This window comes from Heterodontus francisci, chromosome 15 (assembly GCF_036365525.1).
Source record: "Heterodontus francisci isolate sHetFra1 chromosome 15, sHetFra1.hap1, whole genome shotgun sequence".
Lineage (NCBI taxonomy): Eukaryota > Metazoa > Chordata > Chondrichthyes > Heterodontiformes > Heterodontidae > Heterodontus > Heterodontus francisci.
The window spans coordinates 23768102-24056459 of record NC_090385.1 but is presented as its reverse complement, the minus strand read 5'-3'; the positions used below and the strand labels follow the sequence as shown (position 1 = coordinate 24056459).

The following is a 288358-nucleotide window of genomic DNA, read 5'->3' as shown; positions in this document are numbered from 1 at the left end:
GACCTAACCTGAACATTTGTGGAAATCTGGAGCTCTCTCCCCAAAATTAAGACTTATTCAATTGAAAATTTTAAAAGTGAGATGGATAGGCTTTTGTTAGGCAAGGTTGCTAAGTGTTAAGGAACCAAGGCAGGTGGCTGAGCTAAGAAACAGATCAACCATGATCTAATTGAATGGAGGAACAGGCTCGAAGGGCTGAATGGCCTACTCCTGTTCCTATATCCCTGTGTTATTACTTGGTTCTGACATTAAGTGGCAGAAATAGGGCAGTATTCCATACTATCCCACCCCAAAACAATTAGCACAGCAAGCCACCAAAATAAGATTTTTTAAGTGCTTTGTTCCTGTGCTCTTTTATAATTGAAAGTTGAACACTCTGTAGAGCAAGCTACTCTTCTGTATTTAGTCTTCAGCATTGAACCTGATCCTGTATTTACCCAATTTCTACCAGCAGGAATTATTGGATAATGATCAAGAGCTGGAATCTTAACCGATTTTTCACCATTTTCTTAATCCTGATGTAGAACAAGCCCATTGATTATTGATCAGGGATAGAGCAGGGGCAGAACTAAAATGTAGAAATGAGTCAAGCAGACCAGGATGATCCCAGGTCAAATCGCTAGATCGTGCTGAGTTAGCTAATCTCACCTAGGGTGAAGGAAAGGCTGCCACTGTTGGCTTTAGCAACTCTGCAATAAGGTGCAGAAAAATCAGCCAGGGTTCTCATTTATTGTGCGCACAGTAGAGACTGAGATTGATGGTCAGTGGTAATGCCTCTATGGCTGAATTACTCGTTGATGTTCCATGTCCCAGTTTTCTCATGGAGAACATCCACTTTGGATGAGGGTCCACATGGAACTATACTCCAGTAAATTTCAGCACCTACAGTAGTGGTCAGGGGAGCAAACAATGAAAGGAAAATGATCATTTTAAAAAAGGAAAAGAAGATGCAAGTGTATTTACTAATATGATGGGATTGTAAGATCCCTTGTTGAATTAACAACTATCAACAAGACCTCAATCACCTCAAACTTCCTGTGGCATTAAGTTAAATCAGCAGTTGTTCCTTTCTGATAAACCTTATCTTAGAACAAAACATGTGACGGATCCAGTAGTACAGTGATAAAACTCTGTGCCTGCCTCTTATTCTGTGTAGGAGTTAGTATCAGTGATCTCATTTTTTTGCACTTAGCCTACATAAAAATGTTAGAATTTTTCTTAATAAGAGAGCTGTTATTTTCTAAATTCTTACATAATTCTGAGAGTTCCAAAAGGCAAATCACGATTTCAGGTGACTTCTTTCCATTGAGGTGAATGGAAATGAAAATTGTGAGGTATCTATAACATGGGCCCAAGCAGTGAATTGCAAATTTACCTCCTAATGTCATGTATCTGTGCCCCTTTTCCTCTCTGTTTCTGGGAAATGAATGTTCCCTAGATGCATTGGTTAGGAAAATCTGCCCTACAAAATTTTCCTCTTATACAAGTGTAGGAATGTTTCATATACCCCCAGCCTCTACTACTTAGGAACATAGGAATATAAGCAGGAGTGGGCCATTCAATTCTTTGGGCCTGTTTCACCCTTCAATTAGATCATGGTTGATCTGTGTCTTGACACCACCTACCTGCCCTGATTCTATAACCCTTAAGACCCTTGCCTAACAAAAGTCTATCAATATAATAAAAGCAAAATACTGCGGATGCTGGAAATCTGAAACAAAAACAAGAAATGCTGGATTCACTCAGCAGGTCTGGCAGCAAAAGTCTATCAATCTCTGTTTTGATATTTTCAATTGATTGAGCTTCAACAGTGTTTGGGGGAAAGAATTCCAGATTTCTACTACCCATTGTGTGGAGAAGTGCTTTCTGATATCAGCCCTGAACAGCCCAGCTCTTATGTTAAGCTTATGTCTCCTGGTTCTGGACTCTCCCACCAGGGTTTCTCTCTATCTATCCTATCAAATACTTTAATTTTCTTCAACTGATCAATTTGATCGCCCCTTATTTTTCTACATTCAAGGGAATACAAGCCTAGTCTGTACAACCTGCGCTCATAATTTATGCCTTTAGCCTCAATATCATTCTGGTGAATCTGAGCTGCACTGCCTCCAGTTTGATTGCATCATCCTGTGGTGTGGTGCTCATATTGCTTTCATATGTCATAACCTATAATCAGGGCTAGTCTTGAATTATCAACCTTTTGAGTTGGGGGTGGGTGCATATCAGTTTTTTGGAAGCCATTGGTCAGCTTTTAGTAATTTCCTAGCTTGACATACCTTGCAGATCAGGGATCCAACCCATGATCTTTGGGTCTGTGTGGCTGAGTACCAACTCACTGAGCCATCAATGGAGACATGTATTTGACTGTTGATGGTTCCAAATAAAATAAAAAGAAAATTTCGGGAGAGCAATCAGAATGAGAGGTTGACTATTTTGTGTGTTTTTATTTCTTTATTAATTACAGGAAATTATTCAGGTACATGCAGAGCAGCAGAATGGCCTAACTCTTGAGTTCCTGCAGGGACTGCACAAATCTCATGGAATCGGCTTAACAACTTAAGTAATCATATGTCTGTCAAGTCACCATCTTGGATGTAATTGTTAATATTTATACAGTATGTTCAAACAAATAAACTGAGCAAAAAACAGAGTTATTGGGGTATTCTTTTCAGTCTGAAATGAAGGCAGGTCAAGTTGGCTCTTCTGAGCTCAGCCCTTCCCCAACCCTCATCTGAAATAAACTGTTTTATCAGCAATCTGTTTCTGTGCTTCCTTGGGGGTTGAAAAAAGATTAGTCTTTGCGTCAGAGGTTTGATGTGTATGTTGGGAAGTCCCAACAAAACGTCTATTAAAAAGCTCACAAACTGCTTCAGTACTGTTGTACTAAGGTTTATTTAACTAAATGGTAGTCTTACAAAATAATTATATTAAAATGCATGAATCACTTGCAGAAAAGCATGTAGTGGATTTGGCAGAGTTTAGAAGATAAATTCAATATTTAACAGAATAAGTTCTGGCAAGGCAGCTCACTGTGCCACAAAGTATTTCTTACCCATTAATCCGTACATAGTGACATCTTGATGCTCACCATTTATTTGCAGGGCGAGGCAACAAATGACCCTATTGCTTTGAAGAAGGGCTAGAGAGAGAGAGAGAGTTACCCTAAGCAGCAGTCATGCAACTGCCAATATTAACACTATATTACAGAATTGGCTGTAAAGTGCTTAGGGACCTCCTGAGGTCATGAAAAGCACTGCATAAACACAAGTCTTTCTTTTCTTAACATGGGTGGTAATCTAGCAGCTATCTTGACGAAGGAAGGTGGGTGCCCTACGGAGTCTCACGGAATGGGAAACTAAATGCACTATAATCGATTGTCATTAAAGTAAAATGTGTTTCATGGGATCATTCTTACACTTCATGGCAATAGAATTCTGTAGTCCCTGTAGCAGTTGGAAAAAGCGCATGGTCATGGGGAAAGTAGTAGTTCCCTCATGCTTGATGGGACATGTGGTAGCAGGTTCCCCATTCCTTTCCTCTATATCATAGATAGACCTAATCTCAATTGCCATTGAATACATTTGAAAATTCACTAGTTCAGAATGGTCAGTTTTTTCCATTACTTTTCAAATTTAAGCACATCAGCCATATTTTGTTATCAATGCACATTATTTTTTTTTCAGATTTTCCAGCTGGACACTTGAGGCATGTAAGACAAAGACTATGGAATGTGGAATAATGATAAGTAAAGAGCGATTTCAAGTATAGAGCACTGCCTTTCAACCTGGCTGTCTGGTCAGTGTGCGGTGTCTATTCGATTTCCAACCCTCTTCCTTAAGCTGTTCCTGGAAACATAAAACAGTTGCCCAAATCAGATGGAACTATGTGAAACCTTTTACAGTCTTTACTCAGCTATTTTGAACTGGAAAATCTACATTCTGACAGTTGCCAACATTTTTTTGTTTAATGGAGCTGTAATTAAAATAATGAAATATTCAGTGATTTGTTGTTATATTCAGCTTCAACAGTCTATTAGAAACAAATGCTTATATTTGCAGTATTTGTTTTAACAAATTTGATTTTATTGATTTGACCTCTCCCAAACATTGGTCAAGAGTGCCATTTGGGCATCAGGACTCCAGGTTGCTAAGCTATCCTCAAAGTCAATGAAAATAAGAACTGGGAGGGATTTAAAATGGGCTGCTGACTTGCTTTCTCCTGTTTTACACTATTGCACAAAGATCTACCACAATGTCCTTGAAATGGAACATACAGCAAGTGAAATCCCCATTTTGATGAGTTCAAATAATAGTTCAGAAACAAAACTTTTAAAACATTTTGCAGTACCTTTCATATAGAAATTAAGTTAACTTCAAATGCATATACAAAATTTTAAAGATACACTGGAGACAGTATTACAAAATCATAACATATGCAAAGCATTCATTAATTCATAATCAAACTGTATGTTAAAAGTGCGCAACAGCCTGGTATTAGTCACTTGTGACACCACAACACAGTAACAACCAAATGACTCCCACGTTATAATGCTCAGGCTGCTGCCGGCTCCCTCTCTCTCTCTCCGGTCAGTTCTTGCTCACTGTTATGCTCCTCAGCCAGACCTGGTGCTGCTATAGCCTCAACAAAATATGAAACAAAACAAAAAACAGAAACACTCTCAGATCAGTCTCATATACATATTACATAAGAATAGCAAGAGAATACACAGCAGGATTCTTCAAGGTTGTTACACACCTCATGGATCAGACAAAGTGCTTTCGCTTAGCTATTTTATATTTTATCACAGCTTATGACATTGCTTAATTTGTGAGATGTGATACAGCCTGGAAGCACAGTTACTATTTTTCATTTTGTATTTAATCCACTACAGTCCTATTTTCAATAATTTTACATCAGAAAAGATCAACCACAACATTTCAAATTCTATCCCTTAAGAAGACAAGTCCATTCTTAGGTCCTTATTGAAAAACATGCCTACTCTATAGGAAAACAAAATACTGATTTAGGAAGCTAAATTACTGTTTTTCCAATTGGGAGCCATTGACGAGTACACTGATCAGCAAGTTGTTGGCCTGCAGCCCCAGATTTTCCATTCATTTAACTGGACGGGGAAAGAGCAGGGGCTTCAGGCTTACAATTTCCCAACCAGAATAATCTGTGACTGTTGCTCCTCTCCAGCAGCAATAAATTGGGAAATCAACCCTCAAATATGGAATTATGTGAAGCAATACTTATTTTGTCCAAAAGCAAAATAATGCAGACGCTGGAAATCTGAAATAAAAACAGAAAATGCTGGAGACACTCAGCAGGTCAGGGAGCATCTGTGGAGAAAGAAACAAAGTTAACGTCTTTAGGTAGATGGAAGGTGATCGACCTGAAACGTTAAGTCTGTTTATCTTGTCCAGTTTTCCGTGTATCATATATGCTTGAGAGGTTAAAAGAAATATAAACAGAAAATACTGGAAAAGCACAAGAGGTCAATCAGCTTCTGAAAGAGAAAGTGCAGTTGTCTCTCTTTCATGTCCTGACTGACCTGTTGTGCAGTCCCAACATTTTCTGCTTTATTTCCCTAGGGAGGTTGCCCTAAGATTTACAGTTTTGGTGATTTTATTTCTGAAAGACCTGCAGAATCATTCAGGATTTTTCACCACCATAGCTGGAATTTGTCCAGTATCATAAAGGCTTGCAACACCATAAAGACTAGACTCTGACATAGATGTTTTCATTAATGCCGTACCTACTGCTCTCTACAAAAACTGCAATATCAGAAAACAGCATTGCTGGAGAGCTGTTTTTTGGTTGGATTTCTCCCTTGTTACCAGGAATGGACGCCTTCCCTGGGATCTGTGTCCTTCCGAGCTGCTCATAGGACCCTTCAGTGTCACTGCTCTGGGTGGAGTCGGCTGGTGACTCGCTCACGATACACACATTCTCATGGTAGTTTGATTTGAAACCTTCCAATGTGTCCTTTGGGACGCCAAGCCAGTCCTGTAATAAGTAAGAGACAACAGATCATAGTAAAGTCTTTGCCTACTTCATATTGGTTGGCTATGGTAACTTGACTGACATGGCACAGTAAAACTCCTCCTATATTCACTCACAATATTGAAGCTCCACCTGTTTTCGTGGTGGTTATGCTACTGCTGGAGCAATACTGATCCAATTGTTTTGTTTTTCTTTTGCTGTTATGTTTTTTTTCCTTCTCTTCCCTGGCCATGCACCCTAGAAGGCAGCCTTACAAACCCAATGCTAGGCTTCTGTTTTGCTGCACTGAAGCAGCTATTAGAATATGTGTAAGAGAGGCCAGTAGACGATTCTCCCATTCATTCTTTGCCTCTCTGCAGAAAACTCAAAATAATGTCGGTGAGATTAGTATCTCTCAAAGTGGCTCAGTTGTAGCCACAAGCCAACATCCAGCCAATCTGTAACAACGTGTTGACTTTCCAGTCCTTCTCTTAAAGTAGTGATGAGATAGTGGGTTATGGTTCTCAGATGCCAGTGACCCACTGGTAGTTGGTAAAACAGGCCTTTCTTCAAGTGTGAGTCTGAACAGTGAATGCAAGCATACTATACAACTATGGGGATCACCACATCTTTTGTTTCTTTACTTGTCCTAGTACCACCCACTTTGGCTTTGTACCATGAGAATTTTTCACAGAATCACAGAATAATACAGTGCAGAAGAGGCCCTTCAGCCCATCGAGTCTGCACCAATGCATTAAAGACACCTGACCTGTCTACCTAATCCCATTTGCCAGCACTTGGCTCATAGCCTTGAATGTTATGATGTGCCAAGTGCTCATCCAGGTACTTTTTAAAGTCTTTTAATCTCTCCTGTCTCTGTTAATTGTGTATCAATTGTTTAATTAAATGCTGGTGGACGGTGTTAATTAGGGTCTTGCTTGAGCACTTATAAGGAGACATTTACTGAGACTGATGGAGGTTTTGAGTGAGGAGTTACATGTTTGTAATCCTTTTTACTCTGTACAATAAATGTGAAACTGAGTGAGGATAGGCTCCAGCATCATCCTTCCACAACAAGTTTTCTGGAATTCAACATCCTCCACCCTATCACAGACCTTCCCATTTGTTCTTCTTCACACACTCTGCCTTCAAAATTATCTCAGTTCTGATGAAAGATCATCAACCTGAAACATTAACTCTGTTTCTGTCTCCACAGAAGCTGCCAGACCTGCTGAGTGTTTCCATCAATTTTTGTTTTTATTTCAGAATTCCAGAATCTGCAGTATTTTGCTTTTGTTCCATTTAATTCATATTGCCTCTCCTCATTCTTCCGACCAAAATGAATTACTTCACACTTCTCTGTTAAATTTCATCTATCATGCATCTGCCTATTTAACCAGTCTGCCTGCATCCTCCTGAAGTTTGTTAATTCACCTTTAATGTAGTAAAACGTCCTGAAGTGCTTCACAGGAACATTAGGTCAATAGTCTGTTTGCATTTATTGTTGAGTCTCTGACTGAAAGAACCTGACGTTGTGAGAGGCACTGGTGATACATGGGTTTGTATCCCAGCAGGGGCAGTGGGGTAATTCTGACTTGGGGTGATAGTGTAAAACGGGTGTTAGTGAGTCGGTAGCTCATTTTTCATCACTCCCCATTTTTATTTCCATTGGAACCCCCACCCCCGTGTCTTCAGCAGAGAAGAGTGGGACATCTGGGCCAAAAAAAGGCCAATGTAAACTTCTTTAGATGTATTTGAGCCCTAACCCACCCTTTTTTATCCACTGTATGATTAAGTAGCTCATCACCACACCTCCACCATCGCTCCTTTAGGGAAGGAAATTGTCCTTTAGGGAAGAAAATCTGCTGTCCTTACCTGGTCTGGCCTACATGTGACTCCAGACCCACAGCAATGTGGTTAACTCTTACATGCCCTCTGAAATGGCCTAGCAAGCCATTCAGTTGTACCTAACCGCTACGAAGCTTGCCAGTAGCTGGAAGATGGAAACATTGAGGTTTCCTATCTAAATACAGGGAAGTTTGTGGTCTTTTAATTAGATTTTGAATGTTTTCTTGAATAGGGTGACTTATCCTCACTTGAAGATAGAAATAATCTGATGCAATTAATGAGTAAGCAACACAACAGCTATTTGAATCCAATCTATGAGGCAATGATTTTGAACAGAAAGGAGTTCAAAGTTCTCAGTCTGGTAAATCTTAACTCTTGGGCTGTCAACCAGTGGGGAGTTTCAGCCATCCACCTGATGGTCCCAGGGTGAGGCCCAGCCCATTCCCAATGCCAGTCCTCACTAGAGTGTATGCAACACGCATCCCAAATGGGCAACATCAGGCAGCTCAGAGCCCAACCCTCCGGGAGAAAGATAGATGGAGACAGGGGAGCCCTGGGCTAGCAGTGGCCCTCAATATCATTGTGGAGCCTGGAGGAAACCCTGAAAAAGTAATTTCAGCATTTACCTTTTCATGTCACTTCTGCTGTACCACCAGGTTTTACTGACGACAGCACCCATGGAGCATGTGCTCTGCCCAGTGAGCAGTCAAAATCGCATCAGAGTTTCTTTTGTATGTATAAGGAGCCTAATTTGTATTGATTAATGAGCCTGCCACCTGATTCAGGCAGGCATCTGGGCCACGGGCAGACAGCTGCTGGACCAGTGGCATTGGTGTGGAGATGGTGGAGATAGAGTCATTTATGGCACAGAAGGAGGCCATTCAGCCCATTGGGTCCATGCCAGCTCTCCACAGAGCTATGCAGTCAGTCCCACTCCCCGGCTCGATCCCCATAGCCCTGCAAGTCTATTTCTCTCAGGTGGCCTCCTCATGAAGTAACTGATCGTCTCTGCTTCCACCACACTTGTGAGCAGCGAATTCCAGGTCATTACCACCCGCTGCATAAAAATGTGCTTCCTCAATAATTCCCCTGCATCATTTACCCAAACTTTCAATCTGTGTCCTCTAATCCTTGTACCATTTGTTAATTTTATTTTATTTAGAGATACAGCACTGACACAAGCCCACCGAGTCTGTGCCGACCAAGAACCACCCATTTATACTAACCCTACAGTAATCCCATATTCCCTACCACCTACCTACACTAGGGGCAATTTACAATGGCCAATTTACCTATCACCTGCAAGTCTTTGGCGGTGGGAGGAAACCGGAGCACCCGGCAAAAACCCACGCGGTCACAGGGAGAACTTGCAAACTCCGCACAGGCAGTACCCAGAATTGAACCCGGGTCCCTGGAGCTGTGAGGCTGCGGTGCTAACCACTGTGCCACCCTTAATGGTAATAGCTTTTCCTTGTCTAACTTACCAAAGCCTGTCATAATCTTGTCCACTTCTATTAAATCTCCCCTCAATCTCCTTTGTTCTAAGGAGAACAAACCCAGCTTTTCCAACCTAATCTTGTGACTAAAACCCTACATCCCTGGAACCATTCTGGTAAATCTCCTCTGTACCCTCTCAAGGACCCTCACATCCTTCCTGAGGTGTGGTGACCAGAACTGGAAGCAATACTCCAGTTGAGGCCTATGCCTGCCTCCTCCATTATAACTCCACTGTGACCCATTTCCATGGGGAGGAGGGAGTTAAAATCTCCTCCAATGTCTCTTAATCAAGTTTACAAGGGCAACTAGTGGCAAATGTACAATCCTCCCACCATCAGCTGCACTTGGAAATATAAATACCGTGCTCTGGTGGCAACAGAGCATTAACAATCCTGATGTCCGTAGTTCCAAAGATGCTCAATTAAAATGGAGACCCAGAATAACGTAATTACTCTGCACACATTTGCAAAGAAATAGGTCTCGATTCCCAATCAGCACCTCCTAAGAAATGAAACGGCTGAAGGGTGATGCTCAGGGATGAATATAGCCCTATTAATATAGGCCTATTCCACTGAAATCTAGCAGCAAGTTAAATGCACCTTTAAACATATTGAGAGTGTAGCTGGGTGAGGAAGGAGGAGTGATTGCACATCCCTTTGTAATGATCTGTGTTATTTCTGTTGGTAAGAAGGCGACAAACATTCACATCTGTGCAGCTCAGAAACCACACACAACGGACACAATTTAACAGTGGCTGTGGCAAGATGTTCTGTAAATTGTTTCCATTGAAGCAATATTCCAAGTAGAATCTCAATCCAGTCAGATCATTAATTTTTTTACTGAACACAGCAGTCTTAGGGAGACCAATACTGATTAGGTGACCGTGTTGCCAAACACCTCTATTCTTCTGACAACTGCGACACTGCTCCCTCTCATTTATCATTTCAATTACCCCTCCCACACCCAGTCTGACGCCTCTGTATTTTGCTTTCTACACAGTTCCAGTGAAGCTTTTGTGTTTTGCAGTCCTCTAGCCTTAATATTAGCTTTAACTTTCACTTCAGCCCTTTCACTTTCTTGGCAGGTAGAACTGGTAATTTGGAATGGGTCTGCCAATGTTTTTCAGGATGAAGGAAAGGACTGAGTTAATGCTTGGGATGAGGAATATATTTCGGAACATCGTGCTGGTGAAGTGGTCTGCTCCTTTGGAGTGAACCTGTTTTATTTCTTCTATCAGGCTCCTGGGCAGCTAAAGCCTGCTTCACTTTGCCAGTTTTTCGTGCTTCTCTTTCTATTTCCACTTTAAGCTATTCGCATGTTTATTGTGTCTCATTTATGCTTTTTATTTCTTTCCTTTATTCCGCTTCCTATTCTCTCATGCTAATAGCATTTCTGCCCATTGAAAATGTTAAGTAACAAGCTCGGTAGTTCAGTTGGTAAGTGCACTGCCCAGTTTGGAACTGAAACATAGAGAGTCAAAGTCTCCCTTTGTGTCGTAATTTTTCGATGATTTCTATATGGTGCCCGCTGCTGGAAGATGTCAGCTGACATGGGATTATTGTGTGCCTCAAATTCAAATTGTCTCTTAATGCAAACTGTTTTGTGCTCATGTGTGAAGCAATTTTGGTGAGGTAGCAGAGGGTGTCTGTCTATGAAACTGTCCCCCAGGACAAATCATCACCTTCAGAAGAAGAAGGGAGAAAGCTAAAGGTTCCTTTTAGTTCAAAAAATGAACGCAGAATTATATCTATTTATATCTATTTTCTGTGCCACACCTAAAAAGTGCTGTATAAAATAAGAAAGTCAGTCCGATCTCTAATTGACCTATTCTTCTGCTAAGATTAAACAGCCTCTAATTGACCTGGGGAGGGTTCAGATATTGCTCTTTGTAACCTTAAAGGAATGCAGCAAGCTGCACAATGCAGCGCTTTAGCAGCAGAATAATACAGGTTATAATGCTGCTAAAACAAGGTATCTTCTGGCTGACTATGAGCAGCTGCAGAGCTAATAATCATTAATCATGGAGTCCCACTCCAGGACTTGAGCACAAAATCTAGGCTGACACTCCATTGCATGAACTGAGGAAGTGATGAATTTTCGCAGGTGCCGTCTTTCAGATGAGACGTTAAACCGAGGTTCTGTCTGCTCTCTCAGGTGGACGTAAAAGATCCCGTGGCATTATTTCAAAGAAGAGCAGAGGAGTTATCCCCAGTGTCCTGACCAATATTTATCCCTCAATCAACATCACTAAAAACAGATTATCTGGTCATTATCACATTGCTGTTTGTGGGAGATTGCTATGTGCAAACTAGCTGGCATGTTTCCTACATTACAACAGTGAATACACTTCAAGAGCACTTCATTGGCTGTAAAGTACTTTGGCATGATCTGATGTCACGAAAAGCGTGATATTAATGCAAGTCTTTCTTTCTGATTTCCCCCTCAGCTTCGCCCTGTTTCTGTAGCTGCCATCTGTCCAACCATGCCCCTGCAGCTCATGTAATCCATTTCCCATTTCCCAGTTAAAGGGATGAGCAAGACCTACTCCCAGTTCTCTGTCAATGCCACTTTGTAGAAGGCCACTAGGTTTGAGGCAGAGATGAATGTTCCACTGATTTTTCCTCCTGGTGAAGAATTGTCTCTGTGTGATACTTCCCCAAAGACCTTTAGATTTGAAAAGAATTTGCTTCAAAGAACAGAAGCTTTTTTTTTTTCTTTTCTACCTGAAAGTTTCCATTGTGGTTGTTGAACAGAGGGTCAAAACTTCTGCCTGGATTCGGAATCTTTGGGATGATTATCACCTTCAACCTGCAAGAAAAAATACAGCTGAATATAGGGGACTCAAGTGAATGCGCAGTTAATGCCCACCACCTGCATACAATTAAACACAATTAATATATAATTAACATGCTGTTTTCATTGCTGTACTTTCACAATCGGATTAATTGTACCTGTGCTGACTTGCAGAAGGACAGAAAGATGAACAGCAGCAGTTCCTAAATATTGGCATTTGTAGTGATACAAACATTCAACAAACGTAGGTATAAATATACTGGAGAAGGAGACAGTGTGCAGACACAGGGCAGTGGGTTGTGCACAGCATGCCACAATCTTCCCAGATATGTAAATTGTGGGTTCCGCATTAGTAAAATGCATTCAGAGAATCGACTGTCTTGAACTGCTATTCGGTATTTCAGTGGTTTCAGCAACGTCAGGATGACTACACTTAGTCCTTCAGCCAAGAGCTCAGAGAAAGTTTACAGTTGATGCCAATGTCTCTTTATCAGCTAGCCCAATGCATGCTTTTCAGGACATGAAACAATGCATCTTTGTAGTCATTTTACTTGCCGCCCTCTCTCACCAGGATAAAATATTTCATTAGATGATCGCACTTTGAGAGCCAAGCTAAGAAACGAGTTTGCACATCATGGGAAGTTGCAATTTGACCTTGAATGGAGAGCCCTGTGCTTAGATATTGGAATTACCATTGCTGAATTTCTTCTTTGTCGTCAGATTGCTTGCTTTCATATGTCCTACTCAGTTTTATGATAGTGTAAAGATTGGCTCCAGTTCTATCCTTCACCAACTGGCTTTCTGGGATAGAACAAGGTAGCAGAGAATGGTTATAAAGGTTAAGGTTGAAAACTAAGAAAAAATTTCAGACAGAAAACTACAATATTAGGAGCAATTGTGAAAAATGACAGAAAGCAAGTGCAAATTGTCCGGGTATAAATACCCTCCAATGTTCTCGGAGTCAGAACCATATGACAATAGAGGAATGAAGTGGCTATGCAGACATGGGTTACCTCCATACCAAAGAAAAACAAGGTATGTTTTCACTTGTTGCGTTGTCATTTCCTACAAGAAGTAAAATCAGAAGTAAAGTATTTTGTGAGATGGATGCCTATCAGTTGTATAGTGATGAAGGTTTGGATGTTCTGTAAGAGTTGTTGGATGAAAGCTACAAGAATGATGATCTGTTAAATGCCTATAAGGCAAGATCAGATTTTGATAGATTTTGGAAAACAAATGATCATTCCATGGAAGAACAGATCGTATAAAAGATTGACAAAATTCAATTTGGTGTTCCCTGGATCGGTATTAGCATTTAAATTACTGGATTGTGCTAAGGTGTCTCAAATGAACAGGCGACTACTTCTAATTAGTGTTCGGTTCTCAGAGATAGAGACCCTGTGGATCAGATGTCTGCTGTCTAAAAAAAGATCCTGGGGAAACAATCATTTCCTTCAGCTTTCGTGGAGCAAATGAGACATTCTGCAGTAACACAAAAAATAGGAGACTCAATGATTTCCAGATTTTGAAATAGTCCAGATACTGGATGCAGGCACCAATATAGTACAAGTATTAAAGACAGCAGAATAGGATGAATGCACCTTTAGCAAATCTGGCTATTACAGCAGAAGACAAAATTGGAGTAGCAATAATAGGAGTGCCCTGGGAATAGTAAATTGGTGCTTCAAGTGTGACTCAAAATATTATTATGCAATGAACTACCCAAATGACACATGATGAAGATTATTTTGGGGCGGAGGTTGACGATAATGATGAATCCAAACAAATTATACTGGTCACAAGGAGTTTTAGTCCTGTGATGAATGGTTTAGTCATGGACCCCTTGAACTGTGCAGTATTAGATAGTACTTATACTTCAACAGTATGTGGGACAGATTGGTTAAAATATTATCTTGATTCACTAAGTAGTGAGGATCAGTGGAATGTTAAGGACTAGAAAAGTACGGCACAGTGGCGCAGTGGTTAGCACCGCAGCCTCACAGCTCCAGGGACCTGGGTTCGATTCCAGGTACTGCCTGTGTGGAGTTTGCAAGTTCTCCCTGTGTCTGCGTGGGTTTTCTCCGGGTGCTCCGGTTTCCTCCCACAAGCCAAAAGACTTGCAGGTTGATAGGTAAATTGGCCATTATAAATTGTCACTAGTGTAGGTAGGTGGTAGGGAAATATAGGGACGGGTGGGGATGTTTGGTGGGAATGTGGGATTAGTGTAGGATTAGTGTAAATGGGTGGTTGATGTTCGGCACGGACTCGGTGGGCTGAAGGGCCTGTTTCAGTGCTGTATCTCTAATCTAATCTAATCTACTACTTGCTTTAGGTTTGGTGATGACAATACATGGAAGCCACTAAAGAGAGTTGTAACGCCACGTAAAATAGCTGGAGTAAGCTATTTTATAAGTACTGATGTAATCTGTAGTGAGATGCCGTTAAGTAAACCGCCTATGATAAAACTTGTCATGGGCTATTCTCTTTAGAGAAGAGAAGGTTGAGGGGAGATTTGATAGAAGTGTTCAAAATTATGACGGGTCTGGACAGAGTAGATAGGGAGAAACTGTTTCCATTGGCAGAAGGGTCGAGAACCAGAGGACACTGATTTTAGGTGATTGGCAAAAGAACCAGAGGTGATATGAGGAAAATCGTTTTTTACACAATGAGTCATTAGGATCTGGAATGCACTGCCTGACAGTGACCATAAAAACATAAGAAATAGGAATAACAGTAGACCATATGGCCCATCGTGCCTTCTTTGCCACTCAAAATGATCATGGCTGATCTTTGGCTTCAACTCCACTTTCTAGCCCGCTCCCCATATTCCTTGATTCCCTGAGAGACCAAAGATCTGTCTATCTCAGCCTTAAATGTATTCAATGATGGAGCATCCACAACCCTCTGGGGTACAGAATTCCAAAGATTCACAATCCTTTGAGTGAAGAGATGTCTCCTCATCTTAGTCCAAAATGACCATCGCTTATCCTAAGACTGTCACCTGTGTTCTAGGTTCCCCAGCCAGTGGAAACAACCTTTCAGTGTCTACCCTATCAAACCCCTTCACAACCAGTTCAACTGTACAATCAAGCTTCACAATCAAGCTCTGTCTCTTCTTTAGATATAATGTCATCTTTCTGCACTGATCTAAAATGATTAATCAGGTTGCGAGTAACACTCTCTGAATAGGATTGTGTGATGGAGGCAGATTAAATTGAGGCTTTCAAAAGAGAATTGGACAATTACCTAAAGAGAAAAAAAAATTGCAGAACTACTGGGAAAAGGTGGGGGAGTGAGACTAGGTGAGTTGTTCTTGCAGAGGGCCGGCATGGACTAAATGGCTTCCTTCTGTGCTATAACCATTCTATGTTTAGAATCACAGAGTCACACCACACCTCACCATTGTGTACATTTGTGAAAGTGGCCCTCGACAAAAAAATTGGCAAATAATATTGTATAGAGTCCGTGGCATGTATGGACATAGATGTATGGCTGTTCTCCTTGAAGCAAAGGAGATTGAGGGGAGATTAAATAGAGGAGTAATGCGTACTTTATGTTGTCGGATGCAACATAAATAAGATGCGTGGAGTCCAGTTGGTTGAAGATCTCAAACAGGTTTATTACAGCTAACCATTAGATACAGTACAGAGCAAATTATTTACAGAACCTTCCTCTAGGTGTTACAGTTGCAGAGTGACTCTAGCATATAGTCACATGACTACATTCTGGTACTTACCTCATTAGCATATTAAGATTTTAAAGGGACATCACTCTTAAAGGAAATCATTCAACAAGAAGTGTGCAAGATTATGACAGGTTTGGATACAGTAGACAAAGAAAAACTGTTCCATTAGCTGATGCTACAAGGATTAGGGAACACAGATTTAAGGTTTTGGGCAAGAGCTGCACGGGGGTTGTGAAGAAGAACATTTATACACATTGAGTGGTAATGATCTGGAACTCGCTGCCTATGAGGGTGGTGGATGCCGAGGCAATGAATGATTTCAAAAGGAAATTTTATGGGCACTTAAGGGAAATAAACTTGCAAGGCTAAGGGAATACAGCCGGGGAATGGGTCTGATCAGATAGTTCTGCAAAGAGCCGGCATGGACTCGATGGACTAAATGACCTCCTTCTGTGCCGTTATGACTCTATGACTCAAAGTGGCACATTGTGCACCCTGGTGATACTCTGGTAGTAGACTTATGAAAAAGATGGGACAGCATGGTATTGTGATTTATAAATGATAATATTTGAGAGTTCATACTTTTTGTAACTCACCTTTCACTCTTCGTGAGAGCAAGCACAAGTAAAATTAATCCCAATAGTGAAAGTCCAGTGATCAAAGTACGGAGACCTTCTGTTGCATTCTCTGTAAAACAAAGTAATAAATCTGGTTCAATTTTTCTTGCTTTTTGTTATGTTTCTGTTAATTATCAGTGTTTTTTCCTGCTGCCATATCCCTGACCCCATCCCGAAATAAACAATTACTCCCACTTCGCTGATCACTATGAATGCAGTTTTGTTGAGAAGTGCTTTCTGCTGAACCAATATAATTTGGGAAGTTTCTCTTTTCTTTCCGTCTGCCTCTGTCCTGTTCTCTGCCATTGCTTGTTTTTGGGGAACATAAAAACTGACTGTAAAAGTGTCTATAGGTATGTGAAGAGAAAAAGATTGGTGAAGACAAATGTAGGTCCCTTACAGTCAGAAACAGGGGGATTTATTATGAGGAACAAAGAAATGGCTGACCAACTAAATGCATACTTTGGTTCTGTCATCACAAAAGAGGACACAAATATCATACCCGAAATGTTGGGGAACACAGGGCTTAGTGAGATAGAGGAACTGAAGGAAATCAGTATTAGTAGAGAAATGGTGTTGGGGTAATTGATGGGGTTGAAGGCCGATAAATCCCCAGGGCCTGATGGTATGCATCCCAGAGTACTTAAGAAGTAGCCCTAGAAATAGTGGATGCATTGGTGGTCATCTTTCAAGATTCTATAGACTCTGGAACAGTTCCTACAGTTTGGAGGGTAGCTAATGTAACCCCACTATTTAAAAAGGGAGGTAGAGAGAAAGCTGGGAATTATAGACCAGTCAGCCAGTACGTAGATAGTCCTACAAGAGTAGGGGCAGTACTGGACCTAATCCCAGGGCATGAAGCCGGACAAGTGGTAGAAGTGTCAGTGGGGGAACATTTCAGGGATAGTGACCATAACTCTGTAAGATTTAAGGTAGTTATGGAAAAGGACAAAGATGAACCGAAAATAAAGGTACTGAATTGGGGAAAGGCCAATTTTAAGATGATAAAACAGGATCTGGCCAAAGTGGACTGGGAGCAGATACTTGTAGGAAAGTCGTCATCAGACCAGTGGGAGTCATTCAAAGAGGAAATAGTGAGAGTTCAGAGCCAACATGTACCCATTAAGGTGAAGGGTAGGATCAACAAGGCAAGGGAACCCTGGATATCAAGGGATATAAAAGATTGGATCAGTTAAAAAAAGGAGGCTTATGGCAGATTCAGAGTGCTGAAAACAGTGGAGGCACGAGAGGAGTATAGAAAGTGTAGGGGGGTACTTAAAAAAGTAATTAGGAGAGCGAAGAGGGGACATGAAAACACACTGGTGGGCAAGATAAAGGAAAATCCTAAGGCGTTTTATAAGTATATTAAGGGCAAGAGGATAACCAGGGAAAGAGTAGGGCCTATTAGAGACCAAGTGGCAATCTGTGTGTGGAGCCAGAGGACATAGGTGAGGTTTTAAATGATTACTTTTCACCTGTCTTCACTATGGAGAAGGCAATGTAGGTGTAGAGATCAGGGAGGGGGATTGTGATATACTTGAACATATTAACATTGAAAGGGAGGAAGTATTAGCTGTTTTAGCGGGCTTAAAAGTGGTTAAATCCCCAGGCCCAGATGAGATGTATCCCAGGCTGTTGTGTGAGGCAAGGGAGGAGATATCAGGGGCTCTGACACAAATTTTCAAATCCTCTCTGGCCACAGGAGAGGTACCAGAGGATTGGAGGACAGCGAATGTGGTAGCATTATTTAAGAAGGTTACCAGGGATAAACCAGGTAATTACAGGCCGGAGAGTCCAACATCAGTGATTGGGAAACAATTGGAAAAAATTCTGAGGGACAGGATTAATCTCCACTTGGAGAGGCAGGGATTAATCAGGGATAGTCAGCATGGCTTTGTCAGGGGGAGATCATGTCTGATGAACTTGATTGAATTTTTTGAGGCGGTGACGAAATGTGTAGATGAGGGTAAAGCAGTTGATGTAGTCTATATGGGCTTCAGTAAGGCTTTTGATAAGGTCCCACATGGGAGATTGGTTAAGAAGGTAAGAGCCCAAGGGATGCAAGGCAATTTGGCAAATTGGATCCAAAATTGGCTTAGTGGCAGGAGGCAGAGGGTAATGGCTGAGGGTAGTTTTTGCGAGTGGAAGCCTGTGACCAGTGGTGTACCGCAGGGATCGGTGCTGGGACCCTTGCTGTTTGTAGTGTACATTTATGATTTAGACGTGAATATAGGAGGTATGATCAGTAAGTTCGCAGATGACACGAAAATTGGTGGTGTCGTAAACAGTGAGGAGGAAAGCCTTAGATTATAAGACGATATAGATGGGCTGGTAAGATGGGCAGAACTGTGGCAAATGGAATTTAATCCTGAGAAGTGTGAGGTGATGCATTTTGGGAGGACTAACAAGGCAAGGGAATGGATGGTAGGACCCTAGGAAGTACATAAGGTCAGAGGGACCTTGGTGTACCTGTCCATAGATCACTGAAGGCAGCAGCACAGGTAGATAAGGTGGTTAGGAAGGCATATGGGATACTTGCCTTTATTAGCTGAGGCATAGACTATAAGAGCAGGGAGGTTATGATGGAGCTGTATAAAATGCTAGTTAGGCCACAGCTGGACTACTGTGTACAGTTCTGGGCACCACACTATAGGAAGGATGTGATTGCACTGGAGAGGGTGCAGAGGAGATTCACCAGGATGTTGCCTGGGCTGGAGCATTTCAGCTATGAAGAGAGAGTGAAAAGGCTAGGGTTATTTTCTTTAGAGCAGAGAAGGCTGAGGTGAGATATGATTGAGGTATACAAAATTATGAGGGGCATTGATAGGTTAGATAGGAAGAAACCTTTTCCCTGAGCGGAGGGGTCAATAACCAGGGGGCATAGATTTAAGGTAAGGGGCAGGAGGTTTAGAGTGGATTTGAAGAAAAAAAATTTCACCCAGAGGGTGGTTGGAATCTGGAACACTACCTGAAGAGGTGGTAGAGGCAGGAAGCCTCACAACATTTCAGAAGTATTTAGATGAGCACTTGAAATGCCATAGCATACAAGGCTACGGGCCAAGTACTGGAAAATGGGATTAGAATAGTTAGGTGCTTGATGGCCAGAACAGACACGATGGGCTGAAGGGTCTGTTTCTTTGCTGTATAACTCTATGACTCTATGAGCCATGATCATAATGAATGGTGGAGCAGGCCCGAAGGGCCGAATGGCCTACTCCCGCTCCTATTTTCTCTGCTTCTATGTTCTCCTGTTATGAAATATTGAATTTCAGAAACTTAAGGCCAGCTTCCCAAACTTTCCCAATCAAATCGAAAACTTCAAACAGTGGGTTCTACTGACCTGAGAGTTGAACTATCATCACCAATGCTACTTGCTGGTCCATCCGGACAGACAGGCCACATGAGAAATCGGAAATTGAACCATAGCTTTTCTGAGTACTCCCGTTAATGGTTCCAGTGCGTTGTACTATTGACACTTGCCCCACCTTACCTGTGAGAATTGTGAAGAATCCTGTGCCCTTTTGAGGGAACCAGTCCACTCAGTGCCTATACCAGAGTGAAAAAATTATCTAATTTTGAATGTGCAAGAAGGCTCAATTACCTTCACCATATTTAAGGTGACACACCTTTCCCATCAGCAGGCTTCTCTCTAGGGACATTTCTGACTTGCTGCGATAGTGTAAAATGGGTAGTCGCGAATTGGCATCCAGTTATACACACTTCCTGAGTTTTATTTCCATTGTTGGTACATTGGAATATTATGATCATTTTATTTACCCAAAATAAAATCCTGTGACTTGTTTTTAAAAGCATCGCTACTTGGAAAAGGGTGATACTTGACAAAGGAGATAGTGAAAGATTTCTTACATTACTACAGTGCCTACACTTCAAATGTACTTCATTGGCTGTAAAGCGCTTTGAGACATCCTGAGCTCGTGAAAGGCGCTATATCAATGCAAGTCTTTCTTTCTTTAGGCACTGCTTTTTGCAGCTCTAGGACTTGGGTTCATTCCCCGTCCAGACTGATGGAATAAAAAATTCCTCTCTCTGATGGCTGTCGGGTGCCTGTGTGCAATATGTTTGGGAAATCTAAGTCCAATTTCTGATCAATGCAGGCCCATTGATCAGAATGGGCCTGATTCAATGTGCACAGTTTATTACAATATGATATTAAACATATTTGGAGAGCTCACACATATGGCTGAAATGCAAAATGGAAGTGTCACAGCTATGCAGCAGGGGTGCCTTTCTGATGTAGAAATGTTATTGGAAGTAGAGCAAACAGAGCCCTAACTGAAAGCTGGCTTGTGCTATACCTGGCCTGGTATTCTAACCAGAGGTGTCCAATTTGGAAACATGTTTCATTTCTCAATAGAAGTCTAGGTGCTCATCCAAATATACAAATAAAAAGGAAGCACAGCTACTTAGAGGGGCAATTTTAAAAATTCATATTCCTAGCAGGGAGCCTTACCCATATCAAGGAAAGATGGGTGCATGCCAGATGATTTCCTATCTGTAATGAAGCAAGGATAGAAATCAAGGAAGAGAACTTTGCTGATTTCTCCCCTATTGCAGAACCACCACGCCTAATTCTAGCACCCGCTACCATTCCAGTGAGATCAGCACAGACAAAGGATCAAATCTGGGCCCTTCATAGTCTGTATGGCTCAGTTTCAGACTGTGCCTTGCACAAATCAGCTAAGCATTGGGAAGTTTGCAAGTCGTAATCAGATGTTTTAAGATGCTGTTGTTATCCTGTTTAATTCCACTCATTTGCTGGTTCAGAAATAATTTGCTTTCTTCCTCAGCCACTTTCTGTCTTTTCAATAGAAACCCTGTGCTGTTCATACCATCTGAATATATAGGGCTAGAAATCCGGCTGCCCCAATTTTTGGGCACGGGGTGGTGATTTGTGACCTGCCCGTGCTAGTTGCACTGGAGGTGGATAGCGACACAGACTTGGTGCTCCCACCTCATTACCATGATTGTAGCATGGGGCTAAGCATCTGCCTCACTCCTCTCTTCGCATTGCCACCTGCCTCTGCACTCAACAGGGGCCCAAACAGAATTGTGCTAATAGCATATGATACAGCCAGCCTGCTCTTCTTACAGGCAGACTGTCCCTCTTAAAGGGAAGCTACACTGAGTAATTCTGCTGAAATTCAAAACATCAAAAATGGAACAGCAAGAGAGGACTCCAGGGTGACAGTTACGGCCCTGGAAGCATTAGCAGTGGGCGTGGGTAGGAGGGGAGATGCCACAGCTCCAAGCGGGGTGGGGTTGTGGACAGGAGGCACTCAAGGACCACCCTCAGAAGGGAGTTGGGAGAAGGTGGCCAGGAAGATCAACATACGGAGTCTGGACCTGGAGACCTGTCATGGTTCACTCAGCAGCAATTCCTGCCACTCAGGATTCACGCCCAACAACCAGGTACTCCACTTCACCCTCACACCTACCAATACTGCCAGCCTTACACTCACCTCTCACTGCCTTCACATACCTCCAACTATTAAGCTGTGGCAGGCACATCACCCAAGCACAGTGCTGCACAACCACTGACATTCTTCTCTCTCTCTCTTGCAGGACAAGGTAGTATACAATAGAAGGGAGCAGAGCAAAACCAATAGGGGACAAGGATGTCTTCATCTCCTGAGCTCTACAGAGGAGATGGGGCAGGCTGTGACAGTCCATGACATCTGACGTCACTAAGGGCATTGAAGATGATGACATGGTCCTGCCTTATGCCTTTTCTCAATTCCCAGCTCACTCCTACCCTGCAATCGGGCATGATGAGCAAGCTGCTGATAGTGTGACCATGGATCTCTTTCTTCCCACCCCAGCCCACATTTCCCTCACACCAACCTTCCTTTCTGATTTTTCTGCTTTTACACACCAAAGAACTGCTATCTAGCCAGCCACAGCAGCCTGAGGAAGAGAGAGAGCAACAGCACAGCACTGATGAAGGGTCCCATCACTGAATCTGACACTCGCAGCCACCAGCTTAGACATTGGGTAATGCACATACCTAGAATTGGGATCAGCACATGGTGAGTCACCGGCTATGGTGGGGCTGCAGACAGGCCGGAGGGGTGGGGGGAAAGGATGGTTCGTTCACCAGCTCCCCGAAAGACAAGGTCGCAGACAAGTTCTGTTGCAGAAGACACAGATGAGGACTTTGATGGGGTGGCATACAGGAGAATGCCGATGAGGGTGCACACCAAGATGCTGGGTGCACTGGTTGTCCAGATAGACAGGGTCCTGTCACTATTAAGGAACATGGAGGAGGCTGGCTGCAAGTTGGCAGATGGCATGACACGGAGTTTGCCCTCTCCGCAGCATCTGCTCCATCTCCCTGTCGTGCTGCAGACACTGCTGCCCCCATAACTGGAGCAGCCTTTGTCTGGACAAGTCATCTACTTCTCTGCCCTCCCTGTGAGAATGCAGTAACCCTCTCTGGCACATCCAGGAACTCACCACAACATGTCCAAAAACATTCCAGAGTATTTCCAGACACTTTGCAATAGCAGAAATTCTTAAAAATTACCTTACCTGAAATTTGAGTGCCTGGCCCTTTAAGGGACATTGGTGCAGGGCTCATCTTGCAACTTAGTGCTAGTTGTTTGCAGAGTGACACACAAATTAGTGCCCTGAACCTGTGTGGTCCAAACTAGGTATGCTGGCATTGCATCAGCTGGTTGGGCTATGTGACGTCAGGATCGCTCTCCTTCTCAGGCTCCTGGTGCGGACTTGTGATGTCTACATGGGTGCCCTTCTCAAGACAGAGAGCCACGCAGTCCTCGCCGGAAGCAGCTGGGTGCACAGCCCATCAAAATGGTGCTAGGCCTCCAGTGGCACTACAGAGATGAAATTTATGCCCATACAGTCCCCACAGCAGCAGAATAGTGTTCAGGGTAAGACATCATTAGAACACTATTTTTATAAGATCTAGTCTATTGCAATGCACATATGTTTAATTTACCTGTGTGGGTGTCATTTTTTCCCCAGTAAACTGGTAAGCTCCACTCACTCCACAGGTCAGTTGTGCCACAATACTGGTTAATCTTGCTTTGCACTTGAAAAGTGTAGAGTTTCTCTGGATCCACACTTGGCAAATTAAACTTTGTTTGCTCATTGATTGTTGATCTCTACGGACAAACCAAGAAAAATTAGGATGTAATCAAAAACGATGATAATTTTAAAAGTTCAGTATGGAGGTAAACAATGTGTCTCCAAACTACTGTTATTTGTCATGATTGGTAAGCAATTCATTTTCTCATAAGGAGGAAGGGACAATCCAAGCTTCTCTGAGTTGGAGCAACATGGACAACCAAGAAAAGAATAACCAATTTTAATTAGACCCTCTTGTTCAGTGCCCTACATCCAAAGTAATACGTACTGAGGTAAAAGTGGAATTATCAGCACTTATCAACTAAATGTTAAATAGACTGAAGTCTATCTTCGTTTTAAATTTAAATTTTTGTGTTGACAAATTCGCTTTCTTTCCACCTCTCTTCCCTCCTTTTAAGGCACTGCTTAAAAGCTCTTTAAGCTTTTGGTTGTCTGTCCTAATATCTCATGTGGCTCGGTGTCAAATTTAGTCAAATGTTATTTGATAATTCTCCTTTTTAATACATTATAGGCACTATATCAAGGCAAGTTGTTGTTGAAATGGAGTGAAAAATCAGCTGCTGCCCAGTCAGGTGCAGCATTGGTTGAATGTAGAATAATGATTCTGGCTCAGGAATGGGGTATATTTCCCTGTGTTTCAAAAGAAACTGGAGAATTGCTTGCTTTTCTTCAAAATTATGACCTGATAATAAAATTGTGGAAATGCATAGCTTTTCTCAAGAATCTGATTTAATTATGGAAACGGAAAATTAGCATTGAGGAAGAGTGAAAGCTCTGTTAATCCAACTGTGGCATTTCAAAACATTACAGAACTCAAGAAATATGAGAAATACCCAATTTTCTGACTTGGCCCTCGTGGTACTTGTCACTGCTATGCATTGGCACATTTTTAATAGCAATGGATGGCGACACAAAGTAGATAACAAGTGCAGCAATTTATTCAACAGATTATCAATGAGGCATTGTTAAGGGCAAGGAGGAGGGATTAGATTTGGTTCTGAAATTCCAACATGAGTTGTGCCAGTTTGGAGTTACCATGCCCACAGAGAGACCCTGGCTACCATCTGCCCAGCAATAGTCAGTAGTTGTTAGAAACAGACAAGGTAGGTTTGAGCTTTACGAGTTCTCAACAGCTTCTTACACATGGCATAGTGAGCAGCATAACTCAGCATAAAATATATGAGTGGCTTGCCACCATCCTTCTAACTACGGGATGGACCCATTATCCCATTAAATGGTGGTTCCATTAGTTGGACATGCAAAGCTTAGCAGAGGCTGTTGATTTTCTGCAAGCCAATTATGGTAGGCACCAAGCCATGGATATATGAACTTGTCACCCTACCTTTCTGCAGGTAACATCCCCAAGCAGTTATCATCCCAAACCTCAGAACTGTATCGTCAGCTATATGCCAGACATTTTCCTTCAGTCTGGTGAAAGGACCTACACAGAGCAGCTTAGCATAGAGAAAGGAGATCTTCATCCTAATTCCCAATGGCAAAGGGATAATGTACTACCACTGCATTATCCAGTTCCTAAATATTACTATTCTCGGTTTATAAGGTAACACATTTGTTAATCTTGTTGTCACTGCCACACTGTACCTGCCATCCTTTATCCTTATTACTCCGGTGCCTGATTCCATACATCAGACATCTCATTTGTTTCATTGGTGCTTCCCAGCTCAAAAAGAGCTCGTTGTTGATTGTGACATTCACTGTCAGGTTTCCAGGAGGATTGGGTTTCACTGAAAGGTATGAATTAAGTTTTTGTCCTGTTAGTAAAATGGATTAATCCAATCATTTCAGAGAGTGATTCTTTCAGAAAAAATTATAGCTCAACAGAATTGGAGTGAGTGAACTGCCCAAGCCTCAACAGCTATCATCATTTCTGAAAAAAGGTGCAAATTCAATGCAAAAATAAGATACTGCAATATCCCAAGCACCCACACACAGTCAATATCTCCATATTTTCCTTCTCTCTGCTTAATGAGGAACACATCTGATCCCCTTTAGAAACCCAGCACCCACTGTACCCATTAGGTAGTCTATTCCACAAGTCAATACTCTAAACACAGAGGCTGCAAAATTCAGCTGCATAGCAATGCTGAAGCTGGCGCTACAGAAGCCAGAGACCCTCAAAACGGCGGGTGCAGTACTTCCTCCCATTTCTGGTGTGGCCGGTGTGGTGCCCCATGCTGGGAAAGGTACTAGCACAAGCATGCCATGCACGCTTCAGAAGCTTTCACAGTGGGAAGATCGTGACGTCAAACAGTCTCTCAGGCTAATGTCAAGTGTATTCTGCAAACTTGGTCCAGTGAATGCCCCATGATAACCATTCAGCCTGAACATGTGGTCAGCTGCACAAGGGGCCTCTTAGTGCTATTTAAAGGGCCATTGAGGGTGACATTAAGGAGCCCTGGTAAAACTGAAGTCAATCGGAATAAGGGGGAAAGCTCTCCACTAGCTGGAGTCAATTCTAGCATAAAGGAAGGTAATTATGGTTGCTGGAGGCCAATCATCTCAGCCACAGGACATCACTGCAAGAGACCTCAGGGCAGTGTCCCAGGCTCAACCATCTTCAACTGTTTCATCAATGACCTTCCTTCCATCATAATGTCTGAAGTGCGGATGTTCGCTATTGATTGCACAATGTTCAGTTTCATTTGCATCTCCTCAGATAACGAAGCACTCTGTGCCTGACTGCAGCAAGACCCAGACAAGTTCAGGCTTGGGCTGATAAGTGGCAAGTAACATTCGTGCCTCAAGTGCCAGGCAATGACCATCTCCAATAAGAGTGAGTCTAACCACTTCCCTTGACATTCAATGGCATTACCATTGCTGAATCCCCCACCATCAACATCCTAGGGGTTACCATTGACCAAAAACTTAACTGGACCAGCCATATAAATACTGAGGCTACAAGGGCAGATCAGAGGCTGGGAATTCTGCAGTGAGTGACTCACCTGACTCATCAAAGCCTGTCCAGCACCTACAAGGCACAAATCAGGAGTGTGATGGAATACTCTCCACTTGCCTGGATGAGTGCAGCTCCAACAACACTCAAGAAGCTCAACACCATCCAGGACAAAGCAGCAGATTTGATTGCCATCACAAACATTCACTGCCTCCACTGGTGCATCACGGCTGCAATGTGTACCGTCTACAAGATGCATTGCAGCAACTCACCAAAGCTCCTTCAATAGCACCCTCAAAACCCATGACATCTATCACCTAGAAAGACAAGGGCAGCAGATGCATAAGAATATTACCACTTGCAAGCTCCCCTTCAAGTCACACACCATCCTGACTTGGAAATATATCAATGTTCCTTTATCGTCACTGGGTCAAAATCCTGGAACTGCCATCTTAGCATCACTTGGGAGTACCTACACCACACACAGATTGCAGCGATTCCAGAAGGTGGATCATTACCACCTTCTCAAGGACAATTAGGGATGGGCAACAAATGCTGGCCTTGCTGGCGATGCCCACATCCTCTGATCTTAACAGATGATGACACAATTCATTAGATTGTGGATTGTTCTCTCTGAGTCATGCTGATGCAGGTGGGAGTCAGTGTACAACAACAACAACTACTATTTGTATTTATACATCTCCTTTAATGTAGTGAAACCTCCTACGCACTTCACAGAAGCGTTATCAAACAAAATTTGACTCCAAGCCATATAAGGAGATATAACAGCAGATGACCAAAAGCTTGGTCAAAGGGGTAGGTCTTAAAGGAGGAAACAGAGATAGAAAAATGGAGAGGTTAGGGAGGGAATTCCAGAGCTTCGGGCCTTGGCAGCTGAAATGGTGCAGTGATTAAAATCGGGGCTAGAAATAGAGGAACGCAAATATCTTGGCGGGTTGTAGGGCTAGAGGAGGTTACAGAGAAACGGAGGGGAAGGCTATGGAGGGCTTTGAAAACCAGGATGAGAATTTTAAAATTGAGCCATTTCTCAACCAGGAGCCAATGTAGATCTGCAAGGACAGGGGTGAAGGGCAAACAAGATTTCCTGCAAATTAGGACATGGGCAGCAGAGATTTGGATGATCTCAAGTTTATGGAGGGTAGAAAGTGGGAGGCCTGCCATCGGAAGAGTCAAGCCCAGAGGTAGCAAAGGCATGGATGAGGATTTCAGAAGCAGATGAGCTGAGGCAGGGGTAGAGTAGGGCAATGCTACAAAGGTGGAGGTGGCGTCTTACTGATGTTTCAGAGGTGTGGTTGGAAGCCCATCTCAGGGTCAAATATGACATCAAGGTTGCAAACAGGTTGGTTCAGTCACACACACAGTTGCCAAGAAAAGGGATGGAGTCGATGACTAGTGAATGGAGTTTGTGGCAGGGACAGAAGACAATGGCTTCAGTTCTCTCAATATTTTGTTAGAGAAAATTTCTGCTCATCTAGTACTTGATGTCAGCCAAGCTGTCTGACAATTTAGGGACAGTTGAGGGGTCGAGAGAGGTGGTGGTGATGTAGAACTGGGTGATGTCAGCGTACATGTGGAAATTGACACAGAATTTTCAAATGACATTGCCGAGGGGCACAATGTAGATGAGAAATATAAGGGTAAAAGAGTAGATCCGTGGGGGATACAAGAGGTAGCAGTGCGGGAGCAGAAAGAGAATCCATTGCAGGTGATTCTCTGCCAAGAATGGGTAGATAAGAATGGAACCTGCTGAGTGCAGCTGCACCCAGCTGAATGATGGTGGAGAGGCATTGGAGGAGGATGGTATGGTCAAACAACAGATTCAACAAACAGCAGTTCCCACTCCGTCCTCCACCCCCTCCCCCCAGGGCCAAATTGTTTGATGTAAACTCATCCTACAATGCACACTGGCATCACTGGCTCTATCTTGTGAATTATTTACCAGTTTCTCTACCTTGGTTCTGCAGCTGGAATGTTTTAATAGGCGTTGGCACGTTTCCTGAGTCATTGGATCCATTTCTGTAAATGTTAAATTCTTGAAATTGTACAATCTCATTTTTTGAGAAATTGCAACCAATGTTATAGCCATCCTGCTGGATGTAGTTCCTACATTCCTTTGCTGGCTGTGACAAATACCTGTAAAGGATGAGAAATGGTTACTATTTCATTTTTAGTACTTGTTTATAAGCTGGAAATTCAAAATCAGTTAGAAAACTGAGTATTTTTGAAAATCATCTCATGCTCAAGAATTACTTAAGGAAAGAAAGACTTGGATTTGTACCGCGCCTTTCACGACCTCAGGAAAGTGCTTTACAGTCAATGAAGATCCAACTGATGATGCCCAAGCCTTTACTTTCCAGCACTCCACAAGGAAGCAAATGACAGTAACCCAGTGATGGTTTTGCCTCTGATTTTTCTCTTTTGAGGCTGCTGGTCTCTATTCAGTGATGGTACTCGAACAGAAACAGCACCAATTCCAAAATTCCAATGCAGTTTGACAGGTTTCTATCCAAGACAAGCTTTGGATATTGCCTAACTTCACAAAAGAAATTCTCAGCTTTGCTAAAGTACACACACTCAGGATGTTGGAAACTCGGCAAGGAAGAATCTATTCTGTGGAACAGTCCGATCTCCCAGTTCCCACATAAGAAGGATCATGTCTTTCTTATTTGCTTTGCAAGGCAAACTGTAAAATTGAAACTTTTTAATCGCAGTTTGTTATGTTACATTGATTCTAAAGCATAGAAACAGGCCATTCAGCCTGATGCGTCTATACTGGTGTTTATGGTCCACATAAGCCTCCTCCCACTTCATTTCATCTAACTCTATTTGCACATCCTCCCATTCCTTTCTCCCTCATGTGCTTATCTAGCCTCCCCTTAAATGCATCTATTCAATTTGCCTCAGCTACTGCTTGTGGTAACGAGTTCCACATTATTGCCACTCTTTGTATAAAGAGGTTTCTCCTGAAGTCCCTATTGGATTTATTAATGAGACTCTTATATTTATGGCCTGTAGTTTTGGTTTCCCACACAAATGCAAACAGGTTCTCCATGTTTACACCAACAAACCCTTTCATCATTTTAAAGACGTTAATCAAGTCACTCCTCACACTTCTCTAGAGAAAAGGTTCCTAGCCTGTTCAGTCTTTCCTGATAGTTGCAACTTCTCAGTTCTGATATCATCCTTGTGAATCTTTATTGCCCCATCTCCAATTGGCCTCTCTGTGGGGACCAGAACTGTGCACAGTACTCTAATTCTGGTCTGACCAAGGTCCTACACAAGTTTAAGATGACTTTCAGACTTTTCAATTCTATCTCTCCAGAAATGAAGCCCTGCACTTGTTTTTTTTGATACTTTATTAACTTGAGTCACTACTTTTAGTTCTTTTAAAATTGAGCATTTTTATTGAGAAGTCTGTCAGGAATCATGAATTGCTCCTGCCCAAGGCCCCTTGTCCCCACCCAAGGTGATATCAATTCTTTAACCTGACCCCCTTCTTCCTCTGCTACAGGACATAGCACACAAGTGTTATAGGTGTCAATTTTTATACCAATTTCTGCAAATAACAAAAATGAAAATAATCAATAAATTATCCGAATAATCAGCTTGTGATGTGAGACAATGGGCTGGATTTTCCCAGGCATCTAGGGCCAGACTGGGAGGCTGGCAGGGGAGGGAAGTAAAATGGCGAGAGAAGGCGGGGGGTCTGCCTGTTGCCTTTCTGATGCCATGGAATTTTATCTTCTAGCCCGCCCAGAGACCAATTGAGGCCCGTAAGTGGCCAATAAAGGGCCTCTTCCTGTCACCGTTGGTATTTTACCAGAGACGGGAGGGGCCCTCCACCAGGTGGGAGGCGACCCAGTAAAAGCTGGTGGCCTCCCTGGGGGCTTGGTTGTGGGAGCCCTCCTGATTGGGCACTCTAGCAGCAAGGGTCGCCCTGCTGAAAGACCCCATCCCCACCCGTCCTCACTAATGATCCCCACCTTTCTCTTCATCGGGGCCTCTCTGAGTGGCACCAGAGAACCTGGCCTGTATACCTTAATTCCAGGGACTCCTCCACGGCAGCTCTGGGCTCCCTGCAATACCAGAAGTGGCCACTGCTCCTTGTGGCGCTGTCAGGACTGCTGAGCTGCCAGCCTTCTGATTGGCCAGCAACTCTTGGGTGGGATCTTGTCCCTTGAAGGGAACAGCAACCCTGAAGTGGGACAGTTAATTGCGTTGAGTTGAATTCGGCTGGGAGTCCAACAAATGGCTGAGATGAGGTCGCTTTGCAACCCAGCTTCCGAAATAAAATTTAGCCCAATGTATTTAGTTGTGGTCTCAGTTTTGTGGTAAAAAAATGAATGCTAAAAACTGACAAATCACATGGGCCTGATGGCCTTTACTTTGGTGTATTAAAAGAAGTGGTTGTAGGGGAGGTGATGGTACAGTGGTAATGTCACTGGACTAGTAGTCCAGAGGCCCAGTGTAATGCCACCATGGCAGCTGGTGGCATTTAAATTTAAATCGATAAAAAAATCTGAAATTGAAAGCCAGTCTCAGTTATGGTGCCATGAAATTATCATCAATTGTTGTAAAAACCATCTGGTTCACTAATGCCCTTTAGGGAAGAAAATCTGCTGTCCTTACCTGGTCTGGCCTACATGTGACTCCAGACGCATAGCAATGTGGTTGACTCTTAGTTGCCCTCTGAAATGGTGTGGCAAGCCACTCAGTTCAAGGGCAACTAACGCAGGCCTACCAGCAACACCCACAGCCCAGGAAAGAAGAAAAAAAGATTGTGGATGCATCGGCATTGATGCTGGTGATTAGGCAAGAAGACTGTGTATAATGTGGTGAGGTGTAAATTTAGCTACTTTGGTAAAAAGAACAGAAAGCAGAATATCCTTATACATGAATCACATAAAGTTAACTTGCAGATTCAACAAGAAATTAGAAAGGCAAATGATATGTTAACCTTCATTGCCGGGGTGGGGAGGAATGGCAGGGGGTGTGAGTGGTGTTGGATTTTAAGAGTAAAGAATTCATGCTGCAATTATATAGGGCTTTGGTGAGACCACACCTGGAGAAACACGTACAATTTTGGTCTCCTTACCTAAGAAAGGATATAGGTGCCTTAGAGGGGCTGCAACCAAAGTTTACTGGATGGATTTATGGGATGAGAGGGCTATCCTATGAGGAGAGAATGAATCTATATTTTCTGAAATGAGAGGTGCTCTCACTGAAAAGTGTAAAATTCTTAGAAGGCTTGACAGGGTTGATGCTGAGTTGAGTAGCTGTTTCCCCTACTGGCTGGAGAGTCGAGAACTAGAGGTCATAGGATAAGGGATCGGCCATTTAGGACTGAGATGAAGTGAAATTTCTTTACTGAGAGGGTTGTGAATCTTTGGAATTCTGTACCCGAGAGGACTCTGGTTGCTCAGTCGATGAGTGTATTCAAGACTGAGATCACTAGATTTATGGGCACCCAAGGGAATCAAGGGATATGGGGATAGGACGGGAAATTGAAGTTGATGTAAAAGTTCAGCTATGATCTTATTGAATGTCGGAGCAGGCTTGAGGGGGTCATATGGCCTATTCCCGCTCCTATTTCTTATGTTTTTATTGTGATCCTATGCTGGTGTTTACCTTTACTTATTAAAAGAAATGGTAACTTGATGAGTAAATACCAGGAATTAATTCCACCTCTCTCCACCCCATCTTATTTCTCCTCAGCTGAGATCGGTTAACTGAATATTGAGCAAGGATTGTAGCCTGAGACCTTTACTGCCCCACACAGCTCAGTACCCCAGTCAGCAGTGTATTCACCAGTTAAACTCTTGGGGAATCTTCTGGCAGCATCTGTGGAGAGAGAAGCAGAGTTAACATTTCAGGTCAGTGACCCTTCTTCAGAACCCTGAAGAAAGGTCACTGACCTGAAACGTTAACTCTGCTTCTCTCTTCACAGATGCTGCCAGACCTGCTGAGTATTTCCAGCATTTCTTGTTTTTAATTCAGATTTCCAGCATCTGCAGTATTTTGCTTTTATTATCTTGCAGAATATTTCCTCTTTAGCTGGTCAGCAAGGTAAACTGATATTCATGTGTGTTAAGCGGATCCAAGCCAAATGGCAAAGAATGAAGCTAGACACAGATCCTTTTCTTGGTAGTTGGTGTATTCACAGAATGCAGCATTACACATCTCTGCCTCCTCTTTAACCATCCATGTCCCAGCAGGCTCTCATTGTATCCCCTCTAAATGTTTCATTAAACAATGCTCTTCACCTGTGTAACAATATAATTAAGCTACAAATAACATGGTTTATTTCCAAATCGAGTTCTATCGGAACAAATTTATGAAGCTTCGCAAACTACTTCACCTGATCAGCAGACTCACCAGTGATACAGGGTGTAGTTTGGTTTCCCTTCACTGTGGCTCCATGTGCACTCCATAAATTCCTCATTGTAGACAATGCAATTCACATCTACAGGTAAAGCAGATCACACTGTTATACACTGTGGTCTGACTATCCAAAGCTCAACAAATTGTAAATCGATTAGAACCACAAAACTGATATTCTCGAATATCTACTGATTCTGGAATCTTCTCACATCATGCATATGACTGAAGCCAGAAAACTTGACAATTAAGCCTGATTTTGCAATATTACAGGACTTGAGGGTATGCGAGTCCATGGTTATGTAAATTGGGTATGTTCTTACTGAAAATGGGAAGGTTGAGAGGTGACATGATTACCGTTTTGAGGATTTTAAAGAGATTAGATAATGTAGATCATGAGAAGCTATTTCACTTTGTCCAGAACAGAACCAGAGCACATGGCCTGTGCTTATAAGGGTAAAATTCAAAACTAATCTGTGGAAACAATATTTCAATGAGCTAATGGTCAATTTTGGAAGAGACTCCCTAGGAAGATGTTGGAAGCAGTTTGCATTGATACATTGGACTAGATTTTACCAGCCTCCAGAGATGGGCTTGGAGGTGGGGGAGGTTGCATAATATAGCAAGGGAAAGCAGCGGGTGGAGTACCCTTCGCCTTCCCGATGCCATGGAATTTTACCACGGAAGGGGAGGGTCGAGGACAGCTTTCCGACCCAGAGGCCAATTGAAGCCCTTAAGTGGTCAATTAAGGGACACTTAAGGGCTTCTTCCTGCCATTGCTTGCATTTTACCAGTGGTGGTGGTGCCCTCCACCACATGGGGATGCTGCCTGGTAAAAGCTGACAGCCTTCCTGTAGGCTTGATGGTGGGCAGGGGCCGGGGTAGTGGCGGTTCACGGTAGCAGTGGTGGGAGCCCTCCTGTTTGGGCACCCTGTGGCCCATCGAGGACCGCCTTGGTAGCAAGGGCCACCACCGCCCTCACTGACAAACCCGCCCCTTGCCCTCACCCTTGCCAGGGCATGGCTGAGTGGCCCCAGCAAGCCCAACCACACTCACCTGGGACCTCCTTCATGGCTACTGAGCCTTGCCTCCTGCAGTACCAGCTGTGGCCACCACATCCAGTGGCGCTGCTGGGACTGCTTAGCCCTGCTGATTGGCCAGCAGCTCTTGAAGCGGGATCTTGTGCTTTAAAGGGGACAGCATCCACAATGGCAGGTAGTTAATTGCCTGCCCTCCATTGAATTTGGCCAGGAGTCTGACAAATAGATGAGGCAGGATTGCCAAAATAAAATTCAGCCCATTCAAGTGATAGATTTCTTTCAGCCAATAACATTTTAGGATACGTATATATGTAATTCAGAACATGATATGTAGTAAGTGTCTTGGAAGGAAAAAGGTGAATTTGAACCTATGATTCCCAAAACTCTCCACTCCTGGGACTTCCCTCATGGTGAATTTGTTCCATTTGGGGGCGGCACAGTGGCGCAGTGGTTAGCACCGCAGCCTCACAGCTCCAGGGATCCGGGTTCGATTCCGGGTACTGCCTGTGTGGAGTTTGCAAGTTCTCCCTGTGTCAGCGTGGGTTTTCTCCGGGTGCTCCGGTTTCCTCCCACAAGCCAAAAAGACTTGCAGGTTGATAGGTAAATTGGCCATTATAAATTGTCACTAGTATAGGTAGGTGGTAGGGAAATATAGGGACAGGTGGGGATGTTTGGTAGGAATATGGGATTAGTGTAGGATTAGTATAAATGGGTGGTTGATGTTCGGCACAGACTCAGTGGGCCGAAGGGCCTGTTTCAGTGCTGTATCTCTAATCTAATCAATCAATCAATCTCATCAAACATGACATTGGTAACTTTCTTGATGCATGTTTCCCTGTAGCTCAGTGTCAAATTTTGTTTGATAATATTCGTGTGAAGAGCCTTGTAATGGTTTACTACATTAAAGGTGCTATATAAATGCAAGTTGTTGTGTCTGGGTCTGTTGTAGATTAATTGATGGAGAGTAATTGCTATGATTAGCCAACAATTCCATTGTCATTGTCTCATGTGACTACCAGGATGGTAGGAGAACTAGATGGACCGTGGCCTTTTCTTGTCTAGCAGTTCATTTGCTCTTGCACATGAATACACCTGCTTCCATAGAGGCCTGTGTCACATTTTGCACTCTACAAAGGGAAAATGATGAATTGATTCCATGTCAAACATAACATTTCTAACTCACTCAATGCATGTGTGTACTACAGACTGGCTGATGCAGCAGATATACCCTGCACTCGCCTGGAAAAATTCTCACATTAGAGCATGAGGTCAGTTCATTGCACTGTAGGCGTGTGGAGCACCAAATGGTGGTAGTCCCGCTGGGACTACTTAATCAAACCTCCAGTTTCCCTGATGTGCTAATGTGTAAGCATAATTAAGCAATTTGCTTTGCTGAGAAACTTTAATGACGAGCTTTCATAATCTGGCAGCATTTATTATGAAACCACCCCCCACCCCCCCCCCAGGTTTGCAATGAACCCTTCCTGTGAAACTAGTCATCAAAATATTTCAGAGAATGTTTCTTTTTGGATCCTCTAAAATAATATCATGTTCATCTTGAATAAGCATTGTTACATCCCACGGCAAACTGTCCAATGTCTTGAGCTGTTTGCCTGGCCCTTTTACTCTATTCTTTTCTCACTATCTGCTCCTCCTTTCTAATACTTATAACCACTCTCCTGAAAACCCAGGTTTGGTATCACCTAACCACTATTTCCTGATTTAATTTGTCTTCTCTTCTGCTATTTTCAATTTTGGTAGTATTCTGCAGTATTGGCCATGACCATCTGGGTTTTGTGGCAAAAAAAAGTGTTGCAAGTGATGCTCTTTGTGGTCTTTAAGTATACTCTGGCCAAGCTTCCCAGTTGGCTTAATGGATGAATGCACAGCCCAGGTTGGAAGCATGAGGATCTCAGTTTTGATCCCCAGTTTGTGTTGAATTAGCAGATCTCAAGAGGACTGGCTATGGGTTGCTACAATGGTATTCAGTGCATCTTGGGTTAGGGAGGAACAAAGTCCAGCAAGACTTGCCTTTCCCCATCACTATACAGTGACTTTTGCTGGAAGATGTGCTTTGGATGGACACAGGATCGGGCTCACATATAGCCATGCAGGCACAGTTCTGTAGAGTCCCTGTTGCCCATGTAGCCATTCACAGAATGAGCCAATGTCTTTGGGAGGGTGAGCAAGAAAAAAATTGGAAAGAAAATTGCACCACAGTGAATACAAATTGGAGAGGACGAGGAATGGATCTTCGTGTGATCTGATTGTATCTGTGTTGACCCTACAGAATTTCTACTCTTCCCATGTATAGTCATTTTGTTTTATAGTGTTTTCAAAATGTACTTATTTCTAAAAGAAAAAAAAATCATAACTTAAACAAAGTTACTACGGTGAGCACCAAAAATGATTCTTCCTGTGTTATGGGTGATGTGAAGGTTTATGCTTCTTTTTAATGTCGACTTCTTGTGGTAATTTTACCTGAGATAATTTTCTTTTAAACTTACAAAACGTATATTTATTAAACCACATAAAAATTGAAAGCTACTGACTGGGAAATGTTAGAAAAAAGCCTGTCATGCAGATGGTGAATAAAAATATCCCTTAGTTGTTACCAAATGTGTCATGAAAATTTCCGCTGTATGTTCTACCGAAAGATTGCAATCTCAAATCAGATATTCTGGTAATCAAAGGGCAGATGAATAATGTCAAGGGAAAAATATGTACGTTGATAGTTGGATCACAAATGATGAACTTTTTGTTAACCTATCTGCTCTAAGTCATTCATAACTATTTCAAACAAACGATGGGATAGAAATTAATTTATGTTAAGTTGCTTCATGAGAAGGTGCTCTGGAGTCAGAATACACTGTCCTGTGGACTGATTGGAATTCCTGTGATATCTCCTTAACTTCCTCTGAGAACTCTGCGTTCCTCCAATTCTGGCCTCTTGTACATCCTGATTTCCTTTGTGTGTCTATTGGCAGCTGTGCCTGAAAGCGGTCGAAGTCCTAAGCTCTGGAATCCCCTCCCTAAACTTCTCCCGCCTCTCTACCTGTTTTGTCTCCTTTAAGAAGCTGCTTAAAAGCTAAATCTTTGGCCAAGTTTTTCGTCACCTGTCCTTATGTGGCTTGGTATCAAATTTAGTCTGATAACATTCCTGTGAAGTGCCTGGGAATGCTTTACTTCATTCATGGCACTGTATAAATGCTTGTTGCTGTTGTAATCAATAATGTTGTAATCAACATTCTGTCAATAGCAAGTCATTGCACTGGATCCTTAGATGGGTGGGAAGAGACGTTAAAGGAAAAAAGGGCTAGTTATCCTAGAATCACCATTGCATGCTTCCTGGAAGCCAATGATCGAGTGACCTGACAGAGGCCTAAAATGGACCCAATAACAGACTATTGAGCATGCTGTGGGGAGAATTTACTGAGGAGAAAAGGGGTAAATAAGGAAAGAGATTACAAAAGACAGTTAAATGTGACAGTCATATTAAAAATTTGAATTTTATAAAATCAGTAAAAATAGTTTTTTTACAACAATAGCCTAGAAATTATTGTTGGCAATATTAGTGGTGTTACGAAAGTGCTTCCTTTTTAAAAAAATTTTTCAGGACTTGTGTTGAAACTGAAAAGATTCCATGGATGTGTTTTTTTTACCAACTTCAGCGAAAGGCTACATGACATGTTGTTTGAAAGCCACCTGCGCTTTGGGCTCAACCAACAACAGAACCCTTGATGTCTTGGGGAAAAATGGTTACAGAGAAGCCACATGTCAAGGTTTATGGAGGTCAGGAGGTCGACTCTCTGTTTGGGGTTTAGATATTGTTTTCAGTGCAGTAGGGGTGTGAACTGCTTGAAGGCAGTTGGTGTTTTCCTGCCAAGGGAAAAAGAAATCACCCAGCTCCCGTCCTTCTCTACATCATTGAAGAAATCCTGCGAAGATCCAGGCCTGAATTTTAATTGTGCACCGCGTTCTACGGCTGTGCACTTTCAACTCGGCGGCCTTCCGACAAGCAAGTGCCGCCGAGGAGCCCCCGTGATATTACGTGCGTGGGCTCATTTAAATGGAGGGGGCGGAGCAGTCGCCCCAATGATGTAGAGAGGGCAGTCGCCACGTCCCCAGCAATGGTGTCCGGTGCCACTGTGCAGGCATCTCAGTATGGAGTTCCGAAGGCTGGTGGAGCCTGAATGGCAGCCATAAAATCGGCATGGGACAGCCGCTGCCTGCAGGTAAGTACATTTACATCTGATTAATGTCCGGTGCCACTGTGCAGGCATCGGCGCCATTTTTAAAGGGTTTGAAGCCCTTACGATTAATTTCCATACTTAAAGGTACCTAAGTGCAATTTTTTATTAAGAAGTAATGAGGATGTGGAGGCCCTTCCCCAAACACCACCCCAATGGTCATTTCATTGTCCGAAATGACCAACAATTGGCTCTTTCAAATACCCGAACATTCCCCCCTCAACCTTCAGTCTTTTACCCTTCAACCCCTTCCCACCATTCCTACATCCAATCAAAATTGTTTTACCCGCTCCTCCACCCCTAGTGCCCCGAAAATTTTATTCCTCCCCCTCCTCACCAGGTTCTCGCCTCGGAACTCAGTATGGAGTTCCAAAGGCTGGTGGAGCCTGAATGGCAGCCATAAGATCGGCGTGGGACAGCCGCTGCCTGCAGGTAAGTACATTTACATCTGATTAATGCTAATTTAAATATTGAGATGAAGGGCCCGCCTCCAGGCGTTGCGGGGGGGGGGGGGTCGCACAGAGCTCCCCCCGCCGCTGGTAATATGCGGCAGGCCCTTCTCGACGTCGCAGGTCGAGGCAGGCCTCCCTCCGCCGAATTTTACCAGACCCCGCGCCACAACCCGCGGCGTCGAGGGGCCAGTAAAATTCAGCCCCCAGTGTGGGAGAGCTAAAATCCCTGGTGCTGCATAGCTCCTGAGAAGCTGAAAAAATTCCTGCGATTCAAGTGTATGCTGGCGGAAAACCCTGATGTCACATTTCTCCTGGAAAGCCTACTAGAATAATTCTCAACAACTCCAGAACAGGCTGCTTCTGAAATGATCCCAGTGATCCATCTCCATATACCCAGATGCCAGACCAAAAAAAAAGGGACAACTGACTTCCTTCCATAGCTACTCTTTTTTTCATCAAGAATTAGCAAGTATTTGGCCAAAGTATTTTTTTTTTGTCTTTTCTTTTGTAACAGACATCTGCAGAAAGAATTTCTGTATTTTCTTCTAGTGTATGTGTGAGTGGAATTGGGCAATTTTAAAAAGGAAACTTTCATATTTCAATCGGTGTGTTAATGCTGTGCTTCATTACTGGTTAAGTCTTGTTTTATAATAAACTGATAATTTTGTTGCTTATTAAAGAAATCTGGTTGATATATTTTGTTCAGGGATAAAAATAGAGGGTATGATTGTACTGGTAACTGGGTAAATATTTAAATATATGTTGTCACCTGCGGAACCAATTGTCTGCCTTCTTGGTGGGTGAATACATCGGACAAATATATTGCAAGAAATATGTTGTCACAGTGGAACTAGAAAAGACAGTGCACTCCTCCTGCCTCGGTTGTAACAGTAGATAAATGGTTAAAATGTTTGTCTGCCATTCCTTTGTCAGTTACCTTAATGCAGGAGCTCATTTCTTTATTTTAAATCAATTAATCTCCCTTGTTCTGATGTTTCATAAAATAGAGGAATATTAATTTTATAATAAATCTTCACCTTTTACTTTATTAATCAGAGGAAATGTAAGCCTTGAACATTATTGCCAGGAGGAAGTTATTCACGGATTTCCCATAAATGAAAGAAAACAGAAGTTACCTGAGCCATGAAGATGAGGCATTAATTGGAATCAAGGCTTTTCCTAGGGGTTGTGAAGGGTGTTAGTGTTGAAGAAAGGAACACTTTCAATTCAGAGACCAAAGGCTCAGTTTTAACCCTGCCCTCTCACCAGGGCAGGGCGCCATGGATGGCTAAAATGGTGGTTGGGTGCTTCCTGTTGTGCTCCCAACTCGTTTGCATCCCCTGCCATTTAATTGCACCATAATCCAGGGTCTAAATTACATCATTGCATCCTGACTTTTGAATATTGAGGCCTCCATTTGCCTCTGGTGGGTATCTTCCCCAAACTAATTTCACATGGCACCCTTACACACAGTGAAGATTTTGATCCCATTAATCTAGCCTGGATTTGATCCATGGTGAAAAGCTAGAGTTTCACCCCCTGCACCAGCCAGTATCCCTTTTAAGGTTTTTATTTAGGTAAGTGGCCATGGGGACAGGCCTGAGAATAGGTCAATCATCTGCCTTCTTTGCGGGTGAATACATAGAACAAATTTAAGAAATATAAATAATTTAATAAATCCAATAAAGAATTCAGGAGAAACCTCTTTACTCAGAGATTGATTATAATGTCAAACTTGCTATCATATGGTGTAGTTGAAGCAAATAGTTAAGATCCATTTAAGGGAATGAAAACAAAAAATGCTGGAAATACTCAGCAGGTCTGCCAGCATCTGTGGAGAGAGAAGCAGACTAACATTTCAGGTCAGTGACCCTTCATCAAAACTGGCAAAGATGATAATTAAACAAATAGATAAAGAAATGAATGCAGGAAAATAACTCTTCTTTTACTTCAGTGTCATATCTTATTTTAATCAAAATGTTGTGAAGACCAATAATATCAATTCAAAAATAACACCTGACCTTGCCAGAGCTGTGTGATAAATGAGTTTGTCATTTCAATCGACCTTTAAGAGTAATTTTGCCTTTTAATCGCATGTGGATTATGTGGCCAAAGCAATGTGGGTTTTCCCCTTATCCTGATGTTTTCTGCTGTAATTGAAAACAAGCTGTCACATTGTCTCTTTAAAGAGCAGTTGCCTTAATTTAAGGAACAATTAATCAAGAGCAAGAGTAACTACATCTTCAAAAACTTCCAGCTTCTCTCTCTCATGTCTAAACTGAACAGGGTAGACTAAACACCTCTGATGCAGCATGAACTATCCAGTATTTAGTCACATGTCTACACCCCTATCACTTTATACCATGTGGAATAGTTCACTGGTCCTGGAATAATGGAACTCAGGCTTGCAAATCCTAATGTTTAACTAGAAATTTCAATAACATTCCCCAGAATGTGAAATTTACCACATTAACAGCTCATAGCTTCAATCGTAAGGTCAGAAATGGGGATGCTCGCTGATGATTGCACAATGTTCAGTACATTCGCAACTCCTGAGATACTGAAGCAGTCTGTGTAGAAATGCAGCAAAACCTAGACAATATCCAGGATTGGGCTGATAAGTGGCAAGTTACATTCACGCCACACAAGCACCAGGCAATAACCAACTCCAGCAAGAGAGAATCTAACCATCTCCCCTTGACGTTCAATAGCTGAATCCCCTACCATCAACATCCTGGGTTAGAGACTAGGAATCCTGCGGCGAGTAACTCACCTCCTGACTCCCCAAAGCCTGTCCACCATCTACAAGGCACAAGTCAGGAGTGTGATGGAATACTCTCCACTTGCCTGGATGGGTACAGCTCCAACAACACTCAAGAAGCTCAACACCATCCAGGACAAAGCAGCCCACTTGATTGACACCCCATCCACAAACATTCACTCCCTCCACCATCGGTGCACAGTGGCAGCAGTGTGTACCATCTACAAGATGCACTGCAGCAATGCACCAAGGCTCCTTAGATAACACCTTCCAAACCCACAACCTCCACCAACTAGAAGGACAAGGGCAGCAAATTCATGGGAACACCACCATCTGCAAGTTCCCCTCCAAGGCACACAGCATCCTGACTTGGAATTATATCATCGTTCTTTCACTGTCACTGGGTCAAAATCCTGGAACTCCCTTCCCAACAGCACTGTGGATGTACCTACCTCACATGGACTGTAGCGGTTCAAGAAGGCAGCTCACCACCACCTTCTCAAGGGCAATTAGGGATGGGCAATAAATGCTGGTCTGATGCCCACATCCCATGAATGAATAAAAAATAGCTTAGCCGGTTTAATCAAAACAGTTACTTCATAATTTCTTGACAGTGATTTATTGTTTCTTTCTCCAACTCTTCTGTTGGTGCTATGTCCCTTCCCAGCCAAGCAGGCTGGCATAAAAGCAGCTCCCAGGCCTTTGCAATGCACAAGGTAACTCTCCCTTCCACTTTTCTTCTCTCTGTGTAACAGGGGTCTGTCTCTATTCAGCCCTTTCCCATGACCACACACAGTTGAGATAGGGAAATTACCAGACAATGAATGCAGGGCATTGAAACTTTAACACAGAGCTCTGCAATTCCAGATCATTTGGTTGCTACTATTTCCTATATTAAATTGAGTCCAGTACAAACCACTTATTTGAGTATTAGTGTTATTTCCACGCCCAGGAACAACATAATTAATTTGCAGAGATATAGATAACTGACTCCAGTCAATAATGTAACACATTCCCAATGCAATTAACAATAGATTCAATCAAAGATAAAAAAATTTAAAAACTGCAAATGCTGGTAATTAAATAAACACATAAAATGATGGAAATTTACAGCAGGTCCATCAGCACCTGTAAAGAGAAAAGAGAGGTTAATGTTTCAAATGCTTGCTCCTTCTTGAGAACTGAAAACTGAAGGATAAACAAGTCCTTTTGTACGGTGGAAGAGAAAAAACAGGGTAAATTGACAATAGATATTCCAATCACTAGGAAGAAATGAATGAGCTAAATGACACCTGCTTGATGGAGAGGCAAAAACCTGTTACGTGATAACAGATAATCTCATTGAGGCAAGGAAAAGACATTAGAAGTACAAAAGAGCACTTAATTAACTAATATGGTGAAAAGTTTGGGAAAAGGCATGAGGTTGAAAATGGAAACAAGAAATGCAGACATCTGTTCTGAAAAAGAACACTATTTCATATTTTACTTAACTATTCATTTTCCCTCTGGTCTGAACATTGGCCATAACATTTCTTTTCCCCAGGAGGCGTTGGGGATGAAGCTACGGGACTGTTAGCACCAAAGAGGAAGGAAGGCGAGCTGACACTTTGGATATGGATCCTTCATCGGGGCACAGTTCTAGCTCAGGTTTCTGCGCTCCAGGTGTTTCCCTGCGCTTTCTTTCTGTCAGGAATGGGAGACTGTGTGTTACTGGCATTTCCTAGTTTAATTCCAGGCATCATGCCTTTCCAGTGCCTTTTGCCATCTTACTATTTAACAGATTCCTTTGCAGTTTAATGTCTTTGTAATACCTCACTAAGATGATCTTTTATATCATCTAACAGGTTCCAGCTTTTCTATCAAGTAGTTTTCAGGTTGTTCAATCCATTAACCTCTTCCCATGATTAGTATCAGTTCCCCTTTTTCTTTCTCCCTTCTTTACTTCCATCTTATAAAGAGCTTGCTTATCTTACAGTTTCTGTTCTGAAGAAGGGTCTGCACCTGAAATATGAAATCATCTTTTTCTTTTCCCCGATGCTGATGGACCGGTTTGTGTATTTCCAGCACTTGATCTTACCATTAAAGATATGAGTGTAAAATGCATACGCATACATCAATGGTCCCTCTCCATGTGAAAGTCACAGTTTTAAGTACTTAGCATGCTGACATTTACAAATACTACTTCCTAGTATGGTGAAAAGAGCCATGGAGTTAATATTTTCCGATTTAGAATTACAGCAACGTGTATTTTTGATTTTCATTGAGTCAGTGCACCAGCTAGTTAATGGGGTGGAGGCTTTACATAATTACTATCCAGATAACAACGGAAACTGGGCTGAATGAAATGAAATAGCCCAACAGGTTGCAGAATTTTAAGCATGAGTGAGTTGTACCCTTAAATACTTTGTGCCCTCTTTATGTGATCTTTTACACTGTTGCAAAGATCCCTTCATCACAAGCAGTTTCCTGTCTTGCTCCCATATCAGAATGGTGAGTATCCGCCAGTTGTGCATGTTCAGGGCAGTCATCATATTGCACCCAGATCCTTGCATGCGCAGGCATCCTTGCACATGTTAACGAAATGTTAACACTTTAAATTCATTTTAAATTAGTGAGTAAATTGTCCTGGTCACATGATCTAGTCAATTGATCTGACTTAATACATAAGACCCACGAACAGTCGTCAATTGAAGCCACACAGGTGTGCCCTGCTGTACTGCAGCAAAGTACTTATTTAAAGACAGAAGTGACCAACAATCAATTGAAACCAATTAAAAGATAAGACCAAGAGCATTAAACCAGTCAGTTGAAGAATGGCTAATTTCTTGACCAGAAAGTGGAGATCGCGACACTCAGCCAAAATTGGACCTTGGGCCTCAACAGACACCAACTGGGTATCTAGAGATCAGCAGGGGATAGCAATGATCTTCAGGACTACTCTGGCGGTGGGAAGAGAAATCTTGCTCCTCCCAGCTCCACATTCAAATAAGCATTTCTTTAAAAGCATTCCTGTTTGGTGGCAGCCTTCAGTAGTCTACTGGCTAGGCTGTGTGTAGAAATGATTATCCTTCATGTAGTAGGCCTGGGTCTGGCTACGTTCATGGCAGTCTAGGTTTGGAAAAGGGTCCTCGAACAGGCATGTTTTCCCCCTATTTGGCTAAGTGACATGCTGACATGTCTTTCTAGAATGGGCTTTCTGCTTTTACTAATATGTTGGGGGCCGCACTTCCGGTGCAGAATATGTGTGCGCATTCCACTTTGATGCCTATTTTATGTCTGTAGAACAACCATGGTGTCAAGCAATTTTTAGGCTTGTGACTCTCACACTGTGGTTATGCTCAATTGTGCTCAATTTGGACTCAGTCTTTCTGGTGTCAGTAGTTTTTGTCTTGGACACTGATGATCAGTGTGCTACATGTGATAATGGTTGACGACATTGATGCTGAATTATGAGTGAGTGCAACATATTCAACAGCAAATTTATCAAGAAATAATTAACAATTGATTACTTAATCATATTATTGAATATTTTAAGTGCACCATTCTGGTCCAATGTCAGTTCAAAATGAATGCTACCTCATATCTCCCACTTCTTATGCCAGTTTTTTCTTTTTCATTTTATAATAGATGTAAAGTGTGCTGAAAAGAGTTGTGCAGCAATCAGTCCTACATACTATTTCTTAACCTAGAGCTGTTAACTATTCCTGCATTGTCTCCGAATCTCTTAGCTATGGTTCAGGATAAGACCAGGTTTAAGAATCTGAACAAGCTGATATACCGTTAATATAAATACATTACTAACCTGGGGGAGAGTGGGGAGCGGACAGAGTGACTGGTTTAAAATGTATGTTTTAAAAGTGGAGGCAGCTCTGAGGTTGCTGTATAATCAGACACATTCTGCCCCATCTTCTGTGACATATGTGTCACTTCCAACCTGCAAAAAGGTTAACATCTGCCCTAATTCATACTCACAAGGCTCCTCAGTCGAGCCCTATGTAGCTCTCACGTTATCAAACAAAACAGTGAAGTAGACGCATTGGGATGACAACGGGAAATTGACTTTGGAATGCTCCTATTGCCTGAGCAATTGGCCTGCTGTTTAGAGGCTGGTTCTATTTAGACTGGCCAGGTTGATAAGTGACCTGCCATTTTCAATTTTTTTTTAAAGTCTGGTCATTTCTTTTGTTGTCACTGATTTTTTAGAAATAACACAACAGGGACTGATATTTGACTGCAAAATGGGGAGGTCAGGCATACTTCTTAGCTCCTGATCTTTTACCCATAAAATTTCAATATCCTCATTAAGTGCAACTTTCCCAGTTGTACGCATCACAATGATGAAATGTTGCCTTGGTACCCCAGGGACTTGATCTGAAGCATATTTCCTGTGTTACTTCCCTTAATCCCCACCATGACTGACTCTGCACCACATTTTTGTGTATAGTACTTTCACAATGTACTGAAACAATTTTTAAGTTACAGATTGTGAAACTCGTTAAGAAGAATTACTTTAAAAATGTAGACCTAATCCTGCAAGGCCTTCGAATCGGGGCAATTACAGCCTCAACAAGAACTAATTTTTCAGTGTTATGCGTTTTTCTGTGCTTGCCTTTGAAAAGAAAAACTTCTTCAAATATTTATTTCCCTCTTTTTGCAGGTGGGGTGTGGTTCCACAGGCATCTACAATCAATCAGTACCTCATCATTACTGAAAGACTATTCAACCATTGGAGGGCATCACTGTCAATTAATCCTGCCCTTAACCAAAATCTACAGTAAAGCAGGAATCACTAGACGATGATCAGAAACTGGAACTCCCCCAGTGATTTCCCCTGTCACCCTCCTTACCTCAGGCATGCTTAGGCCAGTTATAGTGTTCTATTTATTCTACAGCTAAGAAGAGCTAACTCAGTACAGGCAGGAAATCTTGAGGTTCTTTTAATGGCTTACTGGGTGTCTTTAATCTGGACAAAAGCTTTGTATGTAACATACAGTTTAAAAGAATTTTCCCTGCATTGCATTCCTATTTAATAGATAACATACCAGCCCAGTACATATGACAATGAAATACCAGTTCCGATTTTCTATTGCATAATTCACTATACGTTTTAATTAGTGATGAGAATTTACTTTATTTGAACTGGCTAGGACTTTCAGTTTCCTATTTTCCCTATAGATATATCAATTATTCATATAGGCCGTCTAAACTCTGATCAGTTCATGAAGTAAGATTCAGTAGCCCAATGATAATGGCACTGGGCTAGTAACCTAATTAGTCTATTTCTACCATGGCAAGTTGTGAAAGTGAATTCATTAAAGTTTCTGGTCATTGCCATATTATGGACGCAACAGAAAATAAGCATGAAAGCTATTGAACTGTCCCTAAAACTCAATTGGTTCACTAATGGGAAGGGAACCTGCCACCCCTACCCAGTTGGGCCCACATGTTACTCTATGTGGTTGACTTTTAATCTCCACAGGCCAACTAAGGATGGGCAGTGAATACTGCCTTACCAGTGTTGTCCATTACCCAAGCACAAATAAAGAGAAAAAAGCAGCTCATACATGAGGCTATAATTTGGGCTATAAATCAAGTAAAATGTATAATCAACTTTGCAGGTCTGAATAGCTCAAATGATTCACTCAGTAGAACATAGTTCAGGACTTTCCCATTCTGTTAGATAGATTAATTATTCTTAGTCGGCTAAATGCTGCTATGTCTGTGCTTCTATGTATAAGATTACTTTTCCTTGTTCAGTGATTGTTATAAAAATGTGACTACTTGAGGCTGAGATTAATTTGGATCTTAAAAGATCTGTTTTTCAAATTATCTATTTGGATTTCATAAAATATGACATTTTTATATTACACAGCTATGAGAGGAGAGAGGGAGTAGTTATATATTTTCCGTAGTTCTGATTCATTTAAACAGATTTGAATTATTGCAATGTACAGCACAGTTGACCATATTGTTGATGAAGATATCTCATTTCAAACGAAATTCAAACAACAGATAGGAACATTTTTGCACATTTAAATAGAAAGAAAATTAATGACAGTTGCTAAGGAACCTAAAACTAGTTTTTAACTACGTGTTTCAGGTAGTGTAAACAGAAAATCTGGTTCTAAGTGAGGTAGTGGTAAATACATGGTTCAAAATGTTTCCTTCCTGCTCGCTTAAAGTAAGAAATATAAAACTAGCAAAAGACTTACCATCTGACTGCATGCTGAGTGCCACGTTGCATAAAACAATTAGCCAGATCCAGTAAATCATCTCTGGAAGTACTTGGCTTTTCAACAAGCATTGACAAGCCATTTTATGATTGTTGTACAAGTTTAGTGGATTCTTAAACATGAGACATTTTTAATTCCATTCTATAGTAGACCTGTTTGCAGCCGTTCTATTCTGTGGTCTGATAATAGGCGTCTCTTCAGTTGATCAGTTTCCTCCACCCTCGCTCTCTTTCTCTCTATGCATGTAATATTTCCTGTGTCTTGCCGTAAGCAATGAATGTACACGCCATTTCATTTCAAATGTTTTCCAGGTAGTGTTGAGGTTTGGTGTTTCCACATGCTTCACAAATGAGCATGAATATGACACAAAGCCACAACCACTATATCCTTCTCCACCCCTCTTACCCACTAACCCCCACCTCCCCATAAAAGTGTCAGTTGCCCTCTTCAGGGGGAAAATAGAGAGCAGGGTACAAGGGGGAAAACAATCAAGACAGCCCAATTATTCTTGCAGATTTGTATCAGGTATCATAGAATCATGGGTGGAATTTGATGCTTTCCCCCACAACGGGTCGGAGGCAGGGAGAGCATAAAATCGGGTGGTATGTTGGCAGTGGCGGGGCGGACCCCACCACCTTCCCACCTCCGCCAAAATTAAGTCCGTGGGAGGAAGGCCTCTGAATGGCCTTCTCGCCCCGCCGCCAATTGAGGCCCTTAATTGGACAATTAATGCCCAATTAAGAGTCTCGTTCCACTGCCGCAATTAGCCGTGCAGCTAGTGGCACTGTTGCCGCATGGAAAGCATGGCACAAAAAAGCATGCGGGTTGCTTCCCGACTCCGGGGGGCGATGAGGGTGTTGCGGGGGGGGGGGGGGTTCCCACGTTAGAAGGAACTAGGGATCTGGCATTGGGAAGGGGGGGGGCCTGCTGAGAGCCACCCTCCTGCCCTTGATACCGGCTCCTCCTACACCCTCCCCTCCGCAACCCACACCCCACGAGACCCCTCCTGCCCTGATCTACCTGTGGCCTGGGTCCTGTTGCATTCCTGGGCCTAGAGTAGGTGATCCACTTCCAGCAGCCACTGCCTTCGTGGGTGGCACTGCTCAGTGAAAGAGCTGCCGGCCTCTGATTGGCCGGTAGCTCTCCAAGGGTGAGACATCTGGCACCAGGGTCCTTGATCCCATGGGAGGCCCATCGCTGTCCAATTAAGTGCCTAATTGGCAGTAGATTCGGTAGGCCTTCCACAGAAGAGGCTATGTGGGGTTCTCAGCATTGCTTTTTCCAGACATCAAGACCCTCATCACCAGCATAGAATCCTGGCCATGGAATCATTCAGCACAGAAAGATGCCATTCAGTCCATCATGCCTGCCAGAAAGCCTACAGTCAATGTCAAAGATCTATCCCATTTTTCTCACACCCCTGCTCTTCCCCATAGCACTGCAAATGTTTCTGTTTCAAGTATATATCCAATTGCCTTTTGAAAATTACTATTGAATCTCCTTCCAACACCCTTTCAAGTAGTGCATTGTAGATCACAACAACTTGCTGCCTAAAAACATTTCTCTTCATCACCACCCCCACCACCTCCCCTGGTTCTTTTGCCAATTATCTTAAATCTGTGTCCTTTGGTTGCCAGGTTTCCTGCCAATGGAAACAGGTTCCCCAAAGCTAAACTATCAAAATCTTTCAGAATTTTAAACAACGTTACAGGTGTCAGACATGGCTCAGTTGGTAGCACTCTCACCTCTGAGTCTGTAGGTTCAAGTCCCACTCCAGGACTTGAGCATAAAAATCAAGGCTGATAGTCTAGTGCGGTACTGAGGGAGTGCTGCACTGTTGGAGATGCTGTCTTTTAGATGGGATATTAAACTGAGGTCTTGTCTACCCTCTCAGGTGGATGTAAAAGATTCCATGGCACTACTTTGAAGAAGAACAGGGGAGTTTTCCCCAGTGTCCTGGCCAATATTTATCCCTCAATCCAACATCACAGGAACAGATCATGGGTCATTTTCACACTGCTGTTTGTGGGAGCTTGCTGTGCACAAATTGGCTGCTACGTTTCCTACATTACAACAGTAACAACACTTCAAAAGTACTTCATTGGCTGTGGAGCGCTTTGAGATGTCCAGTGGTCATGAAAGGCACTGTATAATACAAGCCTTTTTTTTAATTGAACCTCCCCTTAACCTTAAAATAAAAGCAAAATGCTGCGGATGCTGGAAATCAGAAATAAAAACAAGAAATGCTGGAAATACTCAGCAGGTCTGGCAGCATCTGTGGAGAGCCTTCTCTGCTGTAAGGAGAAGAATCCCAGTGTCTAATTAGTTCAGGTAGTTACAATCAGCACGGCCTGTCAGCAAGCTGTCTGCTAACCCTTGGGATCAGGCCCCACACTGCAATGAAAGTGGACAGGGGGATTTTACTTTCAATTTTAATCTTTTGCCTTACATCTTTTACTGTCCAAGTTATTACAGACAGTAAAACTGTCTGAATATCATTTCCCTTTACAACAGCTTTTCTACAAGTTCGATTTCATTAGCTTGAACTTTCAGTACCATTGTCAGAACCATTTTGGAACCTAGAGTAAAACCTTTAAAAGAATATGTTTGTATTGCTGGTAATTAGCATTGAGGTCAAATACCAGCATTAATAAGGCATCTTCAGTAAAAAAATTGACAAAATGTCATGGAAATAACTATCATTTTTGATGTTAGTCATTCTTAGAAACTTTTTTCTCTCTTACTTTCCTGAAGTTACTGATTCATGTTAGAGTATGATTCTGGGTGCTGGACACTAGTCAACACCTTCCCCTAACAACCAGTCTTCATTTGTGAACCTAACCCGATGTATTTTGACTGGAACAGGTGCTGGAAGTTATTGCAGTAGTGCATTTTCCCCGAGGAAGAGATAAGAATGGCAGAATTGTGCAGAGACTGGGCTCCAAGGTTTTACAACACAGCACTGGGGCCTTGGTGCAATAGGTGGACTGGAGGAGAGAGGTCCTCTATCCACAGAGCCAGGAGGCCCTCCAGACAGTCACTGTGAAAGCAGTGGGAGCAGCTAGCTGTAACGGGCATGGCTATCAATGTAATCCCGAAGACCTGGATGCACTGCTGCAAGAAGTTTAATGACCTCACAAGAGTTGTCAAAGTCAGTGAATGCATCTTCAAATGCCATATTCTTATAACTGAACCACTAGCCTCACAAACTGCTCAATTCATCGCGCACCCCTTCACTCACCAGCCAACAATCCCTATTAATTGCAACTCATTCCTCACATTCATAGCTTCATCTCACCCCCTCACACACTTAGCACTGCTGCAAACCTTACACCCACAACTCAAAGCTTGCACGCATTGCCAGGTATTCAGCCATGACAGGCACATCACCTAAACAGATTGCATCATACTCACTGATACTTTTTTTTATTTGTTTATGGGATGTGGGTGTCGCTGGCAATGCCAGCATTGATTGCCCCCCATCCCTAACTGTCCAAGAGAAGGTGGTGGTGATCCACCTTCTTGAACTGTTGTATTCTGTCTGGTGTAGGTACACTCACAGTGCTGTTTGGTGGGGAACCTTACCCGACTTTTTCGTGGTAGTTTGATACAGCTGAGTGGCTTGCAAGGCCATTTCAGAGGCAGTCAAGAATGAACCACATTGACGTGGGTCTGGACATATAGGACAGACCAGATAAGGACAGCAGATTTCCTTCCCTTAAGGACATTAGTGAACCAGATGGGTTTTTATGACAATCTAGTAGTTTCATGGTCACCATTACAGATCCTAGCTTTTTATTCTGGATTTTATTTAATTAGTTGAATTTAAATTCCCCAGCTGCTGTGGTGGTATTTGAACTCATGTCTCTGGATCATTAGTCCAGTCCTCTGGATTACTGGGCCTCTAGACTTCCCTTTGTCTTGCAGTACAAGCCACACACCTGATGGCCGCAGTGCTTAACTGGCGGGGGACAGGCACGGCGGCACATCCTCATCCCAAAGGAGAAGATGGTGCTTGCCATCATTGGAGTGGCCAAGACTGGGGCCATATCCAGTGGAGGGGCTGAAATCTTTGAAGGTCATGGTATGCTCCTACTTAATTCTCCTTACATCCAACTTCCTCCTCATCCCTCAATCTCTTCTGATGTAGAAGCTGCAGATGGTTCAAGGACGTACCTTTTGGTTTTCCCTCCTCCCCTCACAGCTTTACCCCCTTGTGCCTTTTTCCTTTCAGATATTCAAGAACAGCCACCTGGCCAGGCCGTGAAAGAGGAAGAAGAGACGGATGATGAAGAAACACCATCACTTGCTCTCACACTTGCAACCACCAGCTCAGACACTGACACTGTGTGTACTTTAGAGGGTAGCTTAGAGTTGGGATATGTACGTGGTTAGACACTAGGCAAGAGTGACCTGCAGCCAGCACTGGATGAAAGGATAGCGGAGGTGCCAACTCACCAGAGGGTGTGGTTGCACACAAGTTCTGTTCCAAAGGACGCAGATGAGAACTTTGATGGGGCAGCATATAGAAAAAGGCTGGTGGGTACACACACAGAAATGCCTGCCAGAAAGCCTACAGTCAATGTCAAGGAATATGGAGGAGCACACAGCTATGAATTAGGGAACAGAAGTAGGCTGTGGAAGTCGTGGTCAACTCCATTAACACGCTTGTGACAGGACCATTTCAGACTGTCTGATAGCCAGTGTCTCAGCTTTCATTGCAGCATGGGCAGAAGCAATGCAAGCTCAGACTACTGCAATCATAGCTGTAGATACCAGTGCTCTTTTTTCTTAGTTCATGGGATGTTGGCGTCACTGGATAGGCCAGCATTTATTGTCCATCCCTGATTTCCCTTTAACAGAGGGCATTTAAGAGTCACCCACATTTCTGTGGGTCTGGATGTCAGACCAGGTGAAAACCAGGTAAAGGACATTAGTGATCCAGATGGGTTTTTACAACAATCAACACTGGTTTCATGGCCACCACTAGACAAGCTTTTAATTCCAGATTTATTAATTGAGTTCAAATTTGACCATTTGCTGTGGTGGGATTTGAACCCATGTCCCCAGAGCATTAGCCTAGGGGGGGTCTAGATTATTAGTCCAGTGACTACTACGCCACCACCTCCCCTTAAAGCTCAAAGGGGCTTGATTACTCGGATCGCTGAGGCACTGCCCTGAGAGAGTGACAGTGGCTCTGTGGTGCACAAGTCTGCTGTCCTCTCTCAGGATGACAGCATTTGTCCCCCCACCACTGTCACTCTGCCAATGCCCTTGCTGTTGCCTGTCAACCAGCCAGTCCAGACTGCTGTTGCCTTGCTGAGGTGATGCAGTTCAAATCCGAACCTTCTACGGGCAGAGCTGCACGAGGTCATCCTGTAAGACCAATTGCAGTCTCCCCCACTGAAAGTCAGTAGTCTTCCACCAGCCATGCTGCAGCCACTGCAATAGCACTGCAGGGAGCCCTAGGATAGGCAAAGGCACACGGACAATAGGCACTAAGGAAATGCATAAGGGTGATTAGTTGACTTTTGTATAGAATATTGGATGACTTGATCAAGTTTATTTGGAATGTTGGTTTCGTGGTGGCTTTTATTTCAGGATTGTAGCCAAGAGGATGCTGTGATGGTCAGTAAGAGGGAAGGTAAGGTGTGGGATTGTTGGTGAATGGGGAACTGGGGTTGCGTTCACTGGAACTGCAGTCGGATGAGTCAATCACAGACAACCCAGGCAGAAAGGGGATGTGTTGGTTGTCTCCTCCTCCTCTTCCTCCTCTTTCTTTTCCTCTTCCTCCTCCTCCGATACTCAACGTATATCTAGTGGCAAGGACTGTGTCCTCGTGATGGTGAGGTTGTGCAAGATGCAGCAGACCACAACCAATCTTGAGATATGCTCCGGAGAGAACTGCAGGGCTCCTCCAGAGCAGTCCAGAAAGCAGATGCATTGTTTAAGCACCCCAACGGTCTGGTTGATGTGTGGCAGCATGGCTCTCACTATAAGAATATCAGCTCACGTATGCATGTGTTGTGCACCAGAGTTATGAGCCAGATATGAGCCAGTGGATAGCCCTTGTCACCCCGTAGTCACCCTCTGCTTTCAAGTGGTGGCTCAAATGTTGATGGCACAGCAGGCTGCTGCAGAATAAAGACATCATGATAACTGCCAGGATACCAGGCACTGACCTGCATTTGAGTATGGCCTCACACCAGCTGGACATTGAGGAAGTAGAACCCTTTGCTGCTGCAGTACATCTCTGAATTTACATGTGGCACCCGCAAAGCAGCATGTGTGTCATCAATGGCACCCTGCACCATTGTGAAACCTGTTATCCTGGCGAAGGTATGTCGTTCCCCCTGTTTTCCTCTCTCTAAAGAGAGAAAGCAATGTATTCCCCTCTCTTTGCATACAGCGCGTCAGTGACCTCCCTTATAAAGGAGTGACGGCAAATCCGCGATGTTGGAGATGTTGCCTGCTCCACCCTGGAAGGAGTCCAACATGAAGAAGTTTACTTCTTTTAAAGCCACTGGATATGCTTTCCTTGCCTACTCTATGAGGCTGCAGTTCTGCCTGCAAGAAGCGGCAGATTTCAATAAGCACTTCCTTAGTGAAACAGAGACATTGCACACACTGATCCTCGCTGAGGTTGAGATCAGAGAATTGCTCCCTAAAGACCCTGGGTGGATATTGTGATGTCTTCGGGACCTGAGTGAGGTGTTGCTGAGTTTAGTATAAGGTATTAGGCAGAGACAGACACAGGACAGTGCTGAACACAAAAAAAAAGGCTTCTCCTTTATTCTGTCTTAGTTTCACTTTCACTTTGCAAGCATGTGTGTTCCACAGTAGCCTCCAAAGTACATAATGCACAATGCAATTTCAATACACTGCAACACTACATCCCTCCCCTTCTTAGTAAATGAGAGACATGGCATGTTTCGATGGTCTGTTTCCAAAATGTAAACGACAAACAAACATAAATAGTTCACTTGGTAACATAATCACTAAAGTATGGTGGGTGTTTTCTCTCACGTGTAGGATATCATCTGACATCAGGTGTAGTCTCTTTTGATTCATATTCTTGATCTGAAATTTTATTTTTTTTATTTAGAGATACAGCACTGAAACAGGCCCTTCGGCCCACCGAGTCTGTGCCGACCATCAACCACCCATTTATACTAATCCTACACTAATCCCATATTCCTACCAGGGGATAAAGCACTTGTGAAATGTGATGAAAACAAACAACCCCTTATGACATCTAACCATTTGTTGTGACCTCCACAAAAGGATCAATGATCACTGCTAAATGTGGTTCACAAATCATCACAAGAAACGCATCATTCTTCCAAAGCACTGAAAACACCACTCGCAAGCATTGAACCCGATTCTGCACAGTGGCGCAGTGGTTAGCGCCGCAGTGACCCGGGTTCAATTCTGGGTACTGCCTGTGTGGAGTTTGCAAGTTCTCCCTGTGTCTGTGTGGGTTTCCTCCGGGTGCTCCGGTTTCCTCCCACATGCCAAAGACTTGCAGGTTGATAGGTAAATTGGCCATTATAAATTGCCCCTAGTATAGGTAGGTGGTAGGGAAATATAGGGATAGGTAGGGATGTGGAGCGGATCCTCTGTTCTCGATCACATTCGAATACATGTTGATCATTAGCTCCACAGGGTAGCTCAGGAAGACGTGTGCACATCGGATGTGCAAAGATGATTGTAGCTGGAGGTTTTCTAGTAGAAGAGTGAGGTGTCGCTTTGTAATTATATGAAGAAAGTGGTAAATCTCTTGCTTCCATGACTTGTTCTCAGTTGTTGCTGTATGTATCACTTTTTTCAAGGTTCACATAAATCTCTCAATTTCACTATTAGCTCTTGGCCAATGGGGTATGATTTTCCGATGAATGAACCCTAGGTAGTTTGTGAATTTGCTGAACTCTGCTGTTGAATGGGGGTCCATTGTCACTTCTTACCGTTTGAGGGATTCCAAACAAGGATGAAGATTTGGTCATGCTTTGGGATGACTGCTTTCGCTGATATTGGCATAACTAATTCCACAATTCAGAATCTGCTGCAGTTGTCAGTGACAGCAAGCAGGTGTTAACCTGTGGGCAAATCTGTGAAGTCAACGCTAACTTCAAACCATGGTCCTGGAGGTAGTTCAGACATCTTGAGAGGATCATGAAGATTTGACATGTGGTTGCTTGACATGGCAAACACTGATTGATTTAGTGCTCTACCAAAGGTAGAAGTGAAGCGATCAGCATACAGTTTGAGAATGTTTTTGTTATGCGAAGGAATCACATATGTGACATCCATCACAGAGTGATACAACACTGAAACAGGCCCTTTGGCCCACCGAGTCTGTGCCAACCATCAACCACCCATTTATACTAATCCTACATTAATCCCATATTCCCTGCCACATCCCCACAATTCTCCTACCACCTACCTACACTAGGGGCAATTTACAATGGCCAATTTACCTATAAACCTGCAAGTCTTTGGCTGTGGGAGGAAACTGGAGCACCCGGCAGAAACCCACGCGGTCACAGGGAGAACTTGCAAACTCCACACAGGCAGTACCCAGAACCAAAAAAGAAAAAAATAACTAAAAATAAAAATAAAAGTAAAATGGGGGGCCCGTCATGCTCTGAAATTATTGAACTCAATGTTCTGTCCGGCAGGCTGTAGTGTGCCTAATCGGTAAATGAGATGCTGTTCCTCGAGCTTGTGTTGATGTTCACTGGAACACTGCAGCAATCCCAGGACAGAGATGTGAGCATGAGAGCAGGGGGGAGTGTTGAAATGGCAAGCAACCGGAAGCTCGGGGTCCTGCTTGCGGACTGAGTGGAAGTATTCCGCAAAGCGGTCACCCAGTCTGCGTTCGGTCTCCCCAATGTAGAGGAGACCACAATGTGAGCAGCGAATACAGTATACTCCATTGAAAGAAGTACAAGTAGATCGCTGCTTCACCTGAAAGGAGTGTTTGGGGCGTGGGATAGTGAGGAGAGAGGAGGTAAATGGGCAGGTATTACATCTGAGATCCACACTCAGTGCTATGCGCCACCACATGTACACACTGAACCTCTCTCTCCAGCAGCACCTTATCTCAAAGCTGTTCTACTCCACAGTTTCATTTCATCCTTCGTCTCATCCGACGCATTAACAAAAAACTTTTTTTCTTCCTTTCAGGTGTCAAGGAACGCAAACTCCAGCAGCTGATGGGGACTAATGCCCCTCCAGATCCTTCTTCCCCTTCACTTCCCTCTGACCCCACCCCTTCTGATCTGACCCCTTGTCGTGTATTCACTATACCCTCTGACCTCCCCCTCTCTGACGCTGAACGTTCTGTACTCAGCAAAAGTCTCAGTTTTATCCCCTTACGCCCCCAACTCAATGAATTTCGCGCTCAGCATGACTTTGAGCTCTTCATCTGTCGCCTCTGCCTCCGGGCTCACTTCTTTGACCAGGAGTCCTTCCCCCATTCAGTAGACCCATTCAACCGCCTCCAGCATTCTCCCTCTACCTGGACTCCTCCCCCTGGCCTCTTACCCAATCTTGATCTTTTCATTGAAAACTGTCGGCGAGACATTGGTCATCTCAATTTCTCTGCCCCCCTCACACACTCTAACCTGTCCCCCTCTGAACTTGAGGCACGCCGTACTCTCAGGTCTAACCCCGACATTGCCATCAAACGTGCAGACAAGGGTGGCGCTGTTGTTGTATGGCATACCGATCTCTACCTTGCAGAGGCTCGGCGCCAACTCTCAGACACTTCTTCCTACCTCCCTCTGGACCATGACCCCACCACCAAACATCAAGCTACTGTCCACAGGACTGTCACTGACCTCATCTCCTCTGGAGATTTTCCCTCTACAGCTTCCAACCTCATAGTCTCACAACCCCGGACAGCTCGCTTCTACCTCCTTCCCAAAATCCACAAACAGGACTGTCCCGGCAGACCCATTGTGTCAGCCTGCTCCTGCCGCACTGAATTTATTTCTTCCTATCTTGACTCTATCTTTTCTCCGCTGGTCCAGTCTCTTCTCACCTACATCTGTGTCTCTTCTGATGCCCTACATCATTTTGACAATTTCCAGTTTCCTGGCCCCAACCACCTCCTCTTCACTATGGATGTCCAATCTCTCCACACCTCCATTCCCCACCAGGACAGTTTGAGGGCTCTCCGCTTCTTCCTTGAACAGAGGCCCAACCAGTCCCCATCCACCACCACCCTCCTCTGCCTGGCTGAACTTGTTCTCACATTGAACAATTTCTCCTTCAACTCCACTCACTTCCTTCAAGTAAAAGGTGTTGCTATGGGTACCCACATGGGTCCCAGTTATGCCTGTCTTTTTGTGGGATATGTCGAACGTTCCTTGTTCCAGTCCTACTTAGGCCCCCTCCCCCAACTCTTTTTCTGGTACATTGATGACTGTATCGGTGCCGTTTCCTGCTCCCGCCCCGAACTGGAAAACTTTATCAACTTTGCTTCTAATTTCCACCCTACTCTCACCTTTACAAAGTCCATCTCTGACACTTACCTTCCCTTCCTCGACTTCTCTGTCTCCATCTCTGGGGATAGGCTGTCTACTAATCTCCATTATGAACCCACCGACTCCCACAGCTACCTTGACTACACTTCTTCACACCCTGCCTTCTGTAAGGACTCCATTCCATTCTCCCAGTTTCTCCGTCTCCGATGCATCTGCTCTGATGATTCTACCTTCCATGACAACGCTTCTGATATGTCTTCCTTTTTCCTCAACTGAGGATTCCCCCCCACTGTGATTGACAGGGCCCTCAACCGTGTCCAGCCCATTTCCCGCACCTCTACCCTCACCCCTTCCCCTCCTTCCCAGAACCGTATTAGGGTTCCCCTTGTCCTCACTTTCCACCCCATCAGCCTCCATACCCAAAGGATCATCCTCCGCCATTTCTGCCACCTCCAGCGTGATGCCACTACCAAACGCGTCTTCCCCTCCCTTCCCCTGTCAGCATTCCGGAGGGATCGTTCCCTCCGTGATACCCTGGTCCACTCTTCCATTACCCCCACCACCTCATCCCCTTCCCACGGCACCTTCCCCTGCAATCACAGGAGGTGTAATACCTGCCCATTTACCTCCTCACTATCCCAGGCCCCAAACACTCCTTTCAGGTGAAGCAGCGATTTGTACTTGTACTTCTTTCAATGTACTACAATATTTACAATAGTATATTTACAATATACTGTATTCGCTGCTCACAATGTGGTCTCCTCTACATTGGGGAGACCAAACGCAGACTGGCTGACCGTTTTGCGGAACAGCTCCGCTCAGTCCGCAAGCAGGACCCCGAGCTTCCGGTTGCTTTCCATTTCAACACTCCCCCCTGCTCTCATGCTCACATCTCTGTCCTGGGATTGCTGCAGTGTTCCAGTGAACATCAACCGAAGCTCGAGGAACAGCATCTCATTTATCGATTAGGCACACTACAGCCTGCCGGACTGAACATTGAGTTCAATAATTTCAGAGCATGATGGGCCCCCCATTTTACTTTTATTTTTAGTTATTTTTTTCTTTTTCCTTTTTTTATATATATTCTTTTGTGTTTATTTTATTTTATTTCATCTTAGTTTGTTCAGTTTGCTGACCCATTTTTTTTGTCATGTTTGTACTTGCAGCTGTTCAATTTTCAGTCTGTTAACACCCTTTCTGTACTAATGCTTTGTCTTTCAACACACCATTAACATATCTTTGCTCCATGTCCTTCTGGTCAGCTATTCTGTGACCTTGTCTTATCTACACCTTCTCCTTTGTTATCTCTTGCCCCACCCCCATTTTACTTGCTTATAACCTTTTACATTTCTAATATTTGCCAGTTCTGATGAAGGGTCACTGACGTGAAAAGTTAATTCTGCTTCTCTCTCCACAGATGCTGCCAGACCTGCTGAGTATTTCCAGCATTTCTTGTTTTTATTTCAGATTTCCAGCATCTGCAGTATTTTGCTTTTAATGACATAGAATAGAGCATTCATTGTTGTGCTTTTGAATGAGACTGGCATTTCAAAAGTTCCAGTGATTTTCAGTCTTTTTCAGTTGTAAGGGAAAGTTTTTGTACTCCCTGGTTTGCAGAGAATGGGGCAATCCTGAAGTTTGTTGAATGTTTTGTCTCCCATGACATTGACAGATTGTCCTATATCTATGACAGCATCTATGTCCAACCGGGCAATGATCACTGCCACACGTGTCTGTTTGCTCTGTCTGAGAGAGAGCTCAAAGTTATGTTCTGGGTCATCTGCCTCCATGTTAGCTACATTCTCTTGCCCTTTTGCTGTGGTGTGCATGTGTGACACCTTTCTGTTGGTATTGGTCTTATTGGTTGATTTTGCTGATGAGTGATAAATATGAGCAAAAAGCTTGGGTTTTCCCCAGGCTTTACACTGTCTACCAGTAGCAGGGCACTCTGAGCTGGACTTTACGTCCGGCGGATGGCTGCTGGACACCGACGTAAAAGTCGACGAACCGGCTTCTGCCTAGCCTGGGGATCCATCCCGCATTTTACGGGTCCCCAGGCTTTAATTGTTCCGAGGCGGGACTTCCACCTGCTTGAGGGAGGAAATCCCACTTCATTGAGCTGCTTTAGTCCCAGCAGTGTCACCAGGAGCGGTGGCCACTGCTGGGACTGCAGCCCAGCCGAGGACACGGAGCCAGGAGTGCAGGTAGGTTTGGGTTGCCTCGCTGGGGGTAATCGGTCAGCGATTTGTACTTGTTTGGGAGGAAGTGGGGGGCATCTTGGGTCCTGGGGGTGGTTGGGGAAGTGAGGGCAGCCTTCAATCGGGCACCCGAGCCCTTTTGTCAGGGCCCACCCCAAATGCGCTGAGAGGCCGCCAGTTTTCACCTGATGGTCTTTCCCGGCTCCAGGACGCCCGCTAGCCATGGGTAAAATCCCCTGTGAAGGCGGGCGAAGGCCCTTAAGGGCCTTGATTGGCCTGGGGTGGATGGCACATTTTTTGCTTCCCCCCACCCCCCGCACCCCCACTACGTAAAGTGGGCCAGTGGCGGGAGTGGGTTGGGAAAACTTCCCAGAGCCTCCCGTTCCATTTTACGCCAACTCCCACCACCATCCGGCTCACTGGGGTGGCATAAGATTCCGGCCTCTGTCTGCCGTAGGTAAGCACCGTCACAATAGAACCATTCTTTGGATAAGTCACAACTCTGTTTGTCAGACGGCTGTTGTTGTTTTGCAGGTGGTTTCCTGGCACATGAGTGATGAATAGTGTTCACAGAAGTTGAGATTGGAGTGTGGTAGTTACTGTTAGCCACCTCAACTTCAATAACTCGGAACTCTGAAAGCGATTGTGATTTTGTTAACTCCAGCAGCTCTGACATCTTTCCATCTTTAGTGCTTTTCGGCGTAATTGGCTGGAGAGGCAGCCTTCAATTATTTGTGTTTTGATTTCCCATTCAACATGTTCAGCATCACTGAAGTCACATTTGGTTGCTAGTTGCCTTGACTGCATGCAATATTGGTTAATTATCTCATTTGCTTCATGCTTAGCGCATCGGAAGACAATAGTTTCATATATGGTAAATAAAAGCAAAATACTGCAGATGCTGGAAATCTGAAATAAAAACAAGACATGCTGGAAATACTCAGCAAGTCTGGCAGCATCTGTGGAGAGAGAAGCAGAGTTAATGTTTCAGCTCAGTGACCCTTCATCAGAACTGATTGAAGAGTCACTGACCTGAAACGTTAACTCTGCTTCTCTCTCCACAGATGCTGCCAAACCTGCTGATTATTTCCAGCATGACTTGTTTTCAGTTTCATATATGGTGTTTTCTTGGGTGTGAAATAGGTCGCTAGTGTATTTTTTGCTGAGTTGTAGGCATTTTGCTCAGGTGTAAGTGGTTCAAAGATATCTTCTAATTCTTTACCTCTATAGTGTAGAAGCAAGGCCTCTTTCCTTGTGTCGTCGGTGATTGCGAAACCTGCCAATGCGCCTTTGAAACGTCACAGCCACTTTTACCAATGTGCGGATACAGATGATGGCTCTGAATGCACATCGAAAGGTGGTAGATTGGGCATAGACAACACTATATTGATCAGCAATGCAGTGATAAAGGATCCGGGACCATGTTCCTTTCACAGAAAACTTCTCTGCAATGATCCGAAATTTTTTTTTGGATTGGATGGTTATTTGGAGAGATCAGTGTGTGAGTATACACTGTGCAAACTTACTGTGTGTCACTCTAACAATGTCCAAGTTAAAACACTGTCCGTGAACGTGGACAAAAACCTTCCAAAAATTTCATACCTGAAAGCAATGATTCCGGTTTTTGTTTTCATCCTTTGCTGTTTACCTTGTTGCCATTGCGATGTCCTTGGGACTTCAGTGAGGCTTAGTCAAGTTCAGTATAAGGTATGAGATAAAGATAGCGAGACAAAGACTGCAGCAGCTGAACACAAACGCTTCTCCTTTATTCTGTCTTAGTATCACTTTCACTTTGGTAGCATATGTATTCTACAGCAGCCTCTAGAGTACACAATGCAATTGCAATTTCAAAACAATATAACACTACAGATATGGCCTCCTGCTGAGACCCCTTCTCCCCCTCTCCCTCCTTCTCCCTCTTTGAGTAGATTTTCCTCCTCTTTTTTTGCCTCTCCTCAGTCTCATTGTCATGCTGCAGGCCAACTGGAATAGAAACTAAAGCACCCATAGCAGCGAGCAAATGTTAAGAGCAGAACCCTTGAAGTGAGGACCAAGACTTTCACCACATGCTGCACCACCCTCTGTAGACTTCACCAACTCCAAGTAGCAAGTCAAACCAACAAACATTTTTACAGACCCAGCCAACAGAAATCAATCAGCAATTAACCTGAAAGTGGTCGATGATTCCTTTAAGTAGTATTTTTGGGGAGGTCCTTTCTGCTGCTCAACGCAAATCAGCTGGGGGAGGTTAAAAGGGAACGTTAGCTGGAGCATTGAGATTGAAGTGCCGCTAGAGTTAAATCAGTGTTACATGCTGACTGATGTCACTGTCTGTGTACATTGCATACTTAGAGCACATGTTCCTAGTGCTTGCTCTAACAACTTGCCCAAAATGGCATCTGGTGTGGCCAGCATCAGAAAGATGTGCTTACGGTGTGGATGCCATTTTGGACCAAAATCCACACCCATAGAGCCAAAAATATGGGGGGGCGGTGGAGGTTGCTACACTATTGAATTTTGCAGGCCAGGAATCAAACGTGAGACTTTGTGGTCTGTACTGGCTTTGCCAAGTGAATTGATACTTTCCACATGCCTATCTTTAAATATCTTATAGAAGTCTCAGTGGGGTAGAGGAGCATAGGGATTTAGGCACACACATTAACAGTAGAAGCCAAATTAATGAGGCCATTAAAAAGCAAATAAATCACAGGGGTTCATTTCGAGAGGAATAGAATTGCAAAGTATGGAAGTTATGTTAAACTTCTATAGGAGCTTGATTAAAACACACTTACAGTACTGAGTACAGTTCAGTCTCCATATTTAAAAAGGATATGGGGGCACAGGAAAAAGTGCAAAACAGATTTATAAGAACTAAGAGACTATAAGCTATCAGGAAGGCTGATGGGGGGACCTGATAGAGGTCTTTAAGATTATGAAGGGGTTTGGTAGGGGAGACATGGAGAAGATGTTTCTACTTCTGGTGAAATCCAAAACTAACGGCCATAAATATAAGATAGTCACTAATTAATCCAGTAACAAACTCTGTAGAATCTTCTTGGCCCAGAGAGTGGTTAGAATGTGGAACTTGCTACCACATGGAATAATTGAGATGAATAGCATAGATGCCTTTCAGGGGAAGCTAGAAAAGTACATGAGGGAGAAAGGAATTGAAAGATGTCCAGACAGGGCGTGATGGGTGGGAGAAGGTTTGTGTGGAGCATAAACACTAACACAGACAGTTGGACCAAATGGCCTGTTCTGTGCTGTAAGATCTATGTAATTCTAGGTTATGGTATCCCTGTTCATTCAGAAATAGTTTTTTTGTAAGTGCAGGAATCAAAACTTTAAGCCTTTGTCAGAATCATCTAGTTCGCAGAGCAATGCTGAGTTTCCTTCCCATTGTCTGTTTTGTTAATTAAGTGGATAGAACAGCTCCAATAGTTTGATAAAGCATGGAAGTTCTGAAAAGAGTCAAAGAAACTTTTCTAAAGCTGTATACGACACTGTTGAGACCTTATTTCAATATTCTACATAATGCTGGACACTCTCAAATGGACATTGATGCATTGAAGAAGAGTGGCTAGAAAGGTTCTGGGAATTGGAGCTATAAATTATAAAGAGAGACTCAGAGAACTGAACTCAATTTCATTGGAGGAAAGAAGACTGCTCAGAATTGCAGGCATGTTAAACATTGGATGCAACTTGCTATAAATAGAGCTAAGCGATCCCTCAATCAATGGATCAGATCAAAGCTCTGCAATCCTGCCACATCCAGTCGTGAATGACGGTGGACAAATAAACAAATAACAGAAGGAGGAGGCTCCATAAACATGCCCATCCTTAGTTATCTCTTTTTTGGTTTGGCGTCCCAAATACACGTAGATGGCTGTCACAGGGATCATTCTCTGGAGCAATTCGGTCAGGCAGAGTCGAGGATTTATCCAGCAGGTTTTTACAGGGTCTCAGGAGAAATGCAGCAAAAGGGGTTTCAAGCAGGCCTTTCAGGATGATTGTGGCATCAATTTCTCTATTTCTTACACTCGCTTCTAAGAGCTTCTCAAATAGATGGAAAAACTGGCAGGCTTTACAAAGAGATGGAACAGGCTGAGCTGGGTTTTGTCCTTCAGGTTGGATTTTAAAACGCCAACTGACTGTCCAAATCGAAACCAAAAACAATCTCTCAAGAGTCAAGACTCCCGACTCCTATAAATCTTGACCTGTCACTTCTCCGTAAACATCTCCCCAAGTCAAAAAACCCCTGCTGGGTAATTATCTGAAGACAGGTGACTTCCATCAAAGGCTGTTTACAAACTAAGTCCAAAGGACCTTACGATGACCTCTTTTTAAAAAAAAAACACCAAGTCCAGCATCTATGGAATCATTTTTTCAGTTTTAAAACACAAGTCCTCAAAATTTAACAAAAAATGGAAGTACTTTCGTAACAAGGGTAATTAGGATGGACAAAAATTGCTGGTCTTGCCAGAAGTGCCAACATCCCATGAAAGAATTTTTAAAAATTGCCCTGTTTTGAGCTGCTAGACTTCTTCTGAATCTATCCCATTTAATACAGTGGTAGTGCCACACACCATGGAGCTGCTTTCAGTGTGAAAACGGGACTTTGTTTCCATAAGGACTGTGTAATGGTCACTCATACCAACACTGTCATGAACAGATGCATCCATAACAGGTAGATTAGTGAGTACAAGGTTTTTCCCTCTTGTTGGTTCTCTACTGCAGGTCTCGGCCAACTTAGGCAATAGTGGTGCTACCGAACCACTCTTGGTAGTGGACATTGAAGCCCCCAGCCCAAGTACACTCTGTGCCCTTGCTACCCTCATTGCTTCTTCCAAGTGGTGTTCAATATGGAGGAGTACTGATTCATCAGCTGAGGGAGGGCGGTAGGTAGTAATCAGCAGAACGTTTCCTTGTCCATGTTTGACCTGATGCCATAAGATGTCTTGGAGTCCGGAGTCAATGTTGAGAACTCCCAGGGCTACTCCCTCCTGATTGTATACCACCGTGCTTTCCACCTTTGCTGGCTTTATTCTACTGGTGGGACAGGACATACCCAGGTATGGTGATTGAGGAATCTGGGACATTGGCTTAAGGCACGATTCTGTGATTGTGATTATGTCAGACTGTTGCTTGACTAGTCTGTGGGACAGCTCTCCCAACTTTGGCACAAGTTACCAGATGTTGGTGAGGGCGACTGGGCTGGGTGTGACTTTGTCGTTTCTGGTGTCTAGGTGGATGCCAGGTGATCAGTCTGGTTTTATTTTTATTCACCTTTTCTGTAGCAGTTTGATACAACTGTGTAGCTTGCTAGGCCATTTCAGAGGACAGTTAAAAGTCAGCTGTGGGTCTGGAATTGCATGTATGCCAGACTGGACAGCAGATTTCCTTTTCCGAGGGACAACCAGATGGGTTTTTAACAATAATTCAGTAGTTTCATGATAATCATTACTGACACTAGCTTTTTAATTCCAGATTTATTAATTAATTGAATTTAAATTCCACCAGTTGCTGCAGTAGGATTTGATTGCATGTCCGTGCAGCATTAGTCCAAGCCTCTGGATTACTAGTCCAGTAACAATACCATCTGCTACTAGACCTCAAATGTGCTTTCATGCCTCCTGAAAGATCACAAAGTTCTTCAGTTATCAGTTTTGGGATTGGAATGAAAATTGATCTATGCCAGCACTTTCCCTCCTCTTAAATGCAAGAATCTATAAACGTATGGTATAGATGTAAAAATAAGTGAGAAACAAATGTGTAAGGCAGCAGAGGACATGTGGCATGATAACCAGGATTGGTGTGTTCATGTACTTATTGGCCCCACATTCAGCCTCCTGCCAACACTGCCCACTTACTGGAATAGAGTGCTAGGCTCTGCGCGTGCTCCGTGAGGATTCCCATGATTGGTCGGGAAGGACACGGCGGCTGCCGGGATTGGTCGAAGCGAGGAGGAAATGGATACAATGTGACCATGGGGCCGGGTGAGTGTCAATTTCTCAGTGAAGCGAGTTTGTGCTTTATTACAAGGAGAATTAAACAAAGTCACTGGATATTTTTGTACCTTTCATTGTATTTTTTTTAAACATTAAAGATCACAGCACCATGCTGAACGTGAACAGGCTGATCTCAGTCCTCTTCTTGCTCTTTGGCCCAGTCTCGGGCGACGATGATTCCGAATGGGTGAAACTCCCCAATACATGCGAAGGTTTGTGTTCCAGTTCTTACTGCACTCTTGACAACTACACATGTTACATACACAAACACTTGGCCTTCTGTTTTTTATTTCTGTTTTTTAGCGTCAATATTCACGTCGCCGATACTCTCAGGACGGTGCATAATAATGCTCTTAATCAGGAATTATTGCTATTGCAGGAAAAGAACTGTTGTTTACAACATATTTTGTGATTTCTTCAACAAATCGTTCCAAGAGGGATCGTTTTTCGTACTATTCGAATGCAGGATACTTCCCTTTTCGGGTCCATGATTTTTGTTAATATGAATTGCACATTGCTTTGGTTATTGTGCCTAATGTGGAAGCCAGGAGTACAACAGACTGGTCTCATTGTATTCCAGTGCTTATATGCTTTCATGCAAAGTATTCCGATTCTAATTCAAGTTTTTTAAAAATTACTGTTGGGCAGAGCAATGTTAAACGGTGATTATAATGAAAAAAGAGGAATTATTCCGAGCAGCTTTAAGATTCCTGAAATGCTGCAGGCGTTGCTGCTTTAAGCGCTTTGATAATCTTCCAGCTTCCACCTTTTTATGGTGCCTAGTTTTTGGTATTTTAAAGTGCCCATCAGTGAGGTTGAGTTGTCCTGGAACAGTCTTCTAAATACTCTACTCAATATCTGCCACATTCCTGGGTGTGGAAGTAAAGGCCTGCTCGGGTTTGCAAATGAAACCTGACCCGAGCACGACAGAACCACATCCAACCTGGGCCGAGTCCTTTCATTTTTTCCCACGCCCAACCTGACCCAACCCGAATACCGAAATAAAGTTGATTATATTAAAGAGGTTGTGCTCTACCTTCGATGGAATCGCTCACTGCAGACTAGTGCGTAGTGTTTCCCACCTTAACGTCCTGGCTGTCGCTGTGTCCGACTCGGCCCGGCCCGACCCGAGCCTGAATGCCAGACTGGAAGAGTGACCCGACCCAAACCCGACATATCTCGTCGGGTCCTGTCGGATTCAGGTTGGGTAGCTATGCTCTATGTGGAAGGTCTGCTGTAGAGTGAACTTTTTCAACATTGTTTTTGTGTATTTTTTTTAAATATAGGATACCTAATTAAAGTCCAACTATCAGTTTAAATTTGGCATGTCCTGACTGTATGATTGAAAATTCCTCTGTTTATAACACTGCCTTTTTTGCCGAAGACCTTTTAAGACCTCTTACCTATGGGGTTTGAGGTGATTTCAAATCCAGTTGGCATGATGATAGGATGGTATCTTGTCTTGTCCTAACACAGCAACATCAGTGGAGAGAGAAAGGGTTAACGTTTCAGGTTGATGACCTTTCATCAGAACTGAAAACGTCATCGACCTGAAACCTTAACTCTGTTTCTCTTTCCACAGATGCTGCTTGACCTGCTGAGTATTTCCAGCATTTTCTGTTTTTAATTTCAGATTTCCAGCATCCGCAATATTTTGCTTTTGTTTAGTAACAGAAATGTTTGTTTTTCTGATTGGGTTGATCCACTGGTATTGGAAAATGGAACACTTCTAATTTTGGATGCCTAGAGTCATTACTCAGACAGTTGGATTCAACGTAAAGTTCCACTGTCCTAATAGTATACCATATACCATAACCTCAGAGAAGGAACTCTTCCATTTCCCACAATGGCCTATTCTGTTGAGGTTGCACATGTGTGTTGTGGGCAAATGCATATGAGCAACTGGATTGAGACTGGCATTGATTCTAGCCCAGACTGTTCTCTACTCTCTGGTACCTGAAAAGGCTCTAAGTGAAATCAGTTTTTGGGCAGTCTCAACCCAGTTTAGAGCAAGGACTTAATCAGGCCTAGGTCCATATATACTTCCTGTGGTGCTCCCTGCTCCATCACCCAGTGTTACTCTTACAATCATTTGGTTCTTGGTTTATATTAATCTAGAGGTAACTTTTAATTTTGGAATTGAATTTTTTTTAATGCAAGACAAATTAAAATACCTGGTTTGAGAAGCTGGCAAACAAGCCCAGGGCCGTTACAAATCAAAGGGTAGTCTGTGTTTATTTAGTAAGGTCATTTTGAGAAGTGTAAAGACCCTACACAATGGGAACCCTCTTAACTTGTTGATGGGGATGTTGTGTCTGCAGCTGCCATCATCAGGGGTTTAAATTATTCATATGATTTCCTAGAGCAAAGTGAAGATATAAAGTTCAAAAATATCTCCGAGTGCTTACAGCGACAGTTACAGAGGTGAGAGTCATGACACCAGAGGTGGCCTCGTTTAGTTCTGCAGTTGGAACCAGAAAGTTTAGGAGAGTTTGTTCTGTTATTGTTAGCAATATTAATTATTCATCTGGATATCAGGAATCAAAGACAAAATTTGGAGTTGGAAATAATTAGTTTAAATTGCTATCTGGGATATCCCATATTTACCACATTGCTATGGAGTTAGATGTTGCTAGGGAGATGACTTTTGGGTCAGGTGCTTTTCTTTTGGATGCTTGCTGACACAGACAGTCAGTTGGATTTTGTAAAGCTGTTGGCTTTGGGAGCAGTTGGACTCAAGAGCAAAGAGGTCATTTGGAACCGGGAGTGTTTCTGTTTTGAGGCAGGCCTGTGCTCAAGCTGGGAAGTCCAGATTCTGAAAGCAATCTCATACCTCACAAGACAGCTGGGAAATTAGGGAAATTGAAGTGAATTCCTAATGGATGTGGTACACTTTGGATTGGTCCCAGCAGAAGTGAACAAACTGCCCAAGATCCTGTAACAGATAGGGAAAATTCCTGGGATGGAAGTAATAGTCAAATTGAAGTGTTCTGTTGAGATTTAGAGCTTAAAGTATTCACCTTCATGTCAAGATTTTAAATTAAATGTGTTTCCAAATTGCAGTTTAGAGTTAGTATTGTTTTGCTTTTTTTAACTCTTGTACAGTAAAGTTTTTGTTTAAAATGTGAAATCTTGTGGCATAATTCTTTCAGTACTAACTGGCTTTCTCCTTTTAAAAGTTAACGGTCCCTAATGGGATCGTAACACTACCCCCAAGAATTAAAAGCTCATATGGATGGGAACTCACCAATATCAGTACTTTTACCTTAGCGGGAGATGGGCATGGCATTGTAGGTGGAAGTCTGGTCCAGTGGCAACTGAAGGTGCTGAAAGGTTCCACTTGAGGAGGAGGTAAGGGTGGACAGCTGCCAGCATGAGCTGAGGGAGAAAAGAAGTGAAAGATCCTGGGGCAGTGGAGTGGGTATAGAATGCCAGGGAGGGGTGGAGAAAGTCTGAACTGAGAGTGAGAGATGAGTGTTAGCGTGAAGTGAGGGAGAAAGCTATCATCTTAAACAGAGGGTGGAGCGAAACATAGCGTAAATTGGGGGAAGAGAATGAAGAGTGCTAGACTTAAACTGGGTGTTGAGGGAGGGAAGTTTACCACTGAACTTGGAAGTGGGAAGAAGAATGCTTCCATATTACTGTGGCATATACATAATGCTAAAACAATTTAACATGTCTATTGTTCCCAATTCCGCTTTGTGCACTTTAAGTGTAACTACACACCAGAAGCATACATCAGCTTTTTTTTAAACAGTTGTTCAATTTTTGCTAGTTTTCGAGGTTGACATGTAAATGTGTATGTTTTTGGTCCTAACTGTTGCTTCTATTGGATGCCACTGCTTAATTTCAGTTCCTTACTCTGTGCTGTAAGTGGGAATTCCAAGTATCATGATCATATCAGGGATTCCCTCCTAAAACACAGCCTCATTCCAAAATGAAGCAGAATTGCCAATTGGAAGACGATGAAGTGCCTCTGCGAACTGTGGGGAAGAGATTGGAGGAAAGAGTGCCTCTGTGAAAAGGGTGGAGAGGGTTACTGTTGAGACAGGTTTTAGGAAAGTTATGGCCTGGCTGGCATGTAAATCTTGTTATGATCCTGTTGTTTTTTTTTGGGAAGGATGCGGTAAGCCTTTAAAGCTGGGAAAAGGAGCCGTGCTGCTTTAAGGCAGCAGGCTGCAGAAGCTGAGTCAAAGAATGCATTTTCATTGCCCCGGGATACAGCCATTCGGAGACTGCGATTCAAAGGGTGCATTCTCATTACCTTGGATACAGCCACTTGGACGGAGCATCGAGAGATATATTTGTTACAATTTAATTTTGAACTGGCTTAAGGTGCAAATACTCTGTTCTAATAGGGGACACAGACAGACAGCTGTGTGTTAGGACCTGAAAAGACTGCTCTCAGACCATTTAAACTGAAGGAAGAGAATTTAGTCTGTTTATTATTCTCTCTCAAAATTCTAAAAAGTCAAGCCAAACAGAGATCGCTGAGAAATTAAACAGAAGGAAGGGAAGTTAGATTGTGACAATCTTTTATCCCTTAAAAATTCTAAAGCTAAATTGATTCATTAAAAAGTGTTCGCAAGTTGTTAATTGTAGAAATTCATCACTAGAGAAGGAAAGCAACAATTTTGACTTCTGGATTAGATTACAGGTTGTTCTACTGTTGAAGAATTTTTTCCCCCCATCGGATGGCTGTGAGGACTTCAAGCAACCTTAGACTGTTTCATATCTGGCAGGAGCATAAATTTGCGAAGACTGTAGTTTTTTTCTATTTTAAATGTTGTTTATATCTTCGTAGTGTTTAAGAATTTAGCTTGTCTAATTAAAGTTAATTTGTTGATTTAAAGACACTTTGGTTAGCCTCATTCGGGTGTTAATAGATGGCACAATTTGGCTGGGTCTTTCTCTAATTTGAAAAGTTTAAAATGATATGTTGGGCAATCTGTGGAGGGACGGGATTGAATGAACAGTATGTTTTTCCCACCACAATCAGAATTGTATATTTTGATTAGGGGCTTTGACTGGAGCGGTCGGTCGTAACAATTTGGATAAATCCAAATGCCGCTTTTTTTTTTCCATTGAGCACAATTTTTAACAAGCATTCAAAAATTTCAAGGGACTCCACAAAAATAAATGAACCACTGTGTACAAGAGGACACAACTGGTATAATGTGACAGCAGTGTACTATCTACAGGATTCACTGCAGCACCTAGCCAAGGCTTTTCAGCAGCATCTCAAACCCATGACCTCTACCACCAAGCAGGACAGGGGCAGTAGAAGCATGGAAACACCATCACCTCCAGGTCACAAACCATTCTGTCATTGATATATATTGCTATTCCTTCATTGGCTCTGGGTCAAAATACTAGAACTGCCTACCAAGCAGCATGGTGGGAGCATCTTCGCTGCACGGACCACAATGGTTCAAGAAGGCGGCTCACCACCAACTTCTTGAGGGAAACTGGGGATGAGCGATAAATGCTGGCCCTACCAATCTCCCTGTGTCTGCGTGGGTTTTCTCCGGGTGCTCCGGTTTCCTCCCACAAGCCAAAAGACTTGCAGGTTGATAGGTAAATTGGCCATTATAAATTGTCACTAGTATAGGTAGGTGGTAGGGAAATATAGGAACAGGTGGGGGTGTTTGGTAGTAATATGGGACTAGTGTAGGATTAGTATAAATGGGTGGTTGATGTTCGGCACAGACTCGGTGGGCCGAAGGGCCTGTTTCAGTGCTGTATCTCTAATCTAAAAAAAAAAGGCGGCTCACCACCAACTTCTTGAGGGAAACTGGGGATGAGCGATAAATGCTGGCCCTACCAATCTGATAGTGATTTTTAGAAATGTGTGTACAATTTTTATTTATTTACCCTGGTTCCTAGTGTATAGGAAGCTATAGTATAAGTGGCTTTTAATTCAATGCAAATTGACAGTTTTGCTCTAACCAGAAGGATACTGAAATGGGAAATTAAAATATCACAATAGAATGGGAGTGATCAACCTTCAAAGCATGTTGATGTGAGAGTCCAACAATCTTTATTTTCCATCAAACCTGTATGGAACTGATCCGGAACGGCTTGATGCGTAGATCCTCCCTTGACCTTTTGCTACCCTCTGTAACCTCTTACAGCTGCCCTCTAAACCCTCTGACTCTGGCCTCTTGCACATCCCCTTCATCCCTTTTCCCTACCTATGGCTCCACTCCATTCTAATATCTTGTTTAACTTGATTTTATTTTGATGCATTTGCAACATGTCTTGTGATGCTATAGGTGGTATATAATGAAAGTTGTTGTTGATAACATAGGATGCTAAAAGTGTGGGAAAAAAGGTTCCATTCCCCAGCTTGGACATACCTCACCAAATACTCACCAGGTTCTTATCAAAATCTTTATTCTCTCATCTTTTTGGCTGGAATAAATGTGTGTATTTCACCATGTTGCTGTAACTATGAGTTGAGTAAATCTAATGAAATAATAATGCTCTGTTGAAAGCGCTACCCCTTTATGGTATGTGATGAGCACACTGAATATACAGTCCTCTGTGCCACTTGTTTCCGCACTATCTCTCTTGTTAGTGTTTTTGGTTGTTTTGTTTCTAGCTGTTGAACAGCAGTCTGAAAATAACTAGCCTTTTTACTTAACTGTTAATTTCAAACTGAATCAAAATGCACAGATGTATCAATTGTTCCTCTTTTAGAACAAAAATAGACATGAGAGACATGTTGCCATTTCTCTTTCATTTGTTTCCATTTCAAGAAACAGTCGCAACCGATTTTACTTTAAGATGCAAACCAAAGATAGATTCCATTTTCCTAAATTGGGAAACTTTATTTCAAATTAACTAAACTGTCAGTCTTACCAAGCTGGTTGGCATAGTAAATTGAAATATTAAACTGGTGCCATAGATAATGCCTCAATCCCAGCCATAAAAGGGCACTGTGTTAGGGCAGATTTGTGGAAGCTTTGCTTTGCACATAACTGTCGTATATGTGCCAGAGAGGACTTCATGCTGACCCAGGATGCTTGATAAGGATAGTGTGGCAAATACCAACACTAAAATCCCTCTGTTTGAGCACACTCACAAAAATACACTGTGTTACTACAAAATAAAATCACTAGTCAACACTCGGTGCTTCAGCCATTTGGAAGAGAAAGTCTTTCAGGTGGGAAACCTCATGAGAACTGGCAGACTGGTACTAGAGAAGCAACCTTCTAGGAATGGCCAGTCTAAGTGAAAATTTGATCAAGATTGCAAAAGAATTGGAAAAACAATAGAAATCAAAAGGTGTTATTAAATCTCTTGTTAACAACTTATTAACAGATTCCCATTGTGTGGCTCTTGTCAAAAATATTTAGTAGATTTTAATCTATTTTGTAATACTTAGAACATTGTTTTCTGTTTTATTTTAGAACTCTGGTACTCGTTTTTATTTTTATGCCATGTAAGGTATACTGCTTAACAGGCAACTATCTTTGGGTCAATGACAGAGGTTTTGGACCTCAGTTATTGGGACAATAATGTAGTGTACAATATTCCTTCTCTGGTTTAATAATGAAGTCTGCATTTTCAGTTATTCTTCCTTTGATATCTTTTTTTTTCTTTTTGCTTCTTAGTTTGCAAGTATCTTGCTGTGGAATTGAAATTGGCTTTTGAAGAAACAGGAAAAACCAATGAGGTGATTGATAACAAATACGGCTTTCTGGAAGGAAAGGGGTCGAAAATAAAATACAGGCACTCGTAAGCAAATTCCTGCAAGTTCACTTATTTTTGTAAGGGACACTGATATTTATACTTAATAAATTCTTCCTCTGTCTTTCTGGACCCTGGCCAAAAACCCAGGAGGATAACCTGCTCCTAGGCCTCTTCAAAAGACATTTTGAACCCGTTGTTAGCAAACGCAGTCACAACTCTTCCCATCATAGTGGAGACTGGTTGGTGTAAAAGGCGAGTTACTATCCTTTGTTTTGGGTCGAATTCAACCTCTAAGTACTAGTTGATGGGATAGAAATTTCCTCTGTCTGCTGGCAGGATTGCCCTTTCTCAATCTCAAATGACTTTGGCACGACTTTCACTCTGTCTATAGTGGACGCAGGCTCATAGCACAGAAGGCAAAAAGTGTTGCTGAATTTTCAGTCTTGCTCAGAAAAACTGTATGAATGAACAGTGTTTGGAAAATGGAATTGCACACTGGTGCAATTAGCGATAAGGTTCTGAAATTCAGGTTAGGATATATTGGGGTAAAGTACAATGTATTTTGCTTTGAATTTGGTTGTGTTAGACCTGAACCTGGTAGTGCTTGATGTAGACATTAATACTGGGTGCAAGAACATTCTTGAGCACTGATTTGTACTCCTAACTTTGATGAGCAGAAAATTCACCCACTCACAAGAAAGTAAAAGGCATGGCAGTATTTCAGTTGTTGGGGAGCGGAAGAGTGTTACAATTTCAACATTTTCCCCAGCGGCTTTCTCGTGTTATTTGCTAGACTGAAATTTCCAAAATCAGATTGATTATTTTCTTTTAGGAATCAAATTCTACATCTCAATTCTCTGCTGTATTTGTATTAACATAGCCCAGATTTAACAAGTTAAACTTGAATCCAGCAAATTGCTTACAGGAGAAAACATCCTATACCTACCATGTTCTCCCATTACTTAAGGTGCAAAGATAACATGCCATCAGCCAGAGAGGCAACTAGAATGATTGAGAGATTGCAGGGATTGGATTATAAAGAGTGATTACGTGAATTGGGCATGTTCTGACTGGAAAAAGAGATGGTTAAACGATGATTACTGTATTTAGGATTCTAAAGGACTAGAAAAGTAGATCACAACAAGCTATTTCGCCTTGTCCAGAACAGTGGAACTAGAGGATACGGACTGTATTTGTATGGATAAATTCAAAATTAAAGCAGAAAAATAATGAAAAAGAAAGAAGAGGGAATGGGAGAATGAAGATTATGGTGGGGGATTGAATGCATGATTGAAGAAAATAATTCTGAACAGATGTTTGAAAGCAGGGAAGGAGGTGGAAAGAGTTAAGGAGGAACTTCCAAATGATAGAAATGTAGTGCTTGAATAAGCATCTATATTGGTAGATTCAGTTCAGTTGGCAGGAAAAAAAGACAGAAGCACAAGGGAAGAGCCAACTGTGTAACAGCCCCTTAACCAATTTTATCTACTGCACCTGTGTAAGAGTCTGTCACTCCAGAATTGGCCATTATAGCCACTCCAGGCGCTGCTTCACAAACCACTGACCACCTCCAGGCGTTTACCCATTGTCTCTCTAGACAAGGAGGCCAAAGAAGAAGAAAAGAAGATTGGTAGATGTTTGACATTGGAAGACGAGTGAACTGTGTTGATTTTTAGTAGGAATTATCAGTACTAGTAAGGTTTTATTAATAATTCTAAGCTGTTGTAGTATTGGTAAGGTTTACTTTAGCAGTAGCAAAGGGTCAACTAATAAATAAAGGAATGTCAGGGTTGCTTCAACCTCGAGAGTGCACCTCATGTGTTATGTAGGAGCTCCAGGATGCTTCCCATATCCTGGAGAACCATTTGTGCAGGAAATGCCGTCAATTGAAGCAGCCTGAGCTTCGGGTTTTGGAATTTGAGCGGCAGCTGGCGACACTGCGGTGCATTCATGAGGATGAGAGCTACATGGATAGCATGTTTATAGATGTGGTCACTCCACAGCTGAAGAGTATGCAGGGAGAGAGGGAATGGGTGACCACCAGACAGTTAAAAAGAATCAGACAGGTAGTGTAGGAGACCCCTGAGTGCATCTCATTCTCCAACAGGTATTCAGTTCTGAGTACTGAGGAAAGTGATGCTTCACCTGGGGAGTGCCGCCAGTGCCCAGTCCATGGCATCACGGGTGGCTCAGCTGCACAGTGGGGTACAGGGAAGACTGGAAGAGCCGTAGTGATAGGTGATTCAATAGTCAGGGGAACAGACAGACGTGTCAGTGGCCGCAGACGTGAATCCAGGATGGTGTGCTGCCTCCCTGGTGCCAGGGTCAAGGATGTCACTGAGCAGCTGCAGAGCATCCTGAAGGGGAAGGGTCAACAGCCAGCAGACGTGGTCCACATCGGAACCAACAATATAGGTAGAAAGAGGGATGTGGTCTTGCAGTCGGAATTTAGGGAGCTAGGTAAGAAATTAGCAAGCAAGACCTCAAAATTAGTCATCTCCGGATTACTCCCAGTGTCACTTGCAAGTGAGTATAGAAGTAGAAGGATAAGACAGATGAATGATTGGCTGGAAAGTTGGTTCAGATTCCTGGGACATTGGGACCGGCTCTGGGGGAGATGGAACCTGTACAGGCTGGACGGGTTGCACCTGAACAGAGCTGGGAACTGAGTTCCCTGCGGAGCATTTTACTAGTGCTGTAGGGGAGGATTTAAACTAGTTTGGCAAGGAGATGGGGATCTAAGGGTAGACTCAGCTGGGACAAAATCGGAAATTAAAATGGAAGGTGGAAGACAGTCTGGAAGACAGAGGAAATGAGGGTTAGAAAATAAAAAAAGAGTTCGGCAGTGCTCAAGGGTATCTATTTCAATGCAAGGAGTATAGCAAATAAAGCAGATCAGCTGAGGGCACAGATAGACACATGGCAGTATGATATCATAGCTATTACAGAAAAATGGCTTAAGGAGGAACAGGAATGGCAGCTCAACGTTCCTGATTACAGGGTTTTCAGATGCGATAGGGAAGTGGATAAGAAAGGAGGGGTAGTGGCAATTTTGGTCAAGGAAACTATTACAGTTGTGAGGAGAGATAGTATGTTGGAAGATTCATCAAATGAGGCCATATGGATTGAGCGAAGAAACAAAAAAGGGGCAATCACACTACTGGGAGTGTACTATAGACCCCCAAACAGTCAGAGGGAGATAGAAGAGCAGATTTGTAGACAAATCTCCGAGAAGTGGGGCGGCGCAATGGTTAGCACCGCAGCCTCACAGCTCCAGCGACCCAGGTTCAATTGTGGGTACTGCCTGGATACAGGTCTGGTGCCAGAGGATTGGAGAATTGCTAATGTTGTACCTCTGTTCAAAAAAGGAGCAAAGGATAGACCGAATAATTACAGGCCAGTCAGTCTAACCTCAGTAGTGGGAAAATTATTGGAATCTTTTCTGAGACACAGGCTAAACTGTCAGTTAGAATGGCACAGGTTAATCAAGGATAGTCAGCATAGATTTGTTAAGGGAAGATCTTGTTTGACCAACTTGATCGAATTTTTTGAAGAAGTAACAAGGAAGATAGATGAGGGTAGTGCAGTTGATGTGGTCTATATGGATTTTAGCAAGGCCTTTTGACAAGGTCCCACATGGCAGACTGGTTAAAAAAATAAAATTCCATGGGATCCAGGGAAATGCAGCAAGGTGGATACAAAATTGGCTCAGTGGCAGGAAACCAAGGATAATTGTTGACGGCTGTTTTAGCGACTGGAGGACTGTTTCCAGTTGCATTCCGCAGGGCTCAGCACTGGGTCCCCTGCTTTTTGTGGTATATATTAACGATTTGGACATAAATGTAGGGGGCATGATCAAGAAGTTTGCCGATGACACAAAGATTGATCGTGTGGTACATAGTGAGGAGGATGGCTGTAGGCTGCAGGAAGATATTGATAGTCTGGTCACATGGGCAGAAAAGTGACAAATAGAATTCAACTTGAAGAAGTCTGAGATGATGCATTTGGGGAGGTCAAACAAGGCAAAGGAATACACGATTAATGGGACAATACTGAGAAGTGTAGAGGAAGTGAGGAACCTTGGAGTGAATGTCCACAGATCCCTGAAGGTAGCTGGACAGGTTGATAAGGTGGTTAAGAATACATATGGAATCCTTTCCTTTATTAACCGAGGTATAGAATACAAGAGCAGGGAGGTTATGCTGGAACTGCATAACTCATTGGTTAGACCACAAAGAACAAAACAAAGAACAAAGATAATTACAGCACAGGAACAGGCCCTTCGGCCCTCCAAGCCTGCGTCGATCCAGATCCTCTCTCTAAACATGTTGCCTATTTTCTAAGGTTCTGTATCTCTTTTCTTCCTGCCCATTCATGTATCTGTCTAGATACATCTTAAAAGACGCCATCGTGCCCGCATCTACCACCTCCGCTGGCAACGCGTTCCAGGCACCCACCACCCTCTGCGTAAAGAACTTTCCACGCATATCCCCCCTAAACTTTTCCCCTTTCACTTTGAACTCGTGTCCTCTAGTAATTGAATCCCCCACTCTGGGGGAAAAAGCCTCTTGCTATCCACCCTGTCTATACCTCTCATGATTTTGTACACCTCAATCAGGTCCCCCCTCAACCTCCGTCTTTCTAATGAAAATAATCCTAATCTACTCAACCTCTCTTCATAGCTAGCGCCCTCCATACCAGGCAACATCCTGGTGAACCTCCTCTGCACCCTCTCCAAAGCATCCACATCCTTTTGATAATGTGGCGACCAGAACTGTACGCAGTATTCCAAATGTGGCCGAATCAAAGTCCTATACAACTGTAACATGACCTGCCAACTCTTGTACTCAATACCCCGTCCGATGAAGGAAAGCATGCCGTCTTGACCACTCTATTTACCTGCGTTGCCACCTTCAGGGAACAGTGGACCTGAACACCCAAATCTCTCTGGACATCAATTTTCCCCAGGACTTTTCCATTTACTGTATAGTTCACTCTTGAATTGGATCTTCCAAAATGCATCACCTCGCATTTGCCCTGATTGAACTCCATCTGCCATTTCTCTGCCCAACTCTCCAATCTATCTATATTCTGCTGTATTCTCTGACAGTCCCCTTCACTATCTGCTACTCCACCAATCTTAGTGTCGTCTGCAAACTTGCTAATCAGTCCACCTATACTTTCCTCCAAATCATTTATGTATATCACAAACAACAGTGGTCCCAGCACGGATCCCTGTGGAACACCACTGGTCACACGTCTCCATTTTGAGAAACTCCCTTCTACTGCTACTCTCTGTCTCCTGTTGCCCAGCCAGTTCTTTATCCATCTAGCTAGTACACCTTGGACCCCAAGCGCCTTCACTTTCTCCATCAGCCTGCCATGGGGAACCTTATCAAACGCCTTACTGAAGTCCATGTATATGACATCGAAAGCCCTTCCCTCATCAATCAACTTTGTCACTTCCTCAAAGAATTCTATTAAGTTGGTAAGACATGACCTTCCCTGCACAAAACCATGTTGCCTATCACTGATGAGCCCATTTTCTTCCAAATGGGAATAGATCCTATCCCTCAGTATCTTCTCCAGCAGCTTCCCTACCACTGACGTCAGGCTCACCGGTCTATAATTACCTGGATTATCCCTGCTACCCTTCTTAAACAAGGGGACAACATTAGCAATTCTCCAGTCCTCCGGGACCTCACCCATATTTAAGGATGCTGCAAAGATATCTGTTAAGGCCCCAGCTATTTCCTGTCTTGCTTCCCTCAGTAACCTGGGATAGATCCCATCCGGACCTGGGGACTTGTCCACCTTAATGCCCTTTAGAATACCCAACACTTCCTCCCTCCTTATGCCGACTTGACCCAGAGTAATCAAACATCTGTTCCTAACCTCAACATCCGTCATGTCCCTCTCCTCGGTGAATACCGATGCAAAGTACTCGTTTAGAATCTCACCCATTTTCTCTGAGTCCAAGCATAACATTCCTCCTTTGTCCTTTAGTGGGCCAATCCTTTCTCTAGTTACCCTCTTTCTCCTTATATATGAATAAAAGGCTTTGGGATTTTCTTTAACCCTGTTTGCTAAAGATATTTCATGACCCCTTTTAGCCCTCTTAATTCCTCGTTTAAGATTGGTCCTACATTCCCGATATTCTTTCAAAGCTTCATCTTTCATCAGCCGCCTAGACCTTATGTATGCTTCCTTTTTCCTCTTAGCTAGTCTCACAATTTCACCTGTCATCCATGGTTCCCTAATCTTGCCATTTCTATCCCTCATTTTCACAGGAACATGTCTCTCCTGCACGCTAATCAACCTCTCTTTAAAAGCCTCCCACATATCACATGTGGATTTACCTTCAAACAGCTGCTCCCAATCTACATTCCCCAGCTCCTGCTGAATTTTGGTATAGTTGGCCTTCCCCCAATTTAGCACTCTTCCTTTAGGACCACACTCGTCTTTGTCCATGAGTATTTTAAAGCTTACGGAATTGTGATCACTATTCCCAAAGTAGTCCCCTACTGAAACTTCAACCACCTGGCCGGGCTCATTCCCCAACACCAGGTCCAGTATGGCCCCTTCCCGAGTTGGACTATTTACATACTGCTCTAGAAAACCCTCCTGGATGCTCCTTACAAATTCTGCTCCATCTAGACCTCTAACACTAAGTGAATCCCAGTCAATGTTGGGAAAATTAAAATCTCCCATCACCACCACCCTGTTGCTCCTACATCTTTCCATAATCTGTTTACATATTTGTAGCTCTATCTCACACTCGCTGTTGGGAGGCCTGTAGTACAGCCCCAACATTGTTACCGCACCCTTCCTATTTCTGAGTTCTGTCCATATTGCCTCACTGCTCGAGTCCGCCATAGTGCCCTCCTTCAGCACAGCTGTGATATCCTCTTTGACCAGTAATGCAACTCCTCCACCCCTTTTACCTCCCTCTCTATCCCGCCTGAAGCATCGATATCCTGGGATATTTAGTTGCCAATCATGTCCTTCCTTCAACCAAGTCTCAGTAATAGCAATAACATCATATTCCCAGGTACTAATCCAAGCCCTAAGTTCATCTGCCTTACCTACTACACTTCTTGCATTAAAACAAATGTACCTCAGACCACCAGTCCCTTTATATTCATCATCTGCTCCCTGCCTGCTCTTCCCCTTAGTCACACTGACTTTATTATCTAGTTCCTTACAGGCTTTTGTTACTACCTCCTTACTGTCAACTGACCTCAGTTGGTTCCCATCCCCCGCCACATTAGTTTAAACCCTCCCCAACAGCGTTAGCAAAAGCACCCCCAAGGACATTGGTTCCAGTCCGGCCCAGGTGTAGACCGTCCAATTTGTAATAGTCCCACCTCCCCCAGAACCGGTCCCAATGTCCCAAAAATCTGAACCCCTCCTTCCTGCACCATCTCTCAAGCCACGCATTCATCCTGACTATTCTTTCATTTTTACTCTCTGACTATCACGTGGCACTGGTAGCAATCCTGAGATTACTACCTCTGAGGTCCTGCTTTTTAACTTGGCTCCTAACTCCCTAAACTCTGCTTGTAGGACCTCATCCCGTTTTTTACCTATATCATTGGTGCCTATGTGCACAATGACAACTGGCTGTTCACCCTCCCCCTTTAGAATGTTCTGCAGCCGATCTGAGACATCCCTGACCCGTGCACCTGGGAGGCAACATACCATTCGGGAGCCTCGTTTTCGACCACAGAACCGCCTATCTACTCCCCTTACAATCGAATCCCCTACGACTATAGCCCTTCCACGCTTTTTCCCGCCCTTCTGAACAGCAGAGCCAGCCACGGTGCCATGGACCTGGCTACTGCTGCCTTCCCCTGGTGAGCCATCTCCCTCAACAGTATCCAAAACGGTATACTTGTTTTGGAGGGAGATGACCGCAGGGGACTCCTGCGCTGCCTTACTGCTCTTTCTCTGCCTTTTGGTCACCCATTCCCTTTCTCCCTCAGCAATCCTAATCTGCGGTGTGACCAATTCACTAAACGTGCTATCCACGACCTCCTCAGCATCGCGCATGCTCCAAAGTGAGTCCATCCGCAGCTCGAGAGCCGTCATGCGGTCTAACAAGAGCTGCAGTTGGACACACTTCCTGCACGTGAAGGAGTCAGGGACATCAGCCATGTCCCTGAGCTCCCACATTGAGCAAGAGGAGCATGACACGGGTCTGAGATCTCCTGCCATTTTTAATCTTAAGCTTAACTTAGTTAAATGAAAAAGGAACGAAAAGTTTTTACCAATCACGATAAAACCAGAGAAATAGAAAAAGCCTTACCTTATAAACACCCCACCGATTCCTTTTTTTTTGGTTAGAGGAGGAGGGCGGGTGGGAGACACGACAAGTGTGGTGTCTCGGGTTCAGAAACCGCCCAAATATATAGTGTTTTACTTACCCAGCAGCCCCCTGGCCTCCGCCGAAAAACAAAAGGAAATTAAGTTTACTTTCAACTGACCTTCCCAGCTGCTCACTCGCTCACACTCTGCTCCCGAAAAAGCTGCTGCAATGAAAGGAAAGTTATTTTAAACCGCCCAAATATATAGTGTTTTACTTACCCAGCAGCCCCCTGGCCTCCGCCGAAAAACAAAAGGAAATTAAGTTTACTTTCAAACTGACCTTCACAGCTGCTCACTCGCTCACACTCTGCTCCCGAAAAAGCTGCTTCCCAGCTGCTCACTCGCTCACACTCTGCTCCCGAAAAAGCTGCTGCAATGAAAGAGTACTGTGTGCAGTTCTGGTCACCTCATTACAGAAAGGATGTAATTGCACTAGAGAAGATACAGAGGAGATTTACGACGATGTTGGCAGGACTGGAAAAATGCAGCTATGAGGAAAGATTGGATAGGCTGGGGTTGTTCTCCTTGGAACAGAGGAGGCTGAGGGGAAATCTGATTGAAAAGTTTGAGAGGCCTGTGTACAGTGGAGGTGAAGGGCCTGTTCACCTTAGCAGAGAGGTCAGTGACGAGGGGGCATAGATTTAAAGTGATTGGAAGAAAAATTAGAGGGGAGATGAGGAAAAACTTTTTCACCCAGAGAGTGGTGATGGTCTGGAACTCACTGCCTGAAGGGGTAGTTGAGGTAGAGACCCTCAACTCATTTAAAAGGAGTCTGGATATGCACCTCAAGTGCTGTAAGCTGCAGGGCTACGGAGCAAATGCCGGAAGGTGGGATTAGAATAGGTGGATCGTTTTTTGGCCAGTACAGACACGATGGACCAAGTGGCCCCTTTCTGTTCCTTAAACTTTATATGCTTCTATGAATCCAGTGATATCAGCAGACTAAGGTATGTGTGAGCATGTAAGGCTAGAGAGGATCTCCATGGGAGGGTGGAGTGAGGCCATGGAGCAATTTCAAAGTGATGATGAAAATTTTGAAGTCAGTTCTTTGCGAGTTGAGGAGTCAGTAGAACTTGGCGGTGGTTGTTATAATTCAGAAAGCGGGTTGGTGAAGGATAGAACTGGAGCTAATCTTTACACACTTTTATAAGCATTTATGTACAGAGTTGCACATTACAAGCATGCATCTCTTAACCTAATAACCACAGTTTCAGTTTGTGTCTATTTATAGGGACACAAGTGAATCCCCAGTTAATGCCCACCACATACATACAATTAATATACAGTTAACGGTGGTAGTGATAATGGGAGTGTCAGGACATGAGGCACAGCTTTGTGGATTAATTGTAACATGGCAGGTTGAGATGTTAGACCGACTCAGAGAATTGTTTGGGGGGAGGGTGTGGCCGGCCTCAAAGACTTGAAGGCATGGACTAGGGTTTTGGTAACAGTGGGGGAGTGATAAGTATAGGGGTGGGCTGTTCTTTGCAGGTGGATGAAAGTAGTTTTGGTAATGGATATTGGGAAATGAAGTTCAGTTTGAATCAGGCAGTATGCCAATGTCTCGCACTGCATGTCATAGTCTGAGATGGTGTGATGGAGAGGAGTTTGATGGAGTCGAAGCCAGTGATTACAGGAAGAAGTTGAAGAGGGTAGGTTTTAGTTTTGCTTACATTAAGCTGGATGAAATTATGGTATATCTAGGTCTCATTGGACAGGCAGTCAAAAGGTGTAGCAACAGCCTTTGATTGATGGAGGAGATTGAGCTAGATGGTTGTCAGCATTCATATGGAAGTTGACTCAATGCTTTGTATGATATTGCCATACTAAGATGTAAATGATTATGAAGAAGAATGGATGGAGCTTTGGGATTTGGTGAGGTGAACAGAGAAGAACCTGTTACTTACCTCACCGACAACTAACCTTTAATTGACCTTGAATTACGTCAGTTAAGATTTATGGCCTTAAAGGGCAAGGTCACTTTATGCACATTACTAAAACACAACACTGTTGCGACATTTAGCTTTGAACAAATCAAAACATCTAGTCTTAGTTACAGAAATCTAGATTACTCTGCCTGGCAATAGGCAAGAGCTACATATAGATTTAGAATAGCAAAGGGCTAAAATCATCACGCCAGGATCCGAAAATGAAATACTGCAGTATGAAAAAAGGTTTTCTTGTTAACTGTCTTCAATTTTTTTTCTCACAAAGTGACATTCGGTTGATTGAAGTAACTGAAAACATTTGTAACCGGCTGCTGGAATATAATCTACACAAGGAACGAACTGGGAGTAATCGCTTTGCAAAGGTAAGCATTGCTGAGCTGGCTTTTAGTGAAGAGGGGAAAGTAGTCTTCTTCTGGATTTTGTTGGTGGTGGGTGCCATGATGGGCATTGCATTTGATGTATATTGGCATCCATATTGAAGGATTATTGTTTATGACAAAGTGACTGCAACTTTATTAGGTGACTACTCACAATTGACTTTTATTTTGTTCTTGGAATGTGAGTGGCGCTGCCAAAAGCACATTTATTGCCCATCCCTAGTTGCCTTGAGAAGCTGGTGGTGAACATCCATTGGGATGTTCCTCCCAATGGTGTTAATTACAGAATATCAGGATTTTGACCCAGCAACAGTCAAGGACATATATGCCCAAGTGAGGGTGGTGTGTGACTTGGAGGAGAATTTGGAAATGGTGCTCCCATACTTTTGTACAGAGCTGGGAGGTGCAGTTGAAGTTACTTTGATGAGTTACTGCAGTTCAAAAGACCATTTTTACTGCAGATTTAACAATCTAGGCTTCTTTGTTCACTTGCTCATTTTAGCATCAAAAACTGGGAGATAATCAGGGGAAATACAGATCTATAAATCTAGGGTAAATTGGGAGAAAATCAATCTTTATTTAGAACATCATTAAATGTCAAAAAAACAGGCAAGGCTGGTTAAGCAAGTGACGGTGAACAATTATTTATACAGTTCACAGGCACCAAAATATCCTCTTGTCACTCTGTCAAGAATATTGCTGATGTGCAAAGGATCATTTTTCTCCCCTGATTTTTAGCTCAAGATAGTTTATAGGATATTGGTTTTCTAAATAATCAACTTTAATCAATTCTTATATTTGCCACACCCCCCACACTCTAATCCTGACTCCAACCCATAGCTTACACATGTTGGATCTGATAATTTAAGCCTATGCTCCCCAGGAGCCCATCCCAGCAATAGCATGGCCACACAAATAGTGAAATAGATTTGGTTCTTTGGTTAATTCACTGTGTTTGGAATCCAGACAAGACAGCGGCAAACAGCCAGTCACACAACACATGCATTTTATTAGGAATTGACATCATTGTCGAGATAAATTATTTACTGGATTGTTTAAACCATTTTCCTTCTCGCACATAGCTGAGAAATCCTATCCAAAATTAATGCAAGTATTAAAATCTCCCGGTGGGAAATGGTTGTGATATTCAGGAACGAATGTTCTGTTCTGACAAGTTCATCAGCAAGTGAACTTGCCTAAAGAAGCTTCTCCTCAGATTTTGGCACTGAAAAATCGATCCTGGTGTTCTTGTACATCGTGCATGTTGTGTGCTTACTTCAGCATGGAGTGTGCATGATTGTGTCACCAGTCCGATGCATGCACATTTTGGGGTACACTGGGACCAGGAGGATTCATACATTTGAAAAGTTAGAATCAGGCAGAAATCATTTCTACCAATGCACAAACCTGGACATAACTAGGAATGTATTGGTGTAAATCAGTAAATAAACAATTTACAAGTTTTCTATACAGAATGTGGTGAGTAGGTGGTGGGAGGGGATGTATAATGAACCCGATGGCAGGAAAACAGATTGAGAAATAAGATACCTGACATCAGCTCATTCTTTTCGATGACTTTACAACTTTGGAACTCCAGTCCGTTCACTCTCTCCCTTCGTAGTGCAGTCTATAAGCTTTTCAGCCCCAAGCTTGGTGATATCTACTCACTCCTTGCTTTATCTCATGGACTCTCCTACTTGTCTCAGCCTTGCTAATGCCTTCACAATAAGCTTTGATCCTTCATTTGGGTCCTCAATTTAAGAAGAGAATTCACAGTAGATTTTCTGATTGGTGTAATTTTAATGCTGGTGCATTCTCATGCTTATGAATCTAAATTTAATATTCTTAAATCCTGCTGTCATACCAAAGCAAGTAAAAAATTGCACATTCATTTGAACTCTTCAAGTGTCACTGCACCCTGCCTCTTTCCTTATGCTATGGCCTCTGAATTATTTAAATATTTTTTCCAAGCTATGCCTCGAGATTTTTTTCCCCCACTTCCTAGGCATCTGTGCCTCCTTTCTTCTCCTGCTTCCACAACACAGCTGACCACTGTTCTCACTCTTCACATTAAGTACAGATGAGTGATGTCATTCAGCCCATCATGCTAATGCTTGCTAGAATCTGTGGTTTATCTTACCCTCACTTGCACTAACTGCCTCTCATAGTATCTAACTCTCAGAATTATGCCAGAGTTTTACCTCCACTACATGACCCAGAAGGCTATTCCAGATGTCATCGCTCTTTAAGTGAAGAAATGCTGACTGAAAAAATGACTGAAGAATTGCTCAATACTGAACCTGACTTGTATCTATGTCCCCTGTCCTGCGGGTTTGATCTAAGTTAAAATATTGCTATAGATTTATGTTTTCTATTCCATGCAGTATCATAGGCCCGTATCTTGCAGTCAGGGACAAAACATTGGCGCTCGCCGCTAACCTCAAAGAAAGTTGCCTACAAAGATCTAATGATCTCTGTAGAGCAGTTTTCCCCTTTCCCAATGGCAGTTTAAATCTGGTGCCAAGATAAAAGGGGATCTGCAGATGTCCAGCAACAGTAATACCAGCAGGCAGGGTAAGTAATCAATCACGTTGAAGTATGCTCACAGACAGCAAATCAAGAAGTTAAAAGCATTGAATCCTTTTGCTTTTAATTTAAAATTTCAGATGGCAAAATAAATTATTTATAATTGGATTAAGATAGAAACTAAAATAAAAATGAGCTTAAATTTATTATTTTAAAGATATGTGGAATTTTTATAATCGGTAATGCAGCAATTTGACGTTCCACAAATTTAAAATCAGCTTTTCAGGGCCAGTGAGGGTGTTTAGCAATAATTATGAAGTCAGTTAGTTGGCCATTAAGATCCAGTTACTCCTCATTCAACTGCTGCAGGGTTTTTACAGCAAGATTAATAGCATAAGAATGGAAGTTCTTGTCAGTTCAGTGATTTCTGATTGATTGCAGTCTAGGGGACCTTAACAGCGCACCTTCCGGAGAAGCATAGAATCATTGACAGCAACTTCTGAATTTCCATATTATTTTGCGCGTATGCAGACTCCCGAAATTGCTGTCGGTTTCTGTGGAGTAATGACAGCGAATGCTGACAGTTTCATTGTCGTTATCAGCACAAAATCTGGGCCATAGAAGGTCTCCTCATATGCACCTCCTTTGTAAAGCCAAAGACTTGCACCATTTGACAGATTCCAGGCTCACCATTGGGTGATGAAACTGTTGTAGTTTTCACCATGTTCTCAAACTGATTCATTATTACTAGAGAAATGAAGCACATCCAAGAAGCAGTTAGTCGTTTGGCCAGGAATTTTGTCTAAATGCTTTCTGGATGTATTGAGCACCCAGTAATATAAGTCCTGCTTTATCCCTACACTGAAGATCCCCTGTAAGTACAGAAAAATAATCAGTCACTGAAGACCAATAAACTGCTTTGTGATATAAAGAGAAGATGGTTAGGAGATCAGAGTAATGAGTGAGACACCATAAAGAAAGCAATAAGACAGAGGCAATAGTGAAATGTATCTTTTTTTAAAATCATCATGCAGAGAGTCATTAATGCTTTATTTTATTTCTTTGCAAACCAGGGAATGAGTGAGACATTCCAGACTCTCCATGGCCTTGTTCATAAAGGTGTAAAAGTTGTGATGGATATCCCCTACGAACTGTGGAATGAGACATCGGCTGAGGTCTCTGACATGAAGAAGCAGGTATGTGCAGAGCACCTGATCTACAACTTGGGCAGGGAGGAGGGTGGTGGGTGGCAGATGAGGGACTGCTTTTACAAGGAAAAGAATTAACACCAAAGATAATTACTTTTTTCAGTTCCCTTGATCATTCCATTGTAAAGTGCACTGCCCAGTACGGAACTGGAGCACAGAGATCAGGAACATTCTAGTTTGATGTCTGGTCTGGACTCAATGAGCTGAAAAGGGCCAGAGGACAGTTGCAGTGCAACAATTCTGTGTCCTTTGGGTCAGGATGGGAAAAATCAGCAAGGATTCCAGCTCCTGATAACTCCAGTGATCTCTCCTGGAAGTGTGTGTGTTTATGTCCTGTTGGGTTGTGATGGCCTTTTAAGTTGAATAGGCTTTTTGGCATTCACAGTCTAGTTTCATACATGAGAAATGGACTCTTAATCAAGGTACTGGAGGGTGCTGAGCACCACTGGAACAGTAATCTAGTCTGAGTTCAAGAGAGGAGGAGAAAAAAAAATCTAAGAGGCAAAAATATCTTTATCCTATTGATTTTGGGCCCTTCTGCCAGTATCCTACATCGTGACTGTTGGGATCCCCGTGGAGATCACCAACAAACCCAAAGAATCAAATCCACCGACTGACCTCAATTCAGGAAACAAAAACGAAATGGACAAGATTTCACTTTTATAAATATTACTTTAACACTCAAACCAAGACCAACATAAATTAGACATGAACTAACAGTTAAATCACAATCGATATATAGTTTAAACATGTTAATTATCAGATATAGCAAAGATGGGTCTCACGAGTTCTCTGTATAGTCCTTTCAGCATGTATGGCCCCAAATTACAGTCACAGGGTTCTTCACAACTCTGAAATTCCTCAGGTAGGTCTTCAGATCCTGTCTTCCAAGATGCAGCTATAATTCCTGATTTACAGCAGTTTCACTTTAATGCCGAACTCTACAGGTACAGTCTTTATGAAAAGAAAAACAACATACTTCTCCAGAACCTTCCTCAGTTCATCTAAATAACAGAAACCACTCGTAAATCCAGTCTTCACTTTCTTTAACCTGCCTGTAAAATGAAACCTTCCTGCCATCTCAGCTTGGATGGCTCTTTTATCTGGTCCCAACCAGTTTTAGTTACCTCAGTAACCTGAAGTATTTTTCAATTTCTATGAGGGCATTCTATTCTTAAAAAAAAACAATCTTTTGCGACTAGCGCCAATGCACCTGCCAGAGCATTCAACAAGTCATCTGTTCAGATAACAGTTCACAAACGTTTCCCATGGGTCCTGCAGAGCGCAGATTCTATCACTTGACCAAGATCTCTATATACATGGTAGCAACAATGTATAATAAAACCCATATGAATTGGTTTAAAGGTACATATTCCTCTGAATTCCAAAATTAAATACAGCCACTTTGTATTAAAACAATTGGATTTTAATTTTTGGAAAAATATGCATCAGGTTTATACAACCAAATTTAATTATTTTTTGGTGGGGGGTATTAGTCACTGAGGACCAGGCTGTGCTCTAAGGAAATGAAGAGGGAGTCCTGGAGGAGTTTGGGGATGGGGTTCTAACCCTTAGGAGCAGGAACATGAGGAGGCAGAGGTAACTGGAGAGAGGTGGCAGAACATGTGGGACAGGACCACTTTCACATACACCTTTAAAATTCATGTGCTTAGTAAGTTGAAAAATATCCCAACTGCATAGAGATCATGTGATCATTTTCTACACAAAATGTCTGTTGTCAGATTGCCATTGATTGACAAAATAGAGAGGACCGAGATGCCAATAGTCTTTTTTCTTTAAAGCCATTTTGGGATTAGATGGCAATACAGCTAAATATACTTTCCTATTAAGCTGTGAAACTATTGGTGCTTGTCAAACTCCAAAAATGTGATCTCTTTCTTTTATACCCCAGTGCGACGTAATGGTGGAAAAGTATGAGGATGTTATTGAGGACTGGTATAAAAATCATCAGCATGAAGACCTCACCATGTTCCTCTGCGAACGACATGTGCTGAAGGCCCATGAGACAGGTATAAACCTTTCTAAAAGTCCTGGAGACATGCATTGCATTTAGGCTGCTTTAATTTTTTTACTGCAGTCAGATAGAACAATCATCCCTGGGCGGAAAGCAGCTACAGTAACCCTGTGAAGGAGTTAAAAAAAAAAAAAAATCCCCATGTTTCTTTGAATTGCCTTGGCATCTTTTATCTGTTAAAGGTGTTGCATGATTGCAAGTTGTAGTTTCAATAATAGATGTTATCTATCTGCCAGTGTTATGACCGAGGTGGGAGAAGTGCGCTGTTTATTTTAGTTACACTTCTCCACAGGTCACAACATATATTTAAATTTTCCCACTTACCGGTACAATCATTTTCCCAGAATAAAACACACCAACCCAGGTTTCTTTAATAAACAACAAAATTATCTGTTTATTATAAAACAAGTCTTAACCAGTAATGAAGCAAAGCATAAACACACAGATTGAACTATAAAAGCTCCTTTTTTACCTTAGCCCCTCACACACATGCACACGCATCTACACCGGTTAACTGGAAAAATAAAAGGAATTTTTGTTTTAGAGCTCTGTTACAAAAAAAAAAGACCAAAAAAACACAGGCTGAATACTTGCTCATTCTTTAAGAACAAAAGAGAAGATATGGAAAGATGTCCTTTGTTTCTGTTCCCAAATGCGTATAGATGGCTGTCACTGGGATCTTCCTAGAACAGTTCTCTCCAGGCGATGTTGAAGATCAGTTTGGGTAGGTTTTCCAAGAAATGCAGCTACAGAGGCTTCAGATAGGCCTTGCAGCAGAAATGTGGCAACAGGGATTTTAGTTCCCACATATTCGATATGCAGGGTTTCTTCAAATACAGGAGGAAAATGGAAATTAATACACTGATACACATGATTTCTTTCCAAGAGAGAGAAAAAGAGATGAGCTGGGTTTCCTTGGCAGGCAAAAACCAAATGTCTTCCAAGCAGTTTACACTCCAACTGTCTTTTTAAAACCACTTTCCATATACCAACTCGCTGTCCAAAGCGAAACCATAAGCAATGTCACAAAATCTTGACCTGTCACTTCCCTGTAAACATCTTTCCCCAAGTGAAAAACAACCCCTGCTGGGTAATGATCTGCAGACAGGTGCCTTCCAGTAATTGTTTGTTTTTTATGCTCAGTTCAAAAATCTTCTGGTGATCTCCCTTAAAAAAACACAAAGTTCAGCATCTCTTCAAGCTTCCTGATGAATCAGTGTCCATAATTCAACTATGAGTCCTTAAAAACATATTTTACAAAAAATAGAAGCACTCTCGGAACACCAGTCCTCTTTTGGTATCTTGAGTTGAAAGAAGTAGCAGACTTAAAACCCTCCAAGAGAAGCCTAGTTCACCAGCTGCTCTTGTTCTATCCAAGCAGAAAACTCCATGGGTAAATTTAGCCGTGCACACTGAAATCTGCACCTCAACGCTGGCAGTGAATGGTTACATATAGATCTTCTTTGGCCTCCTTATCTCGAGAGACAATGGGTTAGCGCCTGGAGGTGGTCAGTGGTGTGTGAAGCAGCGCCTGGAGTGGCTATAAAGGCCAATTCTAGAGTGACAGGCTCTTCCACAGGTGCTGCAGAGAAATTTGTTAGTCGGGGCTGTTACACAGTTGGCTCTCCCCTTGCGCCTCTGTCTTTTTTCCTGCCAACTGCTAAGTCTCTTCGACTCGCCACACTTTAGCCCCGCCTTTATGGCTGCCCGCCAGCTCTGGCGAACGCTGGCAACTGACTCCCACGACATGTGATCAATGTCACAGGACTTCATGTCGCGTTTGCAGACGTCTTTAAAGCGGAGACATGGAGGGCCGGTGGGTCTGATACCAGTGGCGAGCTCGCTGTACAATGTGTCTTTGGGGATCCTGCCATCTTCCATGCGGCTCACATGGCCAAGCCATCTCAAGCGCCGCTGACTCAGTAGTGTGTATAAGCTGGGGATGTTGGCCGCCTCGAGTACTTCTGTGTTGGAGATACGGTCCTGCCACTTGATGTCAAGTATTCTCCGGAGGTAGCGAAGATGGAATGAATTGAGACGTCGCTCTTGGCTGACATACGTTGTCCAGGCCTTGCCGCCATAGAGCAAGGTACTGAGGACACAGGCTTGATACACTCAGACTTTTGTGTTCCGTGTCAGTGCGCCATTTTCCCACACTCTCTTGGCCAGTCTGGACATAGCAGTGGAAGCCTTTCCCATGCGCTTGTTGATTTCTGCATCTAGAGACAGGTTACTGGCGATAGTTGAGCCTAGGTAGGTGAACTCTTGAACCACTTCCAGAGCGTGGTCGCTAATATTGATGGATGGAGCATTTCTGACGTCCTGCCCCATGATGTTCGTTTTCTTGAGGCTGATGATTAGGCCAAATTAATTGCAGGCAGCCGTAAACCTGTCGATGAGACTCTGCAGGCACTCTTCAGTGTGAGATGTTAAAGCAGCATCGTCAGCAAAGAAGAGTTCCCTGATGAGGACTTTCCGTACTTTGGACTTCGCTCTTAGACGGGCAAGGTTGAACAACCTGCCCCCTGATCTTGTGTGGAGGAAAATTCCTTCTTCAGAGGACTTGAACGCATGTGAAAGCAGCAGGGATATACATATAGATAGAATCATAGATTAGTGCAGCACTGAAGACCATTCAGGCTATTGAGTATGTGCTGGCTCTTTTGAAGAGCAATCCAGTTAGACCCGCTCCCTCGCTCTTTCCCTGTATCACTGCAATTTTTTTCTCCTCCGAGTATTTATCCAATACGCTTTTGAAAGCTACTATTGGATCTATATCCACCATCCTATCAGGCAGTGCTGGTTCTGTTGCTAATCAGCTTAAATCTGTGCCCTTGGTTATCAACCCTTCAGCCATTGGAAACATTTTCTCTTTATCTAAAACCTTAATGATTTTAAATACCTCTATCAAATCTCATCTTAGCCTTCTCTGCTCGAAGGAGAACAACCCCCATTTTCTCCAGTCTATCCACGTAGCTGTAATCCCTTATCTCTAGTAAATCTCTTCTGTATCTTCTCTAAAGCCTTCATGTCCTTCCTAAGGTGTAGTGCCCAGAATGGGACACAATAATCGAGCTGGGGTTAAACTACTGTTTTATATAGGTTTGGCATGATGTCCTGGCTTTTGTACTCTATGACTCTATTTACAAAGCTCAGATCCCATATGCTTTATTAACTACTTTGTTAACCTGTCCCACTATCTTTTAAAGATGTGTGCACTCCCCTTAAAATTGTACCATTTAGCTTGTATTGTGTCTCCTATTCTTCCTACCAAAATGTATCACCATGCACTTTGCTGCATTGAATTTCATCCACCATGTGTCTGTCCATTCCATGTAATGTCAAAATGTACTGTTGTTTTCTTGAAAATGCATCATCATGACAGACTGTCAGGTGACAGGAAGGGATTGTTTTCTGTGGAACTGGTCTCGAGGCTGCATTTGCTGGTTTATAGTATATTCCCTGATGTTAAATGGTGGTAGTCTTATCGCTGGCAATGGAGACAAATGTCATGTCTGGGAATGCACAAATGAAGCCATTGCATTTTCACAGTAGCAATACAGTAAAATATCATTTATATTTTATGCCATATGTGCTAAAGAAGGTTCCTGCACAAAGTGTATCAACAATTAATGCACTAATCTGAATCTATTTTAGAATGTTTGAGGGAAAAGTGGAATAGCCGGAAGGGGGACCCTGCAGCAATCAATGAGGAGAAGAAGAAGAAAAAGAAGAAAAATAAGGATAAAGAGGGTAAGGAAGGGAATAGAAAGAAAGATAAAAAAGGAAAGAAGAAAAAGAGACAAGAGGATGACAGTGACGGGGAAGGGGAAAAAAACATGTCGTCTGATGATGAGCAAACCCAACAGAAATCACCTCCATCCCGCAGACCTGATGAACTGTAAAGACTGAAGGACTAGGCCAGAAAGCACTGGTTCAGAGCAGTGTGTTAAAGAACATTACTGGTAAATGGACAGTAATCTGAACCCAGTAGACCGTTCTGAATATGAATTTAAGTAGCTTTAAATTAATCAGATACATTGGCAAAAAAAAGGTCACTTATCTGATTGTTGGTTTGTCTGTTTATACATCATGGTCCACTGCAATAACCCATGCTCTTCCATCCCTTCCTATATCTGAGCGACCTGGATATAGAACAAAACACAGACTGTGTCCTCTGTTCTATTGCTTGAATTTAAGCAACTCACTGTTGACATTTTATGCTTGAATGTCCCTATCCTGCCTTTTTTTTTTAAGGGTAATTTTAAAACATTACATTGGACATGTGTAGATCCAAAGTTGTAGGAGTGGGGAAAATTAGTTAGTATCACACCTCTTGTAGTTTAGGCAGTGGATAAGAATTCATAAATGGTTAATTTTGTGTCTGAATTTTGACCTGCTTTGGGGATTTGAGTCAGGAAATGATGCCACAGCATTCAAAGCATGAGTTGTTTTGAGGTAGATGATGTGCCCTTATATTTCGCAATGCAATGTTGTGAAGGTTGACGGGTGCTTGAAAGCAGATCCAATGATTTATTATCCATTAAGACACCAAGGAGTGACCCAGAATGAAGAACGCACCAAAGCTGAAATATAAAATCAGTTATAGCTTCTAAAGGTTACTGGTTTTCAATAGCAGGAAAATAGAAGTTCACTTATTTAGTTCCTGTAAGCTAATGATTCTGTATGTAGGGATTAACAGCCCCACTAAAGGCAAAGTCATGGGTTTTCTATTTTCATGGAAAGCCAAATGGGATTACTAAATGTGAGCTCTAAAACATTGGTTAAAAATTGTGGAATCCCATGTAATAAAAACAGAATTTGACTTACGAAATCACCTTAAATCAATATCCTCTAGCTTTCATTTTGACCTACACTGCTTGTGTAGAATTTGAATTTTGTATAGATGTCAAAAGCACATAGTTCTTTCATGTACTACATAAAAGTGACTCATAACTGAGCATTATAACCAAATAAGTGTGTGCATTCAACAATGAATGGGCAACAAATGCTGGCCTCGCCAGTGACACTGACCTCCCAGGAACGATTAAAAAAAAAATACTGTCAGCTTTTTGGATTAAAAAAAAAACTAAACTCCTGTCTACCATAAAGTGCAAAGTCACATGATAAAAGTCAGCAGCAACATAGAGTCACAGTTGTTTGAGTACAAAAAGAGGCCATTCGGCCCATTGACTCCATGCTGGCTCTCTAGAGCAATCCATTCAGCCCCATTGCCCAGCTCTATCCCCATACTCCTCAATGTTTATTTCCCTCAAGTGACCATCCAGTTTTCTTTCTTTTAAAGTAATGTTGCCATTTCAAGGCTATAATGTGGTCTTGGGGTTTGAATGACCTGAATAAACTAGTCCCCTCTCATTCACACGGTTTGTGAATTTATCCAAATTGACACATACAGACAAACATGCACATAGGCTTATTAATAACCAACATCATTCATTCAGTGAAATAAAGGTCCCTAGACTTGCAGTACTCAGGCATGTAATAGACACAGTTACATTGATTCTGGGAATTTTCCACTCATTTCTGCTAGTGACTTCTGTAAATCAGTAACCAGTAACGTGCTATTACTTACGATGGAAATCACTAATCATTTGGGGTGCAGTGGTGTGGAAATTCACAACATATATCTACCCAAATGTAGGCACACTAACCTCTGGGAAAAGTAATTTTTTTATGTATTAAAACCCCAATTAGATCCTTCCATATGCCTGTTGCATGTGGCTTTTATGCTCATTCTGATTGACTTCTTGTAGCACAATTTCACAGTATCAGAATAATTTAAAGCTAATTAAAGGCTGGTCCTTCTCTGTAACTTTGAAGTGTTTTTCTGGACTTCTTTGGAAATTGTCCAGTTTAACTGTTCTTATTCAAATGTCAGGAATGCTCTTTATTGGCAGCAGGAATTAGTCAAAATGGACCTCATATTACAACTTGGCAGAGTGCTGCAAACACCTGTAGCCGGATGTGTGTTTGCACTCACAAATATACCGAAATAAACAGGCTCCTTACAGAAGACTGGTGCTTTATAACCCACCGTGCCCGCCCCCCCCCCCCCTCTTCACTGCCCTGCATTCCTTCTCAAACATGTAAGGAAAGTGGGTGGGCAAATTACATCAGGCCACTGCTGCGAACCTCCTCAGAGTCCAGAGGCAGAGGTTTGGAGGATGGTCACCTATGTGATCTCAGTTGGGGAATAATGCTGTGGGGTGAGGGAAATCTAGAGTGTAGTTGCTTTTATTTGAATGGAGGGGAAATGAAGATTGAAACCCTTCTTCAGAACTCTTCCAGAAGCTGGCTGACCAGCTCTGCTTTTGTTTTTATTCATTGTTTTTAAACCTGAACACTCAATAGGATGCAGGTTGTGTTACAGTCATATATTTAATCTGCAAACACCTATGTGTGTCCTAAATCTTGCTTTATGTTCACATTTCCAACTAGGATATTCTTTATGTACCTTTTATTAAATGAATGAATTTGCCATTGAATCAACTGAGCAAAAGTCAACTTCACTCAACACCCTAACCCTCCCCCAGCCTCCGCTCCCTAGCATCAACCTTTTCCAAAATTTAGTTTTTTTTTCAAAATATATGGATTTATAATGTCTTGTTATTTTTCTCTTGTCTGGAATTTTGTCTGAGACTTGTCTAGAGTATTGGCTGAAACTATCTTTGGGGTAAGATAAGTTTTGTGTTAGAAAATGCACACTTTTCCCTGCCTGACTTGTGACAAATTTCAGGCAGGACAGGACTCCCTCACTGTCCTAAGCTGTAAGTCTGGACCTGGGACAATTTGCATATGGTAGAGGGGAGCTTGCTTGTTCCACCAATAAGTTACGTCAATCTGGGGGCAGAAGCTTGCTGTAGCAAGCCTTGGGAAGCTAACAGAGCAGAAGAAATAGGCAGCCTATTAAGTAGTCTGTTGATTTATTTTTCTTCTTAAATTTTTACCCGACAACTACTTCCTTGACCTGTGTACAGTGGATTCTGAAATCTAATGAGCTAACCCTGCATCCAGGATTCTAAGAGTGCAAATAGCAGGGAATATGACAGAGGCAGTGATTCCCTCAGTTGCATGCATTAATTATTTACCTGTCATCCAAATATAAAGTGGTCACAGTTTACCCCTTCAGGAGCAATCACAACAACAATGTGTATTTACATAGCACCTTTAACTTGGTAAGGCGTCCTACCTGAAACCCATGGCAACACAGCAGTGCTTTCCAGCTCCACTCCTTACATTCGCCAAAAAAAAATCAGTGAGGGAAAAGCAGAAAGCTCAGGCCTATAATCTGAAAATAGGTGGGTAGGGCAGCTAAGGGAATGGAATCTCTTCCATCTCCTGCTCATAAAGATTTTATTTGAAATTTGAATTATTTAAAAATAGATTGGAAAATGGAAAGTGTCGAAGGTTTTTTTTATAAGGGTATAGTAGGCAGAATTCTTGGCATAGCCCAGAAACTCTCAAAGAGCTTCCTTGATAACTGGAAGATACACCCCCAACTGCCCCTTCCCCTTTACCAGAAAGATGTTGCAGGTAGCAAAAGGGTAAAAATGCCAGTAGAACCAAATTCCAGCTGAAAATGGGTGATCCACTCGCTGTCTGGGCTGGTGTTGGATTGGAATATTGAGACCTGTGATTTTCTGAAATGAATTTGGACAGTTTTAACCCGGTTCACAATAGAAGCACGGCCATAGTATAATTCGGCACTGACTCGTAATCTCAACCAGAGAGACTAGAAATGGATAAGTGGGGGAATGAAAAATTTCACACACAGGCACTAGAGAGAGTCTTTTGAGGTTAGGGCACATTGCTGGGGCAGAGATTACCTAAATCTGAGCTCAAAATTTCACAAAATGGTTTTTACAAAACACACATCCCAAAATCACAAGTTGATTCACTTACTCTGCCATCTTATTTATATTGCATGATCCTCCACAAAAATAAAGTTTGGTATTATTTCAAGAGTATGTGTTAGAGCTTTTCTGGCTTCTTGGCTGGTAGAATATTAAATTCCATCTTTGAACTGATTGCTGTCTAAACATCTAAGTCTTTGATGGATATCAGACTTCAAATATCCTGTTTGTATAAATTATCCAGATAATACATCTCACTTATTTTCCATTATAGCTGAGTATATTCATTATCTTAATGATTTGTATCAATTCAGAATGATGATGCACGATATTTGAGAAAAATTTGGGAGGGAATGACAGCTCCTCCTTCTGGTGGCAGATAAAAGAAAATAGTAACGCTCCCCATCTGGTAGCATCCGGGCCCCTTTTCAAATGATAGCAATTGGTGGGTAGGGAATGTCTGTATCGCGCTACGTAATGAGTCTGCTACATTGCTCAGTTGGTCTTTTCCTGTCCAACATTTTCAAACATCCATATACACCTTGGTTGTAGGGAAATCACATGCTAAGAATGCAGATTTTTTTATTCAGTCACAGGATGTGAGCATTGCTGGTAAGGCCAGCATTTATTGGTCATCCTTAATTTCCCTTGAGAAGATGGTAGGCTGTTTTCTTGAACCATTGCCTACTTTGATACAACAGAGAAGCTTGCGAGGACAGATCAAAGGGTAGTTAAGCATCAAGCACATGGCTGTGGGTCTGCAGTCATATATAACCAATATAGCAGATTTTCTTCCCTAAAGGGCATTAATGAATGAGATGGTTTTTTTTATATAACAATCTGGTAGTTTCATGGTCGCCATTACTGATAACTAGCATTTTAATTCCAGATTTATTTAACTTAATTTAAATTCCCCAGCTGCCATGATGGGATGTGAGCTCATGAATCATTAGTATAGGCCTCTAAATTACTAGTCCAGTAATATAACCATTATGCTACCTATTCACACCAAACAGGTGGCAACTAGAGTACCCTTCTGCTCCTGCTTTATCTTTGCCCCAGGAACTTACATCGTATAACCAGTTCATTTTTAACTTGGAAGTTAACCTCTACCAACTTTGCCCAAGATTCCCTAACCAACCGAGAAGAAACCTAGCAGCACTTGAGAGGATTGAGAGAGAACATGGAATATGAAGGGCTGACAGTGGAGGTATTGATATTCTGTTTTGTCGTTCTACAGCCTTTGTAGGAGCTATGCCAAGGTATACCAACTTAGAAGGAAGGAGGCCCTGCTGGAACACTCCAAGCCCAGCTACCATAACCAATCTGCCAAAAACATTGTCCTACTGAATACAAATGATAAACAGCAATTCCTGGTAAATGTGTGAGATGATCTCTATGCAGCTGCCTCCGACATAAAAATCAGTCACAGAAAAGTTGAACAACCTTGCGATGGTGTACAACACTTATTTGCTGTATTATAAGTCAGCTTTTTTTTTTCATTCATTCATGGGATGTGGGCATTACTGGCTAGGACAGCATTTATTGCCCATCCCTAATTGTCCTTTAGTAGGTGGTGGTGAGCTGCCTTCTTGAACCGCTGCAGTCCATGTGGGGTAGGTACACCCACAGTGCTGTTAGGAGGGGAGTTCCAGGATTTTGACCCAGCGACAGTGAAGGAACAGTGATATAGTTCCAAGTCAGGATGGTGTGTGGCTTGGAGGGGAACTTGCAGGTGGTGGTATTCCCATGCAATTCCTGTCCTTGTCCTTCTAGGTGGTAGAGGTTGTGGGTTTGGAAGGTGCAGTCAAAGGAGCCTTGGTGCATTGCTGCAGTGTATCTTGAAGATGGTACACTCTGCTGCCACTGTGCATTGGTGGTGGAGGGAGTGAATGTTCGTAGATGGGGTGACAATCAAGCGGGCTGCTTTGTCCTGGATGGTGTCGAGTTTCATGAGTGTTGTTGGAGCTGCACCCACCCAGGCAAGTGGAGAGTATTCCATCACACTCTTGACTTGTGCCTTGTACATGGTGGACAGGCTTTGGGGACTGAGAAGATGAGTTACTTGCCGCATGATTCCTAGCCTCTGACCTGCTGTTGTAGCCACGGTATTTATATGGCTACTCCAGGTCAGTTTCTGGTCAATGGTAACCACCAGGATGTTGATAGTGGGGGATTCAGTGATGTAATGCCTTTGAATGCCAAGGGGAGATGGTTAGATTCTCTCTTGTTTGAGATAGTCATTGCCTGGCACTTGTGTGGTGCAAATGTTGCTTGCCACTTATCAACCCAAGCCTGGATATTGTCCAGGTCTTGCTGCATTTCTGCATGGACTGCTTCAGCATCTGAGGAGTCGCGAATGGTGCTGATCATTGAGCAATCATCTGCGAACATCCCCACTTCTGACCATATGATGGAGGGAAGGTCATTGATGAAGCAACTGAAGATGCTTGGGCCTTGGACACTAACCTGAGGAACTCCTGCAGTGATATCCTGGAGCTGAGATGATTGACCTCCAACAACCACAACTATGCGGTATGACTCCAACCAGTGGAGAGTTTTCTCCCTTATTCCCATTGACTCCAGTTTTGCTAGGGCTCCTTGATGCCATACTCGATCAAATGCTGCCTTAATGTCAAGGGCAGTCACTTTCACCTCACCTAGAGTCATAGATTTTACAGCACTGAAATGTGCATGCGCTGACCATCAAGCACCCGTCCAATCTAATCCCATTTTCCCGCACTTGGCCCGTAGCCTTGTTTGCTATGGCATTTCAAGTGCTCATCTAAATAGTTCTTAAATGTTGTGAGGGTTCCTGTCTCTACCACCCCTTCAGGCAGTGTGTTCCAGATTCCAACCACCCTCTGAATGAAAACAATTTTCCTCAACTCCCCTCTAAACCTCCTGCCCCTTACCTTAAATCTATGCCCACTGATTATTGACCCCTCCGCTAAGGGAAAAAGTTTCTTTCTATCGATCCTATCAATACCCCTCATAATTTTGTATACCTTTTTTTTATATTCTTTCATGGGATGTGGGTGTCGCAGGCCAGGCCAGCATTTATTGCCCATTCCCAATTGCCCTTGAACTGAGTGGCTTGCTAGGCCATTTCGCAGGCATGTAAGAGTCAACCACATTGCTGTGGATCTGGAGTCACATGTCGGCCAGACCAGGTAAGGACAGCAGATTTCCTTCCCTAAAGGACATTAGTGAACTAGATGGGTTTTTACAACAATCGACAATGGCTTTATGGTCATCATTAGACCAGCTTTAAATTCCAGATTTATTAATTGAATTCAAATTCCACCTTCTGCTGTGGTGGGATTCGAACCCATGTCCCCAGAGCAATACCTGGGTCTCTGGATTACTAGTCCAGTGACAATACCAGTACGCCACCGCCTCCCTCAGTCAGGTCCCCCCCTCAGCCTTCTCCGTTCCAAGGAAAACAACCCTAGCCTTTTTAGTCTCTCTCCATACCTGAAATGCTCTAGCCCAGGCAACATCCTGGTGAATCTCCTCTGCACCCTCTCCAGTGCAATCACATCCTTCCTGTAGTGTGGCAACCAGAACTGTACACAGTCCTCCAACTGTGGCCTAACTAGCATTTTATACAGCTCCAACATAACCTCCCTGCTCTTATATTCTCTGCCTCGGCTATAAAGGCAAGTATTCCTATGCCTTCCTAACCACCTTATCTACCTGTACTGCTGCCTTCAGTGATCTATGGACAAGTAGACCAAGGTCTCTCTGACCCTCTGTACTTCCTATGGTCCTACCATCCATTGTATATTCCCTTGCCTTGTTAGTCCTTCCAAAGTGCATCACCTCACACGTCTCAGGATTAAACTCATCTGTCACTGCTCTGCCCATCTTACCAGCCCATCTATATCGTCCTGTAATCTAAGGCTTTCCCCCTCACTATTTACAAAACCACCAATTTTCGTGTTGTCTGTGAACTTACTGATCATACCTACAATATTCACGTCTAAATCATTAAAGTACACTATAAACAGTAAGGATCCCAGCGCCGATCCCTGCAATACCCCACTGACCACAGGCCTCCATTCGCAAAAACGCCCTCCTTCCAATTTTGGATCCAATATGCCAAATAACCTTGGATCCCATGGGCTCTTACCTTCTTAACCAATCTCCCATGCGGGATCTTATCAAAAGCCATAATGAAGTCCATGTAGACTACAGCAATTGCTTTACCCTCATCTACATATCTACTCACCTTCTCGAAAAATTCAATCAAATTTGTTAGACACGATCTCCCCCTGACAAAGCCATGTTAACTGTCCCTGATCACTCCCTGCCTCTCCAAGTGGAGATTAATCCTGTCTTTCAGAATTTTTTCCAATAATTTCCCTACTACTAATGTTAGACTCACAAGCCTATAATTACCTGGTTTATCCCTGCTACCCTTATTGAATAATGGTACACATTGACTATCCTCCAGTCCTCTGGTACCTCTCTTGTGGCCAGAGAGGATTTGAAAATTTGTGTCAGAGCCCCTGCTCTCTCCTCCCTTGCCTCACATTGCAGCCTGGGATACATTTCATCTGGGCCTGGGGATTTATCCACCTTTAAGCCTGCTAATACAGCTAATACTTCCTCCTTTTCAATGCTAATTTTATCAAATATATCACAATCCCCTCCCTGATCACTGCACCTACATCGTTCCTCTCCATAGTGAACACAGATGAAAAGTAATCATTCAAAAACTCATCTATGTCCTCTGGCTCCACACACAGATTGCTTCTTTGATCCCAAATGGGCCCCACTTTTCCCCTGGTTATCCTCTTGCCCTTAACATACTTATACAACACCTTGGGATTTTCTTTTATCTTGTCTGCTAGTGTTTTTTCAATCCCCCTCTTTGCTCTCCTAATTACTTTTTTTAAGTACTCCCCTACACTTTCTATCCTCCTCTAGGGCCTCCGCTGTTTTCAGCGCTCTGAATCTGCCATAAGCCTCCTTTTTTTTCCTAATCCAATCCTCTATATCCCTTGTCATCCAGGGTTCCCTGGACTTGTTAGTCCAACCCTTCACCTTTACTGACACATGTTGTACCTGAACCCTCACTATTTCCTTTCTGAATGAATCCCACTGATCTGATGCAGACGTTCCTATAAGAAGCTGCTCCCAGTCCACTTTGGCCAGATCCTGTTTTATCATATTGAAATCTGCCTTCCCCCAATTCAGTACTTTTATTTTCGGTTCCTCTATGTCCTTTTCCATAACTACCTTAAATCTTAGAGTTATGGTCACTATCCCCGAACTGCTCCCCCACTGACACTTCTATCACTTGTCGAGCTTCATTCCCTAGGATTAGATCCAGTAACCCGCCCCCCCCCCCCCCCCCCCCCACTCTCCCCCCCCACCCCAACCTCCTGTAGAACTCTTTACGTGCTGGCTCAAAAAGCTCTCCTGAATGCACTTGAAGAATTCCGCCCCCTTTAAACTCTTTGCACTTATGTTATCCCCTCTACTATAGGGGAAGTTGAAATCCCCTACTATTATTACCCTATTATTTTTGCACCTGTCTGAGATTTGCCTACATATCTGCTCCTCTATCTCCCCCTGACTGTTTGGAGGCCTGTAGTACACTCCCAGCCATGTGATTGCCCCCTTATTGTTTATAAGTTCTACCCATATGGCCTTGTTAGAGGAACCTTCTAAGATATCATCTCTCCTTACTGCAGTAATTGACTCCTTAATCAACAGTGCACTGCCACCTCTTTTACACCCCACCCTATCACGTCTGAAGATTCTGTACCCTGGGATATTAAGCTGCCAGTCCTACCCTTCCCTCAACCATGTCTCAGTGATAGCAATATCATAATCCCATGTGTTAATCAACATCTTCAAGTCATCTGCCTTACTAGTAAGACTCCTTGCATTAAAATAGATACAATCCAACCTTGCATTATTTGCTTGAGCCATAACAGGTCTATATTTGCTCTACCCTCCAGACTGACTTAGCTTCTCTTCTATATTTGATTGTACATCACCCCCTACTGTGCTTCCACTCTGCATCCCATCCCCCTGCCAAATTAGTTTAAACCACCGCAACACGCTAGCAAACCTCCCAGCAAGGATGTTAGTCCCGTTCTGGTTCAGGTGCAACCCGTCCATCTTATACAGATCCCACCTACGCCAGAAACAGGCCCAGTGATCCAGGAAACTGTAGCCCTCCCTCCTGCACCATCTCTTCAACCATGCATTCATCTACTCTAACCTCCTATTCATGTACTCACTAGCCCGTGGCACCGGAAGAAACCCAGAGATTACAACCTTTGAGGTCCTACTTTTTAATCTGCTGCCTAGCTCCCTAATTTCATTTTGCAGTTCAGCTCTTTTGTCCTTGTTTGAACCAAGGCTGTAATGAGGGCAGGAGCTGAGTGGCCCTGGCGGAACCCAAACTGAGCGTCACTGAGCAGGTTATTGCTAAGCAAGTGCCACTTGATAGCAATGTCGATGACACCTTCCATCACTTTACTGATGATTGAGAGTAGACTGATGGGGCAGTAATTGGCCGGGTTGGATTTGTCCTGCTGTTTGTGTACAGGACATACCTTGGCAATTTTCCACATTGCTGCGTAGATGCTAGTGTTGTAGCTATACTGGAACAGCTTGGCTAGCAGCGCAGCAAGTTCTGGAGCACAGGCCTTCAGTACTATTGCCGGAATGTTGTCAGGGCCCGTAGCCTTTGCGGTATCCTGTGCCTTCAGTTGTTTCTTTATGTCACGTGGAGTGAATCGAATTGCCTGAAGACTCGCTGGGGACTTCAGGAGGAGGCCAAGATGGACCATTTCTGGCTGAAGATTGTTGCAAATGCTTCAGCCTTTTCTTTTGCACTGATGTGCTGTGCTCCCCCATCATTGAGAATGGGGATATTTCTGGAGCCTCCTCCTCCTGTTAGTTGTTTAATTGTCCACCACCATTCAGGACTAGATGTGGCAGGACTGCAGAGCTAGATCTGATTAAAGGCCTGCTACCCGACCTGAACCTGACGGGACCAGATGACATGTCGGGTTTGGGTCAGGTCGGGTCGCTCTTCTGGGTCCGGCTTTCGGGCTCGGGTCGGGTCGAGTCGGAGACACACGGTATTAATTGGACTTGAAAGGTTGTTTAAAAAGATTAAGGTTAGAGCTACGAAGTCAGTGATTGTTTAGTCACAAGTTAAACAGAAACCCATAGAGTTGTGCCCAGACAGGTTGTGCCACACTGCACCAGTTTATTGAACTTCAGTACATACCTGTGTGTAGATTAGACTGCTGACAGTGATCAGTTTATTTTTTTACATAAATACTGTATATTTTATAACTAATCACTCAGGACCTTCCTGGTCTCTGCATCTCAGCTGCTCACTGGATAAACTTGCAACAAGTATTTCAACCTGTAAAGCAGGAGTCTAGGCAATGTATAATATTTTCTGAGCCTTCGGGCAATTGCTGTGTTTATTTTAAGCAATACGCATACTGGTACAGTGTGGCACAACCTGTCTGGGTACAACTCCATGGGTTTCTGTTTAACTTGTGACCAGACAATCACTGACATGGTGGCTCCAATCTTCATCTTTTTAAACAACCTTTCAAGTACAATTGCAGTTATTGTTGCTTATCTGCACTAACTGAAAAAGTGAAGAACGGAATCGGAAGGTAGGTAAAGTGAACATTCCAGTGGTCGGGTCAGGATTGGGTCGGGCACAGGAAAAAATGGAAGGACTCGGGCCAGGTCGGGCTCGGACCCGATGTAGTTCTGTTGGGTTTGGGTTGGGTTTTTTTTTCTGAGCTGAGCATACCTTTCGATCTGATCCTTTGATACTATAATGGGCAGAATCTCATAAAGTCCTGAAGTCCCTTAACATAAATTCAAGGTGCTCTTTGCATTGATGAGAGTGAAATCACAGTACACAGGAAGTAGTCATCTGGCACATCACACCTAATGCTTTTGCTTGTTCTAACTGGAGCTGTTGGCCTATATTTTGAATGGCGTGCTTTTCGTATCTGCATGGTTTGAAATGGGTGCTATGCTGACAATTTTGTTGGTCTGTCCATTTGTATCGTTATGCATGGCTTGAGGGGCAGATTTGATGTACTCAATATTACAGTGGGAGTGGGAATGGAAAATTGCATAGAAGGAAAATTTAAAGGTATCAGAAGAGCAGCATAATTTATTTTAACTGCCTTCAGAAAGCCTCAGTAGCATTTCAAACAGCCTTTACAAAAACTGATGAATAAAGAGGGTGAAAACTGACAGGCAAAAATGAGGAGAATGAAAACCTAAGGCGCAGGCATTAGTTGGGTCAGTAACGCTGCAGTACAGTTCTGGTCCTCTTGTTTGATGAATGTTGAAATGGAGGTGGTGCAGTACAAGATGGCTACGAGGATGCTCCATTGCATCATCTCCATAGGTCAGTGTTGCAGCAAGCTCACAAGGAGCTACAAATAAACTTCAGCCTACTGTTGACTATTAGTCATTGGCTGTGCCAGCCTTATGTTATTATAATAGCTGCGGATGTCCTTTGAGCAGCTGGCATCAACTCTGATGACCTGCTCTGCATGCAGAGTTGCCTATGGTTATTGCCCAGTTGATGTGCCAGGGCCTGCAACATTGGTTGGTGGCATCTTAGCAGGTAGGGATAATCAGGCTAAGCTGGCTGTTGATTTAAACTGCCAAGCCTTCTCTCGTGCAGTAATCAGCAGATAATGAGTCCAACTCAGGAACCAGATTAGAAGCATGCCCTTGAAACCAGCAGAGCATCGCTCAGGCGCACAAGTCAGTGAGCAACTTAGAGTTTGGAAGCAAAGGCCAAAGTGTTACCTTTGGGAGGACAGGATCTCAAGTTCTCTGGAGAAGCTGGAAGTTAGACAATTGGAAATTAAACCCAGAAACTGGAGGATTTTATTTACTAGGATGGCTCTGGGAATGAGGGAATTTAGCTACAACGTTAGGTTGGCGAAGCAGCAGTTGTTCTCAGAGCAAAGGTGATTGAAGGGAGATCTGAGCGTTGTAAAAGTTTGACAGATTTTGATAAAGATACAGCACTGAAACAGGCCCTTCGGCCCAGGTAGACAAAGAAAAGCTGTTCCCATTAGCTGATGGTACAAGGACTAGGGGAGACAGATTTAAGGTTTTGGGCAAGGGTTGCAGCGGGAAATGCGAGGACACACTTTATGAACGAGCACTGATGCCTGGAACATACTGCCTGCGAGGGTGTTGGAAACAGAGACAATGACTTCAAAAGGAACTTGAGGGAAATAAGCTTACAGGGCTATGGGAATAGAGCAGCAGATGAGATTGGATAGCTCTACAGCCAGCCCATATAAACTTGATGAGCCAAAGGGCCTCCTTCTGTGCTGTAATGTTTTTATGACTGAGTGTGAAGTTGTTTCACAGACTGGTTTAAGAGCACAGTAAGGTCCAGCTATACAGTAATGCAGTGGAATAGAATGAAGTCTAGGAACCAGCTGAGGCTGGGGTCCATCTCAAGAATCCTCTCAAAAATCAGCAGTAGAGACAGTATTTACTGAAGGCATAGGCCATTGACCTCAGCTCAATGTGGGATTGGGCAATCAGGAAACAGAAGAACCGCAAAGATTAATCCAGGAACCAGTGGAAGAGTGCAGCATGGTCCAGAAACAGATGGGAGATGATGCAGGGTCTCTGAGTCAGTGGCAAAGTAGAGTTTGATCCAGCAATACTGCAGAATAGTAGCGTGAAGCCTAGGAACGTAAGGGACAATGGAATACAATCCTCTTAATATGAGGTAAAAATAGGTCAAGTGTGTGGCCTAATGTCATTTTTTATGGATGAGCTGAGCCCATATTTTCCCCAGAACCAACCAAGGCCAGCCAAGCTCCTCTGGTGTGGTTGTAGAATGCAGCATCATAAAGAACAGAGATTACACATTGTCATATTCCACAAAAATAATTACATGTACTTATAGAAAGAGATTGAAGTTTATTTTTAGATGAAGGCTAAACAAAGCAATTATTGTATACACATCTTTATTACAGGAGCCATATTCAGAACACACCAAGACATATGGGTGAACAGTAGATTGTAAGAATAGCTAGCTTTTTCAATCAAATTTCATCTTTAAATATGATTTGCTGTGCCTATCTCTAGCATTTTCTGTTTTTATTTCAGTGTTACAATTGTTTTACATATCAAATGTTCCCTCAATAACCTCCTTTCATCCAACCCGAACTGTCATAGTAAAAGATAATGTCCATTTACCCCAGCAAATACAACCTTTTTTTGTTTTAACATTAGTTCCTACACTAATGTATTGGACAGCTCTAGCTGTGAAATCAACATGTATGTTAACACTGCACAGAATCAGTAGATATCCTTAGAAAGCATCAAAAAACAAAACTAGAGAACATTTTGTTTTAAATATTTTGTAGTTTATCTCCCTCTTGCTGTCTGTGTTCCAACTGTAAATGAGGCAACAATAAAAGGTGATAATCAGTAACTCCATTAAACAGCGTTTGGTGCCAGTAGTAAGATCAAAATAAAAGTTTGTTAAAATTACTGCTTCACATTGATGATTCCTTTCCTCCCCTCCCCCAACTCCCCAAATGAAAGTCAGATAGAAGACTCCTCAGCCTCAACTGAAGATGGGATAGTCACAGGCAGTCAAAATATCCAAATAAATGGTTGATGAAAATAAGGACAAGACCACTGCTTCAACTGCTGAGAATTCTGCTATACTCAATTCATTCGCAAAGTTCATCAATATAAAGTTTTCTTCTACTGTTTGTGTCAATAATTGAGTCTAGGTAATGACTTTAAAAACTACACAGTTTTGCTGCTGATTCATGGAAGAGAGAGTGAAATTTCAAAATGTTTAGCATATTGGGGGGGGGGGGGGGAAGGAAGGGCAGAAATGTGTACAAACATATACACGTTCAATAATGGTCTGAGCAGAAATCTGGTGTGGAAAGTAGATGAGAGGGGTGGGGGAGAAAGGATTCACAAATAATTTTATTTGGAATATTAATCATTTGAAGACAATCCCCAGAAATTTCCAGACACTATCACAAGTTGTTTTTAAATTATAACATATGAGATACATTGGCGTGAAGCTACACATTACTGAACACACTATTTTATATTTTCACATCTCTAGTTTTCCAGTGACATCTATCTTTCAAGCCAAAACCCAATCCACCTGTTGGATACAGTGACTACCCAACATTGCTGCAAGTTTGGTCATTGGATATTCTTTATCAGTGAACAGTTTTGACACTATTGAAACTGGAAAGAGAACTTATTCTATGATCAGTGTTGCTATCACTGCTTTGACAGGTACTTAATGAAACGTCTTGTTTCATGTTTGCAGAGCTGTTGAGATCAAAGAATATTTTACCAATGAAACTGTGCTAAAAAAGACTTTCCTTCAGGTACAAGTCTGAGTATGAAGTGAGTTACAAGTAATACAACATGTGTTGTGCACATACTTGGAGAGATAGCATGTAGCACACAACCATTACAAGCTCTCAGAATTTAGTTTCCCCACCTTGCTCGTATTCCATGTTTTGAGGGAAACAGCACAGTTCAGACTGAAGTCATAAAACAACCTCCATTTTCAACCTTCTATTATTCTCCTCAGCTGTAAGCCAAGACCACCTTTAGCCACTTGCAGAGGTGTCTTTTCCTCCTTGTTCTCAATGTAAATACTCGCTCCATTCTCTACCAGAAGCTTGGCTTCTTCAGCTCGCTCTTCATCACACGCCAAGTGTCTGCAAGGAGAAGCTTAAATCAAAGATCTATCTCACATTCAAAATCCAAATACAGTAGGAAAAAAGGTCAGCAATTTCAAGATGTATATTTGCTGGCATTCTGTTAAAACAAAAATGTACAGTACCAGTTGCCTAATATCTCATAGCTGTAGAACTCAACTGTTTAACATTACTATTTCAGAAATAGACCATCTCCGCTGCATTCAGTGGACAACAGCACATACTTAGCATTATATGAGGGCATATAGTTCCATAAGCAACAATTTTCATGTGTAAATATTGGCAGTCAATATTAGTAGGCTACAGGTCCATGAGGAGGAGTTTGGGGGCATGACAGCTGGATCATCACATGAGAATTTTACAGTAGGGTTCACTGGATGGCAGGACCATGAACCCTGTCAGCTTCTTTTGTTCCTCTAGCTCTAGATATATTAGGGGCAAAGACAGTGCACACTGCAGCCCTAGCAGAGATTAGCTTCTCAGCACAGACCACAGATTATACAGAACTGGTTCAGTTCAGTAGCACATTTACCTATTGTCTATTGGAGTAGCCAAGAAATTGGGTCTGAATTTTCTGAAGCTGGCCACCAGAGCAATGACGCATCTATGGTGTACGCCATGATGGTGCAACAGAAATTACAGAAAAGTATGACAAGAGTGACTTATGTCATTACTTTTGCCATGCCATCAGCGGTTGGGATTTTTGCACTGCCCCACAGGGACCATGCCAAAAATGTTAATCAGCTAATGATCATAGCTCTGCACCCCCACTGAAATCAATAGTGACAGCAAATTTTCTGCATTTCAGCCAATGTTCATGTTACTACCACTTGGACTGAACAATAGTGGCATTGTAGACCTAGCAGCAGCGTGAATTGTGTTTATTCAAGAAGATGGTTGTTTCTGATGCCTCTGTAGCTACTTAATGAACACAAAATCAATCTGAAGAGAATCCCCAGATCCATTCTCATAAATGGAATTCAAAAGACTATGAAACGTTTTGAGATTCCACAAGGAACTAAATAAATCCAAGTCTTTGTTCACAGTTATAAATTTTACAATCAACAACCCTACATGCATTAAAAATCGTTAAGTAATAACAGGCATCTGGTGAACCTGAAAAAAATGTATATTCGGTAAAATAACACATCAGATGCAGTTGGAAACTGAAGTTAACTGCATTCTTTTTATGCATTACTCAGTTTAGAAGGTTTTTGACACTTTTAAAGTTGTGGTTAAATAGTAAATGAAGAGAAAATGAACTTTTATCATTTGTAGGAATGTCAACAACCACAAAAAACTTGCCATCAAAAACTTGACATGTTTCACTGAGACTGCTCTCACTGTCAAACAGCTCAGCATTTTCTAGTTAAAATTTAAGTCTCGTTAAATGAGTGAATTTTATGACATCAGAATGTTACATTGCATCAGCAAATAGGTGCACAGTGGATATCATAATTAAAATCATGTGAAAATCTTCAGCGCCACGTAAAACCTTTACAGGTGAGAATAATTGCAATTCCTGCATTTACAGTAGTTATTCTTTTAAAATATTTAGATTTGGTGCGTGTGAAGGTAGGGTAAAAACTTTAGATATTCCTAAATGCTAGCTTCCCTAAATGACTATTACAAAAGCGGATACAATCCCCCACCCTTTTGATTCTGTATCGGACATTAGCTGTACTGCTTAACTCACTGCTGTGAGTTCTTAACTCACCAGTTCTTAAGAAACTTATGGCATGAATTCACCACTGAAGGATTAGGACATACAGCAGTCTAACTCATGGCATTTGTCACCAATATCACTGTTGCAGTTATTTCCAGTCAAGGTGCTACGGAAAATGACAAGGTTATTTGAATCTCATCAGGATGAGAAATGGGAGATGGATAAAGGGAATCAGCCTAAAGGGAAGGTGTGTGAAATAGGGAAAAATCCTTCAAACCAGCCTTGGGGACAGATGAATGGGTCTGTTATAATTGTGGAGGAAAAGGTCATTTTATAAAGAACTTAAAAGGATGGATAGAAGGAAATAAAGGTTTAAAAATCCCTGAACCAAGTGCCCCTAGCTGTAGGGAACTACTGGAAGGCCTAGTGAAAGAACAAAAGGCCCAACAAAAAGGAACTTAGGGAGGAGAGGAACCACGCAAAGAACAAGCCTGACGGAGCTGCACCCGGCCTAAGTACCTGTGCCCACTAAAGGTACGATGAGTGCGATAGACCATGTATAGACATTCTTGTAGAGGGAAGGAAAGACAATTATCTAATTGACACGGGAACGTCCAACAGTAATTGATACAAAAACATCTCTAAAGTCTCCATGGTCTAGTTGAAAACCTTATGCACTCAAAGTATTTTTGGGCAAGTCAGTGGCTGGGGTGGTATCTAAACCCCTAAGTTTTAAGGTAGGACCCCTACAAACTATGTGGACATGTATTTTAATGCATTGGGACCAACCCAGAATGGGGGTACTGGGATGCGACTGGATGCTGGCGTATAATATTATCGTAGACATGCTGGTGTATATCATCATCACAGATATGCTGACTTCAGCAGGAGCCTGTGATCTGGAAACCCTAAAAGAGTAGATTCCCATAAAAAGGTACAGGCAGATAGTGGAAGAGAATGTGGACGCTTTCGCCACCCATAAATACGACTGTGGAAGGGTGACGGGGGTGCAGGTGAGAGGAGGAGGAGATCCTATGTCTCTATCTCAGAAATAATATACCTTCCTGAGGAAACATATGAATTAGGAGCAGGAGTAGGCCATTTGGCCCCTCTAACCTGCTCTGCCATTCAATAAGATCATGGCTGATGTGTCTGTGTCTCGAATTCCACACTCCCATCTACCCCCGATAACCTTGATTCCCTTACCTAACAAGAATCTATCTACATCTACTTTAAAATTATTCAATGACCCTGCATCCACCATCTTGAGGTAGAGAGTTCCAAAGTCACACAACCCTCAAAAAAATCTCATCAGTCCTAAAAGGGTGACCCCTAATTTTTAAAACAGTGCCCCCTAGTTCTGGACTCCCCCACAAGAGGAAGCATCCTTTCCACATCCACCTCATCAAGACCATTCAGAATCTTATATACTTCAATCAAGTCTCCCCTCATTCTTCTAAACTCCAGTGAAAACAAGCCCAGTCTGTCCAACCTTTCCTCATAAGACAACCAGCTCACTCCAGGTATCAATCTAGCAAACCTCCTCCAATGCATTCACATCCGTAAATAAAGGAGACCAAAACTGCACACAGTATTCGAGATGTGGTCTCACCAATGCCCTGTATAACTGAAGCATAACATCCTTACTTTTATTTTCAATTCCTCTCGTAATAAAGGATAGCATTCCATTAGCCTTCCTTATTACTTGCTGTACCTGTATACTAACATTTTGTGACTCATGCGCTAGAACACCTAGATCCCTCTGCACCTCAGAGTTCTGCAGCCGTTCTCCATTTAAGTAATACTCTGCTTTTTTATTCTTCCTGCCAAAGTGAACAACTTCAGAGTTTCCCACATTATACTCTGCCAGAATTTTGCCTACTCAACCTATCTACATCAGTCTGCAAGCTTATGTCCTCTTCACAACATACTTTCCTATCTATCTTTGTGTCATCTGCAAATTTAGCTACCATGCCATCACTCCCCTCATCTAAGTAATTGATATAAATTGTAAAAAGTTGAGGCCCCAGCACAGACCTCTGCGGGACTCCACTGGTCATATCCTGCCAATCAGAAAAGGACACATTTATGCATACTGTTTTTTGCCAGCCAGCCAATCATCTTTCCATGCCAATATGTTACCCACTGCACCATGACCTCCTACTTTTCCCAATAACCTTTTATGTGGCACCTTGTCAAATGCCCTCTAGAAATCCAAGTACAGTACGTTAACGGGTTCCCCTTTAACCACAGCACATGTTACTCCTTTAAAGAACTCCAATAAATTGGTTAAACATGATCTCCCTTTCACAAAGCCATGCTGACTATTCCTGATTACCTTGCATTTTTCTAAGTGCCCAGCTATAGCCTCCTTAATGATTAGAATCAATGTTTTCCGCACGACAGATGTCAAGGTAACTGGCCTATAGTTACCCGTTTTCTGCCTCCACTCCACCCCACCCCCTCCCCGCACTTCTTGAATAGCGGGGTTATATTTGCTATTTTCTAGTCTGATGGAACCTTTCCAGAATCTGGTGAATTTTGAAAAATTAACACCAATGCATCTACTACCTCATTAGCCACCTCTTTTAAAACCCTAGGACGAAGCCCATCAGGACCTGGGGACTTGTCAGCCTGCAGCTTCATCAGTTTGGTCAGTACTGCTTCCCTGGTGATTATAAATTTCACCAAACTCCTCTCTTCCTTCCACATCCTGATTTACAGCTATTACTGGAATGTTTTTTGTATCCTCTATAGTGAAGACAGAGCAAAATATTTGTTCATTTTATCTGCCATTTCCTTATTTTCTACTATTAACTCCCCATTCTCAAACTCTAGAGGACCAACACTCACTTTACTTACTTACAGAAAAGGACCTGGACAAGACAGTATCATTGGTAGATGAGGGAGGCTCAAGACCTTTGGACACTCATGTAAATTCACATATTTGGACGGATAGGAAACCAGACAGATCACAGCAAATGACCATTGACTATAGAGTCATTAACAAAAACATCCTTGCCTGTGCATTCACTGTGGCTGCAATAGGGGACCTAATTGGCAATACACCAAGATCAGCAATAGGCTTTACCATGTTGGACATTTCAAATAGATTCTGGTCAATTACCCCTCCATCCAGAGAATCAGTACAAGTTTACTAGTCTGAGTGCAGTCCTTATGCAAGAAACAAAATGGGCTGTTATGACCAGTGGCTTATACTTGCACAGTTATAACAGGGCCAGCGAAGGTGTTCTCATCCTCCGAGTGCCACCTATTGGCCACTTACTGGGCAGTAAAACATTTTGCTGTGTTCACCAGTATTCACCCTGTCACACTGCTTACTTGTCATACTCTAATCAGGCTGTTACTGAATGGTAGAATCAAAGAAGGGACTGTATCTAGTGCGAGAATAGCTAGCTGGACCATGCTGCTGCAAGGAAGGGATTTATTAACAAAGAATAAGTGATCCAAAATTAGCAGCAAACCTTAACTATCAGGAAAGCCACTTTACCAGCAAGGTAATGCAAGCCACCCTGAAAATTTTGGGAATTGAAGGGAGATGGCATGTAGCCCACAACCTGCAATCATTGGAAATTGCAGAAAGAATGAACCACACATTAAAGCTAGCCCTGAGAAAAGAAAAGAACTGAATGATCATCAAGTAGGAGGAAGTACTTCCCCTGGTTCTCATAGGGATCCGGAGTAGGAAATCAAAAGGAATGGGATGTTCACCTCAGGAGTGGTTACCAGGAGACCCATGTGGACCCCCACACATTTGTTGGTTCCCACCCCTACTGAAAAACTAGTTAGAGAAGTAACCAGGGACAATGTTCTTGAAAGATTTGTGGGAAACACTAAAAGAAAGTCATTGGGGTGCGGCCACCAAAATTGGCAAGATGCATCATGGTAACAAGCTCCTATTAACCCCATCCAAACCACAAGAATTGAATGTTGGAGACCAAGTGAAGAAACTATGCAAGAGTAGACATGTTTGAACCCCTTTTTAAGGGACTGTGTAGTAACGTACATATGGCAAGTCCTATGGGTTATGCAGTTCAATCGCCAAAAAAAGTTAAATGGTTTCATATTAACCAAATGAAGCTTAGATCCACAGAAGCATAGGTGAAACAGCTTAGAGGGACTGGAACTATTATGTGGATGGTGAGGAGTATGCCTTGGATCTTAGACAAAGAAGTGAAAAGTATGTCTTTACCACAGGTATTGGTAGGACATTAAGGAGGAAGATCAATCCCCCTCAGCATCCTTGTCTGGATACAACTGTCCGGAACCCCACCCCAATATGCCTCTGAGAAAGAGAAAACCGCCAGATAAATTCAGTCCCTCCGACAGAACTCAACTGAGAAGGAAAATGTAGATCATTCTTGACAACTTTTTCTCTCCTCTCTCTAGGAACCAAAATTAAAGTAAAAAAAAACTAAAGCAGGCACAGGAGAGACAGGCTAGAACTGAAAAAAAAGAACCCCTCAGAGATGTAGGCTCTAAGAACGCTACATTGTGGGAGGGAAGAGGAAAACGGAAGTCACACTCCGCTTCTGTCCCCTTTTCCTGTAGGCGAGAACAAGGCCAGGGAAGATGGGTAGATTATTGTACTTACTGATATGCGGGATGCTGTGTTACACCAAAATAACAACAAAGACAGTGATGGTGGTTCCAGTTATGACAGTCGGATAACTGTCACCCCTGTGACCTCATCCTGAGGCGCAGCCCGGGAAAAGGCCCTCCATTCAATCTGGGGTAACTACTTATGAAGTATAAGGAGGAAGAAGGGGTGTGTACAAGGTGTAGAAGTGAGGATAATAAACAACTTAGGGTATGGTTTATTCAAGTGGAAGCATGGGATGATACAAACTATTAGATAGGGAATCCTGAAGAAACACAGGGAGTCCCATCCAGTCAGTCAGTGAGCAACGGGGAAACCATGTTGTGTTGGCCAACGCGGTGGCAAGAAAATGAGGGGATCTATGAGTGCGCAAGGCCCCTCCAACATCTACTTGGTATCATTAGTATAGAACAGGGGTGACAGGCCCATCCAGAAGGGATTTATTTTGTAAGTTTCCCCAATTGGGTGAAAGACAGCAGCGGTTCTTATCAGTGGGTATTGGACCATAGTGGGCAGCCATGTGATGGCATACCAAACTGTAGCACCGACCGGGTGCTACAACGTGATGACAAAAGTGCAGAGATAGATGCAGTAGAATTAAAAGGTTCGTCCAAAAATCCCTCCCCCATGACCAAAACACAAGCGTGGGACTAACAGCACACCACTCAGGTTAGTTGCCCTACACATACCCCTGGACCAACTAATGGGCTAGTAGTAATCTCAACTTGAATGTCATGATACAGGATCTTTCACCATGAAATCACTCCTGGGATCTTAAATCTAACAGGACTAGGGATGCTGGAATGGTGTAAGCACAAAACCATTCAGCTATTTGAAAGGTTGATGTGTAAGTTAATTGAAGAATTTTGTGTAAGAATGGGTGATACTCTGGCAGAGGAGGACTTATAGATGTTGTATCATATTTAGGGAATTGAGAAAGGTGATAATAATATACAATATGTCAGAAGGTGTCAGGATATAATGAATGATGTTTCAATAGCTTTTAACACCAGTGCCTTGTTTGTCAATACCACTGACTTAGCTACTCTGGAAGGGTCTGTGGAATCCGCTTAAGGGATATCCAGGACAAAATGAATAATTTGGAGAATGGAGAATTAAAATAGGATGGGATCTTAACCATACATTTACAATATATAGCCAGGTATCTAGAATCTCGGGCAGAAACAATCAAATTATTAAAGAGAGTAAAAATATTTTGGATGAAGCCATTAAAAATGATGTATGTATAACGTATGAATCTTGGTTGGTGGAACAAGCCAGGGGGAATTTACAGCATATTGCTGAGGGAAAGCTTCCCTTGTGGATAACAGACGGAAAGTTAAAGGCTATGTCCACTTACCGATTTAATTTAATTGCGTGTCAGGTTAGAGGGCTGGTACAGGCATACTCAGTAAGACATCAGTGTGATTGGTTCACTAGGAAGGACACTGAACTTTGTGTTTTTTAAGGAAGGACACCAGAAGGTTTTTGGACTGAGCTTGAAAACAAGCTGTTACGGGAAGGCACCTGTTTGCAGATAATTACCCAGCTTGTTGCTTTGACTTGAAGATGATGTTTACAGAGAAGTGATAGGTCAAAATTTATAGGGGTTAGGAGGCTCGATTCTTGTGACATTGTTTTGGTATTGCTTTGGACAGTGAGTTGGAGTGTAAACTGTTTGGAAGACAGTTAGTTTTTGCCTGCCAAGGAAACCCAGCTTATCTCTTTCTCTCTTTGAAAGAAACCCTGCATGTCCACTGTTGCAGTCTCCTCTTTCCTCCTGTATTTGAAGAAACCCTGTGCAATGAATGTGTGGGAATTGAAACCCACATTGCTGCATCTCTGCTGTAAGGCCTATCTGAAGCCTCTGTAGATGTATTTCTTGGAAAGCCTATCCAAACCCACGTTTAGCGAATTGGTCACACCGCAGATTAGGATTGCTGAGGGAGAAAGGAAATGGGTGACCAAAAGGCAGAGAAAGAGCATGAAGGCAGCGCAGGTGTCCCCTGCGGTCATCTCCCTCCAAAACAGGTATACCGTTTTGGATACTGTTGGGGGAGATGGCTCACCAGGGGAAGGCAGCAGTAGCCAGGTTCATGGCACCGTGGCTGGCTCTGCTGTTCAGAAGGGCAGGAAAAAGAGTGGAAGGGCTATAGTCATCGGGGATTCGATTGTAAGGGGAGTAGATAGGCGGTTCTGTGGTCGAAAACGAGACTCCCGAATGGTATGTTGCCTCCCAGGTGCACGGGTCAGGGATGTCTCAGATCGGCTGCAGAACATTCTGAAGGGGGAGGGTGGCCAATTGTCGTTGTGCACATAGGCACCAATGATATAGGTACCAATGATATAGGTAAAAAACGGGATGAGGTCCTACAAGCAGAATTTAGGGAGTTAGGAGCCAAGTTAAAAAGTAGGACCTCAGGAGGTAGTAATCTCAGGATTGCTACCAGTGCCACGTGCTAGTCAGAGTAGAAATGAAAAAATAGTCAGGATGAATGCGTGGCTTGAGAGATGGTGCAGGAGGGAGGGGTTCAGATTTTTGGGACATTGGGACCGGTTCTGGGGGAGGTGGGACTATTACAAATTGGACGGTCTACACCTGGGCCGGACTGGAACCAATGTCCTTGGGGGTGCTTTTGCTAACGCTGTTGGGGAGGGTTTAAACTAATGTGGCAGGGGGATGGGAACCAAATGAGGTGGTCAGTGGACAGTAAGGAGGTAGTAACTAAAGCCTGTAAGGAACTAGATAATGAAGTCAGCGTGACTAAGGGGAAGAGTAGGCAGGGAGCAGATGATGAACGCAAAGGGACTGGTGGGCTGAGGTGCATTTGTTTTAATGCAAAAAGTGTAGTAGGTAAGGCAGATGAACTTAGGGCTTGGATTAGTACCTGGGAGTATGATGTTATTGCTATTACTGAGACTTGGTTGAAGGAAGGGCACGATTGGCAACTAAATATCCCAGGATATCGATGCTTCAGGCGGGATAGAGAGGGAGGTAAAAGGGGTGGAGGAGTTGCATTACTGGTCAAAGAGGATATCACAGCTGTGCTGAAGGAGGGCACTATGGAGGACTCGAACAGTGAGGCAATATGAGCAGAACTCAGAAATAGGAACGGTGCGGTAACAATGTTGGGGCTGTACTACAGGCCTCCCAACAGCGAGCGTGAGATAGAGGTACAAATATGTAAACAGATTATGGAAAGATGTAGGAGCAACAGGGTGGTGGTGATAGGAGATTTTAATTTTCCCAACATTAACTGGGATTCACTTAGTATTAGAGGTCTAGATGGAGCAGAATTTGTAAGGAGCATCCAGGACGGTTTTCTAGAGCAGTATGTAAATAGTCCAACTCGGGAAGGGGCCATACTGGACCTGGTGTTGGGGAATGAGCCCGGCCAGGTGGTTGAAGTTTCAGTAGGGGACTACTTTGGGAATAGTGATCACAATTCCGTAAGTTTTAGAATACTCATGGACAAAGACGAGAGTGGTCCTAAAGGAAGAGTGCTAAATTGGGGGAAGGCCAACTATACCAAAATTCAGCAGGAGCTGGGGAATGTAGATTGGGAGCAGCTGTTTGAAGATAAATCCACATTTGATATGTGGGAGGCTTTTAAAGAGAGGTTGATTAGCGTGCAGGAGAGACATGTTCCTGTGAAAATGAGGGATAGAAATGGCAAGATTAGGGAACCATGGACGACAGGTGAAATTAGCCAAGAGGAAAAAGGAAGCATACATAAGGTCTAGGCGGCTGAAGAAAGATGAAGCTTTGGAAGAATATCGGGAATGTAGGACCAATCTGAAACGAGGAATTAAGAGGGCTAAATATCTTTAGCAAACAGGGTTAAGGAAAATCCCAAAGCCTTTTATTCATATATAAGGAGCAAGAGGGTAACTAGAGAAAGGATTGGCCCACTAAAGGACAAAGGAGGAAAATTATGCGTGGAGTCAGAGAAAATGGGCGAGATTCTAAATGAGTACTTTGCATCGGTATTCACCGAGGAGAGGGACATGACGGATGTTGAGGTTAGGGATAGATGTTTGATTACTCTAGGTCAAGTCGGCATAAGGAGGGAGGAAGTGTTGGGTATTCTAAAAGGCATTAAGGTGGACAAGTCCCCAGGTCCGGATGGGATCTATCCCAGGTTACTGAGGGAAGCGAGAGAGGAAATAGCTGGGGCCTTAACAGATATCTTTGCAGCATCCTTAAACATGGGTGAGGTCCCGGAGGACTGGAGAATTGCTAATGTTGTCCCCTTGTTTAAGAAGGGTAGCAGGGATAATCCAGGTAATTATAGACCGGTGAGCCTGACGTCAGTGGTAGGGAAGCTGCTGGAGAAGATACTGAGGGATAGGATCTATTCCCATTTGGAAGAAAATGGGCTCATCAGTGATAGGCAACATGGTTTTGTGCAGGGAAGGTCATGTCTTACCAACTTAATAGAATTCTTTGAGGAAGTGACAAAGTTGATTGATGAGGGAAGGGCTGTAGATGTCATATACATGGACTTCAGTAAGGCGTTTGATAAGGTTCCCCATGGTAGGTTGATGGAGAAAGTGAAGTCGCATGGGGTCCAGGGTGTACTAGCTAGATGGATAAAGAACTGGCTGGGCAACAGGAGACAGAGAGTAGCAGTGGAAGGGAGTTTCTCAAAATGGAGACGTGTGACCAGTGGTGTTCCACAGGGATCCGTGCTGGGACCACTGTTGTTTGTGATATACATTAATGATTTGGAGGAAAGTATAGGTGGTCTGAATAGCAGGTTTGCAGATGACACTAAGATTGGTGGAGTAGCAGATAGTGAAGGGGACTGTCAGAGAATACAGCAGAATATAGATAGATTGGAGAGTTGGGCAGAGAAATGGCAGATGGAGTTCAATCAGGGCAAATGCGAAGTGATGCATTTTGGAAGATCCAATTCAAGAGTGAACTATACAGTAAATGGAAAAGTCCTGGGAAAATTGACGTACAGAGAGATTTGGGTGTTCAGGTCCATTGTTCCCTGAAGGTGGCAACGCAGGTCAATAGAGTGGTCAAGAAGGCATACGGCATGCTTTCCTTCATCGGACGGGGTATTGAGTACAAGAGTTGGCAGGTCATGTTACAGTTGTATAAGACTTTGGTTCGGCCACATTTGGAACACAGGGTGCAGTTCTGGTCGCCACATTACCAAAAGGATGTAGATGCTTTGGAGAGGGTGCAGAGAAGGTTCACCAGGATGTTGCCTGGTATGGAGGGCGCTAGCTATGAAGAGAGGTTGAGTAGATTAGGATTATTTTCATTAGAAAGACGGAGGTTGAGGGGGGACCTGATTGAGGTGTACAAAATCATGAGGGGTATAGACAGGGTGGATAGCAAGAAGCTTTTTCCCCCAGAGTGGGGGATTCAATTACTAGGGGTCACGAGTTCAAAGTGAGAGGGGAAAAGTTTAGGGGGGATATGCGTGGAAAGTTCTTTACGCAGAGGGTGGTGGGTGCCTGGAACGCGTTGCCAGCGGAGGTGGTAGACGCGGGCACGGTAGCGTCTTTTAAGATGTATCTAGACAGATACATGAATGGGCAGGAAGCAAAGAGATACAGACCCTTAGAAAATGGCTTATGTTAGGATGAGATGTGAAGGCTCAGTTAGGGCGCTTGAGAGTTACAAACTAGCCAGGAAGAATCTAAAGGGAGAGCTAAGAAGAGCAAGGAGAGGACACGAGAAGTCATTGGCGGATAGGATCAGGGAAAACCCCAAGGCTTTCTATAGGTATATCAGGAATAAAAGAATGATTAGAGTTAGATTAGGGCCAATCAAGGATAGTAGTGGGAAGTTGTGTGTGGAACCAGTGGAGGTAGGGGAAGTGTTAAATGAATATTTTGCGTCAGTATTTACAGTAGAGAAAGAAAATGTTGTCGAGGAGAATACTGAGATTCAGGCTACTAGGCTAAATGGGATTGAGGTTCACAAGGAGGAGGTGTTATCAATTTTGGAAAGTGTGAAAATAGATAAGTCCCCTGGGCCAGATGGGATTTATCCTAAGATTCTCTGGGAAGCTAGGGAGGAGATTGCAGAGCCTTTGTCCTTGATCTTTATGTCGTCATTGTCGACAGAAATAGTGCCGGAGGACTGGAGGATAGCAAATGTTGTCCCCTTGTTCAAGAAGGGGAGTAGAGACAGCCCTGGTAATTATAGACCTGTGAGCCTTACTTCGGTTGTGGGTAAAATGTTGGAAAAGGTTATAAGAGACAGGATTTATAATCATCTTGAAAAGAATAAGTTCATTAGAGATAGTCAGCACGGTTTTGTGACGGGTAGGTCGTGCCTCACAAACCTTATTGAGTTTTTCGAGAAGGTGATCAAACAGGTGGATGAAGGTAAAGCAGTGGATGTGGTGTATATGGATTTCAGTAAGGCGTTTGATAAGGTTCCCCATGGTAGGCCATTGCAGAAAATACGGAAGTATGGGGTTGAAGATGATTTAGAGCTTTGGATCAGAAATTGGCTAGCTGAAAGAAGACAGAGGGTGGTGGTTGATGGCAAATGTTCATCCTGGAGTTTAGTTACTAGTGGTGTACCGCAAGGATCTGTTTTGGGGCCACTGCTGTTTGTCATTTTCATAAATGACCTGGAAGAGGGTGGAGAAGGGTGGGTTAGTAAATTTGCGGATGACACGAAGGTCGGTGGAGTTGTGGATAGTGCCGAAGGATGTTGTAGGGTACAGAGGGACATAGATAGGCTGCAGAGCTGGGCTGAGAGATGGCAAATGGAGTTTAATGCGGAAAAGTGCGAGGTGATTCACTTTGGCAGGAATAACAGGAATGCAGAGTACTGGGCTAATGGGAAGATTCTTGGTTGTGTAGATGAACAGATGGACACCTTGGTGTCCAGGTGCATAAATCCCTGAAGGTTGCTACCCAGGTTAAAAGGGCTGTTAAGAAGGCATATGGTGGGTTAGCTTTTATTAGTAGGGGGAATCGAGTTTCGGAGCCACGAGGTTATGCTGCAGCTGTACAAAACTCTGGTGAGACCGCACCTGGAGTATTGCGTGCAGTTCTGGTCACCGCATTATAGGAAGGATGTGGAAGCTTTGGAAAGGGTGCAGAGGAGATTTACTAGGATGTTGCCTGGTATGGAGGGAAGGTCTTACGGGGAAAGGCTGAGGGACTTGAGGTTGTTTTCGTTGGAGAGAAGGAGGAGGAGAGGTGACTTAATAGAGACATATAAAATAATCAGAGGGTTAGATAGGGTGGATAGTGAGTCTTTTTCCTCGGATGTTGATGGCAAACACGAGGGGACATAGCTTTAAGTTGAGGGGTGATAGATATAGGACAGATGTTAGAGGTAGTTTCTTTACACAGAGAGTAGTAGGGGCGTGGAACGCCCTGCCTGCAACAGTAGTAGACTCGCCAACTTTAAGGGCATTTAAGTGGTCATTGGATAGACATATGGATGAAAATGGAATAGTGTAGGTCAGATGGTTTCACAGGTCGGCGCAACATCGAGGGCCGAAGGGCCTGTACTGCGCTGTAATGGTCTAAAAAAATAGGCGACAGGTTTAGATAGAGGATCTGGATCGGCGCAGGCTTGGAGGACCGAAGGGCCTGTTCCTGTGCTGTAATTTTCTTTGTTCTACATTGCCTGGAAAGAACTGTTCTCAGAAGATCCCAGTGACAGCCGTCTATGCACATTTTGGACGCCAAACCAAAACAAAGGACATCTTTCCAAATCATGTCCCAGGATGCTGTGGGAGGTGAGGGTGGAGATTGCAGGGGCTCTGACCCTAATTTTTAATTCCTCTCTGGCCACGGGGGAGGTGCCAGAGGACTGGAGAACAGCTAATGTGGTCCCACTATTTAAGAAAGGTTGTGGAGATAAACCAGGGAACTACAGACCAGTGAGTCTCATGTCAGTGGTGGTGAAACTATTGGAGAAAATTCTGAAGGAGAGAATCTATCAGCACTTGGAGAGGCAAAATTTGATTAGGAATAGTCAGCATGGCTTTGTCAGATAGAGGTTATGCCTAACAAATTTGATTGAATTTTTTGAGCATGTGACCAGGTGTGTAGATGAGGGTAGTGCAGTTGATGTAGTTTACATGGATTTCAGCAAAGCCTTTGACAAGGTCCCACATGCAAATGCACATGGGACACAAGGTAACTTGATAAGGTGGATTCAAAATTGGCTTAGCTGTCGGAGACAAAGTGATGACAGATGGCTGTTTTAGTGACTGGAAGCCAGTGTCCAGTGGTGTACCACAGGGATCCGTGCTGGGTCCCCTATTGTTTGTGATCTATATAAACGACATAGATGACTATGTGGGGGGTAGGATCAGTAAGTTCGCGGATGACACAAAGATTGGCAGAGTGGTTAACAGTGAGGTGGAGTGTCTTAGGTTACAGGAAGATATAGACGGGATGGTCAAATGGACAGAAAAGTGGCAGATGGAATTTAACGCTGAAAAGTGTGAGGTGATACACTTTGGAAGGAGTTATGTGACACGAAAGTATTCAATGAATGGCCTGACACTGGGAAGTTCCGAGGAACAACGGGACCTTGGTGTGTTTGTCCATAGATCGCTGAAGGCAGAAGGGCAGGTTAATAGGGTGGTGAAAAAGGCATAAGGGACACTTGCCTTTATCAATCGAGGCATAGATTACAAAAGCAGGGAGGTCATGTTGGAGTTTTATTTATTTAGAGATACAGCACTGAAACAGGCCCTTCGGCCCACCGAGTCTGTGCCGACCAACAACCACCCATTTATGCTAACCCTACAGTAATCCCATATTCCCTACCTACACTAGGGGCAATTTATGACAGCCAATTTACCTATCACCTGCAAGTCTTTGGATGTGGGAGGAAACCGGAGCACCCGGAGAAAACCCACGCAGACACAGGGAGAACTTGCAAACTCTGCACAGGCAGTACCCAGAATCGAACCCGGGTCCCTGGAGCTGTGAGGCTGCGGTGCTAACCACTGCGCCGCCCCCAGTTGTACAGAACATTGGTAAGGCCACAGCTGGAGTACGGTGTGCAATTCTGGTTACCACATTATAGGAAGGATGTGATTGCATTGGAGGGGGTGCAGAGGCAATTCACCAGGATGTTGCCTGGGATGGAACATTTAAGCTATGAAGAGAGGTTGGATAGGCTTGGGTTGTTTTCACTGGAGCAGAGAAGACTGAGGGGTGACCTGATCGAGGTGTACAAGATTTTGAGGGGCATGGACAGGGTGGATAGGGAGCAGCTGTTCCCCTTAGTTGAAGGGTCAGTTACGAAGGGTCACAAGTTTAAGGTGAGGGGCGGGAGGTTTAAGGGGGATTTGAGGAAGAACTTTTTTTATCCAGAGGGTGGTGATGGTCTGGAATGCCCTGCCTGGGAGGGTGGTAGAGGCAGGTTGCCTCACATCCTTTAAAAAGTACCTGGAGGAGCACTTGGCACGTCATAACATTCAAGGCTATGGGCCAAGTGCTGGCAAATGGGATTAGGTAGACAGGTCAGGTGTTTTAATGTATCGGTGCAGACTCGATCAGCCGAAGGGCCTCTTCTGCACTGTATTATTCTGTGATTCCATATCTTCTCATTATTCTTCAAGAATGAGCAAGTACCCAGCCCAAGTAGTTTTTTGGTCTTTTTTTTGGTAACAGAGCTCTAAAACAAAAATTCCTTACGTATGTTAACCAGAAAAATAAAAGGGATTTGGTTGGGTGACATTTGCGTACTAAGAGACAGTCGCCTCGGAAAATACAATGGTAATGCTCACTGATTCAATTAACAGAGATTGGTCTGGGCAATGGTAATCCACATCTTGTCGGTGTAAGAGACAGCATGACACCGCCCCGACCGAGAACTTTGAAATCCACAAACCGCAGGAGCAGTTGTTCCCAAAACAAGGGTTTAGTCACATGACTAACCTGCTGGCCAACTTGGCATTTTGAATTGTGCTCTCAGGACAGTTTGAAGACAGACTGCAGATTGCAACTGAACCGGGAACAAGAGAGTCTTGCTCCTGGCTGTCTGTCTCTCGCTGTCTCACAAATTTCTGGACCAATGAAGTTGCTTAAACCTCAAGAGAGAACAGACTCCTTCATCGAAACAAGTTAAAGCGTGCACCTGGCCCCAAAGAACAGCACTTACCAGCAAGCAAAGACTCCACATCGAACTCAAAGGACTGTAATTACAACCCAGCTGTTGCCTCAAACCTTTCCCCTTTATTCTTTCTACTCTTTATCTCCATCTGCGTGTGTTTATCGCGTATTCGTAGTCGTTAACCATATTAGAGTTTAAGATTAATAAACCCACCTTTCTTGTTTAAATCTAAGAAAACCTGTCTGATTGATTTATCTGCCTTACAATTGAAAAGCAGTGAACAAGGATTCACCGAGGGGGAGCTAAAAACACGGTGTTTTTAAAATTAAACTCTGTTACAGTTAAACCAGACAAAGGCGGAGAGGAACCCCTAGACCCCTTTCTCACCTGGTCGTAACACATAACAGAAAGTACCACCTCTGCCACTGAGTTTAAATGGGACCATAGTGAATGGAATTGTGCCATATAGGTAACCTCAGGAAAACAACGCCCAGTAAGATCATCATATTGGGAAGGAGCAAAGCCACCATGAACCAGGAGTACCAGTACAGTGATCTAACCTGTCCTGTTGCGTCGGGAACATTTTGTTTTACTCCAACCAGACCAGTGAGGGTTGGAGCGCAGTTTCTGTGAAATATATGCATGATCAGTTTACTATAGATAGAGGATGAGCAGCAATTAAATCAATATAACACTAAATTCGGGTATGATATACCTCTTTTGCCTGAACATTTAAAAGAATTAATGAAACATATTAATCACACATCCTGTTAATTGCGCAACTGATTATTGTGGTAATTGACCTGGTACAAAGAAATCGGAAAAGAAAACAAAAACTGTCAAAAATGTGGCAGAGCACTGAATGGAAATGAATCCTCAAGTAGACGCTTGTCAAATGCCATTACAACTTCTGTTTATCCCCAAATCTAACCAGTTAGAACACAGATTTATTTCTCTTTTTAATTTTTTTTGGAATACTGTTAATGCATATTGATACCGTAGTGCATGTAAATAATGCCCTTAGATTCGACTTCCTCAAATATGTTTTTGAATTTGGTCATAACATTCCACCTCTGACTGGGACATTTAACAAAGCTTAAAAGGACACTAACTGACCTGGAACAAACATTACTACAGCCGAGACATAACAATATCAAGACCAACACCGATGGAAAAAGCAGAAGAAAAACTATAAAAAGTGTCAGTGTGTTACGTTATACTAGATACTTGAGAGAGGAATGTAGGACAAGAAAAAAACTTTTAAAATGAATTCACAGTAAAAAGCTTCACAATATTTCAAGCTTGCAACGAAATAAAGTGGCCTGAGAGAACATCTCTTGTGCAGTCTTTCTAAAAGAAACCCATTGAGTTTGCTAAACAGAGATAGTAAAAAAAAAATGCTATCAAGAGAAGCAATGGAGATAATACAGGCCAGAGAGAAACTAGTGCTTTAATTTATGAAGACTAGGCCTTGGACCTAGATAAGGTGAAGCACAGTGTTCCAGCAACTTACAAATATTTTTTTGTGGCAAATTGACTATAAGGGGCTTCACATCATAGAAGATTACTGGAGAAAGAGAAAGATAGATGGACAGCTTTCTGGACAGATTCAAATCATGGTTTAAATAAAGGGAGCAAAATATAACTGGGCCTCTTTTAACCGAACCCCAACCCCTGAAAAAGGGTGAGAACATTGGAGACTTTTATTGCAGTCAAAGGAAGTAGACTCCTGCAAAATTGTCAGAAGGAGATCTCAAGGAGAAAGCCTGACTAATCATCGGGAGAAGAATCTACAACCACAGGAGTGATCATTTCGGGTAATTGTATGACTGTAGTTCACAACATATTTGAGCTAGATACTGGCGAAGCGGAGAGTAAAAGTAACATATTTGTGTGATCACAATTCGGTTAGGTTTACCTTAGCGATGGGCAGGGACAGGTATATACCGCAGGGCAAGAATTATAGCTGGGGGAAAGGAAATTATGACGCGATTAGGCAAGATTTAGGATGTGTAGGATGGGGAAGGAAACTGCAGGGGATGGGCACAAACGAAATGTGGAGCTTATTCAAGGAGCAGCTAATGCGTGTCCTTGATAAGTATGTACCTGTCAGGCAGGGAGGAAGTTGTCGAGCAAGGGAGCCGTGGTTTACTCAAGAAGTTGAAGCGCTTGTCAAGAGGAAGAGGGCGGCTTATGTTAGGATGAGACGTGAAGGCTCAGTTAGGGCGCTTGAGAGTTACAAGCTAGCCAGGAAGGATCTAAAGGGAGGGCTAAGAAGAGCAAGGAGAGGACACGAGAAGTCATTGGCGGATAGGATCAAAGAAAACCCTAAGGCTTTCTATAGGTATATCAGGAATAAACGAATGATAAGAGTTAGAACAGGGCCAATCAAGGATAGTAGTGGGAAGTTGTGTGCGGAATCAGAGGAGATAGGGGAAGCGTTAAATGAATATTTTTCGTCAGTATTTACAGTAGAGAAAGAAAATGTTGCCGAGGAGATTACTGAGATACAGCCTACTAGGCTAGATGGGATTGAGATTCACAAGGAGGAGGTGTTAGCAATTTTGGAAAGAGTGAAAATAGATAAGTCCCCTGGGCCAGATGGGATTTATCCTAGGATTCTCTGGGAAGCCAGGGAGGAGATTGCAGAGCCGTTGTTGTTGATCTTTAAGTCGTCATTGTCGACAGGAGTAGTGCCGGAGGACTGGAGGATAGCAAATGTTGTCCCCTTGTTCAAGAAGGGGAGTAGAGACAGCCCTGGTAATTATAGACCTGTGAGCCTTACTTCGGTTGTGGGTAAAATGTTGGAAAAGGTTATGAGAGACAGGATTTATAATCATCTTGAAAAGAATAAGTTCATTTGCGATAGTCAGCACGGTTTTGTGAAAGGTAGGTCGTGCCTCACAAACCTTATTGAGTTTTTCGAGAAGGTGACCAAACAGGTGGATGAGGGTAAAGCCGTGGATGTGGTGTATATGGATTTCAGTAAGGCGTTTGATAAGGTTCCCCACGGTAGGCTATTGCAGAAAATACGCAAGTATGGGGTTGAAGGTGATTTAGAGCTTTGGATCAGAAATTGGCTAGCTGAAAGAAGACAGAGGGTGGTGGTTGATGGCAAATGTTCATCCTGGAGTTTAGTTACTAGTGGTGTACCGCAAGGTTCTGTTTTGGGGCCACTGCTGTTTGTCATTTTTATAAACGACCTGGATGAGGGTGTAGAAGGGTGGGTTAGTAAATTTGCGGATGACACGAAGGTCGGTGGAGTTGTGGATAGTGTCGAAGGGTGTTGTAGGGTACAGAGGGACATAGATAGGCTGCAGAGCTGGGCTGAGAGATGGCAAATGGAGTTTAATGCGGAGAAGTGTGAGGTGATTCACTTTGGAAGGAGTAACAGGAATGCAGAGTACTGGGCTAATGGGAAGATTCTTGGTAGTGTAGATGAGCAGAGAGATCTTGGTATCCAGGTACATAAATCCCTGAAAGTTGCTACCCAGGTTAATAGGGCTGTTAAGAAGGCATATGGTGTGTTAGCCTTTATTAGTAGGGGGATCGAGTTTCAGAGCCACGGGGTCATGATGCAGCTGTACAAAACTCTGGTGAGGCCGCACCTGGAGTATTGCGTGCAGTTCTGGTCACCGCATTATAGGAAGGATGTCGAAGCTTTGGAAAGGGTGCAGAGGAGATTTACTAGGATGTTGCCTGGTATGGAAGGAAGGTCTTATGAGGAAAGGCTGAGGGACTTGGGGTTGTTTTCGTTAGAGAGAAGGAGGAGGAGAGGTGACTTAATAGAGACATACAAGATAATCAGAGGGTTAGATAGGGTGGATAGTGAGAGTCTTTTTCCTCGGATGAGGATGGCAAACACGAGGGGACATAGCTTTAGGTTGAGGGGTGAAAGATATAGGACAGATGTCAGAGGTAGTTTCTTTACGCAGAGAGTAGTAGGGGCGTGGAACGACCTGCCTGCAACAGTAGTAGACTCGCCAACTTTAAGGGCATTTAAGTGGTCATTGGATAGACATATGGATGTAAATGGAATAGTGTAGGTCAGATGATCGGCGCAACATCGAGGGCCGAAGGGCCTGTACTGCGCTGTAATATTCTAATATTTGAGCATTCTGATGCTCGTCATCAGTGAAGCATTCATTTGCTGGAGTAAAGCAACAAAACAGCTGGTTTTTTTTTTGCGTCATCATTTTCCTTTTCTCTTCTTTCTCAACCTGTCAAATCTATAAACTTTTAAATTTTCTTGTAATCCTTTTAAATTAGTATCCGTTTCAAATCTGTAATCATGGGTATGAAATAAACTAACCCCATTAAGTGCAACAAACTGATGAGTGAATCATTGGTTTGTTCTCTTGCATTTCGTGGAGCAAAATGAACTGCAAGTAGAGCGAGTGCTTTATAAAAGATAGCAAGTCCTACACATGCTGCCCTTGTTCTTCTAGGTGGCAGGTTTTGAAGGTGACTGAAAGTCACCACTTTGGAAAAACTGTTTTTGGGTTTCTCAGTTTCTGGCTCAGTCATTATCTACAACATTTTATAAATGTTTGACAGGCTGATGTAATAGGAAATATACACAGTTAATTTCCTTTGTTCACCAATTGTACATCAAAGGAGGTAAAAGGTGCACCTGGAACAGTTCAGCCCTTCGGTGCCTAGCATAAAAACATAAATAGGAGCAGGAGTAGGCCATTCAGCCTTTTGAGTTCACTCCACCATTCAATGAGATCATGACTGATCTTCTACTTCAACACTATTTTCTTGCACTATCCCCGTAACCCTTGATGTTTTTAATATGTAAAAAATCTATCGATCTCAGTCTTGTGCATACTCAAAGACTGAGCCTTCACTGCCCTCTGGGGCAGAGAATTCCAAATATTCACCACCTCTGAGTGAAGAAATTCCTCCTCATCTCAGTCCTAAATGGCTTGCCCCTTATTCCGAGACTATATTTCGGTTTTTCCTACCAAAGTGGATAACCTCACATTTCTCCACATTGTATTCCATCTGCCAAACATTTGCCCACTCGCTTAGCCTCGCCAAAATCCCCTTGAAGCGTCTTTGCATCCTCTTCACAATTCACGCTTACACCTAGTTTTACGTCATCTGCAAACTTGGAACTATCACATTTAATTCCCACATCCAAATCATTGATATAGATTCTGAATAGCTGGGGACCAAGCACTGATCCTTGTGGTACCCCACCAGTCACAGCCTGCCAATCCGAAAATGACCCATTTATTTCTACTCTGTTTTCTGTCCGTTAACCAGTTCAGTCCATGCCAGTATATTCCCCCCTAATCCCATGTGCTCTAAAATAAGAACAAGATACTGCAGATACTGGAACTCCGAAATGAGGAAAAAAAAAAGTGTCAGAAATACTCAGCAGGTCTGGCAGAGAGAAACAGAGTTCACAATGAAGGGTCACAGACCTAAACGTTAACTCTGTTGCTCTGTACATTGATGCTGCCAGACATGCTGAGTATTTCCGGCACTTTCTGTTTTCATCCCATGTGCTCTAATTTTATCAAAAGCTTTCTGAAAATTTCAATATACCACATCCACCAGTTCCCCCTCATCTATTCCGCTAATTACATCCTCAAAGAACTCCAGCAGGTTTGTTAAACATCATTTCCCTTTCATAAATCCATGTTGACTCTGCCCAATCCCAGCATTATTTTCTAAGTGTCCTGTTATCACAACCTTTATAATAGATTCTAGCGTTTTCCCTACGACTAACGTTAGGTTAACAGGTCTGTAGTTCCCCCTTTTCTCTCTCCCTCCTTTCTTAAATAGCGGGGTTACAATTGACACCTTCCAATCTGCAGGAACCATTCCAGTCTATAGAATTTTGAAAGATGATCACCAATGCATCTACTATCTCTACAACCACCTCTTTCAACACTCTGGGATGTAGATTATCAGGTCCAGGGGATTTATCTGCTTAAGCCCCATTAATTTCTCTAGTACTATTTTTACTAATATTGATATCTTGCAGTTCCTCGTTTACACTAGTCCCTTGATATTCCATTTTTTTTTATATAAAAGAGATACAGCACTGAAACAGGCCCTTCGGCCCACCGAGTCTGTGCCGACCAACAACCACCCATTTATACTAACCCTACAGTAATCCCATATTCCTTACCACCTACCTACACTCGGGGTAATTTACAACAGCCAATTTACCTATCACCTGCCAGTCTTTGGCTGTGGGAGGAAACCAGAGCACCCGGCGAAAACCCACACGGTCACAGGGAGAACTTGCAAACTCCGCACAGGCAGTACCCAGAATCGAACCCGGGTCCCTGGAGCTGTGAGGCTGCGGTGCTAACCACTGTACCACCCTGGGAGGTTTTTAGTATTTTCTTCAGTGAAGATAGACACAAAGTACTTGTTTAGTGTCTCTGCCATTTCCTTATTTCCTACTATAAATTCTCCTCACTCCGCTTGTAATGGACTCACATTTGTCTTTGCTAATCTTTTCCTTTTTACATACCTATAGAAGCTTTTACAATCTGTTTTTATGTTTCTTACTAGTTTACTCTCATATTCTATTTTCCCTTTCTTAATCTATTTCTTGGCCCTTCTTTGCAGAATTCTGAAATGCTCCCAATCTTCAGGTTTACCATTTATTTGGGCAAATTTATACACCTCTTCCTTTGCTCTAATACAATCCATGATTTCTTTCGTTAGCCAAGGTTGGAACACTTTTCTTGCTGGATTTTTGTATACTAAAGGAATTATTTTTGTTGTAAACCATGTATTAGTTCTTTACGTGTTATCCATTGCCTGTCTACTGTCATATCTTTTAACAGAGTTTCGCAATCCACCATGGCCAATTTGCTCCTCATACCTTCATAGTTTCCTTTGCTTAGATTTAAGACCTTAGTTTCTGATTGAACTACATCACTTTCAAACTTAATGTAAAAATCTATATTATGGTCACTCTTTCCTTTACAACAAGATTATTAATTAGCCCTTTTTCATTGCACAATACTAAATCTAAAATAGCCCATTCCCTAGTTGGTTCCTCAATGTACTGCTCTAGAAAACCATCTCGCATACATTCCAAGAATTTGTTCTCCACAATATTAGTACTAATAAAGTTTGCCCAGTCTGTATGTAGCTTAAAACCCCCCATGATTACTGTATTACCATTCTTACAAGCACCTCTAATTTCCTGATTTATACTGTGATTTACATTACCACTGCTGTTTGGTGGCCTATAAACACCGATCAATGCTTTCTGTCCCTTGCGGTTTCTTAGTTCCACGCAAACCGATTCTACGTCTTGATGTTTAGAATGAAGGTCATTTCTCACTACAGTACTGATGCCCCCTTTAATTAAAAGAGCTACCCCATCACCTTTTCCCAGCTTCCTGTCCTTCCTGAATGTCACATACCCTTGGATATTCAGGTCCCTGCTTTTGGTTTCCTTGTAGCCACATGTCACACCAACTTGCTTTGTTGAATGACAATTTTCTTTAATCCACTGACTGGAGATCTGACTTTATATTTTTAAAGAAATTTAAGAGAGAACAGATGAAGGATGACTTTTCTGGCAATTCATCCCCACAAGGACCAAGACTCAGGAAGTTTACAGGAACTAATTGTTCCTTTTAGCAAGAAGAAAAACACTGCTACCATGTTTGAATTGCTGGGTGACTGTCATGTGACAAGCCCCTCCCCATCTGTTGTTTTAAGCTTCTGTTTCTCTATAGCAAGGAGAAGCAACTGGACTGTGACACGTGTAGACCCAAGTGGGGATGTCTCTTTCTCTCCATTTCAGCTTACAATCTTCGAACACTGCCTGTTGACCTTTGCATACTCCGGTTACAATCAGAAACCCCCTAGGAGGAAATCATCTGCAGCGCGGTCTCCAAGAGACCCACCGAACCTGTCATCCACCTCTTCAAATTAAAAGCCTCAAGAACATTGAATTCAGCTAGAAGCCAGCTGAATCACCAATCCCCTACTGACTGTATACCCTTTTTTCTGTGGACTAACTCAACCAATCTACTTTTAGGTACAATAAAGTTAACCTCTTTCTTTGTTAAACTCAAGAAAACCTGTCCAATTGGTTTATGATGATCAAAGCAAGCAAGTAATCAAATACCTACTGAATTGGCCAGTACATCCACTTTAAGAAAGAATTAAACCTGTTGTGGTCAAACAATGAGAGGGAAAAGAGGGAAGCCCTTTGACTCCTCCTCACTTGGCTATTAGATCATAGATGCGCATTTCTATCTGAGCTGACAATTTATCTGTTTCATTGCAAATGCTGCAGGCATTCAGGTACAGAACCCTTAAGTCAGTTATTTTACTGTTTTTGTAAACTCTGGCCCTAGCTGCTGGCACACTCTTAAGATTGCAATCACTGTCCCTTCCTGCCATAGTCTGATCATTACCTTTATTGCTACCTTGATCTATTGCCTTGTCATTTTTCTTTAATTTACTCAACCTTCCCCTACATGATCCCTTCCGTCCTCTATTTAGTTTAAAGCCCTCTTTATTTCCCTAGTTATGCAACTCGCTAGAACACTGGTCCCATTTTTGTCAACATTTTTAAAATCACTTATTCTATGATTAGTGATATATGTGACACGATGTGGAAGCCAAAAGTTGTTTAGAGTTATACTTCAGATTTTACACTTATGTTTTTTTAATACCCCCTATCCTACATGAACTACACCCCTTAAAAGGAAGTGAAGTACTTACAGTGGTGTGTTTCCCTCCAAGTCCTGGAGGTTTGTAGAGGCACTATGCTTCAGCAAGATCTGTACAAGACGGAAGTTTCCTTTTGCTGAGGCTCTATGCAAGGGAGTGGAGTGGATATTGTCTGTAACATTAGGGTCTGCTCCATTCTCCAACAACATGCAAGCAATCTATAGCAAAAGATAGGGAGAAGAGAATTAGGGTTTTAAAAAAAAAGTTTGCTGCCTGACAATAATAAACGCAACATTAAACGGTTGTGACACCGTGCAGTGGGGTTCTGGTTTGATTCCGCACTCTGCAACCATCCTTTGGAGACGCGAAAAACAGAAGGAGGAGTTATCAACATTACTGGCATCAGACTGACAACAGATTTGTCTCATATTCAACTGCGGGAGAACCCGGAATACTTCCACAAGGATGAATAAGCCAAAAGTGGCATAAAGAGAATGATCTAATCAACCATTAAAATTAAACATAAAAATAAAAGCAAAATACTGCGGATGCTGGAAATCTGAAATAAAAACAAGACATTTTGGAAATTAGCAGGTCTGGCAGCATCTGTGGACAAAGAAGCAGAGTTAACGTTTCAGGTCAGTGACCTTTCTTCAGAACCGGCAAATATTAGAAATGTAAAAGGTTATAAGCAAGTAAAGCAGGGGTGGGGCAAGAGATAACAAAGGAGAAGGTGTAGATAGGACAAGGTCACAGAATAGCTGACCAGAAGGTCGTGCAGCAAAGGCAAACAATATGTTAATGGTGTGTTGAAAGACAAAGCATTAGTACAGAAAGGGTGTTAACGGACTGAAAATTGAACAGCCGCAAGCACAAACATGAAAAAAAGTGGGTAAGCAAACTGACAAACTAAGACGAAATAAAATAAACACAAAAAAAAAAAATTTTTAAAAAGGAAAAAGAAAAACTGAAAATAAAATGGGGGGCCCCGTCATGCTCTGAAATTATTGAACTCAATGTTCAGTCCAGCAGGCTGTAGTGTGCCTAATTGGTCAATGAGATGCTGTTCCTCGAGCTTGCGCTGATGTTTACTGGAACACTGCAGCAATCCCAGGACAGAGATGTGAGCAACCGGAAGCTCGGGGTCCTGCTTGCAGACTGAGCTGAGGTATTCTCAAAGCGGTCATCCAGTCTACGTTTGGTCTCCCCAATGTAGAGAAGACCACATTGTGAGCAGCGAATACAGTATACTACATTGAAAGTACAAGTAAATCGCTGCTTCACCTGAAAGGAGTGTTTGGGGCCTGGGATAGAGAGGAGAGGAGGTAAATGGGCAGGTATTACACCTCCTTTTGTATTATGTATTAAGCATAATACACTCGTAAATTGTCTGTCGCACTGCTCATTTTAATATCCAAGATGGTGACATTTCCCGGCGGAGCAGCAGGAGAAGGTAGCGACTCTTCGGTGGGTGAGTGAAGGCATCAGGAGCTGTGTTTTAAAAGTAAGTACTTACTGTTTTACTTACTGTTTTCCTTGTCTTTGAGTTTCTTTTGGCGCCGGAGGAACCGGAAGCTGGTCGGCAGCGAGGACTCCTGGGTAGGTATTTTCCTTAAAGGTGCGGAGCTCCGTGGACTCGGCCTCATTTCCCGGCGGAGCAGCAGGAGAAGGTAGCGACTCTTCGGTGGGTGAGTGAAGGCATCAGGAGCTGTGTTTTAAAAGTAAGTACTTACTGTTTTCCTTGTCTTTGAGTTTCTTTTGGCGCCGGAGGAACCGGAAGCTGGTCGGCAGCGAGGACTCCTGGGTAGGTATTTTCCTTAAAGGTGCGGAGCTGAGTAAACCCGAGCCACTACACATGTAGTGTCTCCCACCCATCCTCCTCCTCTAACCTAATAATAAGACCCTTTTTACCCTCCTCCTCTAACCAAAAAGGACTGAGCAGGTAAGCTATTTACTGTTTTTGTTAATATCTATAGTTGTACTTAACTAAGGGGTAATTGAATAAAAGAAATGGCAGCCAGTGTAGTGTATTGCTCCTCCTGCAGAATGTTCGAGGTGAGGGAAACCTCCGGTGGCCCTGCCGACTTCACCTGCTGGAAGTGCATCCGTCTCCAGCTCCTATCAGACCGTGTTAGGGAATTGGAGCTGGAGCTGGATGAACTGAGGATCATTCGGGAAGCTGAGGGGTTGATAGATAGAAGCTACACGGAGGTCGTTACTCCACAAATCAAAGGCAGCTGGGTAACAGTTAGAGGTGGGAAGAGGTCAGTGCAGGGATCTCCTGTGGTCGTTCCCCTCAACAACAAGTATACAGTTTTAGATACTGTTGGGGGGGACGGCCTATCGGGGGCAGGCTGCAGTGACCGGGCCTCTGGCACGGGGTCCTGCACTGTGGCTCAGAAGGGAAGGAGGGAGAATGGGAGAGCACTAGTCATCGGGGACTCGATGGTGAGGAGTACGGACAGGCGGTTCTGTGGGCGCAGGCGAGACGCACGGATGGTTTGTTGCCTCCCTGGTGCCAGGGTCCGTGATGTTTGTGATCGCGTCTTCAGGATCCTTAAAGGGGAGGGGGAGCAGCCAGAGGTCGTGGTGCACATTGGCACCAACGACGTAGGAAGGAAGGGTGGCACAGATGTTAGAAGTGAGTTTAGGGAGTTAGGCTGGAAGCTGAAAGCTCGGACGGACAGAGTTGTTATCTCTGGTTTGTTGCCGGCGCCACGTGATAGTGAGGCTAGGAATAGGGAGAGAGCACAGCTGAACACGTGGCTGCAGGAATGGTGTAGGAGGGAGGGCTTCCAGTTCTTGGATAATTGGACTGCATTCTGGGGAAGATGGGACCTGTTCAAACAGGACGGGCTGCATCTGAACCAGAGGGGCACCAATATCCTGGGAGGGAGGTTTGCTAGTACTGTTCGGGAGGGTTTAAACTAGTTTGGGAGGGGGATGGGAACCGGACTTGTAATCCAGGGACCAGTGGGTCCACTCAGAAAGACAAAGAGTGTAGTGAGGTATTGGGGAAGGTAGCACTGTCACAGAGGACAGATGGGCACGGAGAAGGGTTAAAGTGCGTATACTTCAACGCAAGAAGCATCAGGAATAAGGTGAGTGAATTGAAGGCGTGGATGGGCACTTGGGACTACGATGTTGTGGCCATCACTGAAACGTGGATAGGTGAGGGGGAGGAATGGTTTTTGGAGGTACCTGGTTATAGATGTTTTCATAAGATTAGGAATGGTGGTAAAAGAGGTGGGGGGGTGGCATTGTTAGTTAGAAATAGTGTAACAACTGCTGAAAGAATTTTCGAGGAGGATCTGCCGACTGAGGCACTGTGGGTTGAGGTCAGGAACAGGAAAGGAGCAGTCACCTTGATGGGAGTTTTCTATAGGCCCCCCAATAGCAGCAGGGAGGTGGAAGAGCAGATTGGGAAACAGATTTTGGAAAGGAGCAGAAGTCACAGGGTAGTAATTATGGGGGATTTCAACTTCCCAAATATTGATTGGCAACTCTTTAGATCGAATAGTTTGGATGGGGTAGTGTTTGTGCAGTATGTCCAGGAAGCTTTTCTGACTCAGTATGTAGACTGCCCGACCAGAGGGGAGGCAATATTGGATTTGGTACTAGGTAATGAACCAGGGCAAGTGATAGAGCTGTTGGTGGGCGAGCACTTTGGAGATAGTGATCACAATTCTGTAGCATTCACTGTGGTAATGGAGAAGGATAGGTATGTGCAACAGGGCAAGGTATACAATTGGGGGAAGGGTAGATATGATGCTGTCAGGCAGGAACTGAGGAGCATAAGTTGGGAGCATATGCTGGCAGGGAAGGGCACGGTCGAAATGTGGAACTTTTTCAAGGAGCAGATAGTAGGGGCCATTGATAAGCATGTCCCTGTCAGACAGGGAAGGGATGGTCATGTGAGGGAACCGTGGTTGACAAGAGAGGTTGAGAGTCTTGTTAGGAAGAAGAAGGATGCGTATATAAAGTTGAGGAAAAAGGGCACAGGCATAGCTCTGGAGGGATACAAGATGGCCAGGAAGGATCTGAAGAAAGGGATTAGGAGAGCTAAGAGAGGGCATGAAAAATGCTTGGCGGGTAGGATAAAAGAAAACCCCAAGGCCTTTTACGCGTATGTCAGAAATATGAGGATGACTAGGGGGACCATAGGTCCGGTCAAGGACAATAGCGGGAGACTGTGTGTTGAGCCGGAAGAGATAAGTGAGGTTTTGAATGAGTACTTCTCTTCGGTATTTACGAATGAGAAGGGGTGTATTACTGAAGAGGACGGTGTGAAACAGACTGGTAAGCTCGAGGAAGTGCTCGTTAGGAGGGAAGATGTGTTGGGGTTTTTGAATAACTTGAAGATAGACAAGTCCCCCGGGCCTGACGGGGTATATCCAAGGATGTTATGGGAAGCAAGGGATGAAATTGCAGAGCCGCTGGCAATGATCTTTTCATCTTCTCTGCTGACGGGGGTGGTACCAGGTGATTGGAGGGTGGCAAATGTTGTGCCCCTGTTCAAGAAAGGGAATAGGAACAACCCTGGGAATTACAGGCCAGTTAGTCTTACTTCGGTGGTAGGCAAGTTGATGGAAAAGGTGCTGAGGGATAGGATTTATGAGCATCTGGAAAGACACTGCTTGATTCGGGACAGTCAGCACGGTTTTGTGAGGGGTAGGTCTTGCCTCACAAGCCTGATTGAATTCTTTGAGCAGGTGACCAAGCAAGTGGATGAGGGTAAACCAGTGGATGTGGTGTACATGGATTTTAGTAAGGCATTTGATAAGGTCCCCCATGGTAGACTTATGGAGAAAGTCAGGAGGCATGGGATAGTGGGGAATGTGGCCAGTTGGATTAAGAATTGGCTAACTGATAGAAGGCAGAGAGTGGTCTTAGATGGTAAATACTCAGCCTGGAGCCCAGTTACCAGTGGCGTGCCGCAGGGATCAGTTCTGGGTCCTCTCCTGTTTGTGATTTTTATTAACGACTTGGATGAGGAAGTCGAAGGGTGGGTCAGTAAATTTGCAGATGATACAAAGGTTGGTGGAGTTGTGGATACCGAGGAGGGCTATTGTCGTCTGCAAAGGGACTTGGATAGGTTGCAGTGCTGGGCTGAAAAGTGGCAGATGGAGTTTAACCCTGAAAAGTGTGAGGTCGTCCATTTTGGAAGGACAAACATGAATGCAAAATACTGGGTTAACGGTAGGGTTCTTGGGCATGTGGAGGAGCAGAGAGACCTTGGGGTCTATGTGCATAGATCATTGAAAGTTGCAACTCAAGTGGATAGGGCTGTGAAGAAGGCATATGGGGTGTTAGCGTTCATTAGCAGAGGGATTGAATTTAAGAGCCGTGAGGTGATGATGCAGCTGTACAGGACCTTGGTAAGGCCTCATTTGGAGTACTGTGTGCAGTTCTGGTCGCCTCATTTTAGGAAGGATGTGGAAGCCTTGGAGAGGGTGCAGAGGAGATTTACCAGGATGTTGCCTGGAATGGAGAATAAGTCTTACGAGGAAAGGCTGAACATTCTAGGCCTCTTCTCATTAGAAAGGAGAAGGATGAGGGGTGACATGATAGAGGTTTATAAGATGATCAGGGGAATAGATAGGGTAGACAGTCAGAAACTTTTTCCCCGGGTGGAGCAAAGCGTTACAAGGGGTCATAAATTTAAGGTGAAGGGTGGGAGATATAAGGGGGATGTCAGGGGAAGGTTCTTTACCCAGAGAGTGGTCGAGGCATGGAATGCCTTGCCCGGGGAAGTTGTTGAGTCAGAAACTTTAGGGACTTTCAAAAGGCTTTTGGATAGGTATATGGATAAAGGAGAATGATGGGGTATAGATTAAATTGTCCTTGACAGAGGACAAAGGATCGGCACAACATTGTGGGCCGAAGGGCCTGTTCTGTGCTGTATGTTCTATGTTCTATGTTCTATGTTAAAGCTGGGCGACTCCAGAAAATCACTCCAGAGTACCACCTACTCACTGCAGCAAGCAATTACTGTGTTACAGGCACTGTTTACAAAGGAGAGTGAAATTGATTTTGGTTGGTAACTATCACCCATTTTGCACTACTGTCCAAGACCAACTTCACTCCCAGGATTTTCATTCCAAAATGTCTACATGGGCAATTTCATCATTAATTATTGACAAAAAGTGAGACCAAAAATCACAACAATGGTAAGTGCATACATTAGACATTTCAAATACATATTAAAAAAAGTATCATTTCAAGTTAGCTCCTCCAGTCTCTTTAGTTTTCAACTGGCTTGTACATATGCTTTCAGTAAATTACAAGACACATGACTGATGGTAACTATGTCCTCATTATAAATAGACTTTCAGAGCCAAGCATTTTACATCTTATGACAAGTCACAAGTTATGGTGAATCTTGCAGGCAGTGACATGAAGTGCAATCTAAAAATGCTTAGAATTGCAGCCCAGAGAGGGACTCATTTTAATAAATTAACAGTTCTTATGGATTAATCAAGGTAGCTTTAGCAGCCGATTCTTGGAATCTTCTTCAGAGGGTAGGTACTGAATTCCAGCCACTAATGGATGTGAACTCCCTCTGGAGGAGGAAGTGATACTGCTATGCACCATGAAATTTGGTCAGATGATCATTAAGTTGGACTGAAGAACCCAGTGAAGAAGTCAGACCTAGATCCGCTAGGGCTATTGAGATCATGAAATGAAAAGTAAGATACTATGTTTATAACCTTGAAACCACTGAATAGAAGTTGCACTGATAGTTTAAGCTCATCCTCATGCTGAGGGTGAGAGAGGCAGGACAAACGTTTAAAAGTAAAGAAATTTCAGAGCTATGCATTATTCAGCATTATGTAAAAGGGGCCATAGTGCAAAAACATAATGCACAAGTCAGGCCAGCTCATATAATAAAAGCAAAATATTGCAGATGCTGGAAATCTGAAATAAAGAGAGAAAATGCTGGAAATACTCAGCAGGTCAGGCAGAAGTGGAGAGAGAAGCAGAATTAACGTTTCAGGTCTGTGACCTTTCATCAGAACAATATTCCATGGCAGCTCATTACATCTACGTTTTTCCAAGTATGAAATAGGTCAATTGTCTTATAGAATACAAGTGAATTTAAGTGAGCTATGTGGTCACAGTGCCATCAGTTAGCACCCTATAGTAAAGAATGATCTGAAATGGATTAAACAGTACCACCTCAATTGACAAAATTATCATTGAACCATTATATGTTGGATAACAGATAGCTGGAGAGATGGCTGACAAACAATCGGGTACAGAAGCAGAAGGTAAGCCATTGTGCCATTCTGACATTATCAGGTAATGAACTTGAGTTTTGACAAGTTGTAATGAAAATAGAGCTTTGATGATGCAAAAAGTCATCAACCTGAAATGTTCACGGTTTCTTTCTCCACAGATGCTGCCTGAACTTCTGAGTATTCCAGCATTTGTAGTATTCTGCTTTTCTTAATATGTTTTATTCTCTCCCCCTCAAATACATTTGCATGCTAAAAAGGTTTGTAGTCTCGAATACAAAACATGAACAAAAAAAAAAGAGACCAGAAGAGAATATGTAAAGTACACAAAATGAAAGCCAGAACTTTCACAGGAACTGGGCTGCCGAGTCAAATGATCCACATGAGTAGGTGGGGGAAATCATTACCAAACCAGTGATAAATGCAATGCAGAGTTACAAGAATTCCATTCTGGCAATGAGGTGATGAAGCAATCAGGCCAGTTTTACTTTCATGTTTGTCATTGTGGTTTTCTGGCTGTGTAGGGGTCAGTGGGTTTCAGAGTTCACCCCCACAGCTGGAGAAGGACTGCAAGCAAGTCTAGAGTCAGAGAGAGCATGGTGGAAGGGAGAGAAATTTGTAAAAAGGAAAAGCCACAGACTGCCTCAGTAACAGGACAGCAGGGTGAAAATGAGTGTGCAACCACTGAAAATGAAAAGTGGCCAGAGGTTGAATTAGCAAGAGGCATAGAGCAGCCTGCTAGGGAAACAGAGAAGTAAATGAAGGAGGGGCTCAGAAAATGCCAAGGTCAGGAAGAGGATAGTGACTAAAGCGTGGCTACCTGACCCGAACCCGACCAGACTGGACGACATGTGTTGGGTTCGGGTCTCTCTTCCGGGTCCAGCATTCGGGTTCGGGTCAGGTCGGGCTGGATGTGGACAGTGCTGCCTTGCTCCAGGAAGTAAGCTTCAAATGAACATGCAGAACGTCAAGGCGGGAAACGTGCAATGCGGACTCCGCGGTGAGCGTCTCTATAACGTCATCGTGCTTATGCTGTAGCTTCCATGAATCTAAGTGATTCTACACTCTAGTGCACTATGGATGTAAAACAAATGCCGTCTACTGGAGAATCTTTAGCAATGGAAAGTCTGTAGCCGGAAAAGGTAAATCTTCTGTTTGGAAACATTTCAATGCTGTTGTTTTCCATGATAGTAAAAGCTCAAATAGATTTGTACAATGCAAATCTTACAAACTTCTATTAAAATAGGAGAGCAAAAAGACAGGAAATTAATCTTTGCAGCAGCACAGAGAAAGGTTATACTTGCCCTGCAGCAGGGCCAAGTACAGGCCTGCTACCCGACCCGAACCCAATGGGATCAGACGACATGTGTCAGGTTCGGGTTGGATCGCTCTTCCGGGTCCGGCTTTCGGGCTCGGTCGGGGTCAGACAGACACAGAAATATTAGCAGGTAAGTGTTAAAAGTAAAAAACCTACCCGAACTACGAGTCTGGGACAAAGAGGGAAACTCAGTGAGCATCTCCATGATGTCATCACGCTCATGCTGCAGCTTCCTGAAGATTGGGAGTCACAAGGTAGGTAAAGGGAACATTCTGGTGGTTGGGTTGGGCACGGGAAAAATTGGAGGGACTCGGGCTGGGTCAGGCTCAGGTCTGATGTGGTCCTGTCGGGTTCAGGTCAGGTTTTTTCCCGACCTGAGCAGGCCTTTAGGGCCAAATCAGTCGTACCTAACTTTGTTTGTACAGATGAGCAGAAAAAAACATACCCGCTCACAAGAAATCAGAAATTACAAACAAATGTGTGAGTCTCTGTTGCAAGGATATTCGACCTTTCCAAACTGTCTCTGGTGAAGGGTTTGTTGAGCTAGCACGAGAGCTCATCAATGTGGGTGCTGCATACAGTCGGGTATCAGCATCAGTAAAGGCTGATACTAAATTCAAGTACAGTTTCAAGAAGGTGTTGTGATACGGCTGAAGAGAAAACAATTAATTTCTCAGATTCCTGACACAAGGATCGGGGAATGACAACTGACATGTGGACGGATGACTACCGTAAAATCCATTATATGTCGATAACCTGTCATTACATCACAGTAGATTTTCAACTTAATGCCAAAGTTTTAACAGCAATGTTTCCAATGGAGGATGCCAAAACTGGCGAAAACATCAGGTGTGAGATTTTAAAGCCACTAGTGAATACTTTTTGGATTTGACCCAGCAAATTTAAATAAATTAGTCTGGGTGACAGATCAAGGCGCTAACATCGTGCTTGCTCTTAGACCATATCAACGTCTGGATTGCCAGGACCACGTATATAACACGGTCCTTCGACATTCACTTGATCCAAAGGAATTAGCTTCTGAAGCTCCGGACGTTGTCGACACTATACATCATGCCGAAGCCTTGGTGACATACGTTAAACAGTCTGGTCTTGCTGCACGGTTGTCTAAAACTGTAAATCCAATGGGAGAAACAAGGTACAGTACTGTGTATCTGACACTGAATTCAATTCAGGATATTGATCATGAACTGCATGAGAAATTGGAAGAGTGGGGAAAACGATAGGCTGGAAAACATCACCTCCGATGTCTTGCAGTTTTTGGTTGATTTCCTCCGACCGTTTTATGAAGCTCAAAGGGAACTCAAGGGAAACCAGTATCCTACATTGAATCTGGTAATTCCGTGGTTTGAGAAACTTAAACGACTCTGTCTGCCACTTTCTTCAGATACTCCAATGCAAGCAGTTGTCAGGTAACGGCACAGAGAGTGGCTTCTGAAGAAAGTTGAAATAAATGACGTGCACAAGATAACAACATTTCTCTGGCCTAAATTTAATCAGCTGTGAATGTTGTCCAGCCATGATGGGGAAGAAGTTCATTCTGAAGTGCGCAGACTTATCAACAACTTTAAAACAGAAGACCCTGTGAAGGAAAGGAAAGCGGTTGACGATGAACCTACAGCTGCCAAGAAAGCAGTGACCGAATTTGCTGAATGGGAGAATGTTCATGAAGAAATGGACACAAATGATGAAGTGCAGCAGTACACAGCACAGAGGCCTTCTGTGTTGACGATGGAAAACGAGCATGATCTGTTGGGCTGGTGGAAGGAACAGTGTTGCATACCCTAAATTGGCCAAGCTGGCTAGAAGTATACTTTGCATTCCGACGAACAGCAGCAGCGAGAGGAAGTTCAGCGTAGCTGGAAGGACAATTGACCAGCGGAGGACTGTCCTCAAGCCTTCCACTGTTGACTTTTTTTTTAACACGACAATTTATAAGACCTTTTTTTTCCCTTTTCTTTGCCATGTCTGTAACAGAGACTACTAAATCAAATAAAAGCAAAATACTGCAGATGCTGGAAATCTGAAATAAAAACAAGAAAAGCTGGAAATACTCAGCAGGTATGGCAGCATCTGTGGAGAGAGAAGCAGAGTTAACGTTTCAGGTCAGTGACTCTTCTACTAAATCAAATGTTCACCAAACTGCCGATTGGGTGCTTTGGTGGAGTTGGCTATTTGTTTTCTTTTTAATCTACAGTTTGACGCAATTTGTTTCTGTCTTATCTGGTTATCACAGTGCTGTTTGTGGGAGCTTGCTGTGGGCAATGGCTGCTGAGTTTCCTTCTTTACAACAGTGACTACAAGTCACAAAGACCTTCAGTGGGTTGAAAGTGGTTTGAGACGTCCTGAGGTTGTGAAAGGTGGAGAACAGCAAGTCTTTCTTTGTAGAGAAAAAGTGAATACTCTCATGAGAAGACTGCTTAAAAATCATGAGGGAGTCAAGCCATTGTTTGAAAGTCTCGGAAGAGTCAGGTTGATATTTCTTACAGAAAAGAGAAATACTATGCGTATTTGAAAGTTATCTACAAAAATTTAGTTTGGCTCCTAGAGTTGGGATCTTTAATTTTATCTACTCAAGGAGTTGGAAGAAAGATGTTTAATAAATACTTAACTATATTTGATCATTGTTCGATTATTTGTTTTGCATTTTAATACTTCAAATCAGGGCTTCTGGGATGCTTTATCTCTTCTAAGACTGAACTGTAATCTTATAGAGGAACGAGACAGTAGTGTGTAAAAGCAAATAACAAGCAGCACTTGCTGGAGGGTTGAGATTCACCCATGACATCAAATAATCTAGGGTAAGATTTTTTTTTTTTTTAAAGTGACACTAACCTTTATGTAAAATTGCATTAAATGTCAATGCTAGAAATTGTTCAACATACTTTGTCAACATTAACATTTTTTTTTGCTATGTAGGCTATTCGAGGTGCTGGCCATTATGTGTATGCTGATCAACCAGAAGTCTTCAAACAATACTGCAGATCTGCAGTCCTGTAGACTAAAAATCAGACAGCACTAGGAATCTGCAGTACTGTCCATTAACAATCAAACAGCACTGGGAAAGCCTGCTATCTGATCTGCCATTTTTCCAATCAATCAATCTTTCTTTTCACTGAAATTTAGTGTCCGGTCCAATCTCTCCGTATTGAATTCACTAAGCTTAGGAATAGCAGTAAGAAAATGATAAAGTTTGGCCTCTGTATTGCTCATGTTCAAATCTTCATGGCCTCGCACATACACCCCCCTCCACCACTCCAAATCTCTACAGCCCTCCAACCCTCCGAAAACTGTGTTGACTAAAAACGGGAGGGGGTAAGGAAATCACGAGGTTTGTACCCCTGATCACTATCCAATGAACTCTGCCACAAAGTGCTTGTGTGAGAAAGATGAGAGGGGTGGGGGGGTGGGGGTGCTGTTGGTGACAAGATCAAGCTCACCTCAGATTCCCAACTCCATCAGCACGATTCTGTAGGAATTGGCTGCTGCCGGAATGGAGGATCACAACATTTGGACAAGGTACAGCACAATAACCTGTTTGATATAATTAACTTTATTACAGTAGGCAGGTCGGGTCCAGGTCGGGTTTCAATTTCATACGCGAGCAGGCCTTTAATAGTGACAAGAAGCAGTAAAGCTAAAGGTATTTTTTGAACAGTATTTTAATGAATATGCACTTCCTTTAATGTGGAGCTCAAAACTCCACTCAGTATTCCAACTGTGGTTTACTAAGGTTTTATGTATATTCACTTTTATATTTTATGCCATTAAGCTCAATCTTCCATTAGTTTGTTTTTAAAATGACATTATCCATTTGAGGTGCTGCACTTACCATCTTGTGAACGTGAACCTTCAAATCCCTCTGCTCAGCCTTCCTTCATACTTCCATTTTGTTAAAGTTCAAAATGTACTAACTCACCTTGATTGACAATGAATTCCATCTGACACTTTTTTGCCCATTCCAACATCTTCTCAATATCCACTTGCAGATTCCTTTCATTCTCAGGATTATTTAGTATGACCCGATTTTAGTAACATTTGCAAATCTAGACATCACTCTCTTTATCCCTTTGGCATCGACATACATTCTGAATAGAAGCAGTCCCAAAACAGAGCCCCTTGGAACACCATGACCCACTTCAAACCACTGAGAAACTGGTCTTGAGTCTTCTTCGTTTCCTCCCTTCTAACTAGATTTTAGTCCAATTTGCTACTTTTCCTTGAATCTTCTGTAGTCTCCTGTTTGGCATTTTGTCAAAGGCTTTCGCAAAGTCCACATCCGCCAAATCTGTAACCTTGTTAAACAATTCTATCAGGTTCCTCAAATATAATTTTCCTTTCTGAATTCTAGGCTACAGCTACTAATTATTTTCTCTTCATCCAGATATTTCTTGATATTGTCTTTAAAGATTCCAAATATTTTCCTCTGTGGATGTTAACTACACTAATTACCTGGGTTAGCACTGTGCCCTTTTTTGAAAATGGATACGAGGGCATTGCAACTAGATTTCCACTGTCTAACCTTATTGATCATACTTTTAAAAATTGCAAACTACGGTTCTGACCTGCAGCTGGCAGTTTGGCTCAGTTGGCAGCACGGTCTCGTGAGTCAGCAGGTTGTGGGTTCAAGCCCCACAATGGACATCAGCACATAATCTAGACTGACATTTAAATGCCATACTGAGGGAATGCTCCATTGTCAGTGCTGCCACCTTTTGGATAATACATTAAGTGGAAGATTTGTCAGCCTGTTGGGACAATGTAACAGATCCAATGAGACTATTCAAAGATGGCTGGGGTGGCAGATGAGGGTACTCCTGGCATCCTGGTCAACATTTTTCCCTCAAAGAACACAAAGATTATCTGGACATTGATCTGTAGTTTGGTGTCAAGCTATGCCACATTTGCCTGCATGTTAGTGGCCATGCCTTAAAAGTAATTGATAGCTCATAAAGCACTTTGGGATATCCTGAAGAGCTGAATGGTTCAATACAAGTGCAGCCAGAAGAACAATTAAACTCTAAGATCACCCAATGTTTATATAACAAGTAGAGTTTGTTTTTTCTTAAAGCCACAATTTCATCTTAGTGGAAGAATTATACATTGTGCATTACATGATGGAACTCTAGCACATACAAAGTAGCCACAAGAAAACCACTCATAATATATTAATAAAAACTGTCAGTGAAAGTACAGGGAGGAAGCAATCTTAAAATGCTGTGTTTTTCTGATCAGAAGCCTGAAACTAGTTTGCAGAGTTCAATGACCAAACAGCAATCAAACTTTGAATGACCCAAGGTGCTGTTTCTTTAGCAATTAGGCTTTGACCTTTAAAAACAGAGTTTTGGTAGCACAGTCTGTCCTTACACAAGAGTATGTTATCGAGTTTATTGTTAGCATAACCACTTCTAGATAAAAAGGTTGCGTCTAGCATGCATTTGCTCCATCAAGTGTAACATGCAAATTATTTGCAGCTGCAAATTCAAACTCAACATTTCCACAACAAATCACAGCTAAAGATAGGGAGCACACAAATAAAACAAAAGGCTGAAAAGCTTTCAATAATAATTTAAGAAAATGGCCCTTCAGCAAAAGCTACCAATGAAGACAGTTGGATCAAATCACTGCAACAAACTTGTTTTGAAAATCCTTACGTCCACCATCTTGGGCTCTCCATTAAACTGAGGACATATTATTAAAAATAAAGTTTATAACAATGGGACATGAAAAATACAATATTTAGCATAGTGTCAGGCAAACCCCACCTACCAAGACTGAGGCACACATTATTTCACCACATGAACATTAAAACTTAAAATTGCAAGCCCTGACCGGAAAGACATTTCCATGGTAACAGACAATGTTGAAACAATGGGGATCCAGCAGTTGCTTCTCCAATACACAGAAGTGGTCAGACCAGTTTTAGTCACATGATTGACTGGCTGCTGCAGAGTTTTTGAACTCCCAACAAAGGTTTTGAAGAGAGACAAAGCTGTGTGCTCATGGAGTAAACACCTCTCCTGAAACTGAAGCAAGAATTACAGCCTCTCCTGTCTACCTTCATCTCTTCCCATGGAACTGAATCTTATGAAAAGATGTGAAACTAAAAGAGAGAAAGATTTCCTACGTGAACAAGGTTTAAGACTAATATTGGGCCCCAATGCAATGCAATCAAGGACTACAGTGAGCTCGAGAACCAGTAACAAAATATTGCCTCAAACTGTTCTACTTATCTTTTCTGTCCCTATTTTGCATGTTTATATCGCACATGCATGCTCACGTGAGCGTGTCGTATATCTGTAGGCGTGAACCGTATTAGAGTTTAAGGTTTAATAAATTTCATATTTCTGCTTTAAACCAAAGAAAGCCTGTTTATGCTCAGTTCTTTGCCTAATAATTGGAAACTGTGAACAAGGATTCACACAAAGGGGAGCTCAAAACACATCTTAAAACATCTTAAAAATTAAACCCTGTTACAATAAGACCAGGTGAAGACAGCAAGAGACCCCGAGACACATTGCTCACCTGGTCGTAACAATAGTGATGCGGCATAACCTAAAGAATTGCATCTGCTGCGTTTGAAATGCTTGCAATAATGTTTATGCCATCAGCCTGCAATAATATGACAGCCTCAGGTTCTAGGAGGTTAATTTCAGAATTCACCAATGCCCACAATTTATAAAAATGTTTATGATTGACAGTGAGACTGGCCATTTACAGTGTACTGTGGTCCTGAGCCTCACTCCTCCCAATGAACAAGCATGGAAATTTGAAGGGACAAAATATACAAATCAGGTAGGGTCCCTCACCTGATTATAATCCAATGACTCATGTTGGAAAATGCCCAAGCAGATGCCTGGTAAGGACAGGAATAGGCTTAGCAGTATGCTGAATAAACCACTGACATATCAATTTGGCTTACACGTGCAAAGTGGATACTTAGGTGAATACCAGAGGGTTGCATATATTTGTACCGCCACAACCCAACACAAGTCTGCCTCTGATAGAAAGGAAAGGTTCAGTGGTTAGGTCACTGTACAAATTTAGATGGAAGGACGTCAAGTTGTCTATATCTTAACATTTTCTGTACAATTTACAAGCCAAGGCAGCTTTTATCTCGTACCTAAAAATGTTAAGAAGGCCAACAGGTGTTGTTAGGTTATATGGACGGCTGTAAATGCTAGTTATTTCTGATCTTCAGACTGCTAACTGATTCTGGAAGACCATGTCAGAGATGCGATCACCTCCCATTCTGTGCACAATTTAACTTTGGAACAGACACGGCCAGAAAGACAAAATGACCAATGAAACATTACAAATCTACATAGTCATGCTCACACTGACCTCTGGGCAAATCAAGGAGAAAACAGCATATGCAAGTCCTGCGTTCAAGAACTGTTAGACTATCAGCAAATAAGAAAGAGGGACACGACACTGAACATCTCCAGAAACCATACTAAAGTATGCACCGGAGTGACTATAAACTGGTTATGGCTGAAGGAGCAAGTGCATCTTCAGAAAGGGTGTGATAGCTTAGTGGTTATGTTACTGGACTCGTAATCAAGAGGCCCGATCTAATGATCCAGGGACATGAGTTCAAAATCCATCACGCAGCTGGAGAATTTATTCAATTAGTTAATTAAACGAAACCAGTGAATTATCATCAATACCCACCTGGCTCACTAATGTCCTTTATGGAAGGAAATTTGTTGTTCTTATCTAGTCTAGCCTGTGTGTGACTCCAGAGTCACAGCAATGTGGCTGACTCTAAACTGCCCTCCGAAATGGCCTATCAAGTCACTCAATTACATTCAAGAAAGCAGCTCACCACCACTTTCTCAACAGCAATTAAGGATGGGGAATTAATGCTGGCCTTGCCAGCAATTACCGCATTCTATGAATTAATTAAAAGAAAGGAAGTTTAATAGCCATTGTGTACAATTGTGCTGATCTGCATCTGCTTTTGCTTATTAAAATAACTGTAAATAAAACCTAGTCACTCAACTTGAACCTAAAGCAAAGAGTGTGGCATGTTGATATTTATATCTTTTGGGCCATCTAAGAGTGAAATAAATGTGCAGGGACTGGTGAACTAGAATCTGTAACTCCCAAGGCTACAAGATCTTTACGGGACTGAAATCCAAGAATCTGCAATTTGTGCAATGTAGAACATGTGGTGCCTACTTATGCAGCAAAATGGTTGAAAGGGAGAAAAAGGACTTATCAAAATACTTTAATCCTGTATCACAAACAAATACCAGAGTGCCGTGGGTATTTGAAGAACCATGACCCAATACGAATCACGACCTCATTAGAGGTGGGTAAGTGTGCAACAATAAAAATAGGATATTAACTAAATAAAAATTGGCTCGTATTTAAATGTTAGTCCAATACCTCATAGCGGTTTCGAGAAGCAGCATAGTGCAGTGGTGAGCAACCATTCTGATTGATAGCATTGACCTGTGCTCCTTTACCAATCAGCACCTTCACAATTTCCTCTCGACCTGCTGATGCAGCAATGTGCAGGGGAGTCCAGCCAACCTAAAAAAATAAAAACTGTCAGCACACCAGTTTATGGGCTCAACAGAATGTGAATCTGAAGACACAGAAAATACACAGGTCAGTAGGCAGCTATCAAGAAAAAAAAGACAAGTGGACACCCATGTTTTCTCTTTACAGCTGTTGACTGTCTTGTGAATTTCCAATATTTTCTGTTTTTATTTCAGTTTTTCAACATTTGCAGTTTTTCCTTTTAAGAATTTTAGGCTGTTAACTTCCTTTAAAACATTACATAGAATTGAAAGTTTGTACTGTTTAGGGCCAAATTTTTAAGCTGAGTCCCAGTAGTGGACATTCTCAGACAAGATATTACATTTGGATGCAAGATCAAAAATTCTCTAATCTGCCCAAACGATGCGACTTAGTTCTCTTGAGCACCCTCTTATGGTATGAGTGTAGATAACAAGCTAGGTGATTCTTTCTCCCTAATTGGACACTTCTGTGTTATGGAACAAGAAATTTGTTTAGACAGTCCAAAATGTATTTCATGTAGGACCATTATGATGAGCAGAAAACCAGTTGGGAAGAGGTGGAAGGATTTCCCTAGTGCAATCAAAATACTGCAGATATCAGGATCTTGTTTTTGAATAGGACACTTCTTTCAAACACTAACACTTGACACAAATTGTCACTTAGCAAGCTCACTGAGAGAAGTCACAAGAATAGCTGCATTGGGAAACAGAAGTCTGATACTAATTAAAGGTCATCGACCTGAAACGTTAACTCTGTTTCTCTCTTTACAGATGCTGCCAGACCTGCTGAGTATTTCCAGCACTTTCTTTGTATTTCAGATTTCCAGTATCCACAGTATTTTGCTTTTATTATACTGGAGAAGTGAGGTTGCACTTCAGAGGTTGGAATTAAAGGATGTTAATGCTGCATTGTAGAGAGAGCGTTAAGTGCCTTCTCAGTAGGTTTAGGAATGCTCAACAGTGTCAATGTGGTCCCAAAGATGGAAGAATACTCAGATTCTCATTATATATCAGAATTTGACTGGTTCACTTGAAAAAAATAACTAATATGAATACGGGAACAGGAGGTCATTTAACCCTCGAGCCTGTTCATTCAATGAGATCACGGCTGATCTGCAAAATAACTCCGTATGTCCTATATGGGGAAAAGGTGGACAAAGAAAATTACAGCACAGGAACAGGCCCTTCGGCCCTCCAAGCCTGCGCCCTTAATATCTTTGGTTAACAAAGATCTATCAATCTTAGATTTAAAATCAACAATTTTAATCGCATTTAATAACAGCATCAATTTTGTGGAACAGTGTTACAAACGTCTACCATCCTACCAACAGATAGGAGGTTCTGTGGGAACGAGAGAGACTCACGGTTGGTGTGTTGCCTCCCAGGTGCCAGGGTTCGTGATGTCTCGGATCGTGTTTTTGGGATCCTTAAGGGGGAGGGGGAGCAGCCCCAAGTCGTGGTCCACATAGGCACCAACGACATAGGTAGAAAGAGAGATGGGGATTTAAGGCAGAAATTCAGGGAGCTAGGGTGGAAGCTTAGAGCGAGAACAGAGTTGTTATCTCTGGGTTGTTGCCCGTGCCACGTGATAGCGAAGCGAGGAATAGGGAGAGAGAGGAGTTGAACACGTGGCTGCAGGGATGGTGTAGGAGGGAGGGTTTTGGTTTCCTGGATAATTGGGGCTCTTTCTGGGGTAGGTGGAACCTCTACAAACAGGATGGTCTTCACCTGAACCAGAGGGGTACCAATATCCTGGGGGGGAGATTTGCTAGTGCTCTTCGGGGGGGGGGGGTTTAAACTAATTCAGCAGCGGAATGGGAACCTAAATTGTAGTTCCAGTGTACAGGATGTTGAGAGTAGTGAGGTCAGGGATAAGGTTACAAGGACGCAAGAGGGCACTGGCAAGCAAGAACTTGGTTTAAAGTGTGTCTACTTCAAAGCCAGGAGCATCCGGAATAAGGTGGGTGAGCTTGCAGCATGGGTTGGTACCTGGGATCTCGATGTAGTGGCCATTTCGGAGACATGGGTAGAGCAGGGGCAGGAATGGATGTTGCAGGTTCCGGGATTTAGATGTTTCAGTAAGAACAGAGAAGATGGTAAAAGAGGGGGTGTGGCATTGTTAATCAAGGAGAGTATTACAGTGGCAGAAAGGACGTTTGAGGACTTGTCTACTGAGGTAGTATGGGCCGAGGTTAGAAACAGGAGAGGAGAGGTCACCCTGTTGGGAGTCTTCTATAGACCTCCGAATAGTTCCAGAGATGTAGAGGAAAGGATAGCGAAGATGATTCTCGACAGGGGCGAGAGTAACAGGGTAGTTGTTATGGGAGACTTTAACTTTCCAAATATTGACTGGAAATACTATAGTTCAAGTACTTTAGATGGGTCAGTTTTTGTCCAGTGTGTGCAGGAGGGTTTTCTGACACAGTATGTAGACAGGCCAACCAGGGGCGATGCCACATTGGATTTGGTACTGGGTAATGAACCCGGCCAGGTGTTAGATTTAGATGTAGGTGAGCACTTCGGTGATAGTGATCACAATTCGGTTAGGTTTACCTTAGCGATGGGCAGGGACAGGTATATACCGCAGGGCAATTATAGCTGGGGGAAAGGAAATTATGATGCGATTAGGCAAGATTTAGGATGCGTAGGATGGGGAAGCAAACTGCAGGGGATGGGCACAATCGAAATGTGGAGCTTATTCAAGGAGCATCTACTGCGTGTCCTTGATAAGTATGTACCTGTCAGGCAGGGAGGAAGTTGTCGAGCGAGGGAGCCGTGGTTTACTAAAGAAGTTGAAGCGCTTGTCAAAAGGAAGGCGGCGGCTTATGTTAGGATGAGACGTGAAGGCTCAGTTAGGGCGCTTGAGAGTTACAAGCTAGCCAGGAAGGATCTAAAGGGAGAGCTAAGAAGAGCAAGGAGAGGACACGAGAAGTCATTGGCGGATAGGATCAAGGAAAACCCTAAGGTTTTCTATAGGTATATCAGGAATAAAAGAATGACTAGAGTTAGATTAGGGCCAATCAAGGATAGTAGTGGGAAGTTGTGTGTGGAATCAGAGGAGATAGGGGAAGCGTTAAATGAATATTTTTCGTCAGTATTTACAGTAGAGAAAGAAAATGTTGTCGAGGAGAATACGGAGATTCAGACTACTAGGCTAGATGGGATTGAGGTTCACAAGGAGGAGGTGTTAGCAATTTTGGAAAGTGTGAAAATAGATAAGTCCCCTGGGCCAGATGGGATTTATCCTAGGATTCTCTGGGAAGCCAGGGAGGAGATTGCAGCGCCTTTGTCCTTGATCTTTATGTCGTCATTGTCGACAGGAATAGTGCCGGAAGACTGGAGGATAGCAAATGTTGTCCCCTTGTTCAAGAAGGGGAGTAGGGACAGCCCTGGTAATTATAGACCGGTGAGCCTTACTTCGGTTGTGGGTAAAATGTTGGAAAAGGTTATAAGCGACAGGATTTATAATCATTTTGAAAAGAATAAGTTCATTAGCGATAGTCAGCACGGTTTTGTGAAGGGTAGGTCGTGCCTCACAAACCTTATTGAGTTTTTCGAGAAGGTGACCAAACAGGTGGATGAGGGTAAAGCAGTGGATGTGGTGTATATGGATTTCAGTAAGGCGTTTGATAAGGTTCCCCATGGTAGGCTATTGCAGAAAATACGGAAGTATGGGGTTGAAGGTGATTTAGAGCTTTGGATCAGAAATTGGCTAGCTGAAAGAAGACAGAGGGTGGTGGTTGATGGCAAATGTTCATCCTGGAGTTTAGTTACTAGTGGTGTACCGCAAGGTTCTGTTTTGGGGCCACTGCTGTTTGTCATTTTTATAAATGACCTGGAAGAGGGTGTAGAAGGGTGGGTTAGTAAATTTGTGGATGACACGAAGGTCGGTGGAGTTGTGGATAGTGCCGAAGGATGTTGTAGGGTACAGAGGGACATAGATAGGCTGCAGAGCTGGGCTGAGAGATGGCAAATGGAGTTTAATGCGGAAAAGTGTGAGGTGATTCACTTTGGAAGGAGTAACAGGAATGCAGAGTACTGGGCTAATGGGAAGATTCTTGGTAGTGTAGATGAACAGAGAGATCTTGGTGTCCAGGTACATAAATCCCTGAAAGTTGCTACCCAGGTTAATAGGGCTGTTAAGAAGGCATATGGTGTGTTAGCTTTTATTAGTAGGGGGATCGAGTTTCGGAGCCACGAGGTCATGCTGCAGCTGTACAAAACTCTGGTGAGACCGCACCTGGAGTATTGCGTGCAGCTCTGGTCACCGCATTATAGGAAGGATGTGGAAGCTTTGGAAAGGGTGCAGAGGAGATTTACTAGGATGTTGCCTGGTATGGAGGGAAGGTCTTACGAGGAAAGGCTGAGGGACTTGAGGTTGTTTTCGTTGGAGAGGAGGAGGAGGAGAGGTGACTTAATAGAGACATAAAAGATAATCAGAGGGTTAGATAGGGTGGATAGTGAGAGTCTTTTTCCTCGGATGGTGATAGCAAACACGAGGGGACATAGCTTTAAGTCGAAGGGTGATAGATCTAGGACAGATGTTAGAGGTAGTTTCTTTACACAGAGAGTAGTAGGGGCGTGGAACGCCCTGCCTGCAACAGTAGTAGACTCGCCAACTTTAAGGGCATTTAAGTGGTCATTGGATAGACATATGGATGAAAATGGAATAGTGTAGGTCAGATGGTTTCACAGGTCGGCGCAACATCGAGGGCCGAAGGGCCTGTACTGCACTGTAATGTTCTAATTCTAATTCTAATCCTGTGTTTGTAGAAGGGTTTCCTAATTGCACGCCTGAAAGGTCTGGCTCTAAATTTTAGACCATGCCCCATTAGACGACCCAACCTGCAAAAATAGTTTCTCTCTATCTGTCCTATCTGTTCCCCTTGATACCATGAAAATTTCCATGAGATGACCCTTTAACCTTCTAAATTCCAAGGAATACAACGCTAGTTTGTGTAATCGCTCCTTGTAATTTAACACTTGGAATCTGGGTATCATTCTCGTAAATCTGCACTGCACTTCCTCCAAGGCCAATACCTCCTTCCTAAGGTGTGGTGCCCAGAACTGCTCACAGTACTCCAGATGTGGTCTAACAATGGCTATGTATAGCTGAAGCATGACTTCTAACGTCTTGTATTCGAGGCCTTTAGATATTGGATGTGGAAAGGATGTTTCCTCTTGTGGGAGAATCTAGAACTAGGGGTCACTGTTTAAAAATAAGGGGTCGCCCATTTAAGACAGAGATGAGGAGAATTTTTTCTCTGAAGGTTGAGAGTCTTTGGAACTCTTCCTCAAGTGACGGTGGAAGCAGAATCTTTGAATATTTTAAGGCAGAGGTAGATACATTCTTGATAAGCAAGTGGGGTGAAAGGTTATTAGGGATAGGTGGGAATGTGGAGTTGAGGTTACAATCAGATCAGCCAAGATCTTGAATGACGGAACAGGCTCAAGGAGTCGAGCAGCCTACTCCTGCTCCTAATTCGTATGTTCGTATTTTTTTTTTATTATTCACTCCTGGGATGTGGGCGTCGCTGTCTAGGCCAGCATTTATTTCCCATCCCTAATTGCCCTTGAACTGAGTGGCTTGCTAGGCCATTTCAGAGGGCATCAAGAGCCAACCACATATGTTCTTATTAAGGTCAGCATTCCAATAGCCTTTTTGATTATTTTCCGTACCTGTTCATGAAATTTTAATGATCTATGTAATTGGTCCCCCAAGTCTCTTTGCACCTCCACACTTTCTAGCTTTTCATGATGTAAAATGTACCCCATTCTTTCCTTTTTAGGTCAAAAGTGGATGACCCCACATTTATCTACATTGAAATTTATCAATATTTATTTATAATTTTGGGGGGATTTTATGCTCTCCCCTGCGGTGAGTTTGGAGGCGGGGAGAGCATTTAATTGGGCAGGATGGTGGCTGGTGGGGTCCCTGCCACTTTCTCGCTTCCACCCCAATTAAGTCCATGTGGGGAAGGCCCATGGATGGCCTTCCCACCCTGCTGCCAATTGAGGCCCTTATGTGGGCAATTAATGTCCAGTTCAGGGCTTCATCCCGCCTCTGCCAGTATTAGCCCAGTGGCGGGTGGGCTTGTCGCCACGTGGTGAGCACGTCAAGCAAACCTGTGCGGGTTTCTTGCCGACTCCTGGGTGGGAGGGGGTGGGGGTGTCCCTTGTTCAAAGGCACAGTGCCTGATCGACGGACCCGGCATCAGGAAGGGCCCGCTGAGAGCCACCCCTCTGCCCTTGCTGCCAACCCGCCCCAACAACTCCCTCCCCGTGAAACCACTCCTTCCATGACTCACCTGTGGCCTGGGTCCCTCAACAATCCTAGGCCTCGAGTGGGTGCATTACCGACAGCAGCCACCACCTCCACGGTACTCTGTAAAAGAGCAGCTCTCAGTGGGCGAGACTTCCGTCACCGGGGTCCTTAATCCCAGAGAAGGCCTGCCACTATCCGCTTAAATGCCTAATTGGCACGTAATATGACGAGCCTTCCCCAAAGGTGGTGATGCAGGGCTCTTGCTGGCTCTTCAGCCGGTGGCAGAAACTCCCGCTTATATAAAATCCCCCTCCTTTATGTTTCCAACTACACTGCTTACATCTTAGTGTCATAGGCATATTTGGGTATGTGGCTTTCCATCCCATCTCTAAGTAGTTGATAAATAGTGAATAGTTGAAGCCCCAACACAGATCCTCGTGGAACACATCACATCCTGCCAATTAAGAGTACCAACCCATTATCCCTACTCTGTCTCTTGCTGCTCAGTGAATTTCCTAACCAGGTTAATAATTTGCCTTCAATTTGATGAGCTTCAACCTTGGCTAACTCTCTTATGAGAGACTTTATCAAATGCCTTCCCAATGCTCAAATAAATTACATCCATAGCCATTCCCCTGTCCACTACTTCAGTCACCTCTTCCAAAATTCAATCAGATTTGTCAGATATGACCTACCCTTTACAAATCAATGCTGGTTCTTTCTGATCAGCTGAACATTTTCAAGGTGTTCAGTCCCCTATCCTTAATTATAGACTCTGGCAATGTCCTGACGTCAGATGTCAAGCTAACTGGTCTATAATTCTCTTTCATCATTCTTAACTAGAGAAATGACACAGGCAATTTTGCAATATAAAGGACGGTTCCCAAGTAGAGAGAACTCGAAAGATTATATTCTCACCTACTTCCTTTAAAATCCTGGTGCAGAAACTACCTGATCCTCGGAATTTGTCACTCTTTAGTACCATTATTTTGTCAATTGTGTCAATTTTTGTGAGTCGATGTTAGTTTCCTTGGGATGTCTGGCATGCTGACCTCTTTCTCTACTGTAAATACGGATGCACGATTGTTATTTCCTTATTTTCATTGACAATATCACCGTTATCAGTTTTCAAGGGGCCCGCATTGCTCCTGACCACCCTCCTTTTCCTAATGTAAAAGTTTTTTGTGTTCATTTTGATATCTCTTGCAAGTTTCTTTTCATACTCTTTTTTGTAATCCTTACCATCTGTTTTGTCACCTTTTGCTGTTCTTCATATCTTTCCCATTCAACAGGATCCTTGCGTTTGTATAAAGAATTCTTATTAGGCCCACAAACCCTAACCTGTCTTTGTTTTATTGTTTTAATCACACATTTCTTATTTCTCTCTCCTGGTTTAATTAGATCTTTCAGTTTTCCTTTAACCTGTAGTGCCTAAAGCACAATTTCTGACTATTACTCTATTCTCTTCCCTTTCATATACTACTTTTTTCATCCGCCACCTCCATTTACTAGTTTAAAGTCCTCGTTACCTCCCTATTCGTCCTTTCCACTAGGACCTGGTCGAAGCCCAGTTCAAGTAGAGTCCATCCAAATGGTGCAGTTCCTACCTGTCCCAGCACCAGTGCCAGTGTCCCATGAAACTGAACCCCGCTTTCCCAGACCACTGTTTTAGCCATTTGCTTACCTCTCTAATCTGCTTATCCCTACACCAATTTGCACGTGGCTTGGGTAATAAAGTGAAATGGAGTTTTGGGGGGGGGGGGGGGGGGGGGGGCGGAAAAGGTGAACTAAGCAGTGCATGAGGCTAGTGCTTCAGTTGCAAGGATATGACAATTGAAGATGCACCACTTGTGCAAGGTCATTAGACTTATTGCGCCACTGCATCTGCTGGCACTGACCACAAAGGTTATTTGCTTCTACTTCCTTTGCAGTGTCTAACTGGAGGGCCTCCTGTGGGTTCAGGACCTCTCTCCTCCTGCTGCACCAAGGCTTCCAGTGCTACTTCGGAGAACCTTGGAACTTGCTCTCTGCCATGTTGTGCTATTCTTGTGTCTTTCCCAGGTTGAGCTCATTCTTAGAATGACTTCCTGCTCCTGCCCTTTCAGTGGTGTAGGCTAGCTTGAACTTGTGCTAGCCTCTCACAATATTGTATCCTTGTTCAGGTATGCAGCCACAGAAATATGAAATTTGTGTGCTGCCTGCATCAGAAACAATGGGCGTGGGTTAGTCACACATTGTGATCCCCATGCCCATTTTCTGGCTTCAGCAAATTTCACAGCCCATGAGTTTTAGGCGATTTTTACATTAACTTACGGAAATAGTTTGGAACTTCACAGAATCCCACCGATTTTATGGTAATCAGGTAACCTATGAAAACACAGCCCAACATATAACAACTTGTATAGCACCTTTAGCTTAGGAAAATGTCCCAAGTCCCAATGCAGGAGCCTCATCAGGCAGAAAACTGACAAGGATTGGTGACCAAAATCTTAGCCAAACAGGTAGGTATTAAAGGAGAATCACAACCTAGGAGAGAGGGGTAGAGAGGCACATATGGGAGAATTTCAGATCTTAGGGCCTAGATAGTAGAAGACGCAGCTGTCTATGGCTAAGTGTAAGAAGTGGGGGATGGACAAGGGGTCAAAGTTGAAGGAATGCAGAGTTGTAGGGCTAGAGGCGGTGACAGATAAGGAGGGGCTAGGCCATGGAAAGATTTGAACACAAGAATGAGAATTTTAAAAATGAACTGCAGCAGTTCTTATGTTACTAGATAGTTTGAACAAAAAAATAACTAACTCTACTCACATCATCTTTAGGATCTACTGGTACTCCGAGACTTAACAGAAAGTCTACAATGTCCTTATGCCCAGCCGAACATGACCAATGTAATGCTGTCCGGTTATCCTGAACAAACATCACAGGAAAGAGAGATAAAGATTATTTCAAATTATTTATTTCACGTTGACTCCGCAGACTTCACATAAATAACCATCACAGATTTACTGTAAATCATTTCAGGGATATCCAAGCTACAATAGCCATTACAGTGGATGAAAAAAGTTGTGGTCTAGTGTTTTACAGAAGTTCTTTTGAAGCATATTCACTGTTGCAATGTAGGGAAACACGGCTGCCAAATAGTGCACAGCAAGGAACCACAAAACAGCAAGGAGGTAATGAGCAGATAATTTTTTTTTTTAAAACGAACGCTGATTGAAGTATAAATACTGGCCAGGACACACAGAAGTCCCCTGCTTTTCTTCACATAGCAACTTCAGCACAAAGTATAAGCTGACAATGTAGAGCAGTACTGAGGGAGTACTGCACTGTCAGAGATGTCATCTTTTGGTTGAGGTGTTAAACCAACACCCATCTGCCCTCTCAGGTGAATGTAAAAGATCCCATTGCACTATTTTGAAGAAGAGCAGGGTAGTTCTCTCTGATGTCCCGGCAAATATTTATTCCTCATCCAACATCTAAAAAAACAGATATAAAAACAGGATATTCTGGAAATACTCAGCAAGTCTGGCAGCATCTATGGAGGGAGAAAATGAGTTAAAGTTTCAGTCCAATGACCTTTTATTTAAAAACAGATTATGTGCCTATCATATTGCCATTTGTGGGACCATGCTGTGTGCAAATTGGCTGCCGTGTTTTCTACATTACAACAGTAACTACACTTCAAAAGTCCTTCAATGGCTGCAAGACACTTTAGGATGACCCGAAGTCATGAAAGGCACTATATAATGCGTGTCTTTAATTCTTCAAATAATGCTATGGGATATTTTATATCAAATCTGAAAAGGCAGATGGGGCTTCTGTTTAACTTCTCATCTGAAAGACAGCACCTCCGATGGTGCAGCACTCCCTGAGTACTTCAATTACATATTAAAATCTCTGACTTAAATCACAACCTTCAGATTGAGCAAACCTTGCAGCAATTAACAGCAACCATAAGGGACTCTGTATGCCAGGCCAACCATTTGTTTTTGGAAAGAAAATCCTTTACCTTGACATGCCATAAGACCTATTACAGTAATGTTACTAAGACATCGAGTACCTTTATTATTATAACTAATACTGAGCTGTCTGCTACTGCTGCTTCCCTGGTGGGTGTGGCACTCACTGTGTAAGTATTGCGGGCAATGCAGTGTTTGAAAAAAGTTGTAGTGAGAAGTCAGTGATTTCCTTGCAATAATATTTGCTAATGATTGTTGTGAGGTATACATAACTCACAGACAGATACAAATATCTTTCACAATTGAGGACAAAAGCAGTTATCAAAACAGCTACGAGATTAATGTAGAAGATAGTAGACATTTGCGGAAGCAAATAGCAAAAGCTTTTTAGCTACATTGGGAGTCAAAAGAAGATTAAAAACTACATGAGGTCATTTAAAGACACCTTGGGACAGATTCACATGGACTCTGAAGGTATGGCCCACCACCCCCTCCCTCCCTCCCTCCCCAGCCCGCCACCCCCTCCCCCGCTCCTCCCCGACCTGCTCCACGGCCCGCTCATTCTGTCTCTCACTCTGCCATTGTGTGCTGACATGTGTTTGTTAGGTTGCCTCCGGGTGATTATTTGAGCAGCGCCATCTTTAGTCCTGGCAGCTGCCGAAAGTCACAATCTGTGACGTTTTAGTGGCACATGCTGCATTTGCGCATGTGCTACAGCAGCACCCCCCAGCAGTAGCGTTGTCAACAAATGCAGCCTATGGGTTTTAGGCTGGGAAGAAGCTAGACTGGCTTGCAGAGAATGTAAATAATATGTATGTAATAAGTGAGTTACTCTTTAGCCCGACAAAGAGCCAGAGACTTCTTTAAACAACACAATCTATACTACAACAGTAAAGAATCTATGACAAAGTCAGTGGAATATCAAACCCCCAACAGAACTGCAGATGACATTTTTGGGCCCCAAACCAATATAATATGTAAAACGCACCCATCCTAACTCTTGGCAATATAATAGTAAACTGGGCTATGCTTACTTGGTCAGTTTTTGTAGCTAGGCTCTTGTTTGACAGAATATGTGTCTTAAGCTGCTCCAAGTCCCCTGTATAAGCCAGGTTGCAAATCTCCACATTAGATGCTGCCCCGTCCATGCTGCTGAATCACTCTCATAGCAACAGATTCCACCCCTCCACTTCCGCTGAGCATAACAGACGTTCCGATTCGTCACTCTTTACCCCGCCTTCTTGTGTCAGTCAAGCTACTTACTCCGCCCACTATCTGGTCATTCAAATCATCGGCCACGCCCCTGACCTGTTATCCCGCCCCCTGCCTAGTTATCAATCATGTCCTTTGCCACGCCCCCTACTTGGCTGTCATTCAAATACACGTTGACCAATCCGATTATAGAAAAGCACACCGGATAATGCGCACCGATTTATGCCTCCAATCTCCCCTGCAACCTCCCGTATTCCGGGAGCAGTGACCTGTAATTAGCCAATGGAGGGACAGGTTTATTGTTAGCGGCTGAAGAAATTACCCGCCTCTCGACTCTTCTGAGCTACGAGCCCTAGCAACGGAGGCGGGCCCAGGCGGCGCCAGCTCACACCGGGTAGTTTGTTACTGTGGGGCATGGTGCATTCTGGGAGCTGTAGTTCGCAGTTTCCAGAGGGAGACAAAGGCACGAGAGGGGAGAGGACTACATTAACCAGAGGGCACTGCGCGCCTCGCGCAGGCGTATCGCTCTGATCCTGTGATGACACTGACAGAACTGAGAATGGAGGCAGGTAACGTCTTATCTGTTGTAACAAAACTGTAACATTCAGTACTGAAAGTATCTCCACCTTCATGTGATTAAGCGTCATTTCAATGTTGTTTGTAAAAGTTGTCGGTAGGTACATTGTAGATAAAAGCTGGGGATGCAACTTCACTTCTGATTGTTTTGAGGCCACAATAACTATTGTAACAATCAGTGTTGTTGGGATGGTCACAGTTTCCAGGATGATTACTGTTACTGTTGTGATCACTTATTTGAATCTCATAATTCATTATCATTTCGTATACGGAAATCAAAATAAACACTGTGATCTCAGATTTCAGCTGATGTCAGCTAGATTGTTTATTTGTTAAAACGTTCAGAGGAGCTCCTTATCAATGCTTTTCGTCTGCTCAACTTTCTTTTGTGTTTGTTCATGTATATTTCTCATTCTAAAGCTTGATAAATCTTTAAGTGAAGCAAAACTTGTAATGTGCGCATCTTAAATGCGATGTCAAGTTAACGAAAGGTTGTTGACTATTTGTTTCACAATGACATGAAGTTGTGTACTTAAAATAAAGTGACTTGGACCCAAATAGTATTGACATCTTCTATTCCGATTGATTCTTGGTGCCTTGGGTTGACCCTTTTGACAGCTTGTGAGGATTGACCACAGCTGTCCGAGTGCAACATTCTTGCCAATGTTTATTGAATCAAAACGTGGTTAGGGTAAGCTTGATAGGGTAAAAATATGTTTAAGCATGTGAGGATGAATCAATCTGTGTTGTGTTACAACACCAAGTGATGAAACATATCTTGAGGTTATAGCAGAGGGGAAAAAACTTTCCATTTAAAAATAAACAAATGTGGGTCTCAAGGAACTCCACAAACAGTGGGATGCAGCTAGTTGAAATTGGCACTAGAGCCATAGAGATAAAAATTTGAACCACGTAGCTTCGATGACTTAGTGAGCAAATGAATTGAGCTTTGTGGACCAGGAGGCTCCAAAGTTCAATTTCTGCTCTGCTGAGCTAGCTGATCTCAGCCAGAGCAGTGCTGCAGTTTTTCCCTGGGTTGAGAGGGGGAGGGATCTAGCCTTGGTCCCTGTTATTGGTCACTCTTCAGTGATTGATATAAGAAATTGCATGGATGTGAATCCTGAGTGAGGACAAGATAGGATTTGGCAGTGGTGCCTTCTACAGTCAAGTAGCCTGGCAGCAGTTACTGTCTAGACCTGATTGCACTTCTTCAAATAATGCCATGTAATTTTTTTGTGTCCACCTGAGAGAGCGGGTTAAATGTCTCATCCAAAATGCAGCAGCTCTGACAGTGCAGCACTCCCTCAGCACTGCACTGAGCGTCAGACTTGAGCACATAATTTAGGCTATGGAGTGCGGCTTGGTCCCACAACCTTCCGCCAGGGGCAGCCTACATCATGCTCTAGTGAGAAATACAGGTGACTGATAACACAATAGAAAATTCCAACCACAGCTTATTATGTTCAGCCAAGCAGTTAAAAAAAAATTGATTGTTGGATATTGGTTGTTGTTGGCAAGGTTGGCATTTATTGCTCATCCCTAATTGCTTGAGAAGGTGGCAGAGGTTTGATACTAATGAGTGGCTTTCTAGAATACTTAATAGAACAGTTGAGTCGACGACATTGGTGTGGGTCTCAAGTCACATATGGGCAAGCTAAGGATGGCAGGTTTCCTTTCCTAAAGCATATTTATGAATCTGTTGGGGTTTTATGACAATTTGACAGCTTTGTGGTCATTTTTACTGATGCCAACATTTTTTTAAATTTCCTGATTTGCCAAGTAAGAATGTTAGCTGGCAGTTTTGAATAGTTTTTCAGAAATGTATTTTTGCAGCTGTTTGTGAAGAATCGCCATTCTTTACTGTGCCATCTGTTTGGTATCACTACAGTTCTGGCCAAGTGCGAAAATCAAATACCTGGCTTCTCTGAGTTGCTTGAAGACTTTCCAGACACTGAAGAGCCTACATGGATCCTGGGAAAACAGTATCACTTAAAAACAGGTAGGATTAACATAGCAGATAAAGCAAGTACATTGGATCCCTCTTGAAATTCAGTGCTTTGCTAGCTAAGTTGGTTCCAGGTGTTAGTTGTTTGTTTAACTGGCCATACAATCTGGGGAACAGTGAGGCACCACTGCAAGGGGAGGTTGTTCGTTCTTTAAATGGGGGTGTAGAAAGCTAATGAGTGATTCATATTTTACTCCACGGCGAGCAAAAGCGTTACTGACAATAAATCTGTGTGCCAGAATACAATGTGCGAGTGATTGAACAAAAAAATTCTCAACGAGAGAGATAGATCTCTCTTTAAATGTGTACTTTTAGGATTGGGACAAAGAGGAAGAAGATAAGAGTGAAGGAAAGAAAGAGCGGGATGAAATAAAACCTGAAAATGCTAGAAATGCACAGCAGGGTAATCAGCATTTGAAATGGAAAGATAAGCTTAGCAATATTAATGTCAATGTTAACAATGAAAAGCTTAGCAACTCACCAAGGCTCCTTCGACAGCACCTTCCAAATCTGCAACCTCTACCACCTAGGACAAGGGCAGCAGATGCATGGGAACACCACCACCTGCAAGTTCCCCTCCAAGCCACACACCATCCTGACTTCGAACTATATCGCCGTTTCTTCACTGTTGCTGGGTCAAAATCCTGGAACTCTCTCCCTAACAGCACTGCTGGTGTACCTACACCCCAAAGACTGCAACAGTTCAAGCAGGCAGCTCACCACCACATTCTCAAGGTCAATTAGGGATGGGCGATAAATGCTGGTCTAGCCAGCAATGCCCACATCCCCCAAATGAATAAAAAAAAATGTAGGCATGACCTTTCTGAACTGTGTTGATGAAGGTCATGTCTGAAATGTGAATCTATGTTTCTCTTTCAGATGCTGAGTGAGTACATTGGGCTGTAATTATAAGCTTGCAAAGCTAGAAGCTGAATGTAATCTGAGGAGTAATTTGATGATAATGCTGGCATTAATCGGGCATCTTACAGCGCCAAACCTTTAGAAAATGCTGCACGTTACATTTTTAAGTCATGACTTTTGTTACATAGACAAATGAGTAGTCATTCTGTGCAGCAATTTCACACAGCCATGGGAGAGATGAATGCCCTTTTTGTTAGTGGCAATGGTTGAGGGAGGAATATTGCTCAGGACTCTTGGAAAACATTTTACCCTTTAAGAATTAGAACCACCAAAACAAGCAGATGGGCCCTGGGAATAGACTGAGCCCAATGAATGGTGATTCATTTGAAGCATTCAAGGCTGAAAGCCTGTTTCAGCTGGGAGTGGAGGAGTGGTGGATTAGAGGTAGAATATGGAAGTGTTACTGTGAGGATGCAAGCAAGCAGAAGAGGGGGAAAATGTCTTTTTTTTTTAGAAAATATAATTTCAGCTTCAATCCCAAAGGTTTAATTTTAAATTAACGGGACAGATCAGCTTGAGATAAAATTCCAGTGTTAAAAAGCTATTGATTAAACTGTGTTTTAATATATGGCTAAGGGGACATAAATATCAATACAGATCAAATAAAGACTTGAGGAATTAATTTACGCAGAGAATGGTGAGATTGTGCCAAATGGAGTAGATGAAGCAGATAGCATTGATGGCATTTAAGGGAAGCTTGATGCAGACATGAGGGTGAAGAAAATAGAGGGATCTGAAATTGGGGGCTGGGAAGGATTGAAAGAGGTAACTAGAGTAGGGGGAAGCTTGTGGTGAATAGACACCAGCATAAACCCAGCTGGGCTGAATACCTTGTTTTTATAATTAAAACAGACAGTGCTGGAAATACTCAGCAGGTCAGACAGCATCTGTGGAGAGAGAAGCAGAGTTAACGTTTCAGGTCTGTGACCTTCCATCAGAACTGTGTATTTCCAGCACCGTCTGTTATTATTTCAGATTTCCAGCATCCACAGTATTTCGCCTTTATTACCTTGTTTTTATGTTGTATATTCTATATAATTTTCTATACATTCCATATAATTGTATGTGTGCCGGAAACTAGAAAATAGCTTCTCAAACAAACTGTCAATATGCAGGTAATGGAGAACCATGGTAGGAAATGTTTTTTTACAGTGCTGTTAGTTATTTTTCACCTGTGGAGTAAACTGAATATTCCATTGTTTCCCCATTGATTTTATCAAAATTTTGTTAAAATTAAATAATTGAGTTTTTTTTCAGTTTAGTTTAAGTCGGCATAAAGTCATTTATGGCACAGAAGGAGGCCATTGAGAACATGCCGCTCTCCACAGAACTATCCTGCTAGTCCCACTTCCACCACCTCCCCTCCCCCCCCCCCCCCCCCCCACAACCCCATCCCCGTAGCCCTGCAAGTGCAAGTCTATTTCTCTCAGGTGGCCATCCAACTTCCTGTTGAAGTCGTTGATTGCCCACCCTTGTGGGCAGCGAGTTCCGGGTCATTACCAATCACTGAGTTAAAAAAAAAAAGTGCTTCCTCATATTCCCCCTGCATTTTTTGCCCAAAACTTTCAATCTGTGTCCTCTAGTCCTTGTAGCGTTAGTTAATGGGAACAGCTTTTCCTTGTCCAATTAACCAAGCCTGTCATAATCTTGTACAGTTCTATTAAATCTCCCCTCAATCTCCTTTGTTCTAAGGAGAACAAACCCAGCTTTTCCAACCTAACCTTGTAACTAAAATCCTACGTCCCTTGAACCTTTTTTATTGAAATTAAGTCAGCTGCGTGTTTGCAGTGGTCCAGGGTTCCCTCCCTCCCCACCCCCCCCCCCCCCCGCCCCCCCACGGTGGCAGATTTCATCTTTGCATGCATTTCCATATCATGAATACACATTACCTGAGGATCGCAGCCTAGAGCACTTACCTTCTGCGAACGGAGCGGAGAGGAGTCCAGGTGCGCCGGAGTTTGAAAAAAGTGAACAGTGACATCTCAGGAAAATGGCAAGGTGATTGATTGATGAGTAACTGCTGTTAGGGAGTATCAGTAAATAGCTGGGTTAATACATTAGTGTTAGGACGCATGTGTAAATAGCTTGATAATAAAGAACAAGTGAGTAGTTGGTATTTTTTTTGAGTAAGGTTTATTTTAACTAGTGAACACTATTGATTTTTAGTAGGATTTATCAGTACTGGTAAGGTTTTATCAGTAATTCTAAGTTGTTGTAGTATTGGTAAGTTTTTGTTTACCAGTAGCAAAGGGTCAACTAATAAATAAAGGAATGGCAGGGTTGCTTCAACCTCGAGAGTACACCTTGTGTGCTATGTGGGAGCTCCAGGATGCTTCCCGTATCCTGGAGAACCATTTGTGCAGGAAGTGTCGTCAATTGAAGCAGCTTGAGCTCCGGATCTTGGAACTTGAGCGGCAGCTGGCGACACTGCGGTGCATTCATGAGGATGAGAACTACGGGGATAGCACATTTATAGATTTGATCACCCCACAGCTTAAGAGTTTGCAGGGAGAGAGGGAATGGGTGACCACCAGTCAAGAAAGCTCAGGCAGGTAGTCCAGGAGACCCTTGAGTGCATCTCACTCTCCAACAGGTATTCAGTTCTGAGTACTGAGGAAAGTGATGCTTCACTTGGGGAGTGCAGCCAGAGCCCAGTCCATGGCACCATGGGTTGCTCAGCTGCACAGTGGGGTACAGGGAAGATTGGAAGAGCCATAGTGATTCAATAGTCAGGGGAAAAGACAGACATTTCGTTGGCTGCAGACATGAATTCATATGGTGTGTTGCCTCCCCTGGTGCCAGGGTCAAGGATGTCACTGAGTGGCAGCAGAGCATCCTGAAGAGGGAGAGTGAACAGCCAGCAGTCATGGTCCACATTGGAACCAACGACATAGGTAGAAAGAGTCTTGCAGTCGGAATTTAGGGAGCTACGTACGAAATTAGCAAGCAGGACCTCAAAAGTAGTATTCTCTGGATTACTCCCAGTGCCATGCGCAAGGGAGTATAGAATTAGAAGGATAAGACAGATGAATGCGTGGCTGGAAAGATGGTGCAAGAGAGAGGGCTTCAGATTCCTGGGACATTGGGATGGGCTGTGGGGGAGATGGGACCTGTACATGCTGGACGGGTTGCACCTGAACAGAGCTGGGACTGAGTACCTTGTGGGATGTTGTGCTAGTGCTGGAGGGGAGGGTTTAAACTAGTTTGGCAGGGGGATGGGGACCTGAGGATAGACCTGACTAGGACAAAACCAGAAATTAAAATGGAAAGCGGAAAATTAATGGATGAGTCTGGAAGACAGAGGAAATGAGGGTTAAAAAATAAAAAAAAGAGTTTGGCAGTTCTCAAGGGTATCTATTTCAATGCAAGGAGTATAGCAAATAAAGCAGATGAGCTGAGGGCACAGATAGACATGTGGCAGTATGATATCATAGCTATTTCAGAAACATGGCTTAAGGAGGGACAGGAATGGCAGCTCAACGTTCCTGGTTACAGGGTTTTCAGACGCGATAGGGAGGGGGATAAGAAAGGAGGGGGAGTGTCAATTTTGGTCATAGAGACGATTACAGCTGTGAGGAAGGATGATACGTTGGAAGGTTCATCAAATGAAGCCATGTGGATAGAGCTAAGGAACAAGAAAGGGGCAATCACACTGCTGGGAGTGTACTATAGACCCCCAAACAGTCAGAGGGAGATAGAAGAGCAGATATATAGGCAAATTTCTGAGAAGTGCAAGAACTATAGGATAGTAATAGTAGGGAATTTTAAGTATCCCAGTAATATTAACTGGGATAGTTTTAGTGTGAAAGGAATTGAGGGAGCCGAATTCTTGAGGTGCATTCAGGAGAACTTTTTTGCCCAGTATGTAGCAAGTCCGACAAGAGAGGGTGCAGTTTTAGACTTCATTTTAGGAAATGAAGATGGGCAGATGGAAGGAGTGGCAGTGGGAGAGCATTTTGGTGGTAGTGATCATAATTCAGTCAGTTTTAACATAATTATGGAAAAGGACAGAGATAGAACAGGAGTTGGTCTTCTCAATTGGAGCAAGGCCAATTTTACTAAACTGAGGAGTGACTTAGCGAAAGTGGACTGGAAAAAGTTACTTCAGGGTAAATCAGTGTCAGAACAGTGGGAGGCATTCAAAGGGGAGATTCAAGGGGCTCAGGGTAAACATGTTCCCACAAAGAAAAAGAGTGAGGCGGCCAAATCTGGAACTCCATGGATGTCAAGGAGCCTGCAAGGTAAGATAAGGCAGAAAAGGAAAGCTTATGTCCCACACCTAGACCTCAATACTACAGGACGCTGAGAGGTGTATAGAAAGTGGAGGGGTGAAATCAAAAAGGAAATTAGGAAAGCAAAGAGAGGGCATGAAAGAATATTGCCAAGCAAAATCAAGGTGAACCCTAAGATGTTTTATCAATACATTAAGAGTAAGAGGATAACTAAGGAGAGAGTAGGGCCCATAAAAACCTAAAAGGTAACCTATGTGTAGGAGTAGAAGATATTGGTATGGTTCTTATTGAATACTTTGCATCTGTCTTCACAAAAGAGGGGGACGATGCAGATATTGTAGTTAAGGAGGAAGAATGTGAAATATTGGATGTGATAAACATAGGGACAGAGGAAGTATTAATGGGATTAGCATCCTTGAAAGTTGATAAATCAACCGGGCCAGATGAAATGTATCCTAGGCTGTTTAAAGAAGCAAGAGAGGAAATAGCAGAGGGTCTGACCATCATTTTCCAGTCCTCACTGAATACAGGTGTGATGCCAGAGGATTGGAGAATTGCTAACGTTGTATCTCTGTTTAAAAAGGGAGCAAAGGATAGACTGAATAATTACAGGCCAGTCAGTCTAACCTCAGTAGTTGGAAAACTATTGGAATCTATTCTGAGAGACAGGACAAACTGTCACTTAGAAAGACACAGGGCTAATCAAGAATAGTCAGCATGGATTTGTTAAGGGAAGATCTTGTTTGACCAACTTGATTAAATTTTTTGAAGAAGTAACAAGGAAGATAGATGAGGGTAGTGCAGTTGATGTGGTCTACATGGATTTCAGCAAGGCTTTTGACAAGGTCCCACATGGCAGACTGGTTAAAAAAATAAAATCCCATGGGATCTAGGGAAATGCAGCAAGGTGGATACAACATTGGCTCAGTGGCAGGAAACAAAGGGTAATTGTTGACGTCTGTTTTAGCGACTGGCGCTCTGCAGGGCTCAGTACTGGGTCCCCTGCTTTTTGTGGTGCATATTAATGATTTGGACGTAAATGTAGGGGGCATGATCAAGAGGTTTGCGGATGACACAAAGATAGATCATGTGGTAGATAGCGAGGAGGATAGCTGTAGGCTGCAGAAAGATATTGATGGTCTGGTCAGATGCGCAGAAAAGTGGCAAATGGAATTCAACTTGGAGAAGGTTGAGATGATGCATTTGGGGAGGTCAAACAAGGCAAAGGAATATGGGAAAATACTGAGAAGTGTAGAGGAAGTAAGGGTCCTTGGAGTGAATGTCCACAGATCCCTGAAGATAGCAGGACAGGTCGATAAGGTGGTTAAGAAGGCATATGGAATCCTTTCCTATATTAGCTGAGGTATAGAACACAAGAGCAGGGAGGTTATGCTGGAACTGTATAACTCATTGGTTAGACCACAACTTGAGTATTGTGTGCAGTTCTGCTCACCTCATTACAGAAAGGATGTAATTGCATTAGAGAGGGTACAGGGGAGATTTACGAGGATGTTTCCAGGACTGGAAAAATGCAGCTATGAGGAAAGATTGGATAGGCTGGGGTTGTTCTCCTTGGAACAGAAAAGGCTGAGGGGAGATCTTATTAAAATGTACAAAATTTTGAGGGGCCTGGATAGAGTGGAGGTGAAGGGTCTATTCACCTTAGCAGAGAGGTCAGTGATGAGGGGCATAGATTTAAAGCGATTGTTAGAAAAATTAGAGGGGAGATGAGGAAAACTTTTTTCACCCAGAGGGTGGTGATGGTCTGGAACTCACTGCCTGAAAGGCTAGTTGAGGCAGAGACCCTCAACTCATTCAATAGGAGTCTGGATATGCACCTCCAGTGCCGTAAACTGCAGGACTACGGACCAAATGCTGGAGGTTGGGATTAGAATAAGTGGATTGTTTTTCGGCCGGTACAGACACGATGGGCCAAGTGGCCTCTTTCTGAGCCTTAAACTTTCTATGATTCTACCCTACACTTAGTTCAAATTAAGTCCTACCTGACACATTAAGTTAGCAGTGAGCGGTATTCCCGTGCCATCCGGTTCACATTCCTTTAAACGTGGCGTACACCAGTCGGCTTTGTGCAGGCTCCAGGCTCGGCACCAGCAAGGGCAATTCTTCTTGGGCAATGGTGGGGAAGGCAGGGGTGGGGGTTCATGAAGCAGCAGGGGAGGGAGGAGAACAAGACAGGATGGGGTGATTGGGTGCATGAAGGAGGAGGGCAGGAGAGGGTGGGGTGATCAGGTGCATGGAGGAGCAGGGGAGGGTAAACGGTGAGGACAGGGTGGGGTCTCGGGTGGGTGGAGGAGCAGATGAGGGAGGAAGGCAGTTTTCGGGGTGTGTAGTGGTTGATATTAATGCTGAAGCTGGCTGTGAGTGGTTGCAGGGGGCAGTGGATTGTGTGCATAACAGTAAAGAGATGATCATGAGGGGTCTAAAGGGAGAAATGAATGCTGTCAACGTTGGGGTCCTGTGGAGCGAAATCAGGGTACTGGCTGGCAGAGGGAACAGTCAGAAGCAAAAAAAAATTATGAGGGGGAGGTGGTGCTTGGGTGCAAACTGAAAGTGAAGGTAAACCAAGAACAGTTTATGGTAAACATATTCTGTGGCTGCAATCAGCATATGCTTCCGAAGGCTGTGGATCCTTTTGGCTCTCAACACAGAATGATTTATTGACGTGTGGCTCATGGTGCTTCATAGAGTGACAGCAGGTTCCAGCAATGAAAGTTCATCCCCGCCGCATGATCGTGTGTGTCACCCACACCTGTTGCTGCACCTTTAATTTGAATGTAAAATTGTTTGCGAAATGGGAAAAAGGGCGGAAGCGGAAGTTCCACCAACTTCCGGCTCCGCAGCTGGAAGCGCCATGGTTCTCATAAAATCTCGGCTTATGAGTTCAAATCCTACTGTGGCAGTTTGAAATTTTGTATTCAGTTTTTTTAAAAAAGAAATCTGGAAATAAAGCTGGTTCAAGAAGAAAACACACTAGCTTCCTTCTCTGGTAACTAGGAATAAATGCCAACCTTGCCAGTGATGCCCATCTCCCAAGAACGAATAAAAGAAAGTTGCAAAAAATGAGTTAGTGCTCTCCGTTGGGTCATCTGAGCTTCTGTTTCTCCTCACCCCCTTCAGAAATTACCGCAACAGTTTTAAGTATTCTCAGCATTGAGTCACAAGGTGACAGACTCCATTGGCTAAATTTTCAATGGTTGGTGGGGGTGGAAGTGGAGGTGGGCAGGACCGGAATCTCCCGCTGTCGGTCAGCATGCCGGTTTGCCAGCTTGGTCCTGCCTCTGAGCCATTTTCAAACACTTCAGGTTGGGGGCGAAACGGTTACCCGTCCGCAAGCGCTGGGTAGCCAATAAAGGCAAGTAAAGGCCCCTCTCCAGTGCCGAATGGAATTTTCCAGTCGACAGGCCAGCCCCCTGCGGTGGCTGGAACGTGGCTAGCGAAAGGAGGTGGCCTCCTGGCGGCTGACCGGGGGCCAGTGCTCAAGAACTATTTATCACACCACTCTTTTCCCCCCACCCCCAACCCACGGGGCTAATGTTGAAAGGTGGCCACAGCTACTGCTGTGGACATTTTTATTTATGAAAATTTTGAAAGTGCTGAGAGGGTACCAGCATCCTGATGTGCCTTCTCTCTTCCTTACCTGCACTTGTAGGCTGCCGCTCTCTCAGTGCTGGAGGCCCTTCTATTTGCCCTCCAGTGTCTGAAGCTCACCCACTGTCCTTAATTGGGCGGTGAACGTGCCCTCTGGCCATTAATTGGCCATTCCTTTGAAAATCATACTGGGTGACTATTTCCAATGCAGTGTGGGGTCGGGACGCAGATTTCATCCCAGCATCTGTGGTCCCAACTCCTAAACAAAAATCCTGCCCCATAACTCCAAAGACAGAACAAAAATAATAATTTGGCAAAATTTGGAGTCAACATCTGTATATCAGGTTCACCCCAATACTGTATTTCCATACAACTGGCTGTAGGTGTTAGTGCTACTATACTAAAGGTGTAAGTTTTAGCTCTTGTCTGAGTCATAAAGTCGTGAGTTCAAGCCACGGGAAGCACAAATCATTCCAGTTGGAATGTTATAGCATTGTGCAGTCTTTTCTTTATTGCACCAGTGTGTAATTTAAGTTGGTCGTGCACTATTCATCTTGACAGCAGTTCCGTAAAGCTATTGACATAAATGTCCTTCATCACTTGGAGAACAATATTGGTTGATCCTGGGTACCTAATATCTAATGTTTCCTTTACTTCTAACAGAACAATCTGAACTCCTGTCAGACGTGAAGTCAAGGCTTTGGTTTACATACAGGAAGAAGTTCTCCCCCATTGGTGAGTATGCATGGCTAGGGACCCATTGCCCAGTCACAGTATGTTGTGACATTAGACAGCCCAGGTGGAAGGGGTAACTTTCTTCTCCTCCTCCCCACTACCAATGGTGAAGGAGGAGGTAATTCAGACACTAGAAGGGTTAAAATTGATAAAGACTCTGTATTAGGCTGTCTGTACTTAAAGTGAATAAAGCACCAGGACCGGATGAGATGCATCCAAGGATACTGAGGGAAGTGAGGGTGGAAAGCGCAGAGGCACTGACGAAAATTTTTCAGTCTTCCTTAGTCTCGGGTGGTGCCAAAGGACTGGAGAATTGCAAACGTTACACCGTTGTTCAAAAAAGGGTGTAAAGATAAGCCCAGAAACTACAGGCCAGTCAGTTTAACTGCGGTGGTGGGGAAGCTTCTAGAAAAAATAATTTGGGACAAAATTAATAGTCACATGGATAAATGCAGGTTAACTAAGGAAAGCCAGCATGGATTTCTTAAGGGAAAATCATGTTCAACTAACTTGCTGGGGTTTTTTGTGGAGGTAGCAGAGAGGGTTGATGAGGTTAATGCTGTTGATGTTGTCAAGCAAAACCCCCCACCTGCCAAGACTGAGGCACAGATTATTTCATCACATGAACAAAAATGTAAAATTGCAAGCCCTGACTGGAAGGACATTTGCATAGTACCAGACAATGTTGAAACAATGGGGACACAGTAGTTGCTTCTCCAAGACGCAGAAGTGGTCAGACCAGTTTTGGTCACATGACTAACAGGCTGTTGCAGAGAATTTGAACTTCCAACAAAGGATTTTGAAGAGGCTGTTCCATATAAGGGCAACCTGGGTGTTTTTTTTAAATTTGAACTCCTAACAAAGGAATTGGAACAGAACACTGTGTGCTCATGGACTGAGAACATCTCCTCTCTGTCTGCCTGCTTCCATCTCTTCCCACGGAACAGAATCTTGTGCAAACATTTGAAACTCAAAAAGAGAAAGGTTTCCTACGTGAATAAAGTTTTAAGAAGACTTCTGGGCCCCATCGAAATGCAAGACCATATTTTCGATCAAGGACTACAGCAATGTTGGGGAAACAATAACAAAATATTGCCTCAAACTGTTCTACTCTTTTCTTCTCTTTTCTATCCCTATGTGCATGTTTATGTCGCGTGTGCATGCTAGTTTGGGCGTGTCCTATATCTGTAGGTGTGAACCATGTTAGATTTTAAGTTTAAGGTTTAATAAATTTCATCTTTCTTCTTTAAACCAAAGAAAGCCTGTTTGTACTCATTTCTTTGCCTTATAATTGGAAAGTTGTGAACAAGGATTCACAAAGGAAGAGCTCAAAACTCAGTGTGTTTAAAATTAAACCCTGTTACAATAAGACCAGGTAAAGATAGCAAAAGACCCCTAGACACATTGCTCACCTGGTCGTAACAATGTGGTGTACATGGACTTTCAAAAGGCATTTGATACAGTGCCACACAACAGACTTGTGAGCAAACCTATAGCTCATGGACGAAAAGGGACAGTAGCAACATGGATATGGAATTGGCTGAGTGACAGGAAACAAAGAGTAGTGATTAATGGATTTTTTTGGGCTGGAGGAAGGTTTGTAGTGGAATTCCCCAGGGGTCAGTGTTGGGACCCTTGCTTTTCCTGATATATATTAATGACCTAGACCTTGGTGTACAGGGCACAATTCAAAGTTTTCAGATGATACGAAACTTGGAAGCATTGTGAACTGTGAGGAGAATAGTGTAGAACTCCAAAAGGACATAGACAAATTGGTGAAATGGGCAGACAGGTGGCAGATGAAGTTCAATGCAGAGAAATGTGAAGTGATTCATTTTGGTAGGAAGAACATAGAGAGACAATATAAAATTAAAGGTACAATTATAAAGGAGGTGCAGGAGCAGAGGGACCTAGGTGTATATGTGCTTAAGTCATTCAAGGTGGCAGGACAGGTTGAGAGAACGGTTAAGAAAGCATACAGTAGCCTGGGCTTTCTTAATAGGGGACTAGAGTACAAGAGCAAGGAAGTTATGTTGAACTTGCATAAGACACTAGTTCAGTCTCAGCTGGAGTATTGCGTCCAGTTCTGGGCACCGCACTTTAGGAAAGACGTGAGGGCATTGGAGTACAGAAAAGATTCACGAGAATGATTCCAGGGATGAGGGACTTCAGTTATGAAGATAGATTGGAGAAGTTAGTACTGTTTTCCTTGGAGAAGAGAAGGCTGAGAGGTGATTTGATAGAGGCATTCAAAATCACGAGGGGTCTGGGCAGAGTAGATAGAGAGAAACTGTTCGAAGGATCAAGTATGAGAGGGCACTGATTTAAAGTATTTGGTAAGAGAAGCAAAAGTGACATGAAGAAAAACTTATTCACACAGAGCGTGGTTAAGGTCTGGAATGCGCTGCCTGAGAGTGTGGTGGAGGCAGGTTCAATTGAAGTATTCAAAAGGGATTTAAACTGTTATATGAAAAGGAAGAATGTGCAGGGTTACGGGGAGAAGGTGGGGGAATGGAACTTAGCGAATTGCTCTTTCGTGGACACAATGGGCCGAATGGCCTCCAGCACTGTGACAATTCAGTGATTCTGTGAATATTGCTTTTCAGGTGCTCCTTTTTCAAGACTGGACAACAACAGCTTGCATTTATAGAGTGCCTTTAACACATACCTTCTGGGCTTGTCTTATAGTCCAATCATATTACTGTAGGAGGTCAAGTCCATTGCAGATAACCCTATCACAGCCAACACACTGCATTGTGTCTTGGATCTTCCTGTGGAGATACCCCCAAAGACCATCAAATGGGACATTTAATCATCCTCCAGATTGCAATGCCACTTTGCTTAGCATAGAAGAATGATTTATGGAAGATTAACTAATTGTATTCCATTTATCTATCTCCAGCTAATTCCATTCATGTAATAGTCCACCTATTAAACTATAGCATGCATAGAAGGGGCAGGGTAATATCAGTTGGTATCAGTTAGTTTTTAAGCCTGCACTGAATCAGCTGATGGTAGTGATGGCCTGTGCATCCCTGGGCTAGGGAAAGTAAAATTATTTGTCTAACGTGACTGTTGTTGATCACTATCTAGTGAAGGAATAAATGGTATAAATGCATGTGGTTGAAAGGCATGCTAGGATAGGTTGGGACTCAGTTGTGGTGAGTCCTGTGCTTGAAGAGCCTGCCAATTCTCACTGAATAGACTTGTGCATGTCAGTAGCTGCTTGACTGAGGTACTGAGGGCTACCACTGTCCTTCAGAATGTTATCTCTGGATGCACAATTGTCTTCAAAAAGCGAAGCACTGGGGCAGATTATGTGCTCAAGACCAGGAGAGGGGCTGGACCCTGCAATCGGCCAACTCAGGCAAGAGTGCTACCAACTGAGCCAATCTGACCCATCTTCCTAATACCTTCTCAGTGCACACAGGGCACATTGTGCTCTCCAGAAATGTTGCCAACATAGGGCCGACTGGAATTTTCCAGTTGGCATTTGGGCCCCCAACTGAGGCTGAAACATGACTGAGCGATGGAGGTGGCATGCTGACGGCAGACCAGGAATCCAGTGCTCCATCCAGCTAGGAACCCTCCCCCCCCCCCCCAACCACACCCACCATAGCCATAGGGTCCAGTAGAGGGGTTGCCCTCCATGATGATGGCCTGGCAGCTGCAGCCTCTTTGATTTAAAAAATTTGGAAAAGCTCTTCAGAGGTAGCCTTCATCTTGAGGCATCCTTTTTTTCTCCTACCTACATCGGCAGCTCCCATTTCAAATCAAGGGTGTGTAATTAATTTTCCTAAAAGTCAACTTATCAAAAATCAGCCCAAGATCTGCTGTCCACTAATTTAATTTTTCCCCAGATGATTAATGATACAAGAATGAACACAGTGGGCAGGCGGGTTTAGAGGTGGGCGTACTGGCAATTTCTCGCTACCGGCCACTGTGCTGGCCTGCCAGCATGTTCCCACCTCCGGCCTATTTTCAGGGAGGCGGCTTCTAGGGGTGGTGATAGCTACCCGCCCGCCAGTCGCGGGTAGCCAATTAAAGTGCCAATTGAGGGCATTCTTCACATGCTATTTGAATTTTTGAGATAGTGGAAGGGCTCCCGGATGTGGCTTGAGCCCGTAGATGGAATAGTGGCAGCCTCCCATTGGCAGGTTGGGAGTGTAGGAGCCAGAGGTGCAACCTGCAAAGCAGCCCAGCATGGATCTACTAATCTGTGAGGGCGATAGCCGCGGCAGCAGGCTATCCTGTGGAGGGACTCCCCTCTGCATTGATAGCATTGCAGCTGTGGCCACAGGATAATTTGTTCCACGTATAAGTCTTCAGAGGTGCTCTCGCAGTCCCTCACCTACAGCAGTAGCAGCAGCCACCTCTCCTGGTGGGGCAGCCAGCCACACAGACAGAGTCTTGGGTGCTCCTGTTGCCCCTCCCAGCTGCAGCGCCTGTCCACCGTCCTAAATTGGATGGGGCTCCTGGAGGTGGCCTCTTTATTGGCCACTGCCTCAAATCTCCTCCAGGGTCCCGCCACAGCCACCTGTGGTTCCTGACCCAGAATTCAGCCCGGTGTCAGGATCGGGACTTTGGAACTAAAATTCAGCCCAATGATTACTGTATCTGTAATTGAACTTGATCTTGAACTAATACAAAAGTTGGCAAGCCCTGCTGTATACATTTTGGTAATGCATTAAACTATCTTGGGTCAGTACTAACAGTAATTTCTTACATTATTAACACTAACCATACTGTTGGCTACCCTTCTTCAGAACTGACCTGAAACGTTAATTCTGTTTCTCTCTCCACAGCTGCCAGACCTGCTGAGTGTTTCCAGCATTTCTTGTTCTTATTTCAGATTTCCAGCATCCGCAGTATTTTGCTTTTATTATTAGACTGAGGCCCATCTGTCTGCTTTGGTGATTCAGATACCTTCATAACAATAGTTATTACACTTTAAAGTAATCCTTGGATTGGATTTTGTCTTGGCAATAGGTATCTCGACCACTGGCAAAAGCACCGGTGAGAACCCCGCGTCGCCTCATCTGGGGAAGGCCAGCCAAATCAAGTGCCAGTTGGGCACTTAAGTGGACAACGACGGACCTTCCCCAGGATCAAGGACCCTGGTGACAGAAGTCCTGCCTGCTGAGAGCTACTGGCCAATCAGAGGCCAGCAGCTCTTTAACTGAGCAGCGCTACCGCGGAGGCGGCGGTTGCTGCCAGTACTGGACTCATCTGAGGCCCTGGAACCAGGCCACCAGTAAGTCACAGCGGGAAGGGCTTTACGGGGTGAGGTTATGGGGAGGGGCTGTAGGGAGGACAGCAGCAAGTGCAGTGGAGTGGCTCTCAGTGGACCGCTCCCCCCACCCCCCAACTTTCCCGATGCCGGGTCCCTCGTTCAGGCACTAAGTGCCTTTTAACGAGGGACCCACCCCGGAACTGGCAAGCAACATGCGCGGGTTTGACGTGCTCCCCGTGCAGTTACAGGCCAGCCACTGCTGGGCTAATTCCAGCGGTGGCAGGATGAGGCTCTTAGTTGGGCATTAATTTGGATGGAGGCAGAAAGACCCCACCACCATCCCGCCTAATTGTACGCTCTCCCCGCCTCTAAAGCCGATGTGGGGGCCAGCATAAACTCACCCCTTGGTGTGTGAAACCATTTGAGAGTGTTTGGAGAGATATGATGACATTATATAAATGCAAGTTTGTATATATAAAATCATATTCTATCATAGCATTTAGCGTATCTGTCCAAGCGGCTGGGCTTTTGTTGGAATATTTGTGTAATTTTATGTATTTTTCAATGAACCACCAAATATTATAGGGGCAGTGAAAAATATAAAACCATTAGAAATTTGCAGCACATTTAGTGAACATTATACTTTTATATTTATACATGTGTTTTATGTATTAAAAATCTTCAATTGTCTGAAAAGATAAAATATTCTCATCCAAATGCGAATTATCAGATTAACTGCTGTCAGCAAACCCCTCCTGCCAAGACTGAGGCACACATTATTTCGCCACTTGAACATTAAAACTTAAAATTGCAAGCCCAGACCGGATGGACATTTCCATGGTAACAGACAATGTTGAAACAATGGGGGATTCAGCAGTTGCTTCTCCAATACACAGAAGTAGTCAGACCAGTTTTAGTCACATGACTAGCTGTCTGTTGCAGAGAATGCCGCGTGCTCATGGACTGAGAAGATCTCCTCTGCTTGCCTGTCTCCTGTCTGCCTGCCTTCATCTCTTCCCACGGAACTGAATCTTGTGAAAACACGTGAAACTAAATTTCCTATGTGAACAAGGTTAAGATGATGACTGGGCCCCAACGAATCGCAAGGCCATACAGGCCATAAAGGACTACAGCGAGCTCGAGAAACAGTAACAAGATATTGCCTCAAACTGTTCTACTTATCTTTTCTTCTCTTTTCTATTCCTATCTGCATGTTTATATCACGTGTGCATGCTAGCGTGAGCGTGTCGTATATCCGTAGGCGTGAACCGTATTAGTGTTTAAGTTTAAGGTTTAATAAATTTCATATTTCTGCTTTAAACCAAAGAAAGCCTGTTTATGCTCAGTTCTTTGCCTTATAATTGGAAACTGTGAACAAGGATTCACACAAAGGGGAGTACAAAACACAGTGTGTTTAAAAATTAAACCCTGTTACAGTAAGACCAGATAAAGATAGCAAAAGACCCCTAGACATTGCTCACCTGGTCGTAACACAGTTCACAGTTGTGTGGAGTTGCTAAAGGTTGTAGTCAATTCTCTGTTTTCGTTTACACAGGGGGGACTGGTCCCTCGTCTGATACTGGCTGGGGATGTATGTTGCGTTGTGGACAGATGATCCTGGCACAGGCATTAATATGCAAACACCTAGGAATAGGTGAGTCTTTATGGTAACCACTCATTACAAAAACCTGAGCCAGATGAGTGTCACACTGTTGGAAGACCAGCTTTGGGCTCAGGTGTACTCTTGGAATCCTTTGCGTAGTGAGGTAATCGTCTTAGTGTCAAAAGCAAATGTTAAATGAAGTTCAGGGACTCCCTCTTTTTCACCACTTTGCAGAGGGAGCGAATTATCATGAGGCAAATCTTGTAAACAAGCTAGAGCAGGTTGCCCTGCTTCACAGAGGGAGCTGATTGGTGAAAAAGGGGAGAAATTAATAGTTCACTCGCGAAGGACGCAATATCCACCACAGCCTTATTGTGGTCCTTATCACCAAATTACATCCTGGTCTCTTCCTCCTACTCCCCTGGCACCTCTTTAGAGCACCTTTCCTAGTTCTAGCCCTCCCATTGCTCTTTTGAAATCCTTGTTGTCATGCCTGCCACCTCCTCCAACTTTACCCCAAGTTTCTTATCAAGATATCCTGCCTGTTACCTCCCTCAGTCTTTGCACTGTGACTTCGCATCTTCTGTGATTTCAATCTTCATCTCAAATCACCTTTCCCTGTCTCCTCCAATTACAATTCCCTGTTGTACTCCCTTAACCTCCCGCTGCATATATCCAATATTCACAGCCACTTTCTTGGCATTGTCATCTCTCCGCCACTCCCCTCAGTTGTAGGCAAGGCCATCTCAAACCACTTCTTCTGTCCCTTATCACCTGTATTCCCATACTCCTTTCCAAACCCACTTCGTTCTGTGCTGGCCCTGGAAAAATTCTAATTCCTTCCCCCCACACATGTCACTTTCAAGCTATCAGCTGTCTAGCATTTGACCCTCCATTCATCATGGTATTTCTGCTGCTGTCGATCTGCTCAAATACCCCCTCATGGCCATCTTTACATACCTCTGTTCCCAGAAAACTTTATTCTCTTCCATTCTGATCTTCCCCTCGTATGGCCCCATCTTCGTTCCTTCAAGTCCAAGGGGTGTAGATGTAAGCGTATTTGGCGCACAACTACTTTAGCCATCCATCACCAGATCCGGATGAAACACATCAAGCATTATTGGGCATGGTTTTTCTCTGCTAAAACCAATTGGTATCCAGGATCCTCCTAAAGAGTAAAGATAACTCCAGCTTCTTTTCTCCACTACCAACTGTCTCCTATACCCTTCTCCCCTGCCCCATCCACCCACATCTCCAACAATAAGTGACTGAAACACATGGACTTCTTTGCAATAAGATTGAGACCATCTGTTCAGCTGCCTGTGCTAGATCCCCATTCACGTGTCTCCGAACTAGTGTCTTTCTCCATTTTCTCTCCTTTCTTTCCACATGCCCTCCCCAAGCTCATGAGATCCAGCTCCTGCCTGCGACCCTATTCCCACTGAATTGCTGCCCGCCCAACTTCCCTTCCTGGCCCCCATATTAGATGATACTGTAAATAATTCACTCTCCTCAGATACCAGTCTCCTCTCTTTCTAAATGGTCATCATCATTTCCCCCTTAAAAAAACACCCACCCTCAAATTCTCTGTCCTTGCAAACTACCATCCATTCCTCTGAAATGTCCTTGAATGTGTTTTTGTCTCTCAAATCTGTGCCCATCTTTCCTACAATTCCATATTTAAATATCTTCAATCTGCCACAGCACCAAAACTAATCAACATCACAAGTATCTTTCTGCTTGACTGATGTAGTATCCTACTTCATCCTTCTCGACTTCTCTGCAGCCTTTGACACTGTCAACGAGACCATTCTCCTCCAATACCTTTCCTCTGTTATCCATTTCAATAAGTCGGCATTCACTTGGCTCCACTTTTATCTATCCAGAGAATTTTCAGCAATGGCTTCTCTTCCTGCCCCTGCACTATTAACACTGGATTTCAGCAAAGGATTTATCCATGGCCCTCTTTTCTTCCATATCCACATGCTGCCTCTTGGCAGCATCACCTCCAAGCATATGTTGATGACACTCAAACCTACCTCCACCACCTCTCTTGACCCATCCACTGCCTCTTTGTTGTCAGACTGCTTGTCCAACATCTGGTCCTGGATGAGACACAGTTTCCTGCAGTTAACGATTGGGAAGACTGAAGCCATTGTCTTTGGCCCCTCCACTAACTCATTTTTAAAAATTATGAACATTTTGTTTCAAACCATGAGTAACAATGACACAACTGGAGAAACTGTTCTGAAATGTTGTGATGCACAATATAGTTGAAGTGACTCAATCAAGTTGATGACCAAAGGCATTTCCCAGGTGTTAAGTCAGCTGCCTCACACTGCCTGGCTCATTAAGCCCCCCTCAGTCAGCATCTTGAATTAATTACTGTTTTTCTATTGATATGAATTCCATTGGTGTTGTTTCATCTGTGTAAAATTAAGAAAAGTTCTTTTACTAAACTGCCATTGGCTTGTAATGCCTTAATTTAGCTGTAGGATTCAAGACAATGTTATTGATTGTGCCTCTACTGATAATTCAGCCTCAGCAAAAGTCAGTGCAAAGTAACTCCTCTCAGCTGATTTTCCTTACCAACTATCCTGTTTTAAACAGAAATACCGAAACTAATGGGTATCACAGTTAATACTTGGCAAAAAAAAAATTTTTTAAACTGATTACCCTCTGATTAAAGTTATTTTGAACTATTATTTGTACCTGTGTATATATGTTTGGTTAGTTGGTTAATCGAATGGTATTGTTGCAGATTGGCGATGGGAAAAAGGCAAATGGCAGCCTGAGCAGTATCACCGGATTCTGCAATCTTTTCTGGATAGGAAGGACAGTTGTTACTCAATTCATCAAATGGGTAAGGGAAACAACAAGGGTTTTTTTTTAATAACAGTAAAACCATAAGTAAGAATACATTGGACAATTGCTCCACCCTCAAAATGAATATAGAAATAGCATATAAATACACTGTAACTGTTAGCATTGAGGTGTCCTTAACACTTCTTTTCCAAATTGAAATCCTGTGGCATAGCATCCTGTGCTTCCAGTCACGATGGAACTGCACATTGAGAAAATTGAATCCTTTCATAGAGCAGTACCTGTTGTGGAGGTGGGTTGCAGTTTGGAGTTGTAGCACATGGTATAACTTGATAACAGTTTTCTGTATGAACTGTAGCCTTTGGAAGCACAGCTAAAGGTAAGAACGCCTCTTACATAGATATTCTGTTGGGTGGGCGCTATGTGTTTTGCTTGCTGTTCCCTTACAGTCAAGATTATTAGAATGTGGAATCTGAGCTACAAATGGTTGCTGATGCAGGATCCAGTTTTTTTACAAAACAAAATGAGGTAGCTGATTTAAACATTCCTCTTTTTCAAGGACACAGAGAGTGAACAGAAGAATGGGCTTACATTAGGTGGCATATGTGGAGGAAAGCACCGTCTTACTAGCATGGAGTGGTGAAATTCTGAACTAATCCAGTTGTTCCTCGTAATGATCACAGACTCAAAGGCATATCATTTAGTTGGAAGCTTCAAACAGATTGTGCATTGAGAGAAAGGCACCACTGGACTACATGTCATGTCCTACCGTAAAATGCCTGACTCAAGAGCAGATACCTGGGAGCTAGCCAGTTTCCCACTCTGTTTGTTGAGGAATGGTGTATAGTGTGTACATGGTGGGTGGGTAGGTACTAGGGAGGAAAGTAGGAGAAAAATAAAAGTTTTTCTTGTAACGAGAAGGTTCTGTCTATACTGGTAACATCCCTTCCTTCAGTATAAGGAGGAGAAGAAAGGACAGGTTGCAGTTTTGAACTCTTTACTCCTCCGCATAGCATTTATATTTGTTGAATGTGTTCTAAGTTAACATTGTACTGTCAATATTTTTGGGAGAATTCACGTCACTATTTATTGACCTGCTCAGAACTAGGTGCACGCAGGATTGCTGGCATACAATGCCCTGGCACAGTCAGGGGATTAGTCACCTTGCTAACACCACTACTCATGATGGGGTACTTTATAACTCTGAGACATTCCGTACATCACCTGGCCCTACAACTAACTCACTGTGGAAAGCTGAGTTTGAAGATCATTCAGAGCATTGACAGGAACTCTGAATGCGAGTCTGGTTTCTCACTAAGTGAAAGCTAGAGCGTATTTATAATTTTTACAATGTACATTCATTACTTCTGGTGTTATCCTCAAATAGTTAATCCAAATTCAGGGTTTCAGTAACACAGGCAGTACCTTTTGATACCAGACAAAAGTGGAGTTTGCAGGTTCTCCCTGTGTCTGCGTGGGTTTCCTCCGGGTGCTCCGGTTTCTTCCCACATGCCAAAGACTTGCAGGTTGATAGGTTAATTGGCCATTATAAATTGCCCCTAGTATAGGTAGGTGGTAGGGAAATATAGAGACAGGCGGGGATGTGGTAGGAATATGGGATCAGTGTAGGATTAGTATAAATGGGTGGTTGATGGTCGGCACAGACTCGGTGGGCCGAAGGGCCTGTTTCAGTGCTGTATCTCTAAACTAAACTAAACTAAACAAATGGGGAGAGGCTGACCAAAGCATGGGATTGGACTGAACCATCTCGCATTCAAACTCATTGTACAGAATTTCTGATCCAAATTAAAAATGCCATAAAAGGCTAATTGAGTCTGTTTAGGGTTGGATAACTAATGCATTGGCTGTGTTGCAAAAAAAAAATGTAAATTGTTTTAAATCTGAGCCTTAATTAGACATCACGATCCAAGCCTATCACTTACTGGATTTGTATCAGGATTTAATTGTGATGCATACTGATAACTGTCTTGACTGAATTTGAACACTTTTTTGGTCTTATTTTTCTAACAGCTCAGATGGGAGTGGGAGAGGGTAAATCTGTAGGTGAATGGTACGGACCCAACACAGTGGCCCAAGTATTAAAGTAAGTGAAAATTCAAAGTAAGGGAGAGAATATCGCATCAGACTGTAAGTCAAGTTGATCTATAACATCCTTCTGTTGAGAATTTATTTTTGTTGACTCTCTTTTGGTGTGAATTTTGAGTTCATAGAAACCTCCAGCCCATCATGTCCACGGCTGGTGTCAAAGTTTTGGTGTTGGGGAATGGAACATTTTGGGCATATAAGCCCCGATATTTGCAGGTGTGGAGGCAGTGGCATGCATGTTTGCAATTGGGAAACCCAGAAATACCGGGAAGGTGGAAGTCCTGTCAAATTTAATGGCAGGACATCATTAACATTTTTTTCAACTCCGTTTCCTGCCCATAAACCAGCCAGAATAAGTGGCTGGCCAGCTGCCAGGTGGGAAAGCCAGTTGTAGAAGGCTGCAGCCAGGGACTACTGGGGACAGTCCCCGACAATCGGTAAACGATTGGGTCGTGGTGAGTGGGCTCAAAGCATGGCAGTGAGGAGGGACGGAGGGTCTGAAGATTGTGGGGAGGCAGATCATGGCAGAATGTTTGCTTGAGTGGCTGGAAGAAGCATTCCTCCTTCTCATAGCCCACAAGCAGTGCTCCAAAATGCACTTACCTGGTGCAGCTGGCAACTCCCACCTCCCTTTAGCTGGGAGGTTCCAAGTCCTGGGAAATCCAGTCCACAGCTGTGAAATTCAAATGGCTCCCAAGATCAAAGGAACAGAACCTCATCTAAATGTTATAACTATATTTAAATAGAGAGAAAAAACAATGTGCACAAAGGATATGGAGAGACAGATAGCACTAGAGTAAGAAATAGTAAAGTATTAGGTGATTTCAGAGTAAGAGGGAATTCAATAAGGTCTAAATTAGGTGTACAGTGCACGTATGTGAACTCATGGAGCATGGTAAAGAAGGTAGGTGAGCTGCAGGTGCAGATACCCAAATGGAAATATGATGTTGTGGCAATGACACAAAGGTAGGAAAGTAAGTTGTGAAGAGGACATAAAGAGGGTACAAAGGGATATAGATAGGTTAGGTCAAAGATCTGGCAAATGGAGTATAATGTGGGAAAATACGAAATTGTCCATTTTGGCAGGAAGAATAAAAAAGAAGGATATTATCTAAATAGTGAGAGATTGCAGAGCTCTAAGATGCAGAGGGATCTGGGTGTCCTAGTGCATGAATTGCAAAAGGTTAGTATGCAGGCACAGCACGTAATTAAGAAAGCTAATAGAATATTATCGTTTATTGCAAGGGGAATTAAATACAAAAGTAGGGAGGTTATGTTACAGTTATACAGGGCATTGGTGAGTCGACATCTGGAGTACTGTGTACAGTATCAGTCTCCTTATTTAAGGAAGGATGTCAATATGTTGGAAGCACAGAGAAGGTTTATGAGACAAATGCCTGGAATGAGCAGGTTGTCTTGTGAGGAACGGTTGGACAGGCTAGGTTTATATCCGCTGGAGGTTAGAAGAGTAAGAGGCAACTTGATTGAAACACATAAGATCCTGAGGGGTCTTGACAGGGTGGATGTGGAAAGGATGTTTCCTCTTGCGGGAGGATCTAGAACTAGGGGTCACTGTTTAAATATAAGGGGTCTCCCATTTAGGACAGAGATAAGGAGAAATTTTTTCTCGCAGAGGTTCGTGAGTCTTTGGAATTCTCTTCCTCAAAAGGCAGTGGAAGCAGAGTCAGAGGCAGAGGTAGATAGATTCTTGATGAGCAAGGAGGTGAAAGATTATTGTGGGTAGGTGGGAATGTGGAGTTGAGGTTACAATCAGATCAGCTATGATCTTGTTGAATGGCAGAGCAGGCCCGAAGGGCCAAGTGGCTTACTCCTGCTCCTAATTCGTATGCTTGTATGTATGCCCTATCTTAAAGGGCAGGACTGGGTACTGAATATTCCTGGATACAAGGTGCACAGGAAAGATAAGGAAGGAAAGAAAGGAGGATGTGTGGCAGTATTGATTAAGGAGAATATTGCCGTGCTAGAGAGAGAGGATGTCCTAGACAGGTCAAGGATAAAATCTATTTGGTAAGAGCTAAGAAACAATAGAGGTACCATTATAGCACTGGGTGTATTCTGTAGGCTACCAGCTAATGGAAAAGATATAGAAGAATAAATTTGCAAGGAAATTACAGGGAGGTGCAAAAACTTAGAGTAGTTATAATGGGGGACTTTAATTATCTTAATATGGACTGGAATAGTAATAGTGTAAATGGCAGAGAGAGGGAAAAGTGCCTGAACTGCATTCAGGAGAATTTTCTACATCAGTATGTTTCCAGCCCAATGAAGAAGGCAACATTGCTGGATCTGGTTCTGGGGAATGAGGTGGGTCAAGTGGATAAAGTGTCAGTAGGAGAACATTTAGGGACAGTGATCACAGTATCATAAGGTTTAGGTCAACTATGCAAAAGGACAAAGAGCAATCCAGAGTAAAAATAATTAATTGGGATAGGCCAATTTTCAGTAGGGTGAGAACTGATCTGGGCCACGTAAATTGGAATCATAGATTGGCAGGCAAAACTGTAATAGATCAATGGGCTGCCTTTAAAGAGGAGGTATTTTGGGTACGGTCGAGGTACATTCCCACGAGGGGGAAATGTAGAACAGACAAAGCCAGAGCTCCCTAGATGGTAAGAGGTCGAGAGTAGGATGAAGCTGACAAAGGGCGCGTATGACAGATGTCAGGTTGATAATACAAGTGAGAACCAAGCTGAGTATAGGAAGTTCAGAGGGAAAGTGAAAAAAGAAATAAGAGAAACAAAGAAAGAGAATGAGAATAGAGTGGCAGCTAACATAAAAGGGAATCCAGAAGTCTTTTATAGGCATTTAAATAGTAAAAGGAGGAATGGAGCTGATTAGGAACCAAGAAAGGGTCTTGTACATGGAGGTAGTGGGCATGGCTGAGATACTAAATGGGTACTTTAGCATCTGTCTTTACCAAGGAAGAAGATGTTAGCAAAGTCATAGTGAAAGAGGAGGTAGTTGAGACACTATATGGGACAAAAATTGATAAAGAGGAGGTGTTAGAAAGGCTGGCTGTACATAAGGTTGATAGGTCACCAGGACCGAATGAGATGCATCCGAGCATACTGAGGAAAGTAAGGGTGGAAATTGCGGAGGCACTGGCCATAATCTTCCAATCCTTCTTACATACAGGGGGAGTACCAGAGAACTGGCGAATTGCAAATGTTATACCCTTGTTCAAAAAAAGGTGTAAGGATAAGCATAGCAACTACAGGCCAATCAGTTTAACCTCAGTGGTGGGAAAGCTTTTAGAAAGAATAATCTGAGACAAAATTAACAGCAACTTGGATAAATGTGGATTAATTAAGGAAATCCAGCACAGATTTGTTAAGAGCAACTAACAAATTAACTAACTTGATTATATTTTTGATGAGATAACGGAGGGTTGTTGAGGGTAATGCAGTTGATGTGGTGTACATGAATCTCCAAAAGGCATTCGATAAAGTGTCACATAACAGGCTTGTCAGCAACGTTAAAGCCCATGGAATAAAAGTGACAACATGATACGAAGTTGGCTGAGTGACAGGAAACAGAGAGTAGTGGTGAGTGGTTGTTTTTCAGATTGGAGGAAGGCATACAGTGGGGTTTCCCAGTGGTCAGTATTAGGTCAAAATCATGAGGGGTGTAGATAGGAAGAAACATTTTCCCTTATTGGAGGTGTCAATAACTAGGGGGCAGGAGGTTTATAGAGAGGATTTTTCACCCAGAGGGCAGTTGGAATCTGGAACACACTGCCTGAAAGGGTGGTGGAGGCCGGAACCCACACAACATTTAAGAAGTATTTAGATGAGCACTTGAAACACCATGGCATTCAAGGCTACGGGCCAAGTGCTGGAAAGTGGGATTAGAATAGATAGGTACTTGATGGCCGGCACGGGCACGATAGGCCGAAGGGCCTGTTTTTATGCTGTATAACTCTATGACCTGATCAATATTAATGACCTTGGGTACAATTTCAAAATTTATGGATAACACAAAATTTGGAAATATTGTGAACTGTGAGGAAGATAGCGGAAGAGGATATAGACAGGCTAGTGGAATGGGCGGATATGTGGCAGATGCAATTTAATACAGAGAAGTGTGAAGTGATACATTTTGGTAGGAATAAAGAGATGAGGCAATATAAAACAAAGGATACAATTCTAAAGGAGGCACAGGAGTAGAGGGACCTGGGGTATAGGATGACAAATCATTGAAGGTGGCAGGGAAGGTTGAGAAAGTGGTTAAAAGGGCATAAGAGTACCTGGGCTTTATAACTAGAGGTATAGAATACAAAAGCAAGGAAATTATGGTGAGGCTTTATAAAACACTTGTTTGGCCTCAACTGGAGTATTGTGTCCAATTCTGGGCACCACATTTTGGAAAGGCTTTGAACAAGATACAGAAGAGATTTACTAGAATGGATCCAGGTATAAGGGATTACAATTACATGGATAGACTGGGGAAGCTGGGGTTGTTCTCCTCCTTAGAGAAGAAAAGGTAGAGAGGATATTTGATGGAGGTGTTCAAAATCATGAGGGTTCTGGACAGAGTAGATATGGAGAAACTGTTCCCATTGGCGGAAGGGTCAAGAACCAGAGGACACCGATTTGAGTTGAATGGCAAAAGAGCCAACGGCAACATGAGGAAAACTTTTTTATGCAGCGAGTGGTTAGGATCTGGAATGCACTGCCTGAGAGCGTGGTGGAGGCAGACTCAATCATTGCTTTCAAAAGGGAATTGAGTAATTAGCTAAAGAAAAAAAAATTGCGGGCTCTGGGGAAAAGGCAGGGGAGTGGGACTAGCTGAGTTGTTCTTGCAAAGAGCTGGCAGGCCAAATAGCCTCCTTCTGTGCTGTATCCATTTTATAATTATAATTATGGACCTGCCACTCCAGAGCAAGTTACGTGGGTACCCCCAAATACACCACAGTTAATCTGGAAGTACGCACATTCCTAAGTGGTTGGGATTTAGTTTTGTGTATTTACCAATTTAACACATCCTGTGCCTACTTTCACTCATCATGGAGGGATTAAAATTACTCGCATAATGTCAGAACTGAACATTCCAGGCCAGCTTTTACATGGTTGAATGCAGAGTAGGGTTCCCACTACTCTGCTACAACAATATATCTCAACCACATGTAAAAGAACATTCCTTACTGCATTAGTGTGGCATTTTTCCATTCCCCATACAAGCCAACCTGTGGTCTTTTTGAATGAATCTGCCAAATAGCGGCAGTTTTGGGCTATGTCGACTAAGAACTGGGAAAATACTCCCAAAAATGTCATTAAGAACCCTTACAGCCAACAGGCAAAGGAAACCATCACACCAGTCTGGGCTAGATAAGAACCCAGGTTCCAGAGATGAAAGGCCAATGTCTAAACCAGCATATTGCCCACCATACCACCCAACTTGTTTTAAATCATTCCATTTTAGAGTAGCATAGTTTCTAAGTAAACTACAGGTGTCTTCAATTTCCTTAGGCGGTGGTCTTGGAGGTACAAGCCTGTCGCTTCATAGGGATTAGATCCAATGCAGACCCTTTGCAGTATCCTTAACAGTGTAATAGAATATCACAGGGTGACTACAAGGCTGAAGTCTAGTGGGAATGCTAACTGGTGTGTATTATCAAGTATCTAAAAATGTCTTTATCTAAATTCTTCAATTACTGGCTTATATCTAATATTTATCCTGCTTTGTGTAATCAGTCCTAGGAATCCATTTTTTCCCCCCTGTCTGTTCTCTCCAAATAGAAATGTACAAGAAGAATGTTTCTTTTTTTCACAGGAAGCTTGCCTTATTTGATGACTGGAATGCTCTGGCAGTTTACATTTCCATGGATAATACTGTAGTTATTGAAGATATCAGTGAGTTTTAGTACTTTTCTTACTCAGTTAACAATGCTTTGTTCCTGACTTAACACAGAGTGTGAGGAATTGAATGAATCAATTTGAGCTGGCACACGATGGTTTGAATTCTGCTGCTGAATGTGGAGACCAGCTCCACTCTCTGCCCGACCAACAGAGTTGTTGTAAAATTAACCAAGGCTACTGGAAAACTACCATGAGTGAGAATTTATTTTCCTGCCATGACATGATTTTTTTTTAGTGCAAGAGGAGCCAATAAGTGGGACACTGTCTTAAAACTAAACAGCTTCTAATATTGATTGGCAACATCTGCCTTGTTCATTGTGGTACAACAGAGAAACAGTATATTCTGGGGATTTCCAAAGCTTTCTGTTTCTATTGAGTATATGCTAAACATAGGAATCGGATTCCCTTCCCTCATCCAGTTGTTGCTGTGGAAGAATTGTGTTCTGGTGTACTAATGGTTCAAGGTCCCTTATTAAACCAGTCTTCTGATCGTTCACAACCCCAAACCTCACCATTGACACCTTTCACTGGATTAACAAATTACAACCATAGCATGATGGGGTATGTCTGGTGTTACAGATTTGGTCTTCAAAAGCAGAGGATCTGAAATATCTTAGTCTGCTATTTTTATGGGTGCATTCATCACTGGGTCAAAATCCTGGATCTCCCTACCTAACAGCATTGTGGGTGTACCTTCACAATACAGCTCGCTGCCACCTTCTCAAGGGCAACTAGGAATGGTCAGTAAATGCTAGCCTTGTCAGAATGTTGGAATCCCATAAATGAATCAATTTTTAAAAATGTATTCGCTGAAATAAATATGAATAAACAGGTTAACATCTCAGATAAAATAGTGGTCAAAGGAATTTCACTAAGTTTATATTCACACTCTGGAATTTCAGTGCCTTTGACCCTGTCTCCTGCAGGTTGTTAGAAAAGAGGATCCCCAATGTCTGAAGCATAAGTTTGCAAAACTGAATGAACCCTGCAATTTTTTTTTTAAATTTTAAAGATTTCCTCCCATAGCATGCATCAGCTTTGTCAGCATGCATCTGTTTCTTCTGAAGCGTTTGCAAACAATGAACAACCTTTAAATAGAGATAATAAAACCTATAAACTTTGGACCCAAAAGAGAATCGACTTGTTTCTTAGTCTTCAGGTCAGAGATTCCGCAAATGTGCTGGTGTTCCAAATTTCACATTAAACAATGCAACATTTACCATTTTAAATGGAAATAGTACTGTCTTTATATTTTACAAAAACTTATGCCAATTGAATATTTTTGCGAGATTTTGTATGTGATTGCCGTAAAAGAAAGCTTTGTGCCCAGAGAAAAGAAACAATGTTAAAGTGCATTGCCATCATTATTGCATTTCTATGTGCTGCAATTATTCTCAGACTAGTATATGTCTGGCACACTGCCACAGAATGTTTATTAGTATTTTTCCCCTAAATCGTCAGGTGAACAGTTTTAAAACCACCTTCATGACTTTCTTTGTGGAGCCTTTCCCCTCAATCACCTTTAGAAATTTAAGTATGTTTATCCTTGAAATCACCTTTTTTTGGTTTTTCAGACTATTTCCATTGTAACAACTTGATAACATTCAGTGTGCCAGAAAGTTATGAAACATAGGAAAATAGGAGCAGGAATAGGCCATTTGGCCCTTCGGGCCTGCTCCGCCATTCAAAAAAGATCATGGCTGATTGTCTAATTCAGTACCCTGTTCCCCATATCCCTTGATCCCTTTGGCATTAAGAAATATATTTATCTCCTTCTTGAATATATTTAATGATTTGGCCTCCACTCCTTCTGCAGTAGAGAATTCCACAGGTTCACCACCCTCTGAGTGAAGAAATTTCTCCTCATCTCAGTTCTAAATCGCATACCCCGTAACCTGAGACTGTGACCCCTGGTTCTGGACTCCCCAGCCATCGGGAACATCCTCCCTGCATCTAACCTGTCTTTTCCTGTTAGAATTTTATACGTTTCTATGAGATCCCCTGTCATTCTTCTAAACGTTAGTGAATATAGGCCTAGTCGACCCAATCTCTCCTCATACGTCAATCCTGCCATCCCAGGAATCAGCCTAGTAAATCCTCTTTGCACTCCCTCCATGGCAAGAACATCCTTCCTCAGATAAGAGACCAAAACTGCACACAATACTCCAGATGTGATCTCACCAAGGCCCCATATAACTGCATTAAGACATCCTTGCTCCTGTACTCAAATCCTCTTGCAATGAAGGCCAACATACCATTCGCCTTCCTAATTGTTTGCTGTACCTGAATGCTTGCTTTCAGCAACTGATGTACAAGGACACCCAGGACTCATTGCACCTCCCCCTTTCCCAATCTATCACCAATCAGATAATAATCTGCCTTTCTGTTTTTACAACCAAAGTGAATAACCTCACATTTATCCACGTTATACTGCATCTGCCATGCAGTTGCCCACTCACCCAACTTGTCCAAATCACATTAGAGCCTCTTTACATCCTCCTCACAGTTCACTCTCCCCTCCGCCCCCCCCCCCCCAGCTTTGTGTCGTCTGCAAACTTGGAAATGTTACATTTGGTTCCCTCACCCAAGTCATTAATATATATTGTGAATAGCTAGGGCCCAAGCACTGATCCCTGTGGTACCCCACTAGTGACTGCCTGCCACCTGGAAAAAGACCCGTTTATTCCTACTCTCTGTCTCCTGTCTGTCAACCAATTCTCAGTCCGTGCCAGTATATTACCCCCAATCCCATGTGCTTTAATTTTGCACACTAACCTCTTATGTGGGACCTTATCAAAAGCTTTCTGAAAATCCAAATACACCACATCCACTGGTTCTCCCTTATCTATTCTACTAGTTACGTCCTCAAAAAACTCCAGTAGATTTGTTAAACATGATTTCCCTTTCGTAAACCCATGCTGACTTTGTCCAATCCCGTTTATGCTTTCCAGGTGTTCTGCTATTACATCCTTTATAATAGACTCTAGCATTTTCCCCACTACTGATGTAAGGCTCACTGCTCTGTAGTTCCCTGTTTTTTCTCTCCCTCTTTTTTAAATAGTGGGGTTACATTTGCCACCCTCCAATCTATAGGAACTGCTCCAGAGTCTGTAGAATTTTGGAAGATGACCACCAATGCATCCATTATTTCCAGGGCCATTTCCTTTAGTACTCTGGGATGTAGATTATCAGGCCCTGGGGATTTGTCAGCCTGTAACCCCATTAATTTCCCTAGCACTATTTTTTTACTAATACTGATTTCCTTCAGTTCCTCCCTCTCATTAGACCCTTAGTTCCTTAACATTTCTGGGAGGTTATTTGTGTCCTCCTTTGTGAAGACAGAACCAAAGTATGTGTTTAATTGTTCTGCCATTTCTTTGTTCCCCATTATAAATTCCCCCGTTTCTGACTATAAGGGACTTACATTTGTCTTCACTAATCTTTTTCTCTTCACATATTTATAGAAGCTTTTACAGTCAGTTTTTATGTTGCCCGCAAGTTCACTCTCATACTCTATTTTCCCCCGCTTAATCAACCTCTTTATCCTGCTTTGCTGAATTCTAAACTGCTCCCAATCCTCAGACTTGCTGCTTTTTCTGGCAATTTTGTATGCCTCCTCTTTTGATCTAATATTATTCTTAATTTCTTTTGTAAGCCACAATTGAGCCACTTTTCTGGTTTTATCTTTGCGTCAGACAGGAATGAATAATTGTTGTAATTCATGCACATGTTCTTTAAATATCTTCCATTGCCTATTCACCGTCAACCCTTTTAGTAAAGTTCCCCAATCTACCATGGCCAATCGTGCCTCATACTTTCATAGTTTCCTTGAATTAGATTCAGGACCCTAGTTTCGGATTCAACTACTTCACTCTCCATCTTAATGAAGAACTCTATCATGTTATGGTCGCTCCTCCCCAAGGGACCCCGCATAACAAGATTGTTAATTAATCCTTTCTCATTCACAATACCCAGTCTAGGATAGCCTGTTCTCTAGTTGGTTCCTCAACGTGTTGGTCTAAAAAACCGTCACGTACGCACTCCAGGAAATCCTCCTCCACGGTATTATTGCTAATTTGGTTTGACCAATCTATATGTAGATTAAGGTCACCCATGATTACAGTTGTACCCTTATTGCATGCGTCTCTAATTTCCTGTTTAATGCCATCCCTTACATCTCCACTACTGTTTGCACGCCTATAGACAACCCCCACCAACGTTTTCTGCCCCTTGGTGTTTCTTAGCTCCACCCATACAGATTTCACATCATGATTTTCCGAGCTAATATCCTTCCTCACTATTGCATTGGTTTCCTCCTTTATTAACAACGCTACCCCTCCTCCTTTCCCTTTTTGCCTGTCCTTCCTAAATACTGAATACCCCTGGATGAAAGTACCACATTAATATCCGTTGGTGAAAGCTGGCTTTGCACACTCAAGACAGTTAATGTGTTGGCATTGACAGTCTATGAAGAAATATATTTTACACCATGTATTCGCCAATGATTACTGTTTTAAATTTGCAAATGTCTTAATTTTGTTCTTTTTATAACTGTTTCAGAAAAACTTTGCAAACATTGGTCTGAAAATTGCAGGTTACAAACAGATACCTCACTATACAAAGGTGATGTATCCAAAAACCAGACTGTGTCTGTGCCCTGTAGGGACTGGAAACCACTTTTGCTGATCATACCTCTACGTATGGGAATAAACCACATCAATCCAGTTTACATCAATGCACTAAAGGCAAGTTTAAAATCCATCTCTCTTTCTAGCAGGCTTTGTCAGGAGGCCTTTTGATCTTTATGCATCCTGTGAGGTGATCTTATTGAAACATATAAGATCCTGAGGGGATTTGATAGAGTGGATACCAGGAGGCTGTTTCGTCTTGTGGGGGAGACTAGAACTAGGGGACACAGTTTAAGAATAAGAGACCTCCCCTTTAAGATAGAGATGAGGAGAAATCACTTTTCTCAAAGGGTCATTAATCTAGAATTCTCTTCCCCAGAAAGCAGTGGAGGCTGGATCATTAAATTTATTCAAGGCTGAGTTAATAGATTTTTGATGGACGGCACAGTGGCGCAGTGGTTAGCACCGCAGCCTCACAGCTCCAGGGACCCGGGTTCGATTCTGGGTACTGCCTGTGTGGAGTTTGCAAGTTCTCCCTGTGTCTGCGTGGGTTTTCCCCGGGTGCTCCGGTTTCCTCCCACAGCCAAAGACTTGCAGGTGATAGGTAAATTGGCCATTGTAAATTGCCCCTGGTGTAGGTAGGTGATAGGGAATATGGGATTACTGTAGGGTTAGTATAAATGGGTGGTTGTTGGTCGGCACAGACTCGGTGGGCCGAAGGGCCTGTTTCAGTGCTGTATCTCTAAATAAATAAAAATAAAATAAGGGAGTCAAAGGTTATGGGGGGCAGACAGAAAACTGGAGTTGAGACCACAACCAGATCAGCCATAATCTTATTGAATGGCAGGGCAGACTCGAAGGGCTGAATGGCCTAATCCTGCTCCTAAGTCCTATGTACTATGTTCCTATATCCTATATTCCTATGATTCTAAAATAAATTAGGGGGTGCTTTTAAAATGAGTGACTGGTATAAGTGCCAGAGGAAGGTGAATCTGAGATGGAGCCACATCAGGGTAATGACATGAAGTATATTGTGGCTATTTTTCCCCTCTGTTTTGCAAGGGTGTAGCCATAGAACATTTGTAGATTGCAAACTACTGCCATTCTCGGACCTCCTAATGTGGTTCGGTAGAAACTTTGGCTTCTGAACTTTATTGCCTCCATAGTGGCTGTCACAGTTAGCCAGGCTGAGACTGGAAACCTTGCTTTTGGAAAAATGCAGGGGTGAACCCAAATCATGGAATACCTAAAACATTAATCTGTTTTTTTTTTAGAGGTTGGTTGACCTGTTGTATATTTCCAGCATTTTTTCTTTATTTCAGATTCCCAGCATTTGCAGTTTTTTTTATCCGTTTTTAACCATGCATTGCAAGTTACTTTTAAAAGCTGAGGACTGTCACACTCTGCTGATAAATAGAAACATTTATTTTAAATTCTGATATTCTTTTGTTCTTTTCTGTTTCAGGAATGTTTTAAGATGCCTCAGTCTTTAGGAGTCTTAGGAGGAAAACCAAACAATGCTTATTATTTTATAGGATTTCTTGGTAAGCACCTGAAGTAATTACTTGAGTTATCAGCTTCAGTACTGGTGCAAAATTAAAATAATGGCACTGAGTGATACCGAGTAAATAAGTAAAGCCTGCAACTTATTTGTAAACAAATCATATACATGGAGGAAAAATAGAGGACTATTTAGTTTGAGTATTGTACTGTACTACGAATTTTGTCTACCTTACTGTACAGTACTGGTAGAACAGGGTGTGGTACTTCATTCAAAATGTCCTATCAGCATGGTCTAGCCATTTATGAGCAGTCTTATTGATGATAGCCAGGTCTTCTTTGCCGAATGGCAACTGCTTGTATTCTTGCATAGTGTGATTTAGGTTTTTCTGTTCACCATACCTATGCACCTCTTCGCTGACTCCCCTCTTACTGTTGTGGTGCAGAATTCATTTTTTATTGTTTTGTTTAGCCTCAGCTGCTGTGCTTCTTTTAAGTCTCTCCCCCCCCATCTGATTACCCCTTTCACATGTTTTTGCTTCTTTAATAATTATTCCTGCAGGATTTGTAGAGGTTTTGTTATTATCAGCTTTAATTTTTCTTAATCCATTTAACATCACATTGGTTTATTCTAAGCTTGTTAGTTTTTAGTATGTATTTATCCTGCATAATCAGCATTACACTTTTAAAGATGTTCCACGTCTGTTACTAAAGTAGTGTTCAACAACCGCGCCCCCCATTTTTTTTTTTTAGTTATTTCCTTATTTCATTAAAGTAGTTCCTGGTCATGATCTGGATCATGAAGTAGTCGTGTATTACAGTTAACCAATTCTGACCCTAAGCTGCTTGGATTTTCCCACTTTATGTTGGATTGATTCTGTTCTTGAGTACCCTTCCTATTTCTTCGTAGAACAAATTATCTTTGCCATGTGCTGACCTGGTGCTCTATATTGTTATTACTGAAAAAGTACAAAAGCCTCCACTGCTACAGTCCACATGATAATTAATGATATCATTCAGTGGAACTGTAGTTAAAAAAGTATGCCTTGACTGAAGATGTCTGATTGAGAATACGTGACTCAAAAGGAGATTACAAGGGTCCTGCAGTTATAAGAATTTGCCGCAGCAGTCTTATTTCTGGGAGGTGCTGATGCAGCAGTGCCAGAAAGTGCTTCAAGGTAGCAAGTAGGCTGGGAACAGTCAGTAATGCACTAGTGTTATAATATTAATATTGTATTGTGCAATAGATACTATTTATATAATGCTAGAATTGTACAATAATGTAGAATGTGTCATTGCAATACTGCATTATAGACCTGTGTGTTTGTATGTCAGGTTAATGCTGGTATAGTAGTTATTTTAAACTAAAATATCTCGTCAAGGTTTTGTATTGAGCATTTACTAAACTTTATTTGCATCATTCATCTGCTCTTGCACTGAATACTCTGTCTATGGTTGAGGTGTTTTCTGCTGTCCACACAGGAGATGAATTAATCTATTTGGACCCTCATACGACACAGGCTGCAGTAGACACAGCGGACGATGGGAGTGTGGACGATTACAGTTATCATTGCCAGCGAACCCCCCATCGTATGAAAATTACACATCTTGACCCCTCAGTAGCTTTAGTGAGTAATGCTGCTCAATTCATTGTTTTCTGTGCCAATCAAGAATAACAGACTCTATGACTAGGCTCACAAAAGTTCAGACTATTTTGTCTGAGCAATAGAATGGAACCAGGCATAAACCCAAAGCCACCAGGACAAGAACCAGTAACAAGAGCCCCTTCAAGAGGAGGGAATCACTAACAACAGTGACCCAGCCAAACCACAAATGTGTGTGCAAAGTGTTTAAATATTTAAATCTGGATCCATTTTACAATGTTAGTAATACATGGCGGGTCTAGCACTGCCCGCCGGTCACAGAACGCTTTAAATGAACTTGTGAACATTGAAGTATCTCATTCCCAGGTCACCAAGTGCGCACAAGGTCTCAAGTGCAGCAGTCAAACCAACCTTTGTCCCACCCCCAACTATCTTGTGCATCCTAGATCCGTGGATGGCCATTTATGCCACGCCCAAGAGCAGATCCAGCAGGATGTTCACTCATATGATCACCACTCTGAACACCAGGTGGTCAAAAACAATGAGTGAAGGTTTAAAATGGAGTAAAAGGTAGAGGAGCAGCTCCTTTGTGAGAAACCTCTGGCTGTGCACAAAAATGCGGGAGACTGTTTTGTCTTGACCGCAAAGTGGGCGCATGAGCTATATGCTGGTAAAGTGGCCAAAATAGATATTTGGCACCACTCCATATGCTAGGGAAGACCCTCGAATACAGGGCTGTCATTTGCTTAGTAGGATGTTTAAGCAAAGTGTGCCCAGGTGGAAAAAGAGGGTGTGGGAGTGGAAGGTGCAACAGCACATTATACAGGAAATTCTCTGTGCAGAAATAGAATGATGTAAAGAGAATTTTCAAGAGAAGGCTCGTGTTTTTTTTTTATTCATTCATGGGATATGGGCATCGCTGGCTAGGACAGCATTTATTGCCTATCCCTAATTGTCCTTGAGAAGGAGGTGATGAGCTGTCTTCTTGAACTGCTGCAGTTCATGTGGGGTAGGTACACCCACAGTGCTGTTCGGAAGGGAGTTCCAGGATTTTGACCCAGTGACAGTGAAGGAACGGTGATATAGTTCCAAGTCGGGACGGTATGTGACTTGTGTCAGAGAAACTTCTAAGCCTGTTTGTGAAGAAGACACTGAGGCTACGATGCTTTGGTGGAGATTGTTTACTGCTTGCTACAGAGCTTACTTCTGCACTCCTAAAAACACCCGCAGTCAGTGCTGGCTGGCTCTTTATATATATATATATATATATATATATATATATATATATATGCACTTGAATACAATTAACTAATTAACAACCAGCACCTGTTCACCTTATTATCTTGAACAAGCAAGTATATATCATCCATTAACAGAACTTCAGACCCTAACTGATACCCCTTTTTATATGTAAAGAAAAAGAAATTTTTAAAAAATGATAATGTAAGATACAGAAAAATGTATCATTAACTTTCAACAGCACCATCCATTAATGTGCTGTTTATTCCCCCCTTTAAAAAATCTTGCTTAAAGAAAAAGCGATCTTATCATTAAAAAATTCCACGTTTTCTTAACTTATCATAACACAAGATGTCTCTCTTCGAGGACATCCAACAATTTTTTCAAACAAGTACCTCTCTTCGTAAAACAATCCGACAACTGATGACTTGTGTCAACCCATTTTATTTTGGAAATTTCTTTTCTTCCCAACATTGTTTTTATACTCGTGAGATCAATCCTCAACCTCTTTTCTGTGACACCTTTTCTCGAATGGACATTGTCCCAGAGAGAATGGTTACGTAGCACTCTATAGAAAATTTTTTCTCCGATTGCCCTTTGATAAGAGTTCTTTTAAAATACTTGATAAATACATCCCCATAGCTATTGCTTCTATCAGTGCAAGTGTCTCAGCAGTTAAGGTGCTTTGAACTATCCTCTTTATTTTCTTCGATTCCCAGGCTAACAGACAACATTTATCATTTCTTCCCACCAAAAATATAATGTGCCCTGCTGTGCTCGAATAACCATCGGGAAGATTAGCATGTGAGGCTTCACTAAAAATGACCAGTTTCATTTCTTCTGGGTCACCAAGTGCTGGAAACTTGAGTGTACATTTGTCAAAACTCAATCTCTTCAATGTCTTATTTGCTTTCATCACTTGCCCAGCAGTAGCCTGTTTCAGCATGGTGCTCAATTCTAACACATCATAGCAAGCATCCGGCCTAGTTTGTGTACACAACCAGTTCAACTGCCCGATTAAGCTCCTTAACTGGTCTACTTCTTCCTTGGTTGCAGAGTCTTCCTTTTGTGAGGATCTGGCCCAATTTATTGGCATCCTATTAACATTCTCTACGTAAGACCTTTGATTTAGGGTTACCCCCAACTTAGTCTGCCTAATATTCAACCCTATATATTTAAAAGCTCCGGAAGCCTGACTTCCAATCTTGAATTCCTACGGAACTTTACCACAAATTTCTCAGATGCCTCAGATCCTCCCCACAGAAAACCGTCCATGTGCATCAAGAAAATGCCGGCTAGTTTTTCTTCATAGCACCAAATAAACATTGCCGGATCTGCTTTTAGTTGAATACAACCAGCATTTAGTACGATAGACCTAACTGAAAAATACCACACCCTGGATGCATCATTTAGCCCATAAACACACTTGTTTCGCTTCCATAATTTCCCTTCTATATCTCCAGCTTCTTTTGGTGGCTTTAAAAATACTTCCCTTTGAAATTTCTCCCCTTGCAAAAATGTTGCTCTGATGTCAATGGACTTACATTCCCAAGAGTGTGTCACTAAAAGGGCTAGGAAAATCTTCAAACTTGCTTTTCCTGCTGTTGGGGCATCCACTCTAACTTCTTGGTTGCCTATTCGTTCCTCAAATCCCTGAGCTACAAGTCTGGCCTCCACTTTATACGTACCATCAGGAAGTACTTTCTCTGTACAGATCCATCTATGGACAATGCTGGTTGTCCTCTACCTGGCACCTCACTGTATACGCCAAACTCTCTCCAATTGTCAAGCTCTTTTTGCTTGGCATCCTTTATCAATTTACCATCTAACTTGTTCATAGCCACTGGAGCTTCTCTATCGTTTGGGCTCCTACTTCTTATGGTGCTCCTTGCCTGTTCTCTGGTCCTTGCTCTTGTGAAACTATGTCCCCTACTAGAGTTCCTATCCCTTTCTGGACTACTACTACTCGACCTGTCCCTCCTACAACCAGACTTCCTGTCACAAGTTTGTGACCTTTTCCTTGGACTATGATCATCTTCAGGCCCACTGTCTGAACTTGCACTATGTTTTCTGGCCTTCAACATTTTCACTTCCTTCTGCCAATCTATATGTCTGATATCCTGTCCCTTGTCTTGCACATTCAGCCAATGTTTGTATTTCCCAGTGGTCTTTCCTGCCCTTCCTATAATGGTGGCTTCCCTCCATTCACTAGTCCCTTCTGGCATATATGTCACTCTAGTCTCAACTTTCGGTAGTTGACCTTTGGGATAAATGGCCTTCTCTGGATCTTCACTATCACTCGGTCCACTCTCAGTCAGCCCATTATCTGCCACAATCTGTTGCTCGCAAAGGTACGACGTACGTGCATGCGAAGTACATGGTGCATCATCAGTGTCCATCAGTTGTTCAGATTCTGTCAATGTATAATTAGTGCCAATAAGCTGCGAGGAATGTACTCTTAACGGTTTGGTTGCCATGTTGCAAAATCACTGTTTTGCCATCAGTGCCTACAACTCTTCCTGGGTGCCTCCATTTTTTCTGCCCTTTTTTGTAATACACTATATCCCCGGTATCAAAATTCTTTTCTGATAGCCTGATCCGATACCTCAAAGCTGTCCTGATTTTTCTAAAACCTCTGCCTTAATAAATATTCCTCTTCCTGCATGCATGGCATTCAAATGTTCCGCAAAAATTGAACGAATTGTAGTCCCCTCTAAAGCCGGGGTTTGATCCCACATTACTGAAGGTCTTTTCAGATTCCTGCCATAAACTAATTGATATGGGCTGTAGCCCCCAACCATTTGAAGCGGGTTTTTCGCCTGTACTGCCCACGCCAGAGCAGTAGTCAATTTACAATTTAGCTGGTCTGCTAAAATTTTTCGAAGCATTTCGTCAATCATGGCATGATTTCTCTCACAAATCCCATGACTAAAAGGACTTTCTGCTGCCGTTTGCTTTGCTACAATATTCATATTTTCACAACATACTCCTGAACTCATCATTGGCAAATTCTGCTCCATTGTCAGTTAGAAACCTAGCTGGTGCTTCTAGTCCCGTTCCTATCCACCTTGCCATTATCTTGTTTACTATTTTTTGTCTTTACTATAAATTACTGTTGACAGACTGAATCTAGTCGCCACGTCTATAAAACGTAGAAGAAAAATGTTTTTGTCTTTATCTCATACCTTCAAGTCCATTGCTACGGTTTCATTAAAATCCCTTGCTAATGGGAGACTCACTATGGGCCGCGCTGATGTCCTCCTGTATTTTTTTTTACAGATATCACATTTTCCACTGATATCTTCGATAGGTTTAGTGGAGTCATCATCTATTACCCCTGCATCTTTTAACAGAATCTTAAACCTATGACAAGATGGATGTGCAAACTGTCGATGTAGTTTTTAAATAATTTTCCTTTTCTCCTTTAAATCCCTACCCCCAGATGCCATTAATACTTTAACTTAGAGATGTTAGGTCTCGTTAAATGAATACAATAATGTCCCGAGTGTAAGCTGCAAAGCTACAGATTTCCCAAAGACAATCGCCTTGTCATGTTCCAAATCCAATTTCATCCAAGCCTTTTTCATAGACGGTTTACTTAACAGCAAAGGTCTTTCACTGGATTCTACATCTTCACTTTCAGACAACCATCCTCTGCTATCAATGTCAGTGAAACTTCCAAGCCTGTTTGTGAAGAAGGCACTGAGACTAGGATGCTTTGGTGGAGATTGTTTATTGCTTGCCACAGAGCTTACTTCTGCTTTCCAAACAACACTGACAGCCAGCCAGTGCTGGCTGGCTCTTCTTTACGTATACACACTTGAATACAATTAACTAATTAACACCCAACCACCCGTTCACCCTATTATCTTGAACAATCAGGTTTTTATCATCCGTTAACCCAATTTCAGAGCCTAACATCTTGGAGGGGAACTTGCAGGTGGTGGTGTTCCCATGCAATTGCTGCCCTTGTCCTTCTAGGTGGTAGAGGTCGTGGGTTTGAAAGGTGCTGTCTCAGGAGCCTTGGTACGTTGCTGCAGTGCATTTTGTAGATGGTATACATTGCTGCCACTATGCATCAGTGGTGGAGAGAGTGAATGTTTGTGGATGGGGTGCCAATCTAGCGGGCTGCTTTGTCCTGGATGGTGTCAAGCTTCTTGAGTGTTGTTGGGAGCTGCTGTGAGGTGGAGGTTTCCATGTTTCCAAAGGATGTTTTGAAGCTTTACACAGGTAAGCAGCTTTGTCTAAACAGGAAAGAGATCAGATGGAGTCATTCCGTGTGCTTGAGCCTCCTGTATATACTTAACAGAGTTGAGGCGGAGTGTGGTCATCAATGGGATTGGCTGTGGGCTGGACATAACGCTAGGACGTCCAGACAGCTAAAGCCTTTGGTCACGTCTATCCATTGGTGCTCTAACAATCTGCTACGTTGAGTTGGGACATGAGTTTCTCTAATTCCCCACCAGCAAATCTATTCTCACCTGCATCTTCAGATGCACACAGACAGGTCACATCTTAACCTTCTCTGTTCTTAGGAGAACAGTCTTAACTTTTCCAACCTCTCCTCAGAGCTTCTTTATATTAATCAAAATTTGTCTTTTACTAGTTTGAACCTGTGTCCCCCTTGCAATGTGGTTTGACTGAATTCTAGCAAAGGCTAGACTCTTCCACATATTGAGGGAAACTATTGGTTGAATCACCATAGATTGCTTTTGGGTACCTCACAATAGCTAGACCATGAGCAACATTAGTTGGAGCTTGGCAGTAGGTTGCTGCCTTATCCTCACTAGCATAAAATAATGCAAGATACAGAGATGAACAGACCTGTAAATTGTGCTGTTTTAATAGTGAAGTGCCAGTATTAAATAGCATTATTGAGTGAAGCAGCTGCATTTATGATTCCCAGATCCAGAAAATCCACTGATTTGCTTGTTGCACTGAAAACCACATTCCGACCCCCAATACTGATTCACTTCCTCCTCTCCACTGCAGCAAACAAAATGTTCTTAAAGAATTCCAGAGTTTTTGTCTGCTGTACAGAAAAACAGTATTGATCACTGTTTCTATAAAGATCTACATAGAATCATAGAAACGGCACAGAAAGAGACCATTTGGCCCATCATAGCTGTGCTGGCTCTTTGATAAAGGTTAAATGCTTAGTCCCATATCTCTGCTTTTTGTCCGTAAACCTATAAGTTCCTATCCAACTCAAAAATTACTTTAAATTCATGGAGAGTGTTCCATATCCCAACAACTCTGAGTGAAAACATTTCTCTTCATCTCCCTATAGATTTTGTCAATGATTTTAAATCTATTGGGATATTGACCTACTCACGAGAGGGAATATTTTTTCTCTCCCTGCTCGATCAAAACTTTTCATCCTCTTGGAAACCTCTAACAGGTCACATCTTAACCTTCTCTGTTCTTAGGAGAACAGTCTTAACTTTTCCAACCTCTCCACAGAGCTTCTTTATATTAATCAAAATTTGTCTTTTACTAGTTTGAACCTGTGTCCCCCTTGCAATGTGGTTTGACTGAATTCCACATTTGCCATTTTCTATCTTGTAAACCTTTGTAAGATCACCTGCTAGTGTCATATCAAGACTGAAAAGTCCAAATGTTTCAACAGTTTAACATTTGGGCATCATCTTCGAAAATCCATAGATCTCTTTCACTTTCATACTTTGCTATTTTGACACAATTCATGGAATATATTTTCATCCATTTTTTCTTCCTATCTGCAGTACATTGCAGCGTTGCAGTTATCCGTATTGAACATCATCTGCTGTTTTTTTTTTTGTTACTCTTTTTTTCAGCCAATTTTATTATGACAAAGAACAATACAGCACAGGAAAGGCCATTTGGCCCTCCAAGCCTGTGCCGATCTTGATGCCTGCCTAAACTAAAACCTTCTGCACTTCCGGGGTCCGTATCCCCCTATTCCCATCCTATTCATGTATTTGTCAAGATGCCTCTTAAACGTCTTGAAGGTACCTGCTTCCACCACCTCCCCCGGCAACAAGTTCCAGGCACTCACCACCCTCTGTGTAAAGAACTTGCCTCGCACATCCCCTCTAAACTTTGTCCCTCTCACCTTAAACCTATGTCCCCTAGTAACTGACTCTTCCACCCTGGGAAAAAGCTTCTGACTATCCACTCTGTCCATGCCGCTTATAACTTTGTAAACCTCTATCATGTCGCCCCTCCACCTCCGTCGTTCCAGTGAAAACAATCCTGGTTTATCCAACCTCTCCTCATAGCTAATGCCCTCCAGACCAGGCAACATCCTGGTAAACATCTTCTGTACCCTCTCCAAAGCCTCCATGTCCTTCTGGTAGTGTGGCGACCAGATTTGCACGTAATATTCTAAGTGTGGCCTAACTAAGGTTCTGTACAGCTGCAGCATGACTTGCCAATTTTTATACTCTATGCCCCGACCGATGAAGGCAAGCATGCCGTATGCCTTCTTGACTAGCTTATCCACCTGCGTTGCCACTTTCAGTGACCTGTGGACTTGTACGCCCAGATCTCTCTGCCTGTCAATACTCCTAAGGATTCTGCCATTTACTGTATACTTCTCACCTGCATTAGACCTTCCAAAATGCATTACCTCACATTTGTCTGGATTAAACTCCATCTGCCATTTCTCCGCCCAATTCTCCAATCGATCTATATCCTGCTGTATTCTCTGACAATCCTCATCACTGTCCGCAACTCCACCAACCTTTGTGTCGTCCACAAACTTACTAATCAGACCAGCTACATTTTCCTCCAAATTATTTATATATACTACAAACAGCAAAGGTCCCAGCACTGATCCCTGCGGAACACCACTAGTCACATCCCTCCATTCAGAAAAGCACCCTTCCACTGCTACCCTCTGTCTTCTATGACCGAGCCAGTTCTGTATCCACCTTGCCAGCTCCCCTCTGATCCTGTGTGACTTCACCTTTTGTACCAGTCTGCCATGAGGGACCTTGTCAAAGGCTTTACTAAAGTCCATATAGATAACATCCACTGCCCTTCCTTCATCAATCATCTTCGTCACTTACTCAAAAAACTCAATCAAATTAGTGAAACACGACCTCCCCTTCACAAAACCATGCTGCCTCTTGCTAATAAGTCCATTTGTTTCCAAAAGGGAGTAAATCCTGTCCCAAAGAATCCTCTCCAGTAATTTCCCTACCACTGACGTAAGGCTCACCGGCCTATAATTTCCTGGATTATCCTTGCTACCCTTCTTAAACAAAGGAACAACATTGGCTATTCTCCAGTCGTCTGGGACCTCACCTGTAGCCAATGAGGATACAAAGATTTCTGTCAAGGCCCCAGCAATTTCTTCCCTTGCCTCCCTCAGTATTCTGGAGTAGATCCCATCAGGCCCTGGGGACTTATCTACCTTAATGCTTTGCAAGACACCCAACACCTCCTGCTTTTTGATAATGAGATGACTGAGACTATCTACACTCCCTTCCCTAGGCTCATCATCCACCAAGTCCTTCTCCTTGGTGAATACTGATGCAAAGTACTCATTTAGTACCTCGCCCATTTCCTCTGGCTCCACACATAGATTCCCTCCTCTGTCCTTGAGTGGGCCAACCCTTTCCCTGGTTACCCTCTTGCTCTTTATATACGTATAAAAAGCCTTGGGATTTTCCTTAATCCTGTTTGCCAATGACTTCTCATAACCCCTTTTAGCCCTCCTGACTCCTTGCTTAAGTTCCTTTTTACTGTCTTTATATTCCTCAAGGGATTCGTCTGTTCCTAGCCTTCCAGCCCTTACGAATGCTTCCTTTATCTTTTTGATGAGGCTCACAATATCCCGCATTATCCAAGGTTCCCGAAACTTGCCAAACTTATCCTTCTTCCTCACAGGAACATGCTGGTCCTGGATTCTAATCAACTGACGTTTGAAAGACTCCCACATGTCAGATGTTGATTTACCCTCAAATAGCCGCCCCCAATCTCAATTCTTCAGTTCCTGCCTAATATTGTTAGAATTGCTAATCAGGGATAGTATCACAGCTGCAGAAAGGGAGGTCGTCGAGGAGGGTTTGTCAGAAACAGGAAAGGAGCAGTCACTTTATTGGGAGTTTTCAATAGACCCCCCAATAGCAACAGAGACACGGAGGAACAGATTGGGAGGCAGATTTTTGGAAAGGTGCAGAAGTAACAGGGTTGTTGTCATGGGTGACTTCAACTTCCCTACTATTGATTGGAACCTCCTTAGTGCAAATAGTTTGGATGGAGCAGATTTTGTCAGGTGTGTCTAGGAAGGTTTACTGACTCAATATGTAGATAGGCCGACTAGAGGGGAGGCTGTGTTGGATTTGGTGCTTGGCAACGAACCAGGCCAGGTGGCAGATCTCTCGGTGGGAGAGCATTCCGGTGATAGTGATCACAACTCCCTGACCTTTAGTATAGTCATGGAGAGGGATAGGAGCAGACAGGATGGGAAAATATTTAATTGGGGGAGGGGGAATTACAATGCTATTAGGCTGGAACTGGGGAGCTTAAATTGGGAACAGATGTTCTCAGGGAAATGTACGACAGAAATACGGAGGTTGTTTTGGGAGCACTTGCTGCGACTGCTGGATAGGTTTGTCCCAATGAGGCAAGGAAGGGATGGTAGGGTGAAGAAACCTTGGATGACGAGATGTGGAACAGCGAGTCAAGAGGAAGAAGGAAGCTTACTTAAGGTTGAGGAAGCAAGGATCAGACAGGGCTCTAGAGGGTTACAAGGTAGCCAGGAAGGAACTGAAGAATGGACTTAGGAGAGCTAGAAGGGGACATGAAAAAGTCTTGGCGGGTAGGATTAAGGAAAATCCCAAGGTGTTCTACACTTATGTGAGGAACAAGAGGATGGCCAGAGTGAGGGTATCAGGGATAGTGGAGGGAACTTGTGCCTGGAGTCGGAGGAGGTTGGGGAGGTCCTTAATGAATACTTTGCTTCAGTATTCACTAGTGAGAGGGACCTTGTCGTTTGTGAGGACAGCGTGAAACAGGCTGATATGCTCGAACAGGTTGATGTTAAGAAGGAGGACGTGCTGGAAATTTTGAAAGACATGAGGATAGATAAGTGCCCGGGGCCAGACGGGATATACCCAAGGTTATTACGGGAAGCGAGGGAAGAGATTGCCGCGCCTTTGGCGATGATCTTTGCGTCCTCACTGTCCACTGGAGTAGTACCAGATGATTGGAGGGTGGCAAATGTTATTCCCTTGTTCAAGAAAGGGAATAGGGATAACCCTGGGAATTACAGGCCAGTCAGTCTTTTACGTCGGTGGTGGGCAAATTATTGGAGAGGATTCTGAGAGGCAGGATTTATGATTATTTGGAAAAGCATATTTTGATTAGAGATAGTCAGCATGGCTTTGTGAGGGGCAGGTCATGCCTCACAAGCCTTATTGAATTCTTTGAGGATGTGACAAAACACATTGATGAAGGAAGAGCAGTGGATGTGGTGTATATGGATTTTAGCAAGGCGTTTGATAAGGTTCCCCATAGTAGGCTCATTCAGAAAGTAAGGAGGCATGGAATACAGGGAAATTTGGCTGTCTGGATACAGAATTGGCTGACCCATAGAAGACAGAGGGTGGTAGAAGATGGAAAGTATTCAGCCTGGTGCTCGGTGACCAGTGGTGTTCCACAGGGATCTGTTCTGGGACCTCTGCTCTTTGTGATTTTTATAAATGACTTGGATGAGGAAGTGGAAGGCTGGGTTAGTAAGTTTGCCGATGACACAAAGGTTGCTGGAGTTGTGGATAGTGTGGAGGGCTGTTGTAGGCTGCAACGGGACATTGACAGGATGCAGAGCTGGGCTGAGAAGCAGCAGATGGAGTTCAACCTGGAAAAGTGTGAAGTGATTCATTTTGGAAGGTCGAATTTGAATGCAGAATACAGGCTTAAAGACAGGATTCTTGGCAGTGTGGAGGAACAGAGGGATCTTGGGGTCCACGTCCATAGATCCCTCAAAGTTGCCACCCAAGTTGATAGGATTGTTAAGAAGGCGTATGGTGTGTTGGCTTTTATAAACAGGGGGATTGAGTTTAAGAGCCACGAGGTTATGCTGCAGCTCTATAAAGCCCTGGTTAGACCAAACTTGGAATATTGTGTTCAGTTCTGGTCGCCTCATTATAGGAAGGAAGTGGAAGCTTTAGGGAGGGTGCAGAGGAGATTTATCAGGATGCTGCCTGGACTGGAGGGCATGTCTTATGAAGAAAGGTTGAGGGAGCTAGGGCTTTTCTCATTGGAGCGAAGAAGGATGAGAGGTGACTTGATAGAGGTGTACAAGATGATGAGAGGCATAGATAGAGTGGATAGCCAGAGACTTTTTCCCAGGGTGGAAAGGGCTATCATCAGGGGGCATAATTTTAAGGTGATTGGAGGAAGGTTTCGGGAAAATGTCAGAGGTAGGTTCTTTACACAGAGAGTGGTGGGTGCGTGGAATGCACTGCCAGCAATGGTAGTAGAAGCAGATACATTCGGGACATTTAAGCGACTCTTGGATAGGTACATGGATGATAGTAGAATGAAGGGTATGTAGGTAGTTTGATCTTAGAGTCGGTTAAAGGGTCGGCACAACATCGTGGGCCAAAGGGCCTGTACTGTGCTGTACTGTTCTATGTTCTAATTAGCCTTCCCCCAATTTAGCACCTTCACCTGAGGACTACTCTTATCCTTATCCACAAGTACCTTAAAACTTATGGAATTATGGTCACTGTTCCCGAAATGCTCCCCTGCTGAAACTTCGACCACCTGACCGGGCTCATTCCCCAATACCAGGTCCAGTACAGCCCCATCCCTAGTTGGACTATCTACGTATTGTTTCAAGAAGCCCTCCTGGTGGCTCCTTACAAATGCTGCCCCATCGAAGCCCCTAACACTAAGTGAGTCCCAGTCAATATAGGGGAAGTTAAAATCACCCACCACTACAACCCTGTTACCTTTACATCTTTCCAAAATCTGTCTACATATCTGCTCCTCTACCTCCCGCTGGCTGTTGGGAGGCCTGTAGTAAACCCCCAACGTCGTGACTGCACCTTTCCTATTCCTGAGCTCCACCCATATTGCCTCGCTGCATGACCCCTCTGAGGTGTCCTCCCGCAGTACAGCTGTGATATTCTCCTTAACCAGTAATGCAACTCCTCCACCCCTTTTACATCCCTCTCTATCCCACCTGAAGCTTCTAAATCCTGGAACATTTAGCTGCCAATCCTGTCCTTCCCTCAACCAAGTCTCTGTAATAGCAACAACATCATAGTTCCAAGTACTAATCCAAGCTCTAAGTTCATCTGCCTTACCTGTTATACTTTTCGTATTAAAACAAATGCACTTCAGACCACCAGTCCCGCTGTGCTCAGCAACATCTCCCTGCCTGCTCTTCCTCTTAGTCTTCCTGGCCTTATTTACTAGTTCCCCCTCATTTATTTCACTTGCTGTCCTACTGCTCTGGTTTCCACCCCCCTGCCACACTAGTTTAAATCCTCTCGAGTGACGCTTGCAAACCTTGCAGCCAGGATATTTGTGCCCCTCCAGTTTAGATGCACCCCGTCCTTCTTGTACAGGTCCCATCTGTCCCTGAAGAGATCCCAATTGTCCAGCTATCTGAAACCCTCCCTTCTACACCAGCTGTTCAGCCACGTGTTTAGCTGCACTATCTTCCTATTTCTAGCCACACTGGCACGTGGCACAGGGAGTAATCCCGCGATTACAACCCTAGAGATCCTGTCTTTTAACTTTCTACCTAACTCCCTAAACTCCCCCTGCAGGACCTCGTCACTCTTCCTGCCTATGTCATTGGTACCGATGTGTACCACAACCTCTGGCTGTTCACCCTCCCCCTTCAGAATGCCCCCTGTCCGTTCAGAGACATCCTTGACCCTGGCACCAGGGAGGCAACATACCATCCTGGAGTCTCTTTCACATCCACAGAAGCGCCTTTCTGTGCCCCTGACTACAGAGTCCCCTATAACTATTGCTCTTCTGCGCTTTGTCCCTCCCTGCTGAACAACAGTGCCAGCCGTGGTGCCACTGCTCTGGCTGCTGCTATTTTCCCCTGATAGGCCATCTCCCCCAACAGTATCCAAAACAGTATACTTAATTAATTAATTCACAAGATTTGTTCACAATTGTCAAAGCTTTCAGCTTAACTAGTAGTCTTTTTATGTAGAACTTCCTCAATTGTTTTTTGCAATTCCAGGTACATGGTAGGGGTTTCCAGTTAAGGCCTGCTCAGGTCACGAAAAAAAACCCCACCCAAGCCCGACAGAGCCACATCGGACCCGAGCTTGACCTGGCCCGAGTCCCTCCATTTTTTCCCGCGCCCGACCCGACCCGACCACCGGAATAGTCCCTTTACCTACCTTGCGATTCCGAATCTGCAGCATGAGCGTGATGACGTCATAGAGACGCTCACTGCGCAGACTCAGCGTTTCCCTCTTTGAAGCCCCGGACTCCCAGCTCAGGTAGGTTTTTTACTTTTAACGCTTCTTGCTGTGTGCGTCTAACCTGGACTGGACCCGACCCGAGCCCGAAAGCCGGACCCAGAAGAGCGACCCAACCCGAACCCGACACGTCATCAGGTCGGGTAGCAGGCCTTTAGTTTCCAGTCACTTTTTCCAAAAAAATCATGGATGTTGGTCAGGCTTCCCCTTCTCAATCTATGTTGCCTGATGTTTACTATGTTACTGTTGTACAGATGATCCTCACGTTTCGGCTTCATAATCTATTCCATTACTTTGCATGATATTGAAGTAAGGCTAATGAGCCTTTTGTTGCCTGCATTGATTTTTCCATCCCTTTTGATAATTGACATTACTTTAGCATTTATCTTGTTTAACGGTGCCTTTCCAGTATTCGGTGACTGCTTCATGATCTCTGGTGCCTCTTAAATCCTCCCCTTTCCCTTTCAGTGTTCTGGGGTAAGTACCTTCAATCTCTGGAGAGTTTGTTTTAAGCCCTTTTATTCTGCCTAAGATTTCCATCTAATTTATATCAATCATTCATTTTAATTTATCTAATTCTAATTTGATTATTGTTACCTGGGGAGGGCATTTGCTCATGTTCTCCTTTGTGAATACTTGGAGGAAGTAGACATTCAGAATATTAATGTTCTTATGTTCATTCCCTGTTTTAGTCCTGTTTGATATTTTAAAGTTTTCATCTCTTTTAGCTTTGCTCTTACTGATAAAGCACCGAAACAATTTTTCAGTTAGATTTTGTATTTGCATCTACCCTTTGCCTCCATGTCTATATTTGCCCCTTTGACTGCTGTTATAACATGTTTCTGCAAGTTCCTGTATTCATCCCAGTAAGTCCCTTCACCTTTTTCCCTTCATGATTTGTATGGACTGTTCTTCCTTATTTTACTTCCGATGTTTTTGTTTATAGAATCATAGTATGATATAGCACAGAAGGAGGCCATCGGCCTACCATGCCTACTGCAGCTCTTTGGTAGAGCTCTTCAATTAGTCCAATGTCCCTCCTCTTTTCCCATAGCCCTGTACATTTTTCCCTTCAAGCAAAGAAAGAAAGAAAGACTTGCATTTACATAGTGCATCTCATGACCTTAGGATGTTCCAAAGTGCTTTACAGCCACTGAAGTGCTTTTGAAGTGTAAGCACTGTTGTAATGTAGAAAACGTGGCAATCAATTTGCACAGAACAAGGCTCCACAAACGGCAATGACATAATGACCAGCTAATCTATTTTTTTTTAAATGGTCTTGGTTGAGGGATAAATATTAAAAACCATAGAACCATAAAAAAGTTATGGCACAGAAAGAGGCAATTCAGCCCATCATGTCTGCGCAGGATGTAAAAAACTAGCTACCCAATCTAATCCCACTTTCCAGCACTTGTTCCGTAGCCTTGCAAGTTACAGCACTTCAGGTGCAGTTCCAGATCCTTTTTATATGAGTTGAGGGTTTCTGCCTCCACCACTGATCCAGGCAGCAAATTCCAGACACCCACTTCCCTCTGGTTGAAAGGTTTTTCCTCATGTCCCTCTAATCTTTCTACCAATCACCTAAAATCTGTGCCCCCGGTAATTGACCTCTCCCCTCAGGGAAATAGGTCCTTCCTGTCTACTGTATCTATTGCCCTCATAATTTTGTACACTTCAATTAAGTCACATCTCAGCCTCTCCTCAGTTCTAAGGAAAACAACCCTAGCCAATCCAATCTTTCCTCATAGCTGTAATTTTCAAGCCCTGGCAACATTCTTGTAAATCTCCTCTGTACTCTCTCCAGAGCAATTATGTCCTTCCTGTAATAGGTTGACCAGTACTGTATGCAGTACTTCAGCTGTGGTCTAACCGGCGTTTTATACGGTTCCAGCATTACATTTCTGCTTTTGTATTCTATACCTCGGCCAATAAAGGAAGGGCGGCACAGTGGCGCAGTGGTTAGCACCGGAGCCTCACAGCTCCAGGGACCCGGGTTCGATTCCTGGTACTGCCTGTGTGGAGTTTGCAAGTTCTCCCTGTGTCTGCGTGGGTTTTCTCTGGGTGCTCCGGTTTCCTCCCACAAGCCAAAAGACTTGCAGGTTGATAGGTAAATTGGCCATTATAAATTGTCACTAGTATAGGTAGGTGGTAGGGAAATATAGGGACAGGTGGGGATGTTTGGTAGGAATATGGGATTAGTGTAGGATTAGTATAAATGGGTGGTTGATGTTCGGCACAGACTCGGTGGGCCGAAGGGCCTGTTTCAGTGCTGTATCTCTAATCTAATCTAATCTAATCTGATCATTCCATATGCCGTCTTCGCCACTCTATTTACCTATCCTGCCACCTTCAGGGACCTGTGAACGTGCACTCCAAGGTCTCTCACTTCTTCTACCCCTCTCAATATCCTCCCGTTTATTGTGTATTCCCTTGCTTTGTTTGCCCTCCCCAAATGCATTGCCTCACACTTCTCCGGATTGAATTCCATTTGTCACGTTTCTGCCCACTCAACCAAACCATTGATATCATTCTGGAGTCTACAGCTATCCTCTTCACTATCAACTACACGGCCAATTGTTGTGTCATCTGCAAATTTTCCAATCATGCCTCCCACATTTAAGCCCAAACCATTAATATATAGCACAAACTGCAAGCGACCTAACAATGAGCCCTGTGGAACGCCACTGGAAACTGCTTTCCATTCGCAAAAACATCCGTCAACCATTATCATTACTGTTTAATTTACAAATTGCAGTAGCACCATCTGCTGGCAAAATAGTGATGCAATGAGCAAAAATATTTCAACACTAGATGGCATACAGATGGTGATGACTGTAACGAAAACATTTGATGAGATTGATCCTAATGGTTGCTAATAACATAGAAAGTTCTGGAGAATTTATATTGGTGCACCAAACAGGAAAGTTAGAGATTTCTCATCGCCTAATGTTCAGAGTTCCTGGGGAAATTGTTAGGGAAGGAGCTTTACAGGCAATTGGATGAAGTCATGATTGTATTTCCAAAGAGGGTTTTCTATGTGAACTTCTTACAGTAGTACAGATTGACCAGAATGTTAAGATGCAGCTGCAGCAGCTTTTGGCATCCTGGTGTACACTTGGAAATATGGCATGAAATAGAGGTTGTGCTGCACTGTTAGCTCATAGAATCATAGAATTTTATAGTCCATAGAATTGTAGAATGGTTACAGCACACAAGGAGGCCATTTAGCCTATTGTGTCTATGCTGGCTCTCTGAAGGAGCAATTGATCAAGTGCCATTCCCCCGCCTTCTCCCCGTAGCCCTGCACATACTTCTTTTTCTGATAATCCAATTCCCTCTTGAATGCTTCGATTGAACCTGCCTCCACCACACACAGGCAGTGCGTTCCAAATCCTAACCACTCGCTGTGTGAAAGTTTTTCCTCATGTCACTATTGCTTCTTTTGCCAATTACCTTAAATATGTGCCCTCTGGTTGTTGACCCTTCCACCAATGGGAACAGTTTCTCACTATATACTCTGTCCAGACCACTCATGATTTTGAATACCTCCAGCAAATCTCCTCTCAACCTTCTCTTCAAGGAAGACAGTCCCAACTTCTCCAATCTATCTATGTAACTACTCTCTTGAATCTCCTCTGCACCCTCCTCAACGCCCCCACATCCCTCCCAAAGCGCAGCACCCAGAACTGGATGCAGCATCGCAGCTGAGGCCAAACCAGCATTCCACACAAGTCTAACACAACTTCCCTGCTCCAGCACTATAGTACAGAAGGAGGTCATTTGGTCCATTGTGGTTGGACTGTCTTAAACAGAGCTCAACGGTTAGTCCCATTCCTCTTCTGTTTCCTCATACCCTTTGAAAAATAAATTGATTTTATTTCCACGATTGTTTCTGACAGGGCATTTTGGGTGGAATCTTCTGCTGTTAGGTTATGAGTGTGAGTTGGGACCATTTCCGGGATCTGGGAGATCTTCCTGGGGGCGGCCAATTAATGTGGACACTGCCACTGCAGGATAGGTACTACAAGGGAGTGTCCACAGGAAGGTCAATAGCAGCAGTGGTGGCCTACTGATGGCAGCAGTTGTGGTGGAGGGCTTAAAACAGGAGGCCTCGCGGGTCCCTCGGGCCAGCTGCCAGCAAGCCACCTCCAGGCACCTGTCGCGCATGGCCCTCAGTGGGGTAGGGGGGCTGTCCGCCATCAGGAGGATCCCAGCGGCATGCCCAATCAGCCCACAAATTGGCACTTAACTGTGCAGATTGGCTATCCGCTGCTACCGGGCAGGTGCTGACCCTCCTCTGGGAAGATTGCCTGGAGGCGGGAATGCACTGGGCCACTAACCACCACATATTTCTCAGAAATTCCTCCTGGTCCTGCCTTGAAACCCACCCCTGTGGGACCCAGAAGATCCCGCCCTGTATGTTCCAACAGTCGTCTATGTAAAAATATTTCCAAACATAGACATAAGTTCAAATCCCACTGCAGCAGCTGGGGAATTTAAATTCGCTTAATTAAATAAATCTGAAATAAGAAGTTAGCATCAATAATGGTGACCATGAAACTACTGGATTGCCTTAAAAATGCATCTGGCTCTTTAGGGAAGGAAATCTGCCACCCTTACCCTGTCTGGTCTGTATGTGACTCCAGATGCACTGCAATGTGGTTGACTCTTCACTGCCCTCTGAAATGGCCTAGCATGCCATCATGAGGATCTCAAATATAAGCCCCCTCGTTTATCAACTCACTGACCAGTGGAAATCATGTTTCCTAAATTACCTAATTAAAATTCTCATCACGCTCCCTATTTTTGGGGTCATTGTTCCCCATTGCACAAGTCCAGATCCTTTTCTTTATATATCGTTTCCCTGCTGACCCTTGGGGAACGCTAGTGTTTACATCCTGCCAACGTTGCTGCGCACTAGCTGCTAGGAAGTGCAAGCAACAGTGCAGGTTGACTCGCCCACTGATTTTAATAAATACTGCCTGGATCCTTAGGGAAGCATCTTCCTGCAAGTTTAGTTCCTACCTTCTTCCTCCAAACAAACTCAAAAAGCCCAGTTATGAACTCGGGCTGGGGGACTTCAATGTCTATCACCAGGACTGGCTTGGTAGTACCACTACTGACGAGCTGGCCGAGTCCTGAAGGACCGATGGTGAGGAAAATGCCGAGTTGAGCTCAACAATCTGCCTGTTGCAGATGCATCTGTCCAGGACAATATTGGTAAGAGTGTCCACCGTATAGTCCTTGTGGAGACGAATTCCCATCTTCACACTGAGGACATCCTCTATCATGTTGTGTGGCACTACCATCGTGCTGAATGGGATAGATTCAGACTGGGAACATCTCTAAAGGGAAAACTTTGTGTTCTACAGAGTGAATATGTATTTTTTAATTTTGTTCTATTTTTGAGGATAAACTTTGACTGCCTTTTTCCCTTGATCCACATCAGTGCTATAAACAGAATGGCAAGAAAATGACTTTTTTCAGCCATGTGTCTGATCATTGGAGAAGCCCATCACCATTCAAGAGAACGTAGGCCTGGGAGTCTTCAACATTGACTCCAGGCCACGTGAAATCTCATGGCATCGGGTCAAACATGGATAAGGAAACCTCCAGCTGATTATTACCTATCGCCCACTCAGCTGATGAATCAGTATTCCACCATGTTGAACACCATTTGGAAGAAGCATTGAGGGTGGGAAGGGCTCAGAATGCTCTCGGGTGAGGGATTTCAATGTCTGTCACCAAGACTAGCTTGGTCGTACCACTACTGACGAGCTGGCCAAGTCCTGAAGGACAGATGGTGAGAGAACCAACATGAGGGAAAAGCTGAGTTGATCTCGTCCTCAACAATCTGCGTGTTGCAGATGCATCTGTCCAGGACAATATTGGTAGGAGTGACCACCGTGCAGTCCTTGTGGAGACGAATTCCCATCTTCACACTGAGGACATCCTCTATTGCGTTGTGTGATACTACCATCGTGCTGAATGGAATAGATTCAGAACAAGTCCAGCAGCTCAAAACTGGCCATCCATGAGGCACTATGGGCTACCATCGTATTTCATCCTTATTTCATGGCCCTGCATGTACCTCACTCTATCATTGCCATCAAGCCAGAGGACCAACCCAGGTTCAGTGAGGAGTGGAGGAGAGCATGCCAGGAGCAACAACAGGCTACCTAGAAATGAGATACCAATCTGGTAAAGCCACAATGTGGGATTGTAAACATACTGGACAGTGGTAGCCGCATGCTATAGACAGAACTAAGCAATACCGCAACCAAGGGATCAGATCAAAGCTCTGCAGTACTGCCACATCCAGCATTTTTTTTCATTCGTTCAGGGGATGTGGGCATCGCTGGCAGGCCAGCATTTGTTGCCCATCCCTAATTGCCCTTGAGAAGGTGGTGGTGAGTTGCCTTCTTGAACCGCTGCAGTCCTTGGGGTGTAGGTCAACAATGCTGTTAGGAAGGGAGTTCCAGGATTTTGACCCAGTGACAGTGAAGGAATGGCGATAAAGTTCCAAATCAGGATGGTGTGTGGCGTGGAGGGGAACTTGCAGGTGGGTGTTCCCATGCATCTGCTGCGCTTGTCCTTCTAGGTGGTAGAGGTCATGGCTTTGGAAGGTGCTGTCGAAGGAGCCTTGGTGAGTTGCTGCAGTGCATCTTGTATATGATGCACACTGCTGCCACTGTGCGTGGTGGTGAAGGGAGTGAATGTTGAAGGTGGTGTGCATGGGGTTACACTCAAGCGGGTTGCTGTGTCCTGGATGGTGTCGTGCTTCATGAGTGTTGTTGGAGCTGCACCCATCCAGGCAAGTGGAGAGTATTCCATCACATTCCTGACCTGTGCCTTGTAGATGGTGGACAGGCATTGAGACAGGATGTGAGTTACTCGCTGCAGAATTCCCAGCCTCTGACCTGCTCTTTTAGCCACAGCATTTATGTAGCTGGTCCAGTTCAGTTTCTGGTCAATGGTAAGCCCCCAGGATGTTGATAGTGGGGAATTCAGCGATGGTAATGCCATTGAATGTCAAGGGGAGATGGTTAGATTCTCTCTTGTTTGAGATGGTATTTTCCTGGTACTTGTGTGGCATTAATAATACTTGCTACATATCAGCCCAAGGCTGGATGTTGTCCAGGTCTTGCTGCATATGGACATGGGCTGCTTCAGTATCTGAGGAGTTGTGAATGGTGCTGATCATTGTGCAATCATCAGCGAACATCCCTACTTCTGACCTTATGTTGGAGGGAAGGTCATTGATGAAGCAGCTGAAGATGGTTGGGCCTAGGACAGTACCCTGAGGAACTCCTGCAGTAATGTACTGGGACTGAGATGATTGACTTCCAACAACCACAGCCATCTTCCTTTGTGCTAGGTATAACTCCAACCAACAGAGAGTTTTTTCCCTGATTCCCATTGATTGCAGTTTTGCTAGGGCTCCTTGATGCTATACTCTGTCAAATGCTGCCTTGATGTCAAGGGCAGTCATGAATGGTGGCAGACAAATTGAATAACTAATGAGAGGAGGAGGCGCCACAAAAATCCCCATCGTCAATGGTGGGGGGCATCCAGTAAGTCAGTGCAAAAGACAAGGCTGAAGCATTTGCAATCAGAAGTGCTGAGTTCCATCTCGGTCTCCTCCTAAGGTCCCCAATGTCACAGAGGCCAGTCTTTAGCCCACTTGATTCACTCTATGTGATATGAAGAAACAGCTGAGCGCACTGGATACTGTAAAGGCTATGGGCCCTGACAACATCCTGGATGTAGTGCTGAAGATTTGTGCTCTAGAACTAGCCGTGCCCCAAGCCAAGCTGTTCCAGTACGGTTACAACACTGACATCTACCTGACAATGTGGAAAATTGGCCAGGTATGTCCTGTCCACAAAAAGCAGGAGAAATCCAATCTGGCCAATTACCGCTCTATCAGTCTACTTTCCATCAGCAAAGTGATGGAAGATGCAGTCAACAGTGATTACAAGCGGCGTTTACTAACCAATAACATGCTCACTGATGTTTAGTTCAGGTTCTGCCAGGATCACTTGGCTCCAGACCTCATTAAAGCCTTAGTCCAAACATGGACGAAAGAGTTGAATTCCAGAGGTGAGGTGAGAGTGACTGCCTTTGACATCAAGACAGCATGTGACCAAGTGTAGCATCAAGGCACCCTGGTAAAATTAAAGTTAACGGGAATTGGGGATAAAATCTCCATGGGTTGGAGTCATACCTCGCACAATACCTTCAGGAGCGGAGAGCTGTCGGACCTGTTTAGAGTTTAGAGATACAGCACTGAAACAGGCCCTTCGGCTCACTGAGTCTGTGCCGACCATCAACCACCCATTTATACTAATCCTACACTAATCCCATATCCCTACCACATCCCCAACTGTCCCTATATTTCCCTACCACCTACCTATACTAGGGGCAATTTGTAATTGCCAATTTACCTACCAACCTGCAAGTCTTTGGCATGTGGGAGGAAACCGGAGCACCCGGAGGAAACCCACGCAGACACAGGGAGAACTTGCAAACTCCACACAGGCAGTAGCCAGAATTGAACCCGGGTTGCTGGAGCTGTGAGGCTGCGGTGCTAACCACTGCGCCACTGTGCCGCCATGTGTGGGAACGCCTAGAACCGGGAGCGGATAAATTCGGGGCCTTCACTTACCTTCAGGAGCGGAGAGCTGTCGGACCTCTTCAGGAGTTGGCATGTGCTGACTGAGTTTGAGTTTGGAAAAAAAAATTCTAACAGTGACATCACAGGAAAGCTGCAAGGTGATTGGTTGGTGAGTAACTGCTGTTGGGGAGTATCTGTAAATAGCTGGGTTAGTAACTAAAGTAAAGAGAAAGGGAAGGCCTACTTTTTTAAAATATATATATATAGTAATTAGTGTTGTTTTTAGAGAATCAAGGTCCCTAGTGTAAATAATCTCTAATTTCTGAGTAAATTAAGGATAAGTCATGGCAGGGCAGCTCAGCAGCATGGAGTGCTCCTCCTGTGCAATGTGGGAATTCAGGGACACTTCCAGTGTCCAGGGCGAACATGTGCAGGAAGTGTCTCCAGTTGCAGCTGCTCGAAATCCGCATTTCGGATCTGGAGTGTTGGTTGGGGTCACTGAGGAGCATCCACGAGGCTGAGATCATCATGGATAGCATGTACAGGGTGGTAGTCACACTGCAGGTAAAGACTGCTCAGGCAGAAAGGGAATGGGTGACTGCCAGGCAGAGTAGAAGAACTAGGCAGGTAGTGCAGGAGTCCCCGGGGTCCATCTCCCTCTCTAACAGATATTCCGCTTTGGATACTGTAGGGGGAGTTAGCTTCTCAGGGGAATGCAGCAAAAGCCAAGTCTGTGGCACCAAGGGTGGCTCAGCTGCACAGGAGGGTAGGAAAAAGAGTGGGAGAGCTATAGTGATAGGGGTTTCTATCGTCAGGGGTACAGATAGGTGTTTCTGTGGCCGCAAATGTGACTCCAGGATGGTCTGTTCCCTCCCTGGTGCTCGGGTCAAGGATGTCACAGAACGTCTGCAGGACATTCTGAAGGGGGAGGGTGAATTGTCAGAGTCGTGGTTCACATTGGTACCAACAACATAGGTAGAAAGAGGGATGAGGACCTGCAACAAGAATTTAGGGAGCTAGGTAGCAGATTAAAAAGCATGACCTCAAAGGTTGTAATCTCTGGATTACTCCCAGTGCCACGTGCTAATGAATATAGCAATAGGAGGATAGAGCAGATGAATGCGTGGCTGAAGAGATGGTGCGGGAGGGAGGGGTTTAGTTTCCCGGATCACTGGGTCTGTTCCTGGCAAAGGTGGGACCTGTACATGTTGGACGGTTTGCACCTGAACCGGAATGGGACCAACATCCTTGCAGGGAGGTTTGCTAGTGCTGTTGGGGGGGATGAAACTAATTTGGCAGGGGGGTGGGATACAGAGTGGAGGTACAGTAGGGGGTGATGCACAGCCAAATATAGAAGAGAAATTAAGTCAGTCTGGAAGGCAGAGCAAATATAGACCTGTTAAGGCACAAGCAAATAGCGCAAGGCTGGATTGCATCTATTTTAACACAAGGAGTCTTACAAGTAAGGCAGATGAATTGAGGGCGTTGATTAACACATGGGAATATGTTTTAGTGCTATCACAGAGACATGGTTGAGGAAAGGGCAGGACTGGCAGCTCAATATCCCAGGGTATAGAATCTTCAGGCATGACAAAGGGGGGTGTAAAAGATGAGGTGCCATTGCACTGTTGATCAAGGAGTCAATTACTGCAGTAAGGAGGGATGATATCTTAGAAGGTTCCTCAAATGAGGCCATATGGGTAGAACTTAAAAACAAAAAGGGGGCACTCATTTTGCAGGGAGTGTACTACAGGCTTCCAAACAGTCAGGAAGAGATAGAGGAGCAGATATGTAGGCAAATCTCAGAGAGGTGTAAAAATAATAGGGTAATAATAGTAGGTGATATCAGCTTCCCAAGTTTTAACTGGGATAGTCTTCGTGCAAAAGGCTTAAAGGAGGTAGAATTCTTAAAGTGCATCCAAGAGAGCTTTTTGAGCCAGCATGTAGAAAGCCCTACAAGAGAAGGGGCAGTACTGGACCTACTCTTAGGGAATGACAAGTGGTGGAATTGTCAGTGGGGGAGCATTTCGGGGATAGAGACCATAACTCTGTAAGATTTAGGTAGTTATGGAAAAGGACAAAGACAGACAAATAAAGGTACTGAATTGGGGAAAGGCAGATTTCAGTATGATAAAACAGGATCTGGCCAAAGTGGACTGGGAGCAGCTACTTGTAAGAAAGTCTACATCAGACCAGTGGGAGTCATTCAAAAAGGAAATAATGAGAGTTCAGGGCACACATGTTCCGGTAAAGGTGAAGGGTAGGACCAGTAAGTCCAGGGAACCCTGGATGTAAAGGGATATAGAGAATTGGATAAGGAAAAAAAGGAGGCCTATGGCAGATTCAGAGCGCTGAAAACAGCGGAGGCCCTAGAGGAGTATAGAAAGTGTAGGGGAGTACTGACAAAAAAGTTATTAGGAGAGTGAAGAGGGGGCAGAAAAAACACTGGCAGACAAGATAAAGGAAAATCACAAGGCGTTTTATAAGTATATTAAGGGGAAGAGGATAACCAGGGAAAGAATAGGGCACATTAAGGACCAAAGTGGCAATCTGTGTGTGGAGGGAGGTGAAGTTTCAAATGATTACTTTTCATCTGTGTTCACTATGAAGAAGGATGATGTAGGACTAGAGATCAGGGAGGGGGATTGTGATATACTTGAAAAAATTAGCATTGAAAGGGAGCAGATATTAGCGGTTTTAACGGGCTTAAAAGTGGATAAATCCCCAGGCCCAAATGAGATGTATCCCAGGCTGCTATGCGAGGTAAGGGAGGAGATAGAGGGGGCTCTGACACAAATTTTCAAATCCTCTCTGGCCACAGGAGAAGTGCCAGAGGACTGAAGGACAGTGAATGTGGTACCATTATTCAAGAAGGATAGTAGGAATAAACCAGGAAGTTACAGGCCAGTGAGACTAACATCAGTGGTAGGGAAACTATTGGAAAAAATTCTGAGGGACAGGATTAATCTCCACTTGGAGAGGCAGGGATTAATCAAGGATAGTCAACAAGGCTTTGTCAGGGGGAGATCATGGCGACCAGAACTGTGGACAGTACTTCAGCTGTGGCCTAACTAGCGTTTTGTACAGCTCCATCATAACCTCCCTGCTCTTATATTCTATACCTCGGCTAATAAAGACAAGTATCCCATATGCCTTCCTAACCACCTTATCTACCTGTGCTGCTGCCTTCAGTGATCTATGGACAAGTACACCAATTTGATTGAATTTTTCGAGGAGGTAACTAGGTGTGTAGATGAGGGTAAAGCAGTTGATGTAGTCTTTATGGACTTCAGTAAGGCTTTTGATAAGGTCCCGCATGGGAGATTGGTTAAGAAGTTAAGTGCCCGTGGGATCCAGGGCAATTTGGCAAATTGGATCCAAAATCGCTTAGTGGCAGGAGGCAGAGGGTGATGGTCGAGTGTTGTTTTTGCGATTGGAAGCTTGTGATCAGTGGTGTACTGCAGGGATCGGTGCTGGGACCCTTGCTGTTTGTAGTTTACATTAATGATTTAGACAAGAATGTAGGAGGTATGATCAGTAAGTTTGCAGATGACATGAAAATTGGTGGTGTCGTAAATAGTGAGGAGGAAAGCCTTAGATTACAGGACAATATAAATGGGCTGGTAAGATGGGCAGAGCAGTGGCAAATGGAATTTAATCCTGAGAAATGCGAGGTGATGTATTTTGAGAGGACTAAAAAGTCAAGGGTATATATAATGGATGGTAGGACCCTAGGAAGTACAGAAGGTCAGAGGGACCTTGGTGTACCTGTCCATAGATCACTGAAGGCAGCAGCACAGGTAGATAAGGTGGTTAGGAAGGCATATGGGATACTTGCCTTTATTAGCCGAGGTATAGAATATAAGAGCAGGGAGGTTATGATGGAGCTGCACAAAACGCTAGTTAGGCCACAGCTGAAGTACTGTCCACAGTTCTGGTCGCCACACTATAGGAAGGATGTGATTGCACTGGAGAGGGTGACGAGGAGATTCACCAGGATGTTACCTGGGCTGGAGCGTCTCAGCAATGAAGAGAGACTGGATAGGCTAGGGTAGTTTTCCTTAGAGCAGAGAAGGCTGAGCGGGGACCTGATTGAGGTACACAAAATTATGAGGGGTATAGATAGGGTAGATGGGAAGAAACGTTTTCCCTTAGTGGAGGTGTCAATAACCAGGAGGCACAGATTTAAGGTAAGGGGCAGGAGGTTTAGAGGGGATTTAAGGAAAAAAGTTTTCACCCAGAGGGTGGTTGGAATCTGTAACACACTGCGTGAAGGGGTGGTAGAGGCAGGAAGCCTCATAACATTTAAGAAGTATTTAGATGAGCACTTGAAACGTCATAGTATACAAGGCTACGGGCCAAATGCCGGAAAATGGGAATAAAATAGATAGGCTTGATGGCCGGCACGAACACAGTGGGCCGAAGGGCCTGTTTCTGTGCTGTATAACTCTTATGACGAAAGGAAGATGGCTGTCATTGTTGAAGGCCAGTCATCTCAGCCCCAGGATATCACTGCAGGAGTTCCTCAGAGCAGTATCCTTGGCCAAACAATCAATGATATTCCCTACATCATAAGGTCAGAAGTGGGAATGGTCACTGATGATTGCACAGTGTTCAGTTCCATTCACAACTCCTCAGATGATGTAGCAGTCTGTGCCTGCTTGCAGCAGGACCTGAACAACATTGAGACTTTGGCTGATAAGTGGCAAGCAACATTCATGCCACACAAGTGCCAGACAATGACCATCTCCAACAAGAGAAAATCTAACCACCTCCCCTTGACATTCAACAGCATTACCATTGCTGAATCCCCCACTATCAACATCCTGAGGGTTACCAAAAATTTAACTGGACCAGCAACAGATATACTGTGGCTACAGAGCAGGTCGGAGACTGGAAATTCTGCGACGAGCAACTCGCCTCCTGACTCCCCAAAGACTGCTCACCACCTACAAGTTAGGAGTGTGATGGAATATCCCCCACTTGCCTGGCTGAGTGCAACTCCAACAATACTCAAGCAGCTTGACACCATCCAAGAGAAAGCAACCGGCTTGATTGGCACCCCATACACCACCTTAAACATTCACTCCCTCCACCACCGATGCACAGTGGCAGCAGTATATACCATCTACAAGATGCACTGCCAAGGCTCCTTCAACAGCACTTTCCAAACCTGAAGCCTCTACCAACTAGAAGAACAAGGGCAGCAGGCACATTGGAACACCTACAGGTTCTCCTCCAAGTCACACACCATCCTGACTTGAAACTATATCACTTTTCCTTAATTGTTGCCTGGTCAAAATCCTGGAACTCCCTTCCTGCCAACACTGTGGGTGTACCTACACCACATGGACTGCAGTGGTTCCAGAGGTAGCTCACCATCACCTTCTCGAGGGCAATTCGGAATGGGCAGTAAATGTTGGCCTTGCCAACAATGTCTACAGCGCATGAATGAATGGAATTAAAACTTTAAGGTCCAGTGAAGAGTGCTGCTAAGTTTCCCATTATTTGTCTGGCAATGACCACTCGACCTGTAAAGCCATTGACTTGTAGGACTATCTGGAATCAAATGGGAAGAATTCCAGTTCTCCGTGACAGATATATCACTACAGTTCCTATTAGTAAAACAGGGCAGCTGGTTGATCAACAGTTCCTTTGAGTACTGTGAATCTATCTGGCTCAGGTATTGTGTACAGAATCTTCCACAGAGTATTGTAAGTTCTCATTTTCTATTGCTAGGCAGATCATCTTAGAGAAATTTTAACTTCAAGAAATGCAGCTTTCCTCCTCTTCTTCGCTCCACAAATGAGGATAGTCACCTAGATGATCATGAGATGACTGATGGGCACAGTTGTGCTTCGTGGTTAGGCTAACAGCAGGTACTAGGAACTCCTCATGAGCAACATGCTTTTTCACAGCTCGGTGCTTGCTCTCTCACGTGGGCTGAAGGAAGCATCTTGTTACACATGTTAGATGTGCTACACGTCTAGTTCTAAGCAATAGGGAGACCTGTTTGGACATGCCACAGATTTGCTGGAGTCCTTAAAGAGAAATGAGAAAAATTAAAGTGGCTTACACCCGTTTCCAGCACAGTCATGAAGAAAATGAACTGCGTTCAGATCTCCACTAATGCTGCTTTGAGATGAGGGCAGGGAGGTCAGAGATTGGCTTGGGGTTTACTGTTCTTTTTGTTTGCATTTCCCTATCCCTCTCTTCCTGTGGGAAAATAGCCCTTTTACACGTGAGGCCTCCTCGCTGGGAATTTGTCTATGTAATGGATTGAACATTCATCCACACAGTTCCATCTGTTATCATCAAATTTAACGATTTTAAATCCTATGTTGTCAAAAAGGCATGTGTTTGGAGCTCAATATGCCTGATATCTGATTTCTGATTGCATAAGCTTGCACTCTACTGCTTTTCACATTTTCCTTTACATCTATTTCTTTTGCAGGGATTTTTCTGCAACACTGAAAGAGATTTTGAAAGCTGGTGTAATTTTGTACGGAAGGTATGAAGTGAAATAATTTACCTTTTAATCTTAGTCTGATTCCTGATTCCTCTTTTATGAATTAAACTTTCATCTGAAATCGGTAGCGTTTACATGAGATTGAAGGAAAAGTGGCAGTTTTAGCTTTGAACGGGCATTGATTGAAGATTGGATTGATTTCATCTGTGACGCCCACATGGTTGAATAGTCTGTTGACACTCATTGCCAAGGCTCATAAGAAGATTAGTTACTGATGCAAGATTTTCTCAAATGGTTTTATTTTGACTCAAGATACCAGTGCCATAGAATTTTATTATTTTTAAGAAGTTTTGTGCCCAGTGCCTGGATATAGGTCCGGTCTATCGTACCATTAGAGTAAGTCCACATTACCAACAGGAAAATTTCACAAGGAATGCTGTCCAATTAGATACCTAATAAAGGTCAGGCATGTCAGATTAGACACAATCTAAAGCTCTTTTTTACAATAGCCAATAACACCAACCACAGAAAAGTGTTCTGACTGCACCAGTGTAACATTCCATTCTTCAGTATTCCAGATCCTTCCGTACCATTAGAGTAAGTCCACATTACCAACAGGAAAATTTCACAAGGAATGCTGTCCAATTAGATACCTAATAAAGGTCAGGCATGTCAGATTAGACACAATCTAAAGCTCTTTTTTACAATAGCCAATAACACCAACCACAGAAAAGTGTTCTGACTGCACCAGTGTAACATTCCATTCTTCAGTATTCCAGATCCTTCCGTACCATTAGAGTAAGTCCACATTGCCAACAGGAAAATTTCATAAGGATTGCAGTCCTTTTTAGATATTATTAGAATAAGATCTAGGTAAACTTCCCTGTCTCTGCTCACCTGAGTTGGTGCATCATTTCTTTTCCCTGTTGTCACCATTTGGGCAGACTTCCCTCGTGATGAATTTGATTTCAATTTAATTTAGCACTGAGATTTGTGTTATTTGAGCTCAGTACTCTTTTAGATTTGTTTCTCATTTTCTAAATAATTTTACTTTTTTTTTAAAAAGTCAGTGGAAACTTACAACATTTAAGGACCACAGCCTTCTTGGTCACTGATGGCCATAGATTTTTTTGTCCAGAAATATGATGTATAATTGTGGAAAATGGAAATCTACTTTGGTTCTCTGCCTAGACCACATGGGATTGTCTTTTGAAAATGGACACTTGACCTTTGAGAAAGGATCCTCTTTAGCAGTGAGTCATAGGCCATTTTTAAGTTAGTGTCATAAGCACTGGTACCTGTGAGGACTGATTTTGCATCAGAAGTGATTTGGTGTCATACATGGGTAGCTTTATACTGTGGACTCTTATCCACGAGAACTTAGGCTTAGAATGCCCCCATACTCATTTCACCATGTCCTTACAGGTAACAATAAGAGAAGATTTTCATCCCACTCAGTCTGGGATGGATTCAAATCCTGATCCCAGAGATGAAATGGGCAACTGCATTGCTGTATGCCCATTATAAATATGTTTTACAATGTAACATAAAAATTGTGTTGAGCTTATGCCTAACAATGCGAATATGCCAAACGACAGGAAATTCTGAAGACACGAAGCTTCCGGATGTTTGAACTGGTCGAGAAGCATCCTGCACACTGGCCTCCATTTATACCTGCGACCAAACCTGAAGTACAGACCACAGGAGCAGGTAAGACCCATGCTGGGACAGTATTCATTGAGTCCATCCCTGTAATAACCCCAGCAGTCACTTCAAGTCTCCGATTCTTCTATGTCCTCCATGACAACCTCCCCAGCTTCACCCTACACCGACACTACAGTCACATCCTATCCGGCATAAAGTTTGGCATGCCTGTCACCCCATCCTCACTGGCTCATTGTCTTCTCCCCTGAAAAGGGTCTTGAAGTTCTCATCTTTAAATTCCTCCAGGACCTAACTACAAACCAGCTCAGGTCTCTTCTGCAGCACCACATCTCAGAATACACACTGCATTCTTCCAATTCTGGCCTACAATATTATTTCCACTCCACCAAGGCTGGCAGAATTCCTCTTAAAACATCTTTGCCTTGCTACCCCTCTCTCCTCCATCAGAAGCCTCCCCAAAATTTACTTATTTTCCCATCTCTTACCTCTGCTGACTTTTCCTCTACTTCCTGCTCTGTCCATCATAAAGCACAGAATCGTTTCGGTGCAGAGGGAGGCCGTTCGGCCCATCGTGCCCGCACTGGCTCTCTGAAAGAGCAATTCCCTCAGTTCCATTCCCCTGCCTTCTCGCCTTAACACTGTACATTCTTCCTTTTCATATAACTGTCTAATTCCCTTTTGAATGCTTCAATTGAACCTGCGTCCACCACGTTCTCAGGCAGCACATTCTACCTTGGGACATTTAGTTATATAAAAGGTCCTTTATAATTGTAAGCTGTTTTTGGTACTGTGGTCCTTTCATACTTCTATATTTTAAAAAAAATGAAGAATTGTTTTGAAGAAAAATAGAAACAATTACTAACATTAGGAAAGTTAGGGATGAGAAAGGTTTGATTAAAGGGTTAATTAAAGTTCATTCCTCCAGTACTTCATGTTTCCCATCATTTCTAATTGTATACTGAATAATCCCCAATGGTTTTACCTCTGTCACCTTGCTTGTACATTATTCATTACTTTAAACCAAAATATTTTTTCCTTATCTGTTGTAAATTTTGCTTTTTAATAATTTCACTCCTCTCATAGTATACTGTGAAGTGATAAACTTTGTTTACTTTATCCCATTAATACTGTTTTTTTGTCTTTGTGTTCTTTGACCTACAGAGTTTGTTGAGCCAGCTGACAAACTGTTTGAATCAGAGGAAGAATTTGAAATCCTCAATGTCTAAAGCACCCAGTTGGACATTCAATACTGCTGCTAAATGACTACAGCAGAGACTGTCGACTGCTTTTATCATTCAAACCGCCTTTTTAATAAGACAAGTGCCTGATTTCATAAGGACAGGAGAAACTTTGCAGCATGCTTGAAAATAATGAAATAATTCCCACTTAACGAGCAAGTTGCTTCCAAGTAGTTTACTCCCAACCTCATGTACTTAACTTTCTTTTGAACAAAACAGGAAAAGATGGAAATCTTCTAAAGAATGGATCCTCTTCATTTTTGGAGATCCAATAGGAGAAAGTGTTATTTAACAAAATGTTCTTGCGAAGAGGTGGTGATATGGGGCAGGACAACATTGAGAGAAAATGACTGGATTTTAGCTGAAGAGTATCTCTGAATACACAAAGGTGATAGCATTCTGCTTTTTGTATGCTTGTGACTGTGAAATGTCATATAGATTGTCAGGAGCCCATCTCACTCTTGGACGCATGAGGATTTTCCCCATTTATCTGTTCTTTATCCACCTGAACTCGGGGATGCATATCTCGAATTGTAATTCAAGGAATCTTTCATTATTGCCGCATTCTCACTTTAAGTCTTCTGATTTTTTTTGCAGGGTGAACTATCAAATGAGGAATAATTTCATTAGTAATTTTCAACATGTGCCATTTTATGTATGGTCTATTCGACTTTTGGTCAAATATATACTAATTCTGCAATTCCGATGTATTTAAAGCTTCCTACCCAGTATTTGTTTTTGTACACTCCATTATTGCGCATTCATTTGACCGCCCCAAAATACTCAATCTAAATTTTAGTGTAAGCCACATCAGTGCAGTGTTAATATATTAGCATGCACTATAACGTTTTAATCTTTTTAAATTCCCAAAAAGTTTCTTTTTGATTATTGTGAACTTTGAAATTTAAAAACCCAGTACCAGTCCTGCACAGTACAAAATGCTTGTTTTTAAAATAACTGATGCATGTACAAAGCATGTGTCATATAGAAGCAGTATGCCAGCTTGGAAATGTAGGAAATATTTAGTAATTTTTTTCAAAAACAAGTCATAGCCCATGTAGCTGTACAGATTTTAGATATTAGCACCAGCTTCTTCCCACATCAGCACAGTCTGTCCTGCCTCAAGATATCAGCTCCTTTGTTATGATGGGCACACCGCTTAAATATTTGTATGTGCAAACAAAAGATGGTGCTACAATATCCTTGGGATATATAATACCCAATGCATCCAAATATTCAGCAGCATGTATTTGTGATGGGCGTCTTTGGCTGTTCTGAGTGGGAAGAGATTGATCTCATCTGGATGATGCTGGATGCGAGATACTACACATTAAATAACCTCAAAATAATCTGTGCTTAGCAGCTTCTGAAACATTTTTAAACCCTGTCAGCCTTGTTGAGAAATGTCTGAAGGGGGTGATGTACCTGTTAATTTTTAATAAACTTTTAGCTCAGGAGAACTAAAACAAATTGGCTTGAAATGATGACAATTTTTTTTTTTCTTTTGAGTGTGTGATCAAGGTACAGAGGAAATGAAGAGCATGTAAAAAAAAAAAATGCTTACAGGGCTGAGGATATTGATGTAAATTTCTACCTTCTATTATCAATACCATTGTTATACTTCCTGGGGTATTGCCATCATTGTGCATGGTACAAGAAACAACTTATTCACAGGCATGAGAGAATCACATATGGATTGTAAAATGGAGCTTTAATGCCCTGGGTGGAGAGAATTTTTACATACCAATAGAGGGAAGTCCCAGAAGTCAAATAATTTCAAATTTATATTAGGAAAAATATTAATTCTAAAAAAAAAATGGAAAATGCACTACCTATCTCAAGTACTCAGAATGGGATGGGAATGGCATGGGAAGGATGGAATAGCCTGAGATGGGGATAGTGTGGGAGGAAGAGAATGGCATCGGAGGGGTGGCATGGGAAGGATGGAATGTCCAGGGATGGGGATGGCGTGAGAGGGAGCTGATGGCATAGGAGGAGTGGGTTGGGGGCTGGCATGGAAGGGAGGGATGGCATGGAAAATATGGATGAGGATGGCATGGGAGGAGTGGGAGGGAGGGGTGGCATGGAAAGGATGGAATGAGATGGTGATGACTTGGGAGGAAGGGAATTGTATGGGATGGGGATGGCATGGGAGGAGTGAGAGGGATGGCATTGGAGGGGTGGCATGCAAGGGAGGGGATGGCATGGGAAAGATGAAATGGCATGGGAAGGATAGAATGTGATGGGTATGGTATGGGAGAGGTGGATAAGATGATGGAATTGGTTAAGTATACTAACTTGACTGCAGGTCTCTGCCAATCTTTGTATAACTTCCTGTTCTATATGATTCAGTACTACATTTATCCAGTGGTTTACTGGGTAAATTATAGTACTGGGCAATATAGATCAGGAAGGCCCCAGGTTTGATCAGCATTGTCTGTTCAGTTACCTGAACTCAGCTGGGTATGGGTAGTGCTGCTACGGTTGTCCTCCGTTCTCAATCTATTGAAGGAAAAGATTCCCATTCCAGATAACTATCCAGTGATATCTCTGCTGGATAGTGGAGTGAGTGAGTCAGATTCTGCCTGACCTGTGGAGTGTTTGTATTTCAGATTCACAGCATCTGCAGTATTTTACTTCTGTGTTGAGTCAAGGCTGGATTAGGCTTGGGTTGTGATTTGCCACCCCCCACCCCCCACCCCCTTATTCCAAGTGATTCCCCGAGTGCAGCTTACTAACACAGAGTAGCGGTAAATCACCTACTGCTTGTCCTATTAGGGTCCCCTACTATTAAGGCATTGGCTTGTAGAGTTATTTGGAGCTCAGTGGGAAGAATTCCAGCCCTCAGTAACAGACATGATTAATAATCCAACCTGGTTCATCAATGATCAATAATACCCTAGATTACGGTCAACCTCTTTAGCTCACCTCAAAAGATCGAAGTAAACTCAGTATTCTGGGGTATAGGTTATTAAGACAATAGACAATGATAACAGGAAGAGGTATAGCTTTAAATATATGGAATAATTTCAAAATCATGTAAATTGAATGAAGAGAAAGGGAAAACCAAAACAGTATTGTTAGAGCTGAAAAGTAACAAGAGCCCGGTTAACGATTAGCATCAGTAACGGACTTCTACAGCAAGACAGTAGCAACTTACATGACAAGATTAGAAGGATAAGTATAAATAATAACTTATAGTAATGGATGACTTCAACCATCTCAACATAAATTGCAAAAGCCCAGATGTGGCAAAAGAACCCAAAGTAGTAAATGGGATAGAAGATCGTTTCATAACATAAGAGCTTAAATTTTCTGAGAAAGCACTGGCAGCAGGCAACCTTGGGATACACACATTTAGATTTGGTTCCTGCAAGAAAGCAGGATGGTATCCACAATTCAGAAGTAATAAAGCCCAATTGACCATAATATATTCAAAATTCTGTCATGACCAGTAATTACAAATTATTGTGCCATGCGTCTTCTCTCCAACGCCTTATGCCTTTCACCACTTTATTTATCAATGTCATCCTCTACAGCCAAGAGAATAATCTTAAGTGATTGACTCGGTATTGGAGTGCACCAGTGCATTGAACCTAGAACATATATTTTTGTGTGCCTTTATTCCTTCCAAATTCATTCATTAGCCTTATTATTTGCCCATCCATTTTATTAAATGGAAACACCAATAGTAACTGAATAATAAGCACTAATCTTCACATATTAGTATCACATTCATTGTATATCATTCAAAGAATGAAGAAACTCTAAAGGTTTGTAATTTATGATCCGGATTTTCCTTGGAATTGCTTCAATTTCGCTGGAAGTGCAGCAGCCAGCTAAGTAACACCAGTGAATGGGAGCAGCTCTGAAGAAATTGCTGGTCTATATTTCTTCCTTGTAGGCCATTTTTCCATCAAGAGATCTTATACCTCTAGTATCACTGTATGAAGTACAGAATGGACCTCCCCATAATTCCCTTTTGCAGCCAATTCTGAACAGTAGCACCAAGTAAATCTGTAAGGATTACTCCAGGTCAGAATTCTAGAAACGAGTTCTCTGTTTGAAACAAACCCATGTGGTAACAGTGCATAAGCAGAAGATTCTTTAACTTTCCTTAGAGATGCTCTTTCTGCTAATTAGGTAATAATAGATAATTCACTTGAGTAACCTCCAGACGAGTTTAATTTTATGATGGATATCCTGGAACATATCTGTCAATAAATACTGGGAATATCTTTAATTTGGTCCAATATAAATAACAAATCTTAGTGCCCAAACAATGAAATCTACCTACTATTATAGGGCAAATCTGGGCATGAAGAGAGAATGGTAGTGTTGAGGAACATGAACAATTTGAAGGAGGCATGTGAGAGTTGGTCTGAGAAAAAGGTCAGCCATCTTGCCACATAACAGATAAAGCTGATCAACTACCAAAGCTAGTCAAACTGTTCTGACTCACTAAATACTAATGATAAAATAATAGTTTTCCATTTGAGAAATTTAATCTCACATGATTTGAATAGTTGAAAAGGGTGACGAAAAGTTAATGCAACACTTAATTGTGATTCCATTCCAGAATAATGGAAGGCTGGAAGTGCAAGATTTCTTTAATCTTTCACAATGGTTTTGTAAGATAAGTACCTGCCAACTGAGTAACAGGAAAATGAAAGGTTGCCACATAAACCCAATCACACTTGGTTTCATTTCCTCAGAGAGCACATATTCAAAAATAAATAAAACTCAAGCAAGAAGTTGTTTTCCATTTCCCGTTAAACAGTTAGTTTAAGTATTTTTAATTGCAATCATATCAACTGCTACCAGTTAATAATTCTGATCCATGTTGGCTGCTTTCTTCCAACAGCTACAAATATTTGAGGTATTTTTCTTGACTCAGATGGGTAGATTTTAACTTTTGACTTGTGTATTAGTAGAACATGCCAAGCGCTCATTCGAGCAGTGAATAGGCAGGAGCCATTATGAGGTCAGCCTCTTGTCCCAAACAGGCATCTCGATGCAGGACGCCGGATTCAAGTCTGTAGAAAATCGGGCAGCCCAGAGACCACCTAGCTGGAGGCAAGTTAAGTCCTCAGCTGGGTGTTGAATTCTGAAGGGGGGTCCCAGAGCGGTAGCGGCCCATCATAATTTTAGCATCCTACTGCAATGGTTGTTCCAACCAGGGAAACCTTCTGGATACCCAGTGAAGGCCTCAAAAGATAAGTGCTCCTCCAGGCTGCAGAAGGAAAGTCTGGGATTCCGCTGCTTTGAGCGCCCCTTCCTATCCACAGAATGTTGCATTCACCCCCATCACACTACTTACCCGAGAGCCTGAAGGCAGCTTCTGGCTGCCTGACCTTCAACTGCTAGCAGCTGTCCAGTTGCCTTGTTAAGCCCATTTTGGGCAAGAAGCTGGCCAATGGGGTGCTAATTTATTCCCACATATATTCACTCCCTCCACCACCGACGCACAGTAGCAGCAGTGTGTACCATCTACAAGATGCACTGCAGCAATGCACCACGGCTCCTTAGACAGCACCTTCCAAACCCCCGACCTCTACCAACTAGAAGGACAAGGGCAGCAAATACATGGGAACACCACCACCTGCAAGTTCCCCTCCAAGTCACACACCAGCCTGACTTGGAACTATATCACCATTCCTTCACTGTCGCTGGGTCAAAATCCTGGAACTCCCTTCCTAACAGCACTGTGGGTCTACCTACCCCAAATTGACTGCAGCGGTTCAAGAAGGCAGCTCACCACCACCATCTCAAGGGCAATTAGGGGTGGGCAATAAATGCTGGCATAGCCAGTGATGCCCACATCCCATGAATGAATTTAAAAGAAAAATTTCCATGGATATTCCTCGGTGGGAGCTTGGGTAACTCTCCCCAGCTTTCTGCCTGGGAGTTCATATTTACACTTACCTTTCTGCCTTTGGAGATACATTCCAGCCATCTGGAAAATCATCTGCCATTAAAGTCAGGGAAAGAATCAGGAATTTCAATTTATATCACCAACTGTTCTCTAGGATCCAGCAGCTCAACTGTAGAAAGCAACTACAATCACTACCCTTTCAAACTGATGGACGTCCAGCAGACAATTCACAGCTCAATTTAAATGCAACGCTCCAAAAATACATGGATGAATTGCAATCCCCTTACTTACTGACTTCCTATCGAGATTATGAAACTGCAGTTAGCAACTTGAGTATGTGAGACATCAATCAGAATCAATGGTTTGAAAGATGTAGTCCAGAAAAAATAAATTCTGATGCCCATCTTGGATATTCAGGACAGATGTAGCCAAAACCACTCTAACAGAATGGTGAAGGCTGACATGTCCAAAAAATTTATAAAACTAATTCTACTAATCCAAGCAATTACATGTAAGCTATTTTTTGTCTTCTGCATTATCATTTTTCTACAAAGTTAAGGAGGCCTCAAGCATGTCATTGAGCAAAGGCAATCATTCAACAAGGTAAACGATTATCTTAGAATGCAGGTATTATTAAACATGGGGATAATTTGTTTCTAAATCACATATTCTGACAGAAACCCCTAAAACAATGTCAATCGCCAACATTTTTTTTAAGGGCCCCAGTATCAACTCTAAGGAAGTTGCAATATATTGCACTTCAGAAATGGTGGTTGAATGGGAATTCAGAGGTATTTGGAAAAGCAAGAGTGCAACATATAGATGAAGAATAGGCAGGCTTAAATAATGCCTCTGCCAATAAAACACTGACATCTATCTGACAATGTGGAAAAGTGCAGGATAAATCCAACCTGGTCAATTACCACTCCATCAGCCTGCTCCCAATCATCAGCAAAGTGATGGAAGGAGTCACCAAGTACTCTCAGGTGACATCGATAATTTGCTCACTGATGCTTAGCTTAGGTCTGGCAGCACCACTTGGCTCCAGAGCTCATTATAGCCTTGGGTGAAAATGGATGCAAGAGTTGAATTCCAAAGATGAGACAAAAGTGACTGCATTTGATATCAAGGAAGCATTTGACCAAGTATGCCATCAAAGAGCCTTGTTAAAACTGATGTCAATGGAGGTCAGAGGAATAAACTCTCCAGTGTTTGGTATCATACCTGGCACAAAGGAGATATTGGAAGCTAATTATCTCAGCCACACAACATTGCTGTATTAGTTCTTCAGGGCATTGTCCTAGGCCCAAATATATTTAGCTGTTTCATCAATGACCTTCAGTTCCTCATAAAGTCAGGATTGGGGCTGTTTACTGATGATTGTACAGAACTCAGCTTCATTTGCAGTCCCTCAAGTAATGAAGCTATCCACACCTATGTACAGCAAGACCTGGACAACATCCAGATTTGGGCTGATTAGAGGCAAGTAACATTCACACCACACAAGTGTCAGTCAATGACTATCTCCAACAAAGGAGAGCATAACCACTTCCCCTTGGCATTCAATGGCATCTTCATTGCTGCATCCCCCACCATCAACATCCTGGGGGTCACCATTGACCAGAAACTGAAATGAATCAACCACCGAAATGCTGCGGCTACTAGAGCAGGTCAGAGGTTGGGGACTCTGTGGCGAATGACACCTTGGGACATCTTACAACATTAAAGTTGCTATATGAATGCAAGTGATTTGTGTTGAGTAGCTTTTCTCCTCACTTCCCAAAGCTTCTCTATTACCTACAAGACACAAGTCCTGAGTGCGATGGAATACTCTCCACTTGCCTGGATGGGTCCAACTCCAACAACACTCAAGAAGCTCAACACTATCCAGGACAAAACAGTCTGCTTGATCAGCATCCAATCCAGTGTCATAAACATCCATTCATACCACAATCAGCGTACCATGGCTGCAGTTTGTACTATCTACATCAGAACCCAAGAGTTGTGTAATATTGGACCACTGGTGGCATGACAGTGACCTTCAGAAAAGTGGGTCCAGGGGTCAGGTCTGGGACCAGGTCAGGACCGGGATTGGGTTGGGATGGGGATCAGAGCTGGGTGGTGGGTCGGGTTAGGGACCAGAGGTCCAGGAATCTTGGTGGCCGGGCTCAGAGGGGCCAATCGGTAGGATCGGATCAAGGGCTGCAAAAGGAGGCTAGGGTTCTGGGATTGGAAGTTCTAGATCAGAGTTGGGGGAGGAGGCTGGGAGGCTTTACTTGGGGGCTGGGAGCAGTGAAGATTGGGAGTAGAGGTCAGAAGTACAGGAAATTGGGGGTCAAAGCCTGTAGTGGATGAGATCGATGGCTGGAGCCAGGAGTGGTGGAGATTGCGGACAGGGAAGATTAGGTGGTTGGGGACAAGGGGAAGATTGGGTGGTCAGGACTGAGAGATCAGGGGCCAGGGATGGGCCCGGGAATCAGGGTTGAGAGATCAGGGGTCTGGGTTGGAAGCAGCAGAGTTTGGGAGTCAGCACCAGGAAATTGGGGATCAGAGACAGGGGAGATTGGGAGTCAGAGCAGGGAGATTGAGTCAGGGCTGATCGATCCGGAATTGGGGCTGAGAGCGGGGGTGATTGGAGGAACAGGGACAGAGTCAGGAGATCAGGGTTGGAGTCAGGTGTGCAAGATTGGGGGATGGGGACAGGAGATTGGGGGTCGGAGTCAGGACTGGGTGAGATTAGAGGACTGAAACAGGAAATCAGAGATCAGGGATCAAAGCTGGGGGAAGGGAGATTGGAACTCGGGGTTGGGAGATCGGTGGTCCTGTTTGGGAGCAGGAGCGATCAGAAATAGGGATCAGGGAATCATGGGATGGAAGCGGGGGAGAATAGGAATTGGGGCCAGGAGATCAAGGGCCAGAGATAGGAACGGGGGAGTTGGGATCCACAGTGGCAGCAATGGGGGGAGATGATTTACTTGAGCACAGCTTGTGATAGCGTGGCTGCCGTGGAGCATACCAACCTTAGAGCAAGGTCTCAAGCAGGAAATGGGTCTAATGCCTGCTTCAGGCGTTGATAATATGGCAGGCAGTGCACTCCCTGCCCTACATATTGGGAGCTTAGTAAGCCAGTTAGTGTCCAATAAACAAGCACTGCATGACCGAATTTACAGGCCCTTCATCTCCTAACCACACACCAGCCTGACTTAGGCACATATCGTTGTTCGTGCATGGTCTCTGGGTCAGAATCCTGGAACTCCCTTCTCAACAGCATACAAAAATGACAGGCAAGACAATGCCACAGCACCATGGCTCGATCATCTTGGTTAAACGCTCCCTCACTTCACATTACCCCCATCCCACCATCACGTCTTGCAGCCATATAATCATCGAGGAGAGGCAAAAAAACAGGGGTTGGGGGGCAGAACAGGGACAATAAGGGGGAAAAAACCTGTAAAATTCCTCTCTGACCCCTTAGGCAATCAAAGCCAGTCTAGGACATCACATGGACCAATTGTTACTCGTAAAGACACTTATGATATGATCTCTGTCCCAGTTAAAAACTGCTCCAGTTCGATCTTGAAGGCATACAGAGAATCAGCACCCACCACACCTGCTGGCAACACATTCCAGAGGCTCACTACTCTGTGGGAAAAGAACTGCCGAACATCCAGTCTATCCCTACTCTTACATCGTTTAAACTCATGTTCCCCTAGTCGTCCCCAATCTGTTTAACTGGAATCATCTATCAAAATGGTTGCTATCTAGCCCTTTAGTTATTTTATAGACCTCTAACAGCTTGTCTATAAGTCCAGACTACTCTAAAGTAAATAGACAAAGGTCCTTAAGCCTATCTGAGTAGCTGAGGTTCTTTAAGCTAAGAATCATTTTTGTAGCGTTCCGGACCTTTTCCAAGGCCATTATATCACCCATCAAATTATGGGGGCACCTTCACCACAGGGTCTGCAATGGTTGAAGAAAGCTCACCGCCAGCTTCTCAAGGGCAACTTGATTTGGGCAATAAATACCAGCCTTGCCCATGACATCCAAAGCCAGAGAATGAATTTTTAAAAATTTATGAGCGCCACTCCTGAAAGCACAGTGCAACTTTCCTAAAAGCACATTACAATCTGTCAACTAGTTAACAAGCAATCAAAGCTTCCTAACTATCATTCTGTGCATTGACTCTGAAGATATAACTAATTGAAATGAGGGACAGTCCTTTTTATATTTTGAATTTACCCCATATAAAGCAAATTAAGGAAAAATTCATGGAGAAAATTTATTAAGTGACAGATTTACAGTTGAGTGAAGTCACCTACGTTTTGATTTGCAACCAAGAAATTATAGATGATAATGCCCTTTTAACACACATACAATGTAATTATGCAAATATTTGCATAGATGTGCAATTTCCTGTTCCCATTTCAAAATAGCGTCTTCTGTCATGTGAACTTCCTCGTTGAGTAAAAGAATTGTACCAGAGTGACAGGGACTAAAAAAATAGAAAACTATTTAATTAAGTAACAATGCAACCCAAATGTTGGATTAAATTATCGGATTCAAGGACCAAATCTACCTCAAGAGGGTTTGTTATAACTGTTGTTGTTCTCTTCATGGCTGTTTTATGTTGTTTGTCACTGCTGGTGATTTTACTGCAGCAAATAAGTGACCTACGGAGTGAACTGGCAAAAGTCCACAAACAGCTTCATGTTTTTAACAAGAGGGCCAGAGTAAATCTTGAGGATGAGACAGTGGAACATGAAAAAGAAATGGTAAGGAAACATTTCCACTAAATCTCTTGCATTGTATTCATTGGCAGACCATTACTCAATGTTTCTCTTGCATTGTTTTCATTTGCAGGGCATTACTCAATGTTGTCCTCTATTCTCAGTTGCCAATCACTCTTTAATAATATGCCTTCTCTCCCCCTCACCAATTTTGTGTTGATGAAGCTAGGAAATTGTTCATTCTTACAAATTGAAACTATTTTCATTAAGGGAGCTTCATGGCAAATATAAAATAGGTTACTTGTAGGATATACTTCCCTCTATTGTCCTATCAACTATAGAGTAGGCCATATTTAGAACTTATTCTACTGTGCCCCAATAATGTGGCCAAACATTCGTGCCAGACAAGTGCCAGCCAATGACCATCTCAAACAAGAGAGAATCTAACCACCTTCCCTTAATGTTCAATGGCATTACCATCACTGAATCCCCCACTATCAACATCCTGGGGGTTAACATTGACCAGAAACTGAACTGGACCAGCCACATAAATACTGTGGCTACAAAAGTAGGTCAGAGGCTGGGAATTCTGCAGCAAGTAACCCACCTCCTGACTCTCCAATGCCTGTCCACCATCTATAAGGCACAAGTCAGGAGTGTGATGGAATACTCTCCACTTGCCTGGATGCGTGTAGCTCCAACAACACTCAAGAAGCTCGATACCATCCAGGACAAAGGCCACTTGATTGGCACCTCATCCACCACCTTCAACATTCACTCCCTTCACCACAGACGCACAGTGGCAGTGGTGTGCACCATCTACAAGATGCACTGCAGCACCTCACCAAGGCTCCTTCGACAGCACCCTCCAAACCCACGAGCTCTACCACCTAGAAGGACAAGGGCAGCAGATGCATGGGAACACCACCACCTGACAGTTCCCCTCCAAGCCACACAACATCCTGACTTGGAACTATATTGCCGTTCCATCACTGTCCCTGAGTCAAAATCCTGGAACTCCATTCTTAACAGCACTGTGAGTGTACCTACACCCCAAGGACTGCAGCAGTTCAAGAAGGCATCTTACCACCACCTTCTCAAGGTCAATTAAGGATCGGAAATAAATGCTGGCCTAGCTAGTAATGTCCACATCCCATGAACGAATATAAAAAACCCCAATGTTAGAAGAACACCTCTCCTCATTGTACCAGTTTATAAGTGTACCTGCCAATTTTGTTCAACTATTTGGGCAGTTTTATATCACCGACTCACACCACAAAATAGGAGGATAGTTTTTGTTCCATTATTGTGGACCAGATTGAAATCCAAATCCCAGAGATAAAATATCAATGCTCTAAGTGCTTTGTCACTCAAACATGGCATCACTAAACTAATGAGGCAGTAATGCACAATAAAGTGGCTGTTGCATCATATGGGGTACAGATTTCTCCCTTGCTATTAGTTGAGGCATCTCTACAGATGCAGAGAGAAAACTGAGACTGCCATTCTCTGGCACCTTTTAACAGATAGCTGAAAAGGAGCATTGGTAGAGGCCTGGAAGCCTGCACTAGCAAGCCTCGTGAGCCATCACACTAGGCACAGGTCATCATTCTTTATAACAGAGAACATTGAGTGTTGTGGGAAAAGATGGAAAGGAGAAAATTGAATACATTCTGGAGAGCTTCCCCAATGGTATGGTAGGTAAATGCAATGCCTAATGTGGAACTGAGCCATACTGATAATGAAGTGCTCAAATTCAATGTGCTGAGTTAACTGTTTGGGCTACAGTTGGGCTCAGCAACCCTGAACAATGAAAGAAAAAGTCACCTAAGGTTCCTGTTCCTGATTGCTATCTTGTGACTCCTATTGGGAAGTGCATGTGACGGACATTGACCAGATTATGATCAGCTCTGAGTGTCCCATAGTAGAATAGTGTATTGTCATTCACTTGGTGTAGACTTACACATGAAGGGATGAGGAATTAGAGGATTGCCACAATTTGTTGAACAAAACAGCAACAAGAATCAGCGCTTCTGGGAAAAAGAAGAAAAACAAAGGGAAAAATATTTCTATACACATTTTGTTTACAATTCTCCTTAGGAAGATCTGTCTGAAAGTCTGAAAAATAACAATCATGCCCAATTCCAAATAAAAGAGCAGTTAACTGGACTGAATGAGAACAGCTATGAACTCAGGAACATTTCAAGGAAAAGGAGAGATGTAAGATCCTGTCAAAGTAAGTGACTGATTATAAAATTACATTCCAAATAAACCCAAGAAAGGTGTGGATTTCAGCATATTGGAGCTATGATATGAGGGGGCTGAATTTTCAATCAGCCGTGGGGCGAGTTCGACTTCGAGTGCGGGTGGGCCCAGAAAATTAAACATTTGGAAGGCGTCACTGGTTCTCAACGCCTCAGGGAGGTGATGCAATTTTCAAAGGGAGGGCTGAGGGCCAGCAACCCGCTTGCCTCCAATTAATTTGTTGTTGAGCTTGGTTGTAGAGCTCAATAGGAGTCTGGGAGCAACAGTTTTGAATTTTCAATCGAGAAGTATGGGAAAAATGGAGGGTCTGGGACACATAAGGGCATAGCTGTCAAGAACACAGAGGGGAGCCATGAGTGCTTATGACTGCAGAGTGCAAAAATTGTATAGAATGGGATATTTAAACCCAGTTGCTCATTCAGTGGCACAGAGTTGCTGTTGCTGGTGCTGAGAGACTTGCCTTTGTGAGGAATGAGTGTTTGGATTCTTGAGAGGAACGTGAGGCTGCTGGCATCACTTGGGCATTGGAGGTGTGTTGAGGAAGCCCTGGTGAACCAACGAGTGGCAGGCAAAACTGTTGAGATGGGAGCAGGCTATTCTGACATTGGAGAAAGTAGCGAGAAGGAGATCAGCAGATGCATCCTCCTGGTCAGAAGGAGGCCAGAGGAGCGCAGCAAGGGGCTGCAAGGGGAAGAAGGTGCTACCCACAACATCAGGTGTATTGCCCAAGAGTCACCTACCTGCAAATGACAGAGCGCCAATGCCTTGGAGGCTGTGCCTATCCAGGTAGTTGGTCTCTGACGTTTGTACTCTTGTCCACAATGACCTGAGGCCTTGCAGAGCCCATGCCATCAAGGTTGCCATAGCGCTGAATTTTTATGTATTCCGGTCGTTCTAGGGATCAGCTGCAGACCTGAGTGACATTTCACAGGCGGCAGCTCATCATGCCATCAGGCAGGTCAGGGATGCCCTATTCCAGAGGGTGGGAGACTCATCATTTTGAGTCAGGTGGGCCCGCACAGGCACAGAGGGTATTGGGGGTTTGTCGCCATCGATAGATTCTCTCAGGTCTAGGAGGTCATTGATTGTATCAACGTAACCATCAAGGCACCGACAGAGCCAGGCAGCCAGATTTCTGAACAGAAAAAGCTTCCACTCATGAATTTCCAGCTGGTCTGTGACCACAGGAAGTGTATCTTGCAGGTCTGCGCTTGGTTCCCGGGCAGCTGTCATAATTCCTTTATCCTCCGATAGTCCTAGGTGCTGGACATCTTCAGGCCAAATTCCAGACTCCATAGGTGGCTGCTGGGGAATAAGGGTTATCCCCTGAAGAGATGGCTCCTGACGTTTGTCTGGGATTCAGGCACGGATGCACATAGGTGCTCCAATCAATGCCCCCTGCTAACATGAACCTGTATTAAATAGACCATTGGCATCTTGAAGATACGCTTCCGTTGCCTTGCCCTGGTGGTGCCCTCCAGTACGAGCCCGTCAGGGTACTTCGTATTGTGGTTGTCTGCTCATGCAGCACAACATGGAAATACATAGAGGTCTGGAGTTGGATGAAGAGGAGCTAGAATGCCACACTTCCTCAGAGAAGGATGAGGAGGACAAAGGAGGAAGAGGAGGATGAAGGGGGCAGTCCAGAGGATGCTGGTGCCCAAACATGGAAGGAAGTCCACCAAGGCCATTCCAGGACTCATGGTGATCGACAGGCTGGCAGGGATGCTAGGGCCATACTAATTCAGTAACATTTCACCTGAGCAGCTCCCAGCCCTTATGACAGATGACTCTGTCACTCACCTTCTATTAGAGAGAAAAATTATCCAGCAAGTACACACATCTCCACCATCAGCAGTCTCTCCCAACATGGATTTTGGCGCCATATGAAACCTAAACCACCTACCCAACCCCTCCCCACATTGTCAAAAAAAATCACCCAAGTAACCCATGAAGTGCATCTAACAATCTGGTGCCTTGTGTTCACAACTGTTTCTATGGGGTGCTCCCCCTGTGTTTGAGGATAAAGTGGAGGCAGCCTGCTCTCTTGTCACTGCAGCTGAGAGGTCCATAGCTTCCATCCTCATTGTGCAGGTGTCCTTTGGGGCTCCTCCACAGGCTGCTACACCTGCATCATTGCAGGGACAGCCTCTGTCACATGGCCTTGCTGCATGGATGCTTCCTCAGTCAAGAGGGGCCAAGGATGCAAAGGATGATCCTGGTGCCCCCCGAGGGGTGGCCCCCTCATCATCCTCTTCAACTGCCTCAGCCCTTTCATGGTGCCCTTGCATGCTGGATGAGGCCATCGGCTGGAATGCAGCTGGCATCCACTCCATGCAACTCTGCAGCATCAGCCGCACTGAGCGGTCAATGCTACAGAGAGCATCAATCTTTTTGTGCATGCCAGTTCACTGCTCCTCTATCAACTCAGAATGATGCTGCATATGGCTCTCCAAGAGGTTCACCACTTGCTCAATGGAAGAGCTCATGTGCTTAAAACCGTGAGAAATGTATGACACCAGAGGCTCAACATCTCCTCCCAGCGGAGCATAGCTCTCTCTTTTCTCCGTCTTCCAAGGGGGACTGTAAGCAGCTGACTCTGCCTCACTCTGCTCGTCCTGCTCACTTGTGAGGTGATTTTCACCCAGTGACATCAATTCCAAGCTTGACTGAGGCCAAACCGAGGTGAGTCTGTTTGCACTGGTGGAAAGTGCACTAGAATGATGGGACAGTGCTGACTCAGGGACATTTTTCCCTGTCGAGGAGGCAGACAAGGACTGAACTGGTGCAGCTTGCTCCACCACAGCAACTAGCCATGTGGGAAACACAAGAAGGTGGTCATGAGAACTTGGCCTACTCAGCAGGTGCCTCAGCACAACCAATCCAATAGATAACAGTGTTTGTATAGACACAGCGCTCATGGGAAGGGAATGACTTCCATACCCTTCACCTGTAGATTTAGATATCAAATGACCCTTTCTGGACGACCTACCTTCTTGTCGTTGCTCATAGCTTGACGTGATGGCACCCTTCCTCCATTGTGATTAGTATGGCGAGCTGCGGCACACCATCACCTGTCTGAGACATTTCTCGAAAATTATACGCTCTCTTCTACAGGATGAAGAGAGAGAGATTTATGAGAAGACTGCCCTCTGCCACCCATTCCAGCATGACATTCACATGAGATTTTGCCTTCCTCAGTGATGCCCCCTGCTCATTTGCATTTGATATGTCAGGGTGATGATGCCTCAGTGATGCCACTGGCTACTTGATCTGACAATGTTAAGGAGAACTATGCGCACTCAGTCTGCTCAGCTTGCTGGTGTCTACAGAGTTAGAGGCCTGTCATCTGGCTGTCGCCTGCCACTCATCCTGCCAGACCTTAGTAGATCATTAAAGCGCTTTCAGCACTGGTTCCACATCCTCCAAATCACTCCCAGCTCTTGACCTCTGCAGCCAACTCTATCCATGCCTTCTTGGTCTGGCTGGGAGGATTTTTTCTCCCAGAAGGAGGGAAGAGCACAGCTCCCCCGCTCCATGACAGCATCAAGGGAGGCATCAGAGAAGTATGGGGCCACTCGGGGACGCCTGCCCAGGCCAACACTCGCTCTCTGCTCATCCTGCTGCTCCATTTCCAAAGGCAACAGCAAGCCCTGTCATGATTGCCATTTGTCTTTCAAAATCACCTGCCATCACAAGTTCCCGCCTCCAGCCCTGGTCCGACACCACTAATTGGCTGCCGACCTCGCCTCCGGACCAATCAGGGCCTTTCACTTTAAAAATTGTGCCACGATGTCACTGATGTGATACGCGGTCAGGACCCAAAAATAATTCTGCTGTCAGGTTCCAGACCTCGGATTGAAAATCTAGTCCATGGTGTCATGAAGTGATTGAATGTTTGGGTCAACCCTACTGCCCCACAATTTCTCCCAAAGGATAAATTCCTGATCTCAGTTGGTGTTTTCAGGGCGAGATGCCAAGGATGACAAGGCAGGAGGCAAGTTGACACCAGGGCTGTTGTCATGTAGTTTCCTCCCAATGAATGTGAATGTTCTGTGACAAAAGTTATAAATATTTTTCCCAAGTGTTCAAAAATCATCAGTAACAATACAAGTAAAATACAAAATTTTAAACTTTTTCTAGCTCAGCCCACACATCTGCAAAAACTTAAGCTTATCCAAAACTCTGCTGCCTGTATCCTAACTCACTCTAAACCCTGTTCACCCACCATCCCTGTGTTCGCTGACCTACATTGGCTCCCAGTTAAGCAATGCCTTGATTTTAAAATTCTCATCCTCGTTTTCAAATGCCTCACCCTTCCCAATCTCTGTAACCTCCTTCAGCACTATAATCCTTGAAGATATCTATGCTCCTCCAATGCTGGGCTCTTCAGCATCCTCAATTTTAATTTATCCACCATTGGTGCCATGCCTTCAGCTGCCGAGGCCCAAAACTCTGGAATTTCCTTCCTAAACTTCTCCACTTCTCCATCTCACTTTCCTCCTTTAAGACACTCCTTAAAACCTACCTCTTTGAACAAGCTTTTGGTCATCTGACCTACTATCTCCTTATGTGGCTTGGTGTCAAATTTTATTTGATAATGCTTCTGTGAGGTTTTACTACATTAAAAATGCTGTATACATGTAGGTTGTTGTTTTTGTAAGTGCACTATATAGTGTGCTACTGAGCCATACAGGAAAGTCGGAGGTTTGATCGTTCGTCTATGGTGAGCTTAACGAGAGCAGCAGCTAAAAATTAGCTTCAGTTTCCTCCAGACTGGGAAAAGGAAAAATCAGCTAGAGTTCCTGTACCTGGTCCTTGTTCAGAGACACCTGCAGGGACGTGTGCTTCTTTAGCTATCAGGTGAGGTTCACTAGATTGGTTTCTGGGATGAGAGGGCTGTCCTATCATCAGAGGTTGAGTAAATTGGGCCTATTCGCTCTGGAGTTTAGACGAATGAGAGGTGATCTCATTGAAACATACAAGATTCTGAAGGCACTTGACGCGGTAGACACTGAGAGGTTGTTTCCCCAAGCTGGGGAATCTAGAACACAGAGGCACAGCCTCGGGTTAAGGGGTTGATCATTTAGAACTGAGATAAGGAGAAATTTCTTCCCTCAGAGGAATGGGAATCTTTAGAATTCTCTACCCCAGAGGGTTGGGGATGCTTCATCATTGAATATGTTCAAGGCTGGGTTAGCTAGATTTTTGATCACTTAGAGAATCAAGGGATTATGGGATGCAGGCAAGAAAGTGGCAGAAGGTCAGCCATGATCGTATTGAATGGCAAAGCAGGCTCAAGAGGCCCTATGGTCTACTCCTGCTCCTATTTCTTATGTTCTTAGGATAGGTTCCGTGTTGTGTCCCCCCATGGGAAATAGACTGCTAGCACTCAGTGTCTGCTCTCATGTAAGGAATGGGATGTCCTGAGGTTGTGAAAGATGCTACATCTATCATGTTCTTTCTTAACTCTTTCAAATTTCATATATGTGCCGAAAATGGAGTAGGCCATACTTTCTTACAACTGTAACTAGTCATACCTGCAGCTGGAAAGTAAGCCCACAAAGCAAACTTACAACAAAAGATAGCTTGGTGATGCATGCATATCTATTTACAAGCAAGCTGAGGTATAGAATCGACACTCAAATCTCACGTTAGGTGCTCTTCAGACATCTCAACACAATGGGGAACATTTTAACCTCAAAAACAAGTGGATTTAGGTTGGGTGGGATGCTAAAATGTAAAAAACCTGAATCCCAACCCCAACCCCCCCCCCACTTCCATTTTAACAGAGGTAGGATGGGGGCAGCAACCCCACTCCCAGGGGGTAGGTTGGCAATTTAAATAAGGATGCATGCCTCATATTTAACCACCATTTTAAACTTAATCCTGGCTGGGCAAGTTTTCCAGGCCTTGGGAAAGCCGGCAGCTATAGGAGGGGCGAGGACTTCCAGGTCCAGGAGGTAAAAGTGCCTTTCCACTTATCTGCTGAATCCAATTTACCTGCTTCACCAACCCATCATGATCGGCCAACCCCCAACCCTTCTTTTGATCTCCCTACACGCCCTCCGCCGGCCCTTCCAACGTCCTCCTCAAGGCCTCCGATCACCCTCAACTCCAGCCCCCGATCTATGCCCAGGCCTCCGATCACCCTTCTGGCTTCCGATCTCATTCTGGACCTGGACCCCAATCTTTGCTCTAACCTCCTTTCATGCCCCACCGCCCAACCCTAACCTTTCCGATTCCTGTCTCCCTCCTCTCTACTCCCCAGCTGCAGTTTGGTGCCAAATGTCTGCCTGTCTGATGGCCAGCCAGTCCCTCTCATTCTGGCTGGCTGCAGCTGGGAAACAGAGATAAAAAGTGATGATCAGATCCATTTGTTAAATTCAGAAGGACCTTCAGGAAACCTGTTTCCCAACCTCAAAGCAATTCCACCCCATCCCTGCTCCCTCCCTACTTCCAAGTTAATATCCAGCTCTATTTCTCTGCTCAGAAACGCAAATCAGGCTAATGGTGAATTAGCAACCCTTACTGATTTTCATTTCTATTGGCTTAACTGCAAAATAAAATCGGATGCAGTGTAAATCGGGCTGTCGATTCAATCAGTCCATTTTGCAGTACTGGCTGTGGCCAATTTCACCTCCAAGGTAATGCAAGACAGATGGGAACAAATTTGAAAAGGAATTTTAAGGAATTAAGTTCCTTCGAAAAAGCCATGCTGAACATCCGAAGAAGGGTCACTGACCCGAAACGTTAACTCTGCTTCTCTTTCCACAGATGCTGCCAGACCTGCTGAGTGGTTCCAGCATTTCTTGTTTTTATTTCAGATTTCCAGCATCCGCAGTATTTTGCTTTTATTATTATGCTGAACATCCTGTTGCCTAGGCTATGAACAATGTAGATGTGGTCCAGGGTATAGCTGGAGCTAAGTGCTATTATTATCCTTTTTCTAGGTATTCTTTCTCCACTCACATACCTGTGTGCACTCCAGCACACTAATGTGACACACAATCTAGCTATACATTGTATATGTAATGGGAGTTGTTTATGTGAGCTAAGGTCTTGAGGGGAGAGACCAGATTCCATTGTGGAAGAAGAGGGGATAGAAAGAGACAGCTTCTTTTGCTGGAAGGCATGGTGACAACACAATAATGAAAAATAGCTCTTGCTTGGGTCATGATTGTATTTGTGTCAATGCTTGAAGGAGTTGCTTGAAGGTCTTGACAATCCTTGGTAGATTGTAACCAAGGAGGAAACTTTATTAAAACCATATTGGGCGGCACAGTCGTGCAGTGGCTAGCACCGCAGCCTCACAGCTCCAGCGACCCGGGTTCGATTCTGGGTACTGCCTGTGTGGAGTTTGCAAGTTCTTCCTGTGACCGTGTGGGTTTCTGCTGGGTTCTCTGGTTTCCTCCCACAGCCAAAGACTTGATAGGTAAATTGGCCATTGTAAATTGCCCCTAGTGTAGGTAGGTGGTGGGAGAATTGTGGGGATGTGGTGGGGAATATGGGATTAATGTAGGATTGGTATAAAATGGGTGGTTGATGGCCGGCACAGACACGAAGGGCCTGTTTCTGTGCTGTATGACTATGACATTTTGGTTCCAAGTTTTATGGGCATGGAATGGTTGGATCAAGGTTGCATTACATTATTGTGAGCATCAAAAAGGAGAACCACAACCCATAATTTAATTCAAGGCATTCATGTTAATCATTTATCAGTGAAGAGTGTGATAATAAATTGCAACTAATGGAAAATTAACCAACCAATATCTCTTCTTTGTAGAACAGCTATCATTCCTCCAACTGATTCCTAATGCTGAGAGAAGCATAATTCTGCAAGGTAATTCAACAGGGCCTTTTTCTGTGCTGTAAATACTATGTAAAATCCTGAAATATAATTTCTAGGCCCTCTGCTATTTCTTGCCCCATTTCCTCTAGGAGCCTTGGATATAATCTATCAAGTCCTGGCACTTTGAGCTTCTTTAGCTCAATTCATTTCTCTAATACGTCCCATTTAATTTATTTTACTTGTTCGTGGGATGTGGGTGTCGCTGGCTAGGCCAGCATTTATTGCCCATCCCTAATTGCCCTTGAGAAGGTGGAAGTAAGCTACCTTCTTTAACCGCTGCAGTCCATGTGAGGTAGGTACACCCACAGTGCTGTTAGGGAGTTCCAGGATTTTGACTCAGCGACAGTGAAGGAATGGCAATATAGTTCCAAGTCAGGATGGCTTGCAACTTGGAGGGGAACTTGCAGGTGGTGGTGTTCCCATGCATCTGTTGCCCTTGTCCTTCTAGGTGGTAGAGTTTGCAGGGTTGGAAGGTATTGTCGAAGGAGCCTTGGTGAGTTGCTGCAGTGCATCTTGTAGGTGGTACACACTGCTGCCACTGTGCATTGGTGGTGGAGGGAGTGAATGTTTGTAGATGGGGTGCCAATCAAGCGGGCTGCTTTGTCCTGGATGGTGTCAAGCTTGTTGAATGTTGTTGGAGCTACACCCATCCGGGCAAGTGGAGAGTATTCCATCACACTCCTGACTTGTGCCTTGTAGATGGTGGACAGGCTTTGAGGAGTCAGGAGGTGAGTTACTCGCTGCATAATTCCTAGCCTCTGACCTGCTTTTGCAACCACAGCATTTATGTGGCTGGTTCAGTTCAGTTTCTGGTCAATGATAACACCCAGGATGTTGATAGTGGGGGATTCAGCGATGGTACTGGCATTGGACATTCAAGGGGAGATGGTTAGATTTTCTCTTGTTTGAGATGGTGGTATTTGTGTGGTGAGGATGTTACTTGCCACTTATCCGCCCAGTGCTGGATGTTGTCCGGATCTTGCTGCATCTGGACACAGGTTGCTTCAGTAACTGAGGAGTTGCGAATGGTGCTGAACATTTTGCAGTCATCAGTGAACATCCCCACTTCTGACCTTATGATGGAGGGAAGGTCATTGATGAAGCACTTGAAGATGGTTGGGCCTAGGACACTACCCTGAGGAACTCCTGCAGAGATGTCCTGTGAATGTTACTTGCCACTTATCAGCCCAAGCTGATAATAATATCTCACCTTTTTTCTATATTTCAGGCTTTACTTCCTCCCCAATATCATTCTCTTCTATAAATATTGATGTGAGGTAATTGTTAAGTATCTCTGTCAGTTTCTGCTTGTTTGCTACTAACTTATTTTCCTCTCCTCTCAGGGGTCTCACCTCACATTGATCAAGCTTGATATAAAACAATATAATTTGATATAGGAGATAGAACCTTGAGGTTGTCTTTTATTTCAGTGGCAAAGTGCAATCAACACAACTTGTGTTTATGAAGCACATTTCATGTGGGAAAATGCCCCAAGCCACTCCACAGAGAAATAATTTTTTAAAAATGGATGTTATGACAAAGGGGAGATTAGAAAGGTGACAAAAAACTTGGCTACAGAGTTTTAAGGAGCCTCTTACCTGGGTAGAGGGGTGTGGAGAGGCAGACATGTTTAGGGAGGGATTGCAAAGCATGGAGTCTTTTAATAGCATAGTCTTCCAAATGCCAAGTGTTGTTATAATGGAAAATACCAGCCGAGCATTTCCTTCAGTTGAAGATCCCCAGAGACCATACTTTAAAAAGTGAAAGCAATTCCTCCCAATCACATCATAGTCTTATCAATTCGTTTCACTTTCCTCCTCCCACAACCACTCAACTTTAGCCAGTTTTTAAAAAAAAAAGAAATTGATCAGCCTCTCTCCATACCAATGTTTAAGATCAACAACACAAGTTGTAAAAGATAGGGTTATGAACATACATCCCTGCCCTTGATGACACTATCAATTGGCACTCCATCACACTGCCCAATAAAGCAGTGGTTTAAAATTATTAACACATTCTCTGTGACTGACATTTCTAAACTTCATTGTCAGTTAGGCATATTTATGATATGGACTCTACCCACCAAATTCAGCTCACAAGAATGCTCTGCAATTAATACTCTTTGATCCCCAGTGCTAATCAGGCAAAGCTGTTTCCCAATCATCCTGTACTGACAGTTACCTTTTACTTACACTTTTTACTTTCAATTAACATTGTGGTCAGATAAAAGTTCAAGGACATATTTTGCTTTTTACTGCCAGATCTGGTTATGCAAACTAGGCACCCAGTGACACAGTGCCTTAATGTATCAGTGCAACAGATCAGAAAGTAGGATGTGAGTTCTAATTATATTTTCCAAAATGTGCCAGCAAACTATAGGGGGTGGGGAGGGGGAGTCGGAAATGTGAGGTTACTACTCTTTTGCATTTATCGTGCAAGCACTAAAACAATCTCACACGTCCAAACAGTCTTCTTCATCTCTGTTTGGCCAGTAACAGTGTTTGGCAGAGATCATATGCTTGTTTTCTCACTCCATGCATGCATCCATTGTTAAAGAATGAGGTGAAAAATATTAAAGTGGAGTGAAATACAAATTTTAGAAGATCAGTTACTGTAATCAAGTACTCCAAACTGTTTCAATAAACCACAATACAAACGTGAATGCAATTTCTTAGAAAATATATATGTATTCATTGTGTGTTTGCTGTTCACATTGGTGTTGATTTAACTCAGCCAATATGCCTTTGTAAATCTCCTTGCAATAGCTTGTAACATCCTCCTAATTGCAATAATGTCCTTGCTTTGTTGAATCACTCTTCATTGCCATATCAATGTTATATCAGCAGATGATTCAACCTTTATTCCTTGGATTGTGGCTTCAAAGAGGGGTGACGCATTGGAGGCAGCTTCCAATAAAATAGTTGTGAGAGAAGAAGGCTATTATTCTGTGTACAGTCAGGTAAGCACCAACCTAACAGTAACTAATGAGCTCTAGAACTGGCAACACAGGACAAATTGGAAATGTGAGATTTTTAGTTACTTGCTGTGTACCAAAATCATAAATGTGGTTACAAACTGCAAGCTGTGTCTGCCTCAGTGAAGTGTTCCAAATTGAGCTTTCACCCAGCACTTTTCTGATGGTGAAAAATATGTTTTCAAAAGCAGAGCATAGATAGGGTTGCCAACCCTCTAGGATTGTCCCGGAGTCTCCAGGAATTAGACATTAAACTCCTGGACACTGCGAACAATCTGGGAGCAAACTCGGAGAGAAACAAAAAAGTGTGTTTTTTCATTTATTTGAGCACCTTTGTTTATTAGTTATAAAAATATTGCAGATGGAAAAATAGGCTGTTTGATTGGGTGGGATGCTTGGAGACAGGAGGTCATATGACGAAACCTCTAGGAATAGATCCAACCAAAGCTGGCAATCCCCTAACCAGGATCTGAAATCTGAAATTTTATGCATGCTATCTCTGGGATAGTGTGTCCATGATTATTAATTACTCCTTAATTACAGCATCAAACACTGGAGATCATGTGGGATAGTCTCTTTTAGAGGACAGAACATGTAGAGCTTTCAGACAAATACATACAGGCTAAAACTAATTGAATTACAGGTTAAATAATACATAAACACAGCAATACAAACCACAGTGTAGAGGTAGAGGCTACAATTTTGAAAAACAATAATAGTATTAGTCCACAAGATGTCCTTTTTACAATGTATTTCCTACAAAGCTTGAAAAGCATGGCAGGGTCAAACAGCTCTATTAAGCATTTTCAGATGGAAAAGAATGTACCATATTCAATTTTGCTGAACAGTCAACGCAGCATTTAGCAGTGCAAACTGGCTCAATCCAGAACAGAAGTAGACCCATGCCCAGGGAGCTGAGCAGAGGCAGTTTCATACCTGGGAAGCAGAGCAGAGGGAAACCCTTTACCAGGGACAGCAACAGGATCTTTAAGAGGGAAAGAGAGAGGTAGGCTCTAGCCCCCATGGACAGAGAGAAACAACCCTTCCTCAGAGACAGAGAGAGGCAGGTCCTTGCCTAGAGAGCAGAACAGAGGTCGACCTACCACCCTGAAAGCAGAGTAGAGGTGAGTGTATACTTGGGAAGTTGGAGCAGATAATGAAGCCAAGTTGAGCTATGCCTGGGGTAATAGTTAAAGTTTTAATCACTTCAAGTTTGCTTTAATTGAAATTAAGTCCAAATTATTGAGAAAGCTTTTGCACTGTTTGTGTAAGGTGTGGCAAGTTGTTAAAGCTAAGTTTATAGGTAAATTTATGATTCACTCATGTGTTGGTTATGTAATAAATTTTATTTTGAGGCATAAAATGGGATGGGTGAGGTATTATCATAGTGCCCATGCGTTAGTGATTTTATTTTAGATAGAATGTGATTGCGTGGAATACTTTGGGGTGAAATGTGGTGAGGGAATTGAAATTAGGTGAAAGGTTTGAATAGTGTGATTAGTTAATAAAGCAAATAATATTTATCTAGAAAAAAATAAAAACAATCAACAAGGTAGAAGAATGGCTAAAGGTCTACAATGTAAGTGACAAACTGATTAGCAATGATGACACAAGAATTTTTATTATAACATTTCTTTGGAGGTTTTAAAATGTGACTTTTATATAATGGAAATGTGTTAGCAAAGAACTACAACTAAAATTCCCATTCATTATTTTAAAAAGGAAAACCCTTCTTCAGGATGTTATTTTTAAAAAGATCTCAATAACAACATTCTCAATGCAGTTTTGCCATCAGAATGCCAAAAAGTAAATAATAAGGGATTATTGTTAATTAAATGCATTTAAGCTTATTCCTGCTTTTTTCAGTGACTAGAACTGACATTATCATGAAAATAGCTTGAGGAATTACTGAGGCCAGCTGCATAAGGTAGCTAGATAACATTAGTCGAGATACAATAATTAACAAAGGGTGCAAGAGTTACAAGTCTGACAGTTTGAGGAAGTACAGTTATCAGTAGGTAGTTTTGTGTGGGTGTATGTGATTTCTTCATACCAATTCCTCCAGTGATGTCATAGACAGTTTATTCTCTTCTAAAGTATATTTGAAGAAATAATGCTAGAAAAATATGCCTTCACACAATTTCTGCCTATTCAGAACAAAAGTGAATAATATGGCATTTATGAGCAACTCTCATTATTGGGTTATTATAGATATACTTTACAGTGTCAATTACTTGAGATAGTGAATTCCGACTTTGCCCTCAGCAAGAACTGTACAACATTTAATTAGGGAATTGTGATAAAGATTCCATTCTGATGCACAAGGTGTACAAAAACATACACAATCATGTTATTTGTCTAGCTTAATAATAATGCCATACAACATACAATATCACAGCTGCAGTAATGACACTGGTTTGTATTTTTTGAGAACTATGGACTCTCTGAATGAGGATGCATAATACCTTGAATTAATAATGTCTTCAATTAGCAAACCCAGCTCCACTTACTTTAATTAACAACTCCCAACCTACCTACTCCAATCAATGTCACTCCCCAACTATTCTAATTAACCCTGATCTTTTACCTACTTTAATCACCAACTCCACCTACTCAAATTAGCAACTATCAACTCCATTTATTTTGATTGGTAACCCATCCTCATTCCAATAATTAACAAAACCCTAACCTCACTTACTCTAATTACAAATTGCAACCATGTTTATTCTAATTAACAACCCAACTACTAGTATGATAGCAACCTTTCAACCATTCCAATTGTAATTCACAAACAACAGCTATACTTATTGTAATTAGCAATTCCTAACCCTCAGCGACTGTAATTAACAAATTCTAATCCCACCCATTGTAATTAGCAACAATCCCAACAGATCTAATTAGCAAACAGTGCCTTGATGCACAGGACATCAGTATTGCCAGTTATCAGCTAGAAAAATCATGACCCCTAATTCTTCTAACAGTCAATTCCATAGGAGATTTTTTAAAATCAAACTGTTTAATTTTCCAATATGCCACAGCATAGTTGCAACTGTGATCATCTCTGACGACAGTGATAGCTCATGTCTGTAAATAAACACATATGACTCTGTATTTAGCATGTTCTAATGCCACCCACACATGAAAATCCCAAAGTTGTTACTTCAATCTAGCAATGCACTTGTCGTTTCTTGATTCTATTTTGTAACGATTGTTCATTTTACAGGTTCTGTACTTTGATAACTGCATGGCCATGGGCCATGTAGTCCGGAGAAAGAAGTCTAATGTGGTTGGGAATGAACGACGCATAATGACGATATTTCGCTGCATTCAAAACATGCCAAACAACATGGCCAGTAATACCTGTTTCACTGCTGGTAAGACCAGGGCCATACACAATATATACCATATATCCATAAAAGCTTAATATTTACTTTCTGGAATGTAGAGTTAAAAAACACATGACTGAGTAAGCCATACACTAGCCACAGTAGGAAATGAAAAACTGATTAACGCCCCCTTTATTTCACACAGTTGCCTCCAATGACAACAGCACCTTTGGTTGCAGCCCTGAATTGCAAATGCAACAGTGGCAGTGCTACTAAAGACACTAAAATCCATCTCGGGATCAAATTTCCTCAGTGCGTCTGATGGCAAGTAAAGCAAAATGGAATCCATTGACAACACTTATATTCTGCCACTGGTCACTTGACTTCTCTGGCATCCTCATAGGCCATCAATATATTTTTTTCCATTAGCAAATGTCTCAGCCAGAAGAACGACGTCTCAAACCTAACTTGGTCCTAACTGCTTGTGCAAAACTAGTGCATAAGTGGTTGCCCTATTTCTTTATTATTTGCTCTTGGGATGTAAATGGTGCTGTCAAGGCTGCATTTACTACCCATCCCTAGCTGCACAGAGAAGGTGGTGGTGGACTTTCTTTTTGAAATTTTGCAGTCCCTGTGATGACAGTGCTCCCATGAGTGTGTTAGGCAGGGAATTCCAGCATTTTTAGCAGGCAATAATTAAGCAATGGTAGTATATGGATAAGTCAGGATGGTGTGTGACTTGGAGGTGATGGTGGTCCCACAATCTTGCTGCTCTTGGTGGTAGAAGTCAAAGACCTGGTAGATGCTTGTTATAGTAAGCTTGATAAATGCTACAGCATATCTTGCAGATAGGTAGCCAAAGTGCACCAATAGTGAGGGTGTGGATATTCAGTTCAATGACAATGACACCAAACAAGGGGACTGCTCTGTCCTGGAAGTTGTCAAACATCTTGAGCTGAATTTTCAGGTCCCCCGAAGACAGGGGTACCCATAAAACACTGGCGCTGGCCGGCCAGCATGTCAGTAGCAGGACACTGATGCTGGCTTCCCGGTGCCAGCCATTTTGAGGGAGGCAAGTTCAGGGCCCAGGAAGACCACCTGTCCCCATGAAGCAGGCAGGAAATTAGGCTCATTAAGACCTTGTTAAAGGTAAGTTTAGGAGGCCAACTGAGATTTTCCAGTCAGCCTCCAGTTTTCCGATGTGAGGGAGGGGGGGGGGCAAATCAATTGCCTGGAGGCAGGCACCCAGTAGCAGGCTGGGATGCCAGCACTCCAAATAGGCCTATAGGCCCACCCTACCTGCCTGGGTGGGTATACAGCCAAAGACCACCCTATAGAGGTGTTCCTCCTGCCCCCATAGTGGTGGCCCAGCTGCTTTTTCTGTGTTTTTATTAAATTTTTTAGTAAGTGACTGAGAGGGCACCTTCTTGTTGAGTTACTTACTTTGTACTGCAGCTGGGTGCTTCTCTGAAGCTGGAAGCACTCTAATTGTCCCTCCAGCTTCGAGACCCCACTCTCCCGCCCTTAATTGGACAGGAAGCCCGTCTCTATGCCAATTAAGGGCTCAGCCAATTGAAAATCTTAACTTTAATCAGTTCCACCACTAACCACTACCCCTTCCCCCCCCACCCGCCTCCCCGCACCCCCATCCTGGATTTCTGGTTTCTGACCCGAAAAAAAACAGTTCCTGTTTCCTGCCTCCGTGGCGAAATAGAGCCCCTTGTTCTTGCAGCTGTTCTCATCCAAGTGAGTGGTCAATGTTCCACCACACTCCTGACTGGAGCTTCGTAGGTGCCTGTGAGGGAGGCTCTGATCTGTTGGCTGTGGAACCACTTCGCTGAGTACCCTGTCACTGCCCTGCTCTTATAGCCACATTGTCGATGTGATTGGTGACCCTCAGGATGTTGATGGTAGTGCCACTGAAGATTGGGGAAGACATTTATGTGACATTAATGTTACCTTTACCTGCCACTTGTCAACCCAACTGGATATTATCCAGGTCCCTGCTGTAGTCTGACATGCACTTCTTTATTTTTGGACAAATTGTGAATGCAGCTGAACACTATAGAATCATCAATGAGCAGCCCCACTCATGACCTTAAGACAGATGGATGATCATTGAAGAAACAGTTGAAGAAACTACTGCAGCAATATCCTGTGGCAGTGTCGATTGGCTTCTAACAACCGCAACTATTTTCTTTATATCAAGTATGACTCCAGCTACTGGATGCTCTTCTTTATTGACCTCAGTTTTGCTTGGATTCCTTAATACAATTCTTGTTTGAATGCTGCCTTGATGTTGAGGGGAGCTTCTCACCACCTTTCCTCGGGCATTCAGTCGTGAATCCCTGTCTGGATCAAAGCTCTGATGAGGTCTGGAACAAAATGGCTCTGGCAGAACTTGAACTAAAAGTTAGCAAGCAGGTTATTGATAATTACGTGGATGGTACTATTGATGGCATCTTCCATCACTCTATTTATATCATAGTAAAGGAGATTGATGGACAAGTAAAAACAGAAAATGTTAGAAATAACTCAGCAGATCACACAGTAACAGTAGTTAACCGGTTTTAAAAGTGGTATTTTTAAAAATTAGCTGTTTCTTAAGAATAAATAAATAAGTCTTTGTGAGTTCCATTCCTGATGGATGAGATATTCTAATATGAAAATAATCAAAGGCTACTTGAAGGCTTCATGTGGATTTGATGAAATTGTCTGTTCTTAATAGGCATTCAAATACTTCGGCTGCAGCAGGCATCAAACACCGGCGAATTCCAGAAAATACAATCAGTCAAGAGAGATTCAATCTTGAAGCAAATACTTCCTGGCTTGGAAGTAAAGAAAAGTACCTTCAGCAATACAAACATTCTGAAGGGGGAGGGTGAACAGTCAAAGGTCGTAGTACACATTGGTACCAACGACATATGTAGAAAGAGGGATGAGGTCCTGCAACAAGAATTTAGGGAGCTAGGTAGCAGATTAAAAAGCAGGACCTCAAAGGTCATAATCTCTGGATTACTCCCGGTGCCACGTGCTAGTGAGTATAGGAATAGGAGGATAGAGCAGATGAACGTATGGCTGAGGAGATGGTGCAGGAGGGAGGGCTTTAGTTTCATGGATCACTGGGTCTGTTTCTGGAGAAAGTGGGACCTGTACAAGTTGGACGGGTTGCACCTGAACCGGAAGGGGATCAACATCCTTGCTGGGAGGTTTGCTAGTGCTGTTGGGGGGAGTTTAAACTAATTTGGCAGGGGATGGGATACAGAGTGGAGGTACAGTAGGGGGTGATGCACAGTCAAATATAGAAGAGAAACTGAGTCAGTCTGGAAGGAAGAGCAAATATAGATCTGTTGAGGCACAAGTGCAAAATGCAAGGCTGGACTGCATCTATTTTAATGCAAGCAGTCTTACTAGTAAGGCAGATGAACTGAGGGCATTGATTAGCACATGGCATTATGATATTATTGCTATCACAGAGACATGGTTGAGGGAGGGGCAGGACTGGCAACTCAATATTCCAGGGTATAGAATCTTCAGGGGTGACAGGGGAGGGGATAAAAGAGGAGGAGGCATTGCACTGTTGATCAAGGAGTCAATTACTGCAGTAAGGAGGGATGATATTTAGAACATTACAGCGCAGTACAGGCCCTTCGGCCCTCGATGTTGCGCCGACCTGTGAAACCATCTGACCTACACTATTCCATTTTCATCCATGTGTCTATCCAATGTCCACTTAAATGCCCTTAAAGTTGGCGAATCTACTACTGCTGCAGGCAGGGCGTTCCACGCCCTTACTACTCTCTGTGTAAAGAAACTACCTCTCACATCTGTCCGATATCTATCACCCCTCAACTTGAAGCTATGTCCCCTCGTGTTTGCCATCACCATCCGAGGAAAAAGACGCTCACTATCCACCCTATCTAACCCTCTGATTATCTTATATGTCTCTATTAAGTCACCTCTCCTCCTCCTTCTCTCCAACGAAAACAACCTCAAGTCCCTCAGCCTTTCCTCGTAAGACCTTCCCTCCATACCAGGCAACATCCTAGTAAATCTCCTCTGCACCCTTTCCATAGCTTCCACATCCTTCCTATAATGCGGTGACCAGAACTGCACGCAGTACTCCAGGTGCGGTCTCACCAGAGTTTTGTACAGCTGCAGCATGACCTCGTGGCTCCGAAACTCGACCCCCCTACTAATAAAAGCTAACACACCATATGCCTTCTTAACAGCCCTATTAACCTGGTTAGCAACCTTCAGGGATTTATGCACCTGGACACCAAGATCTCTCTGTTCATCTACAGTACCAAGAATCCTCCCATTAGCCCAGTACTCTGCATTCCTGTTACTCCTTCCAAAGTGAATCACCTCACACTTTTCCGCATTAAACTCCATTTGCCATCTCTCAGCCCAGCTCTGCAGCCTATCTATGTCTCTCTGTATCCGACAACATCCTTCGGCACTATCCACAACTCCACCGACCTTAGTGTCATCTGCAAATTTACTAACCCACCCTTCTACACCCTCTTCCAGGTCATTTATAAAAATGACAAACAGCAGTGGCCCCAAAACAGATCCTTGCGGTACACCACTAGTAACTAAACTCCAGGATGAACATTTGCCATCAACCACCACCCTCTGTCTTCTTTCAGCTAGCCAATTTCTGATCCAAAGCTCTAAATCACCTTCAACCCCATACTTGCGTATTTTCTGCAATAGCCTACTGTAGGGAACCTTATCAAACGCCTTACTGAAATCCATATACACCACATCCACTGCTTTACCCTCATCCACCTGTTTGGTCACCTTCTCGAAAAACTCAATAAGGTTTGTGAGGCACGACCTACCCGTCACAAAACCGTGCTGACTATCTCTAATGTACTTATTCTTTTCAAGATGATTATAAATCCTGTCTCTTATAACCTTTTCCAACATTTTACCCACAACCGAAGTAAGGCTCACAGGTCTATAATTACCAGGGCTGTCTCTACTCCCCTTCTTGAACAAGGGGACAACATTTGCAATCCTCCAGTCTTCCGGCACTATCTTAGAAGGTTCCTCAAATGAGGCCATATGGGTAGAACTTAAAAACAAAAAGGGGGCAATCACTTGGCTGGGAGTGTACTACAGGCCTCCAAACAGTCAGGGAGAGATAGAGGAGCAGATATGTAGGCAAATCTCAGAGCGGTGTAAAAATAATGGGGTAATAATAGTAGGGGATTTCAACTTACCTAATATCAACTGGGATAGTCTTAGTGCAAAAGGCTTAAAGGGGGTGGAATTCTTAAAATGCATACAGGAGAGCTTTTTGAGCCAGCACGTAGAAAACCGTCCAAGAGAAGGGGCAGTACTGGACCTAATCCCAGGGAATGAAGCCGGACAAGTGGTAGAAGTGTCAGTGCGGGAGCATTTCGGGGATAGTGACCATAACTCTGTAAGATTTAAGGTAGTTATGGAAAAGGACAAAGACAGACCAGAAATAAAGGTACTGAATTGGGGAAGGCCGGTTTCAGTATAATAAAACAGGATCTGGCCAAAGTGAACTGGGAGCAGCTACTTGTAGGAAAATCTACATCAGGCCAGTGGGAGTCATTCAAAAAGGAAATAGTGAGGGTTCAGAGCCAACATGTACCTGTTAAGGTGAAGGGTAGGACCAACAAGTCCATGGAACCCTGGATGTCAAGCGATATAGAGGATTGGATCAGGAAAAAAAAGGAGGCTTATGGCAGATTCAGAGGGTTGAAAACAGCAGAGGCCCTAGAGGAGTATAGAAAGTGTAGGGTGGGGTGGGTACTTAAAAAAGTAATTAGGAGAACGAAGAGGCGACAGGAAAAAAAACTGGTGGGCAAGGTAAAAGAAAATCCCAAGGCATTTTCTAAGTATATGAAGGCCAAGAGGACAAGCAGGGAAAGAGTAGGGCCCATTAAGGACCAAAGTGGCAATCTGTGTGTGAAGCCGGAGGATTTAGGTGAGGTTTTAAATGATTACTTTTCATCGGTGTTCACTATGGAGAATGACGAAGTAGATGTAGAGATCATGGAGGGGGATTGTGATATACTTGAACATCTTCGTATTGAAAGGGAGGAGGTATTAGCTGTTTTAGTGGGCTTAAAAGTGGATAAATCCCCAAGCCCAGATGAGATGTATCCCAGGCTGTTATGTGAGGCAAAGGAAGAGATAGCAGGGGCTCTGACATAAATTTTCAAATCCTCTCTGGCCACAGGAGAGGTACCAGAGGATTGGAGGACAGTGAATGTGGGACCATTATTCAAAAAGGGTAGCAGGGATAAACCAGGAATTTACAGGCCGGTGAGTCTAACATCAGTGGTTGGGAAACTATTGGAAAAAATTCTGAGGGACAGGATTAATCACCACTTGGAGAGGCAGGGAATAATCAAGGATAGTCAGCATGGCTTTGTCAGGGGGAGATCGTATCTAACTAACTTGATTGAATTTTTCGAGGAGGTGACTAGATGTGTAGATGAGGGTAAAGCAGTTGATGTAGTCTACATGGACTTCAGTAAGGTTTTTGATAAGGTCCCACATGGGAGATTGGTTAAGAAGGTAAGAGTCCATGGGATCCAGGACAATTTTGCAAATTGGATCCAAAATTGGCGTAGTGGCAGCAGGCAGAGGGTGATGGTCGAGAGTTGTTTCTGCGAGTGGAAGCCTGTGATCAGTGGTGTACCACAGGGATCGTTGCTGGGACCCTTGCTGTTTGTAGTGTACATTAATGATTTAGACATGAATATAGGAGGTATGATCAGTACGTGTGCAGATGACATGAAAATTGGTGGTGTCGTAAATAGCGAGGCGTAAAGCCTTAGATTACAGGACGATATAGATGGGCTGGTAAGATGGGCAGAGCAGTGGCAAATGGAATTTAATCCTGAGAAATGTGAGGTGATGCATTTTGGGAGGACTAACAAGACAAGGGAATATACAGTGGATGGTAGGGCCCTAGGAAGTACAGAAGGTCAGAGGGACCTTGGTGTACTAGTCCCTAGATCACTGAAGGCAGCTTAGTTTTTAGTTTAGAGATACAGCACTGAAACAGGCCCTTCAGCCCACCGAGTCTGTGCCGACCATCAACCACCCATTTATACTAATCCTACACTAATTCCATATTCCTACCACATCCCCACCTGTCCCTATATTTCCCTACCACCTACCTATACTAGGGGCAATTGCTAATGGCCAATTTACCTATCAACCTGCAAGTCTTTGGCATGTGGGAGGAAACCGGAGCACCCGGAGGAAACCCACACAGACACAGGGAGAACTTGCAAAGTCCACACAGGCAGTACCCAGAATTGAACCCGGGTCGCTGGAGCTGTGAGGCTGTGGTGCTAACCACTGTGCCGCCCCTAATGCACAGATAGATAAGGTGGTTAGGAAGGCATATGGGATACTTGTCTTTATTAGCCGAGGCATAGAATATAAGAGCAGGGCGGTTATGATGGAGCTATATAAATCGCTAGTTAGGCCACAGCTGGAGTACTGTGTACAGTCCTGGGCACCACACTATAGGAATGATGTGATTGCACTGGAGAGGGTGACGAGGAGATTCACCAGGATGTTGCCTGGGCTGGAGCATTTCAGCTATGAAGAGAGCATGAAAAGGCTAGGGTTGTTATCCTTAGAGCAGAGAAGGTTGAGGGGGGGACATGATTGAGGTATACAAAATTATGAGGGGCATTGATAGATTAGATTGGAAGAAACATTTTCCCTTAGCGTAGGGGTCAATAACTAGGGGGCATAGATTTAAGGTAAGGGGCAGGAGATTTAGAGGGGATTTGAGGGAAAAAAATTTCACCCAGCGGGCAGTTGGAATCTGGAACGCACTGCCTGAAGAGGTGGTAGAGGCAGGAACCATCACAACATTTAACAAGTATTTAGATGAGCACTTGAAATGCCATAGCATACAAGGCTACGGGCCAAGTGCTGGAAAATGGGATTAGAATCGGTAGGTGCTTGATGGCCAGCACGGACACGATGAACCGAAGGGCCTGTTTCTGTGCTGTATGACTCTAAACAGTCTCTTAAAAGAAAGAACTTTTTCCTCCTCAATAGGCAATCAGCTCAGTCCATAGCTCCCTATAGAATTTTTGCTGAGAGAAAATAGACAGCTCTTTAATAGTATGCCTCACTGGAAAGTCTCTCGAAACAAACTGGTTCAGACCATTTTTTGCCAGTTTTACACACAATCAAATCGAAACATTATACCATGTGACCTGCCTCTCTCCTGCTGTGGCCTAGGGTAACAAAATGCAGCTATGGCGCACTGAGCCCCAGAAATCCAAAACTTCTCTCCCTGCCTTAAATACACACTGTTTTTAAGAGTCTTAAAGGCACACTATTTTAATCCAAGGAGCAATATAGTCCAAGTCAGTGACAATAATGTTCTGGTTATTCTGTTGAATCATTTTGCTTTTCCTTTTTTGGATTAATAATCTATCAGCTGTGAAGTAAAAAGGTGAATAAAATTAAACAAATTGCACAAAATTACTCATTTTTTTATTCGTTCATGGCATGTGAGCATTACTAACAAGGCCAGCATTTATTACCAATCCCTAATAGCCCTTGAGAAGGTTGTGTTAAGCCACCTTCTTGAACCATTGCAGTCTATGTGGTATATGTGTACAAAGTGCTGTTAGGGAGGGATTTCCAAGTTTTTTACCAGTGACATTGAAGGAAAGGTGATATATTACCAAGTCTGGATGGGGTGTGACTTGTAGGGGAACTTGCAGTTGGTGATATTTCTCCCCTTGTTCTTCTAGGTGGTAGAGGTCGCCGCTTTGAAAAGTGCTGTCAAAGGAATCTTGGCGAGTTATAGCAGTGCATATTGTAGATGGTACACCAACTAAACCATTTGAATCCCTTGATTCTATATCAGCCTGTATCTTATTCTAGGGATCCATTATTCTACATGAAAACTATTTGAACCTCTTGTTCATATTACAGGTTGTGACACACTTATTCTACAAACAAATTTAAATTTACTTAAACATATGCCAGTTACTGAGTACACTTTGTCGATGCATTTATAAAAGATCAGCTCAGATAAAACCAAATTAGAAGAACAGCCCTTCATAAAGACCATTTTCAACCATCTTTTTTGTTCTTTTGTTTACTGTGTCTTTCTGATTTAGGAATTGTGAAGCTTGACCGAGGGGATGAACTGGAACTCCTGTTACCGTCCAGGCCCAATGCTAACATTTCCATGGAGAAAGATTCAACATTTTTTGGTGCCATACAATTATTATGAAGCAACTATTTGAGAACACAATGACCGCCCAAGAGTGGGATTATTTTACCTGAGTCGCAGTTCACCTAGCATGTCTCCGCTGATCTCCAGGATTAATGTTGTAATCAAAAGACATCAGCTTCATTAATCAAGATGGTGGATTTATCTGATGTCATCACAGTGATTGTGAAGCATTTGTGGTACTAAGATCTGCAGTTTCCACTCACTTGCTAAGTTACTTTACAATCAATTCTAATTGCACACGCTTTGGGTGGAATCTAATGCAGCTCCAGGCCCTCTTCTCTCATATGTGACAAGTCTTCTGTTTTCACTGTCTGAAAAATAAATTGTTACTTGCTTTCATAAACCTGACTTCCCAATGCCGGCAGTTTCCCAGATCTTTGCATGTGACTTAGATCCATAGAACCAAAGAAAAATTACGGCACAGAAGGAGGCCATTCAGCCCGTCGTGTCCGTGTCAGCTGAAAATAAAAAACTAGCTGCCCAATCTAATCCCACCTTCCAGCACCTGGTCTGTAGCCTTGTCGGTTACAGCACTTCAGGTACATATCCTGGTACCTTTTAAAAGAATTGAGGGTTTCTGCCTCCACCACCATTCCTGGTAGTGAATCTCAGACACGCACCACCCTCTGGGTGAAAATTTTTTTCCTCATGTCCCCTCTAATCTTTCTACCAATCACCTTAAATCTGTGCCCCCTGGTAATTGACCTCTTCACTAGGGAAAACAGGTCCTTCCTGTCTACTCTATCAAGGCCCCTCATAATTTTGTACATCTCTATTAAGTCACCCTTCAGCCTCCTCTGTTCTATGGAAAATAACACTAGCCTATCCAATCTTTCCTCATAGCTGCAACTTTCGAGCCCTGGCAACATTCTTGTAAATCTCCTCTGTATTCTCTCCAAAGCAATTATGTCCTTTCTGTAATGTGGTGACCAGAACTGCACGCCATACTCCAACTATAGTCTAACCAGTGTTTTATACAGTTCCAGCATGACATCCCTGCTTTTGAATTCTATACCTAGGCCAATAAAGGAAAGTATTCCAAATGCCTTCTTCACCAATCTATCTATCTGTCCTGCCACCTTCAGGGACCTGTGGACATGTACTCCAAGGTCTCTCACTTCTACCCCTCTCAATATCCTCCTGTTTATTGTGTATTCCCTTGCTTTATTTGCCGTCCCCAAATGCATTACCTCACACTCCTCTGGATTGAATTCCATTTGTCACTTTTCTGCCCAATTAACCAAACCATTGATATCATTCTGGAGTCTACGACTATCCTCTTAACTATCAATTACATGGCCAATTTTTGTGTCATCAGCAAATTTCCCAAATATGCCTCCCACATTTAAGTCCAAATCATTAATATATACCAGAAACAGCAAGATGATCCTCAGTGCATCCGTTATTTCCTCCCTGGCTTTCTTTAACAACCTAGGATGCAATCCATCCAGCCCTGGTGATTTGTCCACTTTCAAGGATGTCAGACTCGCTCGTACTTCCTCTCCCATTCTGCTTATTGTAGCTAATATTTCACACTCCTCTTTAACTACAATGTCTATATCTACCCTCTCCTTTGTGAAGACAGAGACAAAAAACTCATTAAGAACCCTGCCCACATCTTCTGCATCCACACATAATTTCCCTTGTACATCTCTGATAGGCCCTACCCTTTCCTTAGTTATCCTCTTGCTCTTAATGTACTGATAAGACATCTTTGGGTTTTCCTTGATTTTACCTGCCAATAATTTTTCATGTCCTCTTTTTGCTTTTCTAATTTCCTTTTTTACTTCACACTGCACTTTCTATACTCCTCTAGGCTTTCCAAAGTATTAAGATTTTTGTGATCGTTATAAGCTTTCTTTTTCTGCTTTAACTTACTCTGTAAGCTTCTATATAACCAGGGGGCTCTAGATTTGGCAGTACCACCCTTTGTCTTTGTGGGGACATGCCTACACTGTGCCTGTAGTATCTCACTTTTGAATGCCTCCCACTGGTTTGCCACGGATTTTCCTTCAAGTAGCTGTATCCAGTCCACTTTCACCAGGTCATCTCTCAATGTCTTAAAATTTGCTTTCCCCCAATTTCGAACTTTTACTCATCTTTGTCTTTGTCTTATCTTTGTCCTTTTCCATGATTATGCTAAAACTTACTGTATTATGGTCACTATCTCCAAAATGGTCACCCACTGTTACTTCCTCTGCTTGCCCAGCTTCATTACTGAAGAATAAATCTAGAATTGCGCCCCCTCTCATTGGGCTTACTACGTTTTGGCTAAAAAGTTCTTTTGAATGTAGTTCAACAATTTTGTCCCCTCTGTGCCCTTCACACTGTTTGCATCTCTGATATTGAAATCCCCAACTATTATTGTCCGATAGTTTTTGCACTTAGAAATTTGCCCACATATTTGTTTTTCTACCTCCCTCTCACTATTTGGGGTCTACAGTACACTCCTAGTAATGTGGCTGCCCCTTTTTTATTTCTGAGTTCCACCCATATGGCCTCATTTGATGATTCATTTAGCATATAATCCCTCCTCAAAGCTGATTCCTTAACTAATAATGCTACATCCCCTATCCCACCTGAAAGCTCTATATCCACGGATGTTGAGTTGCCATTCTTGCCCCTCCTTAAGCCAAGTTTCCGTTATAGCAATGATATCATGTTGCCATGTGTCTATCTGTGCCCTCAGCTCATCGGCTTTATTTACTCCATGCATTTAAATAACTACCCTTTAACACTGCCAAATTCCTCTGCTGCACACTTTTTAATCTTTGCTTCTTCTCTCTTTCAGAGTCACTCGCTAATTTTCTGCCTCCTGTTCCTTGCCCTGAAATTGTTCTATCTAAGACTGCACTCAGATTCCCATCCTCCTGCCAAGCTAGTTTAAACCATCCCCAACAGCACTAGCAAACCTTCCTGCAAGGATATTTGTCCCAGTCCTGTTCAGGTGCAGACCCTCCGGCTTGTACCGGTCACACCTTCCCCAGAACCGGTCCCAATGCCCCAGAAATCTGAAGCCCTCCTTCCTGCACCATCTCTCCAGCCACGCATTCATCTAGTGTATTTTCCTATTTCTATACTCACTAGCATGTGGCCTTAGGAGTAATCCAGAGATTACTACCTTTGAGATCCTGCTTGGTAATCTCGTTCCTAACTCCCTAAACTCAGCCTGCAGGACCTCATCCCTCTTTCTTCCTATATCATTAGTACCAATGTGGACCATGACCTCTGGCTGTGCACCCTTGCCCTCCAGAATGCCCTGTAGCTGTTCAGCGATATTCATGACCCTTGCACCAGGGAGGCAACACACCATCCTGGAATCACATCTGTGACCACAGAACGTCTGTCTGTTACCCTAACTATAAAATCCCCTATCAATATTGCTCTCTTGTCCTTTCTCCTCCCTCCCTATACAGCTGAGCAACCCATGATGCACCGGTTCTGACTCTTGCTGCACTCTCCAGAGGAACCCTCTCTCCCATCAGTACTCAGAACTGAATACTGGTTAGAAAGTGGGATGCCCTCTGGGGACTCCTGCACTACCTGCCTTGACCTTCTTGTCTGTCTGGCAGCCACCCAGTCTCTCTCTGCCTGTGCTCTAAGTTCCGGGGTGACTATCTCCTGAAACATGCTATCCGCGTAGTTTTCTGCCTCGCGGATGCACCACAGTGACTCCAGCCACCGCTCGAGTTCCAAAACCCAGAGCTCAAGCTTCTGCAGCCTGTGACACTTCCTGCTGATGTGTTCGCCAAGGACGCATGGTGCGTCCACGACTTCCCATGTGCCACAGGAGACACATTCCACTTGGCCGAGCTGCCCTGCCATTAATTAGCTTTACAAACTAACAATAGTTAGTTAGTAATAAGTGGAATAACTTACCAGTTACTTGCCAATCAGCTTCTTCCCCTGTACCATGGAGGCTGAAAAGGCAGAAAAGAAAAGAAAGACTGCAAAGAGCACCTCTTTCCTCTAGTCAGCGAAATCCCTCACACACAACTCACAGCCTGACTCTGTCCAAACAGCACGATTCTAAGTAGTAATTATTGATAAATTACACTAATTAAAACAAAACCTTAGTAGTACTAACCTTATCACTTACAAGGTAGCTATTTGACAGTTTAAAAGAAAGAACTTTTCTCCCCCTGATTTTTAAGCTATTTACAGGTAATAACAGCACTTACTTATCAACCAATCACCTTACAGATCTCATGTGATGTCACTGGTAGTTTTTGTTTCCTCTTTTCAAACCTAGATGCGCCGACAGAGAGAGCGAGCTCGCCTGCCGTCTGCTGCTGCTCTGGTCTGAGGTAGGTGAGGGCCTTGAGCCCTGCTCTTTATTTCTCCAGGTCCCGCTCCGGATCCGCCCCCTCCCAGGTCTGCTGCTGACTGCTGCTGCTCGGGTCTGAGGTAGGTGAGTGTCTCGAGCCCTGCTCTTTATTACTCCAGGTCCCGCTCCGGATCCGCCCCCTCCCAGGTCTGCTGCTGACTGCTGCTGCTCGGGTCTGAGGTAGGTGAGTGTCTCGAGCCCTGCTCTTTATTACTCCAGGTCCCGCTCCGGATCCGCCCCCTCCCAGGTCTGCTGCTGACTGCTGCTGCTCCGGTCTGAGGTAGGTGAGTGTCTCGAGCCCTGCTCTTTATTTCTCCAGGTCCCGCTCCGGATCCGCCCCCTCCCAGGTCTGCTGCTGACTGCTGCTGCTCCGGTCTGAGGTAGGTGAGAGCCTCGAGTCCCACTCTTTATTGTTCCAGGTCCCGCTCCAGATCCGCCTCCTCCCAGGTCCGCCGACTGCCGCTGCTCCGGTCTAAGGTCTTCTCTCGAGGCCTTTGCAAAGTCAAGACTGCATTGCTGTCATGGACTGCAAGTCAAGGGCATTATGAACAAAACAGTGAATCCTCCTGGGATTACACCATTGTGTCATACTGGAGTGAGGGCTGATAGAGCCAGTGGGATCTTTGAAGAGGGACAGACCTTTCTTTAGGTAGAACATTGCAGTGGCTCACTTGTAATCTTTTCTGAGGAAACTTACTATATGTTTTTGGCATGGGCAAAATCTCTCGAAAAATAGCATATGTTTTTATTGGGGAGGGGGGAGGAAGGGAGAGGACCCAGAAAAGCTTTGCATTATGTAAATGCCTGGTACACATGACAAGACGACGAGCTTTGATACGATTTACATCAGTTGCTTCATTAAGATGTGTGTGTCCAACATCCAGTACTGGATGAGCAGAAATTTCCTCCAACTAAATATTTGGAAGACCAAAGTCATTGTTAAACTCTGTTTCCTACCCTCCGACTCCATCAGTTACCCTGGCAATTGTCTGAGGCAGAACCAGACGGTGTCATGTTTGATGCCGGATGAGCTTCCGCATCACCACCAAGAACGCCTACCTCCATCTCTGTAACACTGCCCAATTCCGTCCTTGCCTCAGCTCATCTGCTGCTAAAACCCTCATCCGTGACTTTGTTACTCCTAGGCTTGACTTTGCTAATACTTTCCTTGCTGGCCTTCCATATTCCACCCTCCATAAACTTAAGCTCATCCAAAACTCTGATGCCCGTATTCTAACTCGCACCAAGTCTGTTCACACATCACCCCTGTGCTCGCTGGCCTACATTGGCTCCCAGTTAAGCAACGACTCAATTTTAATATTCTCATGCTTGTTTTCAAGTCCCTTTACAACCTTGCCCCTCCTTATCTCTGTAATCTCCACCCTTACAACCTTCCAAGATCTCTGTGCTCTTCCAAATCTGGCCTCTTGCACATTTCTAATTTTAGTTGCTCCAGCATTGTCAGCCCTGCCTTCAACTGCCAAGACCCTAAGCTCTGGAATTGCCTCCATTAGCTGCTCTACCTCTCTTGCCTCTTTAAGATGCTTCTTAAAACCTATCGCTTTGATCAACCTTTGGTCATCTGTCCTAATATCGCTTTATGTGGCTCATTGTCAAACTTTGTTTCATGTCACTCCTGTGAAGCACAGGACATTTTACTATATTAAAGGTTGTAATAAATACAAATAATAGTCGGTCTCATTTGAAAATAAATTATGTTGCTGCTTTTCATGAAACATCTTTAATATAAGGAGTTCACAGAATCACAGAATTGTTACAGTGCAGAAGGAGGCCATTCAGCCCGTCGTGTCTGTACCAACTCTCCGAAAGAGCAATTCACCTAGTGTCATTCCCCCGCCTTCTCCCCATAACCCTGCACATTCTTCCTTTTCAAATAACAGTCTAATTTCCTTATGAATGCTTCAACTGAACCTGCTTCCACCAAACTCTCAGGCAGTGCATTCCAGACCTTAACCAGTTGCTGTGTGAAAAGGTTTTTCCTCATGTCACTTTTGCTTCTCTTACCCATTACTTTAAATCTGTGCCCTCTCGTTCTCGATTCTTTCATGAGTGGGAACAGTTTCTTTCTATCTACTCAGTCCAGACCCCTCATGATTTAGAATATCTCTACCAAAATCACCTCTCAGCCTTCTCTTCTCCAAGGAAAACAGTCCTAACTTCTCCAATCTATCTTCATAACTAAAGTTCCTCATCCTTGGAATCTTTCTTGTGAATCTTTTCTGTACTCTCTCCAATGCCCTCACATCTTTCCTAAAGTGCGGCGCCCAGAACTGGATGCAGTACTCCAGCTGAGACCGAACTAGTGTCTTATACAAGTTCAATATAACTTGCTTGCTCTTATACTCTATTCCCCTATTAATAAAGACCAGGATACTGTATGCTTTATTAACCGCGCTCTCAACCTATCCTGCCACTTTCAATGACTTCAATGAGGAGTTTTGTATGTACATTAGACAATGGATATATATTTTATAAATTTATTTTTTTGTAAATTGATGACATTGCAAAATGTCTTCAACACAGCCAATTTCTCACCCTCTATGCCATTTTCTGATTAGTTACAGTTGGTGAGTTCTTATTGCCCCCCCCCCCAGGTGGCAGGGTATGAGATGGGGGTGTTGGTAAAATGCCAGGGAGCCCTGTTGGGAGGGTTCCCTGGTGCAGTCCCGCTGGGTCATTTTACCAGCAGCGGGAACGGCAGTGGCTCAGCTGACTGTTGATTGGAGGTGGGTGGCCAATTAAAGGCTCAATTGAGGGCCATCTTCGCCAGTGGTGGAGTGGACCCCACCACATGGGGAGGCTGCCACCTGCATCGAGGCAGCCTTCCGGCAGCTTTCCGGGGAGGGAGGCCATCGCATTGGGAGGCTTCATGGTCCCATGAGGGGGCCCCCGGCAGCAAAGGCTGCCCCCATGGCCCCAACAATCATGCTTGACGGGTTTCCACACCAATCGCTGAGGTCTGCCTGCCTGGCCCTGGCAGAGAAAAAATTTTATTACTCCACTATGGGGGCATCTTGAAATGGAGGCACCCTCTCGTTCTCCTTGCAGCTTCAGCAGTGTCCACCTCTTTAGGTGGCACTGTCAAGGCTGCAGAGCTGCCTGCCCTCTGATTGGGCCAGCAGTGTGGAGAACCAGCCCGCCATCCCTAATTGAATGCCGGGCCCAGCAGCGGGCAATTAAGAGGTTGGCGCCGGGAAGACTATCACTGCGATCCCGTTGGCAACCCGTCGCATATGGTCCCGACGTTGGGATTAACCCTGATGAGAAAATCCCAGCCAGCGAGTCTACAGTGTTTCTCTGTACTATGTATCACCAGGTAAAAGGGGCTGCTGCTTTGCAGGGGAATGTGCAACATAACACTGTCAGAATGGCTTGGTCAATAATAGTAAATGTACTGGGTAGTAGGAATGTTCTTCTGCTTTCAGATCACACACATTCTTTAATTTGACAGATGATTCATGGTAGAATCATATAATTAGCTAGAGTACCACTACCAAAACCTGCCTGGGAAGTACCGTTCCTTTAAAAGATGACTGCTGTGGTGCAGTCATTGGATGCCAGGGATAGACTATACTGCTATCAGAAAAGGTAATATGATGCACACAAGTTGGTACCTGTGTTTACCTGACAATGCACACTCTCATAGTGCAGTGTGTTGGTGTACTATTTCAATGTACCATCGATACAGCTGATGTATTCACCCACAATTCCACCCCAATCATCCACATGACAAGCACTTGATATCAGTTGGGCCATCTCGGAGAAGAGGCAGCCAACAGCAGTTGAGCACATCCCATTTCTTTCCCCCCCTTTTTTTTCCCAAGGTGGGCTTTATACCCCAGGCCCCTTTTATATATTTCATGTCGAGGGGGCCTTTATTTCTCAGGCCCTCTTTATATACTTAAAAAAAAACTTTATTAAAATCAAATAAACAAAAAACTCAAATTAAAATGCCATTCTCAGCGTCGACAATGCACTCCAGTCCCTGCGGTGCCCACCGGTCGCGGAAGGCCTCAAGCGTACCGGCTGACACCGCATGCTCCTTCTCCAGGGACACCCTGGTGCGAACGTAACCGCGGAAGAGGGGCAGGCAATCGGGGAGGACGGACCTCCCCCGACGGCCCGCAGCCTGGACCTGTGAATTGCCACCTAGGCCAGGCCCAGGAACAGACATAGGGAGGAATTACTCGCTTATTACAGAAAATGCTGAGGAATGCACAGGATGCTCATCAACTCAAATGAAAGAGAGTCAAATGTTTCAAGTGGAATCCTTCATCAAAACCAATTATCGCAAATGGAAATATCACTGAAGAAATAGGAAGTATTATTCTGAGACTATAGGAAAGGCATGTGTTTAGGGCAGACCAGGGAGGACTTTGTAATACATTTCGCCTGTGTTGTACTTGACTTGGGAATCCCCAATACTAAAATCCCTCATTTTGATGGCCATACAAATCTGTCCATACCCCAATAAATTAGAATGCAAAATTGAATAACCTATTGACTTCAACATTGATGCACATTCAAAAATTATTAACCTTTAAAGAAAAGAAAATAAAGTGTGAAGCAAAATAATTTAAATAATATTGAGGAACTTCAAAGGGTTAACACTCCATCTTATCACAATGTTCAATGTGCATGAGGCCTGTCAGTGACACAGTCCTATGCTGCATTGTGACTCATATGGTGTTGATGCAAATGTTCTCACTCACATACTGGCATAGCCCTCACATGGTTTACTGTCAAGGAAATAAATAGAAAAATCTATTTTTATCCCTTGGGACTGCAAACAGCATAGTTGCATTCTGTCAGTTTTTGTTATATGCTGCATTGAAACAGGGAGAAGTGAACCAACATCTGATTTGACTTGAACTCAGTGAATGCCCCCCCACCCCCAACAACCTACCAGGATTAGGGGGTGGGACATACAGTACATTCCTCAAGCAAGGATTTATCTCTTTCCCTCCTTGATGTGGCAATATAATCAGAAATGTCTGTGACTAGGGTTTTGAGGTCTATATGCAAGTCTTTATATAAAGCTCTACACTTGACCAATATATACCCCCTGAAGCCATCCATTCTCCCACTTTCATTCACCTAACTTCAATCTATGCACAACATTGATTCATCCACCCCCTAGGTCCATCTACCCTCTCAATCTAATCACACATTCAGTCTATCAAGTGTTCAATCTGTCTCTTCAATTCATTTATCCCTTCAACCCATTCACCCCTCAAATACCCTACCCTCCCAATTGACCCAATCTCTCAATACATCTGCTTGATCGATCCACCACCCCTCTTGATTCATCCGCCCTCAATCTGTCCTTCTCCTTAATGCATTTGCCCCCTCCACCACTGTGATGGCAGAACAAGGCTTCAGCCTACAGAGTTGAGTAATACATCAGAGCTCAATCTTTCTGTGCCAGGGAGTAGCAGGCCAGTTCAAATTCTTAACAATGCTGAATCCCAAACTCAGCCATACTGCTGGTGTTGAGTGCAGGTTCAGAATTTCTCCACAGGGAGACAGAGTCACCTTCGCGGGTGCTCGCACTCACTTCCTAATGTCTGGAAACAAAGAAATATTTGGAGAGGCACTGGAACAGGTCTTCTGTCTTTCTTCATCTTCACGTGGTATGGCGTGCAGGACATAAGACCCTCAGAAAATTACTCTAATATTTTTGCTGTAATACATGTACGAGTGCTGATGTTGTAAGTTTGAGAACAGGTCTTGGAACTAGCTATTTTTGGGACTTTAATACTTTTAAAATGTGCAACAAGCTCCTACTAATACCTCAGTTAGTAAATGAATTGACATGTGTGGCACTTAGCCACACAGACCAAGAAGACCAGGCTCAAGCCTCTGCTTGGTTAGCTGATCTTAGCCGAAGCAATTGTGATGACTTTACAATTGAACTCAGCACTTCAGGGTTGTGCAGGGAAAAATCAGATAGGTTTCCTGCTTTGGTCACCATCCATTGTCCCTTGCTGGACAGTTTTCTTTTACTTAGGCAATTCCTCGGGAACGAGGATGACTTTCTTCCACTCCAGGGTTGTGGGTCTTTAGGTGACTGAATAATCCAATTCTGGATCCGCACACTGTGCCACAGGTGGGGCAGGTGGTGTTTGATGAGGCGAGTGAATGGGATGCTTGAATTTCAGAACGTTTCTTCCACTGTTTGCACTTGGTCGCTGCCTGGGCATGTTGACATTGTTCAAACTGAATAGCACCGTCGCAGATGTTTCTTCTCCATTTTGGGTGGTCTCGGGCGAGATTCCCACAGATCAGTGGAGATGTCACATTTTTTCAGGGAGGCTTTAAGGACATCCTGGTAGCATTTCCTCTGCCCTCCTGGTAACCTCTTGCCGTGACAGAGCTCGGAGTAGAAAGCTTGTTTTGGGAGACTTGTGTCAGGCATACGAATGATGTGGCCCTCCCAGTGACTAGTCATGACCAGTGTCTCAACACTGGGGATGTTGGCCTGAGAGAGGTCACTGATATTGGAGTGCCTGTCCTGCCACTGAATTTGCAGGAATTTGCAGAAGCACCGCTGGTGATATCTCTCCAGGGCTTTGAGATGTCTGCTGTACAGTGCCCATGTTTCCGACGCATACAGGAGGGCAGGTAACACTGCAGCCCTGTAGACCATGAGCTTGGTGCCAGGTTTGAGATCTTTGTCGTCAAACACTCTTTTCTTCAGATGACCGAAGTCTGCCCTAGCACACGAGAGGCGATGCTGAGTCTCATCGTCGATGTCTGCCCCTGCTGAGAGGAGGCTCCCACGGTATAAGAAGTGATCCACGTTGTCCAGTGGTTCATCGTGGATCTTGATAGTCAGGGGGCAGTGTTGCTCTGTGGGAGCAGACTGGTAGAGGACCTTTGTCTTCCGAATATTTAGCTTAAGGCCCATTCTTTCAGACGCCTCCATGAATGCATCGACGATGGTTTGAAGCTTGGCCTCTGAGTGTGAGCATACGCAAGCGTCTTCAGCATACTGCAGATCGATGACAGAGGTTGTAGTGACCTTGGTTCTGGACTGTATGCAACATAGGTTAAATAGTTTCCTGCAAGTCCTGTAAAGTAGATCTACTCCGTAGGGAGCTTCAAGGAGATGAGGTGGAGTGTTGCAGCGAGGAAGATGGAAAAGAACGTTGATGCGATGACACAACCTTGCTTGATCCCAGTTTGCACTTGGATTGGGTCAATGGCAGATCCATTGGCAAGGATTAAGCTGGCATGTCACCGTGCAGCGGGTGGAGGATGGTGACGAATTTCTATGGGCAGCCAAATTTGAGGAGGATGGTCTTTAATTCCTCCCAGTTGATAGAGTTGAAGGCCTTTGTGAGGTCAAAGAAGGCCATGTATAAAGGTTATGGACAGGTTAGTTCGCAGCTGTGATAAAGCAACTTAGCAACATACACTTATGCTCACACATAAATGGGCATTTGGACAAGGTCCTAGAGCATGTCTAACATCCATAGAAACACACTCAGTTTCCTCCAAGAGTAAAAGAAGCAAAAATTGGAGATAAGGAATAAAACATTGGCCAGGAAATTCCTCAGAACTCCTCTCAGTTTGCCACTGTTACGTCACCAGATTGAGACAGAAATCCTGTTTAAACTCATAATGCTGGTGGAGCAGGAACAGTTCTGAGAAATTCCTGGCCATTGTTGATACAAAGGGTGGAATTTTCAAAACTTCGTCCCCGCCATAATAGTGGGATCATTAGTCAGTCAGGAACTGGTTGGAATCTCCAGTGGGCTTTGCTGTTTCTCTTGAACTGAGGCTGCAGAAACCACAGGAATGGAGAAGAAACCTGGGAAGACTTCTCCCCGGCTCTCTCACTCTTACCTGGAGGTCCTGTTGCCAGATCTGGGAGACTGCAGTGATGTGATGTTTGCTAAGGATGGGAGGAAGAGGGCAGCCCATCCAATGAAACAGGCATGGATGGAAGTGGCCGAGGAAGTCAGCAACAGAAGTGTGGTCTCTCTAATCTGGAGACGGTGCACCAAGAGAATCCAGGACCACAGGAGGGCAGGAAAGGTGAATGGCATAACACTTTCAGGTGCCAAACTCCACACTCTGACTTTCCCAGCATTCTCCTGCACAGTGCTCCTCAGAACAACACACCTTGCAGCTCCTCTCATCCCTCGCTCTGCAGGCACCTCACAACCTCAACCTCATCTGAAGAGCCAACACTCACACTCAGCCTCATCCTACTGCCCTCTTGCACCCATGCCTTACAGTCATCCTCCAAAAATGTTGCCTTTCCTCCCTATCCACACAAGCCACTTTAAACACTCATAATGCTCTTCCTTGCAGGAGAAGAGAGCGCACAACCTTGAGGAGAGGTAAAGACCAAGGATGGGGGGCAGGAGGGGCCCTCCAATGACAGGCACCTTGTCAGTCATTGTCAATGCATGCCCACCTGGTCTACTAAGAAGGAGGTCTTGTTCCAGGAGGCTGCAAATGTCAGCAACAACCTGCAGTGAAAGCCTGAGCCCTCTAATGCACGTGTTCAGACATGTCACGAGAGCTAATCCTCTGCCTGTAGATCCTGTGTTGGGTGTCTCACCTCCTTCCAGCTGGATCCATAACCTCTGACTGTGAAGTGGCATGCGGCTGAGGAGAAGACAGTTGCTGCTGATGCTAGTGTTGGTGTTGCTGCTCCTCTTGTCCCTCATCAAAGTAGAGCTGCATAAGCTGTTCCCATACCTTGAAGAAGTCTGGCAGCAAGGAAGGGCAGCTGAAGGTGAGTGAAGCGCAAGACAGGTGAAGTGATTCCTCAGAAGTTGGTAATCACCTGTCAAGCACTGGAAACATTCTGAGAAAGTGTGCTGTGATCAGCAGCCTCTCACCTGGCCATGGCTGGAGCTCTTCAGTTCCACTGATCAAAGACTTTCCCAAGGCTGTCAGTTTCACTGAAGAAGCACTCCGCACTGTACACTCACCTGTTTGACCCTGATAAGTTGTTGACAGCTCAGGAAATAGATACGCTGGCTGTTAAAGCCAAATTGCTTGGTTAAAACAGTACTTACTTAGCTATTGGAATATTTAGCTGCATGGGCATTCCCGAACCTGCTTGGGTGAAACCTGGAAGTGGGCGAGATAATGTCGGGATGCCGATCCAACATTGCTTTTAGGGGATTTAACTCCCCGCACACATCCAGATCCATCTCCCCTTGAAAAAATTAATATGTAAATCCAGATGTCACCATAAGATGGCAGTAACACAATACTGATGATGTAACTTAATAAATACAATTGAAAGAAGGAACTTTCATTTATATTATGCTATAACAGAGCCAGAGATAGCTGCAACAGAACAGATATCTTACAAAACTACAGATTGCTGGAAGCAGAGAAAAATTTGGGCACTTAGCAAAATTGCACTGTGGTACCAGCAAACAAGTCACGAGTCTCCCATAAGAACATCAACTTACACTTCTATACATACAGACGTCTTACAGGAATTAGAACAAACAATGGACACAAGGAAGGAAAAGGGATTACAGAGAAGGTTGGGGGGGCTGAAGACATAGTCCAAGAGACATGGTTGGGAAATCTTTGAAAGCAGGGACGGAAATGGCAAAATGGAGGGATCTAGGGAGACAGTTCCAGAAAGCAGAAGCATATAGCTGTAAGAGCAGCCAGAAATGTGACAAAGAGGAAATGGAAAAGAAGTAACAACGGTGTCAGTAAAGCAGAGGATGTGTGTGGCATATATATCTAGAGGGCTTACTAAAATAGGATGAAGGCAAAATCATGGAGGGATTTAAAAACAAGGATGAGGATTGTAAGTTGATGCAGAGGGGCATGGGCACCCAATGGAGGTTGGCAAAGACAGGTGATGGAAGTACAGGACATTTTAACCATGGCAGTTACAATAATTTGTAAAGGGTAGAGACTTTGCATGTAAGTGGGCTTTCCATCATACTTATGGCAAAGCTACACCAGTGGAGCAAGAACAACCGAGGAATTTCCCAACCATGATTTCTTATCAGTTTCTTCCTTCTCCCTCTTCAGAATGAGACCTTTTAAGCGAATATTATTGTATAATTATTTTGATCATATTCTTGTAATTGAACCAGGTACAGGAGATCCAGCACAGACACACTGGGCTGAATGGCCTTCTTCTGTGTAGTATCATTCTATGAGTCTATAATTTAAACTTAACCGAGGAGACCACTACTACCAAGCCTCCACTTGTGACTTGGACTCCAGGATTTGAGATAGAGCAGGTCATTGATAACTGCTTCTAATTTCATTTCTACCCCTCTGGGAGGAATCCTAACTTCTCAGTCCCTTTCAATGCCAATGCAGCTGATATAAGGAGTACTGCAAATAGAGCAAGGGAGCTGAACCTATCTAGTAGTTTCCTACTACCCTGTTTTGCTTTTGTGTTGATGTTCTGACACAGTGTGTAGAATCTTACTGCCTTTAAAGATTTTCAGAAGTCAGGACCAAAAGAGGGTCCCAACCCCACTGGTGATGCCTGGCCACTAGCCTGCGCAATCTTAGTGGAGGTGGCCAATTAAGAGACCACCTTTGGGAATAGGGGACGGGGTGTGCACCTGGCTGGACCAATGGGAGGGCACACAGCGTTGTCCTGCCAGCAGACCCACCAGGAGATTTGGGCACTGCTGCAGCAGGCAGGGAAACATAAGGGCACCTGAAGATGGAGGCGCTGTCCAGGGAATTGCAAATTAATGAAAATGATTTGTGGCCACAGCTGCCAGGCCAACATTGTGAAGGGGAACCCCCTCCACAGGAGAATTTACTGCCCCCACCCCCCCCCACCGGCCTGCCACCAGGAGGCCTCTTCCAGAGACCTGCCAGGCTTCACCCACAGTGCGGACACGTCCGCGCCGCTGGTAAGATCCAGGCGGCCTCCCCAATCTGGCTTCAATTGGTCAGGGAATTGGCACAAATTGGTTGCCCGCTGCTGCTGGGCAGATAGCCAGTTCCATTGCTCACCCACCTCAAACATGATCAGCCGGAGGTGGGAACATGTCGGGTCGGTGACCTGATGCTCCATGGTCAAAGATTCCCGCCACCAATGCTGACTCCATGGGGCTGGTAAAATTACACCCGGTGTGCCATCTTCACAATCCATTTCCAATTAAACTTCAAAAATTCTCTGAACCATTAATATCTACTCCTTCGAGCTAAACAGTGCATTATTTCTTCCTTCAATATCCAATATTTCTACCCTCCACCCACCAAAATCCTTCACAATGAGAATAATCAAGAGTGATGAATTGTCCTCTGTGTTTTAACACTGAGCTCAAAGTTTGTTGTTATGTAATGCGCAATTACTGGAAATCAGTGACCACTCATACGTTGCATTGGACAGGAGACATTAGAGTCATAGAGAGATACAGCACTGAAACAGGCCCTTTGGCTCACCAAGTCTGTGCCGACCATCAACCACCCATTTATACTAATCCTACATTAATCCCATATTCCCGACCACATCCCCTCAATTCTCCTACCACCTACCTACACTAGGGGCAATTTACAATGGCCAATTTACCTATCAACCTGCAAGTCTTTGGCTGTGGCAGGAAACCGGAGCACCCGGCAGCAACCCACGCAGTCACAGGGAGAACTTGCAAACTCCGCTCAGGTAGTACCCAGAACCGAACCCAGGTCACTGGAGCTGTGAGGCTGCGGTGCTAACCACTGCGCCACTCCAACTGTGCCAGATGTTAGCTGGACTGGGTCTCTGACTATTACTTGTATTCTTCATGAACCTCAGAAAACTGTACCATCAGGCAGCTTGACAACATCACATGACATTGTGATGCCTGACAACCACTATCATCCAGCCTAATTGTGCCATACGAAATTGTCTATCTTCGTTTTCCTGTGGGTCCTTCTCAAGAACCAGAGCCAACAGACGAAGACACCTTAGAGGAGGAAAATTCTTCTCAGTGGCACCATCATGTTCCGCACCACTCCCATGCATCAGTATCAGACGGGTACCCCGGCTGGATTAGAGAGTGAAGCAGAGGGGTTTGCAGCTAACTAAGCTGGTCTTGCAGTACCTTGATGGTTGTATGAGTGCAGTCTAAAATGTCCTGAACATGAGGGAAGTCAGCCACTGTTACAAATGCAAGACCTCTCTCGCCCATGGAAAAGTGATATAATGATTGGCCTTGAAAAGAGAACATTGTCAACCTGCCTGATGCAGCAGTGCATTGCAGGCTGGATGATGTTGCTTGTAACAGCTGGAAGGAACCTGAAGTGAAAAATGTTAGGGTGATGGTGTCAAATCCTGTTGCAGAATGTTGTACAGATCAATAACAGCCTGCCTGGTAAAACAGAGCCTCCTGCTGCAGTGCCCCCTCAATCATATTGAAGAAAATCATGGCCTAGAGATCCAGTGGGCTGGGCAAGGCCTTCCATGAACAATTCCTCTTACCTGTAGACCCACCTGCTGCTCACTCTGGTTGAATGCTGCTGCTGCTGCTGCTGTTGCTGTTCCTCTTCCTCTAGCTGTTCCTCCATCCTAAGTAAAAGAGCAAAAATGATAACTATGATAAACTGAGTGCTTAATCGAAATGAGTAAAGTAAAAAAAAAATCAGAAAGAAGCATAGATACCAGGAAAACCACTATCACACGCACACATCCTTATGACCTGAGTGCCTGCAGCTGAGTGCCCCTTTAAATATAACTTCCAATCATGTCAGTCAGTTTGTAAAGCTAATCCTGCAAGGTGTTACTTCGCGGGTCTACCACTAGGTGGGACTTCTGACTCAGCCAGTTAAAATTATGTCAGGGTTCTCATTTGACCATCAGACCCCCAATTTGTACTTTGTAAAGAGCCACCTGCCAATTTCTGGGGGTGCGTTTAGGAATATGTGTAAGTAAATGGGAAATGCATTGGAATTCTTTGCCTCCGCCAGGATTACATTTAGATTTTTTTTTGTAAGCATGTATTAGAGATTGATCCAATGTACAGGGCATCATGTCAGCTTCAGCAGGAAGAGAAAGGCATCATTAACAGTTTCCTTTGCATTTCCTGATGAGAAAATCAGCCCGCATTATAGCTTCCCTTAGTAAATCCTCCAACTCCTTTACAGCCAGTGAAACTACAATAGGAAGTTATTATTTGATGCTTTCTGAGAGATTTCTCTGAGACTGAAGCACTTTGCAAAATCTTATTTGCTGACCTCCGACTTGCAACAGAGTGCCTCTTCCAGTAACGCATGCAAATAAGGAAGGCAAAAAAAGTTTTCTGATATACATTACTATACAACTGTACTAAAATAACAGAAAATCGTTTTTTCACCTCCCCTTCAATGATATTTAATCTCCTGAGTTATATAAACTTATATTATAAAATAAAATACTGATAATGCTATAGATTTTAGATAATGATTGCCCTTTTGGATAACATGTGAATCTGGAACAATATACAACCTAAGCCAGTCAGAAATCTATCTGCAACACAGCAAGGATAGGGGGCTTGCCAGAATGTTCCACAATGATTAGGATCAACTGGGTTTTCATAAGTTTGTCAACACTATTTACAACATGCAACTTTAGTTCATCTTTTCTGAGGACAGCACCTTGTTCACTTTTATTTTGTAAAGTATCTTCTCCCCCTTCCCTTTCCATGGATTCTCTGAGTTACACTACTAATCCAGGTGATGGGGCAGACATTGTAACCTTCTCCCAAGCCACTGCCCATAGCCTTCTATGATCAGAGATACATGAGAGAGGCCTGTGTAATTATAACTACCCCACTCCAGTGTGGCTTAGATCAGTAATGCACCCCAGGGAGTTGGCAGTGCCAAGCTATATTCCACTATCCGTTTCCATAATTATATAATTTGTTTCAAAGAACACTGTAAAGAAATGCATTCTGCACATTTCCACAAATTTAAAGAATATATTCAGCATTCAAAACTCTCCATTCTCTAGCTTCTTGAAAACTGAAAGACGATTGAGCCATGCTCTCATACATCACAAGACCCAGCAGAAGTAGTCAACAAAAAAGACAACAAACAGTGCTCAAAGGTTAAACAACCAATGACTTTTCTTTTGGAGGTGATAATGAAGGGGCTATCTGTACATTTTATGAGATAATATTCAATCAGTAACTTTAAATTTTAACTGAGAGTTTGATTTACATAGCCTTATGTATTGTTCCTGTTTAAATTTATATTCCCCTGAACATTCTTCAGAATTTCTATCCAAAATCCTTTAGCTGCACTTCTTGATATTGTTGCTAAGTAATGATTACCAAAGTAATTCCAGCAGGCTCCTGGTGTAGGTTGCTGGTACCAATGCTTAGGTGAAATGTTCTGTCCAAATGCGATCAGCAAACTACTGGAGTTATCACCAGGCTGACACTGTGGGTTGAAATAGTTATTGCTGTAAATAAGCTAGTTAAGCAGAACTTCAATCAATCATCTACACTAGACTTTAATTTCCTTGTTAAGTTTACGAGCGTTTGCCAAAGCAGACTCTGACCCTGCCATATTTGCTGACACTTAAAATGTGTTGAAGTGTGAACCATAAGTGATATAGTTGGCAGCTCCAATGGAGACAAGGAATTGGAAAAGATTAGGGGATGTTCAGCGGGAGAGGAAATGATTCGACAGCTGAATCAATTTGAGAAGCGACAACTTCCTTATTGTCATCTGAGCAACATGTAGAGGCAGTCAGATATACTTATGAAAAAGGATACTGGGATTCCACTGGGGGAGTTTTTCGAAACTCCTAAAGCTGCCTTTCCTAAAAATTGCTCTTCAAAATCTCCCTGTTGGCCCCCAACGTATGTTTATAATTGTTGCCTGCCTTCCAGTGTAAATATGTACGAAAGGAATTTTAATGTTTGTTTCTAAATTTTTATAAAGAATTTTGAGATTGTGGCCGGAATTTAACATGACCGGACTGGAACGGGAAGCGGTAGCAAAGCCCCTCCCACT

General features: G+C 43.3%; 5 protein-coding genes and 2 long non-coding RNA genes across 15 annotated transcripts; 4 read left to right on the top strand and 3 right to left on the bottom strand.

Moving 5' to 3' along the window:
* Positions 1–2417: 2417 nt before the first annotated feature.
* On the bottom strand, positions 2418–47981 carry LOC137377541 (cytokine receptor common subunit gamma-like). Of its 3 annotated transcripts, none has more exons than XM_068047243.1 (9): positions 47582–47980; positions 32864–32951; positions 28440–28621; positions 25156–25298; positions 23405–23570; positions 16405–16495; positions 12054–12138; positions 5759–6009; positions 2418–3845 (listed from the first exon to the last, which is right to left on the bottom strand). In XM_068047243.1, the coding sequence occupies exons 1-9, from the start codon at positions 47721–47723 to the stop codon at positions 3797–3799; spliced, it is 1197 nt and encodes a 398-aa protein (XP_067903344.1). In that variant the 5' UTR covers positions 47724–47980; the 3' UTR covers positions 2418–3796. The 3 variants fall into 3 exon arrangements, with proteins under 3 accessions (XP_067903344.1, XP_067903347.1, XP_067903345.1); XM_068047246.1 differs by having other exon boundaries at positions 2418–4631; positions 47582–47979; XM_068047244.1 differs by having other exon boundaries at positions 2418–6009; positions 47582–47981.
* Positions 47982–66216: 18235 nt separating this feature from the next.
* On the top strand, positions 66217–134313 carry cnpy3 (canopy FGF signaling regulator 3). Of its 4 annotated transcripts, none has more exons than XM_068047240.1 (8): positions 66217–66286; positions 66397–66510; positions 73918–74041; positions 84578–84674; positions 88289–88411; positions 90336–90453; positions 94116–94211; positions 134234–134313. In XM_068047240.1, exons 1-8 carry the CDS (start codon positions 66277–66279, stop codon positions 134296–134298), a joined length of 747 nt encoding a protein of 248 aa, XP_067903341.1. In that variant the 5' UTR covers positions 66217–66276; the 3' UTR covers positions 134299–134313. The 4 variants fall into 4 exon arrangements, with proteins under 4 accessions (XP_067903341.1, XP_067903342.1, XP_067903340.1 ...); XM_068047241.1 differs by lacking the exon at positions 134234–134313 and adding an exon at positions 133969–133991; XM_068047239.1 differs by lacking the exon at positions 134234–134313 and adding an exon at positions 99573–103673.
* Positions 108282–163624, bottom strand: psmd10 (proteasome 26S subunit, non-ATPase 10). Its single transcript, XM_068047242.1, has 5 exons — positions 163472–163624; positions 161287–161385; positions 152080–152226; positions 135163–135329; positions 108282–110088 (listed from the first exon to the last, which is right to left on the bottom strand). Exons 1-5 carry the CDS (start codon positions 163583–163585, stop codon positions 109935–109937), a joined length of 681 nt encoding a protein of 226 aa, XP_067903343.1. The 5' UTR covers positions 163586–163624; the 3' UTR covers positions 108282–109934.
* LOC137377853 (uncharacterized) lies at positions 142330–147047 on the top strand. The gene is made up of 3 exons (XR_010976497.1): positions 142330–142382; positions 146351–146486; positions 146605–147047. It is a non-coding gene; the product is annotated as an uncharacterized lncRNA (long non-coding RNA).
* A 341-nt stretch (positions 163625–163965) lies between the features above and the next one.
* atg4a (autophagy related 4A, cysteine peptidase) lies at positions 163966–234258 on the top strand. 3 transcript variants are annotated; one of them, XM_068047234.1, is made up of 13 exons: positions 163966–164218; positions 166114–166224; positions 175656–175727; positions 182516–182614; positions 185325–185426; positions 187418–187490; positions 193286–193365; positions 197932–198116; positions 199465–199543; positions 200982–201127; positions 229860–229916; positions 231473–231584; positions 232701–234258. In XM_068047234.1, exons 1-13 carry the CDS (start codon positions 164188–164190, stop codon positions 232763–232765), a joined length of 1212 nt encoding a protein of 403 aa, XP_067903335.1. In that variant the 5' UTR covers positions 163966–164187; the 3' UTR covers positions 232766–234258. The 3 variants fall into 3 exon arrangements, with proteins under 3 accessions (XP_067903335.1, XP_067903337.1, XP_067903336.1); XM_068047236.1 differs by having other exon boundaries at positions 164193–164214; XM_068047235.1 differs by lacking the exon at positions 163966–164218 and adding an exon at positions 164226–164322.
* LOC137377538 (uncharacterized) lies at positions 206087–287757 on the bottom strand. The gene is made up of 3 exons (XR_010976435.1): positions 287671–287757; positions 285843–285929; positions 206087–206586 (listed from the first exon to the last, which is right to left on the bottom strand). It is a non-coding gene; the product is annotated as an uncharacterized lncRNA (long non-coding RNA).
* LOC137377536 (tumor necrosis factor ligand superfamily member 13B-like) lies at positions 243087–275057 on the top strand. Of its 2 annotated transcripts, none has more exons than XM_068047233.1 (6): positions 243087–243424; positions 245480–245615; positions 253431–253487; positions 256343–256455; positions 259694–259844; positions 268949–275057. In XM_068047233.1, the coding sequence occupies exons 1-6, from the start codon at positions 243179–243181 to the stop codon at positions 269062–269064; spliced, it is 819 nt and encodes a 272-aa protein (XP_067903334.1). In that variant the 5' UTR covers positions 243087–243178; the 3' UTR covers positions 269065–275057. The 2 variants fall into 2 exon arrangements, with proteins under 2 accessions (XP_067903334.1, XP_067903333.1); XM_068047232.1 differs by having other exon boundaries at positions 256340–256455.
* Positions 287758–288358: the final 601 nt, after the last annotated feature.

Excerpts from the sequence above, each read along its gene's own strand:
- cnpy3 (XM_068047238.1), top strand. Across the intron at positions 66,511-73,917 it reads ACTCCCCAATACATGCGAAG|TTTGCAAGTATCTTGCTGTG; the intron begins GTTTGTGTTCCA and ends TTTGCTTCTTAG. Across the intron at positions 84,675-88,288 it reads GGAGTAATCGCTTTGCAAAG|GGAATGAGTGAGACATTCCA; the intron begins GTAAGCATTGCT and ends TTTGCAAACCAG.
- atg4a (XM_068047234.1), top strand. The coding sequence starts at position 164,188 with ATGACACTGACAGAACTGAGAATGGAGGCAG. Across the intron at positions 182,615-185,324 it reads ATGCAAACACCTAGGAATAG|ATTGGCGATGGGAAAAAGGC; the intron begins GTGAGTCTTTAT and ends GTATTGTTGCAG. Across the intron at positions 198,117-199,464 it reads TTTACATCAATGCACTAAAG|GAATGTTTTAAGATGCCTCA; the intron begins GCAAGTTTAAAA and ends TTTCTGTTTCAG.
- psmd10 (XM_068047242.1), bottom strand. The coding sequence starts at position 163,585 with ATGGACGGGGCAGCATCTAATGTGGAGATTTGCAACCTGGCTTATACA. Across the intron at positions 161,386-163,471 it reads TAGCTACAAAAACTGACCAA|GATAACCGGACAGCATTACA; the intron begins GTAAGCATAGCC and ends ATGTTTGTTCAG. Across the intron at positions 110,089-135,162 it reads TTGGAGGGAAACACACCACT|ACACTTGGCGTGTGATGAAG; the intron begins GTAAGTACTTCA and ends TTCTCCTTGCAG.
- LOC137377541 (XM_068047243.1), bottom strand. The coding sequence starts at position 47,723 with ATGTTTAAGAATCCACTAAACTTGTACAACAATCATAAAATGGCTTGT. Across the intron at positions 28,622-32,863 it reads AACTACACCCTGTATCACTG|GTATTTGTCACAGCCAGCAA; the intron begins GTGAGTCTGCTG and ends CATCCTTTACAG. Across the intron at positions 6,010-12,053 it reads ACCACAATGGAAACTTTCAG|GACTGGCTTGGCGTCCCAAA; the intron begins GTAGAAAAGAAA and ends TACTTATTACAG.
- LOC137377536 (XM_068047232.1), top strand. The coding sequence starts at position 243,179 with ATGCAACCCAAATGTTGGATTAAATTATCGGATTCAAGGACCAAATCT. Across the intron at positions 243,425-245,479 it reads TGGAACATGAAAAAGAAATG|GAAGATCTGTCTGAAAGTCT; the intron begins GTAAGGAAACAT and ends AATTCTCCTTAG. Across the intron at positions 256,456-259,693 it reads ATTATTCTGTGTACAGTCAG|GTTCTGTACTTTGATAACTG; the intron begins GTAAGCACCAAC and ends TTCATTTTACAG.